Source organism: Schistocerca cancellata, chromosome 5 (genome assembly GCF_023864275.1).
Source record: "Schistocerca cancellata isolate TAMUIC-IGC-003103 chromosome 5, iqSchCanc2.1, whole genome shotgun sequence".
NCBI classification, from domain to species: domain Eukaryota; kingdom Metazoa; phylum Arthropoda; class Insecta; order Orthoptera; family Acrididae; genus Schistocerca; species Schistocerca cancellata.
In genome coordinates, this window is record NC_064630.1 from 126214424 (window position 1) to 126502781 (window position 288358).

Here is a 288358-nt window from a genome sequence, read left to right on the forward strand (position 1 = left end):
AGTTTGGCATAGGAAAAATCCACTGAACTAAAATTTTCTCCTTTTGTACTAAATTGGACGAGCTATAAATACACAATACCACACAGCAATGATTACTACGAACTGCATTTTGTATATTGATCAGACTGAAATCGGGCATAGATTACCCTAGAATTAGCAATTTTGAAAACACACATACAATGTCACTATTAAAATTGGAAAAAACACTAATACACTTAGGTTTAATATAGAAATTAACTTTACTGTTCAAATCCGATCAGTACACTTCAAGATGTGAAAGAATGGACAAGAGAAGGGGGGGGGGGGCCCTGAAACTGTTATGGTCGTTATACTGAAACTATTAAGTCCTGAAGGTAAATTAACACTCAAAATTATCAATCGATGGATTACTACTCTTTTCTCTTATTTCTGAATTAATTAACTATCATTCTTTCTGTCTCAAATTAATTAAGTGTCATTGCAAGTGCAATTCAAAATTTATCTTTCAATTTAATCAAACTGTTGTTCTTTACTAACATTTGCATTAACACACATAAATATAAACTTCTTTATAACATAGATTTGTCTGCTGACAATTCTCGTTAATACTAACTTTAAACTTTCAGTTCGGGATACTCGGGTTGCACAATATGTGGTAAGGACCCTGTCTAGGTCAATGATAAGGATAAGTGATGGCTAAGGCAATTCTGGTAAAAGTCACGTTATTATTGAACAGTTAGAAACAGTTTCGACACTGGTCCACACAGATACACTTCTAAAGATGAAATAAATGTTTGACCTGTGCACGTCGGTGCGGCGGTTGGCGGGCAGCGAGATAGCGGGCGGCACAGCACACATACAAGCACGGCTAAGGTTCTCACTGTATCGGCACTTTCCTTCTTCTTAGCGTCGTAATCTTTCCAATTTTGTGCCTAAGAATATAGCCATGCCAAGTAGTCGTCGGAATCGGCACATCCGAGGCTCAATGGAAACCACTTTTCCTGGATAGCCTCCTCGGTACAGTACATGTTCCTCTGACCAATGCCCAACTCTGACTGTAATACTGAGCCCGTTGTGCCGAACCGCGCCAGTGTGCGTTTTCCCGCGCTCGCCTGCATCCACCTTTTCCCGCTCCCCTACAGGTAGGGTATTCACCACAGGTTTTCTACTACACATATCCTAATGCATTACCTACGTATGGACCAAGTGTATAAATTACAATTTTCACATCTTACAATAGTTTTAACATTAAATTTTGATTGTCACATTGCTTGAAATCTAACATAAATAATAACATTCATTTTCAAAAGTTGCTTACAGTTTCTTTAACATGACACGAAAAGAAAAAGAAATTCAAAACATTGCTTACATTCATTTATCTAAATTCATAAAGAAAAAAATTATTATATGTACAGTTGTCGTTACAACGTGTCTCTTTCAGAAAGTGTTGAAGTTCAGACTTGTTGGCTGGCTATGAAGGAATGCAACATAAACTTTTTTTAATCTGTCAGCAGGGTTTTCCAAGAAATCTTCCAGAGATGATACACATATCTGGAGAGCTACTCTATCTGTACATGTCCACATAGGGTATTCATCAATTTAGTTTTCATCGAACAACTCTTGCAGTTGTGTCATGGTAGAATGTGTAACTGGGCAGTTTTCCCATGTGGACATACAGCATTTTTGGCTATGCAGGATTGCAAATGATCTCAGCAAGACGATGATTATAGGTGCTAAGTTGACAATCTGCATCAGATGTCAACTTGTTTAATCTGGAACTTCCCACATGAGCTTCACGTTCCGGTGAAAACTGGAAACACATACGCAATGCGAACTGGTTGCACCAGGCAAAACACAGTTCTTGCTTCACAACTGTCAGAATTTTGATAATCATTTTTTGAGTCCTGGGTATTCATCTTTGAAAATGTGATATGGTTCATGAAGGTTTCCCAACACTAGTGTTTTTTTGTTTATGAATCCTGGAACCATTTTCCTTGACAGAAAAATCCTTCTTCCCAGGCAGACAGCAGCTTATATCGTAAGACATGTTGAGGTTTTGGATTAGGAGTTGCTATGATACCACATTCTTTGACTAATTGTTTTTCTTTTCTCATTAAATACACTCCTGGAAATTGAAATAAGAACACCGTGAATTCATTGTCCCAGGAAGGGGAAACTTTATTGACACATTCCTGGGGTCAGATACATCACATGATCACACTGACAGAACCACAGGCACATAGACACAGGCAACAGAGCATGCACAATGTCGGCACTAGTACAGTGAATATCCACCTTTCGCAGCAATGCAGGCTGCTATTCTCCCATGGAGACGATTGTAGAGATGCTGGATGTAGTCCTGTGGAACGGCTTGCCATGCCATTTCCACCTGGCGCCTCAGTTGGACCAGCGTTCGTGCTGGACGTGCAGACCGCGTGAGACGACGCTTCATCCAGTCCCAAACATGCTCAATGGGGGACAGATCCGGAGATCTTGCTGGCCAGGGTAGTTGACTTACACCTTCTAGAGCACGTTGGGTGGCACGGGATACATGCGGACGTGCATTGTCCTGTTGGAACAGCAAGTTCCCTTGCCGGTCTAGGAATGGTAGAACAATGGGTTCGATGACGGTTTGGATGTACCGTGCACTATTCCGTGTCCCCTCGACGATCACCAGTGGTGTACGGCCAGTGTAGGAGATCGCTCCCCACACCATGATGCCGGGTGTTGGCCCTGTGTGCCTCGGTCGTATGCAGTCCTGATTGTGGCGCTCACCTGCACGGCGTCAAACACGCATACGACCATCATTGGCACCAAGGCAGAAGCGACTCTCATCGCTGAAGACGACACGTCTCCATTCGTCCCTCCATTCACGCCTGTCGCGACACCACTGGAGGCGGGCTGCACGATGTTGGGGCGTGAGCGGAAGACGGCCTAACGGTGTGCGGGACCGTAGCCCAGCTTCATGGAGACGGTTGCAAATGGTCCTCGCCGATACCCCAGGAGCAACAGTGTCCCTAATTTGCTGGGAAGTGGCGGTGCGGTCCCCTACGGCACTGCGTAGGATCCTACGGTCTTGGCGTGCATCCGTGTGTTGCTGCGGTCCGGTCCCAGGTCGACGGGCACATGCACCTTCCGCCAACCACTGGCGACAACATCGATGTACTGTGGAGACCTCACGCCCCACGTGTTGAGCAATTCGGCGGTACGTCCACCGGGCCTCCCGCATGCCCACTATACGCCCTCGCTCAAAGTCCGTCAACTGCACATACGGTTCACGTCCATGCTGTCGCGGCATGCTACCAGTGTTAAAGACTGCGATGGAGCTCCGTATGCCACGGCAAACTGGCTGACACTGACGGCGGCGGTGCACAAATGCTGCGCAGCTAGCGCCATTCGACGGCCAACACCGCGGTTCCTGGTGTGTCCGCTGTGCCGTGCGTGTGATCATTGCTTGTACAGCCGTCTCGCAGTGTCCGGAGCAAGTATGGTGGGTCTGACACACCGGTGTCAATGTGTTCTTTTTTCCATTTCCAGGAGTGTAGTTAGAGGCAGCAAATTATTTTCAGTCCTTCGAATGTTACAACTCTTTCAAAGAAGTATCAGAATTTGTACCTTCTCACTGCTTGTGACACTAGTACTGAATTTCTCTTCCATTTGCATTATCATTTCTGAGTCAGCATTGTTTCATAATCTTTATTTTCTTCCACACCAGGTACATATTAAGTGCAGAATTCCTCAGACACTTGCTTGAACTACTTCTGCACCTATGTTTTCTCTCCCAGTCTCTTCTTTTTCAGGGAGGACTCTCCAAGAGATACCAAACTATCATTTAGTGCATCTGAAGCAGTTTTTTGGATTACAGATATGTCTGACTGTGCAGGTTTGTCATTTCCGCTTGTTTTGGTGTAGCTGGATCAGCCACAAGCAGCCACACTGCCATCCAATATTTGATAGCTTGACATTGGCCTGACTACATTGTTACCTTATTGTGCATTGTTATAACTCCACCTTTTTAACCATAAACATGTTTTTCAGTGTTTTGTGTCATATTGTTGGAGTCTGAATATAATTTATTTTGCGCTAATTCAACACACTGCTGTACAAATTAATGTCTCCTAATCCCATTGTTATTCCAACTTGACTTTTTGCTATGCTGTTTAGTGTAACATGAAGAAGCAAATATTTTTTTTGTCAATTTTGAAGGTGACATGTTTTGAGGTATTCAAGGTCAAAGGTCAAGGTCACTGACGTTAATTGTGTACATTCTTCAAATATGACAAAATTGCATATTATTGAAAAGACCTTCCAAAATTACCTGGTTTACTGTTCTATCCTTATTAGAACAGAAGTTGCAGCTGTTTTTGTCAGAAGTGTTTGTCAAATTTTCCACACATTTTTAGAATGTCGAGTGGCCATTACTCTTGTCTTACTTGCACTAAAATTCTGTAACTTGGTATTTTTCATTCTCTATCATGTGCAGTAACATACTAAATTTTATGAAAACTAAAGAGGGCAAGATTGAAAATTGTACTTTTCTGTGCTGATTTGACATGGAATGTCTCTAATGTGGAACCAAGTTATGACGGGGAAAATTGTTTCCAATTTTGGCTGGGCCACCAGGTGCAAATCTGGCACTATGCAACATGTTGTCAATGTCTCCGGTGCTCATACTGAACAAATTATGTAAGTGACAGTTAATAATAAAATCATCATTATGCCTTTCTCTCGTGTGTGATCTTTCCTACCCATGTCCTGTACCTAATCCATTACATACGGAAACATTTCTGTATGTCTCTCTTGCATTCAGAGTGCCAGATTTGCACCTGTTGGCCAAAATTGTAACTATGAGTAATTTTTTTCAATATCAATTGGTTCCACATTATCACATTAGAATATCTACCAAGTTTCGCTACCGTGTGATAATTACAGCTCACACTGGACCTCCGTGAGTAGCCACACTTTAATTACAACCACGTAGTATAACAAGTGACCAGGAAATTACCTTTTCTTGTGGTCACTGATCCATCTGTAGAAGATATTTTTTGGCTTGATGCCTATTTGTCTTTATGTTTTTTCTGTTTAGTATACTGTTAATACTATCTAGCCTTCAGTGTCATATACAGAAATTTATTACTTCCCAGTTCATGCCATTATTTGAGCCTTTCTAGGGACAGCCTGGAATTTACAGTGCTGTTTCATTTTTAAAGTCTGTCAGAGATCTTTGGCCCTTCAAGCTGAAGTGAAATTGAAATTGGAATTAAGACAGGTTAGAACAACTGCAAACACTGTTACCTACTTCCTTTAGTCAATGGGGCTCTCCAGCAGATGTCGTACAGCATCCCATGCATGTGATAACCTTTAACTTACTGTCAATGCTCAAAGGGAAGTTGGTTCCTACTCCCTTCCCCAGAACAATGAGCTCTTTTCTAAATTAGATGGTGGCCAATTCTTTTCATAAACTGATGTAATAGAGGCTAATTCCCAGATTCCGTTGGCTGTGGAGCCCAAGATGGCAGTTATCCCCCAATGCAACTATTTTGACAAAATCATGGTTACAGGTTCCACAAACAAAGACACAATTTACTTCCTGTTTTCATATTCCTTGTACATTGTCTGTCCTCTGAATCAGTTGTGCTGAAAGGGTGCTCCTTTTCAATGGCCCCAGGCTTTTTAGCAGGCATTTCAAATTCTGAAACTTACCTATAGTCAATACCTTATTTAATGATGTATTTAACGATGTATCAGCCTCAGTTGCCACTGATTTTGGAAAAAGGGTCTCTCTTCCCATGGCATCAGTGTCATCTTGTCCCATAAATGTCACACGGTTCAGAAAGGACTACAGCATTTGTTTGCAAAACCTTAAATCAGGCTCAAGAACATTACGCATGAATGGAGAAGGATCACTGTCTTTCATTATTGAAACACACAGATTCCGCATTTTGCTTTATGGAAACAAGTTTTATTTAGTTACTGATCACAAGTCTTTGGTCTCTTTGTTTGAGCCAAATTCTAAACTGCCAGAATGAATGGCTCAGAATCTTCATCATTGGGCCTTGTACGAGTACTTATCAAATTAACTGTACTCCATACATTTTCACACATCCCATCAACATTATAATGTCTTTATGGATCCAGATTTGCAATTTGATAATCAGGGAGTTGTCTGTTTTTAGACTGACTCCCAATTTGAACTTTTTTTGAGTACTCCCTGATGAATTCTAGGACTATTGCAGCAATTTCATGGCGGGATTGCAGTGTGTTTTCCAGCATGTCTGAACAGAGTGGCCCATCTAACTGCAGGGCTGAGTCCCACAGGACTTCACTGTCTTTTTTCATATGAAGCTACTAGAGCCCTCCAAGTGCATGGCTTATCCATGTGGCCCTCATGCACCTGTGACATGTGAGAGAGGGAGCACGAATACAGTTCGTGAACATTGGTGGAAGTTACTGAAGGCTATCAATGCTAGTGACAGCCATCTGAGTGCCTGTACATGGGCCACGAGGCTGGCACAGTGCATGAGCACTTGTTTGCAGCTACATGGGTTTCATGCACCTGAATTCAAGTGGTCATAGGCCACAAATTCACAGTGTGCGCTTGGGCGATGCACATCACTTGCCACCAGAGTTTGGCAAAATTTTTGCAAATGACAAATAACAAGACAGATGTAAATTATTATTTGTTATTAATGACTTACAAATAATATTTGAATGAAGCAATGGAAAACCCAGGATGGAATGTAACAATATTTGAAAAGGAAAGTTGCTACTCACCATGTTGCAGAGATGCTGAGTTGTAGATAGGTATAAAAACTTTATTTGATTTTCACAGATTTGTCATTGTGACAAGAAAATACATTCTACACATGGAGAGAGGATATTGGTGCGTTATACCTCCTGAATTTGTCTTTATTTCGATAATGATATAAGATATCCAAATCACAATCCTCTTAAGCAAAAATTGAAAATGAATCAATTCCACTGAAGTTTTTGGCAAATAATTCAATGTGATTCCTTATCTTCACTTCTCAAATCACAATCCAAACAAAAATCTTCTTTTTATGTTATAACATATTTGAAACTTGTCACCTGATTTCTTTGAAATTTCTTTGACTGTTATATGATTGTAGTTGGAAGCTATGCTTGGTCATGGACTGCAGTACAGGTGAGCTATGATAGAAAAGTTGCCAGTGAATTGCAGTATTATGAACTCTTTATGTACTCAAACTCGGTGTTTCTTATGAAATTTTTGAGTCTTAAAGCTCTGTTTAACTGCAAAGATGCATCTTGGATCAAAAAACTATTCCATATTCTAATGGCAAGCTGGCTCAAAATTAATCTTTGGACATCCAGCAACATTCCACAGACATTTTTGGAGTTCTTTGCATTTTAGGTCTATTTATGTTAATCATTATAACCAGAGTTCTAACTTTGTTCACTCAATTTGTGTCACTACAAATAAGAGAGACTGCATATTGATATCAACATGATACCCATATCCAAAAGTGTTAGCAATCTTGGTGCAATGGAGAAAGGTGCTGCAGATTAAGAGTTTCTGTTAGCTACATTCTCACCTTTGGCTGCTTACATAGAGAATTTCCACAAGTTAGCAGGGCAAGAGGAAGTACTGGCAAGTGAAGAGTCAGTTGAATTGGGCTGTATTGATAGTGTAACTGCTAAGGTTATCCTGAATACTACATTGCTGAACTAGGCTTGGTGGTGTGCCCTTAACTTTCTCCTGAGTCTGAATTGACTTATACAGCCAGTGAGAAGGGGGCCAATGTTCATTTCACAAAACAACAATGGAACTTAACTTGGCATTTTTTTTTCATTGATTGAGATGAATAAAGTGATAAGCAACATAAAAAAAATCATAGGACCAACAGGGGATCGACTGCAAAAGTTTTAGTTTTGTAGTTAGGAACTTCTTTTTCTTTCTTTGTCCTCCTGTCATTCTATTTACCTGTTTCTTCATGATTTTTCATCACCATTACTCTGCAGATTAACCCACTGAGATACCATGGCACATTTATGTCAGACCATTGACAAGTCATTTATAAAAGAGAAACTGCACTGAGCCAAGGGAGTAACAACTAGTCACAGACTTCGACACAAAAAGTAAACATAGAAAATACAATTGCTTTCCATGTCCTTCATTATTGAAGTTACAAATAATTTATTCAAGAATAAATTTGCTTGAATGATCTTCGTATTTGAATAATTATCCAGATAGAAATTTATTCAAATAATCCCTATCTCTGCCTACCATTACACCTTACGCTTCCTTTCTCTTTCTGCTCACAGCAGTTCATATTATCAACTGCAATGAGACCCATTAGTTCATTTACTTGATTTACTCATGCAATCGTGTAGATCCCTAGCCGTGTGGCCCTGGTGGCCACACAGCTGTTACCCAGCACTTGGTGAGTGAGCACCACGTGATACTGAGTGAGGGAACCTCCAGCCATGTGCTCTGCAGGCTTGTGCATGGTGAGTGATGTAGATAAACTCTACTCATGCAGATTTACCATATGGAGGCAGTGGTCTAGAGGCAACCCTCTCCCGATTTGCCAAGGCATTCTGCTGCTGACACAGGATGATGACAGTTGTCAGGGGTGTTACAGTTCGTCAGTCAGTCTCACTGGAGGACCTGTCACAAGAAACAGGTCACCCAGTGCTACATGTAGTGTCAGACACACCAGCCAGCAACTCCACAGTTGTTTCCCTTGGCTAGACTTGATTCAACTGTAGAACTCCCTCCACAGGGATTTTGCCAGACCTTTCATGGGAGCCAGATGGCTCATCCTTGTAGATTCTTTTTCCCATGTTCTACACATCTTCAAGTTGCAGCATATAATGACAACTACTTTTACCAGGGCCATGGAGAAAGTTTATCTATCAAAGGTACCTGCCTTTTTCTTTCTTTTTTCCTCCTGTCATTCTATTTACCTGTTAGTAGAGCCTTAGTTTACGGTGGCTGCCTTCTGGGGATTTTGCACCTGTAATGGCACTAGGCACATTATGGCTCCTCCATTTTCATCTCTTCTCCAACAGCTTAATGGAACATTTTGTCCACACCTTTAAGACCCAAATGTCATTTGCTACGACAGCCATGTGTGAACCAGCTGTCTCGGTGCTGTGCAGGTTTCCTGCAGAGTGACAAACATAAAGTCCCCAGTCCAGTGGAGTTGCTGCATAGGCATCCCCACTGAATGTGCTTCACCTTTTCTTTTTATTTTTTTTTTATTTTTACCACTGTTTGCTTTAGTTAAAGAAGAAGCAATGACTTTTCGTATGGGCACTCTTGTCTGTGTATGCACCTTTGGGTGGATCTGGGCGATTGATTTCAAAGTTTGCAGCAGCCTCACACAGTTTTCCAAAAGAATAATTTCAACCACCTCCACATCTAGCATGCTGTAAAACCAAAGTTTCATAGGCCATAACATTCAGAGGAAGAGGAGAAACCTATTGCTACAGTGTTTAATCCTAAATGTCTTTCATACATTGGTGAAAATTTTGAGAATACTCAGGAAATATAGTGTCAACTGTATATTTTGGTGTCAACTGTATATTTTGATAGCCACCAAGATGAAGGACTTGTTGAGTCTGTTAAGGACGACCTAGGACTCCAAAAACCAGAGGTCTGCTGCATACTGTGCCAATGTAGGATAATGTACAGAGCCCAGATAATCAAGACGATGGAGAAAAGAGCACATGTGTCACACAGATAAAGAATAACCAACAGTCAGCTTTCACAGAGCACTGTATGAGTTATGACGACACCCAAGTTATTAATACAGGCCAACAGATTCTAGGATTACATTTTAAAAGAATCTGTAGAGATCTGATTGCATGATGAAATAATTAATAAAGAGAGTATTTTCCAACTAAGTTGTGATCGACAGCTGGTGGGAAGGAAGGAGATACATAAGAATATGCTTAGTGGAAGATAGTCAGTTGTTAGGACTACTTAAAGATGTCTAGTCAGTTTGCCAAAATATCACACCACTTGTATGATGCCGCATTGCTGAATACCCGAGAACATTTCAAAATAATCATGTGCTGGAAAAGCCTAAAAATGAAGAATATACAAAACCTTGCCACCATAGTCAGGATTTTATAATGCAACTTACACTTTCTAACAGACTTTTGTTAGTTTCTAAAAACAAAATGTGCTGTTTTTTAATATGGTTATGGTTCTTAAAAGAGCAATTCATTCAGGAAAAATATAAATTTACAAAGTGACAGAACTGCAGTATGATGTGGGATTGGGAAATCCTCTGATCCAAATGTCTTAGCTTTTCTGTTCCAGACTGCAATTATTTTATTTGAAGAAAATAAAACAATTCCCAATTTCAGTATAATTATTTATTAAAATTTAATCATAACTTAACCTAAAATATATTGCAAACTTTTCATTTGAAAATAATAATGGTGATATGTAATTCACAACCTTCACAAAAGACATTGCGTTCTGCACAAGGATAGTCAATTCCCTATCCTCCATTTATTTACAATGAGCAATAACTGAATGAAATAGGAACTAAACTCATATATATTGTGAAATATTTGTTGAAGTCTTTGGTCTTTGGAGACGTATTGGTGGTTTCAAACACTTTCACAGTAGAACCTTTTACAACGTGTCCTGCAACAGTACTATAAAGTCTTTGGTCCTTGGAGATGTATTGGTGGTCTCAAACACTTTCACAGTACAACCTTTTACAACGTGACCAGCAACAGTACTATATTTTTTAAAGTTTTCTTACAGGTTTTAAATTCTTCTTTACATTAATCAGCATAGTATTCTCAGTTTTCTTTGGAGGTCTGTATTCTGGTGACTGTCTGTATTGCATAGCTACTGGTACTTTGGGCCCATCTGCTTCCCTTCTCTTTTCTGGTTCAACTTTCCTTGGACTTTCCTGTAACAACGGAAGTATTTGCAGCAGCAAGTCAACAAGACAAACATGAAATTGAAACAGTGATACATAAAAACAAAATGCACTGAAATAATCTAGTGTTATTCAGATTCTTTGTTCTACAATAATAAAATAATTCTGACAGTTACCTAGAAAGAAGATTACTAATCTCAGGAAACTGGTGAAATACAGGGAATCTAGCACAATATTCACTCAGCATTTATGAAAAGGATAGAGTGCTACTCACCATAAAGACAACGTATTAAGTTGCACACACACACACACACACACACACACACACACACACACACACATTTATATGCTACTGTATGAGCCCTAATTTGACTTATCTTTGAGGTCCATATGGACCCATCAAGAAGGTTAGGAAAGTACTTTTGCTAGAAAGAGCAGATAAGCAGTTGTTAGCATCCCACTTAAACAATGAATGGATATCATTTAGTTCCCACATGATGGACATAGAGGAATTATGGACAAAGCTTACCAGACTGTAAATCACACTCTGGAGAAGAAAGTGCCAAGTAAGTGGATTAAAGACAAAAAAGACCCACTGTGGTTTAAAAACAAAATCCGAAAAATGCTGAGGAAGTAGAGATTATTGCATTCTTACTTCAAAAAAGAGCATGCAAATGATGATACGCAAGAGTTAATAGAAATTTGTGCATCTGTAGAAAAACTGAAGCATGAAGCATAAGTATTCCACTGTCACAACTTAGCGAAAGATCTTCTTCTAGTCACTTGTTGACCAGTCTGATGTGGTAATAGAAGAGAGTAACAGGAAAGCAGAATCTTTAAGTTTCACATTTAGGAAATCATTCTTGCTGGAGGACAGTACGAACATATTGTCATTTAACTGTTGCACAGATTCCTGTACAGAGGGAATAGTAGCAGGCACTCCTGGCACAGACAAGCAACTGAATGAATTGAAAATAAATAAGTCACCAGGTCTAGGTGGAATCCCAATTTTGTTTTACAGAGAGGACTCTACACCAGTGAACCCTTATTTTGCTTGGATGAAGAGCAAAAGGCAGCTTCCATATGCCTAGGTTTCCAGAAAGCATTTGACGTGGTGCCCCACTGCAGGCTGTTAACAAAGGAACAAGCAAATGGAATAGGTTAACAGATATGTCAGTGGCTCTACGATTTCTGAAGAAATAGAACCCAGTTTGTTGTCATCGATGGAAAGTATTCATTAGAGACAAGTGTCTCATCAATGGTGCCCCAGGGAAGTATGCCAGGACAGCTCTTATTCTCTACATACATAAATAATCTGACAGACAGGGTGAGCAGAAATCTGCAGATGTTAGCTGATGGCATTGTGGTGTATGGGATGGTGCCATTATTGAGCGACTGTACAGAAACACAAGATGCCTGACACAAAATTTCTAGTTGATTTGATGAATGGCAGCTTGCTCTAAATGTAGAAACATGTAAGTTACTGCAAGTGAGTAGGAAAATAATCCCACAATGTTCAAATATAACATGAGTAGTCAGCTGTTACGCCCAGTCATGTTGATTCAATATCTAGGTGTAAAGTTGCAAAGCAACGTGAAATGGAACGAGCACATAAGGCCAGTAGTAGGGAAGGAGGATATTCAACTTTGGTTTATTGGTAGAATTTTAGGAAATTTCAATTTATCTATAACTCATCTATAACGGGGACCACATATAAAACAATATTGTGACCCATTCTTCGGTACTGTTCGTGTGTTTCGGATTCCATCCACGTCAGATTAAAAAAGATATTGAAGCAATCCACAGGTGAGCTGCTATATTTGTTACTGGTAGGTTCAGTTAACACACAAAATAATGGTGATGCTTTGTGAACTCAGGTTATATTCTCTGGATGGAAGACAACATTCTTTTCGAGAAACAATATTGAGAAAATTTAGAGAAATGGCATTTGCTACTTACTACAGAACAATTCTACTGCTTCAATCACATATTTCACATATGGACCTCAAAGATAAGTCAAATTAGGGCTCATACAGTAGCATATAAATAGTTGTTTTTCCCTCATGTGGGAACTAAACGATATCCATTCATTGTTTAAGTGGGATGCTAACAACTGCTTATCTGCTCTTTCTAGCAAAAGTACTTTCCTAACCTTCTTGATGGCTGTATTAACTTTGGTAACTATTGTCGCTGCAGTCATATCGTGATCACTAATCCGTGCCTCTATACTGACACCATCAACAAGGCCAGGCCTCTTGGTAACTATGAGGTCTAAAATAACTCTATTACTTGTTGACTGTCAAGCTAGATGCTCGAGACAGTTTTCAGAAAACATGTTCGTAACTACTTCACAACACTGTCTGTCTGTAACACCTGCAATGAATCCATAGATGCCCCATTCGATACTCAAAAACTGAACTAAACTCCTCCCGAACAGGCCATAAAGACCCAACGATACCGACCGTCCGCCGTGTCATCCTCAGCCCATAAGTGTCACTGGATGCGGATATGGAGGGGCATGTGGTCAGCACACCGCTCTCCCAGCCATATGTCAGTTTCCAAGACTGGAGCCACTACTTCTCAATCAAGTAGCTCCTCAGTTTGCCTCACAAGGGCTGAGTGCACCCCCCTTGCCAACAGCATGGTCACCCATCCAAGGGCTAGCCCAGCCTGACAGTGCTTAACTTCGGTGATCTGACGGGAACCGGTGTTACCACTGCGGCAAGGCCGTTGGCCCATTCTATACTCAGTACTTTAAAATCACCTCCAACGAGTATTGCATGACTGGGGTAATTTCACACTAATGAACTTAAACTTTCTTTGAATGATTATATAACTGTTACAGTGGAATTGGGGTTCTATAATGTTGTTTTGTTTTGTTTTGATCAAGTAAATATGCGTAATTTTCAGCATGTGGAAGATAAACTAGTTCCAATCAGAGAGCTGTTGAACTTTTCTCTCCAAGTGAGTTTGTTATAGTTGGCACATAGTTTGTGTCTTTCAGTGGGAATTGCTCCTTTAGGCAGTACAAATCCATTAAACCTGCAAAATATGGATTAAAATATTTGCTCTTGTTGATGCTAAGACTGACTATGCAATTAATTTGGAACCATATGTTGGACAGCAGTCTGAAAAAAAGTTTCATGTCAGTAATGCTGCTAGCGGGTGAAATTATTTCTGTAACAATTAGGAATGTAACAGGACAACTGGTTCAGCAGTGTGAAGTTAGCTCAGACAATGTCAGAAGAAAAGAAATTCACATACATGAGGATGATGAGAAAAGAAGAAGAGATCTTCCAAAATAAATGCTCCCAAATAAGGACAAAGACAGATACTCTTCAGTGTTTGCTTTCATTAGCAAATGCACTCTTGTGTCATATTGGCCAAAGAAAAATAAAACTGTACTCACTACATAAACCATGTATCATGATGGTGCAATTGATGATGATGCTGATGATAATAATTATTACTGTTATTATTTTGTATGGCCCAGTGGCCTGCTGCAAGTTTTTGAATTGGATGTGATTTCAGCTACTTGCAAGGTCCTATCCTACACCATTATCCAACAGGAGAAAGGCAAAAGTACTGATGATGAGCAGAAAACCGAAATTACCACATTTCATCATCACACAAAACTGGAGTCAGTCTAGTAGATCAGTAGTGCCAGAAAATGATGGGGCTAGGACCACAAGAAGATGGCCTGTGGTGATATCTTTTGACCTTCTGAATATATGTGCAGTGAATGCACTTTGTAATCTGAAAGTCAATAGCAGTTTGATCAGTTGTTGCACAGGAGCTTATTGCCAGGGAAATGATTAAACCTCAGGAACAACACCAATGCTCTATTCCAAGTTCTATTGGAAATGAGGAAGGGTCAACCATTACGTGGTGTTGAGAAAGAGAGACTGGTTGAGCCTGAGAATCCATTGAGCTCCAGAGGACGTTGTCATGATTGTTGAAGAAGCATGTCATTCTTAATGTTGAGAAGTCTTCAGACATAAAAGTAACTTTGGACATACCCCAAAGGAATGTTATAATTCCATAACTTTTTACATTATATACAAATGACGTAGTAGACAACATCGGAAATTACAGGAGATTTTTCGCGGATGATGCTGTTTTACAGAGAGACATTGCAACACAAGAAAAGTATAGCGAAATGCAGGAAGACCTGCAAAGGATTGACACTTCATGGAGGGAGTGGCAACTGACCCTCAACATAAACAAACGTAACCTATCACATATACAAGATAGAAAGACCCATTATTGTATGATTACACAATTTCAGAATAAGCCCTGACAGCTGTTACTTCCATAGAAATCTTAGCGTATGCATATGGAGTGATGTAAAGTGGAACAACCTCTTAAAACTAATAGCAGGAAAGACAGATGCCATAGAGATTCATTGGCAGAATTCTCAGGAAACGTAGTCCACCAACAAAGGAGGCAGCTTAGAAAATCCTTGTGCAACCAGTACTTCAATACTGCTCATCAGTATGGGATCCATACTACATAGGATTGATAGGGGAAGTAGAGAAGATACTACAGGAGTATATTGGTTACAGTTTCAATTAGTAAGCACTAGAGCATCATAGAATGGATCAACCAACTCCACTGGCAGATGCTGCAAGAGAGGCATTCTGCATCAAAGTGTGGTTTACTGTTAAAGTTCTGAGAACATACATTCCTAGAAGAGTCAACAAATACTTACTTCCTCCTATGTATGTCTTGCAAAAGGACCATGAAGATAAAATTAGAGTTATTTAAGCCGACTTGGAGGCTTGCTGGCAATTGTTCTCCCCACAAACCATTTGCGGCTAGAACAGCAGAGGTGGGAAGTGACAGTGGTACACAAAATATGCTCCACCACACACACCAAAAAGCGGCTAATGGAATATAGGTGTAAATGTAGAAGAGTATGAGAGAAAGCTACAAGGTAGTGGTACTTGAAATGTAAGAGATAGATAGATGGAGAGCATCACAAAAAGATTGCTTGGAGTAAGTGTAGGTGTCATGAAAAAAGTCCATTATATTCAGAACCTAACCTACAATAAGAAATCGCTTTCCACCAGAGCCAAACTATGCCACTAACAAACAGTTGTTCTTCCAGAAGTGCTATATGTATTTGAGACAGCATTAACAATGAATATCATTCAAAAAATGGAATATTGAGGAAAATATTTGGCCCAAGATTGCCAACAGAATGTGGACATGCTAAAGTTCAGAATAATTGTATTCCTTGATGGTACAACTTAGTTCCATTGGATGGAAAAGATGTTTGAAATTCTCTGATATAACACAAACAGCATAGTGAACGCATTATTGTGGCCAAGATAGACACGAAGCCCACGCCTACTACAGTAGTACAAGTTTATATGCCAACTAGCTCTGCAGATGACGAAGAAATTGAAGAAATGTAGGATGAAATAAAAGAAATTATTCAGATAGTGAAGGGAGACGAAAATTTAATAGCCATGGGTGACTGGAATTCGGCAGTAGGAAAAGGGAAAGAAGGAAACATAGTAGGTGAATATGGATTGGGGGTAAGAAATGAAAGAGGAAGCCTCCTGGTAGAATTTTGCACAGAGACAACTTAATCATAGCTAACACTTGCTTCAAGAATCATAAAAGAAGAATCATGGAAGAAGCCTGGAGATACTGACAGGTTTCAGATAGATTATATAATGGTAAGACAGAGATTTAGGAACCAGGTTTTAAATTGTAAGACATTTCAAGGGGCAGATGTGGGTGCTGACCACAATCTATTGGTTATGAACTGTAGATTAAAACTGAAGAAACTGCAAAAAGGTGGGAAATTAAGGAGATAGGACATGGATAAACTGACTAAACCAGATGTTGTACAGAGTTTTAGGGAGAGCATAAGGGAACAATTGACAGGAATGGGGGAAAGAAATACAGTAGAAGAAGAATGGGGAGCTTTGAGGGATGAAGTAGTGAAGGCAGCAGAGGATCAAGTAAGTAAAAAGACGAGGGCTAGTAGAAATCCTTGGGTAACAGAAGAAATATTGAATTAATTGATGAAAGGAGAAAATTTAAAATTGCAATAAATGAAGCAGGCAAAAGGGATACAAACATCTCAAAAATGAGATCGATAGGAAGTGCAAAATGGCTAAGCAGGGATGGGTAGAGGACAAATGTAAGGATGTAGAGGCTTATCTCACTGGGGGTAAGATAGATACTACCTACAGGAAAATTAAAGAGACCTTGGAGAAAAGAGAGCCACTTGTATGAATATTAAGAGCTCAGATGGAAACCCAGTTCTAAGCAAAGAGGGTAAGGAGAAAGGTGGAAGGAGTATATAGAGGGTCTATACAAGGGTGATGTACTTGAGGACAATATTATAGAAATGGAATAGGATGTAGATGAAGATGAAATGGGAGGTATGATACTGCATGAAGAGTTTGACAGAGCACTGAAAGACCTAAGTCGAAACAAGGCCCCAGGAGTAGACAACATTCCATTAGAACTACTGACAGCCTTGGGAGAGCCAGCCCTGACAAAACTCTGTCATCTGGTGAGCAAGATGTATGAGACAGGTGAAATACCCTCAGACTTCAAGAAGAATACAATAATTCCAATCCCAAAGAAAGCAGGTGTTGACACATGTGAAAAGTACTGAACTATCAGTTTAATAAGTCACAGCTGCAAAATACTAACGCGAATTCTTTAAAGATGAATGGAAAAACTAGTAGAAGCCGACCTCGGGGAAGATCAGTTTGGATTCTGTAGAAATGTTGGAAGACGTGAGGCAATACTGACCTTACGACTTATCTTAGAAGCTAGATTAAGGAAAGGCAAACCTACATTTGTAGCATTTGTAGACTTAGAGAAAGCTTATGACAGTGTTGACTGGAATATTCTCTTTCAAATTCTGAAGATAGCAGGGGTAAAATACAGGGAGCGAAAGGCTATTTACAATTTGTACAGAAACCAAATGGCAGTTATAAGAGTCAAGGGGGCATGAAAGGGAAACAGTGATTGGGAAGGGAGTGAGACAGGGTTGTAGCCTTGCCCTGATGTTATTCAATCTGTATATTGAGCAAGCAGTGAAGGAAACAAAAGAAAAATTCGGAGTAGGTATTAAAATCCATGGAGAAGAAATAAATACTTTGAGGTTCGCCGATGACATTGTAATTCTGTCAGAGACAGCAAAGGATTTAGAAGAGCAGTTGAACAGAATGGACTGTGTCATGAAAGGAGGATATAAGATGAACATCAACACAAGCAAAATGAGGATAATGGAATGTAGTCGAATTAAGTCGACTGATGCTGAGGGAATTGGATTAGGAAATGAGACACTTACAGTAGTAAAGGAGTTTTGCTGTTTGGGGAGCAAAATAACTGATGATGGTTGAAGTAGAGTGGATATAAAAGGTAGACTGGCAATGGCAAGGAAAGTGTTTCTGAAGAAGAGGAATTTGTTAACATCAAGTATAGATTTAAGTGTCAGGAAGTCGTTTCTGAAAGTATTTGTATGGAGTGTAGCCATGTATGAAAGTGAAACATGGACGATAAATAGTTTGGACAAGAAGAGAATAGAAGCTTTTGAAATGTGGTACTACAGAAGAATGCTGAAGATTAGATGGGTAGATCACATAACTAATGAGGAGGTATTGAATAGGATTGGGGTAAAGAGAAGTTTGTGGCACAACTTGACTAGAAGAAGGGATCGGTTAGTAGGACATGTTCTGAGGCATCAAGGGATCACCAATTTAGTATTGGAGGGCAGCGTGGAGGGTAAAAATCGTAGAGGGAGACCAAGAGATGTATACACTAAGCAGATTCAGAGGGATGTAGGTTGCAGTAGGTACTGGGAGATGAAGAAGCTTGCACAGGATAGAGTAGCATGGAGAGCTGCATCAAACCAGTCTCAGGACTGAAGACCACAACAACAACAACAACAACACAAATGGACAAAGTATGCTTAACCAAGAAAACCTTCAACAACTTAAATGAGGAATTTAAAAAAAGGAAGAAGGAAGATACAATGACCAGTCAACACCAAGGATCCCACTAAAATAGTTGTTACACCAAGGATCCCACTAAAATAGTTGTTGACCTACTGGTAACTACAAGGATGGCGTCCAAAGAGAAAATGGACTCTCATACTTGTGAGTTCACATCCAAACAACTAACAGAAAGTGTCTGAAACAAAGAAAAAAAAATGTGGACACTTGAAGAGCAATAGACTCATTGTTACAGGATGAAGAATTGGGAAAATAAAAACAAGTTGATAAAAGTTATCTAGTGGTTCTATGTGCTCTTTAAAATAAATAAATAAATTTAAATACACTTAAAAGTAACTGCTACACTTTTCAATCCACTGCAACACTGCATACAAATAAAAAAAAATACATGGATGAAAAACAAAAAGTTTGTTCATTAACCAACACTGCAACAGTAATGATAAATGTTCATAATGCTAGAACATATTATTTCAAATATAATAGCTTGTAATTACCATACACCCTCTTACTTTGCAATCAGCTGATAGCTTAATGGTCTCGTATCATAAGAAGCAAAGAATTATAAAAGTTTTCATCATTGGTACCTTACGTTCAGGGGCCATTTCCAGGGCAAGATTGGCAGGTTTCTCTGGAACGTTTCTATTGTAGCCCTTGTTCATGAACTGCAATACACCTCGTGGCTTTGGAAGAGGCCTTTCATTTCTTGCCTCCTTTATTGGTGAAACATTTGGCTGGCTCTTATTTTCGTCCTTCTGTTGTAATCTAGTTGGCAGTTTTAAATTCCAACTGAAACGTCTGTGCTCCTCTGGTACCTTTAGTTTCTGTTCTGATATTTTTAAACCAGATTCTCCTGATGGAGCAGACATCTTACGTTCCCTTTTAGGTTTATTTTTGCCAAGTATTCTGTCAGCAGTTTCCTGCATCTCTTTATCCTATAAATGAAAAGAAAGTCCTTAGAAATTTGTTACACAGGCCACAGTTACAGTACCAGGAGATCTGTCAAAATGATGTGACTGTATCACAGCTACATTTTATCTGAAACCATTCTCTGCATAGTGGCATTTACTCCTTATTATATTATCCACAGAAAAGGTTTAATTTACAATTATACAGTATGTCATTTTTTATTTGTGGCACTATGTGAGTACTGCAAAAATAAAAAAAAATAAAAAATCTACCAAAGGCAGCAAGCACCAAAAATAGCCTTAATCTAAAGATTTCGAGAACCTATATTCCACCTGCAAAAAAGTTCCTCTATCAACTATATATGTGTGTATTACATAAATTATTAGAAGGCATCAGATTGTTGCAGCACGTTTGGTCTGGCATTGTCATGTTGAAGGAAGTGCTCCATGTGTGGATGGTTAGAAACTCGATTGCAGGATGCTGTTTCTCATGCATCAACATAGTTTCTTTATATGTTACCATAATACACACCACAATTCAAACCCCTCTTATGGCACAGGGTTGCAGCTTGTGTCAGCAAAGCGGGAAAGTCAACTGAGTAACATGCACGATGTGTAATACCTCAAATGAATTGAGAACAGAACAAAAAATTTGGTGGCATTACTTTTTAGCATGCCCTCATAAAAATGTTTGTATGTTCCACATGTCCTCCTAAATCACTTGATCAATTTCAACCAAATGTGTAACACATGTAATTTACTGTCTGCAAAGAAAAACTGTGTGAGTAAGAAACACCTACCTTCCACATGGGTGGCGTGGGAGTTAAAATGGGCCAATTTAAACCAACTTTTATGTTTATGCATGTCACATTATGTGTATAAAAATACTGTTTGTACATCTGTGAATGGGAGGGAGGGGGGCAAAGACCATGACATATAGGCACATCAGCGTATGCTCTTCATTGTGTCAATAAGGTCATGAAAATGAGCACTGCAGTTAAGCCGGTAATTTTGTCGATGTGTTTTGTGACCTAAGACTAAAAGGCTGAATACAACAGATAAATTTAGCTACCTCTCTGGAGTCGTATGGTGTAAAACAGCTGAGAATGAGACACACATATGTCTAACAATAACATAAATTCCTGGATGAAATAATACATAAAATAAGGGAAAGACAACCTCTCACCTTTGGTAAACTGATGTGTGGAGTATGGAAACATGCTAACATGAAATAGTATTTACACTAGCTTTCTAGCTGTTGCCCTTATTCTAGCAGGAATATGCACAATCACACACACAAGCACATGCACTCTCCCACAGTCATGGTGAGATTGAGTTTTGATTATCAATTATAGAGAGCATTTCACTGGGAAGATGGAGGTGGGGAGAGAGTGGAGAAGGATGAGACACAAAGTTTTAAATCATCAGATACTATAAAATCAGATACTATAAAATCAACCCCTCAAAAAGTAAAATAGGGGTAATGGAACGTAGTCTGACTCAATCAGACAATCCTTAGGGAATTAGAATGGGGAAGGAGACACTAAAAGTAATAAATGAGTTTCACTATTTGGACAGAATAATAACTGATGAGTCAAGGAATAGTGATATGGCAGTGGAGAGAAGTGTGAGCAGTAAAAACTTGGTAGGGTGACCAACAAATGTGAGTTACCATAGTTATGCAGCAATGAAGAAACTTTCAAATGATGGCCTAATAAGGGGAGCTGCATCAAACTACTATTGGACAGAAGCCCACAACACAACACAAACTATAAATGAATATTTTCCTGCAAATTATGACAATTTGAAAACTTACTTCTTACATGATAACTGTCTCCAACTCACGTTTCCAGTACAAAAAAAAAATAAAAAATAAATATAACATTCACCTTCACAAGAATCACTGTGCAAAGAGAAATTTGAGCAAACAGAATTTACATGAAGGACATTTGAAATGCACCTTGTCTCATAATTTGTGTAAATATGACCACTATGCTTGTAAATTGTGTGAAAAAAATTTAAGTTACTTTAAACTGCAACACAACTGCACAGCATGTAATGGAACTGGTCAGTGATACATTCATTCATAGTGTACAATATGGTACAAATAACAGTCACCACCTGATCCAATAACGTTTACACACAATACTAATTTTTTATTTTCACTTAAAATCAAACAGATGGTAAAGTATATTTCATTTATATTCCATTGTGAAAATTAATAATGAAAAGTTGTTTCAGACAGAAGATTGTATTTTATAGTTTTGTAAACATCTGTTATTATTATTATTATTATTATTATTATTATTATTATTACTATTATTATTAATAATAATATTGTTACCGCTACAGTTTATCGTGATCACTTATAACATTTATAGCATCAGTTATCAAAATTACCAGTTATGTAAAATTGTCTTTGGTTGGATAGATCAATTTAAATCACCATGTTTGTGTAGCTAAATACATCACTGATCTCTTCACCTTTTTGACCAATTGTCCGTAGCTGCGAGGTGATTTTTGTAGAATGTGGTTGAGAGGCACGTGATGTGAGCTGATGTGGTATCGAGGGGAATGTTTTTATTGAAAAGTTTTTGTAATTCAAAGTTTTATGTGTTATGACATATTCTTCAAAACAAAGTATTAAAGGACGTAAACAATTAGGAGAAAAAGTTTCACAACAAATCATTTCTAAAGTCAATGCACATTCACAATTATGATCATGGCTTTCTCTCTTTAAACAGTGAAAATACTGTAGTGGGAAGAGGTAGAAGGCACCATATTAAGACTCATCTGAGCTTTCCAAGTGATTTATTGTTTCCAATCACAGTGCCGTGTTCCTCTCGGTCTGCATCACTGGGTCCCGCAATGCTGAGGACACCACCTCAGCGACCCGTCAAGCGCTCCGCTAATGTGTTGGCCTTGTACGGCCGCATAGTTGCATCAACATCAGGATGCGCTGGCAGCCAACTCAGTAGCCTTTGCCTCTTCTGCCTCAGCGCCACCCGCTGCACGGTGACCCGTGGCGCGATTCCTCACCGGCATGGCTAAGAACGCGTCGACAACGAGCACCCATAATCCGGCATCTGAATCTGCGGCCCTCGCCTCAGGATGCCTCTGGCATGTGTTGGGAGCCAAGATGAATGCCCACGGTAGTGAGCTGTGGAGTGGCCTGCTGCTGGCTGGCTACGGACCCCATGTCGGCATCAGAGGGTCGAACCAGTGACCCGCTGTGTACTGGACCACTGGCTGCTGCTGTGTGTAGCCAGTGGTGTGACATGCCTCACCGTCCAGGACAGCTGTCACACTTGAATGTTATGTTAATGAACTGGCACCTATTTATATGCGGCTGTGCACTTCCGTTTTGCTAAATGTGCCACTTAGCGTCATGTACTCATAACACTTAGGTTGGGCAGCGGGTCCCTTTTGCCTGTGACTTGCACCATGCAAACCCCTGCGTGTACTTTTTCTGGTGGTTCTACACCCTTGTGGCCTCTATTTTACTTTGCAACTGCTGGTGAGCGTAACTCACTGTAAACAGGCCCGCTCCTGGCTGTAACTTGCACGCCCAGAAATATCGCAGCAAAACTGACTTTTCCTATCCCAAACAGTAGTGCCGCTACATTATTCCCCCATTTGGAAAGACCCAGTCCCCGGGTCGACCTTTAACTAACTCTTGTTTGGGTCAGCACCTATGACATATTTCCTTACTTTTAGCAAACTTGAATGTGGTCTAGTGCCCCTTAAAACACATGACATGAAACAGAACGCAAAAATTCCTTACTAGACGACCACTGCTCGATCAACTCCTTACCTACTCGTCTCACGCCCTCGGTATCCAATCCACTGGGACTTGGACTACTCTTGGTTCCCTCTTGGGATTGGCTCTCCACCTGATCAGAAAGAAAACAACACATAACAAAGTTAAAGCTGTGAAGACACTTGGCACAGAGGTGCTCAAAATGATCGTTATTTGCCGTTGCCTTTCCCTATACTAAGCGACATGTTGTGACAAGCTGTTCGGCTGATATCTGCCCCTCTTGCTCTAAAGTGAACTGGTTTATGGATCTCAATAGACCTGGCTCCAGAGTTTGATTTAACAAGGTCAGATTCTGCCTTCGCAAATCTCTAAAGTGGCTTCTGGCCAGTACAGCTGTGGCTGCATAACATTCAATTACGTGACTCCTGAAATTGATGCTGGTAGGTGGAAGGTTGGTCCTATTATGTTACACTTAGTTCCATTGGTTAAAATTCCTCTCCCCTCGAGCTCTATAAATTTGGCTTTGGCAAATACTCACTGCTCAAAACAACTTGCTGCTACTATTAATTTTTCATATGTGGAGAAGATCCGTCGCATCCCGACCCATTGCAAGCTCAATTTTGGCCCCATGATGTCCCTTGGACAGTCTATTTCTTTCCTCCTGACTAAAAATAACTGCACCGCGCGTGTGTCCGGATTGGTGCTTATCACCCTGGCCGGACATACCGTTACCTTCCCTCTATGGCAGCTTCGTAATTCCTCCCTTGTCATCTCAGCATACCGGCTGTTTACTGCGGAGATCAGCAATAACTCCTCAGTATTTTACATCTACAAGCTTGCTCAACGCTCCCCTTCTCAGTGACCTGAGGACAGTGATCACCATCACCCTTCCTCCCTCTTCAAAAAGACTGCTGTCCCCCGCAGGTTATACTAAAATATGTATGCAAAAATACAATGCCTAATTAATCTACGCAAACCCAATGATACATAACAAGAAAACAAGAAAAAAATACAGATACTCTACTACTTTCTGGATTGTAAAGCATACGGTACTTCATGCTGTACTCTAACTTCCTGGTTTTCTCTGTGCTTAACACCTCTCTTCACTCTCTCTTCTTCTTTCCTTCCTGTGACATGCCTGGAATCACATCCGGACAACCCTTAAGTGGCTGCAACCACCCAATGTGTACTATCGTTGTTCTAGTTGGCAGCTGAAGCTTAACATTAATGGGGGATGTGGTTTCAAAAATTGATATGGACCTCGATATCTCGTGAGAAACTTCTTCGTTTTCCCTTTTCACATATAGGGGCTGGACAGCATTACCCATCCTATTGCCCCACTCTATACTGCAGTAAACTTCCTTTCTGCTTCACCACGTCTACCTGCCTTTCCAAAGCCTTCGTATTCGCCTTTTGTACCCATTTCCAAAGATCCTGAATAGTTCTTGCAAATTAACGCACAGATTCACCGGTCCTTTCTGTCTGTAGCCTCACCAATTCATATGGTGACGGTGTTTTTCTCCCTTACACTGCCTCATATGGAGAGAAACCGGTATTTGTATGGATTTTTGCATTATATGTGCATACAATATCCTTAAAATACTCATCCCACTGATGGTGATGAGAATCCACATAAAAACTCATCATCTTCCCGATTGTTTTGTGTAACTGTTCTGTCCTTCCCTTGGCCTGTGGATGCAATGTGCTCATCCTCAACTTCTTTACGTTCAACAGTTTACACAGTTCCTTCATTACATCGGACATGAAGTTGGTCCCTTGGTCAGTAATTATTGTCTCCGGTACACCAAACTTCAAAATCCAGTTGTTTACTAATGCTTGCGGAATCATTTCTGCCTGTTGATTTGGCATAGCCACCATCTCCACATACCTCGAAAAATGGTCTATTATTGTCAGAACGAATCTATTCCCCGATGGCGTTCACCTGCAAGGTCCTAAGACATCAGTCCCCAACATAGAGAATGGACATGTCACTTCCGGCAATCGTTGTAGCTGTATCCATTTCCAACTCAAATGCTGACGCTACTACCCTTGGTCCTAACTTCGTTTTCCTGCACAGAAGACCATTGTACATATTAAATAGCAGCTGTGTCTGATACGATTTACAATCATTGTCTGCATCCTGTAATTATTGTCATGCTGCTAGGTCATAACCTATGACTTCTACTTTTGCCACCTTCCTACTTAGTGCATCCGCATTACCTTGCTTCTTCCCAGGCTTGTGCACCACCTCATAGTCGAATTCACTAAGCCTCACAGCCCATCTAGCGAGTCTAGTGGACGGATCCTTCAACCCCAACAACCACTTCAATGCAGCATGATCTGTTGCTACCCGAAATCTTCTCCCATATAAATAACATTTAAAATATGTGATTCCATAGATTACGCTATGCATCTCCCTCTCTGTTGTTGAGTAATTCCTGTCTGCTGCATTCAACTGCCTAGACACATAAGCTACAGGATGTTCTTTCCCATCAATTTCCTGACTAAGAACACACCCTAATGCTTGATTTGATGCATTGGATGCTAGTATAAACTCCTTTTCAAAATCTGGAAACACAAGAACCGGACTTGATGTTAACACTTCTTTCAGTTTGTCAAACACTTTCTGACACTCTTCTTTCTACTCAAATTTCACACCCTTCCATAACAATCGTGTCAACGGCTGTGCTAAATCTGCAAAACCCTTCCATAACTTTCGATAGAAATTGCGATTTCCGATGAATGACTGCAGTTCCTTAACTGTTTTCAGTTCCCAAAAATCCCTTGCAGCCTGTACCAACTTCGGATCTGTTCACTCTCTGTCATTACTGATAATATCATGCAAATATTTTACTTCTTCTAATGCAAAAAGACACTTCTCTGGCTCAACATCAAATGAGCTGCTCTTAACCTCATAAAGACTTTACTTAACTGCTGTCTATGTTGTTCCATACTACTTGAAAACACTATAGTGTCATCCAAATAGACGAGACACTGCCGTGGTTTCAAACCCCTCAACACACTATGTAGCTGCCTCTGAAATGTTGCCGGAGCATTTTTCAAACCGAATGGTATTTTAATGTAGTGGTAATGGCCTCCACGTGTAGAGAAAGTAGCTTTTGGATGAACCTCTGGAGTCACCTCTAACTGATGATAACCACTTGTCAAATCCATTGTAGAAAACTACTGGCACTGTCCTAAGTGATCCAAAGTCTCCAATATGTTTGGAATGGGGTATGCGTCCATTACTGTCTTATTATTAAGGTATCGGTAGTCAGAGCAGAACCTGTATTTCTTAGTTCCATCCGCAGATTTTTTGGCACAATGACAGGGCCCACTGCCCAGCAACTATTACTATGCTCTATAATACTGTCCGCAAGCTGCTGATCAATGAAATCCTCCACAATCGGCTGCAAATACCTTGGTATTCTGTATGGTTTACAGTAAACAGGTTGTTGAACTAAAGGAGTTGCTGGTCCAGCCCTTGTGGAAAAAAACAAATCCTTAAATTCCCACAATAATTCTTCCATACATTCTCCTTCTCCTCCTTTCAAATGCTTAATTTTGTCATGCAATGCAGTTCTATCGGCAGTTAGTGGTTGATCGCTTCGCCTACCTCTCGAACACCAGTCTTCATCATCTGGCACATCTAAATTTGCTACTAAAGCTCCTTTCCTCAAATTCGCACCTACAGTGCTAAAATTATCCACATTCACAGGTACTACATGCTTGTCATTGCCCTCCTGTATGCGTACAAACTTATTTTTCACAAAACAACCCAATGGACCCAAAACTTCATTATCCTTCAATGGTTCAATAACACATTCTGTACCAACAGGTAGATTCGACTCCACACTTACCCAAAGTGACTTCACAGTGCCACCAGACACACGCTCACGGGAATTAAGTCTTAATGCTAATGTACGCAGTTCAATTGATTTGTTCATTACGTTGAGTGCCCCTCGTGACAGCTCTGCATCGACAACAGTTTCCTCTAGCTGAAATATTCCACCAAGTTCCACAGTTCGTTGTCCAAGGTCAATTTTGGCACGATGTTGATGCAAGAAATCTACTCCTAGAATCATGTCATAGCCCTCGGTTACCCATGGTACTACCTCCATGCATGCATCAAATCGGACTTTCCCTATGCAAAAGTCAACTGTCACTGACCCCAAAGGTGTGACCTCCTTATCCCCCACTCCACAAACCTATAACATGGTGGGTCTAACTTATTTCATCCAATTAAACTCTTAGTAGCCACTGACACTTGTGCCCCTGTGTCCAACAAAACCTTAAACTTTTTATTTCCTACAGGTCCTACCATTGAACATTCCACCTCTGCATACGCATTCATAGCAGTGAAATTAAACGGGAGCTCCCTTAGGTGGGTCTTGGGTCCCCTCTGCCATTTAACGATTGTCGACCTCTACTAACTCCATTTCTCCATCCTCCATGCTGCTGATTTCCACCCCTTCCTCTATTCCTCGGTGACTGGGTACATTGCCTCTGCGCAAGTCCCGTATGACCACGCTTAGGACATTTTATACCTGCTGTAAACACTGTTTGTCTATCACGTACCCCCATTGCCACGTCTATTTCCTCACATTGGGTTGCCGGCTGAATGGCCAAATACAAATCTTTTGGATCCCCTTCACGCACTTTCCTCAATAAATGTGCCAGTAAGCCCCTCAAAAATACATCAAGTGCCCTTTGCTTGGCCTCCTGCAACAGGACACCATTCGCTTCATCGCTCTGACCCAACTCATAAGTGTACTCATTAATTTCTCTTATTCTGTCCACAAATTTCTCTACTGTCTCCCCCTGTCTCTTTTTCATTGTACTCAACCTATCCCTAAAGTACTGAGCGCTATTCTGTTTCTTGTACCTTTGTAAAAGCCCCTACTTCAACTGCTTAAACTGTCCTGCCTTCCTTAAGGCCTCAGAACACCTTACATATGTCTTCACGTCACCCGTTAATCTAATCTCGGCTACATGTAACAACTGTTCGTTCAACCAATCATTCCTCACAGCTGAAGATTCCAAGTCCCCCACAAACAAATGCACATCCTCAGATGCCTTGCCAGAAAATGGAATAATCAAACTCGCGGCAGCTGTCTAAATCTCCTGCTGCGGCATCCTAGGCAACAACGACTGATCCAATGGGGTTTCCCACTCACTTCTAGATGTTATTTTGTTCCTCAACTGCGTATTGTCTGCTGTCAACTGTGTTACCTTTTGCAAAAAAATCCGTACCACTTCTAGTTCCGACACACCTCATGTTCCTGACTCTGCCATTGTGTTGCTTTTGTTCCCCGTTAATCCCGAAACAAAACAATTAAGTACAAAAATAACCCAACTCCTTACACCTCAGTATCATCATACTCAGTAACATCATACTTAGACCAATACAAAATTAATTAAATGCCTCGGGGAAAAAAAAATCTTACTACCCCAAATATACTAACACTCTGACAACAAAAAATATTATGCCCATGCAAAAAATCTACAATAGCTTGCCATGAGCCATACTCAAAAACAAAAAAGAAAGAAAACGTCAAACACTCAAAAGAAAACCTGTCAAAACTCACCACATCCTGTGACTATAATGTAGGCGGTGGGCTTGAACATCGTACTGTACAGACGACGTCCGCTATTCTGACACCAAATCCCACTTCTGACACCAAATGTAGCGAGAAGAGGTAGAACGCACCACATTAAGGCTTGTCTGAGCTTTCCAAGTGATTTATTGTTTGCAGCTACAGTGCCGCATTCCCTCAGTCTGCATCACCAGGTCCCGCAATGCTGAGGATGCCACCTCAATGACCTGTCAAACGCTCTGCTAATGTGTTGGCCTTGTACGGCCGCGGAGGTGTGTGGATGTGAGGATGCGCCAGCAGCCGGCTCAGCGGCCTTCACCTCTCCCGCATCAGCGCCATCTGCTGCGAGGTGACCCGCCGTGCACTTCCTCGTCAGTGTGGCTAAGAACACGGCAACAACGAGCCCCCGCAATCCGGCATCTGAATCTGCAGCCCTTGCCTCAGGATGCCGCCGGTGTGTGTTGGGAGCCAAGACGAGTGCCCACGGTAGCGAGCCATGGAGTGGCTACAGACCCTGTGTCGGCGTCGGAGGGTCGAACCAGCAACCCGCTGTGGACTGGAACGCTGGCGCCCCATCTGCTGCTGTGTGTAGCCGGTGGTGTGACACGCCCCACTGTCCAGGAGAGCTGTCACACTTGAATGCCTTGTTAGTGAACCAGCACCTAATTATATGTGGCTGTGCACCTCTGTTTTGCTAAACACGCCACTCTGCGTCACGAACTCATAACACTTAGATTGGCCAGTGGGCCCCTTCTGCCTGTGGCTTGCGCCATGCAAACTACTGCATGTACTTTTTCCAGTGGTTCTACGCCCCTGTGGCATCTTTTTACTCCACAACTGCTGGTGAGTGTAACTCGCTGTAAACAGGTCCACGCCTGGCTGTAACTTGCGTGCCCAGAAATATTGCACCAGAACTGACTTTTTCTATGCCAAACGTGTAGTGCTCCACTGAGAAACATTGAGAAGACTAAAAAGGACAGACAAAGACAATCAATAAACAATTTTTACAAGTATTGTGAATTATTATGTGACAAAACATTAATTCACTAATCTTTTTATTTGCGCAATGCTGGTCGTCATGGAGGTAAACTTTTTTAAATGTAATTTTTTCTCTCTTTACAAAAGATCAGGTTAGAACCACAATTATCACACATCAAAAATTGCCAAGAATGGAGGTCATATTGGTCACTGAAAAATTGTAACATCCATCACATTAAAGCCAAAAATCTGTTGAGTCTCTGCCAAGCCTCACATTCCCTAACTAAACACTGCAGTTGAAGGTAAACCACAGTTTGCTCAGGACTTGGAAATTAGTTGGTATCACTATATAACAATGTTTTTGTCTTTGTGTTGTACTTGTTATTTTCCAATTCTTTGTGTCTCAGAAATATGAAAGATATGATTTATTGAACTCAAACTTTGGTTTTATGAATATGCCAATAATATTTTGATAGTTACCTATTTCTAATTAGGAAAGACGGGAAGTTACATTTTGTTTTTTGCACAATGGGTTAAAAACCAGAATACTTATTAAGTATGACCTATATAAATGAAGAAACATGGACATGAGTGACTTTTTGAGATTTACAGTTGTATTGTAAATCAGATTTACAAGTCAACCCACAGATGTAATCTCCCATCACGTTTTCATGAGACTGGCAATCACAGCAGTTATCACGGACAGAGATATCATAGACAGTCATACACACAGAGGGCAGCACTGTAAGCCTCCAGTGTGGCACAACATACATATGGTCATACCATAGAGGTGCACACAACCCAGGCTATGTTATGCTTCTGCCTTATTTCCCAGATGGGCAACCATCCAACACATGTGGATCTAAATAGATGCATGACTCCACTCAGTCATTAGCTCAGCAGTATCAACACTGTGCCTCAAGACAGCATCCACACTTGTCTGAAGCTACTGCCCAGAAGAGACTAACTAGATGCACTTCAAGTTATGATGATCATTGTTCACTGGGTTCAGGTCTAGACTGGTGTTCATAGATGGATCACTGCAAGCTATGTTCTGAAATAGATCTGGTAGCATTATCATATACAGAAATTAAATATAAATCAGAATTTTATTTTGAAACTCAAGTTGAGACACACCATTAACATGTTATTTTCAAGTCCACAAACACTTCCAAACATAATATTACGTAATCCTCAATGTTATAGGAAAGCATAACATATTGTGTCATTGGTTGTAAAATATGTGGCTGCAATTTATTGATGCAATCTGCATATCAGTCCAATGTCTGGTTACAGTATTTTAGTGGCACCACCATTTAGGATAGGGAAAGTTAGTTTTGTGAGATATTCGGAGCACAAGTTACAGGCAGGTGCAGGCCGGATTGCAGTGCATTACACATACCAGCAAGATCTCAACACATGCCAGAGACTTCACTCAGCTTGCTGGCCAAGGCCGACACAACACAGTGTTACGTTGCACAGGCCACTGGGGTGCTTCCTCAGCATAGCGAGGCCCAGTGACACAGACCAAGGTGAACGGAGCACTATAGTGGAGTCAAATAAATCATTTGGAAATTTCTCGCCGAGTTTTAATACGGTAACTCCTGGCACCCACCCACTACATTTGGTGTCAGAATAGTGGACGTTGTCTGTCCAGTACAATGTTCAAGTCCACCGCCTGCAGTACAGTCACAAGATGTGGTGAGTGCTGTCAAAATTGTTCTTTTGGGTGTTGGACATTTTCTTTCTTTTTTGTTTGTGTTTTGAGTATGAAGTGTCAAAAGCCGCAATGTAGATGTTGTGCTTGGGCTTAATATTTTTTGCTGTCAGAGTAAGTGTTAGTGTATTTGGGGCAGTAAGATTTTTTTTTTTGGTGGCATTTGATTACTTTTGTATTTGTTTATGATGATACTGAGTATGATGATACAGAGCTGTAGTAGGTCATAGTAGGTCAGATTATTCTTGTACTTAATCCCAAAACAAAATGACTAACTGGGAACGAAAGCAACACAATGACAGAGTCAAGGATGCAAGGTGTGTTGGAACCAGAAACTGTGCGGATTTTGTTGGAAAAAGTAGCACAATTGACAGCAGACAATACACAGTTGAGAAATAAATTAACATCTAGAAGTGAGCATGAAACCACATCTGATCAGTCATTGTTGCCTAGGGTGCAGGAGATTTATGCAGCTGCCATGAGTTTAATTATTCCATTTTCAGGAAGGGCATCTGAGGATGTGCATTCATTTGTGGAGGACTTGGAGACTTCAGCGGTGATGAATGGTTGGACTGATGAGCAGTTGTTACATATAGCCAAGATTTGATTAACGGGTGAAGCGAAAACATATGTAAGGTGTTCTGAGGCCTTAAGGAAGGCAGGACAGTTTATGCAGTTAAGGGAAGGGTTTTTACAAAGGTACAAGAAACAAAATAGTGCTCGGTACTTTAGAGAGAGGTTAAGTACAATAACAAAGAGACAGGGGGAGCCAACGGAGAAATTTGCGGACAGGATACGGGAAATTACTGAGTATACTTACGAGTTGGGTCAGAGTGATGAAGCAAATATTGTTCTTTTGCAGGAGGCCGAGCAAAGGGCACTTGATGTATTTTTGAGAGGGTTACCCACACAAATGTCACTGAAAGTTCATGAAGGGACTCCGAAAGATTTGTAAATGTACCCAGTCACCGAGGAATACAAGAGGAGGTGTAAATCATCAGCTTGGAGGATGAAGTGGAGATAGCAGAGAAGGACAAGCGTTAAATCGCAGAGGGAGCCCAAGACCCACCTAAGGGAGCTCCTGTTTAATTTCAATGCTATGAATATGTATGCAGAAGTGGAATGTTCAATGGTAGGATATGTACAATCTAAAAAGTTTAAGATTTTGTTGGACGCAGGGGCACAAGTGTCAGCGGCTACTAAGAATATAATGAGACAAAGGAAGTTAGACCCACCATGTTATACAGGGTGTATATGACCCGGAACAACCTGGAGATCTGGGAAAAACCAAGGAATTTTTTCATCCGGGAGAAAACTGGGAAAACCCGGGTATTTTTTAGAATTCCAGGAATTTTTCATTGTTTTAGTTTTTGGTTACATTTTTGTAACTTTGAGTTGTAAGAACCAATACTCTAATAAAGAATATTACTGTATCTCGCTACCACAAAATAATACTGCAGCAATAAAACACGAACAAGAGAAAAAACAAAAAAAAAAAAAAAAACCTTAGTTGCAAAGGAAGTGCACCATATATAAGAACAAAACACAGTGCTCATACAAGCATCTGCCAACAGCAAAATGTGTCAAGGCTGTAGGAAGACTATGCAATGTTTAATAACAACAAATTGCCTCTGATGAGCGTGACGTCACAACTGTTTACATTAGATTCGTTTGAGCGGTTGCGGAATGAGTTTATACGCATGTGCAGTTGAGTCCCGTATGAGTAGTATCTTCTCCCACTTCTGGCTACAGAAGTACATATTATTGAGGAAAAAGACCTGGTTCACAAAGCGCCTAGCATCCAGCACATGTTGGTCTATCGATTACTCATATGATTTTGAAGGCATCCCTGTTGGTTTTTGAACTTTTTTGATCAAATTCTAAGATGATTTCTGAATGAATCGTAAATTGATTTTTGAATGCGTGCATAGTGTACGTGATGCCTCTGCCAGGGGAATCCCCGTTGCATCTAGAAAAATACTTTTCTGCAGACAAAAGGGGACGGGTCTATACGAGCTGAGTAAATAAAGCCGAAAGGGTGAATGACAGTCGCTGTTTATGTGGTTGATCGGGTTTTCAAATCATCAGCGTTGTTATAATTACTACCTATTTCCATAGATTCAGGCTACCAGAATGGAAATAAATGACTAACAGGAATAACAGGCAACTAAGATTACGTGTTGTCTTCTCCGTGTATCCAAGAAAATGAAATTTTGACAGAAAATTGTTGGCCAGGCCGGTACACTACAGACCCCGGCTAGCACCTGCTAAAGTTCTCTTCTGGGAGTAGCGCAGAAAACACGTTGTATGAGCACTTAATAACACTTTACTAGAGAACAAATGCGGGATAACTAAAATGGTGATTTTGGCAGGGTTAGTGAAGTTAACCAGAGAATAAATTTTGACACTGGCAGGAATATTTACAGAATTAGTGATGACAAGATTGTTTGTTGGAACGAGGAAGGAGAAGAAACGCGGACTGTCACAAATTACGGAAGTATATGGTGATTCCAAATTTATATAAAAATTACATACTACTACTTTTCGATCTCATGCTTCAGAAGCTAGAGAGTATGAATGAAATGTGAAATTATTTTCTAACATAAAATTTTTTGATTGTAGTAGGCGTAATGGGCTTTTGATATTGGTACTTCATGAATTATAATCTGTTGTGTTATAAAAATGACCATTTGTGCCAAAACAGCCTCGTTTAGTTGGTGTGTGTAACAACTGCTGCAATATTGTTGTTGTGGTCTTCACACTGGTTTGATGCAGCTCTCCATGCTACTCTATCCTGTGCAAGCTTCTTCATCTCCCAGTACCTACTGCAACCTACATCCTTCTGAATCTGCTTTAGAAAGGCTAATAGCGTTCACATCCTAAAAAGCAGAAATTGCTCAGAGGAATTTTAGTCTATGAAACAGAAGCTCTCACTATTGTCTTTGTTGCCAAAAAGTTCCATGAGTACATTTACAGCAGAAGTCCATTCTACGTACAGATCACAAGCCATTGGTGGATACTTACAATGCTTACAGCAAGGGGCACTGCTTTTATCAAACAGCGATTATGAAACAGTTTACAGATCAACATATGGCTAGATAAAAATTTCAATTCTGCTGATGTATGTTTTGCTTTAGGTATCATGAATCAAGACACTGTTGAAAATTTTCTATTGTTGCCATTTTGATAACAAATTTGTTCCAAAGGAATCAGTGTTATCCGAAATAAAGTAACACATTCAAACAAAGTGTCCTTCAGATAAAAGAGTTACTCAATCAACCAGAAATTAAATCATACTGTCACATGAAACATGCTCTAACTGTCTACAGTGGTGTCACTCTGGTGCATTCAGAATCAGGAAGACATGAATGGTGATTTCAAAACTGTTAAAACTGATAGTGCTTCACATGCTGCATTAATGCCACATGGGGGTCATCCTTTAGTGATGCTGGCTAAATGCTACTTATGCAGAAATACCAGTCAGTTCCCCTAAGACAATATTTATCATGGCTGCAGGCATCAGAATTTTGGTCATGTGTATATTAGGTTGCTGCATAAGTTCATGGCATTTCTGTTTTGCATGTTGGTATTCCAGTTGCTGTGGGTTAATTTATCAATTGTAATTTTTTAATTTTAGTTCACCATTGCTATTTGATTTTACATTTTGTTGTTTGGAGATAGTGAGTGGACATGTGGACACTAGAAAGAGAGTGCCACATGGAGAAATCAGAACATTGCTGACATATTCTGCTGTTTAAGTTCAGCAGAGGGGTGATAGCAGTGAAGGCAGCCAGAAACAATTGTGTCATTTATGGGATTAATGCCAGGGGACATAGCACAAAAAATGGTTTTCTCATTTTAAGGAGGATCATTTTTTCATTAAAGACTCTCTACGTTCAGAAACACCTTCAGGGTTTGATGAAAATCATTTAGACGCATTAACCCACAATCATCCATGTCAGTGTACTCAAGAATTGGCAAATCTGATGGACTGTGATCACTCCACCATCATGAGACATTTACGTGTAATAGGGAGGTTCAAATATTGGGTGTATGGGTACCACATACCACCTGCACTGTTGATAGTTAGCTTTCTTTTTTGAGAATAAGTTAAGCGTAGCATCTGCGATGCACCACAAATTCCTTCGTCATTTTTGTGAAGTGCGTGCTTGCACCCTCAGATGTTCACCTTTCCTGCTCTCTGTCAAACAACCTTCAGGGAACTTCCTTTCCAGATGAAAATGTGCTCCAAACATGAGATGACAAGTTCTTCACCTCAAAATCACAGATTTATAGTCACATGGAATCAAAAAATTACCCCAGCATTGGCAGGCTGTTGAAGGAGAATATGTTATTGATGACTAAAGTATTTGGTATGTGTATTTGTTGTGTTTACTAAACTAATGCGCAAACACTAAGAACTTTTGCACCAATACAATACATAGACCATAGAGTCCCATTTTTGGAAAGCTACAGCCTGATTGTCACATATAGATTTGGTAAATTCCGTTATGTGGTCGAAATGTCAACTATAACTTATGAAAACAGTTCAAACCTTGTCCAGAATGTTATCAGTCAAAGGGTTGCCAAAATCAGTAGTTACGGAGAATGGCACACTGTAAAAAAAAAAAATAATCCTGGGTAATGTATATTCCACAGTTGATGGCTACCCATATTCTCAACTGTGAATACATTTCATGTATTTCATAACGGCTGTAGTAACCCAGTGCCTGTGAACATTGCATTGTACTTCTGAACAACACAGTCACTGCAACATCACATAGGCTATTTAAATGCTACATGCAAACAAGCCATCTCATAACAGCACCTGCTTTCAGTGGTAGGAGGTTATCTTCCTGCCATATTTATATGTTAACACCAAGAGTATTTGGTAAAAAAAATAAGAGTGATGTTTTAAATACAGACTACCTTAGTGAGAGCATCCCCCTTGCTTTTCCAGTTGTTGTTGTTGTTGTTGCTGTTGTGGTCTTCAGTCCAGAGACTGGTTTGATGCAGCTCTCCATGCTACTCTATTCTGTGCAAGCCTCTTCATCTCTGAATAACTACTGCAACTTACATCCTGATTTTTACACACCATGCTTCCCTCCAGTACTAAATTGGTGATCCCTTGATGCCTCAGAAGGTGTCCCACCAACTGATCCCTTCTTCTAGTCCAAGTTGTGCCACAAATTTCTCTTCTCCCCAATTCTGTTCAGTACCTCCTCATTAGTTATGTGATCTACCCATCTAATCTTCAGCATTCTTCTGTAGCACCACATTTCGAAAGCTTCTATTCTTTTCTTGTCTAAACTGTTTATTGTCAAAGTTTCACTTCCATACATGGCTGCACTCCACACAAATACTTTCAGAAACGACTTCCTGACACTTAAATCAATACTCAATGTTAACAAATTTCTCTTTTTCAGAAATGCTTTTGTTGCCATTTCCAGTCTACATTTTATATCCTCTCTACTTTGACCATCATCAAGTTATTTTACTCCCCAAATAGCGAAACTCATTTAACTTGTTTAAGTGTCTCATTTCCTAATCTAATACCCTCAGCATCACCTGACTTAATTTGACTACATTCCGTTATCCTCATTTTGCTTTTGTTGATGTTCATCTTACATCCTCCTTTCAATACACTGTCCATTCCGTTCAGCTCTTCCAGGTCCTTTGCTGTCTCTTACAGAATTACAATGTTGTCAGCAACTCTTGAAGTTTTTATTTCTTCTCCATGGATTTTAATTTCTACTCCAGATTTTTGTTTTCTTTACTGCTTGCTAAATATATAGTTTGAATAAAATTGGCGATAGGCTACAACCCTGTCTCACTCCCTTCTCAACCCTCAGTATGCTCCAATATTCCCTTTGAACTCTAGATGAGCTTCAAGAACATGGATTTTGTAGGACATCATGTGTCTCCCTATGCCAGAGGTATTCACTGCAGCCTTGACTAGTTGTACGTTTTTCGGACTTATGTCTGCCCAAAATACCCTAAACTACTGCTATAAACCCTATGCAAGGAATTTCCAAATATACTAGTCATAAAGAAAATACTGTAAGCAGTATTTTCCTTATGACTAGTATATTTGGAAATTCCTTGCATTGTGTGATCTTTATCTGTTGTCAAGCAAAAACACCAGCTTCAACCTCGTCTCTTGGACAGTTCGGGAAAGAAGCCTTGCAGGTGTTTGAAGACTGCTGAATCATTAGTCACACCTCTAACCAATAGCTTTGCAGATCCAGTTTTACGAGTCACAGAGGCATCAGCACCTTTTGTGTGTCTACCAATGGTTCCAGCTTGACATTAGCCTTTCTCACACGGAATTAATTTCTCTTTAGCCAGTGTTATCTGTTACAGGGAGCCCTAATGTCTCTGCTACTCCAAAGGGAAACAATATTAAATTCACGTACTATGCTGTCATAGCAGGAGGAGAGGTGATTTATGTGGCACATCCCAGGTGTTGGGTGGGGGGTCCTAACCAACTTACTGGCAAACTTAACTGAAATAAAGTAGCTCTCATGCACCAAAGACACTCTCTGTGGCTAACAACCACAGTTGTAAATCAGAGTGTGTTCCAGCTAAGTTTAATTACCTTTGAAAGTCAAATATGGAAAGATCTTTTTGGGAAAAAAGTCACCGTCTTGGCCAGAAAAGCAGGTAAAGGCTACATCAGATTTGGTGGGTAGCCAACTAGAAGGTATCAATGAATTAGAACATTTTCAATCACCCAAATGCCTACTGACAAACAAAAAGAAGATTCAACATAAGCAAATAAATTATATTGCAACACACAACACGAACTCACAACTTAAGACTGGAAAACTCAAGGAGGTCACAGATGAATTAAATAAATAAAAAATGTTAATAGTGGCCAATGAATGAGAAACACAATAGAGGTCTCATTCGAATCACAAGGATATAGTATTTATAATGGGAAACCAAGACAACGGATTATGAAGCAATGACCCCAATTTGGTACAGGATTTATAGTGAACATAAAAATAATAGATTCAATAACTGATTTTTAAGGAATATCACCAAGAATTGCAACTCTGACTTTTAAAACAATGAACAAAACCTACATAATTATAAATGTTCATCTCCTACAAATGAAAAACGTTTTATAACAAAATCAAAGGGGGGAGGTACATAAATTCTGTGACCTCCTCAGAAATTTTCGTAAGAAATGTACAATGTTAAAGTATTGAGAGCGGTAGACACAGGCTCAGACCACTACTTAGTTAAAATTAAAATCAAATTCACACCATCAAAGAAAAAATGAAAAAAAATAAAACAAGAAGGAGGTATGACCCATATCAGCTAATTAAAAATGACAAATACCAACAAATAACACAAACCATAAAAGTAACAGATGATCTAGAAGAAATGGTACCAAGTCTAAAGAAACAAGCTCACTTGAAACCACAAAGTACACCTGCGTGGAGGACTCCAGAATGTGACAAATTCCATGAAGAAAGACACCAAGCATGGTTAAGGTTTCAAATAAACAAAACAGAAGAAAATGCCATCAACCTCAAAAATGAAAGAAAAAAATTCATAAAAAAATTAGGAAAATTAAAAGAGGATTCTATAAAGACATAATAAACCCTATGGAAGAGAATTACCAAAAATAATTTCCAGGAACTGATACAAAATCTCTGGGAAACAACTACAACAGTACGAGCCGTGAACACTAACACTGAATGATGAAGGTGGAAGAATGGCAGACAGAAAATGCTGAAATGATGGCAAAAGCATATAATAAACTTTTGAATTGTGAAGAACACAAAGAACTCTTAGGAATCGACCCAAACATTGGACTATGGCCATCATACACCCCCTACACAAGAAGGGGGATAAGAGCAGTCCAGACAACTACAGAGGAATCTCTCTCCTAGACTAGACATACAAGATTTTATCCAAGATCCTATATGGAAGAATCAATGAACAACTAGAACAGGAGTTAGGGGAATAGCAGGTAGGTTTCAGACCATGGAGAAGCTGTTCAGAGCGAATCATTAGTTTAAAGTTGATTATGGCATACTACAGGACATGGAACAAGCCTGTTGCAGTACCATTTGTAAAGTTGTAGAAGGCATATGACTGCCTCCATAGACTTTCAGTACCAAAAATTTTATGAAACCTGGGACTCCATCCAAAACTAATTAAATTAACAGGACTTACTGTAACCAGAACCAAACTGAAAGTTAAGTTTAGAGAAGAAATTTGTGAACCATTCCTTAAAAAAACAGGCTTAAGAAAAGGTGACTGTCTCTCACCAGTACTGTTCAACTGTGCCCTGTAACACTTAATGAGAGAATGGTACAATGATAACCCAAAGCACATTAGAATTGGAAATGCTAAAAATAATATAAATTTGAACTTCTTGGGATTTTCTGATGATCTTGCTCTCCTAGCCAACAATGTTCAAGAAATCAGGCAACAAGTTAATTCACTACAAGAAGTAACACATAAAATTGGCCTCAGAATATCATTTGAAGGAAAAAAAAAAGAGAGAGATTATGCTATCTGACCCACCACTTGGAAACAAAATTACAATAGCAGAACAAGAAATCAAAATTGTTGATGAATTTAAATATTTGTTGAAATTGTAACTTACAATCTAAATGAGAAAACCTCATGGCAAAACAGAATTAAAAAAAAAAAAACTGAACAAAGCAAATTACATTACCAAGAACACACACGACAAAAAACCTATTCATAGATGCAAAATTAAAACGTAATAAAATAGTTACACAACCAGAAATAACTTACACAGCTGAGACCATCTTCAAAACATCTAATATAGCATAAACTGACAAAATACACTTGTTTCTACCTTTAGTAATCAGGACATGCATAAATAAACAATATCAAGTAAATGGGCACTGGAGAATAGCTTACAATGAAACAGTGTACAAGAAAATAGAACCAGTAATAAGCATGATCAGGAAGACATCTGATCAGAACACCACAAAACATAATTAGTACTGATATAATAAACAAATTGTGGAATAGTAAGAGTAACATTAAATGGATCACAGAAATTAAGGAAAATACAATAGAACTCCAAATTACAGCAGATGACTTGAAAAACAAAACAGAGAGAACCAGGATACTGCAAGAGACACAACCCAAGCTTTCAGAAACCACATAGTGCCAACTGACTCCAGAGTCATATAAAATAATGAAATTCATAAACACAACACCAAGCAAACCTCAAATCTGCATGTTTTACATACAAACACTCAACTGTGTAAAAAGGGAGCTTTCCACATGGGCCTCCAACCGTTCAACAATCTTCCCACTAGTATTAAGTCCACTGAAGACAACATAAAATTTAGCAAAGCCGTGAAGTCATATTTGTTGTGTCACTGTTTTTACTTTATAAATGAATACTTAGAACAGTAATCTTGCTATTTTATGTTATACTGAAAACATTGAGCAATATAGTACATTATGATACTATATGTTAATATATGTTAACGATGTTGACTGATATTTTCCAACATCTGCAACACACCATGTACCATCAGATCACATGGAATAAATAAATAAATAAATAAATAAATGAAGATCAATAAAAGGGCTACAGGAAGAGTGGCCTCAGATGAAGAAAGAAAGAAAATACGTCAATCAAGCAATCTCTTTATTCATCCATTAACAATATACATTGTATGGATGTAGTCAATTACAATATAGTTTCTTATCTTTAATTTGTTTCAAAAACTTGGATAATAAATACAAATATTTTATATCAGTATATATAAATAATATTACTTTTCCATATTCAGATATTCTTCAATGCTATAAAAACTATGTGTTAGTAAAACTTGTTTAAGATCTACCTTGAATTTATGAAATTCTTTAATTTTCTTTATTGTAGAAGGCAATGCGCTAAAAAGTATTTTGGGCTGGCAGTTTACACTTTTTTGGTAGAGTGCTCCTTTGTGGGTGTGTCTGTGAAAATCATCCTTGTTCCTTGTTTCATGGTTATGAACCTGATTATTTAATGTTGAAAATTCCTGGTGAGTTTTCAGAAAGCATACACATTCATAGATGTATAAGCTAGGAAGAGTCATTATTTTAAATTCTTTAAATATTTCCCTGCATGGCACTCTGCAGGGAACCCCTTTCATTATTCTAATAGCCCTTTTTTTAAATTTGAAAGCTTGTTTTGCTGTACCTGTATTTCCCCAGAAGATCACACCATATCTAAGCAAACTGTTCATGTAAGCGTAATAGGCACACAACAATGATTCAGTGTTGCAGCATTCCCGAAGCATTCTTAGCACATAGCAGCATTTACTTAATTTTTTACTCAAAACTTCTAGATGCTTTTCCCATCTCAAGTCTCATCCACCCATATACCGAGGAATTTTGTGTATGGAGCTTGTGCAATAACGTAGTTCCCTAACTCAGTTTTTACTCTTCTTCTAGCTTTACTTTTAATATTACTGAAATTCATCAATACCGTTTTATCCTTATTTATGATCAAAGCATTATCACTAAACCATTTTCCTGTCTCATTTATTGTCCTAGAGACACTCTGCTGTAGATCATCCTCAGTGTATCCTTTTATAAAAATGCTAGTGTCATCAGCGAACATTACTGTTTCTGCAACTGTCAGATGGTTTGGCAAATCGTTTATGTACACCAAGAACAACAGAGGGCCTATCACAGAACCCTGGGGCACTCCATAGCTAGTTTTTTTGAACTCTGAAAGATGCTCTTTGCCTTCATGAGATATTTGTACTTTCTGTTGTCTATCAGAGAGATAAGACTTGAACCATTTGAAGGCAAGTCCACAGACCCCATAACATTCTAGTTTCATAAGCAATAAGTCATGGCTGATTAAAACAAATGCTTTAGATAAATCTAAGAATATTCCACAGCTTAATTTGTTCTTGTTCAATGCATTTAGAACCATGTTCATGAACTGGAAGAGTGCCATTTCTGTGGATCTGTTCTTTCCAAACCCATTTTGAGCATTAGTCAGTATTTTATTTTTGTTCAGCAAGTCAGCTAGCCTTTCATACATTACTCTTTCAATTACTTTAGAGAAACCTGACAATAATGACACAATGTGAAAGAATGAAGAAGTATTGGGCAGACAGAAGAGCAAAACACCCTTCATATAATAATAAATTACAATAATCCCTTTAAAACCACTGTGCTATTGAATTGTCTTATTGAATTATTATTGAACTATATTGTATTACTGAATAACAACAACATAACTAACGAGAGTGATCCAATGAAGGGCATAAAATAAAAATAAATAAATAAAATCACTTTGGAGACCCATCAGAAATATCGCAATTTTAAAGTCTCCTATTACCTCATAATCATACATTTTACGAATTCTAGCAAGAAGTTTATGCTTGTGTAATCCGCTTTGAGATGAACTGAGTGAGTCTGAGGAGGGGATGGGTATCTTTACCCATTAAGAATGTGTTTGATGAGCTGTCTACAAATAGGCACCAGTCTTTTGGATTGGAGTCTATTCCAACAGTGCCAGTCAGACCAGTCACACTGTGTCAGAAGCATAGGTCATTTTGATGAAGGGGAAAAATTCTTAGTGACACTTTCTCTGTTCTGCCATGCACACCTTCATCCAACAAGTTCCACTGCTTCAATCTTGATGTCAGAAGCTCGGTCCTTGACTTTGTGAAACCAAGGTCTGTAATCAAGTCATTTACATCTTCCTATTTAGGATAGTATTTTTCTATATCCTCAGATGAAAAATCTGAATCTGCAACTTCCCATTTACTTTGTGAACTCTCTTCTACATAAAAATAATCCCTTACACTGTACGGGCATGTCAAAGTATTCTTTGGAGGTCTTAAACTTTTTATGGTAATGGAGTACTCTTTTTCTCTTGCCTTGACAAAATGATCACATCATCATAATCATCATTTTGAACAGTTTCTGGCCCCATGCTGGGTCTGTCTGAAACATAAGCCTCACCATCTAGCCATGTTTCCCCACCATCTTTCTGTGTTCGCTATGGTCCAGTCCTCGTATCTTTTTTCAATACACTCCTTCTTTACCTTTCAGCCATCTATCCCTTGGTCTTTTACTTCATATCTCCATTTCACGTAACTTCTTGGGAATGTTCTTATTTCCCATTCTGTTAAAGTGCTCATACAATCTTGGTCTTGATGTTTCTTCCTGTTCTGAAGGGGTTCCTCTTTCACTATTTTCCTTACCCTTTAACTTCTCATCCTATCTCTTCTTGTTACTCCTGTCCTTCTTATGAGGGACTTCATTTCACATGCCTGTAATCTGATTGCATCTCTTTTCTTCATTACTGATGTTTCAGATGTGTATATTAGTACTGCAATGTAGGAACTTGTACATATTACTTATTTGCTTTTTTTGTAGGATGTCTTTGTTCCGAATGAGGCTCCTAACATTAAGCAAGAAAGGTTTGGCCTGTCTGCCATGTTCACTGATCTCTTTCTCATTTCTTCCATTTTCCTCTGTCACAATTCCCAAGTATTTGACACTTTTCACCTTCTTTAATTGTTAATTTCCATTCATTATTCCACTAGTTAGTCTATCCTACTTTCTGGTTCTAACCAGGATGTCACATTTGTTTGCATTAAATTTCATTCCACGTTCATTCATTCATGACCACATACATAGCAATACTTATCTTATGGATACTTGCAGTCTCATGATCCCATCTTTTATAAATCTTTTGAGTCAGTAAATTGGAGACAAACTGAAACAGTGAGTGTAAGATCACATCACTGAAAAATAGGAAATTACTGAATGTGAATGTCCTGTAACGAAACCAAAGTTTATGGGGAATAATGGGTATTTGCTGTATTCTTTAAAAGCAGTCAACTAGAAGACAGTCATGAAAACATAAAGATAAAGAAAACAGTAAAATTTGTTAATATATTAAAACCAGTAGCTGATAAATAATAATAGTCACCTGTAGCCAACGATGCGTCAAGATATGTTTAACTTTAATCCTCTGATTTGGGTCTTTTTTCAACATACTGTCCACAAGCTCTTGTGCAGGATACGATACATTTACCCACACTTCAGGTGGTTTGGTAATATGATACTGCCCTCTCATGATAGCAATGGGATCACGGAATGGTAATGATCCACTCAGGCTGTGACAGTAATAGCATTAAAATCAGTTAGGCTGGTCACATTGTTAATACATGTATCACTGTTTCAAATTGCATGAACTCACATAACTTATTACAGTAACAAAAAATGGAAAATCCAGGATGGAATGTAACAATGTAATGAAATGGATCGTTGCTACTAACCATACTGCAGAGATGCTGCATCACAGAAAGGCACAACAAAAAGACTGTTTGAACAAGAGATTTAGGCCAACAAGGCCTTTGTCAAAAACAGACAACATACACATATGTTCGTGCAAATGCATCTCACACCAACATGACCTCAGTCTCTGGGAGCTGAAGCCAGACTCCAGCTGCCAGAGACTGTGGCCATGTGGCTGAGAGTTGCATATATTTGTGTGTGTGTGTGGGGGGGGGGGGGGGGGGGGCGCTATTTTTGACAAAGGCCTTGTTACCCGAAAGCTAACATTCTGACAGTCTTTTTGTTGTGCCTTTCTGTGACTCAGCATCTCCACTGTATGGTGAGTAGCAACTATCCTTTTCATGATATTGTTATTACTATAACAAAGATTCTAGGTTGCAAATCATAAACAAAAAAGCAAATGCCCATTTATAGTTGATTGGTTTGTGGCACATACATTTAAGTAACAGCAGAGAGACATTACTAGCTTTTGAGCTGTCACACCGATTTTTGTGTGATCATTTACACACACAAATACAAAGACCCAGATGTACCCACTCTTGGCCACGGTAACGCATAATGTTGCCATGGTCACAGTAATGTAATATCTAGTAATGACTTGTGCTGTTGTGTGTGTCTATGCAGCACACATCAATCAACTATAGATGAGTGGTTGCTTTTCCTATTTTTTTAATTTACTTTCTATATTTGTTTTGGGCTTACATCAACTGTTATATCAAGTACAGTTGAGAGCAGTAATCATTCAGACCTCTTCCTTTCCTGTGAATGCACTCAAACCTGGTTTTGCTTGGTAGCAAGGGACTTCAGTAACATATAGTTAAAAACTTCTATTGGATACTAAACACCAACTCATTTTTAGTGAATGTGATAAATAAAAAATTTTGGATCACTTGTAGTATTCACTTACAAAAATATGAAAGCTACTACTAATACATGGAATTCATGAAGCAAGTGAGAAGATGCTGCAGAGAAAAACTGAAAATGAATGAATGAATGAATGAATGAATAAATAAAGAGAAGTTTGACAAATGACTAGAATGATAAAAGGTTGATATGGAAATCACACAGGAAGTAGTACTTACTAATAAGTGTTGATGGAAGAGAAAGACAGTTAAAAACAAGTAAAGAGACAGACGAGGTTAACCCCTTTCATCATTCTTGTACAGCGCATTCGTTGAAGAAGGGATTAGTATCTTCTACATTTACATCTACACAGGTGCTCAGCAAGCCACCGTATGGTGCGTGGTGGAGAGTGTCCCAAACCACTACTAGTCATTTCCATTTTCCTGTTCCACTCGCAAATAGAGTGAGGGAAAAAGAACTGTCTATAAGCCTCCATATGTTTTGTTTTATACATATTATTCATTTGTCTCTATTTCTTTAGAAGTTTCTGTACAGTGACAGTATACCATGGAGGGTCCCTCCCATTATGATCCGTGCTACTGAGTATATATCTGTCCAGTGCATGCTGAACTGTTCTTTTTATCTTGAGCCATAGTCCCTCTAGTGTTCCTGTCCTGAGCTAAAAGTTTCAAGTTCTTAATTAAGGTATGACAGTATACAGGGTGTTTCAAAAATGACCGGTATATTTGAAACGGCAATAAAAACTAAATGAGCAGCGATAGAAATACACCGTTTGTTGCAATATGCTTGGGACAACAGTACATTTTCAGGCGGACAAACTTTCGAAATTACAGTAGTTTCAATTTTCAACAACAGATGGTGCTGCAAGTGATGTGAAAGATATAGAAGACAACGCAGTCTGTGGGTGCGCCATTCTGTACGTCATCTTTCTGCTGTAAGCGTGTGCTGTTCACAACGTGCAAGTGTGCTGTGGACAACATGGTTTATTCCTTAGAACAGAGGATTTTTCTGGTGTTGGAATTCCACCGCCTAGAACACAGTGTTGTTGCAAGACGAAGTTTTCAACGGAGGTTTAATGTAACCAAAGGACCGAAAAGCGATACAATAACGGATCTGTTTGAAAAATTTCAACGGACTGGGAACGTGACGCATGAACGTGCTGGAAAGGTAGGGCGACCGCGTACGGCAACCACAGAGGGCAACGCGCAGCTAGTGCAGCAGGTGATCCAACAGCGACCTCGGGTTTCCGTTCGCCATGTTGCAGCTGCGGTCCAAATGACGCCAACGTCCACGTATCGTCTCATGCGCCAGAGTTTACACCTCCATCCATACAAAATTCAAACGCGGCAACCCCTCAGCACCGCTACCATTGCTGCATGAGGGACATTCGCTAACGATATAGTGCATAAGATAGATGACGGCGATATGCATGTGGGCAGCATTTGGTTTACTGACAAAGCTTATTTTTACCTGGACGGCTTCATCAATAAACAGAACTGGCATATGGGGAACCGAAAAGCCCCATGTTGCAGTCCCATCGTCCCTGCATCCTCAAAAAGTACTGGTCTGGGCCGCCATTTCTTCCAAAGGAATCATTGGCCCATTTTTCAGATCCGAAACGATTACTGCATCTCGCTATCTGGACATTCTTCGTGAATTTGTGGCGGTACAAACTGCCTTAGACGACACTGCGAACACCTCGTGGTTTATGCAGGATGGTGCCCGGCCACATCGCACAGCCGACGTCTTTAATTTCCTGAATGAATATTTCGATGATCGTGTGATTGCTTTGGGCTATCCGAAACATACAGGAGGCGGCGTGGATTGGCCTCCCTATTCGCCAGACATGAACCCCTATGACTTCTTTCTGTGGGGACACGTGAAAGACCACGTGTACCGCCAGAATCCAGAAACAATTGAACAGCTGAAGCAGTACATCTCATCTGCATGTGAAGCCATTCCGCCAGACAAGTTGTCAAAGGTTTCGGGTAATTTCATTCAGAGAATATTATTGCTACGCATGGTGGATATGTGGAAAATATCGTACTATAGAGTTTCCCAGACCGCAGCGCCATCTGTTGTTGACAATTGTAACTACTGTAATTTCGAAAGTTTGTCTGCCTGAAAATGTACTGTTGTCCCAAGCATATTGCAACAAACAGTGTATTTCTATCGCTGCTCATTTAGTTTGTATTGCCGTTTCAAATATACCGGTCATTTTTTAAACACCCTGTAGTATCATTATCAAGTTTACTGAACATACAAATCTTTATACTTGTTTTAGATGCTCTTTGTCCTTTGGTAATCATTGTTGCTACAACTGTCTCATGGTTACCAATATCATTCTCAATGTGGACATTTCCAAAGAGGTCTGCTTGTGGTTGTTAGATCTAATATAGTTCCATCATGAATGGGTTTGTGAGCTATCTATTCTAGGTTGTTTTTAGAGAAGACATTTAGTAATGTTTCAGCAGATGTCTGATCACATGCCACCACTAAAAAACTATAATGATCCCAATTGGTTATTGGGTAATTACAGTCTCCTCCTCTGACGATACAATTTGATGTACTTGTGAACTAAGGTATTTTGGTTACATCAGTGGGTTAATTTGGTGGTTCATAGAAGGATTCAGTTATAAGTTTATGTCCATCCCTGATATTGAGTATTGGCTAAACAATCTCACATGCGGCTTCAGTTTCTACTTTGGTGGATTTGATTGTTTTATCTAGTGCAACAAATACACCACCCCCATTGCCCATTAGCCTGTTATTGTGGTTTCTTGAACAATCTGACTGCAGTCAGTTCCAGGTTTTAATCAGCTTAACTAGTAGCTTGGGAGTTTCCTTTCATTTTAGCAGCACTTCAAACTCTGGCACTTCATTGCAAGTGCTTTGACAGTTAATTACTAGGTTTTTAAAACTCTTGACTGTGGGGAGAATTCCTTTGGATCTCACACTGGTAATTCCAGGTCTCCTGCACTTATTGTTATCTGGACTGGATGGAGAGGTTCCCAATCTAGAAATCCCTTGTGTGCACCCCACTCACAGTCAGATACCTGAGTAACAGCCTCTGATGTGCAGTGCACACATGAACTATTTAGGAAGACAATAACAAATAATTAAATAGTTTAAAAATGACTCTACCTTGTTGACTAATTCCAGATTCATTCATTTATTAGTTAATTACAGTTTGGTAATTTGCATATACAGTTTCTGAGCCATGGATTATTCACTGATGTAAATAGAGGCATAAACATGAGCATGTGTGACCACACCATATGATACAAGACAAGCAAGCTTATAAAAAAGGTTTGACATTTTCCCACCCTGTCTCTTTACAGTGGCTGATTACAGAGGGGTAAGCTATCATGACGCTGAAAGGAATCTGCATGCGTTATATTGCATCTTTCAATTAGAATCAGAGTTTCAGTAACTATCAAGTGCGTGTTTCATTATTATGACCTGACTGCTAGTGATCACATAAGATAAAAGAGACTGAGAACACATTTTTAGTGTCTGTGAAAGAGGATTAAAGAAAAATATATATATACATTATCCTACATGGATATAAATTGAAATCCTCCTATGTTAACTTCAGTAACTTACTTTGAGATCACTTGCATAATTTTTTTTCTGTTCATTTTGTTTATCCAGCTGAAAAGAAGGATAGGAAATATGCAAGGCAAAGATTTCGTTTCATAGTAATATCAGTTTGAGAATTAATGGTGTATCTGAAAGGAGTGGCTAACTATATGTCAGTGGTTTGTTTTCTTTAAGTATATTGTAATTGGGAGAGTGATAAAGTGCAGTGGTATTTTAGGTAAAGTATAAAACAGAATATTGCCAAAGTAAGAGGTAGAAACAGAGAAGAGATCAAGGACAGGAATATGATGACAGAGATGAAGATGTAAAAAATACTAAGAAAAATAACAAAGATACACGATTATGGTCAGTACTATCCCCTTCCATCCATGACATTACAATTCAGTTTATTTAGCTTTTATTAAACAAGTTCTTACAATAAATTTAAAACTAGTGGAATGTTATCTGTCTCACCAATAAAACAGAATGACTCCCATGCTCCATACATCAACTTGCTTCGTATATGTCTTTCCCCTGGATGCAGCTGAATGTATTTCAGGTGCTATGTAAAATGGTGTACCTACTTTTGTATCCATGGCACTCTGGAGACATTCATTTTTTGAAACTCCAAAGTCACTCACTTTAATTATGGTCTCAGGTTTTCTTTCCATCAGTAAAATGTTTTCTGGCTGTGAAACAAAGTGTCACTTATTTAGCAACAGGAACAGGCACGTGTAATATTTCTCAAATAGTTATTTTATAACTGACCTTGAGATCACGATGACAGATGTCTTTATTATGGATGTACTCAACGGCAAGTGACAACTGATAAAATATTAATTTTGTCTGCTTCTCAGTGAGCCTAAGGCGAGGTTGAATCCAGTTGACAAGATCACCACCTTCCATAAGTTCCAAGATAATATAAAGATCTCTGTTGTGGAATACCATATCTTCCATTGAGATAACACATGGCTGCAATAAAGAAAGAAAGACTGATTTGTTACTAAAAAGTTAATTCCACACATGATACTGTCTTTCATCTACAGGTGTTATCAGCATAAAAAAATTACCTGTGGTTAATTTTCAGTAATATATGATTAACAGCTATTATAAAGGAAATGCAAATTTATTTACATTCATATTATGGAAATGAAATGGAAAACAACTACAAATGTGTTTTAATCTAAGTCAATATATATTCTATTCACTGAAGCAATGAGGAAGAAATTCTGAGCGAAACAAGAAAACAAATTAGGACAGTCCCAAATGTGTGCACAATCTCCAGATGTATAATTAGTGGTATTATTCAGATGATATTGGTAAGTGATACATACATTAACAGAATGAATGGTGGCATTAGAGAACAGTTCTATGTCTCAAGGACGCTCCTGCATTTTTGTTGATGTATGACTAGTGCAAGAGACTATTTCAATTAAACAATGGAAAATCCAGGATGGAATGTAACAATAGTAGGAAAGGTACAGTTGCTACTCACCATATAACGGGGATGCTGAGTCGCAGATAGGCACAACAAAAAGAATGCCGGAAAGTGAGCTTTGTTGAAAATAGACAAAAACACACACACACACACACACACACACACACACACACAGAGGGAGTGTGCAGGGATGAAGTGGAGAGCAGGGCAGCTAAGTGCAGTTGGAGGTTAGACAGAATGCGGGGGCAGGGGGGGGGGGGGGGGGGAGAGAGTGCAGGGTGACAGAAAAGGAGAAGTAAGAAGATTGGGTGCTTTGGTGGAATAGAGGACTGTGTAGTGCTGGAATGGGAACAAGGAAGGGGCTAGATGGGCAAGGGAAATGACTAATGAAGGTTGAGGCCAGGAGGGTTATGGAGCATTGTTCAGAAGGAGCCAGATGGCATAGACTGTGAAATAGTCATTGAAATGAAGAACGTCATGTTGGGCAGTGCGCTCAGCAACAGGGTGGTCCAATTTTTTGTGGCTGCACTTTGTCGGTGGCCATTCATGTGGACTGAGAGCTGGTTGGTTGTCATGCCCATATAGAATGCGGCACAGTGGTTGCAGCTTAGCTTGTAGAGCATATGACTGGTTTCACAGGTAGCCCTGCCTCCGATAGGATAGATAATGTATGTGACTGGACTGAATTAGGTGCTGGTGGGAGGATGTATGAGGCAGGTCTTGCATCTAGGTCTATTACAGGGGTATGAGCCATAAAGAAAGGGGTTGGGAGCAGGGGTTGTGTAGGGATGGAAGAGGATATTGTGTAGGTTTGTTGGGTGGTGGAATACCATTGTAGGACATTTCCCATTTCTGGATATGATGAGTGGTAGTCGAAACCCTGGCAGAGAATGTAATTCAGTTGCTTCAGTCCTGGGTGGTACTGAGTCATGAGGGGAATGGCCAGATGGTGAGACTTTGGGAGGTGGTGGGGACTTGAAAGATAAGGCACAGGGATCCATTTTTGTACTAGATTTGAAAGGTAATTATGATCTGTAAAAGTCTCAGAGAGACTCTCAATATATTTTGGGAGAGACTGTTCGCCACTACAGATGAGACAGCCACACATGGCTGTATGGAAGGGACTTCTTGGTATGGAATGGGTAGCAGCTGTCGAAGTGGAGGTATTGCTGGAGGTTGGTAGGTTTGGTATGGACAGAGGTACTGATGTAGTCATCTTTGAGGTGGAGATCAATATTGAGGAAGGCAGCTTTTTGGGTTGAGTAGGACCAGGTAAACTGAATGGAGGTGAAAGTGTTGAGGTTCTGCAGGGATGTGGATAGGGTGTTCTCACCCTTGACCCAGGTCATGAAGGCATCATCAATGAACATGGACCTGGTGAGGAGCTTGGGTTTCTGGGTGTTTAAGAAGGATTCTTCTAGATGGCCAATAAATAGGTTGGCATAAGATGGTGCCATGCAGATGCGCATAGCTGCACCCCAGACTTTTTGTAGGAAATGCTTTCAAATGATGAGTAATTGTGGGTGAGGATGTAGTTGGTCATGGTGACTAGGAAGGAGGTTGTTGGTTTGGAATCCTTCAGGCATTAGGAAGGGTAGTGTTCAATAGCAGTAAGGCCATGGGCATTAGGGATCTTAGTGTAAAGGGAGGTGGGATCAATATTGACAAGCAGGGCACTGTACTGTAAATGAACAGTGGAGCTTCAGTGGAGGAAATGGTTAGTATCTTTTATATAGCAGTGTAGGCTCCAGTAACAGACTGAATATGTTGGTCTATGAGAGCAGAGATTATCTCAGTCGGGGCACAGTAGCCAGCCACAATAGGGCATCGTTGGTGGTTAGATTTATGTACTTTAGGAAGCATGTACAAGGTAGGACTGTGGGGAGTAGTATGGGTGAGCAGAGAGATGGACTTCAGGGAGAGGTTCTGGGATGGGCCTAAGGATTTGAGGAGAGACTGGAGATCCTGTTGCATTTCTGGGAAGGGGTCACTGTGGTATGGTTTGTAGGTGGATGAATCCAACATTTGCTAGGTAGTCCTTGCAGTTCAGAGCAACAGGCATGCAGCCTTCATCATCAGTTAGGAATATAAGGTCAGGATCAGTTTTTAGGTGGTGGGTTTCAGTTCTTGCTGTGGAATTTAAGGTAGTTTGCATGCTGTGGGATTTGGGGAATGAGGCAAGGCTTTAGATTAAGAAATTCTGGGGAATTAACACTTTCCAACAATGTTTTTGTTGTGCCTATCTGTGACTCAGCTATATGGTGAGTATCAACTATCCTCCTCTTAATATTGTTAACTTCCATTCTGGATTTTCCAGTGTTTGATTTTGCCTTATGGCTTTTCTTCCATCCTAACCCAGTGCTGTTTTCCTTTTTTCCTTTGCTACTACTTTCTAATACATTTCTTTACTCAGTGCCCATCCTCTTTCTTCTTTTCTGTATTTCTCTTGTTGCCTTACAAACTACACTACACACTCTACTTATGAGGCACATTGTATCAACCATATTGGTCGCACTCAACAGAGGACTACAAGATCATGCACGTTATTGATGCAGCATCTCATGTCCCACATTACTCCCTCCGATGTGTTAATCCTTTACCTTAAAATCAATCACTCTCCCTGAGTCACTTTCACTTCTTTTCGCCATGTTATTTCCTGTACCTTTCCTGTGCCACACGAACTGGTATCTCGTCCTACCATCCTCTCGCCACCCCCTACTCCTCCTCTCTATTTCAGTTCGAACCTACTATATTCAACTGATCTAGTCACATCTGCCGTCCCTCTTCTTCACATTTAGCCACCCACAAACCTGCTACCCACATTACTAATTTACTTATTTATTTTTTTCTTTGATCTCATTATGACTTCATGCAAATTTCAGTTTGTTTTCACCTTTCACTATCTGCCTACTCCCTCACATTTCATATGGTTTCCACTTGTTTCATCCTTTTCTTCATTTTTCCCACGTGTTTGGGTGTATTTTTGCGAATTTTTCGGACATATTTACGTATTTTACACCTTTTTTTTCCACCATTGTGGATCCTTGCTCCTTCCAGCTGCTTCAATATAGAAAAGTATTCCTTATCCATAGCCAGAACCCAGTCCCACATATTGTTCCTGCATTGTTGCTTGGCTCATGGAATCCCTCCCTCCTTCCCCCCCCCCCCCCAAATGACCTTACCATCAAGTTACCCTTCTCTGGCTGCCACCCTTCCTTCCAAAATGACATCAATCTGTTCAGATCCCGCCAATCCTTAGCCTTCACCAATATAGGCCTGCAAAGCCATATCAGTCAGCCCTGAAACTACTTGCAATACCTTATTTATTTATTTACATGTCAAGTTCTACAGGACCAAATTGAGGAGCAAATCTCCAAGGTCAGGGAACACTTCAGGACATGAAGTTGCAACATAAAAGTAATAATAGATAAAAATAAAATATTTATGAACCCAAAAAAAGTCAATCCAAAAGTTTAAGTAGCCAGCTGCGGTGGCTGAGCGGTTCTAGGTGCTTCAGTCCAGAACCACGCAATTGCTAGTCACAGGTTTGAATCCTGCCTCGCGTATGGATGTGTGTGGTGTCCTTAGGTTAGTTAGGTTTAAGTAGTTCTAAGTCTAGGGGACTGATGACCTCAGATGTTAAGTCCCATAGTGCTCAGAGCCATTTGAACCATTTGTTTAAGTAAATGCAATCAACAATACAACAAGAATCAGCTTAATTTTTCAAGGAACTCCTCAATAGAATAGATGGAGTGAGCCATGAGGAAACTTTCCAGTTTTGATTTGAAAGAGCATGGATTGCTGCTAAGATTTTTGAATTTGAGTGATAGCTTATTGAAAATGGATGTACAAGGCGCATTCGGGAGGACGACGTTCAATCCCGCGTCCGGCCATCCTTATTTAGGTTTTCCGTGGTTTCCCTAAATCGCTCCATGCAAATGCCGGGATGGTTCCTTTTAAAGGGCACAGCCGACTTCCTTCCCCATCCTTCCCAAATCCTATGAGACCGATGACCTCGCTGTTTGGTCTCTTCCCCCAAACAACCCAACCCAAAGATGTACAAGAGTTAAGGAAGTCTGATCAAAATACAGGTTTGATTTCTGCCAAGTATTAACTGAGTGAAAGCTGCTTATTCTTGGGAATAAGCTAATATTGTTGACAAGAAATGACAATATGGAATATATGTATTGAGAGGCCAATGTCAGAATACCCAGACTTGTGAATAGGGGTCGACAAGAGGTTCATGAACTTACACCACTTATTGCCCAACTACCCACTTCTGAGCCAAAAATATCCTTTTAGAATGGGAAGAGTTACCCCAAAATATAATACCATATGACATAAGTGAATAAAAATAAGCAACCTTGACTAATTTTCATGTCAATCGAGCACTCACTTCAGATACCGTTCAAATAGTAAAAATGACAGCATTAAGTCTTTGAACAAGATGATGAACATGGGCTTTCCATGACAGTTTGCTATCTATCTGAACGCCTAAAAATTTGAACTGTTCAGTTTCACTAATCATATGCCCATTCTGTGAAATTAAAACGTCAGATTTTGTTGAATTGTGTGTTAGAAACTGTAAAAACTGAGTCTTACTGTGATTTAGCATTAGTTTATTTTATACGAGCCATGAACTTAGGTTGAAACTGGGCCAATGTTGCACGCAACATCCTTTACTACCAAGCTAGTGTTATCAGCAAACAGTAATATTTTAGAGTTACCTGTAATACTAGAGGGCATATCATTTATATAAATAAAGAACAGGAGTGGCCCCAACACTGATCCCTGGGGCACCTGCCAATTGACTGCACCCCACTCAGACCCCACATCACAGCTTCTCCTGTCTGTTGCTAAATTAAGAGGTGAACCAATTGTGAGCTACTCACTGTATTCCATAATGGCCCAATTTCTGGAGCAATATTTTGTGATCAACACAATCAAATGATTGAGTTAATTCAAAAAATATGCCTAATATTCGAAACCTCTCCATCCATAAAATTCTGCTGCTATGTAATCCCAAATTTCTGAATCCCACAACACACATTGAAACTCTTGCCCTCCAGGAACAGGAGCATCAGCACAACACCACCTAAAAACACTATCCATCCTGCTCACTTCCTACTCCTGCCACTGTCCATCACCTCTACAAAACCTGCAAAATTTCCCCATGTCCCCTCATAACTGACAAACCCTGTCTTGCAGTCCTACTACATTTACACCACCCTCCAAAACTTCCTCCCACCACCACACAGGATGCAGAACCAAAACAGACCCAAACATAGTCATGAACCTTTCCTCCAAAAGCCTTAGCCCCACATAAGTATCAGTCCTTTCCAAAGACCTCACCTTTTGCCCTACTCCCAAATTCAGTCATGCAGGACTTGTTAAGGACCTTCTCTCCTTCTCTCAGTCCCTACAATGGATACATTTTCTTGCCACCAACACTACCCATCTGACTCAACCAAAACACCAATGGTTGGTTGGTTTTGTCGGGGAAGGAGACCAGACAGCGAGGTCATCGGTCTCATCGGATTAGGGAAGGACAGGGAAGGAAGTCGGCCGTGTCCTTTGAAAGGAACCATCCAATGTTCAACCCTGTCTGACTCAGTTCACTCCTCATCCACCCATGAACCACCCCCACTACCCCAAATTACCCTCTGTTAACTTTCCTGAATTTCTTAACCTGGAACCTTACCTCACCATCATTCCCCAAATTCCTCAATATACAAACTAACCTTACATCCTGAACTGTGCAGATGGAAACTCTGCTTGCAATATATCCTACATTCCCATTACCCTTCTGGCCTCAACCTTCATTAATCATTGTCCTTACCCTTCTAGCCCCTTCCCTGTTCCCATTCCAGCACTACACAGCCCTTTATTCCACCAATGCACCCAGTCTTTTTACTTCTCTCCTTTTCCGCCACTCCGCCTTCTCTCCTCCACCCTCTGTCTAACCTCCTGACTGCATGTAGCTGCCCTACGCTCCATCTCACCACTACATGCTCCCACTATCAGCACTTTACCATAACCCGCGCCTACCCTGCTATCCCTCCCCCTCCCTGCCTCAGCCTCCCCCTTACCTCCACCTGGTCATCTCTCACATAACGTGCTGTTGCTCGCAGTCTGGCTACAGCTGCCGGAGACTGTGGTGGTGGTGGTGGTGGTGTGTATGTTTGTGTGTGCGTGTGTGTGTGTGTGTCTCAGCATCTCCGCTATATGATGAATAGCAACTATACTTTTCATAATATTATTATAGTCTGTTTAAATTATTTATATCAAGAAAGTATGTTTGAGAACTGCTCTGTACAATTAACTGATTTGAATACAGTGATCATGTCCATCTGTATGATTTCTGGGAGTGCTGTGACAAAATGTTTGTTAGCTAAATTTAAAACTTCAGACAGAAAGCGCTCTACATTTTTGGCAATATTTATTGACTCAAATGTCTTGCTTGAAACTGTGTTTGCAAATGTTAAGTATCATTCTAGTATGAGAAGGAAGATTCACTTGAAGCTTCTGTCCTCACAACAGGTGGAACCTCTCCAACTGAGCAACCTGCCCTATCCTTCTGTCGTCCTCAAGGATGAAACTACATGGTCCCATCACATTAATGTGACCACCACCTGTGTTTGATATCAATATGCAATAACCATTCTAACACTGCAGGTGGTAGCACTAGCAGTGGAGGGTATATAAATGGGTTAGAGAACACAGGAAACAGCGCAGTCATCATCGTAATGTGGGACTGGAGCAGTTTAACTGATGCCTAAATGAGCATGATCAGGGGCTTTTGAACCAAGGGTGGAAGCATTTCCGAAATTGAGGTGCAACTGTTGAGCAACTGACCACCTAGATAAATCAAGGGGCTCCCAACACTGTCTCCTCAATGACTGTTCAGTGAATAATACTGCTGATGGGCCTCCACAGCAGGTGCCTGTTTTATGAACCCATGCTGACTGCTGTTTATTGGCGATGAAGGCTGGAATTTTTTACACCAACGCCACAACTGGACGTCCACTGAGTGGTGACAAGAGTCCTTTTCACATGAATCATGTTTTATGCTCAATCAGAAAGATGGCCATTGGTGTGTATGCCATAGGACATCTGAAAGCAAACTGTGAGGGAGCAGTATTGACTAGGGACTGTTTTCATGATATTCCCTGAGTGATCTCACAATTCTGGAAGGCACAATGGATCAAGACAAGTACGCATCTATCCTTAGGGACATTTTCCACCCTACATGTAGCTTGTTTTTCCTCAGCATGATGTCATCTACCAACAGGACAATGCAACATGGCACACTGCTTGCTGTGCACCTGGATGAGTTTACAATACTTCCCTGGCCCCCAAACTTCCAGATTTAAACCCAATCAAGAATCTGTGGGACCACCTTGATCATGTAGTTTGTGCCATGGACCCTCAACCACGAAACCTGGCCACTAGAGTTTGCAAGGCTCCACATCCCACCTTCTAGAACCTCAATGACTCTCTTCCTACATGTCTGCACTGCAAAAGGTGGTTATTCAGGCTTCTGACAGGTTGTCACATTAATGTGACTACACACCATGGTTAAAATCTAGGATAGCTTTTTGTACTTTTGTATGTGTCTCGTGGCAGTACTAGATACTTGAGGAAAAGTGATGGCCAGTAATTTGGTCTCATTTTTTTAAAGTATTGCAGGTCTATTTTCAGTTTTCAGACTAGCCTAGACTATTCTTAGCATTTCAGAGTATTATAAGAATAAACAGATGTGGAAACTGTTATGGTATTTGAGATTGAAGAGAAATTGGTGTTCCCTCAGTAAAACCTATGTGTCCTGCTGGGCTCTGCTTTGGGCCCTGACCACTTTACATTGTTCATAAATGACCTTCCAGAACGTATACCCAAACTTAGTTTATTTTTGTATGCAGGTGATACAATATAACAATAACAAGTGATGAGCACACACACAAAGAAATGGTCCAGGAACATATTCTCCACTTACAGTCATAGTTGGAGCAACCAGTTTTCTGATAAACACACAAAAAGCAATCAACAAACAAACAAAAATCCTCCATCTAGTCCAGATATTGATGAAACTAAAATTAGCACAGTACAGGAAACAAAATTTCTTGACCTACATGTCAGTGATACGTTAAGACAAAAATTATATACAGACACACTGCTAAAAAATCTTAGCAAAAACTTTTTCTCACTGTTATCAGAAACAGGTACAGCCATGCTGACACTTCAGAGTTATATACCATGCCTTAATTGAGTCTGTTATGAGCTATGGTTTCATTTCTGTGGAAATAGCTACTCATAATATTTTTAAATTACAGAAGCAGACAGTGAGAGTAATCTCATTTAAAAATAAACATAACACATATGGATCACTTTTCAAAGTTTAAAATCCTGCCCATAGCATCCCTATATCTTGTAACACTGTACAATTGCAATATTGGAAGTAACACTAACCAATTTTTATTCTGCTTCCACATGAAGGGATTCGCAATAACACTGAATGAAGTACAGAACCATACAAAATCTCATAACTATAGAACACATCATATACAGTCTCATAAGCCAGCATACAATAAGTGAATAAACATAAGTGAGGCCAAGGGCTCAGTGTGCAAGTTTAAATTGGACTGTTGTGTACATGGCACAGTGCTTGCTGTGCTGTGCTGTGAGGTGGCCTCCCTAGGCTGACCATGGAGACTCTTGTATCACATGCTGTTTGATTATGTGCACTCACATTTTAGGGTTACAACACTCCTTCCCACTTGGGGAAAGGTCTTCACTGTGAAGATGTCCATGTGCTAATTGGCAAGTGATGACTGCTGGAGCAGGTGTCATGCTGGCACAGGAGAATATTGTCTGAAATGGCAAAGGCAGGAACATGCAGAGTGCCGACTGCCCTGCGAGAAGCCATAAAGGAGTAATTGTTATAATGGTGCTGTATCCATGTCCACATCTGGGCAGGCACTCGGTGATGGAGCCAGCAGAGAAGATGGAAACAGCAGCAGCAGGGACTGTGGAGATGGAGGCAGCCTGCTGCAGGCTACTCTACCCTGTGGCAGCAGCACCCAGAGTGTAGATGGTGCATGAGCTGAGGAGGCATGGACCGCATCACAGGGGCTGGTGCATGGCTCTCTGGTGCATGGTCAGTCATGCATGAATGGATCTGGTCATAGTGTTATGACACCAAGCCATCGGAGATGGTCACAATGTAGAGGTGGTGGGCTTGACAGTGACGGATGACCACTGGTATCCATTTAGGGTGTGGCCAGACCTGCAGGTCCAGACAGTGGAGCCAGGATGGAAACACTGCAAGACAGGTGTTGGGCATGGCTAGGAGTTGAGCAGAGCACATAAAGCATCACATGGGTCTGGTGGCTGTGTAGCAGCTCTGCTGGTTTATGGACGCCAACTGGAGTGAACCTACGTGAACTAAAGAACCTACTGAGGGCTTCCTTAGGAGAAGAATGAGAGACGTATTTTTTCAACTGTGTTTTTAATGTATAGACCAGACACTCTGCCTTGCCGTTGGACTGGGGATGAAAGGAAGAAGCCGTACCATTCCAGATTCCACTCTTTCTACAAAAATCTTCAAAATCTTGAGACAAACTGTGGGCTGTTGTCTGCCACAAGCATATATGGTAATACTTCTAAGGAAAAAATCTTAGATAGGGCAGTGATCATAGCTACTGTGGATGTGGACAGGCAGTGAACAACATGTGGAAATTTTGAGGAAGTATCAACTAATACAAGCTAAAAAGAGTCAAGCAACAGACCCAGAAAAATCAGCATGAATTGCTCCCAGGGGCTGTTCAAAACATGTAGTGGTGGGCCAGCAATTTTGTATGAGAAACGCCCCAATGGTCCAGGAGGAGAAGGTGCGTGACATCCCACCACAATGGGGATGAGATCACAACCCTGGACGAGTCTCAGGTCGCACCTGATGAAGGTCTCGAGCTACGTGACCGAAATATCATGCAAGTACGACGCTGATATCCGGCAGAATATCCGACAACCCAAGATGTCATTAGATCGCCGGGAAAGCCTGAAGAGTTAAACCAGAGGTTTATGATCAAAAATAAAATGAAACATAGAACTGTTTAGGAAAACATGAAATTTATGAGGGCATACAAAGTAGCAAGGGCTTCTGTTTCTATCTGCGAGTAGCACTGCTGGGCCTGATTCAGTTTTGGAGCATACACAATTTGGCCTTCGGAACAATTTGCATATTTGTGCATGGTGACAGCTCCGAGGCCATACTGGGAGGTGTCTGTGGCCAGAACAAGATGTTAGCCTGGTTGGGAGATGACTAAGCAAGATGCCAACTGTAATTTTGACTGTCATAGGGTGAAGCATACTCACAGGTGAGTGGCCAGTGAAAACAAACATCTTGACATAAGAGAGCATGAAGTGGCAAGGCTAATGTGGCTGTACCAGGAGTAAATTTATTGTAGTATTCATTCTTCCTGAGAAGGGCTTGCAACTCTTTGACAATGGTAGGATGCAACAAAGCTGTAACAGCCTCAACATGCTGGTGCAAATGCCTGGTGCAAGCATGCAAAACTTCAAAACTGACAGATGATAGAAGGCTGAAAAAATTATGATTTGTCCAAGTTAGATTTCAAATTGGCAGCCTGTAGCACCATGAGCAAGACACTAAGCTTCTGCAAATGTTCATCTGTTGAGGAACCTGAGACCACAATATCATCCAATTAGTTAATGCACCCTGGCACAGAGGATGTGAGTTGCTCCAAAAATCATTGGAAAATGGCAGGGGCACTAACCACACTGAATGGCAGGTGCTGGTATTGATATAACCCAAAGGAGGTATTCACAACAAGGACATGTTTGGAATCATCATCCAGAGACAATCATAAGTATGCTTCTGACAAGTCTACTGTGGAAAAATATTGGCCCCTGGAAAGCCGTGCTAAGAGTTCATCTGGATGGGGTAAGGGTTAGGTGTCAAAATACGAGGGCTATCCACAAAGTACATTATGTTTTGGAATTAAAAATAAATAAAGTATTGGAATTTTTTTTTATTATATACAGATGAAAGCCACACTTAAATACTACTTTTCTACATAGTCGCCATTCAAATTAAGGCACTTATCGTAGCAATGGACGAGCTTGGAAATTCCTTCGTCGTAAAATTCGGCCGCCTGCGCCTTCAACCACGTGGTTACCTCTTCTTGAAGCTGTGCATCGTCATCAAAACGCTGCATAGCCAATCACTTCTTCATTGCTGGGAATAAGTGGAAGTCGCTCGGTGCCAGGTCGGGACTGTACGGCGGATGAGGAAACAACTCCCACTTAAAAGATTCGAGAACTTCACGAGTGGCATTTGCCGTGTGGGCCCGGGCATTGTCGTGAATCAGCAAGATCTTTGAGCCCAACTTTCCCCTGTACTTGTTTTGTATTGCTCTTCTGAGGTTGTGCAGAGTTTGGCAATACCTTTGAGAGTTTATTGTAGTGCCTCTTTCCAGGAAATCCACAAAAATCACACCTTTTCTGTCCCAAAAGACAGTCGCCATCACCTTCCCTGCCGACATTGTCTGTATGCATTTCTTGGGTTTTTGGGGGGAATTTGTGTGCCCCCACTGCATTCACTGCAATTTTGTCTTGCAGTTCACATGCTTAACCCATGTTTCGTCACCAGTAATGATGCGATTGAGTAATGAGTCACCATCTTTCTCATAAGCGTCCAGAAACGTTAACGCTGCAGCCATTCGCTGATTTTTGTGAATCTCTGTCAAGATTCTTGGTATCCATCTTGCACAAAACTTGTGGTAACCAAGCTTTTCGGTAATGATTTCGTGCAACAAACTTCATGAAATTTGTGGAAAACTCATAGAGAGTTCCATTACTGTGAAATTACGGTTTTCATGGACCATGGCATCGACTTTTTCGACAAGTTCGGCAGTCACTATGCTGGGTCTTCCACTTCACTCTTCGTCGTGAACGTTAGTTCGGCCATTTTTAAATTTTATGACCCATTGACGCACTCCACCTTCAGTGATTATGTTGTCCCCATACACTTCACAAAGCTGCTGATAGATTTCTATCGGTGTACAGTTTTTTGCAGACATAAACCTTAGTACAGCACGCATTTCACACTTCGCAGCATTTTCAATTAATGCTGACATTTCAAACTGTCACAGTAACTTAATGGAGTACAGCACAAACCTCTCACTAGCACAGCAGGATACCAACTGAGCAGCGGAATGCCATGACACCAAGATGGCCATGCTAGCCCCACCCCTTACAGACACAAACGAAAACGTAATGTACTTTGTGGATAGCCCTCATAGATTGTAAATCTAGAGACACTTTAAAATCACCACAGAGCTGATGGTGGTTGTTGGTTTTTTTTGACAGTTTCCAATGGAGCAGACCATTCACGCAAGGAGACAGGTGTGACACCACTCAAAGAGATAAGGTGATCCAGTTCCAATCTGATATGTCCCCATAAAGCTACTGGTACTGCATGGACACAAAAAACAGTTGGCCTGCTATTGGTTCCATTACGACCTAGGTCTTGAAATTGGTAGCACACCCTAGACCTTCCAAAAACAGGGAGGAATATAATGAGCAGAGTGCATCTAATTGTTGATATGGAACTTGATCTGGTGCCAGATGCACTTTGTCAGAAACTGAAAATGCAAAAATTTTGAAGGTATCTAACCAAAATAAGATTTCAGTGTTGCCATCATCCACCACTAGAAAGTTCAAAGGCTAAACAACTGCTCTGTATGCCATGGAAGTATAAAACTGTCCCAGTATAGGTATTTGTTATTTGTTGTAACTCAACGACCAATGAGAGACCGGGGGCAATGCCATGACATGTAGAATTTGTTAGGGCTACCATCACTTGGGAAACACTGTTCACATCCATGTTTGTGTCTGCTGAAGGAGATTGACAGCTGCACACAGGCACAATACGTCCCCCCACCCCCCCAACGGTTTCATATCGCCCAACACTTTTGGCATGCAACCCGCTCATATTAAACAATACAATAAGGGTAAGATGGAAGAGGAGCATGTGGCCACTACTGTGATGCTGATTGCTGCTGCTGCTTAAGTCAGTGCTACCCCATGCAGCATAGAGATTGCAGTTACACAGCTGCGACATCGTCTTACCCATGTGAGCTAACCAACAGTGGCCGAGGAGGAGAGGAAGCAAAGGCAGCTACTGTACACCATGTTTCTATCTGATTTCCTACCATCCTAGATACTTCAAAAGACAGAGCAATGTTCAGAACATCCGTGAGAGAGGGACTTTCATGTTGTGAAGCACATTCATGAACTTCCCCATGAGAGGCCAAGCATATTATAGCATCATGAACCACTGAATCAGCATATGAGTCCTGATAGGCCTCAATAGCAAAGTGGCAATGATGGCTAAGCATATAATGACAGTTAGAGAGCAACTGACGCATTTCATCAAAAGAGAGACTGGCAGGTTCCTAAAGAGGAATTAGCTGACATAAAAGGTGATAAACATGAAGATATATCCATGACAAAAGTAAAGTCTTACACAAGCTGGAACTGGCGACTCTAAAAGTTTGAAAATGTTATCAAAAGTGTTTTTAATATGCATCCCAATCATTGATGGAATCATCATACAGAGGAAACAATGGGGGTTGTGTCTGTGGCAGTTGAACCTGACATGTCAACAAGACTGCCAAATTGTTCAGTGCCACAGAGAGAGCCTGCTGCTGGTCAGTGAGAGCTCATTATTGTTCAACAAGAGATTGAAGAATTTCTTCCACTGACATGTTAGCTGTTTATCAAACCGAAAAACAAAACATTTGGAACACTTGAGTAGAATACTGCACTCAATGCCAAGTATCTTTTAACACTGTATGGACACAAACCAAGTTTTATTCTGCTTCCACATGAAGAGATTCACAATAACAATGAATGAAGTATAGAATGGGACAAAGTCTCATAACTATAGAACACGTCAATATACAGTCTCACAGGTGAGCGTACAATAAGTAAACACAAGTGAGGCCGAGGGCCCAGCATGCTGGGCTTATATTGGGCTGTTGTGCACATGGCACAGCATTTGCTGCACCATCTGTCCAGGTTGTGAGGTGTCCTTTCTAGGCCAGCCATCGATGCACTTGAATCACGTGCTGTTTGATTATGCATGCTTGCACTATAGTCTTCAACAATATATATAAATACATTGACTTGTTTCACAATGAAGCATTTGGAGTCACCACATAAATAAAAACCTCAGTTGCCACTACTATGGCACAAGAAACAAAAGTCACATTATCATACCCGCAATACAAAATTGTATGACAATATGTAAAATGCATGGGAATTGAAATGTAGAGATTAATCAAATCAATCACATTAACAATACAAATGATAGTCAAATTGCAATGAATATTATTGTAGCACTGCTTATATTCTGCTAAGGAATTTCTAGATATGAAGTTCTAAGTCAATCTATTCAATGTGTCTTTGTGTAACTTAAATTAACTATTAAGTATGGGTGTGTCATAATTTCAGATGAATCACTATGTTTGTTTTCACTTCTGTTTATTGTAATTTGACAACCAGTAATGTTTGTATTTTCTGTAAACAGCAGTATATCATAATTTTTGTTGTACTGCAGTTAACTTATCCCGAATCAACTGAACAATTCTGTACTTAACTTATCTGTGGAAAAAATAAAGAATCAACCAATTAACCAGGAATGTAAGATAATTATTCTGTTTATCAATGCTATCAGACACAACAGAAAATAATGGTCAGTCTTTGTTGAATATCTTCAATGACAGTTTGATGGACATAAGTGGCATATCGTGCCATTTCAAACTGCTTGAAGACTCTGTATCTGATTTTCAGTAAAATTACATACTTACATGTTTCAACCCTCTGAGAATTTTTGCCTCCCATTTGGCATACTTTTCTTCACCAGGATGGAGAGTGATTGCTTTCATGGCATATCCCTTGTGGCTTTTCTGAAAACGGGAATGTTATATGTATTATTTTTGTCTACAAATTAGCTTGCAAATTAACATACATCAAAGCATGTACAGCACTGTTATAATTAAACTTTTGCTACTTAAGAGGCCACCATGAAAAATGCATGACTGTAGGACAATGAAACTTTGTGGAAACATTTGTAAGGACATGCAATAGAGAAATAACAAATAAATCATTGAAAGTAATATGAGAGGGTTGTTGTTGTTGTTGTTGTGGTCTTCAGTCCTGAGACTGGTTTGATGCAGCTCTCCATGCTACTCTATCCTGTGCAAGCTTCTTCATCTCCCAGTACCTACTGCAACCTACATCCTTCTGAATCTGCTTAGTGTATTGATCTCTTGGTCTCCCTCTACGATTTTTACCCTCCACGCTGCCCTCCAATGCTAAATTTGTGATCCCTCGATGCCTCAGAACATGTCCTACCAACCGATCCCTTCTTCTAGTCAAGTTGTGCCACAAACTTCTCTTCTCCCCAATCCTATTCAATACCTCCTCATTAGTTACGTGATCTACCCACCTTATCTTCAGCATTCTTCTGTAGCACCACATTTCGAAAGCTTCTATTCTCTTCTTGTCCAAACTAGTTATCGTCCATGTCTCACTTCCATACATGGCTACACTCCATACAAATACTTTCAGAAACGACTTCCTGACACCTAAATCTATATTCGATGTTAACAAATTTCTCTTCTTGAGAAACGCTTTCCTTGCCATTGCCAGTCTACATTTTATATCCTCTCTACTTCGACCATCATCAGTTATTTTGCTCCCCAAATAGCAAAACTCCTTTACTACTTTTAGTGTCTCATTTCCTAATCTAATTCCCTCAGCATCACCCGACTTAATTCGACTACATTCCATTATCCTCGTTTTGCTTTTGTTGATGTTCATCTTATATCCTCCTTTCAAGACACTGTCCATTCCGTTCAACTGCTCTTCCAAGTCCTTTGCTGTCTCTGACAGAATTACAATGTCATCGGCGAACCTCAAAGTTTTTACTTCTTCTCCATGAATTTTAATACCTACTCCGAATTTTTCTTTTGTTTCCTTTACTGCTTGCTCAATATACAGATTGAATAACATTGGGGAGAGGCTACAACCCTGTCTCACTCCTTTCCCAATCACTGCTTCCCTTTCATGCCCCTCGACTCTTATAACTGCCATCTGGTTTCTGTACAAATTGTAAATAGCCTTTCGCTCCCTGTACTTTACCCCTGCCACCTTCAGAATTTGAAAGAGAGTATTCCAGTCAACATTGTCAAAAGCTTTCTCTAAATCTACAAATGCTAGAGGGTAAAACTTGTTAATTGCATACCATGTTTACATTACAGATTACAAACATTGCTCACTGTGATGGCCATCTACATCCATGACAGCCTGGAACTGCACTAGAGACACCAGTTTGCAGTTGTTCACAGTACTTTTTGAACAGTGGACCACAGAATGTTCTGCTGTCGTGACACAGCTCGTGCACTGCTTAAAGACTGCACACTGCATCCAGCATTCTCAGCTATGGCAACAGTAACTTCTTCAACAATTTGTGGTGCATTTGGCTGTTGGCCTGTCCCAGACGCTATTCCTAAGTCGCCAGCTAGTTCAAATTTCCAAATCATGATCTTCAACCCCTGTGTAGAAGAGGACTTTCCATATTCCTTTACTGCACTGATACTTCCATGCTGACTGTTGGCAACTGCAATGCACACTGATGCTTGTGCTTTAGCCCTACATCACTGCACCAGTACCAGTGGCTAATAGCAAGTCATGACATGAACACTACTAACAATGCAAATCCTGCAGGGTGCAGTCTGAACATTATTCCTATAAAGTTGGGTGCCCTAAGGTAAATAGTTTTCAATCTACACTGGCTCAGGTAGCAAAAGTTTAATTACAGCCACCCCATACGTAAAAGGGTATCAACAGCAAAGATGAAATGACAATTACTCACAAGAAAATATGCTTTTAAAACATAATTGTTGGCTGAGGGCGTTTCATTAAATTAGGAAAATTTCTGTAATGTTATTCATGAGTGAAAACAGGTTCTGCAATTTTCAAATAAGAAAATAATGACACTGCAGTGTTGACACTTAAATTCCCCTTCTAGCACTCAAAATAGACTCAGAGGTTTGGCCTCTATTTCCTGAATGATATTGCTCCTGGGAAGGAAAAAGATAATAAAGTTGAAATTTGCACATTATCAGTCGTATTTAACCTCTCAGTTGTTTGTTTATTTTTATATTTTATTTCTCCCATTCATTTCCTTTTATCATTTTATTTCTCCTGGAATACATGTTACATACTTTAACTGTTACTATTTAAATTTGGGTGTTACATACCTTGTTAAATATTGCATGAACACTACCAAATCCTCCAGATCCAAGTAAATATGATACTGCATATTTATCCTTAATGGTTGGAGGATAATTACACATATCACAAGTCTTTTTGTCCATAAAAACAAGAACTGAAACATGTAAAAGAGCAGTGATGTATTATAGTTAATATGAAAATTTGAATTTTTTAGTCGTTTTGGAAAACTACGTTTAATATGCTGTTTAATATTCACCTGTTGTTGTCTTGTCTATTAATGCAATTTTACTATTGTGTGCCAATACTTTTGTCTTTCCTTTGCCAACAGCTGATTCATCAATAAATGTGCCTTTTTTACTCATATCTTCCAAGACTACATGTTCACCCTTTTTAATTATTTTGAAGTGGCAACTCTCAATGTAATTCATATCCAAATCTCCAAAGCATTCTTTTGGGATGACTAAATCACATTCTGATGCAGCTCCCACTGTGGCTTCTTCTTTTCTTAGCTCTGAAACAACAGTAACTCTGTATTGTTGCCAGTTTATGGACAGAATAAGGTACCTCAAGTCCACATTCCTCTTCAGTGGATTTAATATGAAAACAAGAATTAGGTTTCTGCAGGTAACTACAATGGTAATACTTTTCTTTCACCACTTTCCTTCCCTAACACAACAAAATGTACTCTTCTTCCAAATGTTATTTACGTCATCAACAATTACAGCTCTTATGTAGTGTCAACATGTTATACATAACACAGAACAAATATAACTGGTTCTGAGAATGAGTCAGGATTAAGAGAAAATCATTGTGATGTTGGGCTGTACTAAGAAAGAGTTCACATTTAATAATTCTGGCATATTTTGATATTATCTAAAGGCCAAACTCAATAAACTACTTGATATGGGATACTGTACCCAATTTAACAATTGTTTGTTTACGTGTGTGTGTGTGTGTGTCTAATTTAAAGAATGAATTGGGTTTTAAAAGCATTTTCTTAATAATACAGTTGAACTGAAAGCAGGTGCATGACAAAAGGGTGGAGGTTGTAGAGAATAAGCAACTAGTGTGGATCAGTAACATCAATTAACAGAGAGTTAAAAACTATCAGAAAGAAGTTAGGATACACTGAACAACAACTTGAGCAGAGTGAAACAGGCACATGAAGAGAGGCAGAACAACTTAAACAAGACACACAAGAAAGTAATAATTTACTAATAATTAATAGAGATGTACACCATTATTGAAAAATATGGAGCAATTTATTAAATTTTTACTTCATGAAATATCAGTTGAACGTGAATAATCTCCAAATCATTGACATGAAGAGGATCTGATGTTTTAGCTACCACTTCTAGAGCACTGATAGTTGTGCAACTGAATGTTAGTGTTCTCATCCAAATGTAGAGCCAGTTTGGACAAGTTATCAGTAAGGTCTACATCTACATCGACATGATTACTCTGCAGTTCACAATTAAGTGCTTGGAAGAGGGTTCACAGAACCACCTTCAAGCTATTTCACTACCATTCCACTCTCTAATGGCATATGGAAAAAAGAGCACTTAAATCTTTCCATATGAGCTCTGATTTCTCTTATTTTATTATGACAGTCAGTCCTCCCTATGTAGTTGGGCACCAACAAAATATTTCTGCAGTTGGAAAATATAGTTGGTAACTGAAATTTAATGAGAAAAAGTGCCCTTGTTTTAATGATTGTTATCCCCAATTTATGTATCATATCTGTGGCAGTCTTCCTCCCATTTCATGATAATTCTAAATGATCTGCTCTTCTTTGGCCTTTTTCAATGTCCTCTGTCAGTCCCATCTGATGCAGATCCCCCATTACATAGCTGCACTCCAGAAGAGGGCAGGCAAGCTTGGTGTAAGCAGTCTCTTTAGTAGACCTGTTGCACTTTCTAAGTGTTCTGCCAATAAATTTCAGTCTTTCGTTATCTTTCCCAACTACATCATCTATGTGATCATTCCAATGTAAGTTATTCACAGTTTTAATCACTAATTATTTAATACAGTTTACAGTTAGCAAATTTCTTTTAGTATTCATGTGGATGACTTCACAGTTTTCATTACTTAAGAGTCAATCGACACTTTTCATACTATACAGATATCTTGTCTATGTCATTTTGCAATTGGATTTGATCATCCGATAACTTTACAAGAGGGTAAATGAGAGCATCATCGGCAAACAATCTAAGGGGATTGCTCAGATTGTCACCTATGTTATTGGTATAGATCTGGAACAGAAGAGGAATACCAGACATTACTTCCATTTTACTTGATGGCTTCAGTCAATTACTACAGACTGTGACCTTCCTGACAGCAATTACAAATCCAACTGCATAACTGAGATGATATCACACATGGTGATTAGAAGTCACTTGTGAGGAACGATGTCAAAAGCCTTCTGGAAATCTAAAAACATGGAATCAGTTTGACATCCTGCATTGATAGCACCCATTACTTTATGAGGATAAAGAGCTAGTTTTGTTTCACACAAATCATTTTCTTCAAGGTAATTCACAATGTTCGAACACAGCATATGTCCCAAAATTGATTTTAGTGATATGGGTCTGTAATTCAGCAGATTACTCCTATTTCCTTTCTTGGTTATTGGTGTGACTTGTGCAACTTTCCAGTCTTTAAGTAGAGATCTTTTGATGAGCAAGCAGTTGTGTATGGAGCTATAGTACCCATATACTTTGAAAGGAATCTGACTGGTATAATATCTGGGCCAGGGGTCGTGCCTTTGTTTAGTGATTTAAGCTGTTTTGCTACACCAATGGCTAACCTGTAGCTTAAGGTTTCCTGCATCCTTGAGTTTAGAAGAAATGAGTCAGCAGCTTTAGATCAGACAGAATTTTGTCTCTGATTCAGCACTGACCCAGCAACTAGGAAAAGAATAAGGCTCTGATTTAAGCAATTTCAACAATCTATCTACAAGGAATGAAGTGGACAGACCACATGTGTCAGGTGAGGTTAAGAGATGGTCTGATGAAAATTTTGTGCTTAATCACAGAAATTCAACCAATATGACTAGTAGAGAATTAGGAATACTTCTGTATCACATGTTTTTAGATTCCTTTTGTATACAAGCTCTACTACTTAGAACTTGTTTAGGTTTTTGGTGTAAATGACAAAGAAAAATGTACTGAATGTAGTGCCAATGTGGTAAGAAAGATGGAAGACAAACTGTTTCTCCTGCCTTACTATTAATAATATGAGTGAAAATGCAAATATTCACAGTGTTTGCATATGGGATCCACAAAATCCCTGTGAAACACTGCAACATGATAGAGACTCAGCAAAACTCAAACTTGTAAGCTTTGTGTGTCTTCTATGCTCCTGATGTATTTTTATAGTTTTGTTCTGTTTGCTGAGCATGTGCCTTCAGCCTGAAGATATTTGTCTCTCTGTACTTCTTCAATATGGCTTCTTCAACCCCATTGGTAGGCTCATCAGTTGTTACATGAGGCCTATGGACCAGAGTAAGCAACACACTCTCACAATGCGAGGAATGATGGCAGCTGAAAGCATACAAGTACAAGCCTGTGTGGGTGGTTGTCTCATATGAACTGTATCCCTTACTGCCATGTGTTGTGCATTTGACCAAGATGTCAAAGAATGAGAGTTTCCCATTCTCTTCCACCTCCATAGGAAATTTGACTCCAGTGTGCAGAGAATTCAAATGTTTGATGAACTCCTGAAGTAGGGCTGTTGATAAAATATTGATATATCGATATGTTTCCCAAAAATATCGATATATATCTACGATACTTTTTCCTCGATATATCAATGCTGAAGTGGCAATGTCAAGTGCCAATATTTTTACTTTACATTATATGTTTTTCACAATTTTCCTTATATACTTGAAATTGTTCTTTTAAAATTGTAGTAGAACTTAATTTTACTTTCACTGTATTAAGGAGTCTTACTACTTTTTGAGCTTTCATCACATCTAATCTTTGTCTTTGACTGTGTGGAGCACGTATATGTGGCATAAAAGAAGAAGTCTGATTTCACTGGGGTCGGGGAGGGGGGGTTGTATAGAATAACAAGATTTTCGATGTGAAGAAATAGCAGACCCATTGTATTCAAAAACAATTTCTTCAAAATCAGTTGCTGAAAATGATGAAGAAATATATGAATGACAAGATTCATCTTTGTGACAGGTGGAGATGTGTGAGGAGAAATGTTGACATAACTGCCGCTTGGTGCTACCAATAGAAACTGCAATGTTAGCTTCACCATGCAATTTTGACACTACAGCTGCTAGGTCACTGGCGTTGGCAGAAATGGAAAAAAGCATGGAAGTCAACATGAAGTGTTCTGGACAAATCCGATATGTGACAAAACCAAGCAATGGACCCATTGGACACCTTTTATTGTGCCACTTACATGCAGTTACCATTGTTGGTAAAGTAGTTATTGCCAAGTGTGTATGTGCAAAGTTTTCCTTTCAATTCTTGCTCTAAGGGAGATAGGCAGGCTGCTAGTTTGTTGATGTATGGAATATCTAATAATAAATCAATACTTAAATATACAGCTTTAAAACTGGCAGTATATTTACAATGTTAAACTGATATTTTTGTGGGCCAATACGTTGATATTTTTTCAGAGATATATTGATATTTTTTCTCAATATATCAAGAGCTGATAATGATTTTTTTTAAAATATTGCTACATCAGATTCCCTATATTTGTTAAAAATATCAACACTTCTATCCTGAAGCCTTTCATGCCCATGTGGTCACACAAAAAGTGGGTTATCAACATGTCAAAGAAGTAAATGTCTTTTGCACCCCATGCCAGAAGCATCCATAAAGGTCCTTGTTACAAGGTGTTATTGTAGCTGTTGAATGAAGTATGGGGCATTTTCAGAAAGTAAGTGTACTGTGACCATAATGGGCTGCGGTTTTTTGTTTCTCGAGGATTAGCAACATTTTGTGGTAGAGGGGAGTGCCTGACCAGAACAAGCATTGCAGTCACATGGTAGCAGGTAAACTAACATTGTAATATCCAGTTATGTGAAAAATGTTGGTAAGAAATTCCACCAACTGCAAGTCACTTGCTGTGATCCACTTATTTGCTCATGGAAGGAATAACATATATCAAAATTTTTTTGCAAACTTAATTGGTTTACAGCAAAGGTGTTATGAACAAAAGGGGTGTATTTAAGTGGTGCAGGGAGTTTAATGGAAGGAGAACAAATGTTCATGATGAACAGAAGAGTGGAAGACTTTCCATTTTGACTGATGAGTTGGTGCAAAAAAATCGATGAAAATGTTTGTGAAGACCGCCGATAGACAGTGGATGAAAGTTCTGTGATGTTTCCTCAACTCTCCAAACTTCCTTACACAAGACACTCACAGAAACTCTTGGATACTAGAAACTGTGTGCAAAATGAATTGCAAAACAGCTGGCAGAGTAGCACAAGAAAAATTCAGTAGCATCTGCAAGTTTCTTGAGTGACTTGAATTGGAAGGTGAGGATCTTCTTAGCCCCATAGTGAATGGAGATGAAATGTGGGTGACTCATTACATGCTTGAGACAAAAAGACAGTCTTCACAGTGGTGTCACATCACTTCTCCATCTGCCAAAAAATCAAAACCAAAATTTTGGGTAAAAAAGTCAAGGCCTCAGTTTTTGGGACCAAACACAATTTTTGCCTCAGAAGGAGACCATCAACTCACAACAAAACTGTAAGATCCTAAAAAACTCAAAACGAGCATTCAAAACAAAAGGGGGGGAATGTTGATGAGAGGAGTGTGCTTGTTGCATGACCACTTGTCCTGACACTGTCTTAGCCACAGGGATACTCTTGGATTCATTTGGTTGGTATGTTTTGAAGTTCCTCCACCTCCTCTTCCTCTCCTGTAGTTCCCTGTTCCCCTTACTTGGCACCTTCAGATTATCATCCTTTCATCTCCCTGAAGGTACACAAGAGTGAAATTAAATATTCAACCAACAAGCAGGTACAGACAGATGTTCTGAAGTGGGAGGAGGAGCTGGTGGGAGAGTTCTTCAAGGACGACACAAAAAAGCTTGTGCCATGGCTCACCACATGCACTGAACGAGATGGTGATTATGTGGAAAAATAGTCAACAAGTGTAACAACAATATCTTGTAATTTTTTCAAATACACAGTTTTCTAAATGAAAATATAAAAATCTAGTACACTTATTTTCTGAACATGCCTTGTACACTGAGTTGACATTCACCGGTGGTGGGACTTAAAACTGCCAATAGAAGTTTGACCAGGCTTTATATAAGGGTGCCTGTGTTTCTTACAATAGGCTATATGGGGATGTCTTATTAGTGTACTTTAAGAAAATTGGAGCCTTGGTAGTGCAACAACATGCGGTCAAAGCTCAGCAGTCTTCCCTTTTACACTATTAGTCGGGTTTCATTCCAGTTTACTGCATGCTGGATTGCTGGGCATTTGCTGTTATTGTACTTTGATAGCAAAAGAAGTACAATAACATTTGCTTGATTATTTTAAAACCTTTCCACACTTCTTACATGGTACCTCCCCCTGCTTTTGGGGTGATTGCCTTTGGTGAAATGGCTTTGATGAGCATGCGGCACATTTCTCCACAATTTTCTTCCACATTGTCACTGGGATGGATGGATATAACTTGTTCTGTGCCAGTGATATGTACCAGTTCCTGTTGGTGTAAAACTGAGTCTCTTCAGGAGAACTGATTTCACTGTATCATCAGTCTGTTTTCCTGTGAGATTGATTGTGGTCCATTGTTCCTCATCTTGCAACTTTTGTTATTCTCCTGCTGCCAGACTTCTCCTGCTATGAGACTTGTTTGGCTTTTGCACTGCACCCAGTTCAGCCAGATTGAGCTGCAGAGAGAGCGTCAACCCACTGCCAAAAATCAGGCAAGAGTAAGGAGGCCATCTCTAGGAGACATTCTGGTCAAATGCAGAGTGGATGGTACTGTGTGAAACAGTGTGCACAGGAAGGCTACCCACAATGCTTTGTACCTGCAAGCTTCCAGCTGCCATCATCACCCCTCACAGGGAAAGGGCATATTACTTTCATACAGTAACTGATAAAGAAAATCTACCAAAGGAGCATAACCTTCTTAACGGAGTACTGAAGAGGAAAGGATATGGCAAGACACAAATCTGATGTGCCATTAGGCAGGATGTACAAGCCCAGCAAATAGAACACAATAAGGGAATAAGATAATGGCATGCCTACTGTATGCTGGAAAAATATCAAATAAAATCAGCAGAATCTTAATTCAGCATAACACAAATGCCTATTCCATCCACCTCCAAAAATACAAGCACTCTTACATGCAGTGAATGTGGACTTGTGTCTCCATAAACCTAGCATCTATAAGCACGGGAGACACACTGAACTCAACAAACCCACAAAATCTGTATTGCGGACACAGTGTGTGAAAAAACTGGAGGTGCTAACAAAAATTTAGACATTTTGGGACTGTTCCTTAAAGGAGGCTGTTAAGATATGAGTAGCTGATGGCTTGATCAATAGGAACAGTGGTTTCACTTTCAGTAAAGTGTCCGAGCCAGTATTCCATCAAATGAAGCCACAATGTTAGCTGAGAGTGACTTCTGCAACTAATGGGGGATGGCAAAAGCCCTGAGTTCCTACCCAGCTTCCAGTGATAATGGCTCTTCACCAATACTGTACCTGATGCTGCATGTAGCCAGTGGCAAGATAAGGTACGGTGCGCAATTAGAATGTAACAGAAGTACAATTTAGCAAAATCATTCATCGTGCTGGCTGCATCGGAAGATGAAGGCAAGGTACATTGTTGAAATATTTTGTTTCATCAATGTCTTCTACTGGCTGGAAACCAAAGAACAACACATCCTTTCAGTATTTACCTGACTGCACTGGTATTTTTCAAACCAAACAGTTACCTACACCTGCAGCAATAGTGGCCTTACTACTTGTCATTCACTTTACAATGAACATTGCAATTTTCCATGTAGTTAACAGGAATCCACAATCCCTGAATCCAGACAATCATATAATTAATCATGACTGTGATCATTGCAGTTCAGTTGAACTTTTTTTGTTATCAGTAACTATTAAAGCTACTGGGAAGTGAACATAAGAATTTCAACATGGTTTGGGTGGACTGGGATTTGGGCTGGAGTTGTGCAGCTATGGGCTTATTTTACAAACATATTTATTGACAACATAAATACTTCTTCAGAAACAAAAAGATTTTTTGGTATTTTCTGTCCCTTTGTTGTATGGTGAAGGAATAGAAATCACCAACACGAGAGACACTGTACAACAGTTTATTCCCTAGTTGCAAGAGCACACAATGAACAAACATGAAAAGATTTATGATGTGCAAAGATGACAAAAAGAACATAGAGCTAAGAGTCTGCAAGCCAAACCTTGGAGGTGCTGTTTTTGTTGTCAGTAGCTGCCACAGAGAACTCCTCCCCCCCCCCCCCTCCCCATGGGTAGTGCAGAGCATGGGGGAGAATCTGAATGGGAGATGCTTTTCACAATGAAATCTTGAAGCCACATAGGTGGACGAAGGTGATGTTCCACACAGAAGTGGAACGTTTATCAACTGGAGTGTTTGGTTGGTTTGGGGTATAAAGGGACCAAACTACAGGGTCATCAGTCCCTTTTTCCTGATGCAAACAAGGATCAAGATGAAACAACACCCAAATTAAGTTTGGGAAAGTAAAAGGGGGCAAAGGAACCACACTGAAGGAGAAAACAAAAGAAATGAACAAAAAACGGGGAAAACATACACTATAAGGGAAAGTAGAGGAAGGTATTAAAACCATAGAGCAGATGGTCTGGGCTGGCTGATCACAAGAATAAAAGAGGATGATCCAGCCACTCTGCAACACACTAAAATGTACACCCCAAAAAGACAAGATGAGATGAACACACATAGGGAAAGGATGAATACGAAGACAAACAAATGGAAAGAAAGGGTGAAAGAACATTAAAATGGAGGGTGGGTGGAGGCCTTGGAGAGAGGGCCACATGGTACATCACAAATAAAGCATAAAACTAAATCTGCTGTTGAGGCACTGTCGCCCAACGCTGTATGTAGGGTGCTGGGAAGGTTAAAGCTCCGCCACAGAGTGGCTAAAATTGGGGAGTCCAATAAGATGTGGACAACAGTTATAGAGGAGCCACAGTGACACTGAGGTGGGTCCTTGTGATGGAGGAGGTGACCATGTGTTAGCCAAATATGGCCGATGCAGAACCAGCAAAAGACAACAGATTCCCTGTGAGTAGTTTGCATGAACGACTGCCATACATTTGTTGTCTCCTTGATAACAGAGAGTTTATTTGGTGTACTGAGGGTGCACCATTCAATATCCCAGATAGTGAAAACTTTGTGGTGGAAGACCAATCGCAAATCAGTCTCTGGCAGGCCAATCAGCAGAGATGGTTTACTGGTAGCCTCTTTGGCCAGGTGACCAGGAAGTTCATTTCCTGATATCCTGACACGTCCTGGGGTCCAGATGAAAGTCACTGAATGTCCACTGTTGCATAGGACATAAAGAGATTCCTGGATAGTCATTATCAAAGGGTGTCTAGGGAAGCACTGGTCGAGAGGTCGTAGGCTGCTTAAGGAGTCACTATGCATGATGAAGGACTCACCGGTTGGTTGGTTGGTTGGTTTAAAGATTAAAGGGACCAAATTGCAAATGTCATCGGTCCCTTGCTTCATAAAAACACAGAGCACAGTGAAACCATCCACCAGTCAGGCAAAGCACTAAAATAAAAATTCCGGAGGAAGAAAAGCCCCATGGTCAATGGTAAGACAACACGGAAAACGGAGCACAGCAACAAAAACTACATAGAGAACAAAGGCAGAAGGAATTAAAACTGCACAGCAGAGGACTGTGGCTGGCTGATCACGAAAATAATAGGATGAGCCAGCCACTCTGCAACACGTTAAAGTGATGATGATGATGATGATGATGTTTGGTTTGTGGGGCGCTCAACTGCGTGGTTATCAGCGCCCGTACAATTTCCCAACCTTTGCTCAGTCCAATTTCGCCACTTTCCTGGATGATGATGAAATGATGAGGACAACACAAACACCCAGTCATCTCGAGGCAGGTGAAAATCCCTGACCCCGCCGGGAATCGAACCCGGGACCCCGTGCTCGGGAAGCGAGAAACACGTTAAAACGTCCAGCCTAAAAGATTAGGGTGGAGTCGAATTACAACACAAAACAAAGTAAAAGATACAGCACAAAAGATGTAATAAAATTAAATGGACCTATAAAAGCCGCTTGGGCGAATCAAACTTAAAACTCGATCTGCCAGAGAGACATTGTCACCTAAAAGAGATGATAAATCACCCTGGAGATTAAATGCACGCCTGAGAGCGGTTAAAAGAGGGCATTCCAACAACAGATGGGCCACCATCATGGTTGCACCACAGCGACAATGAGGGGGGTCCTCTCGACGCAGCAGATGACCATGCGTCAGATAAGAGTGACCAATGTGGAGCCTACAGAGAATAACAGAATCCCTGCGAGAGGCCCGCATGGAGGAACCCCACACGGTCGTGGTCTCCTTTACACGCCGCAGCTTACCTGGGAGGGTGAAGTACGGGAACCAATGGTGGAAACGTACCTCTCCCAGCACTCCTGTTTCCGTCTTTTGATGAGCCGCCGTGCCTGAGCACGGAGACGCTTGAAAAAAATGAGGTTCTCCAAAGACGGGTGCCGCTTATGTCGCTGCAGAGCCCACCGACGTTCTTTAATGGCTTCAGCGACCTCCGGAGACCACCAAGGCACTGACTTTCGCCGGGGGCACCCTAACGAACGAGGAATGGTACGTTCCGCAGCGGAAACAACCGCTGCAGTCAGTGTCTCAACCGCCACATCGATGGTACCGTGGGGGAGAGATTCAACAGTGGCAGCAGAGGAGAACGTTTCCCAGTTTGCCTTGCTAAATGCCCATCTAGGCAGGTGTTCATGGGATCGACGCTGGGGTAGTGAAAGGAAGATGGGAAAATGGTCACTACCACACAAGTCATCATGGACTCTCCAGTGGACCAATGGTACAAGCCCTGGGCTGCACAACGACAGATCTATGGTCGAGAACGTGCCATGCGCCACACTGAAATGTGTGGCGGCGCCAGTGTTTAAGAGACAGAGGTCAAGTTGGGAGATGAGATTCTCGACCTCTCTGCCTCGGTCAGTAACCTCCGTTCCACCCCACAGGTGATTGTGGGCGTTAAAATCCCCCAGGAGAAGAAAAGGCGTGGGGAGTTGGGCGACAAGTGCAGCCAATTCGGTCAGGGAGACTGTACCACCCGGAGGGAGATAGACACTGCAGACAGTTATCTCCTGGGTAGTCCTTACGCGTACAGCCACAGCTTCCAATGATGTTTGAAGGGGCACAGGAGCACTATATACAGAGGTAAGGACATACACGCAGGTTCCACCTGACACACAATTGTAAGTGCTACGGTTGCAGTAATAACCCCTGTATCCACGAAGGACAGGGGTCCACATTGCCGGGAACCAGGTTTCCTGGAGGGCAATGCAGAAAGCAGGTGTCATGCTTAGAAGCTGTCGTAGCTCAGGGAGATGGCTAAAATAACCGCCACAATTCCACTGGAGGATTGTACAAAGTGTGTCCTGTAAGGGCATTAAGGCACTGAGAAAGCAAATTACTTCACAGAGTCACATGCTGCCACCGACTGAGTGACTGACGTCGCAACTGCCATCGTTTCTGAGACGGCGAGATCGAGGTCATCAGGGGACGCAAAGAGCTCGACCATATTCTCAGAGGCTGAGCTGACAGGAAGCGTTGGCGCGGGAACCACTGGGTCCTTAGGCTTCTTAGAGAGCTTCCTCTTCTCTCTCTTGTCTTTGGGAGGAGGGTTCGCATGCTGGGAGGGCTTTCCTGATGTATTGTCAGGAACAGAGGAAGAGCGGGAAGCCCTTCGACCAGCAGCTGGTGGCTTCCTCAGCCACTGGCTAGCGTCTAGCGAGACACTGGTAAAATCCTTGGAAGGGACTCCCCCAAGGGACCCCTTCCGGATGAGTGAGGCCTGAGGAGGCTGTTGCCTCTCCGGCTGAGCAGCCAGAGGAGGCTGTTGCTTCTCCAGCTGAGGAGCCGGAAGAGGCTCTTGCCTCTCCGGCTGAGCAGCCGGAGGAGGCTGGTGCATCTCCGGCTGAGAGGTGGGGATGGATGTCCCCAGTTGTTCGGGGTCCACTGCTCCCAAACCGGGTGTTTTGGGAGCAGTGGAAGAGAGTGTGGCCCCTACCAGCAGTGGGGCAGGCGTAACTTTACTGTTCTGTGGGCCAACTGAGAAGGGAGTCTTTGCAGGAACTGGTGGCGGCAGAGTTGCAGCAGCATAAGTCCTCAACATAGATGTGGGATTGAGCTGTTCTAGCTTCTTCCTTGCCTCTTGGTAAGTTAATCGGTCCAGGGTCTTAATTTCTTGTATCTTCCGCTCTCTTTGGTAGACTGCACAGTCTGGCGAGCAGGGAGAATGATGCCCCCTACAGTTAACGCAGGTGGGAGGCGGAGCACATGGAGCATTAGGATGTGAAGGTCGTCCACAATCACGACATGTGGGGCTGGCAGTGCATCTGGAGGACATATGTCCGAACTTCCAGCACTGGAAGCATCGCATAGGGGGCGGAACATAGGGCTTGACATCGCACCGGTAGATCATGACCTTGACCTTCTCAGGCAAGCAGTCGCCCTCAAAGGCCAGGATGAAGGCACCGGTAGCGACCCTATTATCCTTGGGCCCCCTAAAGACACGACGGACAAAGTGCACACCTCGTCGTGCCAGGTTCTCCCGTAGCTCGTCATCAGACTGTAGCAGAAGATCTTTATGAAAAATAATCCCCTGGACCAAATTTAAGGACTTATGGGGAGTGACATGAACGGGGATGTCACCGAGCTTCTCACAGGCGAGTAACGCTCGTGACTGTGCAGATGAAACTGCTTGTATCAAAATAGCCCCGCTCCTCATTTTGGAAACAGATGCCACTTCCCCAAACTTATCTTCAAGATGGTGAACAAAGAAGAGAGGCTTAGTCCCCAAAAACGAATCCCCATCGGTTCTGCTGCACACAAGGTATTGCGGTGAATACGGCTCCTGTCTGTCCGCAGCCCTACGTTCCTCCCATGGCGTGGCTAGGGAAGGGAACGATTTGGGGTTATATGTCACAGCATTAAATTCTTTCTTACCGCGCTTAGAGACGTTGGCGGTCGTGCGACCACCGGATTGAGACTTCACCCACTTCATTGCAGGGCATCCGCCCCGATGCCACCCACTCCGACCAGGGGCTCTCCCCACGGGCGCCACCCACCCACAGCAAAGGCCACCTGGCAGGATGGCCGTTGCCGGGAGTCCTGATGCCCCAGAGAGACGAGCATCGACTCCTTGGCTTACGTGGGGAGGTGTCAGCTCAGGCATCGGCAGTACGATCCCTGTGTTGTCAGGGGGCTACAACCTAGAGGGTACATGACGACCCCACCACAACGGGCTGGCTACCGTGCTGGATTTTGGGTGCCATGGGTAGTCCATAGTGATCGTGCGTGCAGATGGTGACGCACTAAGGGCGTTACGTACACAATCCATCAGGTGTGTATGCCCAAAATGACGGATGGAGGGTGCAGTTACGACGCCAAGACGATCAAGAGTGCCAAGGCCTTAGGGCACAGAGGACTGATGGTGCACGACGTTAGGTGTCCTTCCCCAAAAGGCTCGTACTCCTGTGGAATTTGGAAAAATGGAGGTCAAACCCTAATGGGGACCATCACAGTAAGGCCGAAACGTTTGAGACTCCTTTTAGTCGCCTCTTACGACAGACAGGAATACCACGGGCCTATTCTAACCCCCGAACCCGCAGGGGCAAAAGACTCACCGGAGCAGAAGCAGATATGCTCAAGAGCACGATAGATGGCAACCAACTCTGCAGTGAAAATGCTGCAGCCATCCAGCAAGGAGCACTGTTCAATATGGCCAACCTGTGTGTAAGCGAAGCCAAAAAGCCTGTCGACCATAGCTCCATCTGTGTAGATTATTTCTGAGCCCTCAAACACCTCAAACTCACCAAGAAGAGAGAGAAATTGCCGGCGGAGGGCCTCAGGTGGAACAGAGCCTTTGGGGCCTTGCAATAGGTCCAGCTAAAGTCATAGCCGAGGTATGGACCATGGAGGTGTACAGAAGGGGACCCGCAGGAAAGGTGATAAGGGGAAAGCATCGTGTTCATTAAGAAGGGACCAGACATGGAAGGCAAAGGGTTCCCAGTTCTGGGCCATGGGCTGCCATTGCGGGAGATGGATCACTGTTTTAGAGAAAAGGAGATGGTAATTTGGATGGTGAGACGAACTGTGAATGTGGGTGGCATAATTTGCAAGCAATAGTTGCTGCCAGAGCCGCAATGGAGGAACACCAGCTTCCACAATGAGGCTGTTCATGGGGCTCATTCGGAAGGTTCCCGTCACGAGATGAACTCCACAGTGGTGGATAGGATCCAGCAGACACAGTGCAGAGAGCGATACTGAACCATACACCACTCTACCATAATCAATTCGGGACTTTGTACAGCTGCAGCAGTGTAGGACGGTCAACACCCCAGTCGGTTGTGGCTCAGGTATTGAATAAGATCAAGGTGCCGCCAGCAGTTGTCCTTAAGCTGACAAAGATGGGGAAGCCGAGTTAAGTGGGTGTCAAAGACCAGTCCCAAAAAGTGGTGAGTCTCCACTACATCCAGTAGTTGGTCATTGAGATAAAGTTCTGGATAGGGATGTACGGTATGATGACGACAGAAGTGCATGACACAAGTTTTGGCAGCTGAAAACTGAAAGCCGTAATTTAGGGCCCACGACTGTGCCTTTTGTATAGTTCCCTGCAGCCGGCGTTCAGCTGCAACAATATAAAAGGAGCAGTAGGAAATACAAAAATCTCCAGCATTTAGGAGGGGAGATACTAACGATCCTCCTGCAAATGCAAGACCATTTACAGCAATTAAAAAGAGTGGGACCCTCAGGACAGAGCACTGTGGGATTCCATTCTCTTTATTTGGGTGCACTGTGGGAAGCACTGGTGCGAACTCTGAAAGTGTGGAGCGACAAAAAGTTCTGTATAAAAATTTGCAGCGGCCCCTGGGACTCCACTCGTGCAGAGTAGCGAGGATGTGGTGTTGCCAAGTGGTATCAAAGGCCTTCATCTGGTCAAAAGAGATGGCAATGAGGTGTTGGCGCCAGGAAAAGGCCGATCAAATGGCAGACTCCAGGTGCACCAAGTTGTCAATGGTGGAGCATCCTTGGCGAAAACCGCCCTAGGACAGGACCAGAAGGCCCCGAGACTCAAGGAGCCAACACAACCGCCAGCTCACCATATGTTCAAGCGGCTTGCACAGAACGTTGGTGAGGCTGATAGGATGATAGCTATCAGCATCTAGTAGGTTCTTCCTGGGCTTTAATGATGGAATCCCGCCACTGCAATGGGAATTCGCCATCCCTCCAGATATGGTTGAAGATGGCAAGAAGGTGGCGTTGGGAATCCGCTGACAGATGTTTCAGCATTTGCAAATGGATGTGGTCTTGGCTAGGGGATGTGTAAGGACAGTTGGCAAGGGCACTGAGGAAGTCCCAATCACTGAAGAGAGCATTATGAGGCTCCTGGTGGCGTGGAGCAAAAGAGAAGTGTTGTCGTTACACCCTTTGTTTGAGGAGACGAAAGGTGGGATGGCAATTCTCAGATGCACAGATGCGAGCATAATGCTCAGCAAGATGCTCTGCAATTACGTCTGGATCGGCAGATATGGCTCCATTTGTAGAGATTCCAGATACACCTGCAGGGGTCTGATAGCTGCCAAGTCAGTGGAGCTTGGTTCAAACCTGGTAGAGTGAGCTACGTGTTTCAGTGGTCGAGACATAGCGTTCCCAACACCCCCTGCTTCCTTCGTTTGATGAGGAGGCGAACTTGGGGACAAAGCCGTTTGAAAACAATAAGGTTCTCCAAGGAGGGGTGGCGCTTATGACGTTGGAGGGCCCGGCTATGGTCTCTAATGGCCTCAGCAATTTCCGGCGACCACCAAGGCACTGAATTCCACCAGGGGCAACTGGAAGAATAAGGGATTGCCGATTCAGATGTGGCAATAATGGTATTAGTGATGGTGTGAATCACTTCATCTACAGTGGCATGCAAAGGAGATTGAATGGTGGTAGCGGCTGTGAAAGTGTCCCAGTCAGCCTTGGGAAGAGCCCACCTGGGCAAGTGTCGAGAGGACAGATGCTTGGGTAGAAACAGGAAGAGTGGAAAGTCGTCACTACCATACAGGTCATCACGTGCTCTCCAGTGGATAGATGGGAGAAGGCCAGGGCTGCAGATCGAGAGATCAATGGCCGAATGTGCCATGTGCCACACTGAAATGTGTGAGGGCACGTGTATTTATGATGCAGAGGTCGCGTTGAGTTAGTAGGTCCTCAACATTTGGGCCATGGCCAGTAACCTTGGTTCCACCCTACAAAGGATTATGGGCATTAAAATCACCCAGAAGGAGGAAAGGTGGGGGAAGTTGCGAAATGAGTGCAGCCAAGACGTGGGGCGGTGTGTCACCATCTGGAGGGAGGTAGATGTTACAGGTGGTAATTTCTTGCAGTGTTATCACCCTGACAGCCACAGCTTCTAAAGTTGTTTGAAGGGGCACAGGTTCGCTACAGATAGAGGTAAGATAAAACATGCATACTCCACCTGACGGTCTGTCACAGGCAGGATGGTTTTTGTAGTACCCCCGATAGCCACAAAGGGCAGGCGTCCACATTGCCAGAAACCAGGTTTCCTGAAGGACAATTCAAAAAGCAGGTGTATTGCTTAAAAGCTGAAGTGACTCAGCCAGGCGGGAGAAAAAACTGCCGTAGTTCCACTGAAGAATGACCCTTTTTGTCGTCTGGGGCGGCATGAAGTGACTAAGGAGGCAAATTAGGCCTCAGCATCACCTGTTACCACTGGTTGTGGGTTGGCATCCAGTACGATTGCATCTGAGACGTTGGCGAGATCTAGGTCCTCAGGGGATGCCAGAATCTCCACCTCGTCCTCGGATACAGAGTTGTGGGGGAGTGCTTGTGCAGGGGGGGGGGGGGGGGGCACTGGAAGCTCCCATTTCTTAGCGGACTTCTTCTTTGAAGTCTTGCCCTCTCGCCACCCCTTAGGGGCTTGCTGGCAGGGCTTCTCGGAAGTAGCTTCAGGGACGGGGGAAGAGCTAGAAGCCCATCGACCAGCAGCCAGTGGCTGGAAGAGCCACTTCCAGCCACTGGCTGGTCTCTGCCTGACCACTGGGGCGGACCATGGTCCCAAGGGACCCCTTCCAATTGAAAGGAACTGGAGGAGGCCGTTGCTTCTCTGGCTGGGGGGAGGGAACTAATGTCCCTGGCATTTTGGGAGGTGACGCTCCCAAAGTGGAAGCTCTGGAAGCAACAGAAGAAGATGTGCTCCAGCCAACTGGAAGTGGCAGGAAGATGGATGGCCCTGAGGGCCCACTGGAGGCAGCTTCGGTGAGGTGTGGAATGGTGTCACCGATGGCAACACCATTGTAGCGGCAGCAAAGATAGATAGCATTCAGACAGGGTTCAATCTTTCGAATTTTAGTTTAGCCTTGCAGTAAAACGGCCTGTCCAGGGTCTTGTTACTCCATAATTTTCTGTTCCTCTCGGAGTACCGGGGGTCCAGCGAGCAGGGGGAGTGGTGCACTCTACATTTCAGACAGGTGGGAGGAGGCACACATTGAGTATTTGGATGCAGTGAGCATCTGCAGTCTCTACATGTGGCGTTGGATATACACCGGGAGGACATATTCCCAAATTTTCAGCTCTTAAAGCACTGCATAGGGGGAGGGTCATAGGATTTGACATCACATTGGTACACCGTCACCTTGACCTTTTCAGGTAACGAATCACTGTCACAGGCCAAGACGAAGGCACCAGTAGCAACTCCTGTAAACGCACTGGACAAAATGAGCACCCCACCGGTCTAAATTGGCACATAGCTCGTCGTCGGACTGCAGCAGGAGGTCGCCATGAAAAATAACTCCGTGGACCACGCTGAGGCTTTTATGGGGAGTGACCGAAACAGGAATATCACACAGCTTGTTGCAGGCGAGTAACGCCTAGGACTGGATAGTGGATGCCATCTGAATCAAAACCAACCGATTCTGTATTTTGGACAGCGCTGTCACTTCCCCAAACTTATCCTCCAGGTGCCCAACAAAAAATGAGGCTTCGTATGCAGAAAGGGGCACCTATCAGTTCTGCTGCAAACTAAGTAACGAGGCGAATATGGATCCTGTCGTTCTGAAGCCCTACGTTCCTCCCAAGGTGTTGCTAGGGAGGAGAACGATTTAGGGTCGTACCTGTCAGCATTGACATCAACCTTTCCTTTCTTAGAGACTGCTGGAGCTACTCCGTCCCCAGTCTGTTTTATTGCAGGTCATCGCCATGATGATAACCATTCTGATCAGGGGCTCTCCCCACGAGTGCCACCCAGTCACAGCAAAGGCCACCTGGCACGATGGCCATTGCTGGGAGTCTTGATGCCCCAGGAAGACGGGAATCTACTCATTGGCATATGTGGGGAGTTTACAGCTCAGGTGTCAGCAGTGCAACCCCCTATGCTGTCAGGGGGCTACCAGCAAATGGGTACATGACGGACCCACCACAATGGACTGGCTACCATGCTGGATGTTGGGTGACGAGCAATCCAATATTGTCATGGGGTCGCAAGAGGACAGGAGACAATGTAAGAAGGTGGCATAACCCAGAAGGTGTCCTCGCAAATACTTGAATTACAGGTGGAGATGCAAAACCATGACAAGAAGAGAAGCAGGAGATTGAATATAATTGTACTATGGATAACTGGTGCACCACGTGAGGCATCCTTTCCCAAATGGCCCGCACTTCTGCAGAATTTGGGAAGTGGGAAATCAAACCATAAAATGGGACCTGAATGTATAGAGCCAAAAAGTGGGAGACTCCTTTTAATCACCTCTTATGACAGGCAGGAATACCTCAGACCTATTCTAACCCCCGGTCCCACAGGGGGTGGAGTGAGGTTCATGAGCTGCAGGCGGAGACGAACAACAACTGAGAGAATGCCATCACTTGAGATTTTGGCCATTATGTGGTCCTGCTCGGCGTCTAGAGGGAGTTCAGAAGAGTTCAGTAGCTTTATGTGAGTTGTTGAGGCGTCATGGTGTGATGGTGGAGAGACAATGATAATGAAGACAGTGCCGGATCAAATCTCAGTGGAGAGTCCATCACAGATAACATCTTCGAAGTCGACAGTAAACACTAAACTGGACAGGGGTGAAGGAGTAGAGACAGGAGTGTCACATGGAGGGGCAAAATCGTAGCACACTTCATGCATTGTGTCTCATGCAGAGGCGTCATTAATATCATCAGAGGGAGGGATGTCTTTGACCATATCTGGCAAATCTGTGGAAACAGGCACTTGTAGGTCATTGGCTAACAACGAGACTGGCTTTACCATGTACACTGAGACTGTTTGGCGTTTGCCATTTAGTAGTCTGTCTGATGTGTTCTGTCCATGACTGAGGATCTTGTAATGCCCAAGCATGAGTGCTGGAGAGATGCACAGATGGGGACACCTTGAAGCATAACATAATCACAGAGGGAGAAAGTTCTTTGTGCATGAAGACTCATGGTACTGAATGTGGTTTCAGCAGAGGAGTACAGATGTCTGAAGTATATTTGTGTACTTGACAGCTAGAGTGGAGAGGTGAGAGTGTTCAATAACTCAGCAGAAAGGATGAGTGCCTCGTCATAGTGGATGTTGGCTAGTGATCTCGTATGTCTTCTTTGTAGGTGGCGCATATTCCCAGGAGGATACACGGTAGCATCTCTGACGAGGAACTACCATGGCACATGAGTGCCACTTTAAGGTGTGGTGCCAACGCTCCACAAGGCTGTTGCTCTGCATGTGGTAGGTATGGTGTGGAACCTGTCAATATCACACAACTTGCATAGTTTGGCAAATAGAGAGGATCTGAACTGGCAGCCCTCATCAGAGGTTATCGATGCGAGGCAACCAAAGTGAGAAATCCAGGAGTTGACGAAGGCATGGGTGACCAAATCAGCCATAACATCAAATAGAAGGACGGCTTTGATTCATATTATGATTCAGTCGCTGATCGAGAGTACATATTAAAAGCCTTCAGAGGGAAGGAGTGGGCTGACAGTGTCAATAGGTACAAGACGTAGGCGTCCTTTTGGGGATGCTGAATTGCCCTAGAGAGAACTGTGCGTGACATTCAACTTTACTCCTTTGGCAAAGGCTACAGGCATGCATCCAGTCGCAACAACCGTTCTTAATTCCCAGCCAGATGAGTCGTTCGATAACCATGGCCTTGATATCTGTGCGGGCGAGATCGTGCAGGGATGCTAACACCACTCATCAGAAAGGGGAAAGGACAACCAGTTGGAGAGTACCTGTAGAGGCGCCGCATACAGTGGGGGTGGATGAGCACAGTAATAGGCGTGGCTCGACAGTCAGAGCGTATTTTGTGTCCTTTAGCATGTCTGAAAGCTCAGTGTAGTCTGTTTGCAGGTTGGCAAAATCGTCTATGTCAATAGGAGATGTGATAATGTTCACCTAGGACACGAAGTCAGTGATGACATTGTCAGAACCGATTATATGGCATACATCTGTAGAATACTGGCTGATTAGGTCCCTGTGCCCCAGACACCAGGGAGGAACGTCTTTGCCAGGATTGCAGATGGCGTCTGCATGTGGCTGGTGGTTGATAAAGATACTAAACTTGTCGCAACCTCTCATACACTCGCAAAAGTTCACGGTCGAACATTGACCACTTGTTCTGAGCAGGCGAAAGTTTTTTGGAGAAAAATACGAGAGGCTCAGTGGCATCACCGTCACGCTGTTGAAAAACCGTAAAAACGCACCTATTTATGTATTACTTGCGTTAGCAGTGAACAAGATGCAAGTGTCAGGTACCGGGTGTGCCAGTCTGAATGTATGGAAGAGGGCAGACTTGAGAGCGTCCAGTGCTTCGATCTTGTCATCAGTGCAATGAACATTCCTCGCATTAGAGGTGTTTTATCCAGTCCAAGTATCAGTAATTCATGCCTGGATGGGGGCTGTACAAGGGAGGTGATGGCAGTAAAAGTTTATAAAGCCCAGGAATCTTAGCAGTTCACAGTGGTCTGTTGGTAGTGGAAGGTTATGAACAAACTCGATGCAGTCAAACATCAGTCGGACATCCTCATCCAACACTGTATAGCCTTGGAAATTTACACTGTCACGAGCTAGATGTGACTTCTCTTGGTTGATTTCGGAGCGTGGCCTGTAATTGGGCCAGATAGTGTCCGGACAGTGGAAGAAAAGTGCAAGGTGTCATCCAGATAAGTGTGCGCGAATTGGATGTTTAACAATAAGGAATCAATAAACTGCTGCCAAGTCCAGGCCTCGTTTTTGAGGCCATATGACATGAAACAGTACTCAAAAAGTCCAAAAGGGGTAATTAGAGTAGTCTTAGAAACATCGTCCTCGAACATCGGAATTTGGTGGTAAGCTTTCCGGCAGTGAAGTACATTGAACACTCACGCACCACTGAGCAATTGGATGAAGCCCTGAATTCGCCGGATCATATAATTATCTACGATACCGCAAGAGTTCAGAGCCCTGTAGTCCCCACACAGATGATTTTGCAAGGGGGAAGACTAATTTATATATGATGGACAAATAATGCCAGCGCCAAGTAGTTTGCCGTCAGCTGTCTTAGTGTGGCACACTTTTCTGGGATTGAGGTGGCAAGCCTTTTGTCGTACAGGTGGTCCCTCGATAGTTCTGAATGTATGACAAGTACCATTAGTAATCACAGCTACGAGTGCATTGTTCAAAACTGCAGGAAAAGCGTCACAGTTGGTTTGTGAGGTGTGGGTGCACCGTGAGAAGCACTGGGAGCAAACTGTCACTGACCTTAAGAGTCCTGTGGAGGAGGCGGTGCTGTAGAGAACGTGAGCATAGCTGCTGCATTGTCTTCAGAGCATGATGAATGCGTGTCAGTGAGCTGACATAGCGTCTGATGAGCTCGTGCCAGTTGCAAGGATGTTGTGTCAATCAGTTGGCCAAGTGCAGCATTGTGGGCTCGTAGAGCTTTGGAAACAGAGAGCTTGGGCATAAGCTCGACCAATGATGCGTTGAGTTGAGCCATTAAAGTGGAGCACTTGGAGAGAGAGAGCTAAGGTTGGGGCGCTGTAGTTAATGTTATGGAGCCAGAGGCATGGGGAGCAAGGACGCAGACTGAATATTTGGTGATAATCCTAAATGTGTAAGAAAGTCTATACCAAGCACAGGTTTGTCGATGTCTGTAACGTAGGAAGTACAGGTAAAATTTAGATGAGGAGTATGGTGCATCTTAAGATCTACTGCGCCAAGGACAGCGATACTTGAGTTGTTAGCAGCACATAAAGTTTACTTGGTTTGAAAGGTCAGAGCAGGAGCTAATGTAATAGGTGTGGTGCTAATCTGTGCACCCATATGGATCAGAAATCTTAAACTCAATATGTTGTCCACCGCATAGAGACGACTGTCTAGAGCAGAGTTGGCGTTTGCCGACTCTCATTTCATAAGATGCAATGTGGGGATGGAGCGACAGGGGCGCATACACTAGTCCACAAGCAAAGTTTGGACTTGTGCAGTTAGGTCGACAGTGCTGCATCGCCAAATGTAGTGTGGAATCAACAGAGTGGATACAGGGGGAGGGGAGCGGGGGGAAGGGGGCCATGAGTCGCTTGTGCGGACTCAGTTCGGTTCTGAGTGATGTGTTGTGTGTTCGGATGAGCCTTCGGCGGTGAATAGAAATGGTTGTGGGCTCGGTGCAGGTGGTACATGGAGGTTGCCAGTAGATGGCTGTGGGGCTTCCTGAAGTACTACACATGCTCTCGTGCCGTCTCTGCCAGCTGGGAGAGTTGGAGCGGACTGTGAGGGAGCATTTGACAGCGCCAACCCTACCCTCCACGCGACCACTAAGTTGGCGAGAATGTTGGAGAATGCTGTAGAGCTGATCTGTGAGGCGGAGCTTAAGCCTCCAAGGATCTAACGAATCTCAAGCATGTGAAAATAGCTGTAATTGCAGACTGTATGGAAGTTTAACGAACAACAAACACGATAACCTGACTCCAGGCATGAATTCCACATCAACCAACAGCATTACGCGTTGGGATGGAGTCTGTGATCCCAAGCTTTCCTCATATGTAACGCGATGAATAGCTTCAGATGGAGGGCGTGGCACATGCTCGTTTATTGTTGCTTTGGCAACAGAGTAGGAGGCCAGAGAACTAGATCACTGATGAAGTTCGTGTGGTCATACAGATGGCTGATGGAGCAGACAAGACGTGAGTCATCACCCATGGAGGTTGAAGAGGTTGTCAGCCAAGGCGAATCACCAGGTCTGGCGGTTGTCTTTCAGCTGCGGTGGGGGTGGGGAGGGCGTTAGTTTAGGAAGCGTGTTAGTCTGGAGGCGCTGTATAGATGAAAGTTGATTTGGCAGACCTAGAGGCTTCGAAAGTGACGAGGCACTGAGAGAGGCGAAATCTTGATTAAGCAGTAGATGGTGTCCCTGATCAGTGACGCCCCATGTCGTCGTGGGGAAGTCAAGGTGATGACCACATGTGGCATATGACATGGTAGGCGTGAGAGCACGGTTGATTGACATGGCGGGAACGACCGTGGTTGTCGAATGCAGCAGTGGCGTGCTTTTGTGCAGAGGGAGAACATGATGTGATGTGCCCGTGAGGGAGGGAGGGGGGGGGGGGAGTTTTCACGACACGGAAGATGCGAACGCATGGTTGGCTGTCACGGGTGATACAGCTGTAACTCTGAAAGACAACAGTAAAAGATGCATAGTATACAGAATCAGAGAACGTATTGTACCGTCAGGGCAAGTAGTTCATAGTCTAGTGGCCGTTGAGTGTCGGTGGCAATGTGTGTAGCGCACAATCGCCCCGCATAGGGCGGTAATACCAGGTCCGAAACATACGCTTTCGTCAGTCTGTGGAATCTGTGGAGTGCCGAGATCGATATGAACTTATGTAAACACCGAAGACAATGCACTTGATTTGCACTATCGTCAATCGGATAGGTTAGAGAGCTCACTTGCGTCGCATGAGGAAGGAATCGTTCCTGCACTATTTTAAAGGTGGTATGTGTTGGATGGGGCAATTGAGATTCACAATCAGGAGACGAAATGTGATGAGAGAACATGGGTTTTGGTGTGTTGTACGCTGAATGGTTCATAGTTTGTGAAGTGCACACACCACACAGTGAGCAGTCACCAGAAGAACGTGCAGAGAAACGAAAACGAGTCCATGGTCATCAGTTTGGTTGTTGTTTAATAAGGGGCAGAAATTACAGCATGAGATACGCTGTGCAACAATTTAGTCAGCAGCTACATGAATACACAATGAACAAATACGAGAAAACACGCGCAATGCGAAGTCTGCAAGTCAAAACCTCTGAGGTGCTGTTTTTGTCGTATATTGCCCAGAGCTGATCCTTGTATACATTGAGCATTAGACAGTAATAGAATAAACTAAAGAAAACTCTTTACAGTATCACAATAAACAAAAGAGAGTTCTTTAAGAAATAACTACAAATGAATTTGATTCTCCTGTGCCACATAAAGAGGGCACCAAGCAAGAAAAAGAACGTTTCTGCAGCTATTTAACTCTTTTGTTGTCCACATACTCAAGCAGTGTGTAGGTCTTGTCAGTAGTACTTTCAACTATTACGGTTGCAAAGTTAAATTTGGACTGCAGAATTAATTTAAGCTTTTGAGGGATTTCTGTGTACTTGTTGCTCTAGTCAGAAACGGTAGGCCTATTCCCGTAGTTGATCATAGCAGCCCTTTTAGGCCGGGGCCACACGAGCGGAATAGCTGCGGAACGTCAGACGCGCGGTAAATGACCGCACCGCTATGGCGCATGGGGCAGATGCAGCAGTCCACACGGGGCGGAACGTCTGCGGCTGCGGAATTTTGCCGCTTGCCAGCCGCATCGCCCATAGCGAGGCGGAAAACCCGCTGCGGCACACGCAGCGCTATGGGCCATGAGAATCAATTGGGCATTTCACACGGGCGGTGCGACAGGTGTGCGGAGAAGGGCCAGCTGACAGCAGTCAGTGCTGAGAGCGGAGTAGAGTGGCCATTTGCAGCAGGCAGTTGCGTGCTCCGTTCCGAGTGACTACAAAGTGACTCCCACGATGTGCCCACTAGACATTGAGAAAATAGATATGGAGATTCTGATAATGGAAATGGAAAAAAGGCCTTGTATTTGGGATGTAAGGGCCGAGGAATACAAAGACAGACATAAGAAGGATGCAGCATGGCATGAAATCTGCTGTGCATTATTCGATGATTTCGCAGATCATTCAAGCACAGAGAAAAAATCCGTTGGTAAGTTTTTCGTCCACTTTTAGAATAATGGATTTGGAATCCATTGGGAATATTCTTCCACTCCTCCTCTGTCGGCCGAGACAGACACTTGTCACACAGGCAGCCCCAAATCGCACAGCACACTTTCCTCACTATGTCACTGGCTGTTGACTTGCCTATTCTGTATGTCTAGTGCAGATCAACTAAGTGACAACCAGTAGCCAAATACCTAAAACCAAAGATATAAATGTATAAAAATTACGTTCAATATTTAGTCATTATTTAATGATGTTAAAGATTTTAAAGTTACGTTAAATTTCCGTTTCCTTTTTTCTCCTTTGTAGACCAGAAGGCACAACAAAAGTGGCGTAACATTAGGGACTATTATCGGAAATATGTAAGGAAAGTGAAGAAATCTGGTTCAGAAGCAGTAAGAATATTAAAATACGTGTACGCTGACCAGCTGGGGTTCTTGTCACCTTCATTTAAAGTTAATCCTCAAAAGACAGATTTACATCTAACATTTCATTAATAAAGAATAGAGAATTAAACTTGTTCGTTTATTGACCTAATAATTATCATTTTTTTTAAATTGAAATGAAAGTGTGAAAGTGTTGTTAAAACTAGTGATAGACATTACTGGGTTTCTTTAATTTTAGCTGAGATAATTTTTGGCTGAGACAGGATACTTACACATTAGAATTCACTTACCTTAAAGTTATAGCAAGCATTTCCATTGAAGGTATAGCGAGTCTCATGTTCGTGTCTTGCTTCTGTAAAGCGTTTCTAAGCGTGTGATGTAATTCATCGAAGCTTGAGAAAGACATTCGGAAATAGTTAAAAAATTTCATTTCATCCTCTCGTAGATCGTTAAATATAACGTGAAACGCTCCTTGCAACAACCGACTACTCACCACTGGATGCACCCAGTACTTTCGGTGTATTTTTCTCTTTTTCAGTATTTTTAACCCTACGTATGCCACTACTGCACAGTGTCGAGCATCCATCGCGACTACCAGATTAAAAAAAAAAAAAAGGAGAGAACAATTCAGTCTACTTGCTTGGCCTCCTCGCGGCTACGAAGCGAACTATCTTCATTCTAAGAACATTTCGCGCTGTACTAGAATGAAAAGTGTATTTTTTTCTCGTCTCTATTGTCATTTAATCGCAAGGTAAACAGTTACCAGGTCGACTTTACTTACTTTCTTAAAAATTGTGTTGATAACAGTTATTTAATGTTTCGTGAATGAAACAGTGTAGACAAGAAAAAATGACACATAAAGCAAATCATAGACGACATGCGGAAAATAAACGCGGCACAACTCTGCATTGTGAGCGAGAATACCCTCGAGCGTGGCGCGCCGTAGGCAGCTGCGGCCAAGCGCCAATATATATCACTCGATTACTCGTGACTGGAAAGAGATATGGCTCTCCTTACAATGTTAAAAACAATTTCGATATCTTAGCTACAATTCGTACGCAGCATTATACGACCTCAAATGCACCAAACGCAAAGTAGCCAGCGACGACATTTTTTACTGCAAACTTTTCAAAATACGCGCTGTATTTTACTTAATTATGATGTATCACGATAACCATGGGCAGCAGCGAAAAGAAAACCAGTTCGTTACCAAGCTGTGATATCAGGCTATAACACGCGTAAAAATAATTTTTTTTCGTCGAATAGTTTCCTCACAATCGAATGAGAGAGATTGCGTAGCGCAGAACACAGACGAATTCCAAAACAGTGGTTTTTAATTTTTTACACGAAAAGTATAAGTTGTAATGAGAAACTAACTACATGGACGGATGTAGCTTTCCTTCGTTTATATGAAACAATTTTTTTCGAGACAAAATAGATGACTAGATATTTGGCTCTCCGCACGAACATTCCGCAGCTAGCCGCATGGGTACAGGACTCTGCGTCTAGCCGCAGGCCGTCGACCGTTGCGGAAACAATCCGCTCGTGTGGCCCCGGCCTTAGGGTTCCGTGCCCCAATCTGTAAAAACTGAACCCTTATAGCATCGCTTGTTGTCCGTTTGTCTGTCTGTAAATTTTAAGCTTTTAAATCAATGCAATCAAAAGATACGGCCACGCCACATATTTTGATGGTCGAAAACTCACTCTTCAAAACCAATAGGGAACACTCTGTTGACCTAGAATCCTGACATTTGGACGAGACGCAGGGCTTCACAATAAAAGTATAGGAAAAAAATCCGAAAACTGTTAATTTGTTTTTGTATAACACGAAAAAATATTTTTTGGCATTTTTTAATCCGTCTGTTAAGAGCCTTTTTCTCGGAAACAATCTGGCGTATCAAGTTCAAATTTATGTAGCATACTAAAGTCTATAGTTCCTTGGTGGAGTAATACTTTTAAGCTTTTGGGTCGATTCTGTCAAAAGATATCACCATGCATGTCACTTACTTGATACCCGAAAACTCACTCATCAAACAGGATGCTTCCCGTTAACCTAGTACCATGAAATTTGCCAAAAAGCAAGATTTTAGCGTACAAGTAAAGGAAAAAATCCGAATATTGTTCATTAATAATTACAGAACATGAAAAAATATTTTTGCTCACATTTTTATACATCTGTCCGTCTGTTAGGATCCATTCTGTCTGAAACATTTCGGCGTATCAAGTTCAGATTTGTGTCACATACTAACGTCTATGGTCCCTTGGCGATGTAAAAATTTTAAGCGTCTAGGTCAAAATATAAAATACCGCCATTTATCTCACATATTTTGATACCCGAAAACTCAATTCATCAAAACCTATAGGGTACTTCCCAAACCTAGAATCATGAAATTTGGCAAGAAGCAAGGTTTCACAGTGCAGGTGAAGGAAAGAACCCGAAATTGTTAATTCTTTATTATATCACAAGAAAAAATATTTGTTTTGTCATTTGTTATCCGACTTCGAACTTGAAATTAAAACAATCTCGAATGTCTTGGACTCCCTCTTGCCAGAATCAATATTGGTAACAGGCAAAAATCGTCGATACCGTCGATTCCCGGAATGTGTAAACTGTCTATACATAATTAAGTTTGTATGGAACTCACAGCGCTCGAGTCCTACTCGCACGTGGCCAATTTTTATTTACTATTGTCCTTAACAGTCAGACCCCTCTTTCCCATTGGTCACTCTGGGCACGTGCCCAGGGCTCCACAATCAATAGGGGCCGCCTTGTTCCTGCCAAATCACCAATCAACAATCGATATTTATTACCGAAAAACAAATTTATTTCGAAAAAAGTGAGCGACAATGACTGACTACAATACCTACTTGATTATTAGCTTTGTGCAGTGCTCCGAGCGAGGTGGCGCGGTGGTTAGCACACTTGACTCGCATTCGGGAGGACGACGGTTCAATCCCACCTCCGACCATCCTGATTTACGTTTTCCATTATTTCCCTAAATCGCTCCAGACAAATGCCCGGATGGTTCCTTTGACAGGGCACGGCCAACTTCCTTCCTTAATCCGATGAGACCGATGACCTCGCTGTTTGGTCTCCTCCTCCAAAGAACCCAACACCTTTGCACATTGCACAGTTCTGCATGGAGCGATTAGCGACTTAAAACGTGACCGACCGACGTAAATCAACCGACTCAACGATCGGGAATTTCCCTGTATGTGTGTAGTACTGACTGTGCTATGAGGTGTTCTTTGACTAAATCGTCATTTGCCTGTTTTGTTGTGTGTTAGCGATTATTTTCGGTGTAAAAATAAATACTGAATTATAATATAAAATGTCGAAACAGTCATATCCTAGTGGATCTGCAACAAGAAAAAAAACTGTATATCAGAAGGAAGTAATTGAAAAGTTACCAAAATTAACAGCATATTTTACTACTACTACTGTACTACTGGAGCAACTTTTGCATGTAGCAATCAAATAATAAATCTCCCACGTGACGAGTCGTGTCGATCACAAACTGCAGGAATTTTTGAATGTTAATGTTCTACACCAATTTCCGATTTCTACCAATTTAGGAAAAAAATTGATCAGAAAGCGATCGTTCCTGTGACGGAAGTATTTTCAAGGAAATTTTACAGAAAGAAACTGCGAAATTTTGATTCGCAAGGGACCTGTACATTTTCAAAATAAGGACTCTGACTTTTCCGAGCATCCAGAACGTACAAAGATGATAATAAATCAGTAACTATGTATTTCAACAAAGCATTACTTATTCGCAAATTAAAGAACAATGAAAGCGTCGAAGGAAATGGTTGTCGTACTCGCCTTCCAAAAACTCTGTATTTTGTTTTTCTTGCTACTTATTTAACCCTTCTGATATAAATCTATGTTCTCCGAATGGATGTAATGATTGGAAATACATTGCCCGCCAGTGTGGCTGAGCGGTTCTGGGCGCTTCAGTCTGGAACCGCGCGATCGCTACGGTCGCTGGTTCGAATCCTGCCTCGGGCATGGCTGTGTGTGATGTCCTTAGGTTAGGTAGGTTTAAATAGTTCTAAGTTCTAGGGGACTGATGACCTCACAAGAGTAGTCCCATAGTGCTCAGAGCCATTTGAACCATTTTGGAAGAACATTAATCACACAATTTTAACACATGAAAATAGCCCAACACATAGGCAATCTATGATGACTTATCTGGAACGAAGTAAAGCGGATGGTAGATGTATCTCAACATCAAAAAGTGTTGGATTACTGTAGTACTGTACTTAAACGGACTATAGCAGTTGTAAAATTTTTGGCATCGAGAGGGCTACTATTTCGCGGTAACAATAAATTTCTAGGGTCTGCCAACAATGGAAATTATTTGGGATGTATGGAATTATTGAGTGAATTCGATCCATTCCTTGCAGATCACTCACAAAAATTTGGGAATCCTGGAGAAGGTAACACTTCTTATCAGCAAATATCAGTAATGAGTTTATTGACGTAATGGGAAAACAGATCCTAAAAAATTATAAATGAAGTTAAATTACCGGTAACAAAATATTTTTCCATTAGCACTGGCAGTACGTCCGATCTAACTCATGAGCTAACTTTTATAATTCGATACGTGAAAGACCGTGTTCCTGTTGATCTTGAATTTTTTAGAGAATCATGATATTCCCATAAAGGATTGCAGAGGACAAAGCTACGACAATGCTTCAAATATGTCTGGGAAGTATACTGGATTAAAAGCAAGAATGAAGGAGAAATGTGAATTTGCCACGTTTGCACCATGTGCGGGACATTCACTAAACTTGACATGCGTCCAAGCTGTTGGGTGTGTATCAAAGGTAACAAAGTTTTTTTAAATGGTTCAGAAAGTGTACAACTTTTTGTCGAGCTCTAACCTCCGATAGTGACAGAACACCGAGGTTCAAAAAAAGTTGTTAAAAGTCTTTCACAAAATAGATGGTCAGCCCGAGCTGATGCTGTAAGCGCCTTGCACGAAGGTCATAAAGAAATTACAGAAACTTTGTCCATCGGAGAAGATACAGAACAGGCAAGAGAAGCTAGAGAAGAAGCCCTTAGTCTATCCAGAAAAATGGGAAAGCTGGAACTTATTAAACTAATGGAAATTTGGAGCTCTATATTGGAAAGAATAGACAAAACAAGTAATTATCTTCAGAAAGAAACAATAACACTGCACGTTGCAACTAATTTGTTCGCTTCTCTTCATGATTTTATCATTAACCTCAGGGATAAATTTGATGAATTCGAATCGTTCGCCAAAGAAATAAACCTGGAATCTGATTGCAAGGACTTATCTCAAAGAACAAAACGTAGAAGCTCACGCCAGAGTTTTCTTGGTGGCTCTGCACCGTCAGTCCAACTGAATGGAGACGGGAAATTCAAAGTAGAAATCTTTCTTCCCATAATTGATACCCTGGTGAATAAGGTGGCTGTGGTAGTACTGAGATTTGTTTAGAGGTTAAAAACTGCTGTACTGACAGAGCAGTGCGGGATGGCGCATTATCGTGATGCAGAATCCAATTATCAGCAAAGTTGGCACGGGCACGAAGAACTCTTTTACGAAGTCTTTCTAAAATTTCTTTGTAGTAATATTGGTTAACTGTTTGTCCAAGAGGCATCCACTCGCTATGAACAATTCTCATGGAATCAAAGAAGCACACAAGCATGCATTTCACTTTTGACTTTGACATACGAGCTTTTTTTGGTCTGGGTGATCCCTTTGAGCACCATTGCGAACTTTGGCGTTTTGTCTCTGGATCTTACTGAAAAAACCAACGGCGCAACAGTTCTGGATTGATTTCCGTTTGCTCTAACAGATCGGCTGTCTCATTTTTCCGTGTTTCCCGCTGTTGTGGTGTGAGATTTTTGGGGACCATTTTTGCACGAATCTTTCTCATACCAAGATCTTCAGTTATTATTAGACGAACCATTTCTCGATTGATATTCAGTTCTTCTGCAATCATTTTCACGGATAATCTTCGATCAGATCGTACGAGTTCACGCACCCTGGCCAATTTGACATCCGTCCGTGAGGTTGATGGTCGTCCATTGCGGTCTTCATCTTCAACATTCGTTCTGCCTTCACTAAACATTTTATGCCAACGAAAAACTTGAGCTCTTGACATAACCTCCTCTCCAACAGCCTTCTGAAGCTTACCGTAAGTTGTCGTCACGTATTCACTCAATTTAACGCAAAAAGAAACGGCATACCGTTGCGCAATATTATGCGGTTTCATTTCCGTGTCAAGAGACACAAACAGGTGTTGGCTTATCACAGCACAACTTACGACTGAGCATTTGCATCGATGTGCTGCTTGGACTAGAAGCAGCCTATAGACCAAGGTCAAAGATATTTTGCCTGCGCAAGCCTGCAGGGTAGCTACATCTTGCAAAGAAAGTCGGCCTCATTACTTTATTGTCGCACCTCGTATGTTCCAAAATCCTGCTGCATCTTGACGTTAATAATATGGGCCTGTAATTTAGTGGACTACTCCTATTGCCTTTCTTGAATACCAGTGTGACCTATGCAACTTTCCTGTCTTTGGGTACGGATCCATCGTCGAGCGAGTGGTTGTATAGTAGTCTGGACCGGAAGACTTGTTTTTATTAACTGATTTAAGTTTTTTCACTACTTCGAGGATATTTACTTTTTTCTTTTTTTACTCACGTTGGTAGCTGTTTTTGATACGAAATGGCTCAAAATGGCTCTGAGCACTATTGGACTTAACATCTATGGTCATCAGTCCCCTAGAACTTAGAACTACTTAAACCTAACTAACCTAAGGACAGCACACAACACCCAGCCATCACGAGGCAGAGAAAATCCCTGACCCCGCCGGGAATCGAACCCGGGAACCCGGGCGTGGGAAGCGAGAACGCTACCGCACGACCACGAGATGCGGGCTTTTTTTTTTTTATTATTCGAATTCTGGAATATTTACTTCATCTTCTTTGGTGAAGGTATTTCAGACGGCTGTGTTTAGGAATTCTGCCTTAGCAGCACTGTCATAGATAGTATTTCCATTGCTATCGTGCAGAGAAGGCATTGATTGTGTCTTGCCGCTAGCATACTTTACATACGACTAGGATCTGTTTGGATTTTCTGCCAAGTTTCGAGACAAAGTTTCATTGTGGAAACTGTTATATGCATCTCGCATTGAAGTCCGCGCTAAATTTCGAGCTTCTGTAAAAGATCACCGATTTTGAGGGTTTTGTGTTAATTTTGGCTTTCGTCGTTTCTTTAACAGTGTTCTGAACTGTTTTGTGTAACATGGGTGTATAAATCTCTCAATTGCTGTCGATACTACTTTTTAAAATTCAAATCACGTCTGGGCTACGCTTACACCTTAATTTGGTCCACAATACAGTGGCAGATTTGGCAATGTTAAGAGATGTCTGTATACATTGCTCACAGAGAAAGTAAAGCACCCACAAGACAAGGTCGGATGTCACTATAACTTCGCAGCCCAAAAATTATCTGTGGATATTGAAATATCAGAATTGTTAATCTCTGTGACAGGCAGAATGGCCCCCCAAGTGCATTAGTGTTGCTTGTGTTTAGTGATGTTACCAAGTCTGGTATGGTGTATAAGGGCCGCGAACAGCGTCAGATGTTAAGTGATCACTGTTAAGGAGGGAGCTTTAACAGTATTTGACAGAGTTTTGAAGGGACCTCATTGTGGGTCTCTATTTCGCCAGTTGGTCGAATCGTGCAACATCTCGTTTCGCAGGATATTGGGGCTTGACAGTTGGAGTTATACCTAACCGTAATTATGGAACATGTGTTGTTACCACAGACAAGCCTTTTTCACTTTACACAAGGAATCGTAGGAGGATTAATGCAGATGAGAAGATTAATGTTTGGTGCAAACTGTCTGGTGTATTAACTAAATATATTGTTGTACAAGGAGATGTAACTTTATATTATCATCCATAATAAAGTTTGTCCTATCCTTATCTATTCCTTCTTTTTTAAAAAAAAATTCTTATCAGCTACTGAAGCATCTTTCTCTTCTGTGGGTTGCAGGGGTTCCGACCCCTGGGGAGGTGGGTGGGTGTTATACATGGCTGTGTGATGAACTGCATGGGAACTTGAGAGCGGGCATACTGGTCGTCAAGGTCCCGGTCGATCACGTCTGACCACAACAAAGGAGGATCGCCGTACTGTGCACACAGCACATCGTAAACTCTCCACCTCCACGGCTGCCACATGAGAACAAGTTATGGGCTATCTACAACGTTCTGTGTCATATCGCACCATTGGTCGGAAACTAGCAGCAGCCAAACTAGGAAGTAACCGTCTGATGTGTGGGCCACCGTCAGCACCACAACACAAACAGCTGAGTTTAGAGTGATGCACAGCTCGCGCTATTCGTCCACGAGACTCAGAGGTCCATAGACACGGCTTCCCAGGTAGATGCCGTGTTTCTTGACTTCCGTAAGGCGTTTGATACAGTCCCCCACAGTCATTTAATGAACAAAGTAAGAGCATATGGACTGTCAGACCAATTGTGTGATTGGATTGAAGAGTTCCTTGATAACAGAACGCAGCATGTCATTCTCAATGGAGAGAAGTATTCCGAAGTAAGAGTGATTTCAGGAGTGTCGCAGGGGAGTGTCGTAGGACCGTTGCTATTCACAATATACATAAATGACCTTGAGGATAACAACGGAAGTTCACTGAGTCTTTTTGCGGATGATGCTGTAGTATATCGAGGGGTTGTAACAATGGAAAATTGTACTGAAAAGCAGGAGGATCTGCAAGGAATTGACGCATGATGCAGGGAATGGCAATTGAATCTCAATGTAGACAAATGTAATGTGCTGCGAATACATAGAAAGAAAGATCCTTTACCATTTAGCTACAATATAGCAGGTCAGTAACTGGACGCAGTTAATTCCATAAATTATCTGGGAGTAGGCATTAGGAGTGATCTAAAATGGAATGACCATATAAAATTAATCACCGGTAAAGCAGATGCCAGACTGAGATTAATTCCAATAATGCTAAGGAAATGGAGTCCGAAAACAAAGGAAGTAGGTTACAGTACACTTGTTCACCCGCTGCTTGAATACTGCTCACCGGTGTGGGATCCGTAGCAGGTAGGGTTGTTAGAAGAGATAGAGAAGGTCCAACGGAGAGCAGCGCGCTTCGTTACAGGATCATTTAGTAATCGCGAAAGCGTTGCGAAGACGATAGATAGACTCCAGTGGAAGACTCTGCAAGAGAGACGCTCAGTAGCTCGGTACGGGCTTTTGTTGAAGTTTCGAGAACATACCTTCACCGAGGAGTCAAGCAGTATATTGCTCTCTCCTACGTATGTACCGCGGAGAGGCCATGAGGATAAAATCAGAGAGATTAGAGCCCACACAGAGGCATACCTACAATCTTTCTTTCCAGGAACAATACGAGACTGGAATAGAAGGGAGAACCGAAGAGGTACTCAAGGTACCCTCCGCCACACACCGTCAGGTGGCTTGCGGAGTATGGATGTAGATGTAGAATTTAGAAGTACGGACTGCTGATGAATTCCCTTCAGAGATGAGTCACGGTTCTGCACTATCTCAGATGTTTTATAGAGGCACAGCGGCGTTACACATTTGATGACAAAAATACTCATTTCCTTGCGGCAGCAAAACAGATTTAAAATACCTTCACTGAGTTCCGAAATATCCTCAGAGAAAAGTAGGTCTGTTGAAAGAAGTGTGTAAGGCGGTGAAGAGTTGTGTAAACCATCACTATAGGTGACCGCCAATAAAATGGTTCTACTATGTTCGTTACTGTCAGTGAATACCCACTGTGTAATGTCCATTATTTTAGTGGTGTTCTGGGTCTGCCTGCTTAGCTGAATAGTAACATGTTTGCTACCACGCAGTGGGTCCGGGTTGAGTTCCCGGCCGGGTTGGAGATTTTCTCCGTTCGTCGACTGGGTGTTATGTTCTCATCATCATTTCATGATCACCGACACGCAAGCCGGCCAATGTGGCGTCACCTGAACGAAGAATTGCAACCCGGCGGCCGAACTTTCCTGTATGGGACCTACCGCCCATCAGTTAGCCTGGGTAAACTCTGCCAATATCAAGCAAGAATATCGGCAGTGTGTCACATGCGTTAACTTTTCTCTGCAAACGCAAGTTGTGGAAATAGAGAAACGGAAACAAGCACAGTTCGTCTCTTTGTCCTGGACGCCCTTCTCTTTTAATGGAAGACTTCACAAATTTCCAATATGCGCTCGATGTTCTGCGTGTGCACACTGGGGTCATCCAAAGACACGAACTCTACAGAGTGGTTCACGATCTGGTGGTCGAAACCTTCAGCTTTCAGAGTCTTGTAGGACTGAAACCCGTCTGTAAAGACTTTAGTACCAGGCAGCATGAAGTGCTTTATCAGACCCCCTAATGCGACCTTGTCTCGGGACAATACTTTCACAACGAAACACTTCCGGGACTCTCTTTCCATTCCACCGAATACCAAAATATGATCTATTTCTCACTTTGGAGGTTGTCCTCTCTGCTTCTTCCTTCTAGCTATATGAGATTCGCCCACTTCCTCAACTTTACTCGCTCCACCAATTGGTACTCTCTCGTTTGTCACTACCACATAACAGACTTCTCTGCAAAACCCGAAATAGTCTCACACGGTATTGGCAGATAACTCAGTTTCCGATGCTGTTGCTTGCAACGTGTAGTCTCGAATCCAGCAAGATAGAAGAATTACGCTGGTCTGGACATATTTGCGACAGAAAGTCAAACCATTTTCTACGCTGGATAAGAATGGAATTAGATTTTTCCATGTTAGAGAATCCGCCGAAGAAACGTCAGACATCATACTCACTATCGACAGAAATCCTCTGGGTTTCCCATGCGCGGAGGAATGTAATTTAGAGCAACTAAAGAAACGACGGAAAACAGATAAAAATGACGATCACAAATAATTGATCGCAACGCCCGCCACGAGACTCGCATGATCGATTTACAATCGCACGTTCGATATGTGCCGTTTGGACACCGCGACTTCGATAGGCAATCATTCTTGTAAATTACGTCAGTTTCATTTAGCAGGTACTGGGTGATTTTTCTTTCGAGAAATGTATGCGTACGTACCGCCAGCGACTGCCACAATTTTCTTTTTCTCCTTCTTCTTCTTTTTCTTATCGTGCATAGTTTCTAATACATGACCTACTTTCAAAGTGCCAAAATACATAAAATGACTTTAAAACGCCGCACTGTACAATGTCCTTGCGGTGAGACAATTGCAATTCCTGAAATCCATTGCCCGTGGCCTCTGGCCAGTCGAGGACCACCGCAGTCCTGGGTCCATGGCGAAAATCCGCCGCATTACGCCACACACAGAAAGACCAGGTCTGCGGCCAGTTTGGCGAGACTAGATCCGACGGGCAGAGCCTGCACATTAATGGGAAACGACGGGCTTCAGATCGGCAGGCCCGACACGTTATAGATACCCGCAGAAACAGCCTGCGGTTTTGGCATGTCGTGGAAATCCACCCGTGCGGCCAGCTATGCACGAGTCACAGACACCATGTTGATAAAATGAGACCGCGGTGATCAATCCAACCAACAGATAACTTGCGCGAATACTCTGAGAATCAATACTAATGAGGATAGGTAGCAACTCACAGTGAAGATGATCGCTGAGCCGCAGACAGGCACATATATAGAAAAGACAATCACACTCTCAGAACTAAATTTTCGGCCGTAACTTTTGTCAGAAAACGAGAGTACACACTTTCACACAATCACTCAGACACAATTCATGCATAGATGACGGCCGTCTCCGACCGCTGCATCATAGTCTCTGACAATCAGATCCAAACAAACGACTCCTCACGCCTCCCTGCCTCTCGTCGGCAGCTGCTAGGCTAGCGGCAAGAAGTGATAGTAGCACTGACCGCAATCTGAGGGGAGTGGTAGGATGGGGAGAAGCTGTAACAACGAGGGAGTAAGGAAGCTGAGCCAGTACTCACCTGCGCCCGGCCAGCGAAGATGCACGACATCTCAGTAAACAAACCATTTCATCTACTGAGACAAAAATGAGATTTTTCCAGAGTTATTTTTTTTTCAAATTTCCCTGATTTCCCCGATTCCATAACTTGTGGCAATCCTGTCGCTACTCTCCACCCTCGCGCTTACATTCGGTACTGCTCGCTCCTGTCTCGGGCATGGTTTTCTGGCAGTGGTAATTGTAAGTCAACAGTGTATGCAGTAGCATGGATAAGTTTGCTGATGAAGACTTGGCCGACGCGCACTTCGTGTGGCGGTTCACTGAATGCACCGGGAGAGTGGGGCATCGAGGTTATACTGAACTGTTCCCGTAACAATGGCAGCCACGTCACAGAACTTTTGCATCTCTTTGAGTTACTCGGTGTTTCGTGTTGTATGTTTCGGAGAGCGCATATTACAGGCGTTTCTACTGTTGTGAATGTGTTTTTACAGAAAAAAGGCCGGCCGGAGTGGCCGTGCGGTTCTAGCCGCTACAGTCTGTAGCCGAGCGACCGCTACGGTCGCAGGTTCGAATCCTGCCTCGGGCATGGATGTGTGTGATGTCCTTAGGTTAGTTAGGTTTAATTAGTTCTAAGTTCTAGGCGACTGATGACCTCAGAAGTTAAGTCGCATAGTGCTCAAAGCCATTTCAACCATTTTTACAGAAAAAAAAGATGATTGGGAGTACTCAACCGGATAAATCGTAATTACATTCCAGAATGAGATTTTCACTCTGCAGCGGAGTGTGCGCTGATATGAAACTTCCTGGCACATTTAAACTGTATGCCGGACCGAGACTCGAACTCAGGACTTTTGACTTTTGCGGGCAAGTGCTCTACCATCTCAGCTACCCAAGCACGACTCACGCCCTGTCCTCACAGCTTTACTTCTGTCAGTATCCCGTCTCCTACCTTCCAGACTTCACAGAAACTCTTCTGCAAACCTTGCAGAACTAGCACTCCTGGAAGAAACGATATTGCGGAGACATGGCTTAGCCCCAGCCTGGGTGATGTTTCCAGAATGAGATTTTCACTCTGCAGCGGAGTGTGCGCTGTTATGAAACTTCTTGGCAAAGGTCCCGAGTTCGAGTCTCGGTCCAGCACACAGTTTTAATCTGTCACGAAGTTTCATAATTACATTATTACTCTGTGACGAGTAACCATAGTCCATGGGTGCCATATACCAAAATAATGCGCTCAGAAAATATCGCTGAACAACATTTAAAATTTTGTCGGTGTAGGTCGGGTTCATCCTATATTTCTCAAATTTTCGGATGAATGCTATCAAATGATCTACTTCTTTGAACTACAATTTCTCCGATGCGGTGTAATCATCACTGGTGCAAACAAATTATTATCATATCAAAACATTTTATACATTTTATTCTTATTAGTATTAAAAACCTAGGCTTTTATGGCACCTAAAACCGGGGTTGACGACGTACTATATTTGTGGGAGAAGAGTTTTGGGCAGTAGTTGTGGATATCGGTACATACAATGAAAGTAGCCTATATACCGAACAACCAAAAAAGTAGAGTGGTGCTAATCCAGCGAGATTCAAAGAACTCACTAATGGTGAAAAAATTTGGTAAATCATACATCATTCTTGGATCTGTTGGTTCTAACGGTTCCACGGTACCTGGTAAGATGCGCTGACGTTTAGAAACTATACACCTCAATTGCAAAGACAAGAATGAGAAATTTTTATACGTAAGAATGGACAATTATTTAAAAGTCAATAGCTATCGAGTATGCGACTCAAACACTGAACAAGCGGGCGAAGCACAAAGTATCGCTGAGAGTTTAATACAACCATGTGTAGTAAACAACACAACGTATGCTAGATGAAAAATCTGCGAAGCATCTTTCTACGGTGCCGCTTTCGAACGACACTGTTACGCGCAGAATTAAGGATCTCGTTAGCTACATAAAATAAGAACTAGTCGGTCGCCTCCAATACAACAGATTCCTCGTGCAAATGGATGTTGGTAATCGTACGATGTCCATATACACACTCAGGCGAAGAAGAATTGCTTATGTGCGCATCGCTGGCAGCTAACATCACGCGAAAAAAAATTAACACAATTAACAATTATTTTGAAATAAACCAACTCGATTTGTATGATTACACCGATGACTGGTAAAAAAAAAACTAATAAAAAGAAAAGCGCCAAACCGTAGTTCCAGCCTTTGTAACCTGTACAGACAAGCACACGCGACAAAGAAGACGCTGCCAAATCTAAAACTGGTTCTCGATGAAGTAGTAAAAATAATCAATTACGTTAAATCGTGCCCTCTTCAGTGACGATTGTTTTGAATATTGAGTGAAGATTATGAGAACAGACATACAACACTACAGCTCCACACTGAGGTTAGATGGTTATCTCAGGGTAAGAACTTAACACGTGTATTCGAACTAAGAGCAGAATTACAAGCTTTTATAACTGACATTTCTTTTAAATTAAAGACTGTGTTAGCGATGTAACTTGGTTGTTCAGAAGAGCTTTCTTGGCAGATATATTTGGAAAAGTTAATGAATTAAATCTATCTTTACAACAAAAACACATAACTGCTTTTAATATTAATAACAAAATAACAATATTAAGAATTAGAATTGTGGATTGTTTATGTTGGCAAGAGAGAACTAGAACGTTTTTTAACAATGAAGGCGTTCGTTGGCGTGACAGTAGAATTGCCAAATTGAATGTTTGAAGAATTGGTCCAATGTTTCCACGCTATGCACGTATCTTTTGAAAAGTGTTTTCCTCAAGAGCAGAATACAAAACTGAAAATGAATTCATGGATTCAGGTCTTTATCTGCCGAATTTGCGGAAGCCAGAAAATGTGTCAAACGAAACCTATGAACCCTTTTTAGAAATGGTATCAGACTCAAGCATGGAATCAGTGTTCAAAATAGGGTCACTTTATTTTTTTTGCGCAAAGTTCGTGATGAATATCCACAGCGTGCCACACAGGCTCCGTCCGACTGTTCTTCTCCAGTTCCCAACAATATACTTGTGTGAAACGGGATTCTCAGCATGTGCAACTACAGAGACGAAATACTGCAATAAACTGTATGCCGAACCTGACAGGCATCTTCAGCTCTCATCTTTTAAGCCCAACATTAAGCATTTGGTCAAAATTAAAAAACTACTTCATACTTCCCATTAAATGAAAACAATTTTATCAGTTTACAGTGAAATCGATACAACGTTATTTCGGGTACTGCACTATCGTGTGTCGTTTTGTATATTGTCGTAGACGTCAGTAGTGTTTAATATACCTACTTTTGTATGACTTTCGGTAAATGGTGGTATTTAAAGAATGAACATAAAACCAGGTTTCGCTTATTTTAGGGCTTAGTAAAATGTTTAGTGTTCCAAATGGGTTCCAACGCTCTAATCAAACCCCCTAACACAATAACGATCCTGTCGATTAAACATTTTTCAAAATCAGCTTAGAACATGAACAAAATGTAGCCGTATCCCATCCACTCAGGACCCAACCATTGATCATTCTTGCAACACCAACTTGATTACACTAGAAGGTGTGGCACGCCGGAGAAAAGATCCAGAATCGTCACCGGTCAGAACTAGCAGTCGCAGTCAGCTGAGCCTCTGGCACGAAATCAGGTGACTGTGAATCCAACAGTGGCGACGCACTCTGAATGAGTCACGCCGCACTTCCGGGCTCTGGGAGAACACAACAGCGAAACACTCGAGTCCTAACCCGATCTCGAGTGAGATGGGGAAGGTAGGTGTGGGCTGGGAGCTGACAACGTTTATTTTGCAGTGCTTAGATGGCCTGCGAGTGGCGGAGCAGATAGCATATCTGGCCGAGATAACGCAGCCATTCCACTCTGTCGTTTTGTAACTACGCGCTCTTGGCTCAGCCACGAGTTCTTTGTTCGGCAACGTTGAGCGAGGTGCAACAGCTGTTATAAGGCGCTGCACTCGTAAACGCAGAGAACTGTCGTCACATTTCCCCCTAGGCGGATTACTTATACAGCACATGCTATGCAGCACACCTCGCGCTTTCAGGAGCTCTGCAGACGCATTGTCCAGCTTTTTAGCGGGAAGGGATTTGCCATTAGCAGTTCTGAATTGAAAATAATATGACTGTTTATAATTAAGTACACATGATCGTCCAGCAGTGGGCATTATAGATCATTCACATAAGACTGTGTGTATTTTTGAACGTTAGAGGAATACTATGGACGTAATTCTACGAGGGTAATCCCAAAAGTAAAGTCTCCTATTTTTTTTTAATAAGTACATAGACCTGTTTATTTCTACAAGAGTTTACATCAGTTTACAGCTTGAACATTTAGCTATTTTTCGACATAATCACAATTTCTGTCGATGCTTTTTTGTAGACGCTGTGGCAGTTTTTGAATGCCCATGTCGTACCAGTTCGCTGCCATGCTGTTCAGTAAGTTATAACATCTTTCACCTTGTCGTCGGAGCTGAATCGCTGCTACCACATTTAACGCTGACAGGTACTGTGAGAAAAAAATGGCTCTGAGCACTATGGGACTTAACATCTGTGGTCATCAGTCCCCTAGAACTTAGAACTACTTAAACCTAACTAACCTAAGGACATCACACACATCCATGCCCGAGGCAGGATTCGAACCTGCGACCGTAGCAGTCGCGCGGTTCCGGACTGAGCGCCTAGAACCGCATGACCACCGCGGCCGGCGGTACTGCGAGACTCTGAAAAAACTCAAACGGGCAATTCAGAACCGGAGAAGAGGAATGTTGAGCAAGGGCGTACACACTCTCCATGACAACGCTCGCCCACACATCGCTCGGCAAACCGTTGCTCTCCTGCAACAGTTTCAGTGGAGCATAATCATCCACCCACCCTATAGTCCTGACTTGGCGCCCCGTGATTATCACCTGTTCCCTAGGTTAAAAAATCATTTGGCCGTAAAGCGATTCAGCTCCGACGACGGGGTGAAAGAAGAGGTTCATAACTCTCTGAACAGCGCGTTGGCGAGCTGGTATGACATGGACATACAAAAACTTCCACAGTGTCTACAAAAATACATCGACGGAAATGGTGATTATGTCTAAAAATAGCTAAATGTTCAAGCTGTAAACTGATGTAAACCACTGTAGAAATAAACAGGTCTATGTACTTATAAAAAAATAGGAGACCTTACTTTTGGGATTACCCTCGTATATTACGCAACACCTGTTACGAATTAGAAATTTGCACAATCATTTTATTTACGAAGTGTGATAAAAATACGGTGAACAATATTATTGGAAACTAAGTAATAAACTTACATGGACTTTGATTTAATCTCCTTCAAAGTACTGTCCTTGGCTAGTAATGCATTAATCCCAACGTCGGATCCCTGACTGGAAGCATTTCTGGGAGGTTTGTTTTGGCAGAGCGTTCAGCTGCTCTGTCGTGGCCCTCTCATTGCCAGGAACAGCGTTAAAACATTTTCCTTCAAGCACGGTTTTAATTTTTGGGAAAAGCCGGAAGTCGCGTGGCGCCAAATATCGTTAAGACGGAAGTGGACAGAGAAGAATACTTTTTCTGGCCAAAAGCTCGCGAATTAGAAGCGAGATATGGCACGGCGCGTTGTCTTCATGAAGAAGGAAGCCATTCAACCATTTTTCTGGTCTCTTTCTTGGTACATCGTTTCGCAAACGTTGCAGTTGTTCCACTTGGAACAAACTCTTATCGCACTATGCTCTCAATAACGAAAAAACAATGAGCGTGTCTTTCATATTCGATTTTGACTGACGTGCCTTTTTAGGATGAGGAGATTCACTGGTTGTCGTTTGGGAACCCTGACTTTTCGTCTTAGGATAATACCCATTGACGCAGGTTTCATCTCCAGTTATAATTTTGGACATGAAGTACGGATCTGAATGAAGACGACCGACCCTTCAACTCTGAGCAAAGTGACACACGAATTTCCATCTGTTCATCTCTCAAAAATCTGAGAACAATCTCTGCCCTCACTCATCTCATTTGCAAATTATCAGTAATGGAAAATGGAAAAAAATGCTCTGCACGGACCCATACGAGATGCTAAGTGAACGGTATGCTCTCGAAGAGTTATCCGCCTGTCTTAACGAACAATTTTTGCCACTTTTTGCACGCTTTCTTGTGTTTTTGAGTTTAATAGACGTGCGGGCAGCTGCTCGTTTTCTACCGATTCATTTCCGCTTTGAGAACGCTCGTACCACTTGTAAACAGTCTTCAGAATTACAGCATTAGAGCATACACCAATTTCTTGAGTTTCTTCGGTACTTCTTTGAAACAGAACTTAACACAAGCGTTGTTCCATGATGCGCGACAGACCCGGTAAACACAATCTCACTCTAGCGTCTCTTACGCTAACAACTCAGAACTTGTTTCAACTTGACGCTGCCTGTCTCATCGGATCAGGCTATTCGACATATACCCTAAATGGTTGCAGCGGCAGGAGCTGCGGCTAAAAAAATGCGTTCACTGCATATTTTTTTATCACATCTCTTACGTGTTACCATCTTGCGTCACAGTATTCTCGACAAAGATGGTTTGCTTTATACTGTTAATAAATGATTTTCTGATTTACTCTCGCGCCAGACGGCGTAGAGCATTAAGTGAAACAGATGACCGAAGTTGTTTGCATTGAAGACAGCGACAATGGAACTCACTTTGTGCGGTTTTTGCGATTGCGATTTACTTTCTGTAAACCGTAAAAGCGGCCACTGTGTCTTTACATTATGTTTGTCTGCCATGTTCCAACGCACTTGTGTAAAATTTTCAGGCTTGCTTTAATGTTGGACTCAACTAGATGTGCTCGTGTGCTCATTGTCTCCAACCGAATATGTCACATTTCCAGTTTCTGCTACTAACAAGGGAACATCCCCATCGCACCCCCCTCAGATTTAGTTATAAGTTGGCACAGGGGATAGGCCTTGAAAAACTGAACACAGATCGATCGAGAAAACAGGAAGAAATTGTGTGAAACTATGAAAGAATAAATAAAATATACAAACTGGGTCGTCCATGTGTAAGATATGCAATATTAATGACGATGTGAGGCGGGGAGCTCCGTGGTCCCGTGGTTAGCGTGAACAGCTGCAGAACGAAAGGTCCTTAGTTCAAATCTTCCCTCGACCGAAAATTTTAACTTTTTATTTTCAGTTTATGTGAAAAACTCTTATGTTTTCATCACTTTTTTTGGAGTGATTATTACATCCACAAGAAAACCTAAATCGGGCAAGGTAGAAGAAACTTTTCACCCATTCGCCAAGGGTACTAGTTACGTGGGTCGACAACATATTCCTGTCATGTGGCGCACATGCTGTCACCAGTGTCGTATACAAAATATCAGACGTGTTTTCCTGTGGAGGAATTGGTTGACCTATGACCTTGCGATCAAATGTTTTCGGTTCCCATTGGAGAGGCACATCCTTTCGTCAACTAATCACACGGTTTTGCGGTGCGGTCGCAAAACACAGACGCTAAACTTATTACAGTGAACAGAGATGTCAATGAACGAACGGACAGATCATAACTTTGCGAAAATAAAGAAAGCAAAATTTCAGGGGAGGGCGGGTTTGAACCAAGGACCTCTCGTTCCGTAGCTGTTCACGCTAAGCACGGAACCACGACGCTCCTCGCCTCAGATTGCCCTTAATATTGCATATCTTACGCATGGACGACCCAGTTTGTATATTTTGATTATTTTTTCATAGTTCCACACAACTTCTTCCTGTTTTCTCGATTGATCTGTGTTCAGTTTTTCAAGGCCTATCCATTGTGCCAACTTATAACTAAATCTGAGGGGGGTGCGATGGGGATGTTCCCTTGTAAGCACAACGAACATCAGCATTTCCCAACCGGTGGGCCGTGACGTTTTACTTCATGGTTCACTATAGAGAGTATCGCGAAATTTTGTTCTATTTCAGAAGACGAAGCTTTATGAAATTATAATACAACGCATTTACGTTTTTAACATGAGCTGTAATACCTTACAATTATGTAGAATGAGTCTGCACACGTCACGCCTGCAACGTCAGGCGGATATTAATTCTGGTTGGCGGCAATTCGAGCGATGGTAAAAGTCTTGACCAGTGTCGACAAGAGCTGCTCGCGATAAACGGGAAATCCTGGTTCGAGTCTCGGTATGGCACAAATTTTCATTGTCGTCATTCTATTGTACCGGTGATGGCAGTCCATATTCGCAACTGCGAATACATTACATGAATGTCAAAATGATCCATTCAATTAGCCCACTTTTTCAACCTGCGCGAATTCCCCGTGTGCGTTTTCTCGGAAGTAGACAAGACATTGCACACCTTTCTACAAATGTTCAGCTCAGATTATTTCCGCTGAAATTAGAATTCTGTATGAACTATGTCTATACATTTAAATCCAATATTTTACATAGTTTAAAATCACGCCTCTTTTACTACAAAAGACTTAACATGTAATAAATCTCATTATCAACAATGTATGCATGACAATAACTTTTGGCTTAACAGTAGTATTTTACCTTCTTATCCACCATTTTACCATCAAAAAATATTTAACAGGCATTACGCTTACAAAACAAACAAACTACACCGTATTATGCTGGACATGTGTTAATGTCAATAGAATCGTTAAAAAACTTTGACGAAAAGAATTATAGGCCAATATCGACGACATCAATCTGCTGTAGAAGTGTGGAGGATGTTTTATGCCCAAGAATAATGACTTTTCGGAGAATATCTGACACCGTCCCGCTGGCCGGACTGGCCGAGCAGTTCTAGGTGCTTCAGTCCGGAACCGCGCGACTGCTACGGTCGCAGGTTCGAATCCTGCCTCCGGCACGGATGTGTGTGATGTCCTTAGGTTAGTTAGGTTTAAGTAGTTCTAAGTTCTAGGGGACTGATGAACTCAGAAGTTGAGTCCCATAGTGCTCAGAGCCATTTGAACCATTTTTTGACACAGTCCCGCACTGCCATTTAGTGGAAAACGTAAATACTGGCTTACCGAGTATCGAACCGGATATGCAACTGGATTCAAGATTTTCTTGCAAACAGATCTTAACACGTCGCTCTTAATGGAACAAAATCGACAGATGTAAACGTAGTTTCTGGAGTACCCCAAGGAAGTGTGATACAACAGCTGTTACTGTTTATAGTGTACATAAAAGATCTGGTAGAAACCGTTGGAAGCTCTTTAAGACTGTTCGCAGATGATGCTGTTGTCTATAAGAAAGTAGCGACGCCAGAAGACAGAATCGGTTTGCAGAATGACCGGTGGAGGGTTGATGAATGCCGCATGCTCTGACCCTGAACGTAAATAAATGTAACATATTGTGCGTAAATAGCAAAAGAAATCCACTATTGTACAACTACACTACTGACGACGAACTGCTGGAAGCAGTACCGGTATCTACTGTAAAATATCAGAGCGACCTTAAGTGGAATGGTTGGTTTGGTTTGGTTGTTTGGGGAAGGAGACCAGACAGCGTGGTCATCGGTCTCATCGGATTAGGGAAGGAAGTTGGCCGTGCCCTTTCAGAGGAACCATCCCGGCATTTGCCTGGAGTGATTTAGGGAAATCACGGAAAACCTGAATCAGGACGGCCGGACGCGGGATTGAACCGTCGTCCTCCCGAATGCGACTCCAGTGTCTAACCACTGCGCCACCTCGCTCGGTTTTTAAGTGGAATGACCACATATAACAAATAGCAGAAAAAGCAGATACCAAATTGAGATTCACAGGAAGAATTTTAAAGAAATGTAACTTATCCACGAATGAAGTGCTTACCAGGTGCTTGGTCGATCGATTCTCGAGTACTGTTCACCGATCTGCGACCCTTACCCGATAGTGCTGATAGAAGAGATAGCGGAGACCCGACGAAGAACGGCGCATTTCGTCACGGGATTCGTTTATTCGGTGCGAGCGCGTTGCAGGGATGCTGAACAAACTCCAGTGGCAGATGTTACGAGAGAGGCGGAGTGCATCACGGAGAGGTTTATTATTGAAATTTTGAGTGAGCACTTTCCGAGGAGAGTCGCACAACATATTACTTCCTCCCCCATGCATCTCACGAAACGACCACGAGGAGAAAATTCGAGACATTAGAGCCAATACTGAGATTTACCGACAATCATTTTTCCCACGCGCCATTCGCGAGTGGAACAGGGAAGGTTGATCAGTTAATGGTACGAGAAGTACCCTCTGCCACACACTGTTAGGTGACTTGCGAAGTATGCTATAGATGTAGCTGTGAAGAAAAAACGAAGCCCTGTCCTCACACCCAGGTCGGATTTTCTCCAGGAACAGATACTAGATGTATTTATATTTTGAGACAGATCACGCTGGCTTTCGGAGGATAAAGTTGCATGAAAACTACGGATATCGAAAGCAGTATGGCGCTCTAGAAAATTTCAAGTTATGTTTAGGAGGGGATTCTTTTCAGTTTGCTTGTCTGATGCCTAGACAGCTAACAGCTTCCACTCTCAGGCTGATTGTGCCTGCTCCCAATTACTTTGACGCTGTTAAATAGGGCACGATATAGAGGGAAAGACCATCCATTACTAAGAAAATAACAAAAAGATCCTAAGTAAATAACAGAAGGACTGACCTTTCCCGGATCTAAGCGGAAACGACTGGGAGAAACAGCGTTCCCTCCATGCAGGCATTTATTTCACCTGGCAAGATCAGCGCTTTCCGGCCCTCTCTCGTATCTAATCATATACTTTTAGTGAGTGACATCACAATGCGCATATTACACGGGCAGTACTTTAATAATAAGAACAACAAAAATAATAATAAAAGTAATAATAATAATAAATAATTAAGAACAGTACATGAGCGGTACATAAATAAAAACACCTTAAATGATAATTGTAATTATTATTACAATAATTATTATTGTAATTAATATATTGTATGTCAAAATAAAAGTAGGGGACAACACCCATATTTCGGCTAAAGGGACTGCGTCACATTTGTTGCCTACATTCAGAGCACCAAGGGATTACTGTCTACATCCAGAGCATTAAGGGACAAAGCTCGTACAAGACACGATGCAAACTTACATCGCTCAAAAAGAACACTAATGACCAATCCGAGTTCTCAAGAACTTCCCCCGTATCTGAAATTTCTGTTGATCTTAAAACTCCAGAAGATCGAAAGGCACTGGGGGTTGATAGAATCCACCCGAATTTCGTGTGCACTGTGAGACCTATGTAAAAAGATGGCTAGCGGAATTCTTCTCTGACATCATGATAACTATTTCAATGCCATAAAAAAATAAAGCAATGAAAAATTATAGTAATACTCAAACCTGTCAAGTCATCAGCTAAAACGACATGAGAACAAGCAAAGACACTAGCAGTCCAAAAATAGTTAACAATAGCTTACCGCAGGGATCGGTTCTTGCTACAATCTTGTTTAATTTATATTCCTTCAGCACAAGTCCAGAAGGTTTAGTCATGTGGATCATTAAGCAATGACTATTCAAAATAAAACTTTCGAAAACGGAAGGTGCATGTTTTTATCTGTCCGTAGATTGGTACACAGAGCTCTTGATGTGTATTTTGAGGGAGACAAACTAGTTCATCATATGTAACCAAAATACCTTGAGATCAACTTAGACAAGACATTTTCTTTTAAGGAGCACTTCACGCGAAACTCTGCCGAACTAAAAGCAGAAATACCATCCTTTATACTCTCTGTGGCTCTGGTTGGGGACCGTAAGCAGATATTCTTCAAGTACTGGTACTCGTATTGGTGTACTCAGCAGAAGAGTATTGTGCATCTACCTAGCTTAATAGTCCGTATGTGAAAAAGATAGATGTTCTACTTATTGCGTCAATGCCATCTGCTCCAACGCACTGGTTATCTGTCTTGAGTCAAATTCCACCTCCTAGCATCAGATGGAAGACTGCACTACTAGCTGAACATCGGAAGACTTTGTAATTCTGACGTCGGCCGGTGTGGCCTTGCGGTTCTAGGCGCTTCAGTCTGGAACCGCGTGACCGCTACGGTCGCAGGTTCGAATCCTGCCTCGGGCATGGATGTGTGTGATGTCCTTAGGTTAGTTAGGTTTAAGTAGTTCTAAGTGCTAAGAGACTGATGGCCTCAGATGTTAAGTCCCATAGTGCTCAGAGCCATTTGAACCATTTGTAATTCTGACCTTCCAAAATTGAATTATGGAGCGAAAAAGGTTGAGATCAATACTTCCCACTCTTGTCACAGCCAGGATTCTTGCTGAAGATGAATTCAGTAACGTCGATGAATGGAAACGCTGCTGGCTACAAAACTGCCTTTCACAGTGCCTGAAACTTGCCTGCATCGATCTTGGCGAATGTGAGTTACGACATCTAACAGAGATGTATGGACGCTCTACAGAAGGAATCGAATGTGAAGAAGTTGTCTGGCTATGGCGAAGAGCGAGAAATAATGGGGCAAGGTTAGCAGATGGTGTGGAAGAGAAAAAAAAAAAAACAAACAAACAAACAGATAAAGCGGTCTGCTCTTGAAGGCAGAGTGGTTATGGTCCAGCTCGTATAGCTTGTCGCGCAGTGCACTAAATTGTAAGACACAGACGTTTTCCAGATTAGTGGTATTATAAATATAACCGTTGAATTTTTCTTTCTTTATAGCGAAAACTAAAATAAAGATATAGCGTATAAATATGAGAGATTTTATATGAAGCACTGCACATTCCCTAAAAGCGGACGGACCTGCACCGGGAAAGTTAAGAGTTAGGAGAGGTCATATTAGAGGCTCCTATGAGTCGCCGGATATGAGTAAAAACATAGCGCTGAGATGGGTTGTAATGAGGACTGGGGGAGTGGGGGGACTTACTAATTTCCTGGTCTTTGTATAGCAACTCACACGTAATACTTGAGGAAACCTCGCTCTGCGAAGCCGGAAGTAGTTAGTGCGAGTACTTCGCGTTCATTGACAAATCCGAGCAAGAAGACGGGCTGTCCACATATGCGGTTCCAGTCTGTTGTTGCCGAAAGATAACTTTGATCGTGACTGTACAGTGTGACGTAGAACAAAGACGCATTACCTGAGTACACTGTGAGTAAGACGGAAGTGGTCTTCGGAGTTCGCGCGCGAAACTTGTTATCTCGCCACGTTCTTATTCCGTTATTCCAGTGATACCGAATATTATCGCCGACGCCATTGTGTCTAGTAGGCAGGTCTGGTGAGTTCGTCACGAGGAAAGTTGCGCAGTGATAGAAAAATAATCGTCTTTCAACATCCACCGAGTACAGAGATGCGTCATAAGGTACGATCACGCAAGAGGTTTCATTTTAGAAAGGCACGCTTACCAGGATTTGAGGAACAAATGGACGCCGAAACACCTTCGACAGAACCAGGACCAGAAAATTGCAACACCTTAACCATGGCTGGAGACAGGTGTTCTAGAATGTTTATTCCTTGTCGTTGTCAATCATCTTATGTCTTCTAGCTAACATCAGATCAAACTACCCTACTTACAGGATACGGCAACTTATATGAAGAAAATCTAAAACGAATCGACTGTAAAGCAGGGAACAAAATTGAAGATTAGGGCTTAAAAAGGATGACTAGGGTTTAACGTCCAGTCGACGATGAGGTCACTAGAGACGAAGCACAAGCTTGAAATGAGGAAGGATGGAAAAGGAAATCGGTGGTATCACTGTCAAAGGAACCACCCCGACATTCGCCTTAAGCGGTTCACGGGAAACGCGGGATATCTAAATATCGATGGGCGGATGGGGATTTGCAATTACGTCCTCTGCAATGCGAGTCCCGTGTGCTGACCACAAAGCTACCAAGTTGGGTAAACAGGAAATCTACTCATCTCCTGGACCAGAGTGGCAAAAGAGATCATTGGCTTAAAATCATAGGTAACTTGCTTCTGTTAAGAAAGAGTCAAAAAGCGTGGAGACTCCTGAAGCGGATAAGCAATGATCCAATACAAACTACTGTATGTCAAAATATTACTGCCAATGAAATAGTACACCCGTTACTACTGTATATGAAGACCACCCACAAATAAAAGAAAACTATTAAGGAGAAGAACAAGAGGACAGTAATAGCATTGCAACGTTACTCATAATCAAAGAATTAGAGGAAACTACAAAAACAGAGTGAAAATGGAAGATCAGCTGGTTTAGATCAAGTTGAAGAGTTAAATTTAATAACATTAAAAATGCACACATTTTTTAACAGCTGTATGCGCAAATATGAAACTGCAAAAATATGTTGAAAGAGCTGTGCGACTGATCTGTTGAAGCCTGGCCAAGAAGAAAACAGCCCTAAGAATTTTGGATCACTGACCGTACAATTCTTCGTGGTAACTATTGATCGCATTGTTAGTATGTAAAATTCCTCCAATGTTTCGGCCATTGTTGCACACGGCCTTCCTCTGTGTGTTTTGCTTACTTCCCTAACGAAGGCCATTTGCAACAGTGCTCTAAACGTTGGAGCAATTTCACATATTCTCAATGCGGTCGCAAATACCGAAGAATTTGATGCACAGTACAACTGTCTCGGAAGCTTAAGTTTACAATTTTATATCAGTTTCACAACCATGCTATCTTTTTACCTGTAGCTGATGCCCTTCCCGTACCCAGGTAGGCTCGATTATGATCTAGTAAGTAAGTTGTACAAACCAACTGCTGAACCTTACACAGTTCATAGAAAACGATTTTGAGGCTTGTAATTGACACGAGCAGTATATGGAACTGTAAACCGCCAGCTAGTACTAGCCACGCCTACAGCGTAACCAAGCATTGTAATCTATCCAGGTTCGCCGCCACTGTCTAGCGGCACCGCAGTTTTCCCGTCATTTTCCAGGGACAGCGCAGTCGATGGAGACTACACAAGAATGGGCTCCCTACATAGAAATGTGCTTTCTCAAATTCTGTTCAATATACACAAGTCTTTGCCTCAGACGTCTAGTGGGATAGAGCGTGTCATTAGGAGCACCTTTTGTTGGAGACATAACGTTCGTTGAAGCTTCCCGGTGCTGTGAAGCGTCCTCTTCTATTGGTTATGTTCCTGAGAGGAGGCAGAACATAGGCACTCTGTGTGGAGCGTGTGCTCAGGTGTTGGCTATGATCCACTCATCTGCTCCGTATTCAAGGGGTAACCCCAGGAAAACTGAAATCCTTCTCGTCCGCTTAGAGACACTCATACTTCAGGTTTTCTTGTTGGAGATCACTATCAGTTTACTGTGATAGGCAGTACGCAGCGCAGTCGGTTATTAGACCCTGCTAGTTCGGTGACATCTTGTCATCCTAGGGCCTGCTAAAACTAAACAATGCTAGCGTCAACGTCCCTAACAAAAGTTGTTCCCATGATGTGATCTACCACTCCTACACATTTCACGCAAAGACTTTGAAAACCTTGTATACGCGAACGACCAACCCGTAGCCCACAGTAGCAGGAGTTTCATGTATGCTGATGACCTCGTTCTAACTATCCAGAGGAATGTTTGAATGTGTGGTTACCGCCCTCACAAACGCCTTTGAAGATCTGTGAACATACTTCTGCACAAACCAGCTCCAATTTAAAAGAAAAATTACTCGAAGACACAACTGTGTGCTTTTCATTTGAGAAACAGAGAAAGCCGCTCATGTCGAAAATAGTATAGTGAAGAGTAGGTATAAAATACTGTGGCTCTCCAGAATGTCTAGGAAAGACGTTCGGTAGATCGCTTACTTACAAGAAACACTGCACATCGCAAGTTTATCTGGAACAATCTGCTAAAGTAAATGGCCAGATCACAATGCGACAATCTACCTGGAATCGTCCGAATGTCTACAGTGACATAATGCTACTCTGCGGCAGAGTACATTTGTCCCGTTTAGTAGAATTCAAAACGTGCCAGAAAGATAAGTATAGCTCTCATCGATAAATACAAGATTGTTTTTATTCCATTCTAGTCGAAAATCTCTACTATCTTGCAGGAATATCATCGTACTTGAAGAGGACTTGCAGCTAACTAGGAGAGACAGAAAGTGAAGCAAGAAAGAACCCATCCCCTTATGGATCTGAACCGCACCCGCAACGACTGAAGTCAAGGGTGAGCTTCCTTAGAACATCGAGAGAACTAGTCTTACGGCTGAAAAAGCCAAATTGAAACTATGTAGGGCCACCATCCTTCCCCTGGGGTGGAACAAGAATTTCTGAAACGTTACCTTCTGGTCACTATTAGAATTGGCTGACTTATTTTGGTCCAAAATAGTGCAATCTATTAAAATATGTCAAAAACGGATGTTTCTGATACTACAGGGTGTTTCAGAATGAACATACCGGTTTTAAAGGCTATGTAGCATTTATTGCATCCAGCTTAACATTATTATAAAAATATATTAAATGAAAGAACAACTCAAACAGTTTTCCTTACAACTATTCAATGTGAGCATTATTCGTCACACAGCACACATCGAGCTGATAGGCGGGTTCTTCCCAAACCTTGATCGGTGTGTCTGAGGTCATTGTTGCAACACCTGTTTCAGTCCTGCTTCCAATGTCAGGTACTCCAGCTTGTAGCGGAGGTAGATCCACATGATACTTTTTGAATCACAAAGGCAAAAATCGCTTGGCATCGGATCAGGTGACGGTGGTAGCCATGCGTAACAAGCTCTGTCATCCCGCCCCTTGCAACCAACGTCGTTTAACCAATCGTGTAGTGTGTCATGCCAGAGACGGCACACCATCTTGCTGCCAAATAAAGTTCTGTGGCTCAGCTTCTTCCAGCATAAAGAAAGAGCCGTAGCTCTAACGCATCAAGATACGAAGCACCAGCTACAGTTGCTGAACAGAAAAAGAAAGGCTCTTAAACATTCAGCTGGGATATGACACAAGGAACATTTAATTTAGGGAAGTCTCGTTTCAACTGTGCCATTTCTTGGAGATTTTGTGACCCCCAGACACACGCATTATGTGTGTTCACATTTCCACTTACACGAAATGTCGAGTCATCACTGAAGACGACACGATCCAGAAAAGCTTCACGGTCATGAACCAACATTTTGTTTGCAAAGTTGGTAAGAAGACCGTAGTCTGCAGACTTTAGAACTTGTAACAGATTTACAAATAAAAATATTTGAGCTATTCTTTCATCTGATGTACTATTTGTAGTTGTAAGTTGAATATAATAAATGCTACAACGTATTAAAACAGGTATATTCAGTTTGAAACACCCTGTACTACTATACTAATACAACCAGGGGTGATTCTAGAAGTCGGTCAAGGGGTGGAGCTAATGGTGGGGGAGGGGGGGTTGGGAGGATTGGAAATATTGCTCAATAAAAGGAGAGTTGGGGTCCTCCACCGACAAATTGGTAAAATTTGGTGTTGCTTAAAGTAGTTTTTGGTAAGTGTTTTGGAATTCAGGGTAAAAAAGTGTCTACAGTATGTATGTGCCCGGGAAAATAATACGATTTGACCCAGATGTCCGGTGATTTCGAAGTTTTTGTCTGGGGTCAGCAATTTAAGTGTTGGTAGGCATACACGGCATATTTAGTTTTCTTGATTATTGTAAGTGGCATTCGTACATTAATATACATCCAGTGTATATTAATAAATAATAAAACGCCCATTTTAAGTTAAATGATATTTATTGGTTTAGGTAGTAATCTATTTACCGCTCTTATTCATTTGTTAAAATGTATTTGAAGTGCATTGCAACCTATATTGCTAATCATTATAAAAAATGATTGAATCTGTTGAAGTAATATATTCGCTGGTTTCTGAAGTAATTTTATCCAGTGTAATATCATACTCCATTTGGGGGGGGGAGGGGTGCTATAGCCCCATAGCCCCCATAGTCCCCCCTTGCCACCGCCCCTGACTGCTACTACAACTACTGCTAATGATAATAATAATAATACGTAAAATAATATACTCGAAATCATATATCCCTGTTGGAACTTTTCCTGTCAAACCTCTTACCAACTATGTAAGTCGGAAGAAGCGGGTTCAGCACTAAAGGGAACAGAAAACCTAAACGTTACTGATGTACAAAAATCTAAACATGCCATGTGATCCTATGTGTCTATTTCTTTTTTTGGGGTGGGGTGGGGGGGGGGCGGGGAGGGGTGGAGGGGAGGGGCGGGAATTACAAGAAACATAAAAGGACCAAAAGTGTCCGGCGACTGTTAGCATCTCGCCCCCCCCCCCCTCCCTCAGTCTCACTTTCTCTTTATGTCCCGCGTTCTCTCCCTGTTTCTCTGGAAAGTTTTTTTTTTTTTTTACATAAATCACGTGAAACGTGTAAGCAATAGCACAGATGGACACCGCTGTTCCTCGGAGTTCAGTTAACGAGGGTCAGCAAGAGATATTGAGAGAGATATACCAGCAATAATTTGCGTAACACTTTTGCTCCCCTTATCTGAAAAGGACAGCATATTTTGCCAAAAAACACACACAAAAAAAAACACAGACATACAGTCTGCCCCGAGAATCAACTGTCGGCGAATTTCGTAGTACACTCCTGGAAATTGAAATAAGAACACCGTGAATTCATTGTCCCAGGAAGGGGAAACTTTATTGACACATTCCTGGGGTCAGATACATCACATGATCACACTGACAGAACCACAGGCACATAGACACAGGCAACAGAGCATGCACAATGTCGGCACTAGTACAGTGTATATCCACCTTTCACAGCAATGCAGGCTGCTATTCTCCCATGGAGACGATCGTAGAGATGCTGGATGTAGTCCTGTGGAACGGCTTGCCATGCCATTTCCACCTGGCGCCTCAGTTGGACAGCGTTCGTGCTGGACGTGCAGACCGCGTGAGACGACGCTTCATCCAGTCCCAAACATGCTCAATGGGGGACAGATCCGGAGATCTTGCTGGCCAGGGTAGTTGACTTACACCTTCTAGAGCACGTTGGGTGGCACGGGATACATGTGGACGTGCATTGTCCTGTTGGAACAGCAAGTTCCCTTGCTGGTCTAGGAATGGTAGAACGATGGGTTCGATGACGGTTTGGATGTACCGTGCACTATTCAGTGTCCCCTCGACGATCATCAGTGGTGTACGGCCAGTGTAGGAGATCGCTCCCCACACCATGATGCCGGGTGTTGGCCCTGTGTGCCTCGGTCATATGCAGTCCTGATTGTGGCGCTCACCTGCACGGCGCCAAACACGCATACGACCATCATTGGCACCAAGGCAGAAGCGACTCTCATCGCTGAAGACGACACGTCTCCATTCGTCCCTCCATTCACGCCTGTCGCGACACCACTGGAAGCGGGCTGCACGATGTTGGGGCGTGAGCGGAAGACGGCCTAACGGTGTGCGGGACCGTAGCCCAGCTTCATGGAGACGGTTGCGAATGGTCCTCGCCGATACCCCAGGAGCAACAGTGTCCCTAATTTGCTGGGAAGTGGCGGTGCGGTCCCCTACGGCACTGCGTAGGATCCTACGGTCTTGGCGTGCATCCGTGCGTCGCTGCGGTCCGGTTCCAGGTCGACGGGCACGTGCACCTTCCGCCGACCACTGGCGACAACATCGATGTACTGTGGAGACCTCACGCCCCACGTGTTGAGCAATTCGGCGTTACGTCCACCCGGCCTCCCGCATGCCCACTATACGCCCTCGCTCAAAGTCCGTCAACTGCACATACGGTTCACGTCCACGCTGTAGCGGCATGCTACCAGTGTTAAAGACTGCGATGGAGCTCCGTATGCCACGGCAAACTGGCTGACACTGACGGCGGCGGTGCACAAATGCTGCGCAGCTAGCGCCATTCGACGGCCAACACCGCGGTTCCTGGTGTGTCCGCTGTGCCGTGCGTGTGATCATTGCTTGTACAGCCCTCTCGCAGTGTCCGGAGCAAGTATGGTGGGTCTGACACACCGGTGTCAATGTGTTCTTTTTTCCATTTCCAGGAGTGTATGTATGTTGACCATTTTCTTTACCTGCTAAAAATATTTTTTTTTAAATATCAGCAGATGTATTGTTTCCTTGCTGAATCGTAGAAAGTGCTATTTGAATCCAAGCGCATATGAGTTTACTGTTTTAAAAGATGGCCTTTGACCACTTGACCATCGTCCTAGTTAGAAAGGGTTTTCATTCTCAGGCACGCATATATCTTCCACGTACACAGTTCACACACTCTTCGAGGTCGCGTACACTGTTAGGTGCCCTACATGTAAAACATAATTTCCTCATATTGTATGTTCTAACGATTCCACTTGGTCATGAACGCTTGCTGCATCGTGACCTTTAGTGTCATTTTTTTTGTTTCAAGAACGGTAACATAGAGAATTAAACCGTTTAACAGAGTTATTTACGTGTGATCCCCAACTAGCGTGCTGAAATTCGTCGCAATCGGTGAGTTGCAGGGTCTAATGCTGCTTAGCAGCAGCGTTCGCCGTGTCGCTGTTACGGAGCTCTCGCAGCAGCAACGGGAAACCTTCTTGGAAGGTAAGCACAGAATCAATCAAGAGTAGCCATTCCACTGCATGATGAAGAAATACCTGGTTCTAAATGCACGGCCCGCATCTCGTGGTCGTGCGATAGCGTTCTCGCTTCCCACGCCCGGGTTCCCGGGTTCGATTCCCGGCGGGGTCAGGGATTTTCTCTGCCTCGTGATGGCTGGGTGTTGTGTGCTGTCCTTAGGTTAGTTAGGTTTAAGTAGTTCTAAGTTCTAGGGGACTGATGACCATCGCTGTTAAGTCCCATAGTGCTCAGAGCCAGCCATCTAAATGCACGTCCAAATCCAACAGTGGCTGTGGAGCGTACAGATACGCAAGAGGATACTTGTTTTTTCATCACTTACTTGAAAAGCCGACGTATCATATTATGACCAGTATTGTTTTCAAGATATATCCACAAAATTTTCATCCTGCGACTACACTCTTTACACACACACACACACACACACACACACACACACACACACACACACACACACACACATATATATCTTAATGTTTCACTTACGTATAAGTTATCACAGTTTTTCTCTTTTTCTGGATTTGTCTCCACACTCTCTACAGTAACAAAGTTCCGTAGTTGTTTGATGACACTGACGGCGGTATAGTAAGACGATACCAGATTTCAGGTATTACCTCCTACCACGGAAAACGCAGTGGTCGACGGCTTTTACTTAACGACCGAGAGCAGAGGCGTTTGGGTAGAATTGTCAGTGCTAACAGACAAGCAAAACTGCTCGAAATAACCGTAGAAATCAATGTGGGACGCACGACGAACGTATCCGTTAGGACAATGCGGCGAAATTTGGCGTTAATGGGCTATGGCAGCAGACAACCGACGCGAGTGCCATCGCTAACAGCACAATATCGCCTGCACCGCCTCTGGGCTCGTGACCATATCAGCTGGACCCTAGACGAATGGCCTAGACGACTGAAAACCGTGGCCTGTTCGCATGAGTCCCGATTTCAGTTGGTAAGAGCTGATGGGTAAGGTTCGAGTGTGGCGCATACCCCGGAAACCATGGACCAAAATTGTCAACATGCACTGTACAAGCTGGTGATGGATCCGTAATGGTGATATCGCTGTTAATGCAGAATGGACTGAATCCTTTGGTCCAACTGAACCACTGAACCAATCATTGACTGGAAACGATTATGTTCCGCTATTTGGAGACCATTTGCAGTCATTCATAAGCTTCACGTTCTCAAACAACGATGGAATTTTTGTTGTTGTTGTGGTCTTCAGTCCTGAGACTGGTTTGATGCAGCTCTCCATGCTACTCTATCCTGTGCAAGCTTCTTCATCTCCCTGTACCTACTGCAACCTACATCCTTCTGAATCTGCTTAGTGTATTTATCTCTTGGTCTCCCCCTACGATTTTTACCCTCCACGCTGCCCTCCAATGCTAAATTTGTGATCCCTTGATGCCTCAAAACATGTCCTACCAACCGATCCCTTCTTCTGGTCAATTTGTGCCACAAACTTCTCTTCTCCCCAATCCTGTTCAATACTTCCTCATTAGTTATGTGATCTATCCATCTAATCTTCAGCATTCTTCTGTAGCACCACATTTCGAAAGCTTCTATTCTCTTCTTGTCCAAACTATTTACCGTCCATGTTTCACATCCATACATGGATACACTCCATACAAATACTTTCAGAAATGACTTCCTGACACTTAAATCTATACTCGATGTTAACAAATTTCTCTTCTTCAGAAACGCTTTCCTTGCCATTGCCAGTCTACATTTTATATCCTCTCTACTTCGACCATCATCAGTTATTTTGCTCCCCAAATAGCAAAACTCCTTTACTACTTTAAGTGTCTCATTTCCTAATCTAATACCCTCAACATCACCCGACTTAATTCGACTACATTCCATTATTCTCGTTTTGTTTTTGTTGATGTTCATCTTATATCCTCCCTTCAAGACACCATCCATTCCGTTCAACTGCTCTTCCAAGTCCTTTGCTGTCTCTGACAGAATTACAATGTCATCGGCGAACCTCAAAGTTTTTATTTCTTCTCCCTGGATTTTAATACCTACCCCGAATTTTTCTTTCATTTCCTTTACTGCTTGCTCAATATACACATTGAATAACATCGGGGAGAGGCTACAACCCTGTCTTACTCCCTTCCCAACCACTGCTTCCCCTTCATACCCCTCGACTCTTATAACTGCCATCTGCTTTCTGTACAAATTGCAAATAGCCTTTCGCTCTCTGTATTTTACCCCTGCCACCTTCAGAATTTGAAAGAGAGTATTCCAATCAACATTGTCAAAAGCTTTCTCTAAGTCTACAAATGCTAGAAACGTAGGTTTGCCTTTCCTTAATCTTTCTTCTAAGATAAGTCGTAAGGTCAGTATTGCCTCACGTGTTCCAGTATTTCTACGGAATCCAAACTGATCTTCCCCGAGGTCGGCTTCTACTAGTTTTTCCATTCGTCTGTAAAGAATTCGTGTTAGTATTTTGCAGCTGTGGCTTATTAAACTGATTGTTCGGTAATTTTCACATCTGTCAACACCTGCTTTCTTTGGGATTGGAATTATTATATTCTTCTTGAAGTCTGTGGGTATTTCCCCTGTTTCATACATCTTGCTCACCAGATGGTAGAGTTTTGTCAGCACTGGCTCTCCCAAGGCCGTCAGTAGTTCCAACGGAATGTTGTCTACTCCGGGGGCCTTGTTTCGACCCAGGGCTTTCAGTGCTCTGTCAAACTCTTCACGCAGTATCGTATCTCCCATTTCATCTTCATCTACATCCTCTTCCATTTCCATAATATCGTCCTCAAGTGCATCGCCCTTGTATAGACCCTCTATATACTCCTTCCACCTTTCTGCTTTCCATTCTTTGCTTAGAACTGGGTTTCCATCTGAGCTCTTGATGTTCATACAAATGGTTCTCTTATCTCCAAAAGTCTCTTTAATTTTCCTGTAGGCAGTATCTATCTTACCCCTAGTGAGATACGCCTCTACATCCTTACATTTGTCCTCTAGCCATCCATGCTTAGCCATTTTGCACTTCCTGTCGATCTCATTTTTGAGACGTTTGTATTCCTTTTTGCCTGCTTCATTTACTGCATTTTTATATTTTCTCCTTTCATCAATTAAATTCAATATTTCTTCTGTTACCCAAGGATTTCTACTAGCCCTCGTCTTTTTACCTACTTGATCCTCTGCTGCCTTCACTACTTCATCCCTCAAAGCTACCCATTCTTCTTCTACTCTATTTCTTTCCCCCATTCCTGTCAATTGTTCCCTTATGCTCTCCCTGAAACTCTCTACAACCTCTGGTTCTTTCAGGTTATCCAGGTCCCATCTCCTTAAATTCCCACCTTTTTACAGTTTCTTCAGTTTTAATCTACAGGTCATAACCAATAGATTGTGGTCAGAGTCCACATCTGCCCCTGGAAATGTCTTACAATTTAAAACCTGGTTCCTAAATCTCTGTCTTGCCATTATATAATCTATCTGATACCTTTTAGTGTCTCCAGGGTTCTTCCATGTATACAACCTTCTATCATGATTCTTAAACCAAGTGTTAGCTATGATTAAGTTGTGCTCTGTGCAAAATTCTACCAGGCGGCTTCCTCTTTCATTTCTTAGCCCCAATCCATATTCACCTACTACGTTTCCTTCTCTCCCTTTTCCTACACTCGAATTCCAGTCACCAATGACTATTAAATTTTCGTCTCCCTTCACTGTCTGAATAATTTCTTTTATTTCATCATACATTCCTTCAATTTCTTCGTCATCTGCAGAGCTAGTTGGCATATAAACTTGTACTACTGTAGTAGATGTGGGCTTCGTATCTATCTTGGCCACAATAATGCGTTCACTATGCTGTTTGTAGTAGCTTACGTGCATTCCTATTTTCCTATTCATTATTAAACCTACTCCTGCATTACCCCTATTTGACTTTGTGTTTATAACCCTGTAGTCACCTGACCAGAAGTCTTGTTCCTCCTGCCACCGAACTTCACTAATTCCCACTATATCTAACTTTAACCTATCCATTTCCCTTTTTAAATTTTCTAACCAACCTGCCCGATTAAGGGATCTGACATTCCACGCTCCAATCCGTAGAACGCCAGTTTTCTTTCTGCTGATAACGACATCCTCTTGAGTAGTCCCTGCCCGGAGATCCGAATGGGGGACTATTTTACCTCCGGAATATTTTACCCAAGAGGACGCCATCATCATTTAATCATACAGTAAAGCTTCATGCCCTCGGGAAAAATTACGGTTGTAGTTTCCCCTTGCTTTCAGCCGTTCGCAGTACCAGCACAGCAAGGCCGTTTTGGTTATTGTTACAAGGCCAGATCAGTCAATCATCCAGACTTGCCCTTGCAACTACTGAAAAGGCTGCTGCCCCTCTTCAGGAACCACACGTTTGTCTGGCCTCTCAACAGATACCCCTCCGTTGTGGTTGTACCTACGGTACGGCCATCTGTATCGCTGAGGCACGCAAGCCTCCCCACCAACCGCAAGGTCCATGGTTCATGGGGGGGGATGGAATTTTTACGAATGGCAATTCGCCCTTGTCAGCGGGACACAATTGTGCGTGATTGGTTTGAAGAACAATCCAGGCAATTCGAGCGAATGATTTGGCCACCCATCGAACTTCTGTGGGATATAATCGAGAGGTCAGTTCGTGCAAAAAATTCTGCATCGGCCACACTTTCGCAGTTATGGACGGATATAAAGGCTGCTCGGCTCAATATTTCTGCAGAAGGCTTCAACGACTTTTTGAGCGCATGCTACCTCGAGTTGTTGCACTACGCTGGGCAAAAAGTAGTCCGACACGATACTGCCAGATATCCGACCACTTTTGTCACCTCTGTATAGCATGTCATTGGAATACATGCATATATGAGTATACTTCACTGTAACGAAGTGCTCTTTTACATTTCTTGACGTGTCCTTGAAGTAGATTACGAAATCTTGGTACTGGATCTTATCGTGCTCCTGACTGCTCATGATAATCGCTTCTCTCAATCCTGTGAAGGTCGCAATGACCTTCTATAAAAATAACTTCGTTGTTTCTTTCCTGCAACTGCTGCGCATGCTGGATTATCATATACACGGACGGCTGTTATGGCGTTATTTGCCGTGTTGTTTCAGTATTTTTAGCGCTGTTTGAAAGTCTGAAAGTGTTAATATTCTTGTTGTGAAGCGTACTTCAGCGTCGCCAAAACTACTGTTAATTTCGCCGTCCTAATCGATGTTTCTGGGAGCAATTTATATCCGTCTGTGCTTTCCGATGCAGGATCTAAGTACATACATCAGTACCAATAGCGTCTTTTGAGCCCCCTGTATGTATTAATCGATCGGTAATTGCTTCTGTCAGGTACTGTAACGCTCTACCAACATGGCTTCATGTATTGTTGTATTGTCTGGCAACATCCACAACTCGGCCAGAGTGGCCGAGTGGTTCTAGGCGCTACAGTCTGGAACCGCGCGACGGCTACGGTCGCAGGTTCGAATCCTGCCTCGGGCATGGATGTATGGGATGTCCTTAGGTTACTTAGGTTTAAATAGTTCTAAGTTCTAGGGGACGGATGACCTCAGAAGTTATGTCCCATAGTGCTCAGGGCCATCCACAACATTATGAGTAACTGTTGCGAATGACAGAATAAAATATACTTCTAGCATCCTATCTTTGTTTATTTCAACATCTTATATTGCAGCTGCATATAACATACAACGAGAGGGGGCGCTATTTTGTTCATTGAGTAACTAGTTGTATAGTGTGGACTCGGGAACTCAGTGAATACAATTTTCAGTGCTATAGTCTTGTCGTGGGAATACTAGTCTCTGCAAATTAAACTGTCATCTTCAGATCAAATAGTACAAAGTAGTACTATCTACATCAATATTTGAAGTTAAACACTTTGTCATTACGTGTTTCACACTTTCCAAATGGTTCAAATGGCTCTGAGGACTATGGGACTCAACTTCTAAGGTCATCAGTCCCCTATAACTTAGAATTACTTAAACCTAACTAAACTAAGGACATCACACACATCCATGCCCGAGTTTCGCACTTTTACTCACGATTATGACAAAGTGTCTAACTTCAAAGATCGATGAAGACACTACTACTTTTCACTAAGTGATCTGAAGATGGCAATTTAATTTGATGAATCTAGTTATCGACATACAAATGTGTGCAATATTGGCTAATAAAGTGTTCCCACAAGAAGACTACAGGATTGATAATTACAAATCACCTCCTACAAAACTGACAATGCCTGGTAATTGAATACAATTTTGTTATCAACAATTGGGGCAAATCGCTTTCGTCTAAAACAAATCTGAACAAGTCGTTCATAATAGCCGGACGATGTGGCCGAGCAGTTCTAGGTGCTTCAGTCCGGAACCGCGCGACTGCTACGGTCGCAGGTTCGAATCCTGCCTCGGGCGTGGACGTGTGTGATAGCCTTAGGTTAGTTAGGTTTAAGTAATTCTAAGTCTAGGGAACTGATGACCTCAGATGTTAAGTCCCATAGAGTTTAGAGCCATTTGAACCATTCATAATATTAACATAAACATCACATATCCACTTTCTTGTACAACACGTGGAATATTTATTTAAGAGAAACTTACACACTGTCCGTCCTGCAACAACCGAGACTGATTTTATTCCTGTATTATAAGCGACGTCAGCGCAGTAGCTACGATGGCAGATGAACTAACAACTGTAAACAAGGAGGTGTCCAGTCGACCAGTCAGTTGTGAGCATTCGGAGTTTAGTAGTGGACGAGCGGCCGTAATGTGCCAACGTTGTTTTGTCACAAAACGCAATAGAGCAACGAACTGATCCTTCTGCGGAATGTTTTGAAGAAGACAAAAGTGTGTGCATGGTTTGTCCCTCACACCTTGACTCCCAAACAAAAAAACAACGACGAGCAGACGCCTGTCGCGAATTGATTGAAACGAAAAACGTGGACAGTCCTTTCCTGATGGCGAGACTTGGTGTTGCCAATAAAAATCTCTCTCTGCTGATTCGCCAAGACCGAAGAAAGTGCGAATATCCCAAAGAAGTTTTTTTCTAACAGTTTCGCATGGTTTGTCTTCGAGTCAGGGGAGATTATGTAGGACACCCGAGCATTAACTTATCAGCCATATGTCTTAGCTGAAGTATCTGGTTGAGTGGTATGGCCTTTTTCCTCTTCCTGTACTAACGCTGAACAGCCGCACTTCACTTCAGCAAGTCCAAGGCACAACATGCTCATCACGACATATCGGGATACAATATTTTAGTTGCAACCGCGATCACAGCCAAAACGCATTTACTCCATGACAATTATCTGACGTAGTGGCAGTCATTAGTTCGATTAAAATATATTTTTTATTTTGCATTCTCCGCTACTGATTTTAGTTCAAATATGCCCGTTTAACGGGTTGTACTGTGCACGAAAAAGGTTTCACAGACGAATACAACGTAAATGTGTATTCTAATGGAACTTCAAACCCTAAGCCTCATCGCTTGTCAGTTTCGACCATTGTTATCGACATACATTAGGCCGACACAAACGCTCACTTTCTCGTTATGCATAGTAGTTGTCGATGCTTACTAGTACGATAGCGACCATTTCAGGTTAAATACTTCAGCATATAGTGGGAAACTAATATTAAGCTAACAGCTTATAAATGCAAAAGGTTGTAACTGAGTTTGCAGACAACAGTAATTTGGTGAAGAAGGTCTTTCATAAATGAAAACCAGCAACACTCAATGCTATAGTCCTTTTCTTTTTGTGGAGACCGAAATTCTCCTCGGTAGGAATACTGTATTCATATTAATTTATTGAAAGACTGGCAATCTGGGCTAAAGAAACTCTTGAAAGTAATTTTTCGCATTTATTTAATCACCGAATGATTCTTACTTCGCCTTAGTGAAAGATAATTTCCTAAATGCTCGTACAGAAATATCGTACCATAGCTGCAGATGAATTTCATTGGGTGACAGATGCAGTTTTGTGTTTTTAATTTTGCCTCGTGGCCCTCTCGTAATAGCACACAAACGCAATTTTCTATTGTCTGACTTAATATGTCTCTTTAACTTTTTGGCGTGATAACGTCTGTGGAACCGACACCGAATTTGTGGAGGTTATTGCACCCAAATGAGTGACAATTAACGTAAAATTAATTTATAACTTCAGTAACTCGTCTAAAAATAAATACAACGTCGACATCTTGGTCTCGTTTTAATGAAGGGGGATGACAGTTCATAACAGAAGCACTCTGACACACTTGGCGAGCGGTCGTCACCGACTGTGTACGCGCAAAGTGAACCCACGATCGCGGATTCGACACACACACACACACACACACACACACATACATACACATAAACGGGATAATCTTGATGAGACTTATCATCGGGTGTGAGTGAACCAAGTGGAGATTTGAAGTGGGAAGAGTGTGTGCTACAACACTCCATCAACTTCAAGCGTGTCTCTTCAAAATGCGCTAAAAGTTACAGAGAAGTGGATCTTTTTTTTAAAAAAAGAATGAAAATTTCTCGATTATCTCAACTTGCCGTGATGTATGAGAGCTTAGTGCAATCAAATTTATAAAAGTCTACAAAGAGGCTGCCACCGAAATCGGCGGACCTGAATCCACAACCAACGTACAATACATTGCAGTGCTGCTGTGAACACAGGCAAAGTAAGAATTCTCGAACGACACTGGAACAATCTCAGGAGACTGTAAAGCACGGATGTGGATATCGTAGCTGATTTTGAGTGCAATGGGATACTCATTACGCGACAGGTGGCCGTATTTGACTGTGCCACCTGGTTTTGCTAACCAGCTAGCTATCTAGATTCCGTAACGGCAGCTCGCCATCAACTGAGCACCGATGAGTATACTAATGTGATACATGAAGGTATTTTGTGTAGTACGTGAACATAATTGTCAATGTACGTGAATATCTTTTAAAACATTTTAATCTTAATGTCTTGCGTACGTTATACGAGGGTCACTCCAAAAGAAATGCACACTATTTTTTTTTAAATCCATCTTTTATTCTACATGTATGAAAGTTTTACAGTGTGTAGATACGTCCTTTAGGAACAATATTTTCGTTTCTCCTTATAATTTCCATCCCTCTCAGCTGCATTAAGCCATCTTGGAACCAGCGCCTGTATACCCGCACGGCAAAATTCTGGACCAACCTGTTGTAGACACTGTTTGGTAGCGTGCACAAGGGAGTCATCATCTTCAAACCTTGTTCCACGAAGAGAGTCTTTCAGTTTCCCAAAGAGATGATAGTCACATGGAACCAGGTCAGGGCTGTAAGGCAGGTGCTTCAGTGATGTACATACGAATTTTGTGATCGCTTCCGTGGTTTTCTGACTGACATGTGGCTGTGCATTGTCGTGCAACAGCAAAACATCCCGCTTTTGCCAATGTGGTCGAACAAGACTCAGTCGAGCTTGAAGTTTCTTCAGTGTCGTCACATATGCATCAGAATTTATGGTGGTTCCACTTGGCATGATTTCCACAAGCAAGATACCTTCGGAATCGAAAAACACCGTAGCCATAACTTTTCCGGCAGAAGGTGTGGTTTTGAATTTTTTTTTCTTGGGTGAATTTGCATGATGCCACTCCATTGACTGCCCTTTCATCTCTGGTGAAAAATGATGGAGCCATGTTTCATCACCTGTCACAATTCTTCCAAGAAATTCATCTCCACCATTATCGTACTGTTCTAAAAGTTCGCTGCATAACGTTTTTCTTGTTTCTTTGTGAGCCACTGTCAACATCCTGGGAACCCACCTGGCACAAACCTTTTTTAACGCCAACACGCTCAGTATTCTGCAAACACTTCCTTCCCCTATCCCAGCGTAGCGTGACAATTCGTTCACTGTGATGCGCCTGTCAGCAGTCACCAATTCGTTAACTCTCTGCACAATCCTCAATATTGCCGTGCCCGCTTTCATCACGTAACCTGCTCGTCCACCGACTGACTGTACTGCGATCGACAGCAGCATCTCCATACACCTTTTTCAACCTCTTGTGGATGTTTCCCACTGTCTCGTTTTCACGGCACAGGAATTCTATGACAGCACGTTGCTTCTGACGAACGTCAAGTGTAGCAGCCATCTTGAAGACATGCTGTGACGGCGCCACTCACGGGAACAGGTTGAACTAAGTTTTAAAACAAGCGGGAAAGATGTACCTACACTCTGTAAAACTTTCAGACATGCAGAATGAAGACTGTATTTTTACAAAAATAGTGTGCATTTCTTTTGGAGTGACCCTCGTAGATGTTCCAAGGATTTGGTGCGCCCGAAACGCGTCAAATATAATTTTTTAACATGTGATCCATTTATTTTAAGCGACCCTTTAAAGCAGTGCTTAGACACCACTGTGATTTTCTTTTGCACAATAGTTAACTGTATGCATTTATTTTATGCACTGCATCAAGAATGTGCTCGATATATTATTTGTACTATAAGGGTGCGATCAAAAAGTTTTCGTCTAACGGCGTTGCTGCAGCGTATATGCAACATAGCGCGATTCCGATGCGGGCGTATAAGTATCAACCTGTAACCAAGGAAATAGTACGATATTCGTCTTTCCGACGTTCGTGCGTTAAATGCGGAAACGTGAGCTATGATAACAATGTTACCAAATGCGTCCAAACAGGACCAACGTACTGTTGTTATTTTCTTGGCTACCGAAGGACAATCACGGGTAGACATCCAACCGAGAATGAAGGTTGTGTATGGGGCACAATGTCAGTCGGAAGCCACCGCCGAGGAACTGCGACAGAAGGTGCTGCTCCTTCATGATAACTCACGTCCCCATATTGCACATATCGCGACGCAGAAGTTACGCCAATTCAAACTGGAGTCACTCGATCATCCGCGCTATCGTCCTGATCTCTTCCCAAGCGATTATCACGCCATCGGTCCTTTAAAGAAGGCCTTGAAGGGTCGACGAATCCTGCCGGACGAGGCAGTGCAGAAGGACTTCTTCACGCTGAAGGACATGGTATTTTGCCAAACGCGTAGCTTCAGTCTGGTGCAACCGTGAGACGAATGACTCAATGCTCACGGCGATTGACTTATAGATTCAGGACTGTACGGCCTTCGAACTAAAACTTTTTAATCGGCCCTTATGTTACCGAAAACAAGGAGCGAGTAATACCGGCATGGACCAACAGTGGCTTGTTTCAGCAAGAACCGTTGTCGAACAGACGCACAAAACTATATGTTTATATCGCTGACGTCAATCTGATGTAGAATTTTTGGACACTTTTTATGCTCGCGCTTTATCACCTTGTTGGAGATCGAAAACGTCCTCTGTTAGACTCAACGAGGATTCTGCAAACAACGATTGTACGAGATCCAGATAGCAGCAGTCACCGGCGCCCAGGTTGATGCCGTCGTCCTTGAGATCGGCACTGTTGCCTAATGAACAAAATACTAGCGTACGGAATATCAGAGCTGTTTTATAATTGGACATAAGAGCTCATAGCAAACAGAACACAGCATGTATTGATAACGGAGAGGAATCTTCAGATATAAAAATAACTTCAGCTGACACAAGACCATTAGTGTTCACAATATGTAAATGTATAAATGGCCTAACTGATGGTGTAGTCCACTCCCCCCCCCCCCTTCCATCCTGTTTCCTCCCCACTAAACTTCTCCCTACCTCCCTTCTCCCCCCCAGTCCTTTTGTATTCCCCTCCTCTGCCTACCCCCCTCCCTGCCGCGTCTGCCCCCAACCCCTCTTGTGGGTCCTCATCCTCCATCAGCTCCTTTCCCGGTTCCCCCCCCCCCCCTGCGCTTTTACTCTCCTTTCCCCCCTTTTTTGTTTTCCCCTCTTCTGTCCAGTTTCCCCCCACCTGCTCTCGACTGTGGTGTAACATTTGCCAACTTTTTCGTGCAGTGTTCCAGTGACTATTCAGTGTTGTTTGTCTTTCTCGTGTTGCGAACAGAAACCATGCTGTCGCTGGGTGTGAATTTTATGTCTTTTGCGAACAGAATCCAGACTGTCGCCGTGTTTTTTTAATTGTCTATTGTTTTCCCTGCCTGCTCGGTATGTATTTTTATTAGCATCATCATCCCTCTGTTGTTTGTTTTAAGTTCCACGATTTCTTTTCGCCTTGTTACTCTCTAAGTCCCCGATTTTATCGCCTGTTTTTTATTATTATTTGTTCTCCTGATCTTTGTCATACAATCTGTAGGCTGAAGAGCGGCGTACTAAGCTGCTGCCAGCCCGCCCCCTTTGGGGGGGGAATTGAAATTCAATAAAGGAAAAAAAAAAAAAGTGTAGTCCACCCTCGATGGAGGTGGATTACAAAACTTTCGTTCGACTAATACTTCAATATTGCTCCTGAGTTTGGGACCCATACAGGACAGAAATGATATAGGGAATAGGAGACAGAAATAAAAGTAGCATGCTTCGTCACAGGTTCATTTAGTTAACGCGAAAGCGTCACAGAGACCCTTATCCAACTCCAGTGGCAGAAGCTGAATCACAGCGTGGTTTACTGTTAAAATTATGGGAGCGTGCGTTCCTACAATAGTCAACAAGTGTATTGCTCCATCCCAAGTATATCTCGCAAAAGACCACGAAAGTAAAATTAAAGAGATTTGAGCTTACTCTGAGACTTACCAATAATCGTTCTTTCCACGAAACATTCACGACCGCAACAGGAAAGGTGGGAGTGATGGTACGACACGCCGCAGGGTGGTTTGCGGAGTACAGATGTAACTGTCGAAGGGTATAAGGAAACAATGATAATGATTTCTGAAATATGGCGTTGCAACTGTGTGTAATTCATAACGCTGCAGTTCATAACGCTGCAGAAGAAGGACCTTGGACTACAAGGAACCACGCCATTTACCTATAACTTAATGAAACTGTGGATTAAGTAACGACATACTTCACCCCCAGAAATTGTTTTGCGAAAATATGGGTATTTTGCTCTGCGAGTGTATGGTCAGACATAATAACGTGGATTTGTAAAGTCTGAAGAAATTGTGTCAGCGCTGATAAATCGATAAGGCGACCGAGATAGGTACGTATCCAGTAGAATACCGAGGCCGTTTGCATTAGTTTTACAGAGCGCCCGAGCGACGTCCAGCGTCTAGTCAAGCAGTTGAGATCCTGTTATCCCGTGAGATCGTACGCTGAATTCTCCATGGATTTAAACTCTCCGCCGTACAAGCTGCAAATCGGGTAACACATAAAGGAGAACGATCATCAGTTACCACTAGAAGTGTACTGCTAAAAAGAGCGTAAGCGTCGGAAGTGGAACTTAGGGAACTAGATGTTGATGCCGGATGAGATCGATTCTCATCTTATGGATTCCGCGAACCAGCAAGTCTTTTATTACTGGAACAGAACTCAATGCAGTTCATCAACACACTTTACACGGCTACAGGAAGACGCTACGATGTGGTGTTTCGTCGGTCGGTGTAATCGGACCTTACTTTTCTGGTAAAGGAAATCAGTCCACATCAGTAGTCATTGGAATCAGTGTGTCGGGATGCTGTAGTCTTTTCTTACATTTGTACTGCAGAGCCTTTCCCAACTTTATGAACCCTGATATTAAAAGGGATATGCATGTAGCACTCTACGAGGCAGTCATTAGAGACCATGCAAGCAATGTTATCTCAAGATCCAATGTTAGTCCCTTGCCGAAAAGATCAACAATATGTTCATTTGTGATGTTATTCCTTGACTACGTCAAGAGTAGGATCTGCAGGAATCGGTCCACGAACCAAAACAGTGAATTCCAGATGACATTGGCGTTATTCCAGCTGAGACGTTGAACCTTGCAATAGTATTTTACGCAGGTGAGACCACGTTTAAAAAAAAGTTAAAACAATAATTTATATACTATCTGATCAAGAGTATCCGAACACATGTCAGTGAACATCAGTAAGGGGTATGCCCACCCATCGCCTTTATGACGGCTTGATTTCTGCTGTGGACATTTTCAGTGAGGTGTTTGAATGTCGATGGAGGAATGACACCTCATTCGTCTTCAAGAGACCAAGCCAGAGCAGGCAGTGAAGTCGGACATTGGAGTCTGTGAAGAAGTCGACGTTCAGACTCATTTCAGAGGTGTTCCATTAGGTTCAGGTCGGAGCTTTGGACAGGTCAGTCCGTTTCAGGAATGTTATTGTCCACAAACCATTGCCTGACAGACGTTGCTTTGTAACAAGGTGCACTGTCATGCTGACAGAAATAATCATCATCTCCGAAATGTTCCTCTACAGCTCGCAGTACACAATGCTGACTAATGTGTTCATATCCTTCCGCACTTACCGTTTTCTTAAGCACAATAAGGGGACCACACCCCAACCACGAAAAATACGCCCAAACCGTAACACTACCTCCTCCGTACTTCACTGTTGTGTAGCGATGTATGGAAGTGAAACATGGACGATGAAATGAAATGTAGTGTGTCTAGGGCCTCCCGTCGGGTAGAGTGGTCGCCTGGTGCAAGTCTTTTTCGTTGACGCCACTTGGGCGACTTGCGCGTCGATGGGGATAAGGTGATGACGATGATGAGGACAACACAACACCCAGTCCCTGAGCGGAGAAAATCTCCGACTCAGCCGGGAATCGATCCCCGGCCCCTTTGCGTGACATTCCGTCGCGCTGACCATTCAGCTATCGAGGCGGACATATGGACGATAGTTTAGACAATTAAGAGAATAAAAGCTTTTGAAATATGGTGCTGCAGAAGAATGCTGATGATTAGATGGGTATTTCACGTAACTAATGAGGAGGTAGTGAACAGAATTGGGGAGAAGAGAAATTTGTGGCAAAGCCTGACTAGAAGAAGGAGTCGGTTGGTAGGATACATTCTGAGGCATCAAGGGATCACCGATTAAGTACTGGAGGGGCAAAAGTACCGGGGGGGGGGGGGGGTAAAAATTGTAGAGGGAGGCCAAGAAATGAATGCAGTAAGCAGATTCAGAAGGCTGTAGGTTGCACTAGTTGCTCGGAGATGAAAAGCTTAAACAGGATAGAATACCATGGAGAAATGCATCAAACCAGTCTTTCAACTGAAGAACACAACAACAATTTCACAGCATCATGGCACATAATGTTCTCCTGACGTTCACCAAACCCAAAGTCCGCCCCCGGTGGCTGAGTGGTCAGCGCGACAGAATGTCAATCCTCCAATCGATTCCCCACTGCGTCGGAGATTTTCTCCGCTCAGAGACTGGGTGTTGTGCTGTCCTAATCATCATCATTTCATCCCCATCGACGCGCAAGTCGCCGAAGTGGCGTCAAATTGAAAGTCTTGTACCCAGCGAACGGTCTACCCGACGGGAGGCCCTAGTCACACGACTAAACGTTAAAACCAAACCCAAATGCTTTCATCGGATTGCCACAGGGTGTAGCGTGATTCATGACTCATCCACTGTCCAGTGGTGTCGCTCTTAACGCCACCTCAATCGTTCTTAGCACCAGCAGCAGAAATGTCTGGCTTACGACAAGTTGTCCGAGCGTTGTATCCCATTTTTTTCAGGTTCCAAGGCACGGACACACTGGTGGCACTTTGAAACTCACAAGCTGATTTCAAGCGCTTTTTTACAGCCACCCTTCATAATGTCCGTCAGCACAGGAAGTCAGAATGATTTTGGTTTAGCTGTGGCTGTTTCTTCGCGTTTCAATCCACAATCACATCACCAACAGTTGACTTGGGCAGCTTTGAAATGGTTGAAAAGTCCTGACGGACTTGTTACTCAGATGACATCCGATGACTGGTTCAAGTTCGGAGTCACTGAGCACTATTGATCGACCCACGTTACTGTTACTGCTTCTCCGCTGACAACACAGTCCTCAACGCCTCATTTTATACTGGCGGGTCCGCCTCTCGAGACATCTGGTGGTAATTTCCGCGTTACTTAGCGGTGTCTGGATACTTTTATTCAGACTATTACTGACTCTTTAAAAGTCAATTTAATTCTGTTTAAATTTGTTTCACAAAAAAATGATTTTGTTGTGTGTCTCCTAGCTCGTACGTGGTTTTAACAGTTACATTTCTTTCTTTAATGTTGTGTTTCGGTCCCCTTTAGCACACTTACGCTTTGTGGCAAATGATGGTTGTGTAATGTGCCGTTTCTTTCGCGTTATTCCTCTTTTCAGGATCATTCATATTTGCTGATTTAGCCTTAAGCCTTATCTTATTCCTGTAGTCGGACGACATTCCTGCTAGGTCGTCTTTTGTGTTACTAAATGGGATTACCCGGTTCATGATTCGGTTCATGGTGCACAACCCAGTTGCATGTTGCCTGTCTGTTGGTTTCTAGGGGGCGACAAAAATGTGATTTTCGATGTTTCATATGATTACTGACCGCATTCAAAAATTTGAGATTCTGTCATAATAAGTCAATTAAGATGCAAAAAAGGTTTAACATACAAACATCAAGAAAAGATTTGCATCACCTCGATTCCGAGAGTTCCGGACCCTGTACAGAAAACTGGAATAGAGATCAAAATAAACATCATTTCTGCTCTTTTTATTGCTCATGAAAACCACACACTACATGTAGTGGTCCATATTGCTGTACACACCGGAACCTCTAATACCCAGTAGCACATCCTCTTGCATTGATGTATTCGTCGTGGCGTACTATCCACAAGTTCATCAAGGCACTGTTGGTACAGATTGTCCCACTCCTCAACGGCGATTCGGCGTAGATCCCTCAGAATGGTTGATGGGTCACGTCGTCCATAAACAGCCCTTTTCAATCCATCCCAGCCATGGTCGATAGGGTTCATGTCTGGAGAACATGCTGGCCACTCTAGTCGAGCGATGTCGTTATCCCGAAGGAAGCCCCCATTCACAAGATGTGCACCATGTTGGCGCGAATATGGTTCCACTATCGGTTGGAGGATGACATTCACGTATCGTACAGTCGTTAAGGCGCCTTCCATGACCACCAGCAGCGTACGTCGGTCCCACAAAATGCCACCCCACAACAGCAGGGAACCTCCAGCTTGCTGCACTAGCTGTATATTGTCTAAGACTTTCAGCCTGACCAGGTTGCCTCCAAACAAGTCTCGGACGATTGTCTGGTTGAAGGCATATGTGACACTTACCGGTGAAGAGAACGTGCTGCCAATCCTTAGCGGTCCATTCGGCATGTTTTTGGGCCCCTCTGTACCGTGCTGCATGGTGTCGTGGTTGCAAAGATGGACCTTGCCGCGGACATCGGGAGTGAAGTTGCGCATCATGCAGCCTATTGCGCACAGTTTGAGTCGTAACACGACGTCCTGTGGCTGCACGAAAAGCGTTATTCAACATGGTGGCGTTGCTGTCAGGGTTTCTCCGAGCGATAATCCGTAGGTAGCGGTCATGCACTTCAGTAGTATCCCTTGGGCGGCCTGAGCGAGGAATGTCATCGACAGTTCCTGTCTCCGTATCTCCTCCATGTCCGAACAACATCGCTTTGGTTCACTCCGAGACGCCTGGACACTTGCCTTGTTGAGAGCCTTTCCTGGCACAAAATAACAATGCGGATGCTATCGAACCGCAGTATTGACCGTCTAGGCATGGTTGAAGTAGAGACAACAAGAGCCGTGTACCTCCCCTTCAGTCCGGAACCGCGCTGCTGCTACGTTCGCAGGTTCGAATCCTGCCTCGAGCATGGATGTGTGTGATCTCCTTAGGTTAGTTCGGTTTAAGTAGTTCTAAGTCTAGGGGACTGATGACCTCATATGTTAAGTCCCATAGTGCTCAGAGCCATTTGAACCATTTTTTTTTTTTACCCCTTTCCTTGTGGAATGACTCGAACTGATCGGCTGTCGGATCCCCTCCCTCTAATAGGCGATGCTCATGTATGTTTGTTTACATCTTTGGGCGGGTTTAGTGAACTCTCTGAAACAGTCAAAGGGACTGTGTCTGTGATACAATATCCACAGTCAACGTCTATCTTCAGGAGTCTGGGAACAGGAGTGATGCAATAGTTTTCTTGATGTGTGCAGTAAGACAGTTATTGTAGCTTAAACTGTGGGCATGTCTTGAGGCACCGTAACTCACGGCGCGGAAATTACCCAGTTTATATTCGCTGTTCATGCACTAGAAGCAGCATGAGGCATGACGTTAAGTTATTACTTCTATCTACTAACTATATTCGCAAGAGATTCAAGGATATCGAATGTACCTGCACAATTATACCATTGTAGGAGGCATGACGTCGTAAGTATTGAGATGCGTGAAAAACTAACTTTTGCTTAAAACGGAACGCAAATTACCCACACTACAGTCATAAAGTGTCCGATAATGAGAGCAATTAGAGGCTTGAAACAATCGTTAAATCTAATTTCAAACCATTTCTAAACATTTTCTCGCTTCCATCTTAATGTCAAATATGTAAACGTTAACTTATTTGCAATCAGAAGTTTGAAGCTGATTTGTGCATGGGAAATCGTTTCGTTAAAGAATCAAGGGTTTACTGGTTTTAAGACGGGAGGTAGCTCTCTGTCTGCAAATAGTGTAACCAATTTTTCAGAGATCTTTCCATGTTTTAACTGTTTCGACATGTGATACTTGGAAGAGATGGGTAACTTGTCGAGTATTTGCCTGGAAGAGAGAAACCACTGGGCGGTGTACCAGCCCAACAGGCCTTAATCCGGCATGCCGGTTTGAGCTGCTTCTGGCTCACTTACGTTCCTCAGTTAGTGTGCTGAGGGAAAGTTGTACCTCTATCGGTACCGCTGTCTGCTTCAGAATGCGTTAGCGGCGGCTGTCAACGCAAATCTGCATTGTTTGTTTCTGATGAATCCGCACATCGACATCTTTTCTTCGCGACGAACGAGTAAAAAATAAATACACTCCTGGAAATTGAAATAAGAACACCGTGAATTCATTGTCCCAGGAAGGGGAAACTTTATTGACACATGCCTGGGGTCAGATACATCACATGATCACACTGACAGAACCACAGGCACATAGACACAGGCAACAGAGCATGCACAATGTCGGCACTAGTACAGTGTATATCCACCTTTTGCAGCAATGCAGGCTGCTATTCTCCCATGGAGATGATCGTAGAGATGCTGGATGTAGTCCTGTGGAACGGCTTGCCACGCCATTTCCACCTGGGGCCTCAGTTGGAGCAGCGTTCGTGCTGGACGTGCAGACCGCGTGAGACGACGCATCATCCAGTCCCAAACATGCTCAATGGGGGACAGATCCGGAGATCTTGCTGGCCAGGGTAGTTGACTTACACCTTCTAGAGCACGTTGGGTGGCACGGGATACATGCGGACGTGCATTGTCCTGTTGGAACAGCAAGTTCCCTTGCCGGTCTAGGAATGGTAGAACGATGGGTTCGATGACGGTTTGGATGTACCGTGCACTATTCAGTGTCCCCTCGACGATCACCAGTGGTGTACGGCCAGTGTAGGAGATCGCTCCCCACACCATGATGCCGGGTGTTGGCCCTGTGTGCCTCGGTCGTATGCAGTCCTGATTGTGGCGCTCACCTGCACGGCGCCAAACACGCATACGACCATCATTGGCACCAAGGCAGAAGCGACTCTCATCGCTGAAGACGATACGTCTCCATTCGTCCCTCCATTCACGCCTGTCGCGACACCACTGGCGGCGGGCTGCACGATGTTGGGGCGAGAGCGGAAGACGGCCTAACGGTGTGCGGGACCGTAGCCCAGCTTCATGGAGACGGTTGCGAATGGTCCTCGCCGATACCCCAGGAGCAACAGTGTCCCTAATTTGCTGGGAAGTGGCGGTGCGGTCCCCTACGGCACTGCGTAGGATCCTACGGTCTTGGCGTGCATCCGTGCGTCGCTGCGGTCCGGTCCCAGGTCGACGGGCACGTGCACCTTCCGCCGACCACTGGCGACAACATCGATGTACTGTGGAGACCTCACGCCCCACGTGTTGAGCAATTCGGCGGTACGTCCACCCGGCCTCCCGCATGCCCACTATACGCCCTCGCTCAAAGTCCGTCAACTGCACATACGGTTCACGTCCACGCTGTCGCCGCATGCTACCAGTGTTAAAGACTGCGATGGAGCTCCGTATGCCACGGCAAACTGGCTGACACTGACGGCGGCGGTGCACAAATGCTGCGCAGCTAGCGCCATTCGACGGCCAACACCGCGGTTCCTGGTGTGTCCGCTGTGCCGTGCGTGTGATCATTGCTTGTACAGCCCTCTCGCAGTGTCCGGAGCAAGTATGGTGGGTCTGACACACCGGTGTCAATGTGTTCTTTTTTCCATTTCCAGGAGTGTAGCTGTACTGTGACAGGGACATCTTCCAGGGGTGTAAATCAAAAAGCTTTCCTGATTAACACCCCATTGAAAACCTTTCCTTTGCCGACTATTGTGTCTTACGTGTGATTGTTTTAATACAGGTCACTGTGATGATTCAGCCACATTACCATTTCTTCTCCCTTTACTTACAGCCGATGAAAATTTCTTTCACCACCGGTTCCAGTCTTGTGGCCCCACGAACGTGTCTACTACACAGCGTGTTTCTGCTGTCTTTTCCGTACCGTTTTTATTTTTCCAGCGCACATTTCGAAGCTACAGATCCACCATCAGGGCTAGTAAAAACCTTCATTGCGATGTGAAGAAGCCAAAAATGCGCATGTGCGGGAGTTATAGTGTGTTACTGATTGCAATTTGTGAAACTGTGGCGGAGCATTTCAGAATTTCTGGGGAATAGGTATAGATTTGCAATGAGACTTGGACGATGTACAATTCAAGCAAGAAGAAAATCGAACCTTTTTAAAATTGTGCTACAGAAGAATGCTGGAGTTTGGATGGGTTGATCGGATTACTGATGAAGAGGCGCTGACTCGAACTGGGGAGAAAGATATTTATGGTATAACTTGACTAAAGGAAGGGATCCGTTGGTAAAACACGTCCTGCCATCCTGAGACATCGAAGAATAGTTGAACTGCTGACGGGAATTGGAGGGAAGTAGACGAAAGCCAACGCTTGATCACAGGAAGCAGGCTCAAATAGATGTAAGCTGCAATGGTTACGCAGAGATGAAGAGCCTCGCATTGGATAGATTATTGTGGAGAGCTGCTGAAGACTACAACGTACGTATATTTCTGTTGTATATGCATGATTCGCAAGTACACTATAAGTTTTAATGAAAATATACATGTATTCTTCTGTATTTCTAGATACTATCAACACAGTTTTGAAAATTGCGCCTTAGAACGCACTGTAACTTCCATAAGACCAACAGTCATGCCGCAATGGTCACACCTGTTCCCCTCAAATCACCCGGTTACGCGCTGTCGGCGTTAGCTAGCACTTGGATGGTTGACCGTCTTGATCTGCAGAGCGCTGCTGGCAATTGGGTAGCACTCAGCCCTTGTGTTGCCAATTGAGGAGCTACTTGACTGAGAAGTAGCGGCTCCGGTCACGAAAGCCGACAACGGCTGGGAGAGCGGTGTGCTGACATACCCCTCCACACCCGCATTCAGTGATGCCTATCGGCTGAGGACGACCGGTAATCGGCCAGTGGCTTTGGGCCTTCCGAGGCCTTCCCGGCCGGAACTTAGTTTTATAAGTCCCATAAATAAGCATTTGTGGCGTGTTGACATCGTAGTGGATGTCCTTGCACAATAACTAAGGCCCTGATGAAGTTCTCACTTCGAAATGTACAGTAGCAAAGTAGAAACGCCTTTCGAATGATCACTGTCGGTTTTGCCAAGAATACCCACAACGTCTACCATGAGAGTTTCTCTCTTCTTCTAGGCGCGCAGTCCGGAACCGCGCGATTGCTACGGTCGCAGGTTCGAATCCTGCCTCGGGCATGGATGTGTGTGATGTCCTTAGGTTAGTTAGGTTTAAGTAGTTCTAAGTTCTAGGGGACTGATGACCACAGTAGTTAAGTCCCATAGTGCTCAGAGCCATTTGAACCATTTTTTTTTTTGTTTCTCTCTTCCTTGTGCTGACCTTTCCATCACATTCGGAAGTCAAATTCGGCACACCCTTGCCCCATCTGTACACACAGCAGCAACATGAACACTGTGTTTTGTAAAGTGAAGATGTGTTGCCTGCGGACAAAGTTAGAAAAGAACATGTGTTGTGTTTGTGTGTACATATCAGTAACAAATGAGAACACAGGTTAGAACGGATAATTCCAAACTAATTACAAGTAATCGTAAAAAAATTAGTCGCGGAACATTTTCACACAAAAAATTACGTTTGTCAAACTTACATTAACATCATTTTCTTGCAAATGACAAGCTATCAATGTACAGTAATGTGCACATGGTCGTACGTAACGCAACAGTGTAGAAAAATAAGGTAATGATGACGGATAAAAACTATTTTTAGGCCTAATTACGTTAGAATAATTACTACTTAAAACAAGTTGACATTTTAAAGAGTTGAATAAAGAGTACCTACTAACGATGGCCAGAAGGATCCTGAAACATGTTTGGGTTTATGCGAGAAACAGTTGTTTGCATGGCCGGTAAACGTGAAATGCAGTAATTGAGTTATATTAAAATCCATAAATCGGCTACAACAAACAACCAATACAGGAGAGATCAGTGGATTGGTCGGAGGAAAACTACCCTGTCCGATGACACATATTCAGAATTCGTAGTTCTAGGCGCGTTGCGGTCTATCGAGTAACAAGAAAAGGTCTATCGAGTAACAGGAAAACTGTCGGTGCCTAACTTCGCGATATAAATCGATGTCAGCGACAGGCAAGGACAGGAAAAATTAATTTTGCTATGTTCTCCAGAAAGCAGAGATTTGTTATCGCACGGGGAACATCGCAGAGTTTATATATCTGCGTTCAAATCTTGTGTGGACCGGGGCGGATATTGTGATACTGATAAAAAAAATAAAAAAAAAAAAAAAAGCGCCGCGTGCTGGCCCGAAGGCCACTCAGTACCTCTGCCAGTGACGTCACTCGGATGTTGTGACACTTGTTTTTCTACTACGAGGAAAGGATGCGAATTTAGGCTCCTTCCTTTACTATACTTTCTCGTCGTTGCCAGCATATAAGCAACGAATACAAAGTGGAAGCTTTAATTTAGACATGTGGCTGATTTTGGTAGGTAGCCACAGGAGGCAGACAATGTGAAATAAAAGGTAAAGTACACACACAATTTAAAAATAGCCTGTATGCATGTATTTCGCGAAAATAATAAAAAAAACACACAGTGGATACCACAACTGTGGTGATACATGTTTGGGGATGATAAAAGAAAACAATAATTTGTGTACTTGCAAAAAGACAGATCCACCCTTAATTCGTTGTTATATAATAGCAGAAGTAAAAGAAATAGACTACACAGTCATTGCTATGTCCACCTTCTAGTGTCCACAGCAATATCCGTTTGTACCAAAGCAAAAACGCTGTGTCCTATGACTACAATATCAGTGAGTCACACAGGGAATCATTCAACCCCTACAAATATCAGGGACTATAAATTTCTGGGCATATAAAACGGAATTATAACATAGGCTCAGTCGTAAGTAAAGCAGGTGGCAAATATCGATTCTTTGGAAGGATACTAGGAAAAAGTAGACCGCTTTCAAAAAGTCGTAAAATATTGCTCAAGTGTGTGGAACCAACACCAGATATTTCCAAAGAAGGGCAGCACGAATGATCAGCCGGCCGCTGTCACCGAGTGGTTCTAGGCGCTTCAGTCCGGAACCGCGCTGCTGCTGCGGCCGCAGGTTCGAATCCTGCCCCGGGCATGGATGTGTGTGATGTCCTTAGGGTAGTTAGGTTGAAGTAGTTTAGGGGACTGATGACATGACCTCAGATGTTAAGTCCCATAGCGCTTAGAGCCATTTCAACCATTTTGAACGAATGGTCACAGGTTTGTTCGACTCACAGGAAAATGTCACGCTAATGCTGACTAACATGAGCTGTCAGAAGCTTGAAGATAGACGCCAACTATATCGCAAAACCCTGCTTACAGAGTTTCAAGAACTAGTATTAGGCGAGCAATGTAAGAATATGGTACTACAGGCTCCCTCATATCGCTCCCTTAAAGACCGTGAAAACAAGCAGAGCAGCTGAAATGGTAATCGGTCCGTTCACGGTGGACATGCGATTTTTCAGGCGTTCATATTTCGGATTCTACTGATCAGGCATGAGGGATCAAATGTTTTGGGAGGCCACTGACCAGCGACCATTTATACACCTGTAGGTATCTTACATTACAGGATCAAAATATAAACACTACACACTTGCTTCATCCCAGGCAAATTGAACAGATCGTTTGGTTCTTTTGCATTAGGTGTGATCTAGAGTGGACCTTATCCGGCTTATAAAAGCAATATTTGTTCACGGACGGTTCGTGAGAAAATCCCAGGAAATCATGATTTTTTGGTACCAAAAGTACCAATTGTCGGGAAGGCCACTTCCATAATTTTTATACGTGGTGGAATGTCGACATTTTTATCACACGTCCTTAAGATAATGTTCTTGGCAAATTTTGAAATTTTTCAATATCTTTATCCATTACCGAGAACCGGATGTTCAGAGCTATCGTAATTATGTACGTAATATCCTGTCTGAGGTGTAAATATAGTTGTAAATGATACAGGAAACACATGGGAAGGGTTCTAGGATCATCGCAGGGGTTCTGAAGTCACCAAAGTATGTTTTTAGTCAGCATTTTTTCGCCAATAAAACATTCTGATGCGCTGTCCCTGAGAATGGACATTTCACGTCTATAAAAGTATGCTCAAAGTGGTACTGCAGTAGCAAAAAATAGGCTAAAGAAGGCCTTAACACGCCTGAAAAGAACTTTGCCGAAACTGATGTAAAACTGAAAGACTACAAATTTAGTAAAATATTCCTAATAATATTTTTACTCTTTTAAGGTACAAATCATAAGCTGGATGTTTTCGGAAAACGGCGATCGATGAGAAAAGTATCCACGAAAAATGTAGAGCGAACAATTTTGTGTAATACTCATATTATGACTATTTATTTTATGACTATATGTGTCACAGTATACAAATGTATCGAAATATATTTTTAAAAATTGTCAAATTTTTTCTGATCTGTTGAATTCGTTTTATATGAGCAGCACACACTGCTGTAGCAGGGAAAAGAACGGAGCCAGCGGAAATATGCTACAATCAGAGCACAAAAAGGGCGAATATCTTCCTTTTTCAAAAAAATGGTTCAAATGGCTCTGAGCACTATGGGACTTAACATCTGTGGTCATCAGTCCCCTAGAACTTAGAACTACTTAAACCTAACTAACCTAAGGGCATCACACACATCCATGCCCGAGGCAGGATTCGAACCTGCGACCGTAGTGGTCACGCGGTTCCAGACTGAAGCGCCTAGAACCGCACGGCCACACCGGCCGGTTCTTACTTTTTAAAAGACTCTGGCGGAAAAGTGAGGAACCAGCTGCCACAATTCTCAGTCCGCCTTCTACGCCAAAATATTGGAATGCAAACATATTCGCGCTTTTAGTGCTAGAAGAGAGTAGCAGAGAGACAGGGACGTTGGAAGGGAGAAGGGACAGTGCCAGAGGAAGCAAAAGAGACGGAAGACAGTGGAAACGAAAAATATTTGGGACTAGGCACCATACGTAAGCTTGCGGAGTTTGGACCATCCCAAACTAGCGAACTTTATGATGGAGATATAGGGGAGGGCGCATTTTGAACCGAAATTTTAATCACGTTTGTGTAGGGTAAAGAGTAAGTTTGACTCACTAGAATTTTTGAGCTGCCGAGGAATGTTGGGAGACAGTGGTACCGGGGAAAAAAAACGAAAAGAGGGCAGTACGACAGAGAGGAGACATTGGCAGTGGGTTAAACTGTAAATTCAAGGGAGAAAAAAGAGGCAGTGGGATAGAGACGTACAGGGTGATTATAATTAAACTTTCAAACCGCTGGAAAAATAACATCACTGGTCAGAAAGACGTCAGATTGCAACGGAATATTGTCGGAGAAGGGGGAAAGCATACACCAGAAGAAAAAAATAAGTAGTTACAAAATGTAGCAATAGATGGCGCTGTAAGCGTCATAATTTACACTACTGGCCATTAAAATTGCTACACCACGAAGATGACGTGCTACAGACGCGAAATTTAACCAACAGGAAAACGATGCTGTGATGGGCAAATGATTAGCTTTTCAGAGCATTCACACAAGGCTGGCGCCGGTGGCGACACCTACAACGTGCTGACATGAGCAAAGTTTCCAACCGATTTCTCATACACAAACAGCAGTTGATCGGCGTTGCCTGGTGAAACGCTGTTGTGATGCCTCGTGTAAGGAGGAGAAATGCGTACCATCACGTTTCTGACTTTGATAAAGGTCGGATTGTAACCTATCGCGATTGCGGTTTATCGTATCGCAACATTGCCGCTCGCATTGGTCGAGATCCAATGACTGTTAGCAGAATATGGAATCGGTGGATTCAGGAGGGTAATACGGAACGCCGTGCTGGATCCCAACGGCCTCGTATCACTAACAGTCGAGATGACAGGCATATTATCCGCAGGGCTGTAACGGATCGTGCAGCCACGTCTCGATCCCTCAGGCAACAGATGGGGACGTTTGCAAGGCAACAACCATCTGCACGAACAGTTCGACGACGTTTGCAGCAGCATGGACTATCAGCTCGGAGACCATGGCTAAGGTTACCCTTGACGCTGCGTCACAGACAGGAGCGCCTGCGATGGTGTACTCAACGACGGACCTGGGTGCACGAATGGCAAAACGTCATTTTTGCGGATGAATCCAGGTTCTGTTTACGGCATCATGATGGTCGCATCCGTGTTTGGCGACATCGTGGTGAACGCACATTGGAAGCGTGTATTCGTCATCGCCATACTGGCGTATCACCCGCCGTGATGGTATGGGGTGCCATTGGTTACACGTCTCGGTCACCTTTTGTTCGCATTGACGGCACTTTGAACAGTGGACGTTACATTTCAGATGGGTTATGACCCGTGGCTCCTACCCTTCATTCGATCCCTGCGAAACCCTACATTTCAGCAGGATAATGCACGACCGCAAGTTGCAGGTACTGTACGGGCCTTTCTGGATACAGAAAATGTTCGACTGCTGCCGTGGCCAGTACATTCTCCAGATCTCTCATCAAACGAAAACGAAAACGTCTGGTCAATGGTGGCCGAGCAACTGGCTCGTCACAATACGCCAGTCACTACTCTTGATGAACTGTGGCATTAAGTTGAAGCTGCATTGGCAGCTGTATCTGTACACGCCATCCAAGCTCTGTTTGACTCAATGCCCAGGCGTATCAAGGCCGTTATTACGGCCAGAGTTGGTTGTTCTGGTACTGATTTCTCAGGATCTATGCACCGAAATTGCGTGAAAATGTAATCACATGTCAGTTCTAGTATAATATATTTGTCCAATGAATACCCGTTTATCATCTGCATTTCTTCTTGGTTTAGCAATTTTAATGGCCAGTATTGTAATTGTGGTCGATTACAAATGACAAATGAATCACACAAAAATGCTTAAGATGTATGTTTGACATTAAACAGACTGTACTACTCAGTGTGGATGGGAGTACAGGTGCGATACTGTTAGTTACGTAACCCCATCCACCACGGCAAGCTCATATCACAGCGGATGGGAAAAATCAATTTATAATTGTCCTGAGGCTAAAAACCGCATAGAAAGCATCACTCACATCTGTTTTAACTGTCATGAGGCCAAAAACCGCATAAAAACAATCAATCAAAATCAAATCGGATTATTAATTTCCTGTGACTGGTGCAAAACATGTTCAATGTGCTGTCCACCGTTTTCTGCAACAAGTTGAAATCGAGAAACAGCATGTTCCGCAACTGATCTAAGTGTTTGCGGGGTCACGTTCAGAATGTATTGCGCAATGCGTGCCTTCAGTGCAGTTAAGTTTGCAATCGGAACAGAGAACACATCGTCTTTCAGGTAGCCCCATAGCCGGAAGTCACAAGGATTAAGATCAGCTGATCGGGACGGCCAGGCTATAGGGAAACGGCGGCTGATAATTCTAGCATTTCCGAAATGGCGCTTCAGCAGCTGCTTAACTGGATTTGAAATGTGCGGAGGTGCGCCAGCTTGCATAAAAATGAACCCATCCACACATCCACGCTGTTGGAGAGCTGGAATGATGTGGTTCCGCTTACCAGTGACGGTACAGGTAACGCCTGTCTTTTCGAAAAAATATGGCCGTATAATAGATGATCCCGTAAAACCAGACCACACAGTGGCCTGTTCAGGATGTATTGGTACTGGGTAATTTGCGTGTGGATTTTCGTTTGCCCATATTCGACAATTCTGTGTATTGATGGAAGTGGGCTTCGTCTGCCCACAAAATCTTACACGGCCAATCATTGTCCACTTCCATGCGAGCAAGAAATTCTAGAGCAAAGGTCTCTCTTGCTGGCAGGTCAACAGGAGGCAACTCGTGCACTTGGGTAATTTTGAATGGACAGCAAAGAGAGATGTTCCGTAGGATTTTGGGTATGTCCAATGTTCGGACAATCCTCTGTGCACTACACGTTTGCATCCCACCACTCGCCTCCTGCATTGCTGCGACCACTGCTTCCACTGACGTCTAGTCAATTCGTTTCCTCCCTCTACCAGGTTGCACACCAAAAGAACCCGTCTTTTAGAATTTCCGAATCATTTTCTCCAGACCCAAGGCAGTCATCTGACCAATGCTTTTTTTCAAACGCTTCAGTGTCCGGAGCGACGTGTGCACAGTCATCATTCTTGTAATACAGCTTTACAAGCAGAGCGCGATCCTGCATTGAAACAGTCATTGCGAACGTCGCAGACGCGAAAGGAGCTAAAGCCGTGTACCCGGCGTGTTTACACCAACTTCAATGGGTCGTGCGCATGACAGGTGTTTTCATGTAAGTATTCTGACACATACAGCGCCATCTATTGATCGATTTTCACACTATTTCTTTTCTTCTGCCATACGTGTTCCCCCTTCTTGGATAATATTCCGTTGCAATTTGACGTCATTCTGACCACAGGTGTTATTTCTACAGCGTTTTGAAAGTTTAATTATAATCACCCAGTATACAGGGTGTTACAAAAAGGTTTCGTCAGTATGTACTGTACTTCCTCGATTCACCGCCAAGATTTCATACGGGATACTCTACCTGTGCTGCTAGAACATGTGCCTTTACAAGTACGACACAACATGTGGTTCATGCACGATGGACTCCTGCACATTTCAGTCGAAGTGTTCGTACGCTTCTCATCAACAGATTCGGTGACCGATGGATTGGTAGAGGCGGACCAATTCGATGGCCTCCACGCTCTCCTGATCTCAACTATCTTGACTTTCATTTATGGGAGCATTTGAAAGCTCTTGTCTATGCAACCCCGGTACCAAAGGTAGAGACTCTTCGTGCTCGTATTGTGGACGGCTGTGATACAATACGCCATTCTCCAGGGCTGCATCAGCGCATCAGGGATTCGATGCGACGGAGGGTGGATGCATGTATCCTCGCTAACGGAGGACATTTTGAACATTTCCTGTAACAAAGTGTTTGAAGTCACGCTCGTACGTTCTGTTGCTGTGTGTTTCCATTCCATGATTAATGTGATTTGAAGAGAAGTAATAAAATGAGCTCTAACATGGAAAGTAAGCGCTTCCGGACACATGTCAACATAACATATTTTCTTTCTTTGTGCGTGAGAAATATTTCCTGAAAGTTTGGTCGTATCTTTTTGTAACACCCTGTATAGACAGTGGCAGTGAGAGGGAGATGTTGAATATAAGGGCCTAACTACAAAGAGAGACTGGGTAAAAGGATTTAGTATGTTCTGTGGTAAAAGAGCGCGAATGTGTTCGCATGCCCAAACTTTTTGCTGGCCGGAGTGGCCGAGCGGTTCAGTCTGGAACCGCGTGACCGCTGCGGTCACAGGTTCGAATCCTGCCTCGGGCATGGATGTGTGTGATGTCCTTAGGTTAGTTAGGTTTAAGTAGTTCTAAAGTCTAGGGGGCTGATGACCTCAGATGTTAAGTCCCATAGTGCTTAGAATCATTTGAACCCCAACTTTTAGGTGAGGAAGGCGGAATGAGAAATAAGGTAATTGGTTCCTCACTTTACTGTCACAATCTTTTAACGAGGAACATACCGCCTTTTTTATGCCCCCACAGGGGTATTTTTTCGCAGCCTTATATATATCTTAAAGTATCAACAACTGTGGCAGCATATGCCGAACAAGCATAAAATTATTTGAATCTCAATTATAATAAGACTAATATAATTTGTCACAGACAAATCGAAATGAAAACAGTATAAATAAACAATTGATAGAAATAGTTAATGAGATTTGTTAAGTCAACAACTGGCTGGACAGGGAAAGTGGCCTCGAACGCTTTTGCACTTTCAAAACGAAGATTCGGTTGTATCTGAAAAACTAAAGTTTAAAGTAGTTTATATTACTAGTTTTGACTTGTGACAGTGAGACATTGAATTTCAACGCGTAAACCACTAAAAACCTAAGGTTCACTCGGCCAGCAGTAGAGCTATGCATGTTGGGGATTACAAGGCGCGACAGGAAAACAAGCTAAAGGAACCAAGGTCAAGCTAGAGTATAAGACATAATTACGAGGTAATGAAAATAAAATAGAGGTAAGCGGAAAATGCAGCAAGGCGAATGCTTAACAGACGTACCAAGGAAGTTATCTGTTGTGACTTGATCACTTCCTAGTGAAGGTGACTGGATGTTATTAGATAACAGGCACCACGAATATGGATATACCTGAAGATTGCACAGCTGTAGATGAGTGCTTCTTATGCTATGACGGCTAATGACGATTATCTAAGTCCATAGAACTATTTAACGTGGACATTGGTGTTTATGATAGAGAAACGTTCCTTTCCTTCGCGTCTTCAAAGAAGAACGCTGATAACATTGCCCATAGTGTGTGATGGAGGGAAATCCGTTACACGGGGCAATAATCCCACGGCCGGAATAGGGAACACTTCATCGAAGGACTCAGATCGACCTATTTCATTACTAAAACCATAAAATAGTTTTAGTCAAATTCGCCTACCAGGATCTGAGCGATGACCGGGGTTCATTAATTCCTTATGTGACTACTGAGAATTTCCCTAAATTGATTATTAGACCAGAAGTTCTCCAATTAGATATTAGCTCTACCACCTGTCATTCAGACTAGCCCAAATACTCCTGTGACAGTATGTCTCTAAGATCCACTAACTGGAATAACCAGTTTGGATTTACGAGAGGAAGAGGGACAAGGAAAGCCATAAAGACATAGCAAATTATCTTTGGAAGAAGCATTGAGATAAACAAGAAACCGTCTGCGGCATTCATTAGCCATGAGAAAGCTTTTGATGGAAGCACGATTAGGGAATAACGTCCCGTCGACATTGAAGTCATTTGAGCACAAGCTCCATGGAGCGATTTAAGGCAATCACGGAAAACTTAATTTTGGATGTCTGGATGCGAGTCCAGTGTGCAAACCACAGCCCCACCTCGCTCGTTGCTTTTGATAGAGTGGATTAGAAGACTGGAAAACTGAAATAGACTGGTGGGATATAAGACTGATTCTCAATTTATACAAAAATCAGAGTACAGAAATAGATGGAAATGGAACTCAGTATAGCCCTAGATAAGAAGAGATGTCCGATTGGGCTGCCCTCTCTCTTCCTAAGTGTTTAATTTATACTTTAATTTACTCATTTATAGCCGCAAGGGGCGATCTGTGATAACAAATTAGAGAAGATAAACTTCTTTGTCAAGATCGCCATAATGATCTCGGCAAAGAAGTTTATCTTCTCTAATCCGTTTAATTTATTTTAAGAAAGTTTAACACAAACAATGAACACCGGTACAAAAGGGACCAAAGTAATAATAAAAAAGCACATGGTATTTGATACAGTAGTCTTAGCAGATTCTGAGCGACGTACAGTATGTTAAAAATCGTATCTGATTCTTTGTACAATCACAAATTGAAACTAAACACAAACAATACTATATCAACGGTGATAGATAAAGTGAACAGATAAGTAAGGGCAAAAATTAAGATAGGAAATAAAATACTTATACAAGTAAATGAATTGCGATGACTAAACGACTCTTTAGAAGTAGGATAAATTTATTAACAAACAGCCGCCTTAATATAGAAACCAGAAAGAATTTTAAATTATTGTTGTGAAGAATCGACTCTGGGAAAAACGAAAAGCAAAATTAGCAGCGATAGAGATATGGATATGGGGAAAAATCACAGAAACATTCTGGACTGCGAGAAAGTCTAATGAACAATCACTAAAAGAAAAGGGCACGGATTGACATGATATAGAGAAGAAAAACTAAATTAATTAGTCACCTAATCCGACATAACACCTTCACATAAAAATCTTAGAAAGAAAAATCAAGAGACAGACCCAGAACATCTCCATCACAAAACGATCAGTGAAATGAGCTGCAGAAATCACAACCAAATAGCATAGATGGTGAGAGACAGAGAAGGATGGTTACATCAACAATGCATTGTCTTTAGTGTCTGATGATGATGAGTTCTGGAACTCGTTCTAAAAGTCAGCTACGACCGGCCCTTAAAATGCAACCTCCATTAACTGATGCCCCTAAACTAAGCGGTCCTATCAGCTACTAGACTAAAGGTATGTCTCGTAGGAATGCCAGTGAATGCTAGTTGTATTCTCGATGACTAAAAATGACGTCTTCGCCACTTTGCATGCAAGTAAATATCACTTTCTGAAGAAAAGTGTCGATCGAATACCTCACTCTAGGAAAACTCATTCCAGTAAGGCTCGGAATGATATATTACTGTGCCACTGAAACAATTCCGCGTTAGACCACCTCTGAATGTTTGTAGATTCTCGGTTTTCTATTTTATGTTTGTAGGCAGACTGTTAAATACTTTGGAATACAAACGTCACTCCGAACCCTATGAAGAATCAGCAATGATTAACGGCATCAGGATGTAAAAGGCATTGGAAACCACTGCATTAAAGACACATAAGACGCATCCACATGACACGTGGCCCGCAATCTAAATATCTTCATGATGGGTTTCTCCACAGAATTGAAGAGACACGGAATATGTGGACAATCTAGACAGGAAGGAGGTAGAGGATGATAGTACATCTGTTAAGACATCAGGGATTAACCTCCATGATACTAATTGGAGCCGTAGGAAAGGGGAAGGCAGAGCTCGGGATGTTGTTTTTGGTTTAGTCTTCAGTCCGAAGACTGGTTTGATGCCATTCTACTCTATCCTCTGCAGGCCTTGGCATCTCCGAATAACTACTGCAACCTACATCCTTACTGTATTCATCTCCCGGTCTCCCTCTACCATTTATTCTCGCTTCCCACGCCCGGGTTCCCGGGTTCGATTCCCGGCGGGGTCAGGGATTTTCTCTGCCTCGTGATGACTGTGTGTTGTGTGATGTCCTTAGGTTAGTTAGGTTTAAATAGTTCTAAGTTCTAGGGGACTGATGACCATAGATGTTAAGTCCCATAGTGCTCAGAGCCATTTGAACCATTTGAACCATCGGTTTCCCTTTCATTACCCTGCCTTCTAAGAGAAGTCGTAGGGTAAAAAAAAAATGGTTCAAATGGCTCTGAGCACTATGGGACTTAACTTCGGAGGTCATCAGTCCCCTAGAACTTAGAACTACTTAAACCTAACTAACCTAAGGACATTACACACATCATGCCCGAGGCAGGATTCGAACCTGCGACCGTAGCGAGTCGTAGGGTCAGTAATGCCTCTTGTGTTCCTACATTTCTCCGAAATCCAAACTGTTACTCCCCGATATCGGCTTCGACCAGTTTTTCCATGCTTCTGTAAAGAGCTGGTGTTAGTATTTTGCAACCATGATTTATTAAACTGACTGGTTTCTTTTGAACTGGTATGCTAGCATTCTTCTTGAAGCCCGAGAGTATTTCACGTGTCTCATACATATTACATACCAGGTGTAATTGTTTTATCATAGCCGGTTCTCCCGTGATATCAATAGATATGACAAAAGTCGCCTACTCCAGGGACCTTGTTTCGACTTAAGTCCTTCAGTGCTCTGTCGAATTCTTCGCGCAGTATCATATCTTCCACCTCATCTTCATCTAAGTCCTCTTCCCCTTTTATAATAATCCTTCATTTCCCGGTTCTAGGCGCTACAGTCTGGAGCCGTGCGACCGCTACGGTCGCAGGTTCGAATCCTGCCTCGGGCATGCAAATGTGTGATGTCCTTAGGTTAGTTAGTTTAAGTAGTTCTATGTTCTAGGGGACTGATGGCCTCAGCAGTTAAGTCCCATAGTGCTCAGAGCCATTTGAACCATTTTTGAACCTTCATTTCCCTTGTGTAGCCCCCCTATATACTCCTCCTGCAATTCAGTTTTCCTTCTTTGCTTAGTACTGATTTTCCATTTGAGCCCTTGGTATTCACGCAGCTGCTTCTCTTTTCTCCAAAGGGCTCTTTAACTTTCCTGTAGGCAGTATCTATCATTGCCTAGTGATATATTCTTCTATATCCTTACATTTGTCCTCTAGCCATTCTTGCGGAGCCATCTTGCACTTTGTGTCAATCTCTCTCTCTTTTTTTGTTTTTTGTTTTTTTTACATTTGTATTCTCTTTCGGCTGCTTCATTTGCAACATTTTTATATTTTCTCCTTTCAATTAAATTGAATATCTACTATGGTGACATACAAGGATTTCTACTAGGTCATATCTTTTTACCTATTTGATGGTCTGGTACCTTCACTATTTCTTCCCTCAAAACTACTGCTTTCTTCTTTTGTAGTCAATCGTTGCCTCTGAATACCCAAACAACCTCTGATTCTTTGAAGTTATCCAGATTTCATTTCCTTAATTTTCTACCTTTTTGCAGGTTCTTCTATTTTACTCCACAGTTCACAACTAGTAAACGGTGCTCACAGTCTACATCTGCCCGTGGATACAGTTTACAGTACAAAGTCTGGTTCCAAAATTTCTGTGTTACCATTATATAATCAGTCTGAAACCTTCGGGTGTCTCCAGGTCTCTCCCACTTATCGCTGATAACCGCGCAGTTGATAGTCCACAAACCAAATGCCATCATCATCATCTCCCACTTATACAACCTTCATTCATTATTCTTAAATCAAGTTTTATCGACGATTAAAATTATGCTCTATGCAAAATTCTACCAGATGGCTTCCTCTTCCAATCCTTTCTCCAGTGCATCTACTATTTCCCTTCTTTCTCAAACTATCGAATGCCAGTCCCGCATCAGAATTAAACTTTCGTCTTTTTTAACTATATGAATAATTTCTTTTAACTCACCATACGTTTCTTCAATATCTTCGTCGTCTGCAGAGCTGGTTGGCTTATAAATTTATTCTATTGTAGCGTGCATTGGTTTCGTATCTCTTTGTCTAAGATAATGCGTTGACTATGCTGTTAATAAAGGCTTACTCGCATTCTTATTTCCTTACTCATTATTAGAATTATTCCTGCGTTACTGCTGTTTGATTTTGTCCTTATGCTTACTGCCTGAGCCCCCATCTTACTGTTACTCGCTCCTGTGAGCGGGAACGCGTTATGTAGATCTTGGTGCCTCTGGCATCCATCTAGAAAAGAAACCTGATGCCTAAATAAGACGAAAAGCGTCGTTGAAAAATAAAAAAACCTATAACTGAACCAAGACTGTTTTTAACCAATACTTATAACCCTGACCAGAAGTCCTGTTCCTTCTGGGACCCAACTTCGTCCATTCCCACTATATCTACCTCCAAATGATCCATTTCTATTTTTAAAATTTTCTAACCCACCTGCCCGATCAAGGGACCTAACATTCCACGATCCGACTCGTGGAATGCTATTTTTGTTCCACTTGAGGACGACGTCCTCCTGAGTAGTCCCCACCCGGAGATCCGAATGGGGTACTATTTTACTTCCGAAATATTTTAGCAAAGAGGATGCCATCATCACTTCACCATTACAGTAGAGCTCCTTGCCCTCGGGAAAAATTACGGTTGTAGTTTCCCTCTGATTTCAGCCGCTCACAGCACGAGCACGGCAACGTCGTTTTGGTTGGTGTTACAAGGCCAGATGAGTCAGTCATGCAGATTGTTGCCCCCGCAACTACTGAAAAGGCTGCTGCCCCTCTTCAGCTGTCACATGTTTGTTTCGCCTATTAACAGGCGCCCCTCGTTGTGGCTGACACCCAAGCCACCCCACTAACGGCAAGCTCCTTGGTTCAGGGGGTGGGGGGGGGCGCATCGGGGGGGGGGGGGGAGGTAGTGTAAGTGGGAGTGGGAGATGAAGAAGTTTGCATAAGAGAGGAAGTCTTGGTGAGCTGCATCGAACCAATGACAAGGAAAAAGAAGACGGAAACTGGGAAAATGTTTTAACTTGTCTCATAAGTACTTTACTTCTAAGTGTTCTCTGTCGTTTAGAAACTGAGATAACGCGAATCACTTAAGATGGTTTGGTTTCCTCTCCACAAGTTGTCGTGGGAATTGAAAAATCATTCATTTACAAGGCTCTTGGTACAGTCGAGCTATGGAGTGTGAAGACGGTGATAAATGATTACAAGAATCACAGACTTAGTGAGCGCTAGGAAACGTTGTGCCGTTGCAAATCGACGAGAATTGCGACAGTGTTACAATATATAGAAAGCCCACGTAGTGCAGCAGTAAGGCTACTTATGAGGAGCGAAATTACACCTTTCAGTAGTTCCTCCACTTTGTGGTTCTGATTTCCGACAGCTGCGTGCATTTAAAGCTTGAATACTCTTACGTATTTACGGTAAAATCTTTGATTACGAGTTGTATATTGCGAGTTTGCTTTCACCTCTGCTCACTAAATAACTACCGAAGCAGTGAAGTACACTGAGGTGACAAGTCATGGGATGGAGATATGCGCATGTACAGATGGCGGTAGTGTCACGTAGACATAGTATAAAAGGGCAGTGCATTGCCGGAGCTGTCATTTGTACTCGGGTGATTTATGTGAAAACGTTTCCGTTGTGATTCTGGCCGCCCGACGAGACCTACAGACTCTGAACGTAGAATGGTTGTTGGAGCTAGATGCTAGCGACATTCCAACTCTGAAATTCAATATTTCGAGATTCACGGTGTCAAAAGGAAGGCGAAAATAACAAATTTCAGGCATTACCTCGCACCACGGACAACGCAGTGGCTTACGGCCCTCACTTAATGACCGAGAGCAGCGGCGTTTGCATAGAGCTGTCAGTGCTAACAGACAAGCAATAAATGTGGGACGTGTGAGGAATGTGTCCATCAGCTGGTAAGAGCTGACGGTAGCATTCGTGTGTGGCGCACGGGCCAAGAAGCCACGGATCCAAGTTATCAACAAGACACTGCAAGCTGATGGTGGCTCCATTATGGTGTAGGCTGCGTTTACCTCTAGTACAACTGAACCGATCATTGACCACCTGCAGTCATTCGTGGACTTCATGTTCCCAAACAACGATGGAATTTTTATTGATGACAAGGCGCCACGTCACCGAGCCACAGTTGTTCGTGACTAGTTTGAAGAACATTCTGTACAATTCGAGTGAAATGATTTGGTCACCCAGATTGCCCGACATAAACCCCACCGAACATTTGTGGGACATATTCGAGAGGTCACTTTGTGGACAAAATCCTGCACCGGCAACATGTTCGCAATTATGGGCGGTTATTGAGGTAGCATGGTTCAATATTTCTCCAGAAGACTTCCGACGAACTGAGTCAATGTCACGTCGAGTTGCTGCACTAAGCCGGGCGAAAGAAGGTTCGAGACGATATTACGAGGTATCCCATGACTTGTGTCACGTCGGTGAAATGCACGTCATAAGTATCCCACATTGGCGTTTCGAGCAGCGCAACTAAAGATATGGACCGATGGCGTTTTTAAAAATGTATACTGCATCTCACGATCTGATAACCGCTCTATGCTGGGTCATTAGTTAAAATTATCCGACTACTTCGAAAGTTCAGGCGGATCGGTGTCTAGTCGAAATGTTGCGTCACTCCCACAATAGCTGAAAAATGGAACTAGCCGTACAATATTTTTTAACATAAATATGTGGACCGTGTAACGCCGGAAATGCATATCCTCCTATTTCCATCTATTGTACTATAAATTTGTTTTCCTTATTTTTTTACCTGAATATATGACATTTCTGTGTCTTTACATATTGTAATTGTTTTACTATTTGTATATACATATTTATGCATTTATGTCGATGTATAATTGGTTTGTTTCGTAAATATTATTTGTATTTTTACGCTGGGTCTTGCCTAGGGAAAACTGCTATCGAACGATTACATCGATAGGTCGTGTGAAGAATCAAAGTGTGTAGGATCTTTGGTAGTGTTAACTCTGCCGCGTGGAGTGCGGGCAGAGAGGGAGTCTGGCTGGAGTAGCGAGTGGAGCAGGTGTGTTGTGTGACGCTCCCGCGAGTTGCCGCGCTTTCGGGGTTTGGCAGCATGTAATTGCGCTCGACTTGCGATGATAGTTTCTGACATGGTGTCGCGGACGGGAAGCATTAGCTGGCGCACATCAAGAGCCCGTTTCGCCTGGTGACCGTGTCGAGAAGAAGGCGCGCCAACATCCAGCTTCTGCAACAGCGACGGCCGACAATGAGTGACTGTCGCCACCTCCTCGATCGACGGCTTCAAACCTTCAATCAACCAACAAGGAAGACTGGAAGCACGTAAAGTTTTAGAACTGTATGGCAGACCTCAGCTTTTCAAACTGTACCATTTTCGTAACTATTTGTTGCTCATTTTCCCAATTGCATTACCAAGCAGGGTCCCTTCCTTTTCCGGAATGAATCCGAGTGTCGTTGAAATTCAAACGCCAGCATTAAAGCAGCATCATTCGATTTCATTGCTTTAATTTCAAAATTCAGTTAAGGTATTCATAGCTGGCTACAATATTTAGATAACACAAGCACAAATTAAGAGTGCGAGTTTTGTTACCGTATTTTAGCTTACCTGTGACTGCAGCTCAGCTTGGTACATACTAAATTTTACTATTGTTAATTGTTCAGAATCATTTAATTCAAGTTCAAAGTTAAATCTCTTATTTCTAAATTGCGTAGATTCATGTAGCTTTTGAAATGATTGTTGAGGTAGTCCAAGACTAACCGTGTTTTACTGAATTTCGATGTGCTTCAGAAAGAAAGCTCACTATTAACTTCAGTCACTAAATTAACTTTCGATTTTCCTGTTTTATTAATTCTTTTGCTAAATTAAGTCAGAGTGTAGCGAAATTTATTACTTCTGACAAACTTTCAGTTTTCACACTACACGTGTCAACCTTCAGTTGCCACACTTCTAGTGCTAATTATATGTGTAATATTCTTTCTTTTTCAGTTACTATAGTAATTGTCCTTAGGACTGGCGACCGTAATTTCCCCCAAATCTCAAATATCTAATTACCGCTAGTTGATTGTTAACGTAACGGCCGCACATTTACTTTCTTCATTAACTTTACCCCTTTTCAAAATTAATTTCCACCAGTTTCATTTGCATTTTTCCTTTCATTTAGATGTAACCCTTTCCTCCCTCTTTACCGACAGATTAACTTCGTTGACGATTGCTTTTCCCAAATTTCCATTAGGTACACGCGGTTTAATTTTTCACTGTCATTAAGGTCGATAAGTGAGGGGGAGGTTACAACCGTATCGTAGTAAAGTCTTTCAACACATTTGGAATGAAAGTTATTTCACTGTACTAGATATTATTCACAGCTACAGAGAACGATGCTTACATGACTGGACCAGGATGGTAAAAGACAAAAGCGAATAGCCAGCAGCTCCTAGCTGCCCTCGAAAAAACTGAATGCCACGCCCCAGTATATTTTACAGATAGTATAAATATTTGCATACGGACCCTTTGTTCTTCACTCGAAATATCAATTACATGTTCCTTTACACAAGCATTTACAAAATTTTACAGAGAAAATATAATTTTTTGTGAAAGGGAACTTGTTACAAACATTTCTGTACCTCTTCTTAAATCGCCACATTGCCGTGAATCGTAGTCGCGTTAATTCTTACAGTAACATGCAATGAAGTCGCTCTATAAAGGGATGGAAATGATACGGAACATATTCGATTCTACATCCATTGTGAGCAGAAAAAGAAACTGGTAGCCAATGTGACAGCAGCTGATTTCAGATCAATAAATCTTCCCATACGGTAATAAAAAGGCGGAGACACTACCAGTTTTTTTAGAGGGGTTAGAGAGTACTTGAGCATAACTAAATACATTTATCCCTTGCGTAAATTTGTTATAGAATTATGCAACATATTTTGTGGTTTCCCATGATTTCTCTTTGGGGGACTCTCCCTTTTGCAAGGATCAACAGGGATTTTGCAAAGGCTGCTCTTTTAATATTTAGCTCTCTCTGTTCCGTACACGAGACCACAAGATCGTTGATAGCCTTCCCAGGTTATTATCGCGTTTCTTTGCTTCCGAGTCGCTAACATTTTTACGGTGTATCTCCTGGCTCATAAAATGCGTGTTTAGTGATTAAAGAACCAAGTGTGTGGCCGGGATTAACAGTCTGATAAACAGAGATACATCATCGACATAATCTTACAGATGACACATGTAGTTGCCTTGACGCTGCTCGCAAACAATTGACTTGTATTTCAGGAGAACGTTTTATCATGAACTTGTTGAAAATTCATGAATACATTCAGATTACGCTTGGTGCAACGTCTGGCGAGTGGGTATCAATAATAATAATATACAAGGATTTGACACGTTGCGCTTAAATACACAGAAAAATGTGATATTATTTGGTTACAGCATCACCGAGCAGTCGATAAGGCAATGGAATCAAACATAATCGTCAAATATCCTCCTAGTGGAGCGACCCATAAATCTGTTTTTGCTTCAGCAGCTGCTAGTCTAAGAACCACTCAATGACTACTAAGGAAGTGGAAAATATCGGAAAAGAACATCGTTTGCAAAACTTTTTTCCAATCGATTCGTATGTATTGTTTGTCCAAATGGTTCAAAACACTCTGAGCACTATGGGACTTAACATCTGAGGTCATCAGTCCCCTGGAACTGAGAACTAATTAAACCTAACTAACCTAAGGACATCACACACATCCGTGCCCGAGGCAGGATTCGAACCTGCGACCGTAGCGGTCGCGCGGTTCTAGACTGAAGCGCCTAGAACCGCTCGGCCACAAGGGTCAGCATTGTTGTCCGTCTGAGACTTTTACTGTTTTGGATGGAGAGAGAGGGAGGGACGGTAGGAAGACAAAATGAAAGAAAAGGGAGGGGGGAGAGTAGAAGGTAAGAGGGAAGCAAAGGAAGGGAGGGAGAGGATAAGGTTAAGAATCAGACAGAGGGAGAGTTTAATTATGTTTGCCGCGGGTTTGTTCAGCCGGCTGGAAAGCTCTACATAATTATTAAAACATTCCACCAGGAAGCACTATGGAAAAGTTTTCAAATAGCATGGAATAACTTACTTTTCAAATTCAGAGAACAGACGTTTGCAGATGAACCAAGAAACATATAAATTATTGCTGCATACAGCTTGCATAATTAGCGAGAAACTAAAATTTGGGATAGTTGGTCTTAACGGAGGCTTTTCGGTAGTAGCTCTCCCTGTGGATAGGCTTTTCGATAGTAGCTCTCTCCGTGGATTACCTGCGTTATGAGGAAAAAAGGGAGGGAGGTTGAAGAAATGATAGTGATATATTATGTACCCTCTGGCACACACCGTTATAAGAAATTGCCAAATACAAATATGGGCGTACAATATAATGTAGCCGGCCGCTGGTGGCCGAGCGTTTCTAGGCGCTGCAGTCTGGAACCGCGCGACCGCTACGGTCGCAGGTTCGAATCCTGCCTCGGGCATGGAAAAATGGCTCTGAGCACTAAGGGACTCAACTTCTGAGGTCATTAGTCCCCTAGAACTTAGAACTAGTTAGACCTAACTAACCTAAGGACATCACACACATCCATGCCCGAGGCAGGATTCGAACCTGCGACCGTAGCGGTCTCGCGGTTCCAGACTGCAGCGCCTAGAACCGCACGGCCACTTCGGCCGGCATCGGGCATGGATGTGTGTGTTGTCCTTAGGTTAGTTAGGTTTAAGTAGTTCTAAGTTCTAGGGGACTTATGACCTCAGCAGTTGAGTCCCATAGTGCTCAGAGCCATTTGAACCATTTTTTTTAGATCAATTCAGACCACAGGCACAAACATGTTTATAAGTCACTCGAGAAATGTTAGATAAATGCAGCTAATGCGATAATTTTAATGATGCAAAGAAGCAGCAAATAACGAGACCTTTTTTTTTGTAAACAATTCAGGAAATCAGCTTTTCTTATGTGTCTTTCCCTTACCTAATTACTCTTAGTTGGGAATAGGTTTCAGAACTTTACGAATGCGGTTAAGATAGCCAGTTTAAGAACGTCTTGTGACTTAAACGTCAACAGAGCGGAGCTTCCTCAGCGTAGCCACGCGTCACTGCGTGTGAACCTGGTCAGCTGTACGCCGATACGGTCTCCGATATTGCAGAAGTGTGGCGCAAGACGCAGGTAACTAACGGCATTCCGTCAGCAGATCTCCGCCGGGCGGAGTGACGTCATGCTGTACGTCATTCAAGGCAGCCCTCGCGCACTTTGTTGCGTTAAGAAAACCAAGTATTGTGAAAGGGAAAGATGAGGGAGATCGCTTGTATCAGTACTTTACTGCTGTTACTCTGGACCTGAGCTGATAATTACAGAATTCAGCTCACGAACTGCACCGTTCATTTAGGCCGGAAATAAAACTGAAAACGAATATGGAGTTTTGTCTATCCGAGTCGAATTAGTTTTGCTTGAAAATAAACTGTTTATTTTTGCAACAATTTTCCAAACTCGTTTCAATATTACAGAGATTATGACAAGGTAACGATCGCAAAGAAGAGAGTATCGTTTCTTCACAGGTTTCTGTAATTCAAAGACTATAAAGTAACTCGAAATTTTGTTTCAAAGTACACAAAAGAAATTTCTTTGCGCATCATGTTGATACAACTAATTCTAAAATACAAGATTTTATACGGGAAGAGGCATGGGACACCAAATTTGGATATCTTGGTAATAGAAATAGAATATTATAGTCTGATTTCCCGACGCAAGAGGACTTCCACAAAAGAGTTAGAGAGTGCTGACTTTAATGATTTTTAGCACGTGAAGTAGAATCAAAGAATTGGTCGTTTAAGTATCTTAACCTCAACACATATAAGCGAACAACATAAGTTGAAGATCCACATAACTGATGCTAGTTTGCGACCATGCCGTAAAATTTAAACCATACTTGTAATAAACATAACGCCTGATGAAGGAAAAATAAATGTTCAAATGAGTATGAGATCTTATGAGACTTAACAGCTAAGTTCATCAATCCCTAAGCTTACACACTACTTAACCTAAATTGTCCTAAGGACAAACACACACACCCATGCCCGAGGGAAGACTCGAACCTCCGCCGGGACCCTGATGAAGATCAAGCTCGTTTCGCCACATCATTCGAATCATTTAAATTAATTATATAAGGAAGTTTCTTGGTTAAACGTACCAATGTGAATCCTTTTGAAATCGCTATACTTTTAAGTGGACTGAGCGTTTGTCACTCATTCTACAGTTGCTTGTTTACTTGCTTCATTTCTTCTGCTTGAACCAGTTATCTCTGCTGTTTGTTTAAACATTATAAGCAGTCCGCAAACTATATTAGCACAGGTACTATAAAGCGATCTGGTGGCGTTGATGAAGGTAAATTAGCGGACCAAAAGAGAAAAATGCGTAACGTATTGGAGAATAAGTCGGAACTTAATATCGTTTTGTTAATGAAGTAGAATTTACCACAGAATGTTTGTCTCCACTTGTTTCCTCGTTGGGTATGAAACCTTCCCGTCTCCTCTATATCTCTTTTGTTGCGCAACCTTCCCTTCTACAATAACCTATGAAACTTTCCATTAGGATTTATATCTCTTGCTTAATAATAACAAATGAAATCTTCCCTTTGAAATTAATTCTCTTTCTCAATCTTCGCATACAAATTTAAATGCTGCTTATTAAAAGTGATTTCCTGATTATTTCGACGAAACATAGAATGTGTCGTCGTCGTGGCCCTCAGTCGTTACCTGCAATAGCCCAACCTTTTTTACCGTTACTGGATCGCCATCTGACTGCTACATAGAACTGCGACATGAATATACTTACTCTGTTTTACTATACTCTATTAGCTGCTGGTGGGCTGTCATAATAAGTGGCTGTATTTATTATCAAAGCAGACGTTATTCTTTAATAGCAAAGCTGACGTTATTCATTAATTAATTTGAATGAAGTTACGTAATTCATAGTTAAACTTTTTCTTGACAACAATAAAGTTTTGTAAAGTTTTACGTTGATGGTTTTTGGGATGGATTATAATCAGTAATGCAACATTGCTGGAAAAAATTAATTATATTCTGAAAACGTTTCTTCAAATATTTACTGCTGGTAATGAAATGATTTTACAAACTTGAAATGGGACTTACTTTTTACGATAATCTTACAACTAGCATTGCGCAAACATTCCTTCAGTAGTCTTGAGTTTCTCAAAAAAAAAAAAAAAAATTCAATAATATTAGTTCCTCTTATGATAATAGTTAGCTGATGTCTCTGTACATCCGTTTATAATTTCCTGTAAATCATAGCTGGTGGCTGGCCGGCACACAGCTCCTCTCAACCTCTCGCTTCAGACCTGCTACCGACTCTCTTCACATCTCGCTTACTACTGACTTCCTACGAAAGCTTAAGTGCGGTCTCTCCCGCCAACAATGCTTTCTGGTGCAGACACTCCCTGCTACCATTACAAAATGTATCAATGCGCGGTCTTTCCCGCTCTTTTCTCAAAATGTATCCATACGCGCTCTCTCCCGCTCTTTTTAAAATTATATCAATGTGCGATCTCTCCCGCCAACAATATTTTGGTGCAGACATTCCCTGCTGCCACAATTATTTCCAAAATGACAAATATTAATTATTCCTACTTAATCCTATTAATAAAATATAAACATCTTCCATAAATTGTGGTTTGACAATAGATAATAGAAATATACAAGGAACGAGACAGTATAATGTACGCCGATGAGCCAAAAGCTATTGGCCAGCTGCTTCATGGCGTCTTTGTTGGTCCACCTATGTAAAGCAGTACAGCGACGTGTCGTGTAGCACAGAGTCGACTCCTTGGTGTGTTTCCACAGGTATACACCATCAAATGTCTATGAATATGCTACGCAAGTCCGCAAATTACGAGACGACGGTTTGTGGACACAGAATTGGCGCCCGATTGTGTACCACATATGTTCCATCAAGTTCAGATCTGGAAAATTATGTGGACAACACGTCAACGTGGGTCCACTATCATCATCATCCTCGAACCACTGCAGCACAATATTTGCTTTGCGACATGGAGAGTTATCCTGCTGGAAAATGCTAGGTCATTAAGCAGGAAGGGATGCAGGTGGTCTGCAACAGTCTTTTGTAGGCCACAACTGTCATGGAGCTTTGGAATACTGCGGCAGATCCCACTGGGGTCACCTGTACCATGCTGCTACCCCTATCGGACTGTGTTTGTGGACTGTTTCAAGCAGCCTTTCATCTGGATGACAGTGTACCCGGAAACAACAGTCAACCTGGTATAACATAAAACATGGTACGTCCAAACTGGTGACACTATTTCACTGATCAATGATCCAATATCGATCATGCTGTGCCCACTGCAATCATAACTGAGGATCAACACAGGTGCACCTATGTTTCATCTGCAGTGGAGCCCCATGTTCAGCAATGGATGCAGAATGGTGTGCTCTGAAACTCTTGTGCCTGCACCAGTACTGAACTCCGTCATTACATCCACCACGTACAGGGTGATAAAGCTATCCCTCCCGATTGGTTTTATGCAACCTGCAATGCCTTCAAAACTCAAGTGAAAGATTTTAATATTCTGTCACTCACTGGATGCAAACTGTTAGTCCTACAGAAAAAGTAAGCTGGACATTTTTGTAGAAATTTTTATGTACTTATATTTTGTTCTGGGGTACGTTTTCGCCAGAGACCACAGTTTTGAAGTTATTCAAGAAAAATGCGTTTGAAGGTCATTTTTTGCATGTTTTTCTTGAATAAAGTGGGGGACACTGCAGGAGCCTCCACGAAGATTGCGTTCACCACACGAACAACAAGCAATTGGACGTCCTCTGGAAACGACCTTGTCGGCCAATCCTGCAAACACCAGAGCACCAAAACCAAAGATGCCAAAATAGCTCTCCGAAGAGCCCCAAAAACAGGCCTTTGTCAAGACCATCACTAGTGACAACTTCCTGCAATAGTGAAGGCTTATCTGTAAATAAAGAAAATGTATTATCTGACATGTGCAAACGAAACAACTGTGATGTTTTAGTGTTACAAGAAACACACAGAGTACCAACTAGCCAAAGACCAAAAATACAGGACATGAAATTAGTTCTTGCGAGACGAAAGGTACGGAAGTGCTATATTTGTGAAACCGAACTTAGGCGTATGCTCCTGTGCCTTGACCTGCGAAGAAAATATAGAAATTTTAACTATTGAGCTACATTTATGCACTGTAACATCCGTGTACAAACCACCCAGTGCGAGGTTCGAATTTAAGGAGCCTGGAAATTTCCATTCAAAAAACATTAAAGTTGTACTAGGAGATTTTAACTGTCACGGTCTCGCATGGAGCTATAAACAGACAAATGACGATGGCGAAATGCTGGAGATCTGGGCAGACCAGGCTAAACTGAAATTAATACATGACCCAAAGTTGCCTGCATCATTTAACAGCGGAAGATGGAAACGAGGATATAATCCAGATAACATCTTTGTCTCCGAGAAGGTATCCCTGCAAACTGTAAAGCAAATCGAGGACCCAATTCCAAGATCGCAACACAGAGCAATAACTTGCTGCATTACGGAAGTAATTCCCTTCAAGAGACGCTTCAACTTCAAAAAAGCTCATTGGGAACTCTTCACAGAGGACCTTGATAAGGAGATCTTGGAAATTAAACCAGAAGTACAATCATATGAAACTTTTATAGACCTCGTCAAGAAAATCTCTCGACGGCGCATACCTAGAGGTAGGCCGCAATCAGTATATTGCTGGACTCAATGGCAGCAGCAAGGAAGCTCTGAAAAAGTAAGAAGAACTTTACAATAAGGACCCCTTCTCAGAGGAAACGATCCAGGCAGGTGAGGTACTGATGTCTGGTATCTCCGAAGCGAGAAAGGAAAATTGGTGCAACCTCCTACAAGAGACGCACATGAAGCACAGCAGTAGGAAGGCATTGAAACTGCTCAAAAGTTTCAGCAACGACCCAACAGAACCACAACCAAATTACAGTGAAGTTACACCTGATCAGATAGCAAACCAACTATTCATGAACGGAAAAACTAAAAGGAAGATCAGGAATGGCAAAATCAAAAGAAAATTGAACGAGGAGATTAGCTTCCTAGCTCGCTCGTTCTTCATTCAGGAGCTACAAGACGCCATCAACGATTTGAAAAACAATAAGGCCGCTGGCCTCGACGGTCTGAGATCTGAGCAAATTAAACATTTTGGACCGAGAGTACAAGCATGGATCCTAGAGTTAATGAATAACTGTATTATAACAATGCAAATTCCTAAACTGGGGAGGAAAGCTCGGGTTGTTGCGTTACTAAAACCACGGAAAGACCCAGCTGAAGCTAAAAATTTTCGGCCTGTCTCACTGCTTTGTCATCTATTTAATGTGCTGGAGCGAATGATCCTCAAACGCATAGCTGATTATGTGGAGAAAGCTCTCACTAACGAACAAGCTGGATTTCGACCAGGAAAATCATGCCGTGGCCAGAGCCTTAATCTCACACAGTACATCGAAGACGGCTATCAGAGAGGAGAAGTAACTGGGGTCGCATTTCTGGATCTCAGTGCCGCATATGACACAGTTAACCATACGTTGCTTACCCAGAAAGCGTATAATGTCACTAAGGACTACACCATTTCTATGTTCGTGCATTGCATGCTACAGAACAGACGCTACTATGTAACCTTACAATCGAAAAACAGCCGATGGAGGACACAGAAAAATTGACTTGCACAGGGTAGTGTCTTGGCTCCAATATTATAAAACATCTATACGAATGACCTTCCCATCAGCCACCAGACACATTTATGCTGATGATGCAGCAGTGGCCACACAGGATAAAACCTTGGAGGAGAATCTCACAGGAGCCTTAACAGAACTTGCTACCTATTACGAAGGCAACAATCTCAAACCAAACCCTAGTAAATCTCAAGTATCCGCCTTCCATCTTAGGAACAAACATGCCAAAAGTCAACTCCGAGCCGTGTGGCAACGGGAAGAGCTGAAGCATACAAACAGCCCAAAATACCTGGGAGTAACATTGGACACAGCGCTTACTTTTAAGCAGCACTGTCACAACACTAAAAAAAAGGTCTGTGCCAGGAACAAAATACTGCGGAAACTAACAGGCTCATCGTGGGGAGCTCAACCACACGTTTTGCGCACCACGTGTCTGGCGCTGCGTATCTCAGCAGCGGAATACGCAGCGCCAGTTTGGAGGAACTCTGCTCACACTAAGCAAGTTGACGTCGCCTAAACTAAACTGTACGTATTGCCACAGGATGCCTCAAACCAACTCCCAAAGACAAAATTTATCCCATCATAGGCATAGCACCATCCACTATGCGCAGACAAGTAGCCGCCGAGATCGAAAGATCTAAGTCTGGAACCGGGCGACCGCTACGGTCGCAGGTTAAAATCCTGTCTCGGGCAAGGGTGTGTGTGATGTCCTTAGGTTTGTTAGGTTTAAGTAGTTCTAAGTTCTAGGGGACTGATGACCTCAGAAGTTAAGTCCCATAGTGCTCAGAGACATTTTTTTCGAAATATCAAAACAAAAGAATGATCCTCGACACCCGATGCATATGCACCGAAAACAACGTGTCCGGCTGAAATCCCGCAGGTGTTTCATTGAAACCACTGAAGAGCTCGCCACCAAGCCCGTCGCAAGGCGGCTATCTCTTTGGGAAGAAACGGTACCACACTCCACAATGGAACTACTTGAGGAGGGATCTGCAGGATTTCAACTACCTTTTACAACTTGGAGGTCATTAAACCGGCTGCGCACTGGAGTAACTGGGTGCAAATCAAACCTATTAAAATGGGGCTACAGTGATAGCGATAGGTGTGAATGCGGAGCAATACAGGACTTTGACCACCTATTGATTTGCCCAGATATGTCTATAACATGCATTAAAGACGATATTTTGAAAGTCAATGACAAAGCAAACTCCATTGCTAATTACTGGGAAGGGAAGATATAATTGGTGCATCCGGATACGGAATAAGAAGAATTCGAAAACTACAATCTCTAGCAAAAATGCATCCCAGTACAAAATTTAACAACATTAAATTTCCTACAAAAATATCCTGTTTCTTTTTTCTGTATGACTAACAGTTTGGGTGTAGCGGGTGAGAGAAAGTGAAAATCTTGTGTGTCGTATACGAAGGCCCTGCGGGTTGCATAAAACCCATCGGTAGGGGCAGCTGAATCGCCCCTTGTAGCCACCTGTTCTTTAAAGAATGAGCAAGCCTTCCCCTTGCACTTCCCGTGGTGAGGCGCAGACGTTCACCACTTCGTCGCTTACTCGTGGCTTCAGCATCATTCAGCCACTTTCTCACTACAGTACCACTCAAACAGCAGCTTCGCCGTTTCCGAGATTTTCGTTCTCAGGCGCTGGGCCATAACAATTTGCCCTTTGTCAAAGTCGCTTACGTCAGAGGATTTCCCCATTTGCGGCCCGTATAATGTCTAGAATGATTCATAATTCGTATCTGCTCCGCTTGTGTGCTTCCCTTACCGCAACGCCATCAGGCGGCATTCTGTTTCGCTGTGGGCAGCGACCATAATGTTGTGACTCATTAGTGTATCTTCCCATGATAATATTAATTATTATTATACGATCCGGAGAGTATTTTTCGGTTCTATATTGGCTGTACAGCAGATCCCTGTAGTCGTCGAGACGGGCGCGAAACTCGGCACGCTTTTCGACTGGCGTTCCGAACTGCACAGGAAGTGGAACAATCCCTTTATCGGCAGTCCACGAGGAATGAGATTTTCCCCTCAATCTGAGCATAGCGTGGCATTTGGATATGTCTCTTCTAGTGGGTATTCAGACAGTTTTCCAGGACATCAGGGTGTCAGACAGTCTTGCGAAGTTCTTTTGAACACGTTTTGCAAAAACTGCCTTAAGCAGCAAGTTCGACACCCGATACGCAATGGAAGTATTTTAGACCTTACAGCTAGAAACAGGCCTGACGTAATCGATAGCGTTAGTATAGAGACACGGATTAGTGAACATGATGTCATCATAGCGATATTGGTTACTATAGTTAATAAATCAATCGAGAAGCCTAGGAGAGTATTTCTACTAGAAAGAGCAGAGGACAGTTGTTAGCATTCCACTTAGAAAATGAATTGACATTATTTAGTTACAGTACGCTGGACGTAGAGGAATTATCGGCAAAGCTTAAACGGATTGTAAATCGTACTGTGGAGAAGTATGTGCCGAGTAACTGGATTGAGGGCGAAAAGACCCAACGTGGTTTAACAACGAAATTCGAAAAACGCTGAGGATGCAAAAGCTGTTGCACTCTCGGTTCAAAAGAGAACGCGGAAATGGCGACAGGCAAAGTTAATAGAAATTCGCACGTCTGTAAAAAGATCGATGCGTGGAACTTACAGCAGCTACCGATATCAGCTACCACCATCATACGTTAGCAATAATTCCTACCGAGAACCCGAGAAAATACTGGTCCCACATAAAACCGCTAAGAGCTTCTAACGCTTCTACCCAGTCACTCGTTGACCAGTCTGTTGTGGCAGTACAAGTCAGTAAACGTAAATTTCGCATTTAGGAAATCATTCACGCAGGAGAATCACGCATACATACCGTCATCTGACCATCGCACGGACTTCCTTGTGGAGAACATAGTAATAAGCATCCCAGAGAAACAAATGAAAGAGTTTAAAGGAAGTAAGTTGCCAGGTCCTGATGGAATTTCAGTAGAGTGCTCTACGGCATTGGCCCCTACTTAGTTGCATGTACCGCGAATCTCTTGCCCAGAGCAAAGTCCCAAGTGGCTGAAAAAAACAGCAGGTAACTGCTGTATATAAGAAGGGTAAAAGAACGGACCTGCAAAATTATAGACAAATGTTTTTAACACTTGTTTGCTACAGAATCCTTGAACATATTCTCAGTTCGAATATAATAAATTTACCCGAGAGGGAAAAAAATGGTTCAAATAGCTCTGAGCCCTATGGGGCTCAACATCTGTGGTCATCAGTCCCCTAGAACTTAGAACTACTTAAACCTAACTAACCTAAGGACATCACACACATCCATGCCCCAGGCAGGATTCGAACCTGCGACCGTAGCGGTCACGCGGTTCCAGACTGACGCGCCTAGAACCGCACGGCCACAACGGCCGGCTCGAGAGGGAAAGCCCACTGTCCATAAATCAGCACGGTTTTAGAAAACATCGCTCGTGGGAAACTCAGCTTGCTCTTTCCTCACATTCAGAGACGAACTGCTAGATTTGTTACTAGTAGGTTATTTGTTACTGGTTGGTTCGAACTGTAAGTAGGCTGTTTATGTTTTCTTATTGGCAACGTTACGTAGCGCTCTATATGAAAATCACTGGCTGTGCTGTGTGCAATCTGTGGCTAGTTTGCATTGTTGTCTGCCATTGTAGTGTTGGGCAGCGGCAGTTGGATGTGAACAGCGCATAGCGTTGCGCAGTTGGAGGTGAGCCGCCAGCAGTGGTGGATGTGGGAAATGAGATGGCGGATTTTTGAGTACAGAATGGATATTATGAACTGCTATACATGATGACTATTAAGGTAAATACATTGTTTGTTCTCTATTAAAATCTTTCATTTGCTAACTATGCCTACTAGTTGTTAGTGCCTTCCGTAGTTTGAATCTTTTATTTAGCTGACAGTAGTGGCGCTCGCTGTATTGCAGTAGTACGAGTAACGGAGATTTTTGGTGAGGTAAGTGATTTGTGAAAGGTATAGATTAATGTTAGTTAGGGCCATTCTTTTTCAGGGATTTTTGAAAGTCAGATTGCGTTGCGCTAAAAAATATTGTGTGTCAGTTTAAACATAGTCATGTATAAATTGTTCTAAGGGGACGTTCCAGAACAATACGTAAATATTACGGATATGCTTCGGGAACTCAAATGGGAGTCACTGAAGGGAAGGCAAGGTTATTTTCGAGAAGCACTAGTGAGAAATTTAGAGAATCGGCATTTGACGCTGACTGCAGTTCGATTGTACTGCTGCCAACATACATTTGACGTACGGACCATGAAGACAAGGTTAGAGAGATTAGAGCTCAATCGGAGGCATATTCCCTCACTCTATTTCCGAGAGGAACAGGAAAGGAAATGACTAGGAGTGGTACAGCGTACCCTTCGCCACGCACCATACGGTGGCTTTTGGATTATGTATGTAGTTGTAGAACTTTTTTAGTACAATGAATTTGTTGTCCGTCTAGATTACATATGTTTCTAATATTGTGATCTCTTTCGTTTCCATTGAACTATCTTCAATCAATAGGTAAATAACATAAAATAATTAACTATACATAAGCCAAGATACTCAACACTGCTACATTGTAGAACAATACAGCGCTGTGACAGCATTTGTATTGTCGATATAAGCTCGTTAGGCAACTGCCAATAGGTGGTGTGAGTGCTTCAAAACGGACTCATGGATTATACCTGGTGCATTTGTCACATTAATAGAGTGTTGGTCGTAATAATAGATTCGCTCAACACAAAAATGTGAAATTTTGTAAGTCGGCTGTTTAGGTTTTTGTGTTGGTAACGCCACGTAGCGCTCTGTGTGAAAATCACTGCCTGTGCTGTGTGCAGTCTGTGGCTGGTTGGCATTGTTGGATTATTTGCTATTGTAGTGTTGGGCAGTTGGATGTGAACAGCGCATAGTGTTGTGCAGTTGGAGGTGAGCCGCCAGCAGTGGTGGATGTGGAGGGAGATGCCAGAGTTTTGAGAGGTTGCTATAAGGGGACGATCTGGAAGCGGACGATCTGGACGTGTGTCCGCCAGAAAAATGAAATTTGTAAAGATGGATGTCATGAATTGATAGATATATATATCATGACATTTGAACACTATTAAGGTAAATACATCGTTCGTTCTCTATCAAAATCTTTCATTTGCTAACTATCCCTATCAGTAGTTAGTGCCTTCAGTAGTTAGAATCTTTTATTTATCTGGCAGTATTGGCGCTCGTTGTATTGCAGTAGTTCGAGTAACGATGATTTTTGTGCGGTAAGCGATTCATGAAAGGTATAGGTAATTGTTAGTCAGGGCCATTCTTTTGTAGGGATTATTGAAGTCAAATTGCATTGCGCTAGAAAAATAATGTGTGTCAGTTTAGTGTTGATCAGAATAAGTAAAGAGAGAAATGTCTGAGTACGTTCAGTTCTGCTCAGCTGTTTGCAAATCAAATAACGTAACAGGTTTACTAGCACAGTCATTCATAATTTTTCTAAGAGAACGTTTCAATTTCAGTGCTAAGGTATTCTCAAGAATGATTTATTAATGAAGTCTGTAAGTATAGCATGCATGTCGCTTGTCGAAATAGATGGGTTACTCTTGCAGCCTGCATACTAAGGTGTGGTTTGTGGTGATTTGATTTTAGATGTGCTGCAAGACCAGTATTACGTGCCTTACGTTATAAGGAGGTTTCTTATTTTATATTTGCCTCTACAGATCTTAGGATGGTTAGATGGCACTGAAATCGGTCATAACGTTGGAAACGTGCAGTCTAAACGGATAATAAAATCTATTGTACAGCCACTGGCTGAAAAAAAAACGCTAATTTTTACTGGTCATTTGTTTACCAAATCTACTGACGATTGTGGTGTTGCTATAGGTTACCGAGGGAATTAAGTGAATGAGTATGCGTAAGGGCGAGGAAAAAGCAAGCATTCTGTAGCGACGACGCTGATCAGTAGAGAAGCCTGAATGGTTAATATACTCATAAAGTTGTCATAGGTTGCACAAAATAGGGAGTTGCTTACAGAGCAGGCAGTGGGGAAACACATAATTTATTAAATAAACTACCAGTCGTAGAATAGAATGGTGTTACCTGCTTTTGTTCCTCTCGGTGAGATGTACGTACGAACAAAAGTGCACGTTTCTACGACCACTTTTAAATTTAAGCAATTAAAAGCGATTTGTACAGAAACCGCTGGCTTTGTAGACACATTCCGTTCCTAGTCACCAACAGGTGGCTTTTTTGAATACTTCGAAAGCCAAAGTCCCAGTCGGAGAGTTCCATTGTGGGTGTAATCGGATTGTTGCGGGGCAGTGATCAGCGGTTTGAGAACTGTGATTTTCAAACCTTCTCTTTCAGGTTAAAGTCAGGCTACCGATCCTTATTACGGAGAGATTTCCAGCAGCACAGCCGACTGACAGTTGCTTCGCTAATAGTGGTGCAGTTGTATCGCATAGAGGGGTCGCGTGTGTCGCAAACACCTATCTTTTTTTATATCTCGTGTCGTTCGTCATTGAACGTTGGTTTAGTTCGGGGCGGACGCCCCATGACATCCGTTCCAGTACAGCGTTGATCCATTCACTCAGCCTATTAATTACAGTCGGCCGCGGTGGTCTAGCGGTTCTGGCGCTGCAGTCCGAAACCGCGGGACTGCTACGGTCGCAGGTTCGAATCCTGCCTCAGGCATGGATGTGTGTGATTTCCTTAGGTTAGTTAGGTTTAAGTAGTTCTCAGTTCTAGGGGACTTATGACCTAAGATGTTGAGTCCCATAGTGCTCAGAGCCATTTGAACCATTTTTTTATTAATTACAGAGGGCATAGCCGGCCGAAGTGGCCGTACGGTTAAAGGCGCTGCAGTCTGGAACCGCGCGACTGCTACGGTCGCAGATTCGAATCCTGCCTCGGGCATGGATATGTGTGATGTCTTTAGGTTACTTAGGTTTAAGTAGTTCTAAGTTCTAGGGGACTGATGACCTCAGATGTTAAGTCCCATTGTGCTCAGAGCATCTGAACCAATACCACAGTCGTGGCAAAGTCTACCTATGTTTGGATGATCATTTACAGCAAGACTATGCCCTACATAAATTTCGAAACGCATCTTTGCAGAGTGTGAAACGTACAGTTGTGCAATCACTTGCTCTCTCGAACCTCCACGATTGCGACATAATTCAACGTGGCACGAGAAGTAAAGAATCTTGACGGTCAGAACTAACTATGGATGCTTGTGTGCGTCGCATTTGGCGATATCCGTCTACTTGACGAAGCCAGTGTTTTATAGTTAGGATGATTCCGGCCAAAAAAGTTACCTAAATATCATAAGCAATGTCTCGTCCATCGGCTTCTCAGTGTGCGTGCACGTCTGTACATCCAAGTCAGAAATCTATCTAGTCACAATCGCAACACAGCCTTATTTAATCTAGTATCCTAATTACTGCCACCATACAACAGAAACATTCGCAAACTCCTTGTGTGTCTGTTATCGCCCGTGGATCAATGCATAATTAAAAAAAAAAAAAAGCCCTGTAGCACTTATTAGACGGTCTTCATTTTATCAACCTCATAACTTCTCCCTGTTAACATATAGGGCCAGTTTTCTCTGTGTCAGTCATTAAAGCAAATGCTTCCATCTTCTCCCATTCACGCTCCTTTCTCTTTTCGTTTATCATCCGCTCGCCCTATTTTTTCTGCCCCTCTCTCATTACTTCTCGCTCCTCGTTCTTTCTTTCTGCCACCTTGTCTCTTGCGAACACTGCTACCAGCACCAGCCCTTTAAATCTGCCTTTATGGTTCTGCTATTCATGATCTAACATAAACCGTGCTTTCTGATAACTACTGTTTGCTATGATTACGTTACAGTTGTCTTCTAAGTGTTGTATCCCATATTAAATCCAAGCTTTCTGTAACATGTTTATCGTTCTGAAAATTGTGTAATATGCCTGGTTAGATGTAAAAAAAGACCTGTTGACCCTGATCTTACTAGTGTAAATAAATTAGTAAATTAAAAGTAGTATAATCTCAATTGGCTCCTATTTGGAACATCTATTTCCATAAGCGATTGTAACGGTTTTGTACTTTGTGCTAAAAGCTCTTTGACAGCTTCTAATTGGCATCCTAGAACCCCGATGACAGGTAGTATGTATATATAGAGGTACGTTACAAGTTATAACGTCTGCAGTGTATGTCAGGGTCACACTACACTGAGGTGACCATAAGTCATGGGATAGCGATATGCACATGTAGATATGGCGTAGTTTCGCGTACATATAGTATAAGAGGGTAGTGCATTGGCGGAGCTGACATTTGCAGTCGGGTCATTCATGTGAAAAGGTTTTCGACGTGATTATGGCCGCACGATAGGAATTAACAGACTTTGAACGTGGAATGTTAGTTGGAGCTGGACACATGGGGCATTCCATTTAGCCGACGGCTTTCACTTAACGACCGAGAGCAGCGGCGTTTGCGTAGAATTGTCGGTGCTAACAGACAAGCAACAGTGCGCGAAATAACCGCAGAAATCAATGTCCGACGTACGACAAAGGTGTCCGGTAGGCGAAATTTGGCGTTAATGGCGGCAGACCATCGACGAGAGCTCCTTTGCTAACAGCACGACGTCGCCTTCAGCGCCCCTACTAGGCTCGTGGCCATATTGGTTGGACCCTAGACGACTGGAAAACCGTGTCCTGGTCAGATGAGTCATAATTTCAGTTGGTAATTGCTGATGGTAGAGTTCGAGTGTTATGCAGACCCTACGAAGCCACGGACCCAAGCTGTCAACGAGGCACTCTGCAAGCTGGTGGTGGATCCATAATGGTGTGGGTTGTGTTTACATGGAATGGACTGGGTCCTCTGGTCCAACTGACCCAATTTGCAGCCATTCGTAGACTTCATGTTCCCGACAACGATGGGATTTTTTATGGATGACAAGGCGCCATGTCACTGGGCAACAACTGTTCGCAGTTGGCTGGAACATTCTGGAAATTTCGAACCGATGATTTGGCCACCCAGATAGACCGACATGAATTCCTTCGATTATTTATACAACATAATCGAGAGGTCAGTTCGTATACGAAATCCTGCACCGGCAACGCAATTGTGGGCGGCCAGAGGCAGCATGGCTTAATATTTCTGCAGGTCATTTCCAACACCTTGTTGAGTCCATGCCAAGTCAATTTGCTGCACTACGCTGGACAAAAGGAGGTCCGACACGATTTTAGGAGGTATCCCATGACTTTTGTCATTTCAGTGAAAGTGCTTCAAGCATGTTGTAAGGAAGTGGAATCCAGGGGGAACGAAAGTGGCTAATCGCTGAAGTGTCAACAACGGAGACGAAATGCAAGTTCACCACGTCAAATTTTCTTATGGTTAGGGCTTGTAGAAAATTTTTCTACGAAAAGAATACGTGTCATTAGCGTCAACGGGTGTTAGAGATTATATACGTTGCTTGTGCGTTTTAGCATTTGGTTGCACTAAATTAATTTTTCAAAAAACTTTTCGGTATAAATTTTTACCCTATGAATGCGAAATACAATATTTGTAAGCACTGAGCATGAGCGGGCTAAGTGTTACCGCATTTTCAAAGTATTGGAGAGGGTACCACCCACTGATGAAAGAGACTTAATGCATCAGACTGTCAATAAATTGGAGTAAGAGGATAAGTGAATAGAGATATTAGATAAAGAAGAGGAAGGCAGCGATGAAAAACTTTGGGATTCCGATGACAGTCATGAGGATCCTGCTTTTTCCCCAGACGAGGAAGAAAACGATGAAGATGAAAATCCATGACATAAAATCCAAGAGTCTGAAAGCGGGAACAACAAAAAGAAGAGAGATTCGTCTACAGGTACCAATAAAAGAAGAAAGAGAAGAATCTCGCGAAATACCTTTCCTACATCTTGTAATGAAGATCAACTTGCTTCTACTTCTTTCTTAGTAACTGAGAACAACAAATTCATCCGGAAAACAGGTTACCGCTGGAAACCACAACCAATTAAGCAGGGTGGGAAAATACCAAGTAAAAATATAATACACATGAGACCTGGACCCACTAAAAACGTCGATACTAATCCACTGAGCTATTTTTGACTGAAGATATCATAAATGAAAGAGTTCTAAAGACAAAGGCAAAACTACAAAATAATGAATGCTACACTGAGAGAAACTTGTAAGGAAGAATTTCAAGCATTGATCGGTACCTTGATTGTCTGTGCCGTTATGAAAGATAATCATTTATCTACTAAATACTTTTGGGTAGCGAGTTCTGTGGCGATCGTTATCGTGCCACTGTCTCGAGACAGGTTTATGATCCTAGTATACTGCAGCAGATTCGATGACAGAGAAACCAAGGAAATAAACTAGCACTGTCAAACGTACGTGGGATGCGATTGTACAACTGTGTAACAAACTACAAGCCATGTTCTTACAGTCATTGGCTTTCTTGGAAGGTGCCCTTTTAGGGTTTAGATGAGGAAAAAAAAAAAAAAAAAAAAAAAAAAAAAAGCTCAAATGTGTGTGAAATCTTATGGGACTTTGCTGCTAAGGTCATCAGTCCCTCAGCTTACACACTACGTAACCTAAATTATCCTAAGGACAAACACACACACCCATGCCCGAGAGAGGACTCGAACCTCCGCCGGGACCAGCCGCACAGTCCACGACTGCAGCGCCCGAGACCGCTCGGCTAATACCGCGCGGCAAGCCAAAAAATTACGACATGAAACTTATCAGGCTTTGTGACAATGCCACCAATTATATGATAAAGGCTATTCCATATCTTGTTAAAGGAACAACTCCAGATAGAGTGGCAGTTGCTGACAATTTTATAGAAAAGTTGGTAGATGAAATGACGGGCTCGCACGCAAATATTACGATGGAGGGCTGTTTCGTGAGTGTGCCTCTTCTAAGGAAACTAAACAGTGAAACTTTCTGGAAACATCCCCCCAGGCAGTGGCTAAGCCATGTCTCTGCAGTATCCTTTCTATCAGGAGTGCTACTTCTGCAAGTTTCGCAGGAGCGCTTCTGTAATGTTTGGAAAGTAGGAGACGAGGTACGGGCAGAAGTACGGCTGTGAGGAGGGGGTGTGAGTCGTGCTTGGGTAGCCCAGATAGTAGAGCACTTGCCTGCGAAAGGCAAAGGTCCCGAGTTCGAGTCTCGGTCCGGCACACAGTTTTAATCTGCCAGGAAGTTTCATATCAGCGCACACTCCACTGCAGAGTGAAAATCTCATTCTGGAAACTAAACACTGATCATGGTTTAACAGTTGCAGGAACATTAAAGAAAAGTAAGAAAGAGTGTCCAACTGAATTTGTGGATGTGAAATACCGCAACAGCGGAGTGACTGCATCCTTTTCTTATTTTCTGAGGATGTGACTGACAGCCGTCTCCTATAAACCTAGATAGAACAAACTTGAAACTCTAGTTTCAAGCATGCGTGACGAAGTCTCCGTTCAGATTTAAAGAAAAAAAATAGTATTCACATACAACCAAACCAAGGGAGTCGTCGATACTCTGCCAGAACATGAACTGCGGAAAACACGAAGGTAGCCATTGTGTTTGTTTTACAGCTTTTTGGATATTGCATCAATAAGTTAATGCTCATACTTCGAAAAAGCTCCAAGGACAACTCCATTGAAAAGAATGAACTTCATGTTAGAATCGCATCAACAGCTCACATTTCCCTGGCTCATCCAATGAGACTATGTCAAACCTGAACAACGAGATAAAGACTACAATAAAAGGAGAATTATAAACGAATGTGCTAGAACACCAAGGACCTCTTTCGCAAAACGACCCGAGAAAGTACTGTTCTTACTCTTACTACTCCGAGAATTGTGTGACAACAGTTTACTGCGCAGGTTATAACAAGCTAATATGTTTTGAACACCAGACAAAGGTGTGTGCTGATTGTTAATACTGCTGCCGTGTCTAATTTCATCTTTACACATATAAACTGAGGTTTCCATTACTAAATCATTATATATCTAAATCACAGTTTCGACAGAACATATTAGTCATTTTCATATAACAATGTAAACAAAGGTAGCAATTTTTTAGAAACCGCTTCTGTACAATACGCTTTCTTGTAGTAAAAGATTCAAACCAATAATAAGCTTTTAATTATAAAATGTCAAAAATTTAGTCCATTTAGAGAACTACATGTACATTCTACGTATCATTAGCTTTTAGTAAAGGTAAAGAGGCGTTAGTGTTCTATGGTTAACCTGGACAGAAGAAGACACCACACAGTTTTTGTATTTTAATTCCGAGGAATGCCACAAAAGTTTTCTAATGGTGCTGCTTTCGAAACGAGTAAATTTTGTCCTCTGTGTTTTGGAAAAACGAGAGCAAGAAAGAAATTTGCAAATTCTGGAATGAAAAATATCTGAATAACCACACCCAGCATGGGCTGCGTTCTAGTTTGTTAATGCGAAAGCCGGATTCGATCAAGGTGGAAATTACCTCCCGGTTACGCAAATGAACGCTCTGCGCGTAATGCTACTTTCAACAGAATGAAATAGCATCTGTGACTGCAGCCACCTCCGACCATTCAATTTATAGCGAAAGATTGTATGATGATATTACTGCCGAGAGAAAATAAATCTGTTTGTAAATATGGAAAACGGCTTAAAATGTACATAGGGTACCTTTAAACTACGACACTACGTCGCTGTATGGTCCACTTCTCTGTGAAACAAAGGGGATTTCAGCGGTCCAGAGATACTGATAAGGCCTCAATAAGGAAAAAAATCTTTCAAGATTATTAACAGGAAAACAGTTTCGTTCTCTCAAGAGATGTTATCTCGTAGTAATACCTCCGAAGATAACGTGAAACGACGTGAACAATTTTCGGCTGCAGGAAAAGTCCTCGAAAGATTGCTTTGTGTTGGCTGTTTCACAAAAAGCGAGACTGTTGTGAGGAATGAAGGAGATTTACCGTCTCTTCTAAGCGTAAAATCTGATGGAGATATCTTTCTTTCTATTTGGACTCCTTAAAAAAAAAGTAGGTTCTTCTAACAAAGCATGAATGAAATTCCACGTAAGATGATAAGTGAGTGAATGCTTGTAGAACCGCCTTCATCGACTCAAAACGGTGTTTCTGCTTTCGGAAAATCACAGATATACCTCCATTTATGCCTTTTTTACGCGCGCCGTTCGATATTGGAAAGGTAAAGAGACAGCTTGAAGGTGGTTCATTGAACCCTCTGCCAGGCACTTTACTGTGAAAAGCAAAGTAATCACGTAGATGTAGATGCTTGAGCTCTGACCGTCCAGGGGCAAAGTAAAACGACCTCCGAAGCAATACACCTTTGACCATTTCTCCAATATTGTTCCGCAAAGTTTCATTGGACTAATGCTTCGCTTCCAACTGAGTAGTGGATATCGGAACGTCAGGTACTGATCATCCTTTTTTCCGTCGGAAATCTCAGAAAGATATACCCTAGCATATCCTTGTACAGTTATTATATCATTATCTTCGACTCTGCAATGGAGAAAGTGCGCAACACTCTTTTACTCGAACGTTTGGTTCGGTTCACTTTTGTAAGAACAGACCAGCAGAAAAGGTCATGACCCTTGAGCATTTCTTTAGTCTCGTCGAATTTGTACAGCCACGATCTCTTAATAAGCCACCAGCTAAGATGTTGAATATCCATTTTAACATCTGAACTGCACCACTTGCCATTAAAATTGCCACACCGTGAGGAAGGCATGCAACAGACGTCATAGTGGCACGTATTACATGTTTGGATATGCAAATTATTAATATTTCAGTGCAACTGTGTGAGGGGCGTTCAATAATAGTGCAATACATCTTTTTATCGGCAAATTTCATTTTAAAAAAATGTGACATTTGTTGTTGGACATCGTGGAATTTTCCCGCTTCGGCCCCTATAGTGTTATGACGTTCCGAAATGTGGTGGCGCTATACGTAGCCTACGCAATGGCGTCTGTAATGGAGGTGCGTTCCAAGCAGAGAGCTGTCATTGAGTTTCTTTTGGCGGTAAACCAGAGCGTCGCAGATATTCGTAGGCTCCTGCAGAATGTCTACGGACACTTGGCGCAGATCAAAAGCACGCGAATCGTTGGGCAAGGCGTCTGGGTTTTTCTTTCACGCATTAATTCAGCCATCTCAATAGTGTAATATCAGTTATGACTATACGAGCGTATCGACCACACAACACCTAATCCCCGAGCAGAGAAAATCTCCGGCGCTGCCGGGGATCGAAGCCGTAGCAACCTGGTGGACATCTGTCATGGTCGCAACAAGGTTGCGCAAAACTCGTCGACCTCTCGCGCGCCAACCGGCCCCACACAGCTGTGACTCCTACAATGTTGGAACGTGCGAATACTCACATTCGAGGCGATCGACGGATCACAGTCACTTCTCTGCACAACTTGACGTCTCTGTTGGCAGTGGTGACACACTCGCCCACCACTTCGGTTACTAAAACGGCAGTCCATGTAGTGGCGCCACACCACCTCTCCGCCTCCGAAGAAGTTCAAAGCCGCACCTTCAGCCGGTAAAGTCATGGTGACAGTCGTCTGGGATTCTGAAGGGGTTATTCTCTTTGATGTCCTCCCCCATGGTGTAGCGATCAAGTCGAAGTATATTGTGCAACTCTCAGGACATTGAAGAAACGATTTCAGCGTGTTCGTCGCCACAAAAACGCAAACGAAGTTCTCCTTCTCCATGACAACGCAAGGCCTCACAAAAGTCTGCGCACTCGAGAGAATCTCACAAAACTTCATTCCTGATCCACCGTACAGCCCGATCTCTCACCTTCCGACTTCCTTCTGTTTGGCCCAATGAAGGACCCAACCCGCGGAAACCAATACGTGGGTGATGGTTAGGTTATTGATGCAGCAAGTCGTTGGCTCCGACATCGACCAACAGAGGGGTACCATATGGGCAAACAGGTCGTTGCAGTAAAGTGGCGTAAGGTTGTCGCACTGAACGGAGATTATGTTGAAAAACTAGTTTTTGTATCTAAAAGATTGGGTAATAATATGCTGTATTGTAATTCTGAATAAAACCAACCTGCCTTCAGAAAAAGAAATGTGTTGCATTACTTATTGAATCCCCTTCGTAGAAGGGGCAGCCAAATGAAAACGCGATAGACGGTAAAAAAATAAGTAAATTGTTTATTATTTCAAAAGTAATCGTTATAATTGTTAATACAGTTGTCCCACTGTGTGAGAAGACAGTCGAACCTTCATGGAAAATATATTTGCGGTTGCCTACGGAATCAGGATCGTAGCCAGACGTGCGCATCTTCGTTCGAGGCAAATCGGCGGTCACGTATGTCTTTCTTCAGGGCTCCAGGAATGTGGAAATCGAACGGGGAGTGGGCGAGACTGGGACTGTATGGAGGACGTGTACGGGGTTTCCAGCGAAACTTCTGCAGCGTTCTCGAAACAACCTTAGCAACATGTAGTCTCACACGCACACCTGGATACAATCTTGGTTCCGTAGGCAAATGCATAACATTTTCCCATGAAGGCATTGACCGTCTTGCCTCGCAGCGGGATAAATGTATTAACAGCAACGGCGATTACTTTTGAAATAATAAACAGTTTATGTACTATGTCTCGTTGTCATTTGACTGGCCGTAGAACTAACGCCATCTACATTCTGTATATAATGAGCGAGTATACAGCGAGTTTCTCATTCAGAAATTGCATCTGAATGTTGTTTTTTTTTGTGAAAAGTTCGTTTTACTCATCATGCAGGAAGAACAAACGTCTACAGGTATGTGCCATATTTAAAAAAGCTACGATCGGGGCCTATTGAGATCACTGTTTACCGTCCCACAATATTACTGGCCGTGTTGATCGTGTCCCCACGACTGCCATGTGAATGTTGAATCCATGGGTCCAGGAGGGCCATACATAGCGCCGTGCAGAATCTCAATGGCCTGGGGGACCACTGCCCAAGAGAAAGACAAATTGTTCACTCGCTCGAGCAGGATCAATCAATTACGTCATGTTCCTTGGGTGAGGAAATGAACTTCTTTACAGTAAGACAACTACAGTGGCGACTCGTGTAAAATTTTACAGATGTGCTGCTGCGGCATAGTCTTTTGACTTGCAAGGGTAGTAACCAAACTAAATATATTAATATTACGTATATATTGAACTATTTAAATATACGTGAAGTGTGAGAAAAATAATGAGACTGACAACAGTGGGAGCGATTTGGCAACGTTGTGTTGTTCTTCATGCGTAGACCGGTGTGTTCATCCCTACCAGATCCTCAGTCCGAGTTTCAGCTCCGCACAGCCATCGCGTAATTCTTGCCAGCGCCGTTAGTGAAGTTGTGTGTTGCGAAAATGGAACAGCGAAATTTAGAGCAACGTTTTGCCATCGAGTTTTGTGTTAAACTTGGGGAGTTGAAACTGGCCTAGAACATTCATTATCAAAAGCAAAAGGTTCTCGTTGGCACAAATCATTTTTGGAAGGCCGAGAACACGTTGAAGATGAACCTCGCTCAAGGAGATCTTCAGCTTCAAAAACGGTCGAAAACGTCAAAAGTCTGCGTGCTCTTTTCAGATTCTTCCTTAAGGACAAATTGTCAACCACATGTTTTACAAACATTTCCTTGAAAGGCTCAGGAAAATGGTGGATTACATTACATTACAAACAAGTGCACGCTGCATCATGACAACATCCTATGTCACATAGCCACTTCTATCACAGAATTTTTGGCTCAAAAAGCATTCCTGTTGTTCCACAGCCCCCTATTCACCCGATCTGAGTTCTAGCGACTTTTTTATTTTACCGAAATTGGAAAATGTCTTAAGGGGACGTCATTCTAGGATTCTGGAGAACATTCAGAAGAATGTGACCGACGTGTTAAAGGCCATAACAGTTGAAGCCTTTCAGCGCTGCTACCAACACTGGGAACAACGACTTCGCCGGTGTATAGATGCCGAAGGGAACTCCTTTGAAGAGACAATATTGTTGTTTCCAAAACATAAAAACTTTGGTAGATCGCTCTTTACTCTTATTAAGTAATGAGTGCTATCGACAGGGGATCTCAAATTGACACCATATTTCTAGGTATCTACAAGGCTTTTGACACCGTTCCTCACAAGAGACATCTAATCAGATTGTGAACCTATGTAGTGTTATTTCAGCTGTGCGACTGGATCCGTAATTTCCTCTCAAAAAGGTTACAGTATGTAATGATCGACGGAAAATCGTCGAGTAAAACAGAAGTGATATACGGCTTTCGCCAAGGAAGTGTTAAGGGCCCTCTTCTGTTACTAATCTACACAAACGATTTAGGAGATAATCTGAGCAGCACCCTTCGATTGTTTGCCGATGATACTGTCATATACCGTCTATTAAAGTCATCGGAAGATCAAAACCAATCGCGAAATGACTTACACATGATACCTGAATGATGTGAAAAGTGGCACTTGTCTCTCAAGAAGGGAAAGTGTGATATCTTCCACATGAGTATACAAAGAAACCCTTTAAATTTCAGTTACAAGATAAATCAGAAAAAGCTAAAGGCTGTCAGTTCCATCAAATACTAGGAACTACAAATGGAACGATCACATTGATAATGTTGTGGGGAAGGGAAACCAAAGACTACGTTTTATTGGCAGAAAACTTAGGAGATGCAACTGGTATACTAAAGAGCTGTGCTAAAATAATGCTGTGCTGTATGCGATCTTTACCAGATAGGATTGGCGGAGGGCATCGAAAAAGTTCAACGGAGGGCAGCTCGTTTTGTATTATCGCGAAATGGGGGAGAGAGTGTCACGGACCTGATAAGCAAATTAAGATGGGAGTCATTCGAACAAAAGCATTTTTCGTTGCGGCGATATCCTTTCACGAAATTTCAAGCACTAACTTTCTTCTCTGAATGTGGAAAATTGTATTGTCGCCCACTTACATAGGAAGAAATTATGATCATAGTAAAATAAGAAAAATCAGACCTCACACAGAGAGATTTAAGTGTTCATTTTTCCCACGCACTGCTGGAGTGTGGAACAGTAGCGAAACAGTCTGAAGGTGGTTTGAAGAACCCTTTGCAGCCTCTTAAGTGTGAATTGCAGAGTATTCAAGTACATGTAGATGTCATCTACAGAAAACACTTCCATACTAAATTTCCTAGTTTAATGGCAAAACTGCAGTGTGATTTTTACAGTGTATTGTAGCACTTTAGCACGTGATAACCAGCCGTTACTGGACGATTTTGTACACAGACTGTATAAGATCTAGGACTGTTGCTATTTTTAAAAAATTGGGAATCAGATATATCGATATTTAAAAAACATCATTAGCGATTCTCGATGAAGATATCGGCATATGAACGAAAAAAGTATCGATGTAGTAGCCTATAAAAATATCGGTTGTACATTGTAAATATACTGCGGGTTTTAGATCTGTATATTTAAGTATTGATTTATTGTTAGATATTCCATAGATCAGAAAGCTAGCTGCCTGTTTATCCCAGTTAGAGCAAGAATTGAAAGGAAAACAATGCATATTCAAGCTTGGCGATAAGCCAAGTGCTAACAACTGTAACTGCATGTATGTGGCACAATAAAAGGTGTCCGATTGGTCCGTTGTTCGATTCTGTCACATTTCGGACTTGTCTGGAACAATTCATGTCGACTTCTGTGTATTTTCATGTCTGCAAACGCCAGCGAACTAGCAGTCGTAGTGTCAAAATTGCGTGGTGAAGTTAAACGTTGCAGTTTCTGTTGTATTACATTACATTAGCGTAGCCCCTCGCACGTGTCAGCCCACCGCAAAAACCAATCTTGTCATTTAGATTATGGTCATCTTTTTCAGCAACTGCTTTTGAAGAATGCCGATGTGAAGAAATAGCTAACTAGTTGCGTTTTTTTTTTTTTTTTTTTTTTTTTTTTTTTTTAACGCAGCTGGTGTGCTGTTTCTCCACATCGGAAATCTTGTTATTTCACTGCCACCGCCACCCCCCCCCCTTTCCAGTTCAATCGGACTACTACTTTGCGCTTCACACAATCAAAGAGGAAGATGACGTGATGGGAGCCAGAAAGTAGTAAGAGTCCTTCAGACAGTGAATGTAAAATTATGTTCTACTACAGTTTCAAAAGGACAATTTCATACATTTACTGAAAATTGCGAAAACATATAATATAAAATAAAAATATCGGCACTCGGGATTGCCATTTCGATATCGATATAACACAATGTCGGGGAAAGATACCGAAGGTACATATCGATAGCTTTTGGAAGAATATCGATATATCAATATTTTATCAACAGCACTAGTAATAACATCTGTTGTGTCGAAACGACATCACTGTACAAAGGAGCGGCACCACATCATCTTCTCAGACGAGTTCTGATTCTGAGCCCGTCAAAATGGACATATCAATGCGTGTAAATTCCGGCGAGAGTGAACACTACGAAGCTGCATTCTTCGTCGTCAAATCGACCCATATAGAGTGCCACTGGATACACGACACGATATCCAAGTTTCCGGCTGCGTGAATCAGCACTTGTTACACTTTCGTCGTGTTGTTACCCTTCTGGCGTGTTAAGCCGAGCGGCTGTGCCCTGTCATCGAGTTATCCGTTACACGAGACCGCTTGTTGTTCATGCTGTCCTGAACTACCTCGATACTCAGGGTTTTCGACTGCTGTCCTGGCCAGCAAATCATCCAGATCTCTCACGCGCTGTAAACTTTCAGTCGTAAGTTACCTAGATACTTGCATGCCACCACTCGTCAGCCACTACGATTGGGTGCGATCTCTGATCAACCCTGGCTTAGAAGTGAAGTACCATTGTACACTCCTGGAAATTGAAATAAGAACACCGTGAATTCATTGTCCCAGGAAGGGGAAACTTTATTGACACATTCCTGGGATCAGATACATCACATGATCACACTGACAGAACCAAAGGGACATAGACACAGGCAACAGAGCATGCACAATGTCGGCACTAGTACAGTGTATATCCACCTTTCGCAGCAATGCAGGCTGCTGTTCTCCCATGGAGACGATCGTAGAGATGCTGGATGTAGTCCTGTGGAACGGCTTGCCATGCCATTTCCACCTGGCGCCTCAGTTGGACCAGCGTTCGTGCTGGACGTGCAGACCGCGTGAGACGACGCTTCATCCAGTCCCAAACATGCTCAATGGGGGACAGATCCGGAGATCTTGCTGGCCAGGGTAGTTGACTTACACCTTCTAGAGCACGTTGGGTGGCACGGGATACATGCGGACGTGCATTGTCCTGTTGGAACAGCAAGTTCCCTTGCCGGTCTAGGAATGGTAGAACGATGGGTTCGATGACGGTTTGGATGTACCGTGCGCTATTCAGTGTCCCCTCGACGATCACCAGTGGTGTACGGCCAGTGTAGGAGATCGCTCCCCACACCATGATGCCGGGTGTTGGCCCTGTGTGCCTCGGTCGTATGCAGTCCTGATTGTGGCGCTCACCTGCACGGCGCCAAACACGCATACGACCATCATTGGCACCAAGGCAGAAGCGACTCTCGTCGCTGAAGACGACACGTCTCCATTCGTCCCTCCATTCACGCCTGTCGCAACACCACTGGAGGCGGGCTGCACGATGTTGGGGCGTGAGCGGAAGACGGCCTAACGGTGTGCGGGACCGTAGCCCAGCTTCATGGAGACGGCTGCGAATGGTCCTCGCCGATACCCCAGGAGCAACAGTGTCCCTAATTTGCTGGGAAGTGGCGGTGCGGTCCCCTACGGCACTGCGTAGGATCCTACGGTCTTGGCGTGCATCCGTGCGTCGCTGTGGTCCGGTCCCAGGTCGACGGGCACGTGCACCTTCCGCCGACCACTGGCGACAACATCGATGTACTGTGGAGACCTCACGCCCCACGTGTTGAGCAATTCGGCGGTACGTCCACCCGGCCTCCCGCATGCCCACTATACGCCCTCGCTCAAAGTCCGTCAACTGCACATACGGTTCACGTCCACGCTGTCGCGGCATGCTACCAGTGTTAAAGACTGCGATGGAGCTCCGTATGCCACGGCAAACTGGCTGACACTGACGGCGGCGGTGCACAAATGCTGCGCAGCTAGCGCCATTCGACGGCCAACACCGCGGTTCCTGGTGTGTCCGCTGTGCCGTGCGTGTGATCATTGCTTGTACAGCCCTCTCGCAGTGTCCGGAGCAAGTATGGTGGGTCTGACACACCGGTGTCAATGTGTACTTTTTTCCATTTCCAGGAGTGTATAATGTAGTCATATCTTTCGCCCAAGCACGTTGAAATGGTGCCCAGTCGGGAAGAGTCTATTTTGCTGCCACAGGTGGCAGCTCTGAGTAGTAAGTTGCGGACTCATTGAACGCCCAAATCACCTACACATTTAATCGTGTATTGTTCCTGTTCACACACAATAAACTATCCTTCCTGGTCTTGTAAATTTGAAGCACAGCAGTGTATCAAGCACTTGTATACAGAACTCCGAACGATGTCTCGTCTGTTCTTGAGGCGGGTGGTGTGGTCACCACCAAATACAGATCTTTTAACACAAAGACTCTCCTGTACGATCTTAAGAATAAAAGCGAATTCAGTCCGAAGTGAGTGTATTGAATATGTCTGCAGTTGGCAGTTAATTGCTCGTGCCGATGTGCTCAACACATGCACCTCCGTAACGCATCCGCAGACACCCAATGACAGAGGATGACCTGGCGTCCGGTTGACATCACTTCAGGGCCTTGACGAGAGACTGATGTGCTCATGCCCCGACAAAGGGTTGATCGTGACAGATGAATCTGAACACAGCTGAAGGTTATCGTTCAAGTTGGAAAAACGGAGACGCACTAATACGCCAGGGGAAGTATTTGCATAGTAGAGCGAACACTTTCTGTTCGTGTTTTGCATACCCCGTGTAGGCCTACCTTTTTTTCTTAGATATCGCCTCCCGCGGATAGCCCGATTATTCTTTCTCAGCGTGTGGAATATGTTGTTCATACCGAATGCACAACGACTTCGGCAGAAACAGAAGTAAAATAAGGAAAATACATAGTACGCCTTGTACGAGAAAATAAACAGATAACTTCTGTTCATAAGCTTGCCGGTTAACGGTTATACGGTTTCTATCTGGAAAGCTAACGAGCAGTAGAAGCGAGAGCAGGATGGACAAATTGCGCTTATCACCGCACTTGAGGCGCTCACATTTTGTCTCGTATAGGGCACTCCACACTCGTAGCTGTGCGTGCGCTGGACTTTTCACGTCCCGTCGTGTTAGGGGTGTACACTCACTGTTTCGTGGAATCATCACGTCACATTTGGCGGCTAGCGGAACAGTCGACAGGCCTTAGGTCCGAATGGAGCGACCAACACACTAGCTGCTGGAGTCTCTACTTTCCGCGTTACCGAGGGAAATTTCCTCGTACATCGCGTGAATAAGACGACGAAGTACTTCTGCAATACGCTTCATAAGAAATAATTAATACCGCGAAATTTTCTAGAAGCGTATGATCTAAACACTATTATTCTCATGGTCCTCTTTCGTTCAAAACCAATAATAGTGACGAAGGTAATATTCTAAGGTGGGACACACAAGTATCTTACATCTGCATCTACATCTACAATCCACAAGGCGAGTTGCGGTATGAAGCGGAGGGTACTTTGTGTACAACTGTCGTAAGCCTCCGCCTGAGATCAATTTCTCTAATTTTATATTCGTGGTCTTTTCGCGAGATATTCGTAGGAGGAAGCAATACATTTGTTGGCACTTCCAGGAATGTACTCTCTCGGAACTTTAACAATAAACCACACCACGATGCAGAGCGCCTCTCTTTGAGCGTCTGCCACTGGAGCTGCTTGTTCATCTCTGTGATGCTTTCGAGCTTACCAAATGATCCTGAAACGAAACAAGTTGCTCTTCTTTGCATCTACTCTATTTCCTCTATCAGTCCTACCTGGTATGAATCCCATACTGACGAACATGCATTGATCGAACGAGTGTTTTGAAATCCACCTCCTTAGTTGATGGGCTACATTTCCTGATGATTTTTCCAATGAATCTCAGTCTACAATCTGCCTCATTCGCGATTAATTTTGTATAGTCGTTCCACTTCACATCGCTTCGTAAGCATACACCTAACTACACTACTGGTCATTAAAATTGCTACACCAAGAAGAAATGCAAATAATAAACGGGTATTCATTGGACAAATATATTATACTAGAACTGACATGTGATTACATTTTCACGCAATTTGGGTGCATAGATCCTGAGAAATCAGGACCCAGAACAACCACCTCTGGCCGTAATAACGGCCTTGATACGCCTGGGCATTGAGTCAAACAGAGCTTGGATGGCGTGTACAGGTACAGCTGCCATGCAGCTTCAACACGATACCACAGTTCATCAAGAGTAGCGACTGGCGTATTGTGACGAGCCAGTTGCTCCGCCACCATTGAGCAGACGTTTTCAATTGGTGAGAGATCTGGAGAATTTGCTGGCCAGGGCAGCAGTCGAACATTTTCTGTATCCAGAAAGGCCCGTACAGGACCTGTAACATGCGGTCGTGCATTATCCTGCTGAAATGTAGGGTTTCGCGGGGATCGAATGAAGGGTAGAGCCACGGGTCGTAACACATCTGAAACGTAACGTCCACTGTTCAAAGTGCCGTCAATGCGAACAAGAGGTGACAGAGACGTGTAACCAATGACACCCCGTACCATCACGCCGAGTGATATACCAGTATGGCGATGACGAATACACGCTTCCAATGTGCGTTCACCGCGATGTCGCCAAACACGGATGCGACCATCATGATGCTGTAAACAGAACCTGGATTCATCCGAAAAATTGACGTTTTGCCATTCTTGCACCCAGGTTCGTCGTTGAGTACACCATTGCAGGCTCTCCTGTCTGTGATGCAGCGTCGAGGGTAACTGCAGCCGTGGTCTCCGAGCTGATAGTCCATGCTGCTGCAAACGTCGTCGAACTGTTCGTGCAGATGGTTGTTGTCTTGCAAACGTCCCCAACTGTTGACTCAGGGATCGAGACGTGGCTGCACGATCTGTTACAGCCATGCGGATAAGATGCCTGTCATCTCGACTGCTAGTGATACGAGGCCGTTGGGATCCAGCACGGCGTTCCGTATTACCCTCCTGAACCCACCGATTCCATATTCTGCTAACAGTCATTGGATCTCGACCAACGTGAGCAGCAATGTCGCGATACGATAAACCGCAATCGCGATAGGCTACAATCCGACCTTTATCAAAGTCGGAAACGTGGTGGTACGCATTTCTCCTCCTTCCACGAGGCATCACAACAACGTTTCACCAGGCAACGCTGGTCCACTACTGTTTGTGTATGAGAAATCGGTTGGAAACTTTCCTCATGTCAGCACGTTGGCAGCTGGTGTGCAGTTTTTCCACATCGGAAATCTTGTAGTGAATGGTCTGAAAAGCTAATCATTTGCATATCGCAGCATCTTCTTCCTGTCGGTTAAATTTCGCGTCTGTAGCACGTCATCTTCGTGGTGTAGCAGTTTTAATGGCCAGTAGTGTATTTTGTGGAAGTAATTGCTTCAAGTGATTGTTCTGCAATTGTGTAATTATACAGTAAAGGGCTTTTCTGTTTATGTATTCGCAATACATTACATTTGTTTAAGTTGAGGGTCAATTGCCACTCTCTACACCATTTGTCTATCCCCTGCAGATCTTCCTGTGTTTCGCTACAATTTACTAGCGTCGCGACCTCTCTCTATACAACAGCATCATCCGCGAAAAGGCTCATGGAACTTCCCATGTTATGTTCTTGGTCATTTGTATATATTGTGAAAAGTAATGGTCCTGTAACACGTCCCTATTGCACGCCCAAAGTTACTTGCACATCTGAAAACGTCACTCCGACCTGAATGACAAACTGTGTTCTGTTTGCTATAAACTCTTCATCCAGTCAAACATTGTTGTCATATTACGCACACCCGTATTTCGTACATTAGGCGGCAGCGCGGAGTTTTCTCGAATTCCTCCTGGAAATTAAGGTGCACGTTATTTGCCTGGGTGCCTGTATCTGTTGCTTTCAGGGTCTCGTGGACGAACAGAGCAAGCTGTGTTTCACACGGCGTTGTTCTCGGAATTCTTGTTGATTCCTATAGAGGAGATTTTAGGCTTCCATAAATGTCATAATACGCGCGCATAAAACATGTTACAAAATTGTACAACTGACCGACATAAGAGATATAGGTATTACAAACAGATACCTTTGCACAGTGAATATTTTCCAGTATCTTACCAAAGAACCGAAGTCTGCCTTTGCTTTATGAGCTATTCAACGCATCTGGACACACTGTTAAACTCAGGTATTTGTGTAAGTTGACTGATTACAGTTGTGATTCATTATTGTTGTATTCATAGAATAGTACTTCTGAGGTTTTTGTGAAGTGCACGATTTCGTATTTCTATACAATTAAGGCAAGAGCAAAGTTTCAAGAACCAGTATTAAGTGAAGAACCTATGAATATTCTTCAGCTCGCTACGTATCACACCCTTGCGGACAGCGGAGACAAGATTATATTAATCACAGCGCGCACAGATTTATTTAAGCAGTTATTATTCTCGCGCTCCATACGCAATTGGAACAGAAAGAAACCTAAAATATGGTATAATGCTAGGTTTCCTCTACCATGCATATCACAGGGATTTCCAGAATATGTATGTAAGTATATGTAGATAACATTTACAGAAAGGCAAAATACAAAATGTGTGTTTTAGATAGAGGCTACCCTATTAGTGATATTATTTATGTATTTTTATTCCAGCTGACCCCGACATCTATGATACATGATCGTCCGACACATTCTTGCATAACCAAAAAATTATTTGAAGAAAAAAAAATCTATACCTGTAGTGACAGGAATTTCCATTTATCAGCAACAGAAGAGACTCTTTATTATTAAGATGCACATGACGAGTTCATTCTTCAGGTCAAACACTGATCTTTTGGAAGGGAGTGGCAAATTAATAATGAACAATGAAAATTTCCCTTTTTCCAAACTGGCGTACTACGTAACATGTGACAAACAACATGTACCGAGTTTAGCATACCACTCTTGATTCGTGGATTTTTACCAGAAGTGACATAAGGTTGAAATACGCATCTAATAACGTGTTTACAAGAGGTGTATGTGGTAAGAGAAGTTTTTTTTTATTATCTCAGAGTTCGAAGACATTATAATCGTAAATCTCTAAAACTATTATCATTTACAATTAATAATTTATTAAATGTGAGTAGTTGCTGTATTTTTCCCTCCAGAAACAAGACACCAAGAACGTAGAATACAGGCTCAAAGAATGAGATTTCTAAGATGAATGGAAGTGTGCACAAGACAAGGTAAAAGAAATGAGGATTAAAAAGAAAGATTTGGGAATATATAACCTAAACAAAAAATAAAAGAAACCAGGAGAAAATGGAACATGCAGACCACAAGGGTGGAGGAAGACTCCCGGTAAAGGCTCTCAATTATACATGGTCGATCACAAAAAACTTGCACCGCAAATATTGCGGAAATGGAAAGTGCTAGTGATGTGTTGATTTCACAGAATGAATTGGTAATCTGGCGCTCGTATTGTTAGCCAATCGACAGACTGTAATAATACTTAGCGAGTGTATTTTTTAATGCAAACATACACTTTTTAATGGAACGATGCCTATTGACGTTAACAGACTAAAAGGAGGGTAAATTAGAATGTCAGTGGCTTTAGTTGCTGGATTTTAGTGCGAGTCGTTTACGAGATATAATATTTTGAAAAGTTTCCACATCGACACTTGTTTGTGCTACTCAACCTGTGTAGTCGCTAGGTACGATGTTGTTAATGTTTGCTTACAGTGTGCTTGTGTGTTCCTTGAGTGCATTGCAACTTGCTAGTCAGTGTCTGTGGGGTCGTGAGTGGACGATACCACAGAAAAAGCCGACATGCTCATGGTGTATGGAGAGTGTAGGAAGAATGCAGTTTGTTTTTGTATGCGGCAAGATATTCCTATATGCGTCAACTATCTAGGTAATTATTTATCATCCTCATTAACCAGTTACATGGAAGTGGTATTGTAGCACCTAGACAAGGTAACAGAAGGAAACAAGTGACGACAGAGGAGAGGGAAGTTAATGTTTTTGCTGCTGTTGCAGTTGATCTGCACGTTAACTCCCGCGCAATCGCACGAGGTAGTGGCATGAGTCAGGCAAGTGTCCTAGATTATGAGAATAATGTTAATTTTTGTACATGGGCTTTAAGGCAGGTTACTCCAAATGAATTATGTATCTTGTTTAGTGATCAAGCCACGTTTACCAATCATGGCCAGGTAAACTGCCGAAACATGCACTATTGGTTTGTTGACAATGCCTGTTGGCTACATCAGGTGGATCGTCAGGTTTCATGGAGTGTAAACGTGTTGGATGGGTAAACATCAGCTCATCGGCCAGTTTTTCGTATATGGAACACTGAACGCGCCAGAAATATCGCAGCCTCCTAACGGATCATCTTTCACGGATGCTAGAAGACGTTCCTCTGCAGACTAGGAGGAACCTGTGGTACCAACATGACAGCTATCCAGCCCATATTGCACGAAATACTACAGCATACCTTCACGAATTGTTCCCAAATCGCTGGATTTGACGCAGAGGACCTACACATTGGTCGATCCGTTCCCTGGATTTGACTCCTGTAGACTTTTTTTCTGTGGGGGAAAGCTGAAAGATGCTGTCTACAAGTAGATACGAGGGTCATCCCAAAAGAAATGCACACTATTTTTTTTAAATCCATCTTTTATTCTACATGTTTGAAAGTTTTACAGTGTGTAGATACATGCTTCAGGAACAATATTTTCATTTCTCCACATAATTTCCATCCCTCTCATCTGCCTTACGCCATCTTGGATCCAGTGCCTGTATACCCGCACGGTAAAATTCTGGACCAACCTGTTGGAGCCACTGTTTGGCAGCGTGCACACGGGAGTCATCATCTTCAAACCTTGTTCCATGAAGAGAGTCTTTCAGTTTCCCAAAGAGATGATACTCACATGGAGCCAGGTCAGGACTGTAAGGTGGGTGTTTCAGTGTTGTCCATCCGAGTTTTGTGATCGTTTCCGTGGTTTTTTGACTGACATGTGGCCGTGCATTCTCGTGCAACAGCAAAACATCCTGCTTTTGCTAATGTGGTCGAACACGACTCAATTAAGCTTGAAGTTTCTTCAGTGTCGTCACACATGCATCAGAATTTATGGTGGTTCCACTTGGCATGATATCCACAAGCAAGAGTCCTTCGGAATCGAAAAACACCGTATCCATAACTTTTCCAGCAGAAGGTCTGGTTTTGGATTTTTTTTTCTTGGGTGAATTTGCATGATACCATTCCACTGATTGCCTCTTCGTCTCTGGTGAAAAATGATGGAGCCATGTTTCATCACCTGTCACACTTCTTCCAAGAAATTCATCTCCGCCATTCTCGTACTGTTCCAAAAGTTCGCTGCATACCGTTTTTCTTGTTTCTTTGTGAGCCACTGTCAACATCCTGGGAACCCACCTGGCACAAACCTTTTTTAACGCCAACACTTTCAGTATTCTGCAAACACTTCCTTCCCGTATCCCAACGTAGAGTGACAATTCATTCACTGTAATGCATCTGCCAGCAGTCACCAATTCGTTAACTCTCTGCACATTGTCTGGAGTGTGTGCAGTATGAGGCCTGCCGCTGCTAGGACAATCCTCAATATTGCCGTGCCCGCTTTCGTCACGCAACCCGCTTGCCCACCGATTAACTGTACTGCGATCGACAGCAGCATCTCCATACACCTTTTCCAACCTCTTGTGGATGTTTCCCACTGTCTCGTTTTCACAGCACAGGAATTCTATGACAGCACATTGCTTCTGATGAACGTCAAGTGTAGCAGCCATCTTGAAGACATGCTGTGACGGCGCCACTCACGGGAACAGGTTGAACTAAGTTTGAAAACAAGCGGGAAGGATGTTCCTACACACTGTAAAACTTTCACACATGCAGAATGAAAACTGTATTTTTACAAAAATAGTGTGTATTTCTTTTGGAGTGACCCTCGTATTAACTACACCGATGATAAGCAACGACGTATTACTGCAGCATGCTCGGATATCTCCACTGAACGCAGTACGTGTGCAGCAGTCGTTCCAGACTGGAAGCGTATATTGCCTCTGCCGGTGGTCATTTTGAACACAACCTGGAATTCCTGAACATATCGGAGTTCCTAGTGTCGTCTAGCGTTTCTCCAAACCCTAACACGTCTAGAGTCCATTCGCAAACCAGTTCTGGTCTTGTCAGCAAACATGACATTATTCCATTCTGCAATGGTCCAATGTTGATGTGCAAGAGTCCAGGTCGTTCAATTGCGTCGGTTCCGTTGGTTCAGTGCAAAACTTCTCATTGGTCTTCTGGAATGAAAAGCACCCTGATGCAATCGTCTACGCACTGTTCGATCTGAGATACGAATCCCTTTTGCCTGGGAGAAGTCATTTTCAATATTTTTGGCAGCTAATGTGGGGCGCCTGCGAGCCGACAGTTGAAGGAAACGTTGGCGTTGCCATACGAGGAGGTCCACTGCGAGGTGTATCATTCTCATATCTCGTCTCTCTGTGCTTTCTCCACATCTTAGACACGCCACTTTGAGTGACATGTAACCGACCGGGGAACATCTTGCTGTGTATGACCTGCTAAAAGTAAAGCCACTATCCTGACTCTATCAAAGTGTTGCGTACCCCTGCGTGACAAGGCCGGCCGAGGTTGCCGAGCGGTTCTAGGCGCTACAGCCTGGAACCGCGCGACTTCTACGGTCGCAGGTTCGAATCCTGCCTCTGGCATGGATGTGTGTGATGTCCTTAGGTTAGTTACGTTTAAGTAGTTCTAAGTTCTAGGGGACTGATGACCTCAGATGTTAAGTCCCGTAGTGCTCAGAGCCATTTGATTTAGACAAACTCCGGAGGCTGCACGCGATACCGAAACAAATATTTTTCTCCAGTATCATATCTTCCTGTGACGATTTTTTAAACCGCTTGAGAGAGTTTTCTCTGGATGAAAATTAATTAAACTAACAATCTCTGTGAAGTTGTGTGGGACAACGAAAACACATTTTTAATGTGTGTTCCAGTGAGGACAAAAAGTAACGCAAACAAGTTTTTATTCTTTATGACCAGGAGAGAACAACACTAATACAACACAATTACTACAGTTACAGTAGATGTTCAAAAATGCCTCCATTCACTTGTAAACAGAGGTTACACCGGTGAGTCACGTTCCCTGAAACACGGTCAAAATTCTTTGAATGTCCTTAATGCCTACTGCTGCTGCTACTATCCGGGCAACTATATGCTTTGCTGCTTCAACCGGGTTTTGTAAACAAGTCGGATCATTTCTCGTCACACAAAAAAGTCCATAGGGGTCATATCAGGGAACCTAGTAGGCAATGGTACAGGGCCACCGCTGCCAAGCCAGTTTTCTGGAAACTATAGCTTCAGGAATCGACATACAAGACGACTGAAATTTGCCAGCGGCTCGTCATGCTGGAGGAGGAGGAGGAGGATATTGGTGTCTAACGTCCCGTCGACAACGAGGTCATTAGAGACGGAGCACAAGCTCGGATTAGGGAAGGATGGGAAAGGAAGTCGGCCGTGCCCTTTCAAAGGAACCATCTCAGCATTTGCCTGGAGTGATTTAGGGAAATCACGGAAAGCCTAAATCAGGATGGCCAGACGCGGAATTGTCGTCATGCTGGAACGACATGCGCTGTCTTGTAGCGAGTGGCACGTCATCCATCAACTCTGACAATTCTCTAGCGAGGAAATTCTAAGGATGTTTGTCTTTTAATGGCCGGTCGGCGTGGCCAAGCGGTTCTAGGCGCTTCAGCCTAGTTAGGTTTAAGTAGCTCTAAGTTCTAGGGGAATGATGACCTCAGATGTTGAGTCCCATAGTGCTCAGAGCCATTTGAACCGTTTTGTCTTTTGATGGCCTAGGTAGGAGATATGGTCCAATTAAACAAACAACATCTGCTCACACATTCACGTAGAATCGCAATTGATGAGCGTGAGTAAATGAGGCACATGGGTTAACTTCACTCAAAACATGCGAATTGTGGATATTGAAGGCCTGATCATGGCCCAACGTTACTTCATCTGTAAACAGCACAGATGATAGAAATGTAGTTTCATCTGACACTGTTCTAGGTACCACTGCGAAAACGTATCGTCCAGTTTGTGCACACGCTGCAAGTCAAACGGCTTAACAATTGCTCATGAAGGACGTTTCTTACATTCGTTTGATTCACCCCGTGTCATGCACAACTACACGAGCGCTGAGAGCGATCACACCCTTTGCTGGATTAAAAGATGCTCACAGGTAATTATGACATTAGAGAAAAATGTTTGCGGTTTAACCAGCTATAGAGATTTATTGTGTTGGCGCATAAGTTCGTAGCGTTTTTCCGTAAGTTTAATAAAACAACAGATGCGCAGAACAGAGACTTTAGTCATCAATAATATATTCTTGTGCACTATTTACAATAGTCTGCCAAAGCTATGGTAAATTTCGATTCCGCGACTGTAGAAATCACGTGGTTTTGAGGCGAAGAACTCGTCGAGCCTTGTTCGTAGCTCATTTTCATTCGGGAAGGAGGTTCCTTAAAGGTTGTTCGATAGACAGGGTAAATGGTGAAAATCTAAGGGAGATGAATATGGCGGGTACGGAACGATTTTCCAACGTAACTCCCGTGTAGTGTTCTTTGTTAGTCTGGTAGAATGCGGTCGGGTATTATCGTGGAGTAGCATTGCTTCGCGCAATTTCCCTGGTCGTTGTTCTTGGATTGCGTCTGCAAGGCATCTCAGTTGTTGACAATAAATGTCAGCATTGATGGTTACAGATCGGAGAAGCAATTCTCAGTACACCACGCCGTCGCTGTTCCACCAGATGCGTGGCTTTGTTGTCGCCCGCAGTTCTTTGTACGGGGAGTTGCTGCTTTTGTCTGGGCACAACCATTCCTTTCTTTTCCTTATGTTAGCCTCAAGACACCATTTATCGTCACCAGTAACGAGACAGGATACGAATGGTCAGTACTGTCCACGAGCCAATTGATAACGAGCTAGCAGAAACGCACGTATGGCCAGTCGTTGATTTTTGTGACTTTGGCTTACAATATGCGGTACCCATACGCTCGATTTTTGAATCTTCCCCATTGCATACATATGTCGCACTATGACGGAATTATCACAGTTCATCACATTTGCCAGTTTATTTGCCAGTTCTCGAGTACACTGGCGTTAATCATTGTTGATTAATGCGTTTGAACGATTTTCATCAAACCCCGGAGGTCTTCCTGAACATGGAGAGTCACTGACGTCAAAACGATCCTCCTTAAAACCATTATCTTGCCGTGCTCTGTCTAGTGACATTATCCCCATGCACGACGCAGATGTTTCTGGCTGCCTCCGATGCTGTCACCCCTTTACTGAACTCAAAAAGAAGAATATGTTGGAAATGTTCCGATTTCTCTACCTGGCATTCCATTTTCTAGCGTGCACAGCTCCACTCACTATCTCAATATGACAAACTGGCGATATATGAACCCAAACAGCAACACTGAACTACAAATGAAAAATGCCAATCTATAAATAAACCCATAGCAACTAGAATACCACCATGCAAAACGAAATCGCTACGAAATTATGCACCGACCTAATAGATTTTCCTTAACTCTGTGACGGTAAAATTCTCGTCATATCTTTGTCCCGAACATGTCCGATCTCGAATGACAGTACGTTCAAAACTGAATCTTCTTCCTCTCATCCTTCTCCTCACCTCTCCTCTCCTCTCCTCTCTCTCTCTCTGTCTCGTATGTGTGTGTGTGTGTGTGTGTGTGTGTGTGTGTGCGTGTGTGTTTGCGTGTGCGCGCGTGTGTTTGCGTATGTGTGTGTTTGCGTGTGTGCGTTTGCGCACATTGTCTTCAGTACGTCAGATGTCTCAAGGAACGTTTCGTATACAGTAGCTGCGGGCACTGCTTCCAGGAAGCGTGTATTTTTACACGCCAACCGCAGTCGTCAGGAGTCACTTGAGAGGTTATTTTGGGCGTGCTTCGGAAATCCACTTGGTTAATAAAATGCTGGAATTAGCCTCGAGTAAACAGAGGAAGATATCACGTATTATGTTTACTGGGAGTCTGAATTTGTCTGTCATTCATTGTAGGGTTCTATCGACGAAAGAAACTAATTTCAAGAAATGATTGTATACACAGTATGCCTACATACGGTACATCAGCCTAGCATTTGATGTTTTGGACTTCCTCGACTAAATTGATGGTTTAAAAGTTTTGGGTTTGCTTCAAAGTTTTCAACAAACTTCGTGAAACTGGTGGAGTTCGCATTACACGTATTTCTTCCGAAAGTGGAATTTAATACATTGTGGCTGAAATAGAAGCTAACCGTCAGTCGGTCGATCTATGACGTACGAGAGGCACACGAAGACTTTCAAGTAGTATCAGAGCTTGTTTTTTTGCTTAGTTTTTTAATCATCAGCAACTGCAATGTCTTCACACGGCGAGGAAGATACGTGATTAATATGCTGTAGATGCATAATTGTTAATCTCTGATTAATTCCATTCATACAATCAACTGACGATTCTGCTTTCAAGTTTGACGTCATGAACACTAACAGTACTTTACACGAGTGGTACAGCGGAAACCATATCACTGAAGAGACCAACTTTCATCATTGTTACTCTGCAAGTATGTGGCGATATACGATGTAGAAATAAGAACGTTTGTCTTTTAGAACCGTCTTGGCAGACTCGTACATGTAGGTATCCTAGAAAAGGAGTGGTCACTTACTAAAGAGGTTACTTTGACATGAAAACTGGGTACGTTGCTTCCGCATGACCAAGTCCTGCACATTCCATCCGTCATATAACATATTTCTTAATTTCAGCATTCTCTCTCCCATAAATCAGTCACGCCGACCACGTCCATAGGGCGCACGGCTGCCAGAACTTTCTCCAGTCGAGAATTGTGGGTCGAATGAATGAAAACTTTAAGTCAGACTACAAGAAGTATTGTTTTGACTGGCGTGGACGCGTTCATCGCCATATATCGTCCTCAGTTATGCTAGGCCCTTGGCGCGAAGTTTCACTGTTGGTCTCTTAACGTAGAAACTCACGGAGGCCAGGGTAGAGACCCTTCGCGACGTATCCGTGCATTAGGTGTCGTTTTAAACCAGCAGAAAAATGTTCAGGCGCCCGATAACGCATGCACCACATTACCCAACGATGCTGAAGGGGAACATCCTTAAGCAATTCTGGAAGATATTGTCGCAGAAACCGAAGGCACTACTTTATATCAAGATTTGAAGAAAGAATGAGCGATGACACGATTAACTGGTACCCCTAGTCACACATTCAACGTGGTCACTCACGAACAGCATGTCGACTTACGTAATTCCAAAAAATGCGATATAAAATTCTCCTTATTAGCATGCCTTAGTACAGGCATCTGTTCATCTAGTTTCCTCGTAGAAGTTCCTGGAGAAACTTGTTCTGATTTCAAAACTACGAGTGGCTTTCAGTAAGTAATGCAACACATGTTACTTTGAAAGCAGGTTGGTTTGACTCAGAATTCCGATACACCGTATTATTCTGCACTCTTCTGGCTACAAAGCCCTATTATTCGCCGGCCGGAGTGGCCGTGCGGTTCTAGGCGCTACAGTCTGGAGCCGAGCGACCGCTGCGGTCGCAGGTTCGAATCCTGCCTCGGGCATGGATGTGTGTGATGTCCTTAGGTTAGTTAGGTTTAATTAGTTCTAAGTTCTAGGCGACTGATGACCTCAGAAGTTAAGTCGCATAGTGCTCAGAGCCATTTGAACCATTTGAACTCTATTATTCACCACAATCTCCTTTCAATACGACGGCCTTGAACCACCTTACTGGAAGGACCTGTACACACGCATGATAACACCCTATTGATCTACCTGGGATCCAACGACTTGATGCATCACTAACCTCCCCATCATCCAAGTACTGCTTCGCACGGAGTGCATTCTCCTTTGGGTCAAACCGATGGAAGTCCGGTTGTGCGAGATCCACGCCGTAGGGTGGACGAGGAAGAACACTTAAAGGAAGTTCTGTGAGCTCCTGGCTCCTATAGACTTGTAGGAGGCCTTGCGTTGTGATGGAGAAGGAGGCGTTAGTTTGGATTTCTGTGGAGACGAACCTTATGAAAAGCTTTCTTAGGGTAGCACAATACAATTCGATCGTTGCTCTGTGAGGGAGCACATCACACAGAACAACCTTTCCAGAGTCCCAAAAGACCGTCGCCATGACTTTCCGGCTGAGGGTGCGACTTCTTCTTCGTAGGAGAAATGGGGTGGCGCTGTTCCATGGATTGCATTTTTGTATCCGATTTGAAGTCATGAACCTATGTTCCACTGTCTGTCACAATGTTCGATAAAAAATTGCCACGATCAGTCTCGTAAGGCGCAAGCAATTCCGCGCAGATGGTCCTTTGTTGCTCTTTATGATCTTCTGTTAAGTAGCGAGGAACCCAGTGGACACACCTTTGAGTATCCCAACTGGTTGACAAGCGTGTCAGCACTACCAAGAGAGACGTTCAGTCGTGCAACGAGGTGTTTGTGATCCGTCGATCATCTCAAATGAGAGTTGTTCCACCCGTTCCAACACTGCAGGACCTGTGTGCGGCCGGCCGGCACGTGGGAGATCGGACAAGTTTGCACACCTTGTCGCGATGATGACAAACGCCACCTCCAATGACTCACCGTTCAGTGCCAGGTCTCCGTAGGCATTCTGCAAACGCCTATGAATATCTGCGATGCTTTGGTTTTTCCGTCAGAAGAAACTCAATGACAACTCTCTGCTTGGACGCACCTCTGTTACAGATGCCATTTTGAATGCTATGTGTAGTACCACCATCTATCGGAACTTCATAAAACTGTAAGGGCTGAAACTGGAATATTGCGCGATGTCTCAAAACAAATTCCGCATTTTTTCAACCGAAAATGGCAGAGAATAAGAATGTGTTGCATTACTTATTGAATGGCCCTTGTATATCCTCAACTCTGGTTGGAATGGCTTCCTGCTCCCTTCACACGTATGAAGTTCCCCTGTTGTCGGAAACGCTGGTGGATCCTTGTAAATGTACGACTTGTGGAGTATCTTCGCACACGATATTTTCGTCGGTAGAAACATCCAACTTATGGTGCATCGCCGTCAGCCCTACCATATACAAAACGCATGTCTCTCTTCGTTGTAAAGATTCCAATGTGACTACACCTGACACCGTACAGACAAGTGACTAACTGCTACCACGGTGTACTGCATCCATTCTGTCCGTCCTATACGCATCGCCTGATCACAATTCCACCTCTCGACAATGTTTAGCATTGTGAACAACATTACATCGCGGAGTAAATCATAATGTTCCCAGCGAATGACGTCAGTGGCGGTTCGTAACGACATATTCGCAGTCGTCTCGCAAACTGCTAGTTTGCGGATCCACGTTTACTGAAACGCTTTTCATTCTGTTATCATACCTAAATCTACATACATAGTCCGCAAGCCTCAGTTCGGTGCGTGACGGAGGGTACCCTACACCACAATTAGTCATTTCCTCTTCCTGTACCACTCGCAAATAGAGCGATGGAAAAACGACTATCTATATTCTTCCGTACGAGCAGTAATTTCTTTCATCTTCATGGTACTTACACGAAGTGTACATTGGTGGCAGTAGAATCGTTCTAAGGTCACTTTCAGATGCCTGTTCTCTAAATTTTCTCAATAGCATTCCTCCAAAAGAATGCCGCCTTCCCTCCATTTGAGTTCCCGAAGCATCTCCGTGAGACTTGCATGTTGTTCGAACCTACTGGTAACTAATTTGAATTATTTCGATGTCTTCCATTAATCCGATCTGGTGTGGAACCCGAACACACGCGCAGTACTCAAGAATGGGCTGCCCTAGTGTCCCATATGCCGTCTCATTTACGGATGAACAATACGTTCCTAAAATTCTCCCAGTAAACCAAAGTCGACCATTCGCTTTCCCTACTACAATTATTACATGCTCGTTCCATTTCATATCGTTTTGCAACGTTACGTCCAGATATTTAAATGATGTGACTGTATCATGCAGCACACTACTAATGCTGGATTCGAACATAGTGGGTTTCTTTTTCCTACTTATCTGCATTAGTTTACGTTTTTCTACATTTAGTGCTATCCGCCATTCAATACACAAACTAGAAATTTTGTCTAAGTGATCTTGTATCTTCCTACAGTCACTCAAACGACGACACCTTCCCGTCCACCACAGCATCATCAGCAAACTGCCACAGATCGCTGCTCACCCTATCCGTCAGAACATTCATGTATACAGAAAATAATAGCATCCCTATCATACTTCAGTGCGGCACTCCTGACGATAGCCGGCTGGAGTGGCCGAGCGGATCTAGGCGCTACAGTCTGGAACCGCGCTACCGCTACGGTCGCAGGTTAGAATCCTGCCTCGGGCATGGATGTGTATGCTGTCCTTAGGTTAGTTAGGTTTAAGTAGTTAAGTCCCATAGTGCTCAGAGCCATTTGAACCATTTGAACCAACTCCTGACGATACCCTTGTCTCTTATGAACACTCGCCGTCGGGAAGAACGTACTGGGTTCTGTCGCGTAAGAAATCTTCGAGTGACTCACATGTCTGGGAACATGTGTCAGTTTCCGCTGTTAATTATGATTCATCCTGTGTAGTAAGTGAAATGTACTGCCATTTTGTTTCGAACTGGGGAACCTGCGACAATTGGGCTGTATGATATTAGTAATTTCGACAGTGTGCGGAGCGGTGCTGTTTGACATTTCGAATTTCTTATGGGTCCAGTTTTTCACCCGTGTTTGTTCCTTACAAAGAAAGTGTGTAAGAGGGAAGCGATCATATGACAATTATCGCATTACTGGCTAAGCCGTAGTTTAATTTTGCTTAGTCTCTCCGTCATTGGAATTGTGTGGCTTACTGCCCAGTACCACATAGCTCTGACACATGTTGCAATTATGTTATTGTGCCAAGTGAAGTTCAGATCCCGGGTTATGTTCATCCCCTCGATCGCATCGGGAGAAGAATTTTTGTGTTACGACGCCGTAAATTCTCGTAATAGTATCTCTCATGTCTTCTTCCGCTGTAAAGCATGTTTAAAAAAAAAAAAAATCTAATTTCTCCTAGGTGAGGGCTAATTGAAGCAAGGTTGATTGGAGGCATCAAGTTCTGAAACTTGGTGGGGGAGGGGGGGAGGGGGTGCGGCGCTTATTAAAGTTTATAGTAATGTAGTCGTGCTTGCCACTGACGTGGAGTTTTCAGAAAAGTGTTGTGTAGGAGGCTCCAGTTGACAGTCACATAGGCCTGGTTCCTACGATCGTCGTGCTAACGAATCTGCGCGCCAATCACTTAGGATGCCAGGGTGTATCCGACAGTGTTTGATAAGCATCTGTACTGTATGTCGCGAATCATGATCAGGGATACCGGCAGTTTGGACAGTTGCTTCAAAGATACAGTTCTGTAGGCTGACACAAGAGAAGCATACAGTGACGAGTACTATGACGTAAGCGTACTCATTATGTTTCAAAATCGCCACTTGACGTATGTAAGTCGTCTTCTAAGGTTTCGTTATCTGTTCTTGTACACATGATGTCACATTGCAAAGAGTAATTTACTGATTTACTGTTAGTATCAAAATCCAAGTGACGCGTTCACAGAGACCATATTTACCTCATACACGTGAAATTATTCGGAAATGAACTACTGGGAAATTTTGGTTCCTTATAGCAAACAACCCAGTAAACATTGCAGAGCAGGGTCCCAAATGTTTGCAATGGAGTTCACGACCAGCTTGTTTAGAACGTTGGATGTGATGGTTTCTAGCACACATATGTAAGGAGGAAGCTGATACCCGGCAGCATCCAAAGGAAGTCTTGTAACGGAAGAAGAGTGGCCTGGGAGGCTTGTAATTATCAAATGAGAAAGCAGTAGAGTCAACAACTGAAAAGAATGTTCCTCTCCAATAACATAATTAAGTGTTTTGCCTAGCTCTGTGTTTCTGCAGCATCTGAAATAGTTTAGCTTGCTGCTGAACTGAGAATTACAGTCAAGAATACTGTACTTAACTTCAAAGAGAGGGAAAATATCTGTAAATGGAATTTCCTTGATCTTGCTTATTGATTCTAGGCAAACAAACTTTCATTAAACTTGTATATGGACACAGTACTGAGAATGGCCTGACATTTTCGTGAATCGGAATGTAGGGCGAAAAAAAAATTGTCATGAAGAAAGTATTTACAAGTCTTGAACCAGTAGTTGAATGTTACAGATCTCAAACTTTTAAATCCAACAGGTCTATCAGATTGTTAGCAGAAATCTCTAAATTCAAGATTGAAATCTTCAGTTCAGTCTTTTCATTTACATTTGTCGTGCATCATGAAGTCTACTAGTTGAACTGATAGCATACTTAATACCCGATCACGTTTCAGAATTATCTTATCATCTTCATTTTATTCTTGTGTTACTTATGGAATAAGTATTGCAGACATTAGTAGCTTGTGTAATATGTTTACATTTTTAGGTTTTGATTCGGTCGTTATTGATAGGTTGAATCACTCAATGTGCTGACAATATTGTTTCCATGAATTCGACCCAATAAAAGTTCACTTTTGTGTTCAGTAATATGCAGACAACTGCATTGTTTAACAGAAAACAGCGCCACACGATTATATGCAGCATGAGAATAATAGGGAAGTACCACCCAAGTGTGGTACAAGATTACGGAAATATATTTGAGATTTCTGTAATCTGCCTGGAAAAAGACAGTCATCCATGAATAAATTTCTCATCCAGAATGTAATTTACTTTTGGACGAGAAAAAGTATAAACTTTAATCTCAGCAGGACATTGCATCTATTCAACAGAGCAGTACCAATACTTGATTCCCATTTATTCGAAATATTATGTACATTCTCACGGGCTAACGTGTCTTTCAGCACCTTGCTGCAAAACCAACAAGTGTATAGTACCTTACTGACAACTTTTAATACGTAGTTTTTATGGAGTTCATGTTGAACACTCATGTTCAGAAAAACAGAACATCCTGAACGACTAGAGATAGGACGTTCATATTCACAGCACATATAACTTAGTATGTTCTGCAGAAATGATTAGCATTTGAACCATGTCGGCCCGCGGGTTCAATGGCAGCTTCGACATCGCGGCGCAACACCACCTACCGGTAAAATGTGGCTGCGGCTCTCGTTGTCGCTATAAACCGAAAGTAATGGATCAGTGTGACTTGAGCAGACGTGCAGGATGCCTCGCAGACGTATGCGTCAACCGTACCGTCAAATCAGTGAGTTTGAAAGAGGGCATGTTATTGGCATGCGAGAATGTGGTGCATCCGTCTGGAAAATTGTGGATGGTGTGGGACGAAGTGTTTCGATAGTGCAGCGGGTTTGTGCAGAATAGTTCACGGGATCCATCGCGATTGGTTCGTGGATCAATAGAAACGTGTCACCTAGTCGGATAATCGCGTTTCTTGTTACACCAGATCTTGTGAGCATGCGCCGTCATCCAGGCGAATGGCTTACCGAAAGTTGCATTGTGCCAACGGCGCTGGCCGGTGGCGAAGTATTATGCTATTAGGGACACTCACGTGGGCTTTCGTATTAAGCATGATAGTAATGGAAAGTATCATAACAGCTGTGGACTACGTGTACATTATTGCACATCATCTGCATCACTTTATGCTTGATGTCTTCTTCCAGCAGGATAACTGTCTGTGTCACAAGGTTTAAAATGGTTAAAATGGCTCTGAGCACTATGGGACTTAACATCTGAGGTCATCAGTCCCATAGACTTAGAACTACTTCAACCTAACACACATCCATGCCCGAGTCAGGATTCGAACCTGCGACCGTAGCAGCAGCACGGTTCCAGGCTGAGGCTCCTACAACCACTCGGCCACAACGGTCGGCTGTGTCACAAGGCCAGAATAGTGCTACAGTGGTTCGAGGAGCATGTACCACGTTGATGTCTTACCCACCAAACTCACCAAATTTAAACTTCGTGGAACACATCTGGGACGCTATCTGGTGCAGCTCCACCCTCACAAACCATCAGCCCGCAATTTCCTATAAATACTTGATCTGTGAGTAGACATCTGGTCCCGCATATCTCCGCAATCCTGTAAAGGACCTGTAGATTTCATGCTACACAGACACTCCGCTGTACTGTTTTAAAAAGGTGGACCAACATGCTATGAAGTGGGTGTGGTCGTAATGTTTCGGCTCATCAGTACACAGAGTGGTCCACTGATCGTGACCGGGCCAAATATTTCACGAAATAAGCGTCAAACGAAAAAACTACAAAGAACGAAACTTTTCTAGCTCGAAGGGGGAAACCAGATGGCGCTATGGTTGGCCCGCTACATGGCGCTGCCATAGGTCAAACGGATATCAACTGCGTTGTTTAAAATAGGAACCCCCATTTTTTATTACTTATTCGTGTAGTACGTAAAGAAATATGAATGTTTTAGTTGGACCACTTTCTTCGCTTTGTGATAGATGGCGCTGTAATAGTCACAAACATATGGCTCACAATTTTAGACCAACAGTTGGTAACAGGTAGGTTTTTTAAATTAAACTACAGAACGTAGGTACTTTTGAACATTTTATTTCGGTTGTTCCAATGTGATACATGTATCTTCGTGAACTTATCATTTCTGAGAACGCATGCTGTTACAGCGTGATTACCTGTAAATACCATATTAATGCAATAAATGCTGAAAATGATGTCCGTCAACCTCAATGCTTTTGGCAATACATGTAACGACATACCTCTCAACAGCGAGTAGTTCGTCTTCCGTAATGTTCGCACGTGCATTGACAATGCGCTGACGCATGTTGTCAGGCATTGTCAGTGGATCTCGATTGCAAATATCCTACAACTTTATCCACAGAAAGAAATCCGGGGATGTCAGATCCGGTGAACAGGCGGGCCATGGTATGGTACTTCGACGACCAATCCACCTGCCACGAAATATGCTATTCAATACCGCTTCAATCGCACGCGAGCTATGTGCCGGCCATCCATCGTGTTGGAAGTACATCGCCATTCTGTCATGCAGTGAAACATCTTGTAGTAACATCGGTAGAACATTACGTAGGAAATCAGCATACGTTGCACCATATAGATTGTCATCGATAAAATGGGGGCCAATTATCCTTCCTCCCATAATGCCGCACCATACATTATCCCGCCAAGGTCGCTGATGTTCCACTTGTCGCAGCCATCGTGGATTTTCCGTTGCCCAATAGTGCATATTATGCCGTTTGACGCTTCGTCGCTAAATAGAACGCCTGCAAAAAATCTTTCATCGTCCCGTAATTTCTCTTGTGCCCAGTGGCAGAACTGCACACGACGTTCAAAGTCGTCGCCATGCAATTCCTGGTGTATAGAAATATGGTATGAGTGCAATCGTTGTTGATGTAGCATTCTCAACACCGACGTTTTTGAGATTCCCGATTCTCGCGCAAATTGTCTGCTACTGATGTGCGAATTAGCCTCGACAGTAGCTAAAACACCTACTTGGGCATCATTATTTATTGCAGGTCGTGATTGACGTTTCACATGTGGCTGAACACTTCCTGTTGCCTTAAATAACGTAACTATCCGGCAAACGGTCCGGACACTTGAATAATGTCGTCCAGGATACCAAGCAGCATACATAGCACACGCCCGTTGGGCATTTTGATCAGAATAGATACATCAACACGATATCGAAATTTTCCGCAATTGGTAAACGGTCCATTTTAACACGGGTAACGTATCACGCAGCAAATACCGTCCGCACTGGCGGAATGTTACGTGATACCACGTACTTATACGTTTGTGACTATTACAGCGCCATCTATAACAAAGCGAAAAAAGTGGTCCAACTAAAACATTCATATTTCTTTACGTGCTACACGAATATGCAAGAAAAAGTGTGTGTGTGTGTGGGGGGGGGGGGGGGGGTTCCTATTTAAGAAAAAACGCAGGTGATATCCGTTTGACCTATGGCAGCGCTATCTAGCGGGCCAACCATAGCGCCCCATTCAAGCTAGACGAGTTTCGTTCTTTGTTGTTTTTTCGTTTGATGCTTATTTCGTGAGATATTTGGCCCGGTCGCTATCAATGGAACACCCTCTATTTACAACAAATTGACTAGATCCTGCTGCCTTCGTTATCAGTGTAGGCTTTTATCTAATTCTGTTAGTGCAGAACAAACTTCAAAACAAAACTACTGAGTGTGACAAAAATGTATGGCCAAATTTCCCGGCAACATTCCTTCTGGCGTTACTAGCGGGGTTCTTGCTCCCGCTCTACACGCTGTGTATCCCTTTAGATACAAACAATTACGACGCAGTTGCAAGTTCCACAGAGCTCGGGAAATGTGCGGCCATTAACATAATACAAAACATTATACTAGGAATGAGGCACATTAGCGAATAATTTAATAGAAGATGAACTGAAGATGGATCCGTTGGTTGAAATCCCAAAGGATAACAACATTGTTCAAAACAGAGTGATTGTAACTTTGTTATAAATCCCCTTCATTTTTCCGAAATGCACAATGTATGCGAATGGTGGCCACATACAAATGACTCGCTGAATAAATTTTCAGTATCTATCAGCAACTGAAAAATTAGGAATTACTTTGTGCATTTACACGCAGCAGCATACGCTGAAAAACAAAGTACAACAGTGCAATAAATTCTCGAAAACCTGAACAAGCAAAATTCGTTTCCATTACTTTAATCATTCCCAGCGAAACTTTTTTTTTTTTTTTTTTTTTTTTTTACAAATAGTAAACAGCCCTGGTAGAAGCCGACCTCGGGGAAGATAAGTTTGGATTCTGTAGAAATATTGGAACACGGAGGCAATACTAACCCTACGACTTATCTTAGAAGAAAGATTAAGGAAAGGCAAACCAACGATTCTAGCATTTGTAGACTTAGAGAAAGCTTGTGACAATGTTGACTGGAATACTCTCTTTCAAACTATGAAGGTGGCAGGGGTAAAATACAGGGAGCGGAAGGCAATTTACAATTTGTACAGAAAACAGATAACAGTTATAAGAGTCGAGGGGCATGAAAGGGAAGCAGTGGTTGGGAAACGAGTGAGACAGGGTTGTAGCCTATCCCAGATGTTATTCAATCTGTATATTGAGCAATCTGTATATTGAGCAAGCAGTAAAGGAAACAAAAGAAAAATTCGGAGTAGGAATTAAAATCCATGGGGAAGAAATAAAAACTTTGAGGTGATTCTTGAGTTTCTCCCGGCGTATTTGATAATCAAGATATCCACCGGTGTACTGATCTGTATTTGTACGCAGACATCTGCCACCACCCTTCACAGAGGAACGGGGTACTTAAAACTCTAGTACATAGGGCGCGCACTATCTCTGACGCAGAGAGTCTACCCCAGGAATTGGAACATCTGAGAACTGTATTTCGAAAAAATGGGTACTCAGAGTGGCAGATTCAACGTGCTCTCCGCTCAATCACTACAGCACAACCTGTGGAGTTGGATGAAATCACGAGGGAGGAGGTAGGCACTGCGTTTATTCCATATACAGGCGCACTCTCGGGGAAAATCGCCCGCATTTTGAAGAAACACCGGGCCGGAACTGTGTTTTGTCCTCCGAATAAAACTCGTGCACTGGTGGGAAGCGCCAAAGATGACCTCGGTTTGACGAAGGCTGGCGTGTACCAGATTCCGTGTCAATGTGGCAAGTCGTATATTGGTCAGACGTTGCGTACCGTCGAGGATCGATGCCGTGAACACCAGAGGCACACTCGACCGATGTATCCGAGCAAGTCGGCGGTCGCTGAACATTGTTTGTCGGAAAATCACGCTATGGAGTATAAACGCAGAAGGATTCTGGTACAGACGTCGAGACACTGGGACAGCGTTGTTAGAGAGGCCATCGAAATTCGCACCAATGACGAACTCATAAACCGTGACTGTGGCTATAATCTTAGCAGGGCTTGGGAACCAGCGATTGGGTTAATCAAGAGTAAATCGAGCAAACGTATAGTTGTGACGACCACGGCGGACAGAGCCATCACACCGACGTCATCTCAGACGCCGTCGCAATCTGTTCCACCGCGCGACCGTGGCGCGGGGCGCGGAGGGCGGAGTGAGCGCGCCGCGGGCGGAGGGTATTTAAATCTGCCGCCGCCACGACCGAACCCAGTTCCCCCTGAACAACCATAGCATACGGATCTCCGTGCCGGCACGTTCACAGGAGCTCAGTCCGTCAGTTCACCTGATGATGGCGACATGTATGATCGCCTAAATATTGTGCCCGTTGGACACTGTAGACCGACAGTATACCCGTGGATATTTTGATTAAAAACTTTGAGGTTCGTCGATGACATTGTAATTCTGTCAGAGACAGATGGTGGATGGATATGGTGTTATGGGCGCTCAACAGTGTAGTCTTTAGCGCCCGAACGGAAAAAATAACGGACGAGTGTCACTAAAATGCAGCAAGTGCAAAAATAAGACTAAAATTAAAGGTGACAGTCTACATAGGCAGTGTGCACGTCAACAGTAGCAAAGTGGAAAGCAGCATGTAAAGAGGAGAACTGCAAGAGAACATAGGGGAAGGGGTTAAAATGAAACACATAGCACATGTTTGGAACTGGCATATTACAAGATTAAAAAGGAGTGGTCAGCCACTGGGCAACACACTAAAAATTCCAACCTAAAATTTTAGGCTGAAGCCCAGGAGCATCACAGTACCTTAGGACTTTCTTGACACTCGCCTCGTCATCAGCTAAAATCGAATGCAGATCCCCACTAATATTAACTTCCGCCCTGACAGAACGATATAAATCACACTCAACTAAAATGTGGCGTACAGTGATTCGTACGCCACAGGCATCACACAGCGGGGGTTCCTCTCGCCGTAGTAAGAAGGCATGCGTAAGAGGACAGTGCCCTATGCGAAGACGTGTAAGGGTCACTTCGTCCCGCCTAAGTGACCGGCAGGAGGAACACCACGGCTGGATGGTGGGTTTCACCAACCGCAGCTTATTTTCCCTCACCGCCAGCCATTCCTCCTCCCACAATTGCATAGACCTCCGCCGCAGCACAGAAACGACACCTTGCAAAGGAATAGAACATTGTGTCACCTCCGGTAATCTGCAGGCGTCCTTGGCAGCTCGATCATCTTGTTCATTTCCTCGTATGCCCACATGCCCTGGCACCCAGCAAAAGGACACTTGCTTGCCCTGTCGTTGGAGGATGTACAGTTGGTCGTAAATCAGCTGTTCCAACTTCTCCGCTGGGTACAGGTTCTGCAGTGACTGTAATGCGCTCAGTGAGTCAGAGCAAATTACAAAGTGTTTGTCCTGAGTACACCGTATCTGCTCATATGCCTTCAGGATCTGGTGAAGTTCTGTGGAAAAAACAGTGTATTCCTGGGGAAGGCGAATCCTGATGACACGTTCGGGGAACACTACTGAGCAGCCAAGAAAATCCCCCTGTTGGGATCCATCAGTGTAGACTACTGTAAAATCATGATGCCTATCTAAAATATTAAAAAACAAAGATTTGAAAGTAAAATCTGATGTACTGTCTTTCTTTTAATTTGCCAAATCTAAAATCAGTCTGGGCCTCTGGAGGAGCCAAGGTGGATATCTGCTCCAACCTCGACGTGAAACATTAAAACCGGCCACACCCATCTCTAAAATGCAATCCTTTGCCCGAACCCCATAGGACCTTGTTGCTCGTTGCCGGTTGCGAAAAAGCCTTTCCAGTGGAGGCCGAGCAACAGTGCGGTATGCAGGTGTGTATGGTGTGGATAATGTTTTATAGGCCTGGCGCACCATTAGTAGACGCCGCCGGAGGGGAAGTGGCGGTTCACCTGCCTCTGCACAGAGGCTCGGTATGGGGCTCGTTCTGAACGCCCCAGTGGCCAACCGAATCCCCTCATGGTGCACCACATCCAACATCTTTAAATAAGTGGGTCTTGCAGACCCATACACCGTGCATCCATAATCAAGCTGGGACCGCACGAAGGCTCTGTAAAACCGGAGCAGACAAGTCATGTTTTTTCAGTTCCTTAATGTGTGGCAGCCACGTAAGCTTAGAATCAAAAGTGAGGTCCAGAAACTTCACCGTGTCTTTATAATTCAGAACGTTGTTCCTCATCCTCAACTCAGGCAAGTCAAAAATGATACGAGAACGGTTAAAAAGAAAGCACAACGGCTTATCAGTTGAAAACTTAAAACCACTCTTCTGTGCCCATTCATCCAAACGTCGCAGAGTGAGTTGCAACTAACGGGTCGTCGTTGCAAGGCTTGAAGAAGAGCAAAATACAGATAAATCGTCCACAAACAAGGAACAATGCACAGGACTTTTCACGACAGACGTAATACTATTAATAGCAATGGCAAAGACCGTCACACTTAAAACACTACATTGAGGGACACCGTTCTCTTGTTCAAGCGACCAGACAGTACGTCTCCAACTCGGTACCGAAAATAACGTGGCGACAGGAAGGACCGAATAAAATTGGGAAGACATCCACGAAAACCCCATTCGTGGAGCTGCCTGATGATAAGATGCCTCCGAGTAGTGTCGTATGCCTTTTCATTGTCAAAAAATATTCCCAACAGGTGATGCTGGCGCAGGAAAGCCTGTTGTATAGCTGCCTCCAGGAGGGCCAGCTTATCAAAGGTGGAGCGATACCTCCTGAACCCACATTGAAAGCGACTAAGGAGTTGTCTGGATTGTAACATCCAGACAAGGCGGTCGTTGACCATCCGCTCCAAGGTCTTTCCCACACAGCTAGTGAGGGCAACACTACGGTAACTACCCGGGCACGCGCGGTCTTTCCCAGGTTTTAAAAGAGGAATTAAAATTGCTTCACGCCACGAGTCGGAGGAGGATTGCTTTATTTCTCCCTGTGAGGTGCCGCAGCATGCTATAGTGGATTCTATCCTGACCAGGGGATGTATCACGAGCCCCACACAATGCAGAATCCAGTTCCCACATGGAAAATAGGCAGTTGTACTCTTCTGTATTGGGTGAGCGGAAGTCAAAACTGCTCCTCTCAGCAGCCACTCTGTGGGGCTGGAAAGCTGGATTCTGACTGGCGGTTGCAGTAATAGCTGCAAATTGAGCCGCCATAGACTGGGAAATATCTTTTGGGGTAGTTTGGAGAGTACCATTCCACATTATAGCAGCCATAGGGCACCTCCCACCTCTCCCAGAAATCCTCCTGATGGTCTCCCATACAATGGAACTTTGTGTAGAACGATTAATGGTGTTCAGGAACTGCTGCCATGACCTCTTCTTGCTCTCTCGTATAATCCGATGACACTTTGCCCTCGCCACCGGTAAGGCTGCAAGGTTCTCTACAGTTGGCCGGCATTTCAACCTATGCAGAGCTGCCCGCCTTGCCCTGATTGCAGAACGGCATTCGTCGCTCCACCAAGGGACAGGCTGCCGCTTCGGTTGTCCCGTGGACTGTGGGATGGACGCTTCACTGGCGCGGTGGATCACTTCAGTAATATGATCCACCCATTCCTGGACGCTGACTCGATGTTCAAACTGAGCTAGCTGACTATACAGTGCCCAGTTGGCACTACCGAGCACCCATCGAGGCGGTTTCCTTTCCGGTTCCACTGCATGTGGCAGGTGAATCCAAATGGGGAAGTGATCACTGCCGTGTAAGTCACCAACCACTTCCCATTCAGCAGTGTGGGCGATGGCTGGAGAGCAAAGCGATAGATCAATGGCAGAGAACGACCCAGTTGCAATGCAAAAATGCGTGCTTTGACCTGTATTTAGCAAATAGGCACTGGAAGACAGAAGAAGCCTCTCGATTGCTCTACCCCTGGGGCAAGTACTCACAGAGCCCCAAAGCATATTGTGTGCATTAAAATCACCACGGAGGATGAAGGGGTGGGGGAGCTGTGTAAGAAGATCACTGAGAGCCTCTTCGTCGAGCACATCATGTGGGGGCAGGTAAAGCGAACATACTGTTAGCGTATGACGCACATGTACTAATATTGCAACTGCCTGTAAATTCGTCTTGAGGGAGAGAGGCGAGGAGTGGTAGTCGGTGTTGACGAAGATACCTACTCCTCCTCGAGCTCTCTGTCCACTCAGGTCGTCTTTTTTGTGGAGGACATAACCACGTAACTCAGGGGTGTATGTTTCACCGAAATTTGTCTCTTGCAGACATACACACATAGGTCTATCCTGAATCAGTAGACGTAGTTCCTCCACATGTGTCCTGAACCCTTGCAGGTTCCATTGTAGTATGGGAGACATCACGGTGGTTGTATTTTCTGCCTCTCTTTCCGCCGGGGTGGGGAGACTGCAGCGGGTGGAGGGTCAGTCTTGGGGCGAGATGATTGCCACACATTCTCAGACTCCATCAGCTCTGGGGAAGAGTCTGATGAAGCGCCTGGTGGGACCACATTAACATGATCCAAGGGTTTACCAGCCAATTTAATCTGTTGGTGCTGCTTGACGTGTGCTTTCCTTTGTTTAGGGGGCTTTGCTGGAACTGGAGTTGGGGTGTTTATGACCATGCTGGGCTATGGAGCAGCCTCAGCCATCGGGGATGCCTGGGGCTCTTCAATGTTAGCTACTGTACCTTTCTCTGCTGTTCGAGGAGGGGGCTACAGGCTCTGATACACTTGCTGCCTTGCAAGTGCACTGACATGTGCAGGTGTTAGTGCCAACACTAACAACCTCCGTCTGTGTAGATGCATCGACTTTTGGAGGCGGCTTCTGAACAGTGGAGGCAAAAGACGTAACGAATGTGGGGGACGCTTCTCCTTTACACCCTAGAGTTGTATGCCCAAAACGCTGGCACTTAAAACATCGCATTGGGTTTGGGGCATACGACCGTACGTTTAGGCGAAGAAATCCTGCCTTGACGTGTTCTGGGAATTTGGGGGTATTGAAAGTAAGAATGAAGGAGTCAGATTTCACCAGGTTCCCATCCACCCTTTTCATGATGTTCTGAACGTCAACAATTCTCTCCTGAGCCCACTCACTCTTTAATTCTTCTACAGGAATGTCAACAAGATCCCTACAGGTCACAACACCCTTACTGAAGTTCAGGGTGCTGTGAAGCTCTGTATCGATTGTGAATTCCCCCAAGCTTTTAGCTGTTTGACGGTTAACTGCTTGCTGAGAAGTTGATGTTTCAACAAGCAGTGTCCCATTCCGTAAACACTTCACTGATTTTAAAGTTCCAGCTATTCTTTCTAGACCGTTTTGGATATAAAATGGCGAAACCTTTTCAAAGGAACCCTCTTTCCCTTTTATTATTAAAAACACATTCTGGTTGTCAGTATGTGCTCTGTTACTCTGAACTGTTGTACGTTTGCTGACGCCTGAGTCATAAGGACTGGCTAACCTAGCCCTCTTGTTTGATTGGGTGGTAGTGCCTACCAGCGGTCCACCCGTCCCACTGGCCAGCGAAAAATTAGAAAGAGAAAAAGAGGAAGAATTCGTGGTATCCATGGTCGTCCCACGAACAGCTAGGGAAACTTATGTCCATCCAGACAGAGCACCGCATGCCTGGATAAGCCTTGTACAACTGAGGTGCGGCGGGTTCCCCAGAGGTTGCCCGCTAGCGACTGTTCCACCTCAACAGCCATGCATCTTATCGGCGCGCAGCACACCTTAAGATTGAAGGCTTTTTTTTATAGAGGTATGTACCGTCCTCGCGATCCAGACAATCAAGCCAAGATCCCCGGTCCCTACGACACACAACGTTCCACCGTTGCGCCACACGGTGGTCGCTGAAGCATGCCCAGAGCTTACGGTATCAGCCGACTGGCGGCGCACACCAGTCCACAGTTCGAGGACCCCGGGTTCGCCAAGCTCGTACCCAGAAAATGAATACTGAGCCCCCTGAGGGATGTCAGAGACAGAAAAGGACCTGCAAGAGCACCTGAACGGAATGGACAGTGTCTTGAAAGGAGGATATGAGATGAACATCAACAAAAGCAAAATGAGGATAATGGAATGTAGTCGAATGAAGTCGGGTGATGCTGAGGGAATTAGATTAGGAAATGAGACACTTAAAGTAGTAAAGGAGTTTTGCTATTTGGTGAGCAAAATAACTGATGATGGTCGAAGTAGAGAGGATATTAAATGGCAAGGAAAGCGATTCTGAAGAAGAGAAATTTGTTAACATCGAGTATAAATTTAAGTGTCAGGAGGTCGTTTCTGAAAGTATTTGTATGGAGTGTAGCCATGTATGGAAGTGAAACGTGGACAATAAATAGTTTGGACAGGAAGAGAATAGAAGCTTTCGAAATGTGGTGCTACAGAAGAATGCTGAAGATTAGATGGGTAGCTCACATAACTAATGTGGAGGTATTGAATAGAATTGGGGAGAAGAGGAGTTTGTGGCACAACTTGACTAGAAGAAGCGATCGGTTGGTAGGACATGTTCTGAGGCATCAAAGGATGACCAATTTAGTATTGGAGGGCAGCGTGGAGGGTAAAAATCGTAGAGGGAGACCATGAGATGAATACACTAAGCAGATTCAGAAGGATGTAGGTTGCAGTAGGTACTGGGAGATGAAGAAGCTTGCACAGGATAGAGTAGCATGGAGAGCTGCATCAAACCAGTCTCAGGACTGAAGACCACAACAACAACAACAACAACAACATAGCCGTCCAGTCAAGACGTCAAGGAGCTTCCACAGTGTCTTTCACCACCACATCACAGTACGTAAACAGCAGTCCAGGAAGTCTATATTCATGTTTGTCAAAAAAATGGCTCTGAGCACTATGGGACTTAACATCTGTGGTCATCAGTCCCCTAGAACTTAGAACTACTTAAACCTAACTAACCTAAGGACATCACACACATCCATGCCCGGGGCAGGATTCGAACCTGCGACCGTAGCGGTCAGGCGGTTCCAGACTGAAGCGCCTAGAACCGCACGGCCACAACGGCCGGCAATTGTCAAAAACAAGTTTTGCTGAAATTTTCAGTGCTATCGAAGGAGTATTATTTTTTCACTGAAAGAATTACAGATAACGTTTTTAAAAACAGCGCTTATTTTACTCTATAAAGTATATTTCAAAAAGAGATCACGAGGTCACTGGAAATTGGGAGAAAATCAGACGGTCAAAGATGGCGAAGGAAATCGATAGCGTCCTTTTCAAAGGAATCTTTCCAACATATGCCTTAAGCGATTTAGTACAATGACCCCTCATCGTCGACGGAACTTTAATCCAAAACCTTCTTCCCTCCCATCCCCCACCCCTCCTGAATGCGTGTCCACCGCCTTAACCACTACGCCGTTTCTCTAGTTTACATTTCGAAAGTACAGTTTACTATGGCGAAATTTCCTGTTGAGGGAACTTTGATGTTGTGGTGCGTATCTGTCCGAACTTAAGACGAATGTAATCGGAGGAATTTTTGGAACTGTATTAGAAAGTATAGATTTGAATATTAAAATTGTTATTTACAGTTGACTGATGTATACCTTCTTTGCGATAAGCTATACACCTCAACAAAAATTTGAAATATCATAGAGTTTACTGCAATGACTTCTTACAGTATACCCATTGAAGTTTGCACAATACGTTTTTAACAAAATAAACATAATTCCTGCTGAAACCAAGAACGAGTTTGGTTAGTTACAAAAAAACATTACAAAACATAGCAGGCTGTCTCCTAAGCGTACATCTTGAAACAAAAACAGTGAAAATCTTTATCTAATGATGATGATTATCTGTCTTTAATAGTGCGTATGTCCTCCCCGCAGATGGATGAGTTCTTCCACTCTGCGAGGCAGGCTCTCGAAGAGACCATCAAGTTTGTCTTGGAGTGTGAGGCCCACTCCTCAAAGGTAGCTTCAGTGAGGTCTTGAAGATTGTCAGGTGGATTCGGACGCTGTTCAGTGGCCACCTTCAACAGATCCCATGCATGCTCAATTGCTCGCCAGCGCATTCGGTTGATGTTGAATCTTTGAAGATACCGAGACATTGCTAGAGTATGGTGCGGTGTTGCATTGTCATCAACTAGAATGAAGTTGTCACAGATTTCACGTCTGTAGGGCTTCGTTATTAGAACCTCTTCGAAGTGTCGCGGAAAGGTCACATTGCCGTAGATGGGAATTAGAGGGGTCCGCCCTCCTATAATTACTGGCACCTACAAAATTACAAGTCTACCTGCAAATGGATGGACTTCCTGAACATATCGGCGTTTCTAGTGTCGTCTAGCGCTTCTCCTAACCCTAACACCTCTAGTGTCCAGTCGCAAACCAGTCCTGGACTTCCTGAACATATCGGCGTTCCTAGCGTCGTCTAGCGCTTCTCCGAACCCTAACCCCTCTATTGTCCAGTGGCAAACCAATCCTGGTCTTGTCAGCAAACATGACATTGTTCCATTCTTAAATGGTCCAATGTTGGCGTGGAAGAGTCCACGTCGTACCATGGCGTCGGTTCCGTTGGTTCAGTGCAAAACTTCTCATTGGTCTTCTGGAATGAAGAGCACCCTGATGCTATCTTCTACGCACTGTTCGGTCTGAGATACGAATTCCTGTTGCACGGTGGAAGTCATTTCCAATCTTTTTAGCAGTTGATGTGGGGCGCCTGCGTGCCAACAGTTGAAGGAAACGTTGGTGTTGCCATACGAGGAGGTCCACTGAGAGGTGTATCGTTCACATATCTCGTCTCCCTGTGCTTTCTCCACATCTTAGACATGTAACCGATCGGGGAACATCTTGCTGTGTATGACATGCTAAAAGTAAAGCCACTATCCTGACTCTATCAAAGTGTTGTGTACCCCTGCGTGACATGTTACTGTACTGCTGAACACAAACTGAATAAAGCTGTTGTGCCGGACTGCTCGCGGTGTGCCACTGCGGCAGCGGTATGTTTACATGACTAGGAAACGGCCACAAAACGTAGCATTAGTAAACACCGTTCAGCATATGGGCTCCAACTGGATAATGCACGAAGTGCCTGGATCAATTAGACCTCTAGACTAAATTTTACGAAAGTATTCCGAACTTTGTTGAGCGGCGTATATTTTCTCGCATATACATCTGGCATTGTTTCATTTCATTTCATCTTACTCATGCACACAAGTACGTCTACATCGCATTATTTGACTCTTCCCCCAGGCGACAGAACAAGCTCTTACAATAGAACTTGCCTTCCAAATGGACGATTGTGACTCATCAAAGAAAACAGTATTTTCTTGATATGCAACAAAATCTGTTGATTGACCTTCGGGTGACAGATTTAGACTGCCCTACATACATGAAGTAGTTGTTCTCCAAACGCATTTGCAAATAAACGAATTTAATGTCGCAGAACCACCTTGAATACAGCAAATAATACAAAAGATGAAAGTAAAATTATTGATAAAAACGCAAACAGAAGGTTCAGTGGTATGTCACGTACGTTAAAGAGCAGAAATAACTAAATGAAAACCGAAATATAAATCTGCAAGTCGATTATGCAGTCAGGTCTAAGAAGTGAAAGAAAGAGCCAAGTTTTAAGACAAAGAGACGGTGTGTCTGTGTGTGGGAGGGGGGGGGGGCGAGGGATAGGGAGAGGAAGAGAAAGTAGGAGGGAGGGAGTGAGGGAGAGAGAGAGAGAGTGGGGGGGGGGGGAAGGGAGAGGAAGAGAGAGAGAGAGGGGGGGGGGACAGGTCTCAAACTTTGAGAGCACTGAAGGACTCAGGTAGTGGAGAACGACTAACACGAAAACTACTTAGAACTGTATAACTTATTTAAAGAAATTTGCGCTGTACCAAAATTATAAGCTAAAAATATTAAGTGTAATGAGATCATATGAAAACAATGATCAGTATGGAAGAAGACCACCAGGACGTTCAAGCATGAGACGTTTCGATGATGGGGAAAACAGCTTAATTTTTCAGTTAATAAATGTGGTGCAATGTCCGCCAGTGGATACGGTACACAGGCGTAGACAACGAGGGCGCCACACGGGAAGGCAAGCGTACGGAGAGGCGCGACAGAGGTATGGTCAGACGCCATAGAGGGCGCACACAACACGGACTGTGTTATGCTTCCGCCTCACGCAAGCAAGTAACTGCCAAGTAAACATTCGTCCATGAAATGCAGTTACAAGCGGACGCACCGCTCCTATCAAAATATATCAACAGTCTGTTGGTCTGACAGTGTCAACACCGTACCTCACGACAGCGTCAGGAGATATATAAAGTCAGAGCAGCCGAACTGGCCATTCTGCAAGTTACGCAAGTCATCGTTCTTTAGATTCAGGACAAGACCAAACTGATAACTGCAAGAACATTTAACTACACTACCACGCATCTTTATGCTCACATTACATAATCTGTAATAATGTTACTTTATTATTGTAGAATGTTGCTAATTTGTGTTGCTTTCAGTTTTTCGGTACTTTTCCGGAACTTAATCGGCGCTATAACGAGGCCGTAGAGTTGCTGCGAGCAAGCAAGCCAACTCAACAACAGCGACTACTTTCGGTGGTAGGGGGTTCCCTTCCTGCCGCATTTGTATGTTGATGCCAATTGTATGTGGTAAACACCTCGGCTCACTCTGTAGATGGCTGGACGGTATTCAGCCGAAACATTAGAAGCAGAAATCAAATTTATGCCGCTGCACTCCTGGAATTTTATGGATAAACCTGTGGATAAATTTATAAAAAACAGACAAGTCTGTCAGAATTGTGTTAAGTCAGCCATACAGAAAATACATACCGTGTAAGTACAGTAACTCTCAGTGTCACAGTCAGTAATGAACTACAAGGTGTACATGGTATACGAGTAGTTAGTTGAAAGATGCATTATTAGAAAATTAATGGGTGCAATAAAAACGACAGGTGGTTGGAAAATAAAAAGTAAAGAGGTCTACTAAAACATAAAGGAAATGTCTGTGTAATGGTAAAGCGATGGTTAGTGTTCTTTGGTCACCTTTCTCGAATGAATTAGAATAGGCTAACGAAACACAAACCGTTCCTATATTTATGGAAGAAGAAGTAAACAATAGCGTGGATTACAGATATGAGAAAAGGATAAGCAGAAAGAAAAGGACATAAAAAATTAACCGGATATAACAGAAACCAAACAGTGGAAAATCAAGGATGGAATGTAACAATATTATGAAAAGGAAAGTTGTTACCATGTAGCGGAGATGCTGAGTCGCCGAGAGGCACAACAAAGAGACTGTCACAAATAAGCTTTCGGGCAGCAACGCCTTCGTCAAAAATAGACGACACATACACATACACACATACACACGCAAACGCAGCTCTCACAAACGACTGTAGTCTCTGGCAAGTGAGTTGCCAGAGAGGCCTTGCTGGCCGAAAGCTAATTTGTGACAGTCTTTTATTGTGCCTATCTGCGACCCAGCATCTCCGCTATTGGTAACAACTTTCCTTTTCATAACAGAAAGCAACATTTTTAAGAAAAAATACTACGTCTAGAAAGTTTTAAAGGCAGAAAAAATAAAATCAGGAAAACAGTGACCGCGGAAAGAGCATAACACTAGGAAAAGACGGAGGAGTACTGGAAAATAAAACAACAAAGAATTACATGATCCTAGTTGGTTGATATAACGACGATAGCAATAATAATAATCATTATTATTCTGTAATACGTGTGCTTTCTTTTCATCACAGGGAATACTTGTAATATTTGGTAGTGGTTTGTCGGGCTCTGACGTCCTCCTGCAGCTCGCGTTTCTGAAGGACAAATTTTTATATTATACAATGCTCTTAACTTTCAGGTAAGTAGAAGCTCCCAACTGAGACAAAGGCGTAAAGCGACGTTGTTCGAGGTGAACTGAAGAGAGGTGTTATGAGCCAGTTCTGTAGAGATGACGTGTGTTCATTCACACTTACCGAGGGAAGGCAGGCCCCTGCGCGTCGCGAACAGCCAACCCCACAGCTGCCCCGACGACGCGTGCTTGTCCTTGTCTTTGGCGGCCCTCTTCATGTCTGAGCAGGACGAAAACTGGCGTAGCGCGTGTGTTGCTAGAAGCGAGCTAACGCGCGACTGGCGATATGCTAGGACCGCGGGCGGGAAGCGACTGAGTGGCAGCGGCTATCTAATCGGAGGGGGAGACTGGCTGCTGCGCGACCAATCACCGACAAGTCGTCTGCAGCCGCTCTGACTCAACGCGGCGTAGCCGGTAGCTGCTTCACGTGCGCGAGGCGGCCGCTTCCGGCACCAAACAAACCCAGACTGCGTCGTCGTACGGGCATGACTAGGCAATGTCGCGCAGCCAGCGGCCCCGTGAGAGTCCAAGCAGAAAAATGAAACGTTTTCGGCCTCGGTAACAAAGAAATGTGGTCTTTTTAAGACAAAAAAAACGGTTTAACTTTTCGGTCAAGTCGTTGATTCTTGAGGTCTTCAGTTTACAGACAGGCTCGATGCATCTCTCCACGATATTACCTGAATTTACCGTCGGTGCTTGGCAGAAGACGATAGTAATTTTAGCAAGGTAAACAGTTTCTGATGTTCTGCAGGGTTACACTACCGGCCATTAAAATTGCTACACCACGAAGATCACGTGCTACAGACGCGAAATTTAACCGACAGGAAGAAGATGCTGTGATATGCAAATGATTAGCTTTTCAGGGCATTCACACAAGGTTGGTGCCGGTGGCGACACCTACGACGTGCTGACATTAGGAAAGTTTCCAACCGATTTCTCATACACACAACAGCAGTTGACCGGCGTTGCCTGATCAAAGGTAGTTGTGATGCCTCGTGCAAGGAGGAGAAATGCGTACCATCACGTTTCCGACTTTGATAAAGGTCGGATTGTAGCCTATCGGGAAAGCGGTTTATCGTATCGCGACATTGCTGCTCGCATTGGTCGAGATCCAATGACTGTTAGCAGAATATGGAATCGGTGGCTTCAGGAGGGTAATACGGAACGCCGTGCTGGATCCTAACGGCCTCGTATCGCTAGCAGTCGAGATGACAGGCATCTGATCCGCATGGCTGTAACGGATCGTGCAGTCATGTCTCGATCCCTGAGTCAAGAGTTGGGGACGTCTGCAAGACAACAACCATCTGCACGATCAGTTCGATGACGTTTGCAGCAGCATGGACTATCAGCTCGGAGACCGTGGCTGCGGTTACCCTTGACGCTACATCACAGACAGGAGTGCCTGCGATGGTGTACTCAACGACGAACCTGGGTGCACGAATGGCAAAACGTCATTTTTTCGGATGAATCCAGGTTCTGTTTGCAGCATCATGATGGTCGCATCCGTGTTTGGCGACATCGCGGTGAACGCACATTGGAAGCGTGTATTCGTCATCGCCATACTAGCGTATTACCCGGCGTGAGGGTATGGGGTGCCATTGGTTGCACGTCTCGGTCACCTCTTGTTCGCATTGACGGCAGTTTGAACAGTGGACGTTACATTTCAGATGTGTTACGACCCGTGGCTCTACCCTTCATTCGATCCCTGCGAAACCCTACATTTCAGCAGGATAATGCACGACCGCACGTTGCAGGTCCTGTACGGCCCTTTCTGGATACAGAAAATGTTCGACTGCTGCCCTGGCCAGCACATTCTCCAGACCTCTCACCAACTGAAAATGTCTGCTCAATGGTGGCCGAGCAACTGGCTCGCCACAATACGTCAATCACTACTCCTGATGATCTGTGGTATCAAGCTGCATGAACAGCTGTACCTGTACACGCCATCCAAGCTCTCTTTGACTCAATGCGCAGGCGTATCAAGGCCGTTATTACGGCCAGAGGTGGTTGTTCTGGGTACTGATTTCTCAGGCTCTATGCACCCAAATTGCGTGAAAATGTAATCACATGTCAGCTCCAGTACAATATATCTCTCCAATGAATACCCGTTTATCATCTGCATTTTTTCTTGGTGTAGCAATGGCCAGTAGTGTGTATTATTTGTACAGAAGATGCAAAAATGACAAAGTGTTAACACAGGAATACATTACAATAATTACTTTAACTACAAAAGGGGTAAACAATTGATTTCCAGTAACGCCATCTTTTCGCATTTCCTTTCAAAATGCAAAACTTCACATTGCACATCATAGGACTGGTTTTCTGCTGAAAGATGATCAGCAAAGGTCGAATCCTTCCTCTGTAAATCTGCAGCTTCTCTAATGTTCACGTAGCCTAATTGCTGTTGCTCTGCCTGACTGACCAATATACACTCTGCCATACTGCTTGGAAGTGCTTTTATATACACCACTCTGTGCCAGTTGTTACAATTTATCTTTAATACTGGATAAAAATTTTTATATGTTATTGGTATTATTGGTATTGGTATTATTGGTATGATTTCTGTTGACCAGCCAGCGTACAGTAGTGGTGCAATTCTATTCTTTTATTTTTTTATTTTTTTTTAGAGTATTATGAGTCAGCGCAAAGCTCTTGCCATTACCGGAAGTGCTGCGTTTGAAGGTTTGTAGTTCTGTTTGAAAAGCTGATTTGGATAATAGAACAGATAAGAGGCGATACACCATTGAATGGAGAGCTGCATGTTTGAGGCTGTGTGGTTTCAGGGAGTTCGCAGGGATAACGTATCAGTAACTATGTTTTCTCTGTCAATACTAAACAATTTTTTCTCTTACTAATATCTATATTAAAGCACGAGAAATTTACAGAAGAGCTTCCCATCTCCATTGTAAACTAAATTTTCTTATGTTGTGAGTTTAAATGCCGTTGCAATGTATCTAACTGTGTAATGGTACTAGTCCACAAACACAGCACATCATTGACATATCTGAACCAGTACTTAATTTTACAATCAACGGCCCTTTCTGTAAGAAAATTTGTTCGAACCTGTCCATGCAAAATTAAATGTATCTCCACAGAAAAAGTTTGTTTCCACCTTTTTTAGTTATTGTAATTATTACAATGTTTTCATATGTTAACGTTTTGTCATTTTTGTGTCTTCTGTACAGATAATATCTGTGTAAGTCTCACATCACGTTTATCTGTGTTATCGACATTCAACATTCAGTTGTCACCTGAAGATGAATTGAGAAGCCGGAAGCCTGTTCATGACAAAATAAATGTAATTTAGCAAAACATTAGGAAATGTTTTCTTTTTTAATATTACTCTCCACGATAGTCTATTCTGTGCAAGCATCTTCATCTCTGCATAATTACTGCAACCTATATCCACAACTTGACTAGAAGAAGGGATCGGTTGGTAGGACATGTTCTGAGGCACCAAGGGATCACCAATTTAGTATTGGAGGGCAGCGTGGAGGGTAGAAAACGTAGAGGGAAACCAAGAGATGAATACCCTAAGCAGATTCAGAAGGATGTACGTTGCAGTAGGTACTTGGAGAAGAAGAAGCTTGTATAGGAGAGAGTAGCATGGAGAACTGCATCAAACCAGTCTCTGAACTGAAGACCACAACAACATGTCTATCTAAACCTCGTTACTGTATTTGCGGCTTGGTCTCCTCCAAAATTTTGACCCCTCACACTTCACCTCCGTTACCAAACCCGCTTGATGCCTCAGGATGTCTGTTATCAACTGAACCCTTCTTTTAGTCAGATTGTGCCAACAATTTCTTTTCTACCCAGTTCTGTTCAGTACCTCCTCACTACTCACTCAATCTACACATGTCGTCTTCTGCATTTTCTAAACCATCACAGTTCAAAACGTTCTATTCTCTTTTCACGTGAACTGTTTTCCGTCCACGTTTCACTGACGGACAAGAATACACTCCAGACTTCCTAACACTAACTTGTATGCAATATATTAGTGAATTTGCCATTTCCATGAACGTTTTTCTTGATATTTCCAGTGTGAATTGTTTGTGCTCTCTACTTCGGCCGTAACCAGTAACCTTTAATAAAATCTTCTCGGTCTTTCAGCTGCATCAGGTGGTTAAAATCCCACGAGCTTTCGACCGACCTCTCCTCCGCCACTGTCACGTGGTAAATGACTGCTGTGTCGCCGTGGCCTCGTCGTTACATAGCCGCTCTGGTAGCTGTGACGTCACTAGTGCGCTCTTCCTCGGCAACTGCAGTAATGTTTGTTTCCCGCGTCCGTCGCGCCCGCTTCAAGTCGCGATGGCCGGGTCCCAGGCTGTGCTGAGCTGCAAACCGACGTCCTTATTCATGGTGTTTCAGATGTTTTTTACTTCTGCCGCTTCTTTTTGACGGTATCCCAAAATCCCTTCGTCCTCATAAAGACATGTTTCGTAGAACAGAATTCTATGTCGATTTTCTAATACGTGTTCTGCCATAGCTGATTTTTCAGCATAGCGTAGTCGTAAGCACCTCCCGTGTTCAGTCCGGCGTTGCTCCACAATGCGTACTGTTTGGCCGATTTAGTAGCCGCCACACTGACCTAGTATTTTGTACGCTCCAGGCGTTGTAAGCCCTATATTGTCCTTCACAGGCCTCATTAGCTATTGTATTTTTGCTGGGGGCGCGAACGCTGATGAGATATTGTGTCTCTTCAAGGAGCCGACAGTATACCACACAAAAGGCAAAATCGCAAGCTGCTTGTTCTCTTCTTCGGTGGTGTATTTCCTGCGTGTCTCACCGTAAATAGTCTGCGATGATCGACGATGACTGTAGCTCCTAGAAGTGGTAGAAATAAAAATATTTGAAATCGTCATCAACAAGGACGATGGTATTCTGCTCAGCGCAGCCTGAGGTCCGACCATCGCGAAGCTGAAGCGGGTGCGACGGAAGCGGGACGTAAACAATACTGCACCAGGCGAGGAAGATCGCACAAGTGACGTCACGGCCAGCAGCGCGGCTTTATAACGGCGAGGCCGTGGCGACATACAGTAGCAGTATTTTAGCACTTAACAATGGCCGATGAGAGCTCGGTCGAAAGCTCGTGGGATTTTAACTATCTGATGTGGCAGAAAGTCCGAGAAGATTTTATTAGTTCGTATCGCCGCGAGAACATTCATACTAACTCCACCACACAATCAGAGATGACCAGTGTCATATGTTATCGACAGTGGAATATTAATGGATGAACAATTAGCGCTAACTCTGGTCTTCTGTTGTTTGACCACGGAGAGAGTAGGAATCCAAGCAGAATTCCAGAAAACAAAATTGCGTTAATGTCATTTGCTAGTTTAATCTCAACAGTTTCCTTAACACTATCCCAGCATCTGGAAGCGCTCACCAGAATCAGTGTGGTGCTATATTCTATCGGATGACCGGTAACAAGGCCATGTTCTTTAGTCGCAGATTTGTTTGGACTGCTCTAAACTTACGTGAAGCTAATGCTCTATACACTGGTAATGCGCGGTCGTGATAGTCTGACCGATGTATAATATGCCATAACGGAAGGGATGTGGTAGACATTCGCCTCAGGCAAACCAAAATCATCCTTTACAGACCCTACAAAGGCCCCAGTCAGTTTGCTCGAAAAACACACTTCACACTGTTTCCTCAAATATGATCAACACTGTGAGAAATGGTACTTGCACCAGGCAAGAAAGCTGTAGACTTAAGCGCCACATCGTTATTCTATTCTCTCATTCGATTCACGGTTGGTCGACAGCGCAGGTCTGATCTACCACTCATTACACCCATTCAGGCGAAAAGTAACTTGAAGGGTGGCTAACTGAACTGAAAAACTCCCAGGATCTGAGATGGGTTGAGCCTACGGACCATGGTACGAGGTACCCCTCGACACTGAACAGGATGGTAACAATCATCAGCCAGAAGATACAAATCAGTGAGAGTTCGTTTCCATTAAACGGCATATCTCACTGTGCTATCATTTCTCCCGACCAACACATCAAATTTGGGTCAATTCATTGACATATGGTCACGACACACTACAGATACGTAGAAAAACTCATAAAGTTTTGTTCGACTGAAACCGCACTTCAGGTTACTGCCGCCGGAGCGCTCGAGAGCGCAGTGAGACAAAATGGCGACAGGAGCCGAGAAAGCGTATGTCGTGCTTGAAATGCACTCACATCAGTCAGTCATAACAGTGCAACGACACTTCAGGACGAAGTTCAACAAAGATCCACCAACTGCTAACTCCATTCGGCGATGGTGTGCGCAGTTTAAAGCTTCTGGATGCCTCTGTAAGGGGAAATCAACGGGTCGGCCTGCAGTGAGCGAAGAAACGGTTGAACGCGTGCGGGCAAGTTTCACGCATAGTGATGTGAAAGATTCAGTGTTTAAACCTCCTCTACCAAGAAACGTGCCAGAACTGCGAGCTCGTATCAACAATGCTTTCGAACTCATTGATGGGGACATGCTGCGCCGAGTGTGTGAGGCTTGATGTCTGCCGAATCACTAAAGGGGCACATATCGAACATTTGTGATGCCTAAAAAAACTTTTTGAGTTTTTGTATGTGTGTGCAAAGCATTGTGAAAATATCTCAAATAATAAAGTTATTGTAGAGCTGTGAAATCGCTTCAATCATTTGTAATAACCCTGTATGCAGGTTTCAGTGCCGACAATCTATAGTACGCTCCTCGGATTCTACCGTATTAAGATCGGTAGCAATAGGTGAAAGAGGGCTCCATGCCCCAACTCCATCTGTCTGCTCACACGGGTGGACATCAGTTAAAAAGTAGGTGTAAGTCAATACATATCGAAAAAACAAGCCTAACCTCAATTATCGAATTCGGCGAAGGAAGAGAGAGACAACCCAAAATTTACTAAAATGTCAGATGGATTCAAACGCAAACCCACTAACTGACGTATGAAATCTGCAGAATTCCTAATATGAAGTATTCACTGATCCAGGAGGAACAGCACAGTAAAAATTAAGACTGTTGACAGACTCTTACGACAAGGAAACTTTCGTCAGGAGGGCGTTAGTTTTCCTCTCAATCCTTTGTGCCGAACACCACTGAATCTGCAATACTCTGGCTCAGATAGTAACACTGTATCTAATGAACATAATATCTTACACAATAAATGTATTTGCAGTTGCGAATATGGACAACCATCAGCTGTCTAATGGACTCATGTCAATGAAAATTTGTGCCGGACCGGGACTCGAACCCAGATTTCCCACTTATTGCGAGCGGTCGCCTTACCATTTGGCTCTACGACTAGGACTCACAGCCAGACCCAAACTTGCATATGTCATCAACCATGTGTCTACAACCTGTACTCGTACATCCATTATCTATACTCCCGTACAGTGGAGAAATTTTACTTGAAAATGCTTCCCCAGTGTCGGCGGATAAAAACGACGTTGCAGTGCCTGTGTTATTTCGAACAGCGTCACAATGTTCCTTCGGACATCCATGCAATTGATTTGTTGATGACGAGCTCCGATAGATGCGTAAGGATTCAAGTCAGTATACGCTATATACACTCCTGGAAATTGAAATAAGAACACCGTGAATTCATTGTCCCAGGAAGGGGAAACTTTATTGACACATTCCTGGGGTCAGATACATCACATGATCACACTGACAGAACCACAGGCACATAGACACAGGCAACAGAGCATGCACAATGTCGGCACTAGTACAGTGTATATCCATCTTTCGCAGCAATGCAGGCTGCTATTCTCCCATGGAGACGATCGTAGAGATGCTGGATGTAGTCCTGTGGAACGGCTTGCCATGCCATTTCCACCTGGCGCCTCAGTTGGACCAGCGTTCGTGCTGGACGTGCAGACCGCGTGAGACGACGCTTCATCCAGTCCCAAACATGCTCAATGGGGGACAGATCCGGAGATCTTGCTGGCCAGGGTAGTTGACTTACACCTTCTAGAGCACGTTGGGTGGCACGGGATACATGCGGACGTGCATTGTCCTGTTGGAACAGCAAGTTCCCTTGCCGGTCTAGGAATGGTTGAACGATGGGTTCGATGACGGTTTGGATGTACCGTGCACTATTCAGTGTCCCCTCGACGATCACCAGTGGTGTACGGCCAGTGTAGGAGATCGCTCCCCACACCATGATGCCGGGTGTTGGCCCTGTGTGCCTCGGTCGTATGCAGTCCTGATTGTGGCGCTCACCTGCACGGCGCCAAACACGCATACGACCATCATTGGCACCGAGGCAGAAGCGACTCTCATCGCTGAAGACGACACGTCTCCATTCGTCCCTCCATTCACGCCTGTCGCGGCACCACTGGAGGCGGGCTGCACGATGTTGGGGCGTGAGCGGAAGACGGCCTAACGGTGTGCGGGACCGTAGCCCAGCTTCATGGAGACGGTTGCGAATGGTCCTCGCCGATACCCCAGGAGCAACAGTGTCCCTAATTTGCTGGGAAGTGGCGGTGCTGTCCCCTACGGCACTGCGTAGGATCCTACGGTCTTGGCGTGCATCCGTGCGTCGCTGCGGTCCGGTCCCAGGTCGACGGGCACGTGCACCTTCCGCCGACCACTGGCGACAACATCGATGTACTGTGGAGACCTCACGCCCCACGTGTTGAGCAATTCGGCGGTACGTCCACCCGGCCTCCCGCATGCCCACTATACGCCCTCGCTCAAAGTCCGTCAACTGCACATACGGTTCACGTCCACGCTGTCGCGGCATGCTACCAGTGTTAAAGACTGCGATGGAGCTCCGTATGCCACGGCAAACTGGCTGACACTGACGGCGGCGGTGCACAAATGCTGCGCAGCTAGCGCCATTCGACGGCCAACACCGCGGTTCCTGGTGTGTCCGCTGTGCCGTGTGTGTGATCATTGCTTGTACAGCCCTCTCGCAGTGTCCGGAGCAAGTATGGTGGGTCTGACACACCGGTGTCAATGTGTTCTTTTTTCCATTTCCAGGAGTGTATATTGGAAACGGATATTATCAGTTTACACTAAGAAGTCAGTCTTGCGATCCAGCTTGTTACAGCTACTTGCCCTTCACTGACACTGCAGTCGTCATCCAAGTAAAGAAGAAATGCCTCCTACAGTTGCGGGGTCCTCTACCCTCTAGCTTTGGCTCAGTCGCAACAGGCTTAATATCCCTCGCTCCCCAAGATGACCATCAAATTCTTAAATCTTCCTCCTGTCGTGGCATTTTTGTTCTGGATATAAACCGGAATACAAACGTTCAGGGGCACGGCCATTACCATATGCTAATCCGTATCAAATATCCATCTGTTCAAAATGTTCAAATTTGTGTGAAATCTGTGGGACTTAACTGCTAAGGTCATCAGTCTCTAAGCTTACACACTACTTAAGCTAAATTATCCTAAGGACAAACACACACATCCATGCTCGAGGGAGGACTCGAACTTCCGCCGGGACCAGCCGCACAGTCCATGACTGCTGCGCCTCAGACCGCTCGGCTAATTACGCGCGGCTATGCATCTGTCAATTTCGTATCTGTACACATTCCCACAGCGCCGTACGGGAAACCTAGTCCATGATTAACATCAGTAAACAGTTATGTGATCGCCAGGTGAGTAATTAACACTTAAAAATTGGTACTACATGTGAATAAGGTAATGAAGGAAGTTAGGTTAGAGGATCCCCTCCTTAGGCCCGACAAGACGCCTCCTGAGACGCGGCAAGGTAGGAGTAGGCAAAATGCAACAGGGAATAACAATATTAATGTGCTAACAGTAAACTGCAGGAGCGTCTATAGAAAGGTCCCAGAACTGCTCTCATTAATAAACGATCACAACGCCCATATAGTACTAGGGACAGAAAGTTGGCTGAAACCAGACGTAAACAGTAATGAAATCCTAAACTCAGATTGGAATGTATACCGCAGAGACAGGCTGAACAGTGAAGGAGGAGGCGTGTTTATAGCGATAAGAAGTGCAATAGTATCGAAGGAAATTGACGGAGATCCGAAATGTGAAATGATTTGGGTGAAGGTCGCGGTTAAAGCAGGCTCAGACTTGGTAATTGGATGTCTCTATAGGCCCCCTGGCTCAGCAGCTGTTGTGGCTGAGCACCTGAAGGATAATTTGGAAAATATTTCGAGTAGATTTCCCCACCATGTTATAGTTCTGGGTGGAGATTTTAATTTGCCGGATATAGACTGGGAGACACAAACGTTCATAACGGGTGGCAGGGACAAAGAATCCAGTGAAATTTTTTTAAGTGCTTTATCTGAAAACTACCTTGAGCAGTTAAACAGAGAACCGACTCGTGGCGATAACATATTAGACCATCTGGTGACAAACAGACCCGAACTATTTGAAAAAGTTAACGCAGAACAGGGAATCAGCGATCATAAAGCGGTTACGGCATCGATGATTTCAGCCGTAAATAGGAATATTAAAAAGGGTAGGAAGACTTTTCTGTTTAGAAAAAGTGACAAAAAGCAGATTTCAGAGTACCTGTTGGCTCAACACAAAAGTTTTGTCTTAAGTACAGATAGTGTTGAGGATCAGTGGACAAAGTTCAAAACCGTCGTACATTATGCGTTAGATGAGTATGTGCCAAGCAAGATCATAAGAGATGGAAAAGAGCCACCGTGGTACAACAACCGAGTTAGAAAACTGCTGCGGAAGCAAAGGGAACTTCACAGCAAACATAAACATAGCCAAAGCCTTGCAGACAAACAAAAATTACGCGAAGCGAAATGTAGTGTGAGGAGGGCTATGCGAGAGGCGTTCAATGAATTCGAAAGTAAAGTTCTATGTACTGACTTGGCAGAAAATCCTAAGAAATTTTGGTCTTATGTTAAAACGGTAGGTGGATCAATACAAAATGTCCAGACACTCTGTGACCAAAATGGTACTGAAACAGAGGATGACAGACTAAAGGCCGAAATACTAAATGTCTTTTTCCAAAGTTGTTTCACAGAGGAAGATTGCACTGTAGTTCCTTCTCTAGATTGTCGCACAAATAACAAAATGGTAGATATCGAAATAGACGACAGAGGGATAGAGAAACAATTAAAATCGCTCAAAAGAGGAAAGGCCTCTGGACCTGATGGGATACCAGTTCAATTTTACACAGAGTACGCGAAGGAACTTGCCCCCCTTCTTGCAGCGGTGTACCGTAGGTCTCTAAAAGAGCGTAGCGTTCCAAAGGATTGGAAAAGGGCACAGGTCATCCCCGTTTTCAAGAAGGGACGTCGAACAGATGTGCAGAACTATAGACCTATATCTCTAACGTCGATCAGTTGTAGAATTTTGGAACACTTATTGTGTTCGAGTATAATGACTTTTCTGGAGACGAGAAATCTACTCTGTAGGAATCAGCATGGGTTTCGAAAAAGACGGTCATGTGAAACCCAGCTCGCGCTATTCCTCCACGAGACTCACAGGGCCATAGACACGGGTTCACAGGTAGATGCCGTGTTTCTTGACTTCCGCAAGGCGTTCGATACAGTTCCCCACAGTCGTTTAATGAACAAAGTAAGAGCATATGGACTATCAGACCAATTGTGTGATTGGATTGAAGAGTTCCTAGATAACAGGACGCAGCATGTTATTCTCAATGGAGAGAAGTCTTCCGAAGTAAGAGTGATTTCAGGTGTGCCGCAGGGGAGTGTCATAGGACCGTTGCTATTCACAATATACATAAATGACCTGGTGGATGACATCGGAAGTTCACTGAGGCTTTTTGCAGATGATGCTGTGGTGTATCGAGAGGTTGTAACAATGGAAAATTGTACTGAAATGCAGGAGGATCTGCAGCGAATTGACGCATGGTACAGGGAATGGCAATTGAATCTCAATGTAGACAAGTGTAATGTGCTGCGAATACACAGAAAGATAGATCCTTTATCATTTAGCTACAAAATAGCAGGTCAGCAACTGGAAGCAGTTAATACCATAAATTAGCTGGGAGTACGCATTAGGAGTGATTTAAAATGGAATGATCATATAATGTCGGTAAAGCAGATGCCAGACTGAGATTCATTGGAAGAATCCTAAGGAAATGCAATCCGAAAACAAAGGAAGTAGGTTACAGTACGCTTGTTCGCCCACTGCTTGAATACTGCTCAGCAGTGTGGGATCCGTACCAGATAGGGTTGATACAAGACATCGAGAAGATCCAACGGAGAGCAGCGCGCTTCGTTACAGGATCATTTAGTAATCGCGAAAGCGTTACGGAGATGATAGATAAACTCCAGTGGAAGACTCTGCAGGAGAGACGCTCAGTAGCTCGGTACGGGCTTTTGTCAAAGTTTCGAGAACATACCTTCACCGAAGAGTCAAGCAGTATATTGCTCCCTCCTACGTATATCTCGCGAAGAGACCATGAGTATAAAATCAGAGAGATTAGAGCCCACACAGAGGCATACCGACAATCCTTCTTTCCACGAACAGTACGAGACTGGAATAGAAGGGAGAACCGATAGAGGTACTGAAGGTACCCTCCGCCACACACCGTCAGGTGGCTTGCGGAGTATAGATGTAGATGTAGATGTAGACGTGTTCCGCATGTCAACATTTCTGGCATGGCACAGCGTAGCGGGCGAGGGGAGTAGTAAGATACTGGCCCATAAATAGCAACAACATAGTAGAAACAATCTTTATTAAACAATAGACAAATTCTTTTATCAAGATATTAATCACATTAGCCTGTGGAAACAGTATAAATTACAATAGGTCCAGACCATTGACCTTCAAGTCCATCAAAGACTAGCATACGTGGATATTCCAAAGTTCAGACGTCACGTCTGTCACCTTAAGTAAAACAGACATTTACTCCAGCAGCATTAAGAGGTATAATTTAGCAAAACGTGACGAAATCTTGGAGAAGCACAAGACTTTACTTTGACTGAATCAAATATATAAATACAGCTAAACGTGACGTATGCCAGTTTTAAGATCACAGGAATTTACTTAAACAGAATCCAAGTACATAATACAGCTTAGACGTGACTTATACTCCTTCAGAAAACAGAAGTTAACTTAAGAAAATTCAAAGATATAGCTCAGACGTGACGTACGTCATCCCAGAATTTAGAAAACACAATTTAGTAAAAACAATTGCAAATTATATACTAGTTGCTCGTGAGGTGCAGCACCCTTACACTAAACAAGTATTCTTTTGCTTAAACAATTTAGCCCCGTTTCAGGTGTGGAAAATCGTGTAACACCGACCGCGCTTCGGTAGGGTGGTACAAGAAATTTTTAACAACCAAGGCTAGCTAAGAAACACGCGATTCAAGTCGCGCCAAGAATAGTCGCACAATATAAGACAAACATGAAAGCAATCTCTCAACATATTACAACAATAGCAATAGAGTCTTAATATCAAATAAAAAAAATGGCTCTGAGCACTATGGGACTTAACATCTATGGTCATCAGTCCCCTAGAACTTAGAACTACTTAAACCTAACTAACCTAAGGACACCACACACATCCATGCCCGAGGCAGGATTCGAACCTGCGACCATAGCAGTCGCGTGGTTCCGGACTGAGCGCCTAGAACCGCGAGACCACCGCGGCCGGCTATCAAATACTTCAGTGGTTTAATCAAATAGCGGGTAACAGAGTTTGGCTAAGGCGTAAGTTTAAAACATTAAGGCGTAAGTTTAAAACTGTGGCGGTAACAACGCCTACTGCCAAAATGATATTAGTTAGCATTTAAACAAGATATTAAAACCTGAAGGTAGTGCTATTCAAAGGAACTAAATTATTCACCCTGTCAACGTGACCCTGACACTCAACAAGTGCCGCACGTGATTAGCCGAGCGGTCTTGAGCGTTGCAGTCATGGACTGTGCGGCTGATCCCGGCGGAAGTTCGAGTCCTTCCTCGGGCATGGGAGGTGTGTGTTTGTCCTTAGGATACTTAAGGTTAAGTAGTGTGTAAGCTTAGCAACTGATGACCTTAGCAGTTAAGTCCCATAAGATTTCACACACATTTTTGAACTCAACAAGCCGTTACGCAAGCTCTTTAATTATAGTTATCAATACCAGCGTCGGTATACAAGGTAGAATGACACGGGCGATACACAAATTTAAACTGAGTCAACGACCATCCGTCGCCCGGGCACAAGTGATTGCCGTTAACTTATAGGTGCTTTTCCACACGTAAACTGGAGTACACAGCAAATTACGGTAGTTTAGTAAAATACAAAGAACAGAAGACAATCACCTTAGCAACGAAGGTTTGTCGTCAGTAGACATAGTTCTGCACGAATTTTCAGTCACTGTAATTGCGGCTAAATATTATCACACTTTGTGCAAATGACAGGTTCATAATGTAGACAGTTTTAGACCTATTTCTATGCCATCAGTGCTTGCTAAATTTATCGAAAGGTGTGTGTGTGTAAGGATACTGATCATTTTATGTCACATAAATTGCTATCAAATTTACAATTTGGCTTTAGAAGTAGTTTAACAACTGAAAATGCTATATTCTCTTTTCTTTGTGATGTACTGGATGAATTAAACAAAAGATTTCGAACCCAAGGCGAATTTTTTGATTAAACTAAGGCGTGTGATTGCGTTGATCACAAAATATTGCTCCAGAAGTTGGACCATTACGTAATACGGGGAGTAGCTCAAAACTGGTTCACCTATTACTTTAACAACAGGCAGCAAAAGTCCCTTATTCACAGTGTTGAGAATGACTATGATACGAGGTCTGAGTGGGGTACGGTCAAATGGGGTGTTCCCCAGGAATCAGCGTTGGGGCCACTCGTGTCCCTTATTTATATAAATGATATGCTCTCAAGTATTACGGGTAACTCTAAAATATTTCTGTTTGCTGATGACACTAGCTGGGTAGTAAGGGATGTGTGCAACATTGGATCGGTTTCAAACAGTGCTTGGTTCAAATGGCTCTGACCACTATGGGACTTAACATCTATGGTCATCAGTCCCCTAGAACTTAGAACTACTTAAACCAAACTAACATAAGGACATCACACAACACCCAGTCATCACGAGGCAGAGAATCAAACAGTGCAGTTCATGACATAAGTTCATGACTTGTAGAAAATAAACAAACGCTAAATCACACTAAGACTCATTTTTTACAGTTTCTAACATAATTCAACAAAAACCGACGTTTTAATTTCACAGAATGGGCATATGATTAGTGAAAATGAACAGTTCAAATTTCTTTGCGTTCAGATAGATAGTACACTGTCGTGGAAAGCCCACGTTCAGGATCTTGTTCAAAGACTTAATGCTGCCATTTTTACTATTCGAACGGTATCTGGAATAAGTGATCGTTCCACACGAAAAGTAGTCTACTCTGCTTATTTTATTCGCTTATGTCGTATAGTATTATATCTTGGGGTAACTCTTCCCATTCTAAAAGGATATTTTTGGCTCGTTTTTGGCTTATTTCGGAAATATATATATATATATATATATATATATATATATATATATATATATATATATATATAAAAACAAAGATGATGAGACTTACCAAACAAAAGCGCGATAGACACACAAACAATTCACACAAAATTCTAGCTTTCGCAACCAACGGCTGCTTCGTCAGGAAAGAGGAAAGGAGAGGGAAAGACGAAAGGATGTGGGTTTTAAGGGAGAGGGAATGACTCCTTACTCTCTCCCTTAAAACCCACATCCTTTCGTCTTTCCCTCTCCTTCCCTCTTTCCTGACGAAGCAGCCGTTGGTTGCGAAAGCTAGAATTTTGTGTGTATGTTTGTGTTTGTTTGTGTGTCTATCGACCTGCCAGCGCTTTTGTTTGGTAAGTCTCATCATCTTTCTTTTTAGATATATTTTAGATGGATATATATATATTCTTTACTGTCGTTTCTTGTTAATAATATCAGCTTATTGTGCAGGAAAGTGTGCAGTATAGTGCTGCAACCATTTTCAATAAGCTACGACAATAATTCAAAAATCTTAGCAGTAATCCACGCGCTTTCAAATCGAAACTGAAATGTTTCCACAAGGGTCACTCCTATTCTGTTGAGAAGTTCCTTGAAAAATTAAGCTGATTCTTATGTTGTGTTGTTAACTGCGTTTACTGAAACTTACGGCTTGACTTTTTTTGGCTGTACAAACATTTACTTTTATCTGTTATTACTTTTATGTTGTAATTTCATGTACTGACACGTTCCATGACTTTGGAGATTTGCTCCTCAATGTGGTCCTACGGAACTTTACGTGTAAGTAAAATAAAATAATAAATGTTGTACAGACCAGTCATTTGTGTGCTTTCAGATAAAATTAAGTAAATGTCACCTGAAACTTACAACGACAGCTAGACATAGTCACAAAATATCTTAATACTAGATAACGATAATCTTGCAATGCCACCAAGGCCAATATTAATGTCAAACTTATTCACATACTGAAAATGACTGGTGTTATAACCTAACATTTGACTCATCTGGGTTGATGAGCACTACCTGCGCATAAATCGTGTGTCTGAGAATGTCTGGCAACACACAAACACACACTCACGCAATATAAATCACAAGGTACAATAATCGCCACACTGGCAGACCCGCTTACACTAGGTAATCCTCACTACTATGACAATAGTAGCGAACAGAACGGAAAGCGAATCGCATGGGCTTGATACTATGTACTTCCAAGAGGGAGCTTCTCGTAAGTCTTGCAATTCCACAAGTACGGTAGTAAGTAGGCAGACTTGCCACAGATTCTGTGAATATTAACAGAACTAGTGGCGTACATACATCGGTTGCCGCCTCCAGCACTCATCAGCCAAGTTCACTACAACGGCGCAACGGAGCTACTCGGCATACGCCCAGCTGACTTCTCCAACACGTAAACACCATCTGTCCACGCTGCCCGCGCAGGCCCTTCTAACCTCTCTTTTCGCTACCGGCGCAACCTGCAGCCGTCAGCCTGCCGCCAGACACGCCTGAAACGGCCGTTGTATCGAAACAGGCGAATAAACAATCGATATACCCGCCGTTCAGACAGTTTCCGCCGATGAAATGTAACAAAAAACTTGGTGAACCTAAGTATCACAATTCAATCAGGTATAACCAAGAGGTCATTTGGAACATTTTATGTAAGAAAGAGTTTCATACAGTGTGCTGGTACGGTCAGTGCTTGTGTGTATCTCATGATTAATGTACTATGAAAAGTAGCATGAAATAAGTTCTCTCAGTGAAATAAGTATATCCGGAGCTATGACAATTAATGACAATAAGACATATATTAGAAATATTTGACTTCACGTTTTCTCACTGTATGTTTCAATAAGCTGCTCTCGGATCTGCCGTTTTGTCGTGCAAATTCCACAATATTTCTTCGAGCCAAGTGCTTCACATCGTCAGGTGGTTGCTGCTGACTACTAGCAAATGTTGATGTCACACTGCGATGGTCTTCTTATGGAGAAATGGTTCGCAAGTTGCGGATGCGCTACCCAGCAGCTCTTAGGTGGATGACGGAAGAGTGTCCACGGCCTCCTACGGGAACTCAGCTGCGGCCTTCTGCGCGTGCGTCAGGTCACGGCGCTGGCGCCGAGCGGCGCTGTGGCCGGAGGACAAACCAAAACTGATAGCTGCGCAGATCCTGACTACGCTGTGACGGAGCTGTCACCAGAAATTCTCGGTTTACTTTATATCTCTGCCAGCAAACGCGGGGTTCCAGGCTGTACTGAGTTGGAATCTTGAGTCCCTTTATATATATATCAATATTCGCTGTGTGAATATGTATACTCCCTTTGACTACACACTGCCAGAAGGACAAAACTCTTCGTACATCGTGCGGTGTCCTATACTAAGCCAACGCTGTGCTCTTTCAGATTTATCTGGTTGCCCCAGTAGTCTATGGCGATTGTGTTCTTCGCATCGGTCCTGAGTCTTAACAAATTTACAACATTCCACGCTCACAGGGTATCTCTTACGAGCCTTGTTTCCCGAGGCCAAGGTCGTCTTTGACAGGATTCAACAAATTCCTCAGTTTCGCTGGGGGAGGAAATGCTGAACACATGTTGTGGATTTTGAGGACTCTTCCGATATTTGAGGAAATACCTCCGAAGTATGGTTGTCTGGTTGGTTGATTTGTGGGGAAGAGGCCATAGAGCGAGGTCGTCGGTCCCACTGGATTAGATAGGGATGGAAAGGAAGTCGGCCGTATCCTTCCAAAGGAACTATCCCGGCATTTGCCGAAAGCGATTTAGGGAAATCACGGAAAACCTAAATGAGGATGGCCGGATGCGGGTTTGAACCGTCGTCCTCCCGAATGCGAGTCCAGTGTGCTAACTACTGCGCCACCTCGCTCGGTACCGAAGTATGACAAGAAAGCCATGACAATGGGTGCTCCGATTTCTTCATTTTCTTTACAGGCTACAAGTTGTCATTACCCTGCACAGCGTGATGGTGTATTGCGAACTTTGCTTCACAGAACTCCATCCTAGTACCAACAGACTGCAGCGTAAGTGGCATCCTCTGAACAGTTTTCCAAAAGCACGGCTATCCTGAAAATCTAGGATGTCGTATTCACGTTTGTTGACTTCACCGACTCACAAGCAAACTGCCACCTTGCAGCCTAACCAAGACCTCGTACTACTCACTACTCCACAGATTACTCTGTCAACATTGGTGACATTCCAGCTAGTGATGTAGAAGCAAAAGAAATATGTCAGTGTTGTGCTCTCCGTGGTATATAATACAATTAGTGAATTATCACAGGAACGTAGGACTATGAAAAGATGAAATTCCTGTAAAGGAATGCTGTTACACATCGTCCATAGCCATACATTACACCTACGATGTTTCTTTTTTTCCCCCGGCGATCTAGCTCCTACTCCTTGCGTCATGTACCTCTTTTGATACAAACAATTACGACGCAGTAGTAAGTTCCGACAGAATGTGGGCAATATAATATCATTCATTAACTTTGAGCCGGATCGCCATCATCAGTAGGGGATGGCCGTACCCCGTCGCTCTCTAGCCCAACAACATAATAATGTAAACAATAAAACATTATACACTACTGGTCATTAAAATTACTACACCACGAAGATGACGTACTACAGACGCGAAATTTAACCGACAGGAAGAAGATGCAAATGATTAGCTTTTCAGAGCATTCACACAAGGTTGGCGCCGGTGGCGACACCTACAACGTGCTGACATGAGTAAAGTTTCCAACCGATTTCTCATACACAAACAGCAGTTGACCGGCGTTGCCTGGTGAAACGTTGTTGTGATACCTCGTGTAAGGGGGAGAAATGCGTACCATCACGTTTCCGACTTTGATAAAGTTCGGATTGTAGCCTATCGCGATTGCGGTTTATCGTACCGCGACATTGCTGCTCGCGTTGTTCGAGATCCAATGACTGTTAGCAGAATATGGAATCGGTGGGTTCAGGAGGATAATACGGAACGCCGTGCTGGATCCCAACGGCCTCGTATCACTAGCAGTCGAGATGACAGGCATTTTATCCGCATGGCTGTAACAGATCGTGCAGCCACGTCTCGATCCCTGAGTCAACAGATGGGGACGTTTGCAAGACAACAACCACCTGCACGAACAGTTCGACGACGTTTGCAGCAGCATGGACTATCAGCTCGGAGACCATGGTTGCGGTTACCCTTGACGCTGCATCACAGACAGGAGCGACTGCGATGGTGTACTCAACGACGAACCTGGGTGCACGAATGGCAAAACGTCATTTTTTCAGATGAATTCAGGTTCTGTTTACAGCATCATGATGGTCGCATCCGCGTTTGGCGACATCGCGGTGAACGCACATTGGAAGCGTGTATTCGTCATCGCCATACTGGCGTATCACCCATCGTGATGGTAGGGGGTGCCATTGGTTACACATGTCGGTCACTTCTTGCTCGCATTGACGGCACTTTGAACAGTGGACGTTACATTTCAGATGTGTTACGACCCGTGGCTCTACCCTTCATTCGATCCCTCCTAAACCTTACATTTCAGCAGGATAATGCACGTCCGCATGTTGCAGGTCCTGTACCGGCCTTTCTGGATACAGAGGTGGCCAGCACATTCTCCAGATCTCTCACCAATTGAAAACGTCTGGTCAATGGTGGCCAAGCAACTGGCTCGTCACAATACGCCAGTCACTACTCTTGATGAACTATGGTATCGTGTTGAAGCTGCATGGGCAGCTGTACCTGAACACGCCATCCACGCTCTGTTTGACTCAATGCCCAGGGGTATCAAGGCCGTTAATACGGCCAGAGGTGGTTGTTCTGGGTACTGATTTCTCAGGATCTATGCACCCAAATTGCGTGAAAATGTAATCATATAACATATTTGTCCAGTGAATACCTGTTTATCATCTGTATTTCTTCTTGGTGTAGCAATTTTAATGGTCAGTAGTGTACTAGCAGTGAGACATTGGCGAATAATTTAATATAAGATGTGCTGAGGTTTAATCTGTTGGTTGAGAATTGAGATCCCGAAGGATAATGACATTGTTCAAAAGAGATTAAATTTCACATTGATATGTCTCTTTTATTTTCTTTAAAAAATGCGCAACGTTTGTGAATGGGGCCACATACGAATAACTGATAGAATAACTGTTCAGTATCTATCACCAGTGCAAAATTTGTTATTGGGTTGTGCAGACACATTTTACACTCAGGAGCATGCGGTAAATAATAACGTACAACTCCCGGAACACGAAAATAACATGGGCAGCACGCTCATCGCCGATAATTTACCGACTCCAGACGAAAAAAAAAAGAAAGAAAATACCTCACGAAAACTCCAGATGCAAGACGACAGGCGAAAGACCACGAGGTCTGCCATGCACGGTTATGTAAAGGTTCGGTCACGTGGCCACACCTCGATTCAGTGGAGATACGTTCACCCTGACCACCAATAATAATTTTCACAATAATTTCATATAAATACATATCATAAAATCATATAGAAATATTCAGTCTTTTGCAAGCTCTTAATAACTCACTTATACTTTATTTCAACAACTGTACACAAATCTCAGACATATAGTCACATCCAGCACTTGACTCAAAACACTAACTTGACCTATTTTATAAACCACAACTATAGTTAAATAGAGCCGGCCACGGTGGCCGAGCGGTTCTAGGCGCTACAGTCTGGAACCGCGCGACCGCTACGGTCGCAGGTTTGAATCCTGCCTCGGGCATGGATGTGTGTGATGTCCTTAGGTTAGTTAGGTTTAAGTAGTTCTGTGTTCTCGGGGACTGGTGACCTCAGAAGTTAAGTCCCATAGTGCTCAGAGCCAATTAAATAGACATCGAAAGTTATTAGAATATTAAAGACAGAAACTCATGCTGATGAAATTACTTGTGTCTCTATGAAGGATTTCATAGTTAAGGCGCTATTGACGTAATAACTAAATTGTTTATAACATTTTCTTTTATTTGTTTAATCAGAAAAATAACCTGTTCACTATATTGCATGCAGTATCCTCTTTCATCTGGCATATCACAAGTGTGACTTTCGAGATGGGTTCAGTTGTTGCAATTTATTATAAACAATAACTGTAATAATGTTAATAGCTTTTTAACTATTGAAACTTCAGACGTAGATCTATGTTCACTGAGCTTATCCCACTACCACTGTTCCAAAACTGTCATTGGTTTTTCTCTAGCGTATTTGTATGAATTTTACTTACTGTTATTAAAGTTATATTAATGACGACATTGGAGGTCACAGGCAATCACAATCTTAGCTCGTCCCGCGAACATGTCGCAGGAACAAACCCCTCTTTCTGCCTGGGAAAACCCCGACGATCGCTGGCCCTCCTGACTTGCGAGCCGCCTTTCCTTGAACTCAGCTCGCCCGTCACCGTCCGTAAGACTGATGGCTGCCCCAACAAACATTCACGCCGGCCCACAGCCGACATGTCAGATTCAGTCCTCCCTGCGGCAGTCGAACCAGCTGCTTGTTACGTTACACACTGATGAGTAATGGGCTGCATGCCTACACTCCTGGAAATGGAAAAAAGAACACATTGACACCGGTGTGTCAGACCCACCATACTTGCTCCGGACACTGCGAGAGGGCTGTACAAGCAATGATCACACGCACGGCACAGCGGACACACCAGGAACCGCGGTGTTGGCCGTCGAATGGCGCTAGCTGCGCAGCATTTGTGCACCGCCGCCGTCAGTGTCAGCCAGTTTGCCGTGGCATACGAAGCTCCATCGCAGTCTTTAACACTGGTAGCATGCCGCGACAGCGTGGACGTGAACCGTATGTGCAGTTGACGGACTTTGAGCGAGGGCGTATAGTGGGCATGCGGGAGGCCGGGTGGACGTGCCGCCGAATTGCTAAACACGTGGGGCGTGAGGTCTCCACAGTACATCGATGTTGTCGCCAGTGGTCGGCGAAAGGTGCACGTGCCCGTCGACCTGGGACCGGACCTCAGCGACGCACGGATGCACGCCAAGACCGTAGGATCCTACGCAGTGCCGCAGGGGACCGCACCGCCACTTCCCAGCAAATTAGGGACACTGTTGCTCCTGGGGTATCGGCGAGGACCATTCGCAACCGTCTCCATGAAGCTGGGCTACGGTCCCGCACACCGTTAGGCCGTCTTCCGCTCACGCCCCAACATCGTGCAGCCCGCCTCCAGTGGTGTCGCGACAGGCGTGAATGGAGGGACGAATGGAGACGTGTCGTCTTCAGCGATGAGAGTCGCTTCTGCCTTGGTGCCAATGATGGTCGTATGCGTGTTTGGCGCCGTGCAGGTGAGCGCCACAATCAGGACTGCATACGACCGAGGCACACAGGGCCAACACCCGGCATCATGGTGTGGGGAGCGATCTCCTACACTGGCCGTACACCACTGGTGATCGTCGAGGGGACACTGAATAGTGCACGGTACATCAAAACCGTCATCGAACCCATCGTTCTACCGTTCCTAGACCGGCAAGGGAACTTGCTGTTCCAACAGGACAATGCACGTCCGCATGTATCCCGTGCCACCCAACGTGCTCTAGAAGGTGTAAGTCAACTACCCTGGCCAGCAAGATCTCCGGATCTGTCCCCCATTGAGCATGTTTGGGACTGGATGAAGCGTCGTCTCACACGGTCTGCACGTCCAGCACGAACGCTGGTCCAACTGAGGCGCCAGGTGGAAATGGCATGGCAAGCTGTTCCACAGGACTACATCCAGCATCTCTACGATCGTCTCCATGGGAGAATAGCAGCCTGCATTGCTGCGAAAGGTGGATATACACTGTACTAGTGCCGACATTGTGCATGCTCTGTTGCCTGTGTCTATGTGCCTGTGGTTCTGTCAGTGTGATCATGTGATGTATCTGACCCCAGGAATGTGTCAATAAAGTTTCCCCTTCCTGGGACAATGAATTCACGGTGTTCTTATTTCAATTTCCAGGAGTGTAATTAGGCTACCAAGCACAATTGAAACGTTCTCAAATTATGACGTTCCTGAGAGTCTAATCGATGCATTTCCAAATAGCAGATCGCTGCTGAAAGACAACCGGTTTGCATTCTCGTACAACACACTAAGAACAGTCGGTGAGGTTCGCCTTCCCCTACAACATACTAAGAATAGTCAGTGTTTTTTGTACACCTTGTAAAATCAAATATTGTCGATGACCTGCTCCACCTCTGTGCACATGTGGCGTTACACTCTACAACAGGCACGCACAGATCGCGGGCCGCATGCAGCCCTTCATTGGTCTGATGGTGGTCCGCCCCTCACATTTCGTTTTAGTATTTTATTTATCCATATTTCATTCTCCCCGGCACAGGCGAGGTCGGGCTCTTGTAGAACTTAGTTCTTTTACGAATACGTTGTTGTAACCGTGTTTGTTAAGTAAATTGAATATTTGTGAAACAACTGATGTGAATATTTTTATTTATTTACCTATTTATTTACGTAGTCACAATGAGGAGTTTGCAGCCCGCGGTATTAGCGAGTCTGTACACCTGCCCTAAAAAAAAAAACATGTAATTCTGGTCTTATTTTTCGCATGAGATTGTGTACCTCCATGAAACTTTTGAAATTTGAGGCAAGCAGGAATGATGAACTATCCATGCAGACCGCGCTGTAGTGAACGTCTAAACAAAATACGATATATGTTGCACGCAGAGGTACCTAAGCTATAGCCGAGTTGCTCAACCACGGGTAGATTGTAAACCATTCAGATCGAAAGTCTCGTTCACTATCAACGCTTACTTCATTTTCAAAATTGTACGTTTTACTAGGCGTCTGAAGACTTCTTAATAACTGCAAGTGCAGATTGTCATTGACTTGATAATTAGAATACGAACACAACGCAATATCTAATAATGAATTAATTGTGCTACAGCTAGTGAAATCGAGCGAAGCATCTTGTAGAATATCTTTGTTACTATCTATAAGCAAAAGAAGAGATTTTTGTTGACTAACGTATGTATGCTTACACTCTAAAATTTAACTAGTGAGTGTTCACCAGACATTAGTGAATATTCTCTATTTGTTAGTGAGGAGTAGGTAAAGGAAACACTTTTTCATATTTTGTGGAATGCAGCCCGCGTAACCCGCCATAACCTGATCACAGTTTTTAAATTAAAACCAAGATACTGCAAAACCAAACATGACGGCAAACAGCCGATATGCGAGAGATAAATCGCGTGCTTAACATGCGTTAAATTACCAATAATTTCACTAATACAGTTTTAGAGCGTAACGATATTAAGATGTGCACAGACAACAAAAGGCACAGAAATTAATTTAGGTACATATAGAAACATACCTGGACTGGATGCCGTAATATGAGAAGTATCATTATCATCATCATAATCATCGTCAGCATCACAGTCGATGTTGATTTTGTGTTTTTTGCAGAGAAATAGTCTTATGTCACTCATAAGTTAAGAAAAATCGTCCTTTTACAAACAATTACTAGCGGCTACTAGGCTAATCAACGTATCGTTTAGTTTTTCTGCACTAGGCTAAGCAACGTATTGTTTAGTTTTTATGCAGCCACCCCCCGCTCCCTAAACCCTCACCTCACACACCCACACGGCGCAGTGCGCGAGGCACTAGCAGAGACGTGTTCCAAAGATGCAGATTCGTATCCGAAGACCACCCGACTTAAAAGTAGCAAAAATGCAAAATTTTGTATAAGTAGGCTCATCTAACTATAACTTTAAGACTGCACTGGTAAAAGTTATATCGTAATGGTATAACCAAGATCTTGGCGGCGCCCTTGGTTGTAACATATGCAATACTGACTCAGTTTTACAAAACAAAGACGTGCCTTTGTGTTGCAAATAGCGACGCCCACGTTTCGTGAAGAGAGTGACAGAATCTCCGCTGCACGAGTAACGATTTCTCGGAAATGTTCTATGTTCCTCAAACAGATACGTTATCAGCGCGTGGCCGTGTGCCTTCATTTTTTTTTTTTCAGCGAAAAATCTATCCCTAAGTTCGAAATGCCACTTCCTCCTCCTCTACAAATAATTTTCCGCATGCCAGATACTACTAACGGTATCTGCAAAAAACGTGTTATTATTTTGTTTCTTACCACGCTGGAAACAACGGTCGCACACAGGTGTTATTACACACGGAAAGAAGCGTTAAAAGGGCCGTTTTCCATGTGGATGACGGGACATTAGCTTTTATTTCTCTCACATTCAACTTTTCTTCGTTATAGTTCGCTTGCAATAAAATATCTTTTTTTTTTTGTCGGCTGGTTCTGTAGCAGATATTTAATGACTCGGCACGTTTGTTTGACCATAGTGATGTAAGTTCACGACCCTGCAGCCTACGCATTGCTTCTTTGTGTAACGAGAACTTAGTGCTGTAAATGGTCGTCAGAGCTCCTCAAGTGGTAGTTGTTTACGAAGGTTGATTGCGACAACGGTCACACACAGGTGTTATATTTCGTCATTATTTCACAACTGGCATGTCGCCCAGTTTCGTCGTCTCTGTTTCCAGAATTATCTGTTGTGAACGACTTGAGCATCAATGTTTTCTTCTTGGTTCATTCTCAGGTGGAGCATAGGGGCAGATGAACTACTGGGTATCTGTCTCTACTATTAGCCACTCTGCACCCTTAAGCTTGTTAATTACTATCTTAATTCCTCTCTTAGTATAAAAAATGCATAAAAATCACTAATCATCATAATCTTCCTTTCAAGGATTAGACTGTTGCCTGTTTCAGACTCACAAACGAAATCATTCCCGTCCTTTGTTAGGTCTTCCAATACCTCTTCTTCCCATACGGCTTGTAGTTCATGATCTTCTGAGGAACTATGTGACCTGGCATTCTCATAAGATGTTGTCTCCAATCTTCACGATATTTTTGATTTTTTTCATTCATGCTGAAAATATTTAATTCCGTTCTAATGTTTTCGTTTCTAATCACATCTCTTCTAGACCAGCTCTTCGTTTTTCTTAGTAACCTCTTCTCTGCGGTTAGATTTTCCTTTTTTTAACGAAGATATCACTGCTTACTTGCGGCTTACAAACATCATGTCGGAGGAACATAAAATTAGTTTATTCATAGGTAAAATTATCGCACTGAAATGTGCCTTCAGGTTATTGTAAATTACATCGAAGGAAAAATCCTCCAGTTACGCGACATTTAAAAATACAAAGTAATACGAAAGTTTCGCTTACACAATTTGTCTCGTCATGAAAGCTCATTATAACATCGATGGATTGATTCTCATTATTATTATTAGGATGTTAAATAACTTGATTCCTATTCTCCCATCGCTGTATGTCCAGGCCAATGCTTTGTGAATCGCTGCTCTAGTTGTTCATTAACATTTGACCGTGAAATTTCGGTACAATTACCACACCATTACAGTGCAAGAAAAGAAAGAAAATTAAATCATTGGACCTCGTCTCTAAGATAGGTTCTTTCTTTGATGAAAAATGTTCAACGAAAGAGCCAACATAAAGTTCATATCGTTGCGTCATTGAACAATGGCAATCGCAAACCTGTTGAAATCGGACTCCTGTGAAATAATAACTTGTAGTTTTGATTAGTTGAGGATGTATAAAAATATGTGATTGAAATATGTCTGCTAAATAAAACAGTCTAAGGAATTAACTGGTAATTGTTCAAACAACGCTGATACACTACCACTTACAATGTAGCATCATCCAAGATAGAAAACCAAATGCTACATATCTTGACGTGACAGAAGAAATACCGTAGCCCTACCTTGTTTTAAAAGATAAATGTTAAAGATATAGGAGCAGCATCTTAGAATGCACATCTAATCTATGCATTACAATTTCTTGACATTACTTAACTGAGTGAGTCCTCCACATATTTTTATGATTTTCTTAAACAAAGGAAAAGGTAATTTTGGAATATTATAAAGATTTCATGGATGTACTTCATTCAGACGGAGCACATTGGTCGCAATTTTTTGTGTGTTGATACACGTTGTGTAATAACATGTCAAAAAAGTTTCAGGACGACGTGAAAGAAGCTCGTAACTGCTTTCGCAACAGAGATACTTGTAGAATATTGTACAACTCGCACAAAACAATTTGGCTCACGCGCAGAAATGCGTTCTCAAAAATGGTTCAAATGGCTCTGAGCACTATGGGACTAAACGTCTGAGGCCATCAGTCTCCTAGACTTAGAAGTACTTAAAACCTAACTAACCTAAGGACATCACACACATCCATGCCCGAGGCAGGATTCGAACCTGCGACCGTAGCAGCAGCGCGGCTCCGGACTGAAGCGCCTAGAACCGCTCGGCCACTCCGGCCGGCTCGCGGGAGCCTACGCAGCTTTACTTTAAACGCTTGTAAGGGGTTCACCACCCTGCTGGAGCAAATGTAATTTCGATGTATTGCTCACGACCTACGTACGACAGAAAATATCTTTGGTGCAATAGAGTCGCAGGTCAGAGCAGTCCCTGCAATTGTTGCAGTCGCTCGATGCTACAGTGCAGTTGTAGTATGACGCTGGTACAGCGCAGTTCATAGCCATTGTAAGGTTAATTTTATTATTATTATTGGCCTGCTCGTAGCTAAGTCACTTGTCTGAGATGTTAATACGAATTTGTTTCAATCTTTTTGTGATTCGTCAGCACCAGTTGACCCAGATTTGTAATATTCAATTTTTCATATAATGGATTGCAGATCTTTATCAATAATTTAAAAGATTTTCAGAATATAATTTTTACCAGTCAACAAAAAAAAGGAAGGCATAATTTTGCCTTAAGTCATTGCCAGTCCCGACCCAGTCATTTATTTAAATTTAAATATTTCAGAAATTTTCTCAGATCATAGTCATGTGTTCTTTAGTAATCAGACGACCAGTTGTGCAGCTATGTCAATAAGCAAAGTCAGTTTTCCTAATATTTCAGATCTCAGACAAATGCTGTCCAGTATTAGTAGATAGGCTAGCATTGCACTAAGCTGTGCCATTTACGAGCAGATATATAGACAGCGTTATCCGGCGACATCATCATGAGGTAAGAATTTTTCAGTTTATTGATCGCGGACAGATTCAGATTGATTTCACAGGTCCATGGCGTAGCGCTGCTTACGTCAAAATTTATCAGTTTTCATGAGTTAAGATATCAACAAATAATTATCATTTTTATTTTATACGGGAAGGCTACACGCTGTTGGCTGAAAAGGAAGATATTTTATTTACAAATTATTCATAACAAAAAATTATCATTTTTATTTTATACGGGAAGGTTACACGCTGTTGGCAAAAAAAGGAAGATATTTTATTTACAAATTATTCATGCTTTGTGTTTCCACGTCTACCGAAAAGTCACCCTGCGTATCAAGTAAGATTAAAATCGGCCTGGTAAGGATATGGAGTCGATATCAGTGAATTTTTTGTGTGTTGATACACGTTGTGTAATAACATGTCAAACTGATCTGCTGAATTGCTATGTTTATATGGATTTTCAAAGTCAAATGACGTTAATTTTATTCAGTTTAATAAAATGGAATCCCATGCCATTAAAAATGCTTTGTTTGGATAGTTTACCACCAATGGGAATTTATGCTGTAGTTCGTTCCTTCGATTCAAAAATTCAGAAATAGGCAACTAAATTCAAACATGGACAAACTTACACTACTGGCATTAAAATTTCTAAACCAAGAAGAAATGCAGATGATAAACGGGTATTCATTGGACAAATATATTATACGAGAACTGACATACGATTACATTTTCACGCAATCTGGGTGCATAGATCCTGAGAAATCAGTACCCAGAACAACCACCTCCGGCCGTAATAACGGCCTTGATACGCCTGGGCATTGAGTCAAACTGAGCTTGGATGGCGTGTACAGGTGCAGCTGCCCATGCAGCTTCAACACGATACCACAGTTCATCAAGAGTAGTGGCTGGCGTATTGTGACGAGCCAGTTACTCGGCCACCACTGACCAGACGTTTTCAATTGGTGAGAGATCTGGAGAATGTGCTGGCCAGGGCAGCAGTCGAACATTTTCTGTATCCAGAAAGGCCCGTACAGGACCTGCAACAAGTGGTCGTGCATTATCCAGCTGAAATGTAGGGTTTCGCAGCGATCGAATGAAGGGTAGAGCCACGGATCGTAACACATCTGAAATGTAACGTCCACTGTGCAAAGTGCCGTCAATGCGAGCAAGAGGTGACCGAGACTTGTAACCAATGGCACCCCATACCATCACACCGGGTGATACGCCAGTATAGCGATGACGAATACACGCTTCCAATGTGTGTTCACAGCGATGTCGCCAAACACGGATGCGACCATAATGATGCTGCAAACAGAACCTGGATTCATCCGAAAAAATGACGTTTTGCCATTCGTGCACCCAGGTTCGTCGTTGAGTACACCATCGCAGGCGCTTCTGTCTGTGATGCAGCGTCAAGGGTAACCGCAGCCACGGTCTCCGAGCTGATAGTCCATACTGCTGCAAACGTCGTCGAACTGTTCGTGCAGATGGTTGTTGTCTTGCAAACGTCCCCATCTGTTGACTCAGGGATCGAGACGTGGCTGCACGATCCGTTACAGCCATGCGGATAATATGCCCGTTATCTCGACTGCTAGTGATACGAGGCCGTTGGGATTCAGCACGGCGTTCCGTATTACCCTCCTGAACCCACCGATTCCATATTCTGCTAGCAGTCATTGGATCTCGACCAACGCGAGCAGCAATGTCGCGATACGATAAACCGCAATCGCGATAGGCTACAATCCGACCTTTATCAAAGTAGGAAACGTGATGGTACGCATCACAACAACGTTTCACCAGGCAACGCCGGTCAACTGCTGTTCGTGTATGAGAAATCGGTTGGAAACTTTCCTCATGTCAGCACGTTGTAGGTGTCGCCAACGGCGCCAACCCTGTGTGAATGCTCTGAAAAGCTAATCATTTGCATATCACAGCATCTTCTTCCTGTCGGTTAATTTTCGCGTCTGTAGCACTTCATCTTCGTGGTGAAGCAATTTTAATGGCCAGTAGTGTAATTTGAAGACGATCTACGCTAACGAGACACCAAACCTTCAACATTGGTGAAAACTGTAGGGGCCTGCGTTGGGATCTCTACTGTTGTCAGGATGACGGAGCTCGGAGCACGATGGAGCAGGCCAGTGGGCGCGTTGGACGCTAAGGATACAACATTAAAGGAACAAGAATTTATTCATATGAGATTGAAATCGTGTGTTGTCCTCAGTATCGGCGCCCAGGCCGGCGGCAGTGAAGCATGCGACCTCGGAAATTCTTGGCACTGTCTCAGCAAACAGCGGCCGACATCGCCTTCGTCCTCCGGCTCACTCAATCTCAGCGCTGGGCGGGTGGCAGACCTCATTATCCAACAGTGCAGTCTGCGTGACAGGCTAATTACCATAGCGCTCTTGTTGGCATCGAAGGGGCGTGCTCAGTTAATCACTCAGCGACTTTGCATGTTGTGGAGATGATCCACAGCGTAGACCTCCCACCAAGGAAGGCAGGAGATGTCGATGACTGCTTGCAGGTAACTAGTTGGGGGCATCAGCGGTTAGCGTACCTCCCAAATAATGTGACTAGTGGACAGTACGCCAAGAAACATCAGTTTGGCTCAAAAGGCCTTAGGTAGAAGTCTCCAAGTCTTCTCATCAGTAGCAGCGATGTAGGCAGCTCACAGTGACCGAGTGTAATAGTCCGAACACGTAACAGTCTCTGAGTAGGAAGTCACCTTGGTGAAAGGTAGCACTAAATCACAGGTTTGGCCTTGTAGCTAGTGTACTGCAACATGAAGATTGACACAAAGGCTTGGAGTCCCGAGTATTTATTATTAATGGTTTGAAGCAGTGACACATCCATTAAGTCACTGTCAAAGAGCCACGATGACTGCATGACACTGTTATGTTCAAGAAATCTGCTTAGCCCAGACGTCCTAAACATTTTGGAACTAATCATTCCCAAATATGCCATGACGCTGTAACTAGAGGACTGCAGATCTGACAACAAGGAAGAGTAATGTGATAATGCTTGTTAACTGTTCAAGTGACTTAAATCTAAAAAGTTTGTAAACTGCGTTTTCACACTCGTAATATGCTTACAGAAAGGTGCCACAGTCTGAACGCAACTCATTATTATTTGTTTCCTAAACCATTTATGCCAACGTTACGTGATGTTTCACACTGGCTACCTCAAGTGTTTAAGATTGATGCACTTATTTGTAAGTATGAACCTTTCTACAAACATTACGATCTGAATGCACAATATAAAACTGATGGCCGTGCTTCTACTAAACTGCAGTGTGAGGATTGTAAACTGGAACAATAACAAAATGATTTCTCAATGTGTTATTTTATTTCTTTCTTAAAAAATTAATAATATGTGTAGTCATCGCTCCTTATCAAACTGCCTGGATTATGGTATTTGGAACTGTTTCTGTTTAAGAATCAAGCACCGTACCACAGAGCCACGGTAACTACAAGTATTTATTAGCTTTTAATTCACGTTTGAATCCGACCCAGTGTCGGAGGAGGCAACAGAATTATTATCTCTTAATTGTTCATGTGGGAAATGGGAAGAGTAGGGTATGGGTGACATGTGTTATATGTGACAGAGAATGGCCGAGGCCATCTCCAAGAGAGTTACATACCAAATATCTACATCTAAACCTATATCTACATGGATACTCTACAATCACACTTAAGTGGCTGTCAGAAGCTTCATCGAACCACTGTCACAATAATTCTCTATTATCCGACTCTCGAACAGCGCGCGGAAAGAAAGAACACCTATATCTTTTCGTGCGAGTTCTAATTTCCCTCAGTTTGTTATGATGATCGTATGTCCCTATGTAGGTCTGCGTCGGCAAAATATTTCTGCATTCGGAAGAGAAAGTTGATGTTTTAAATTTCGTGAGGAGATCCCGCCGCAACGAAAAGCGCCTTTGTTTTAATGAGTCTACTCTAAATACTGTATCATGTCCGTGACACTCTCTCCCCCACTTGCCGTAATACAAAACATGCTGCCCTTCTCTGAACTTTCTCGATGTACTCCGTTAATCTGGTCTGGTAAGGATACCACACTGCGCAGCATATCTGTTGCACTTCTAAGTGTTCTGCCAATAAAACGCATACTTTCGTTGGCCTACCCCACATTTTCTATGTATTCTTTCCACTTTTAGTTGTTCGTAATTGTAATTTCTAGGCATTTAGTTGAATTTACGGCCTTTAGATTTGACTGATTTATCGTGTAACCAAAGTTTAATGGATTCCTTTTAGCACTTATATGGATGACGTCACACTTTTCATTTTTTAGGGTCAATTGCCAATTTTCACACCATACAGTTATCTTATCTAAACCGTTTTGCAATTAGTTTTGATGTTATGATGACTTTATTAAACGATAAACGACAGCATCAACCTAAGACGGCTGCTCAGACTGTCTTCTAAATTATTTATATAGATAAGGAACAGCAGAGGACCTATAACACTGCCTTGGGGAACGCCAGAAATCACTTCTGGTTTACTCGATGACTTTCCGTCAAGTACTACGAATTGTGACCTATATGACAGGAAACCACGAATGCCGTCGCATAACTGAGACGAAATTCCGTAATCACGCTGTTTGATTACAAACCGCTTGCGAGGTACGGTGTCAAAAGCCTTCTGCAAATCTAAAAATACAGAATCGATTTGAAATCCATTGTCGGTAGCACTCAGCACTTCATGCGAGTAAAGAGCTAGTTGTGTAAAATCAGTGTTGAGGATGTGTCAATAGATCGTTCTCTTCGAGTTAATTCACAATGTTTGAACACAATATATGATCCTAAATCCTGCTGCATATCGACGTTAATGCTATGGGCCTGTAATTTAGTGGATTACTCCTGTTGCCTTTCTTGAACATTGGTGTGATCTGTGCAACTTTCCAGTCTTTGGATACTGATCTTTCGCCGAGCGAGCGGTTGTAGATGATTGTTAAGTATGGAGCTATTGCATTAGCACACTCTGAAAGAAACGTAATTGGTATATAGTCTGGACCGGAAGACTTGCTGTTATTAAGTGATTTAAGTTGCTTCACTGCTCCGAGGATATCTACTTCTAAGTTATTCGTGTTGGCAGCTGTTCTTGATTCGAATTCTTGAATATTCACTTCGTCTTCTTTGGTGAAGGGATTTCGGAAGGCTGTGTTTAGTAATTCTGCTTTAGCGGCATTGTCAACGATAGTATTTCCCATTCCGCACAGAGAAGGTATTGACTGTGTCGTATACTTTCCATACGACCAGAGTCTCTTTAGGTTTCCTGCCAGGTTTCGAGAGAAAGTCTCGTTGTAGAAGCTATTATAAGCATCTTCCTTTGAAGTCCGCGCTAAATTTGAGCTTCTGTAAAAAAATCGCCAATCTTGGGGATTTTGCGGTCGTTTAAATTTGTCACGCTTTTTTTGTTGTTTCTGTAACAGCGTTCTGGCCTGTTTTGTGTACCGTGGGGCATTAGCTCCGTCTTTTATTAATGTATTTGGTGGAGATCTCTCAATTCCTGTCGATACTGCTTCTCCGAATTAAAGCTCATCTGGATTACACTTACAGTGTTAATTTGGTAAGAGTAGAAATTGTCTGTTAGGAAGGGGTCAAGCGAATTTTTATTGTTTTGGCGCAGATTGAACATTGAAACAGTCGACATTTCTTTCATACGGCAGACGGTTTGAAGGACATGAATCCTTCGACCAGGAGCACGACAGAGTGGGGATTCCCCATCTCTCAGATGCGTAGGATGCTCCACACCATTGGTGTCTCATATCTGGGTGGCAGCGGCTTATGACAACTCCTGATTTACAGAGACTGGAGCTTCCGATGTACGGTTAGCCGTGATGTATGTGTTACATCTCATTTGGCCGGGGACTATACTACAATACATGCACGACAGCGGCGGCTGGTGTAGGCCCCGGACTGGCGGAATACCAGGCAGAGGAGAGTGCAACTGCCGTTCCCCATAGAATCGGTAGGTATTTGTTGCAGTGTACTAATTGTTCAGTCCAGTATTTATATGTGTGCCTTCTTCTTGAGAAGTGGAAGAATTCCGTTGACGCTTCAACAACTCGTAAACTGCACTGGGAGTAGTTACAGAAACTTTTATTATCTGACTATTGGGTGGCCAACTCTCTCTGTTTCTCTCTCTGTCATCTCTCTCTCTCTCCCTCTCATTCTCTCTCTCTCTCTCTCTCTCTCTCTCTCTCTCTCTCTCTCTCTCTCTCTCTCTCTGCAGCGAGATATGTCTGCACATACTTATAAAACATTCGAATGCCAGGACGAATGACAGGATGGGGATAGGGAAATAAAAAAAAATGTACGAAATACCTTATATACAGGGTGAGTCACCTAACGTAACCGCTGGATATATTTCGTAAACCACATCAAATACTGACGAACCGATTCCACAGACCGAACGTGAGGAGAGGGGCTAGTGTAATTGTTTAATACAAACCATACAAAATGCACGGAAGTATGTTTTTTAACACAAACCTACGTTTTTTAAAATGGAACCACGTTAGTTTTGTTAGCACATCTGAACATATAAACAAATACGTAATCAGTGCCGCTTGTTGCATTGTAAAATGTTAATTACATCCGGAGATATTGTAACCTAAAGTTGACGCTTGAAACCTCCGCCGTTCAGTTGCGTGTTGTACCAAACACGGGCCACGGTCGGCGAGCAGCATCTGCAGGGACATGTTTACGATGACGACCGTGTTTACGAGTGTGGCTGTAGTGCACTGTTGGGGTTTGGTCTAGCTGTCGCAGTGTCCGCATGTAGCGCTTGCTGCTATTGTTATTCTGCATTCGTCTCCGCACGCAGACCAACTGTAGTACACCGTGTTACCAGACGTCTGTGATAGTGTAGTGTTGTAGGAACTGTGACCATGGTGAATTCGTACTCTGAAAAGGCGGAGATGATACTCATCTATGGCGAGTGTCGACGAAATGCAGCTGAAGCCTGCAGGGTGTATGCAGAACGGTACCCGGACAGAGAGCATCCAACGTGCCGCACATTGCAAAACATCTACCGCCAACTGTATGCAATAGGTATGGTCGTAGCACGTAAATGGGTCCGTAACAGGCCCGTCACAGGAGAAGCGGTTGCAGTTGGTGTGTTAGCTGCTGTTGCCATGAACCCACACATGAGTACACGGGACATTGCGAGAGCCGGTGGACTGAGTCAAAGTAGTGTCATGCGCGTACTGCATCGTCACCGCTTTCACCCGTTTCATGTGTCGCTACATCAGCAATTACATGGTGATGACTTTAATCATCGAGTGCAATTCTGTCAATGGGTATTAACAGAGAATGCGTTGCAGTTCTACCTGTTTACCGATGAAGCGGGTTTCACAAACCACGGGGCAGTGAATCTACGGAACATGCTTTACTGGTCCGTGGACAATCCTCGCTGGCTCAGACAGGTAGAGCGACAGCGACCGTGGACTGTAAATGTATGGTGCGGAATCATTGGCGACCACCTCATTGGTCCTCACTTCATTGCAGGGGCCCAAACAGCTGCAACATACATCGCGTTTCTACAGAATGATCTGCCAACGTTGCTCGAAAATGTCCCACTGGAAACGCGTCGACGTATGTGGTATCAGCATGATGGTGCACCTGCACATTCCGCAATTAACACTAGGCTGACCCTTGACAGGATGTTCGATGGGCGTGGAGGACGCATAAATTGGCCAGCCCGTTCTCCTGATCTTACACCTCTGGACTTCTTTCTGTGGGGTACGTTAAAGGAGAATATGTACCGTGATGTGCCTACAACCCCAGAGGATATGAAACAACGTACTGTGGCAGCCTGCGGCGACCAGATGTACTGCGGCGTGTACGACATTCATTACGCCAGAGATTGCAATTGTGTGCAGCAAATGATGGCCACCACATTGAACATCTATTGGCCTGACATGTCGGGACACACTCTATTCCACTCCGTAATTGAAAACGGAAACCACGTGTGTACGTGTACCTCACCCCTCATGGTAATGTACATGTGCGTCAGTGAAAAAGACCAATAAAAAGCTGTTAGTATGTGGACGTAATGTGCTGTTCCAGTCTCTTCTGTACCTAAGGTCCATCACCGTTCCCTTTGGATCCCTACGTAATTCGGTGCTCTCCGATACACCCGATCGAACAGCGGAGGAGTGGTACTCAAGCGTCAAATTTAGGTTACAATATCTCCGGATTAACATTTTACAATGCAACAAAAAGCAATGATTACGTATTTGTTTATATTTTCAGATGTGCTAACAAAACTAACGGGGTTCCATTAAAAAAACGTAGGTTTGTGTTAAAAAACATACTTCCGTGCATTTTTTTATGGTTTGTATTAACCAATTACACTAGCCCCTCTCCTCACGTTCGGTCTGTGGAATCGATTCGTCAGTATTTGATGTAGTTTACGAAATATATCCAGCGGTAATGTTAGGTGACTCACCCTATACATATCAAGAAAAGTTTTGCATCACCCCGGTTCCCAGAACTGCTGAAGACAGACGTTGACTGTGGATATTGTATCACAGACACAGTCTCTTTCACTGTTCAGAGATGTCACTAAACCCACCCAAAGATGTAAACAACCATGCATGAGCAGCGCCTATTAGACGGAGGGAGTCCGACAGCCGATCAGTTCGTCATTCGACCAGGAAGGAGGTGCACGGCTCGTGTTGTCTGCAGTTCAACCATGCCTACACGGTCAATACCGCGGTACGAGCGCGTCTGCATTGTTACTTTGTACCAGGAAGGGCTCTCAACAAGGGAAGTGTCCAGGCGTCTCGGAGTGAACCAAAGCGATGTTGTTTGGACATGGAGGTGATACAGCGAGACAGGAACTGTCGATGACATGCCTCGCTCAGGCCGCCCAAGAGCTACTACTGCAGTGAATGACCGCTACCTACGGATTATTGCTCGGACGAACCCTGACAGCAACGCCACCATGTTGAATAATGCTTTTCGTGCAGCAACAGGACGTCGTGTTACGACTCAAACTGTGCGCATTAGGCAGCTTGATGCGCAACTTCACTCCCGACGTCCATGGCGAGGTCCATCTTTGCAACCACGACATCAATCGGCGCGGTACAGGTGGGGCCAACAACATGCTGAATGGACCGCTCAGGATTGGCATCACGTTCTCTTCACCGATGAGTGTCGCATATGCCTTCAACTAGACAGTCGTCGAGGACGTGTTTGGAGGCAACCCAGTCAGGCTGAACGCCTTAGACACACTGTCCAGCGAGTACAGCAAGGTGGAGGTTCCTTGATGTTTGGGGGTGGCATTATGTGGGGCCGACATAAGCCGCTTGTGGTCATGGAAGGCGCTGTAATGGCTGTACGGTACATGAATGCCATTCTCCGATCGATAGTGCAACCATACCGGCAGCTTACTGGGTAGGCATTCGGCTTTATGGACGACAATTCGCGCCCCCATCGTGCACATCTTCTGAATGACTTCCTTCAGGATAACGACATCGCTTGGCTACAGTGGCAAGCATGTTCTCCTGACATGAACCCTATTGAACATGCCTGAGATAGACTGAAAAGGACTTTTTATAGACGACGTGACCCACCAACCACTCTGAGAGATCTACGGCGAATCGCCGTTGAGGAATGGGACATTCAGGATCAACAGTGCCTTGATGAACTTGTGGATGGTATGCCACGACGAATGCGTCAATGCAAGAGGACGTGCTACTGGGCATTAGAGGTACCGGTGTCTGCAGCAATCTGGAGCACCACCTCTGAAGGTCTCGCTGTATGGTGGCACAACATGCAATGTGTGGTTTTCATGGCCAATAAAAAGGTCAGAAATGATGTTTATGTTGATCTCTATTCCAATTTTCTCTACAGGTTCCGGAACCGAGGTGATGCAAAACTTTTTTTGATGTGTGTATAATGCATGCTTTCAGGTTCGACATACAAGAAAATAATATAGAGACACTCGTTATTTACCTACATACTGCCACTGCATACATTTTTTATGTATTCTTCTCTACACAGCTATATACGCAGACATCTCGTAAAAGTAGTAGCTTGCTCATTCTCCATCACTCTCTCTAACAACTGATACGCGAGCGACTGCCATGACTCATTACATTCATTTAGGGATTTCTCGCTCACCTCTAGTTGGAGACATGAACGATAGCGGTCGAGTTTAGGACTGTTCTGCGCACCTACTGTACGTCATGCATACTCCGACAGCCAATGAGCGTTCAGTAGCGTTTTGAGCACTCTGATCTGAATACCGTAGGGTAATGCGAGCATTAAAAGTGGTCTAAGCGAGTAAATTTGTATTTCATTTGTTGCGAGTTTGTTGGTAAGTGATAAATTTTGCATAAGTAAGCGAGAGACATAATTTGCAGGACATACGCTTCCTTCAAGCAGAAAGCACGCGCATGCGCGCACCGCAACTGTTACTTGGAATCGTCAACAATGCCATTCCCGTCGTGCCTCGGCATACGTGAACCGCCGTCGTTCGTGGATCGGACTGGACATGAGCTTTTTCGACCAGAGCAATACATACCTACTTTTTGTTCCTTCCATTTTAATGCGTTGTCGTGATATTTCAAGCGTCTTTTGAAACTGTAAGAGACGCGTTACGCCCAGCGTCTAAAATGGCGGGCTTGTGACTGTTTTTATGTCTCTGTAGCTCTTGAGGCTGCATGACGTTCTGTCTCCAAGTTCCAGCGGGTATGAAATTGCTCTGAGGTTGGTTTGATTCGGGCAACAGCTAGTTCTCTCACAATCGTATTGTCGTTGAAGACGATTCTTCAGCTTCACGTGCAATTCATCAAATGATTTCGTTGATATCCTGAATTAACTGAAAAATTTATCTTCGTGCTCTCGTAGCTTCTGGAAAATGGTGTAGAATGCTCTAAATTCCTGGCGTAATGTGATGAGACGGTGCTCACATTGTGAATTCTAATATCCTTCATTTGTTTTGTTATTCTTCCATGAAACAACAAGGCAACAACTTGCCTTATCTCCACTACTCCAAAGTAATGCAAGTTCTTTTTCAGTAATTAATTTCAGTACTTCCGTAAAGTAGAGCTTTAAAGATTTTAGCCATTGTACTACATACTACTTCCGTAGTTTGCATCCATTTTGTCTCCAAGCAAAAAGTCAAAAAAATGGCTCTGAGCACTATGGGACTCAACATCTTAGGTCATAAGTCCCCTAGAACTTAGAACTACTTAAACCTAACTAACCTGAGGACATCACACACACCCATGCCCGAGGCAGGATTCGAACCTGCGACCGTAGCAGTCCCGCGGTTCCGGACTGCAGCGCCAGAACCGCTAGACCACCGCGGCCGGCGCAAAAAGTCAGTTTGACAAAAGATTATTAATCTCACTTCTGTAAAAGGAAAATTAACATTAAAGTTAAACTGCCCCTTCGGCTGGCGGCCAAAATCTTCGTAGACTAATATTCCTTTCAGAGGGACTGTCATACGGGAAGGTAATACCAGCTCTCTTCGTGTCTACAAGCTGCATGCTGCTGTGTTGAAGGTAAAACCAAGTTGTCAGGAATACAACACAGTTAGGAAGTACAGTGTAGTGTAATTTGTGTGTGCTCCAAATTTATAGATTTGACACCTCGTCGTGCTTTGGCAAAGAAGTCAGTGATGGTTTTGATTGCCTTGACTAATAAAGTAAACTGCAATTAAGTTCCATATGGACAATATTAGTTAAAAGTCTTTAGCATACATCCAGTAAAATGTGTTTTCAAGTGCAGAACAAACACTAATACTTGACTCAGTAAGAAAAAGTTTTTACGGTGCTGGAAACCATGCATGTTACAAACGATCGCTTTTGTGACAGCACACGCATAGCCAGCAAGCTTGACTGTGGTTTCCAGGCGTTTACATTTTCTTTCTGTACAGTAGACACGTAAAGGTAATTTTGCAGCAGGTCAGTCCTCGACCCCATGTCGCAAAACCCGTTAAAATATACATGGAAACGCTGAAATGAGAAGTCCTGTACCTCCCGCCGTATTCTCCATACGTTGCTCTCTCTGACTACCACCTTTTTCGATCAGTGGCATACAGTCTGGCTGACCAGCACTTCTGATCATATGAACACGTGCAAAATTGAATCGATTCATGGATCCCCACAAAAGACGCCCAGTTCTTCTACCACGGGATCCGTATGCTATCCGAAAGATGGGAGAATGTAGTGGACAGCGATGGGCAATACTATGAATCATAATTTTTATGTAAGTTTTTCCCAATAAAGCCCTGAACTTCGAGAAAAAACGGTGGTTGCAAAGTTGTAGACCTAGTATTTACAAACAGCCAACACGGATTCAGAAAATATCGTTCTTGTGAAACACAACTGGGTCTTTATTCTTACGAAGTAATGAATGCTGTCGACGGGGGACGTTAGACTGATTATTTTTGGATTTCCAGAAGGCTTTTGACACCGTTCCCCAGAAGCAAAAAATGGTTCAAATGGCTCTGAGCACTATGCGACTTAACTTCTGAGGTCATCAGTCGCCTAGAACTTAGAACTAATTAAACATAACTAACCTAAGGACATCACACACATCCATGCCCGAGGCAGGATTCAAACCTGCGACCGTAGCGGTCGCTCGGCTCCAGACTGTAGCGCCTAGAACCGCACGGCCACTGCGGCCGGCTCCCCACAAGCGACTTCTAATTAAATTGCTTGCCTATGGAGTATCGGCTCAGTTGTGTGACTGGATTTCTGATTTCCTGTCAGAAAGGTGACGGAAGGTCATCGAGAAAACAGATGTAATAACTGGCGTTCCCAGCGGATGTGTTATAGACCCTCTATTGTTCCTGATCTACATAAACGATTTAGGAGACAATTTGAGCAGCCCTCTTAGATTGTTTGCAGATGATGCTGTCACTTACCGTCATGTAATGCCTCCAGACGATCGAAACCAATTGCAAAATGATTTAGACAAGATATCTGAATGTTGCAAAAAGTGGCAATTGACTCTAAAACATGAGAAGTGTGAAGAGATCCGTATGAGCGCTAAAAAGAATCCGGTAAATTTCAGTTACATAATAAATCACACAAATCGAAAGGCTGTAAATCCACCTAAATACTTAGGAATTACAATTACGAATAAGTTAAATTGGAACGATCGCAGGATTGGGGAAAGCAGATTGGGGAAAGTAGACCAAAGACTGCAATTTATTGGCAGAACAGTTAGGAAACGTAACAGGTTTACTAAAGAGACTGCTTACACCACGCTTGTCCGCCCTCTTCTGGATTATTACTGTGCGGTATGGTATCCCTATCAGATGGGATTGACGGAGGCCATCGAAAAAATTCAAGGAAGAGCTGCTCGTTACGTATTATCGCGAAATAGAGGAGAGAGTTCCCCGGATATGATACAGGAATGTGGGTGGCAGTCATTAAAACGAAAGCGCTTTCGCTGCAGCAGTACCTTCTCATGAAATTTCAATCATTAACTTTCTCCTCAGAGTGCGAAAATATTTTTAGCACCCACCTACACAGGGAGAAACGCTCAGAAATCAGAGCTCGAATGGAAAGATTAAATGTCCGTTTCTCGCGCGTGCTGTTCGAGAGTGGAACGGCGGAGAAACAGCTTAAGGGTGGTTCGTTGAACCCTCATAACTGGACTCACATAATTGTGAACTGCGGAGTAATCATGTACACTACTGGCCATTAAAATTGCTGCACCAAGAAGATATGCAGATGATAAACGGGTATTCATTGGACAAATATATTATACAGGAACTGACATGTGATTACATTTTCACGCAGTTTGGGTGCATAGATCCTGAGAAATCAGTACCCAGAAAAACCAATCTGGCCGTAATAACGCCCTTGTACGCCTGGGCATTGAGTCAAACAGAGCTTGGATGTCGTGTACAGGTACAGCTACCCATGCAGCTTCAACACGATTCCACAGTTCATCAAGAGTAGTGACTGGCGTATTGTGACGAGCCAGTTGCTCGGCCACTATTGACCAGACGTTTTCAACTGGTAAGAGATCTGGAGAATGTGCTGGCCAGGGTAGCAGTCGAACATTTTCTGTATCCAGAAAGACCCGTACAGGACCTACAACATGCGGTATTGCATTATCTTGCTGAAATGTAGGGTTTTGCAGGGATCGAATGAGAGTAAAGCCACGGGTCGTAACGCATCTGAACTGTAACGTCCACTCTTCAAATTGCCGTCAATGCGAACAAGAGATGACCGCGACTTGTAACCAATGGCACCCCATACCATACGCCAGTATGGCGATGATGAATACAGGCTTCCAGTGTGCGTTCACCGCGATGTCGCCAAACACGGATGAGAACATCATGATGCTGTAAACAGAACCTGGATTCATCCAAAAAAATGACGTTGTGCCGTTCGTGCACCCAGGTTGGTCGTTGAGTACACCATCGCAGGCGCTCCTGTCTGTGATGCAGAGTCAAGGGTAACCGCTGCCAACGTCTCCGATCTGATAGTCCATGCTGCTGCAAACGTCGTCGAACTGTTCGTGCAGATGGTTGTTATCTTGCAAACGTCCCCATCTGTTGACTCAAGGATCGAGACGTGGCTGCACGATCCGTTACAGCCATACGGATAAGATGGCTGTCATCTCGACTGCTAGTGATACGAGGCCGTTGGGATCCAGCACGGCCTTCCGTATTACCCTCCTGAACCCACCGATTTCATATTCTGCTAACAGTCATTGGGTCTGGACCAACGCGAGCAGCAATGTCGTGATATGATAAACCGCAATCGCGATAGGCTACAATCCGGCCTTTATCTAAGTCGGAAACGTGATGGTACGCATTTCCCATCCTTACACGAGGCATCACAACAACGTTTCACCAGGCAACGTCGGTCAACTGCTGTTTGTGTATGAGAAATCGGTTGGAAATTTTCCTCGTGTCAGCACGTTGGTGTCGGCACCGGCGCCAACCTTGTGTGAATGCTCTGAAAAGCTAATGATTTGCGTATCACAGCATCTTCTTTCTATCGGTTAAGTTTCGCGTCTGTAGCACGTTATCTTCGCGGCGTAGCAATTTTAATGGCCAGTAGTGTAGATGTAGATGTCACAAGAAGCGGACCCGACAGTATAGAGGCGGGGAGTACTGTGTCGTCACACGCACTGTGCATTACATCAAAGACGACATGCAGGACCAGAGCAGTTCGGCTTCAGGAATCATCATTTTCCAATACAACTGCTCCGCGTAGAAGAACACACAACAGAGGGCTACAACACCAGCAGAGCAACGGGGTCTGTGTTCCTTGACATCAAAAAAACCTTCGGTTGTCTCTAGCACAACGGTCTTATCCACAAACTCAGCGATGCTGATTTCCGCAATAGGCTCGTATGTCCCGCACACTCAAACCTCACAATCAGAAGTTTTAACACTCACATTCAGGGCACTCAGTCAACACAAAATGGTACTCAAGCCGGAGTACCTCTTTTTAACCTCTATGTTAACGATATTCCAGCAACACATAACACGATAGTTACATCTACGCAGAAGACACCACCATCCTAACGCAATTAGGAAGCATCAATTCACGACTGCAGACAGCAACTTTGGATGGAGAAATGGCGTATCAAAGTCATTTCTGTGCACACATAGACCAGAACAACTGCATAAACGCCAACACTGCGGACAGATTACTCTACACACACGCCCACTGGGTGTTGTGTGATGTCCTTAGGTTAGTTAGGTTTAAGTAGTTGTAAGTTCTAGGGGACTGATGACCATGGATGTTAAGTCCCATAGTGCTCAGAGCCATTTGTACCATTTTTGAACACGCGCCCAATACGTTTTGTGAGAAAATCGGATGCCCCGGTATCTGACTAGACCTGAAATTCACATGGGGAGACCACATACAACACGTCGCCAACAAAGCACACACAAAGCTCAAACTTTTGTATCCTATGCTTAACAGGCGAAGCACCCGGAATAGGCGGGTGTCGAGGTCCGTGTTCATATGCAGTTCCAGTCTGGGGTTATGTAGCTCCAACTCGTCTGCGCTACCTTCCGGTCGTACAGAAAAAGGTATTACGAATCTTAAGCAATGCTCCCAAGATATACACGCAGAGCGGACTTACATAATACATTGCGCCTCGATAGTGTCGCGGAGGTATTAAAAAAGTCGCCATATGACTGTACAAGAACACAAGACACTCCAACACCCCCTTCGTCCTAAATCTGGGGAATTACGATCACAACCACAGCTGGAAGCATAACCATCTAAAAACTTTTTTTTTTTGGGGGGGGGGGGGAATTAACCACTTATGACACGCTTAACCTAAGCAAGAAAACAATATCGGCGAACTCCTGCATTACAGGAAACCCGACTGGCACTGCTAGCTACGCTCACACAGCCCACTAACCAGCACAGACAGGGAAGACAAATACACGAAACGCAAACAAACCCACACGACTCTACAGAATTAGAGGTCAATTTCATAATTAAGCTAGCTGAGTACCGGGCGTTGTCCAGGTAAGTAATTGTATCAATCTTCTATTAGTCCATTTCGTCTCTGTCCACGTCATCCTCCCCCTCTCACTGTCCAACCCTTCACCTCCTATCGCTGCGCATCTCTGTCTCTCCTCTCTCTGTTCATCCACTACTCCCCCCTATCTCTGTCATCCTTCGCACCTCCACCCTTCTCTGTCCCCTCTTCCTCCCCCTCCCTTACCCTTCTCTGTCCATCACCTCCATCCCAATACTTTGTAGGAGGTTGATGGGTCTTTCCCCACAGCATTTCTTTCCAGGTAGTAAGCACTATATGTACCAAACTTGGTTGATATCGATCCAGGGGCTTAGGAGGAGCTTTTTACCTGCGGCTTCACCCATGTACACACATCACATACTTCCCAGATATATATATATACACTCCTGGAAATGGAAAAAAGAACACATTGACACCGGTGTGTCAGACTCACCATACTTGCTCCGGACACTGCGAGAGGGCTGTACAAGCAATGATCACACGCACGGCACAGCGGACACACCAGGAACCGCTGTGTTGGCCGTCGAATGGCGCTAGCTGCGCAGCATTTGTGCACCGCCGCCGTCAGTGTCAGCCAGTTTGCCGTGGCATACGGAGCTCCATCGCAGTCTTTAACACTGGTAGCATGCCGCGACAGCGTGGACGTGAACCGTATGTGCAGTTGACGGACTTTGAGCGAGGGCGTATAGTGGGCATGCGGGAGGCCGGGTGGACGTACCGCCGAATTGCTCAACACGTGGGGCGTGAGGTCTCCACAGTACATCGATGTTGTCGCCAGTGGTCGGCGGAAGGTGCACGTGCCCGTCGACCTGGGACCGGACCGCAGCGACGCACGGATGCACGCCAAGACCGTAGGATCCTACGCAGTGCCGTAGGGGACCGCACCGCCACTTCCCAGCAAATTAGGGACACTGTTGCTCCTGGGGTATCGGCGAGGACCATTCGCAACCGTCTCCATGAAGCTGGGCTACGGTCCCGCACACCGTTAGGCCGTCTTCCGCTCACGCCCCAACATCGTGCAGCCCGCCTCCAGTGGTGTCGCGACAGGCGTGAATGGAGGGACGAATGGAGACGTGTCGTCTTCAGCGATGAGAGTCGCTTCTGCCTTGGTGCCAATGATGGTCGTATGCGTGTTTGGCGCCGTGCAGGTGAGCGCCACAATCAGGACTGCATACGACCGAGGCACACAGGGCCAACACCCGGCATCATGGTGTGGGGAGCGATCTCCTACACTGGCCGTACACCACTGGTGATCGTCGAGGGGACACTGAATAGTGCACGGTACATGCAAACCGTCATCGAACCCATCGTTCTACCATTCCTAGACCGGCAAGGGAACTTGCTGTTCCAACAGGACAATGCACGTCCGCATGTATCCCGTGCCACCCAACGTGCTCTAGAAGGTGTAAGTCAACTACCCTGGCCAGCAAGATCTCCGGATCTGTCCCCCATTGAGCATGTTTGGGACTGGATGAAGCGTCGTCTCACGCGGTCTGCACGTCCAGCACGAACGCTGGTCCAACTGAGGCGCCCGGTGGAAATGGCATGGCAAGCCGTTCCACAGGACTACATCCAGCATCTCTACGATCGTCTCCATGGGAGAATAGCAGCCTGCATTGCTGCGAAAGGTGGATATACACTGTACTAGTGCCGACATTGTGCATGCTCTGTTGCCTGTGTCTATGTGCCTGTGGTTCTGTCAGTGTGATCATGTGATGTATCTGACCCCAGGAATGTGTCAGTGTCAATAAAGTTTCCCCTTCCTGGGACAATGAATTCACGGTGTTCTTATTTCAATTTTCAGGAGTCTCGTTTACACGCATCTCTGTGTTTATGACGTTATATCTCCAAACTTACGTGTTGTACAATACTATATTTTTGGTGGTACATTCAGCGGAATACGTAGATTCTGTCTGTGAAACGTGTTGCGAAGATAGTTAACAGCAAAGAAGTAATAAATTAAAACGTCATATCTCATGCCGCAGTTGAAGTTTGTTGCAAGTCGCTAAGTGCTCTCGTTTCCATTTACTGGATGAATTAAGACTGGGCATTCGCGCCTCGTGGACTACACACCTTTTTCAGTCCCATTCCCACTCCTTTGATAGAAAAGTGGTTCTTAAACACATTTGGCTTCTTTCAAGACAGTACGTGGTGTGTGTGTACCAAGTTTGGTTGAAATGAGATGTGGAATATATAAAAGTTATGGACTGACCTCTCTGATGACGACTTTGGCATGTCACAGACACGCTGACGCTGCAGGTGGCCCAGGAGACATCGCCGGAGTCCAGCTATAGCGTTAAAACCTCTCTACTAGCATTTCCTAACACCCAATCTCGAAGTGTCACTACTGGTGCAAACCCATTTTCGCTGAGGTTTCCTCCGACAGTACCTGCCGTGGCACTCCCCATTCTTCCCTTAAAACTGCTACCCTTCAACCTCTTGCTGTCTACTATCTCCTCAGCGGGTCAGTATTAGTGAGCGACTGAATTAAGATATACAGAGAACATCACAGACCTGCATCCGGTGAGTTCGCGATTATCATACTAACCCTTTTCGCAGAGGTGGTGGTAAAACTTTTTACGTTGGTTTCTATTATAGTGCGGGCGTGGATGGGTTCCACTTTCCTCCCAGTAAAAAACGTGTGCTCTCTGTAAAGAAGAAGTAACAGTAGGATGGGTCGATCAGGAGAGCTCGGTAACTTCGAACGCACACTAACAATTGGGTTACCTGAGTAACAAATCCATCTGACATTTCAATCCTTCCAAAGCTGTCCAAGTCGATTATAGGTTATGTGACTGTGAAGTGGAAACTCATAGGAAGAACCACACCTAAACAAAGACCAGGCAGATCTCATCTACTGATGACCAGAGACCATCGAGTGTTGTGGAGGGTGGTTGTAAAAAGTCGCGTAAAATGAGCGCAAGGAATCACTCACGAGTTTCAAAGCGATACCAGCAGTCTATCTAACACAATGCTGTGCGTAGGTAGCTAAAAGGAATGGGATGCAATGGTCGGGCAGCTCGTCTTATGCTACACATTTCTGTCGTAAACGTTAAGCGAAACTTGAGGTGGTGTAAAGAACGACGCCACTGGAAGGTGGATGACTGGGACGAGTGATCTGCAGTGATAAATCACCCACTGCGGCAATCCAGTTTAAGGGTTTTGGTTTGGCGAATAGCTGGAGAACGTTACCCATAATGTACAATGCCAACAATGACAGGCGGAGGAGGTGGTGTTACGGTATGGGGACGTTTCACGTAATTAGGGTGTGGTCCCCTTATTGCGCTTTATGAATACATTTTACAGTATTGTGTAGTGCGTACAGTAGTGGAACAGTTTGAAAACGATGATTGTTTTCATCAGCATGAGCATACGACCTGATACAATAGCAGCGTCTGTAAAGCAATGGACCGTCACAAAAACATTTCTGAAGTGGACTGGCCTGACCAGAGTCCCTACCTGAACCCAAGGGAATAGCTTTTGGACGAGCTAGAAAGTCGACTTAGCTCCAAACCCCAGTGTCCAACAAACTGCTTTCGCTGGTTTCGACTCTTGAGGAAGAATGGGCTACTATTCCTCAACATGATTCAGACACGTCAATGAGTGTCCCTAGCGGAGTTCAAACCGTCATAAAGGCGAAGAGTGGACACATTCCATATTAACGTCCACTGTCAGGTGTCTGGATACTTTTGATCAGGTAGTGTATTCGTTCTGTGTTAAATATTAAGATTTAATTCTGCTCATTGACAATGGAACAAATCATCTGATGGCCGCGCCTGTGTGCTCGTCCTGTAGCTAATGTGTACACTCCAGATGGTATCCAGCGGGAAGAGGCTTTCTCCAATCTAGCGATAATGGGTCAGTCTCTCCCTAATCTTTCAAAATGAGTTGTGGTCGGAGCCTACGAGACTGGCTTAACGGTTCATGACTTTTCCCACACAATAGGTGTTTTCCAGCACTCATTGGAAAGAAACTTGTGAAAATCCTGGCAGAATGTAGGACTAGTTTGCAGAATAGCGTTATTAGTGGGAGCAGGAAATGCCCAACTGCAATGCCTGATTTCAGTACCTTAGACTAACTGACGGAAGGGGCAAACGTCAAATAACTATGTGTAGCGGTTTGGAGCTCGCGAAAACAAGGATTCAGCCGATGGCAGTCGCCTGATTAGGAGGAGAAGTTTTGTGCCATTTGGGGCCGATATGGTATTTTAAAAATGTTTAACTTTCTGCAAGTCGGGAGTTAGCGACCTTTCGTGAACAGCAAAGTTACATTTCAAATACGGAAGGGCTACTAGAATCTCCCGTCTGTGGGCGTCGAATTCTGTGCAGTCATTTTCAGGTTATTACGGATCAGTGCTGCATTTCAGTGAGCATGCACATGCTAAGTAGGCGGATATCTTATGTCAGACTGCGAAGCCTATAAAGTACATTTCCTTCCGTGGAAATATGCAGTGCGGTTGTTTTGTGTGGCTTTTACCTGTTGTTTTGAAAGTAGTGAGAACGTTAAATCGAGCTCGCAGATCAAAATGAGGCTGGCGATCTTTATTTTGTCTGATTCAATAGTGCACCAATTCAGAGAATTAATGCAGGTCCGTCAAATAACGTTTCCAAGCAAATCTGCGGAGCAATACGTGGCGTAATTTATCTCACGCGCTGCACACTACCAAACCCGTCGGCATACGGGACGCGTTAGCTAATGTTGACGTTGCGCTCTACGAGTTATGTGATGTCACTTCCTGCTATTTCTCGTTGAGTTTTGTCATGTGAAACATAAAACATATTCTGCAATATCTCGTCAATGTGCCACGTAAAGTAGAACCAATAGAAAGTAAGAACGCTCCCTATGTGACAGACAGAAACCAAGACGCCATATTGTATTGGTTGTGTTCAGTAGAAGCCCATATTCTGTGGGTTTTATGCTACACATTACACCCTATGAATATATGCTATTTCTAAGCACCAGCACATTGAATGTCTCGAAAACGAATGTTAGTTGTAGGATACGTTGTAATAAAAAGACTGGAAACATCATACTGGTGCTTAAAGATTTCTCGTATTTAGTTATATTCGCATTTTAACTCGCAATTACACATTTGAAGATTCTTGGTAACATGTCGTTCTTGTTAGAATTTGTGCTGATTAAATGTTTGATTAAATGTCGACAACAGTTGACGATTAAAGTCTTTATAAGACTATAACATGAAATTCGAGGTTGGTGAAAAAATGGTTCAAATGGCTCTGAGCACTATAGGACTCAACTGCTGTGGTCATAAGTCCCCTAGAACTTAGAACTACTTAAACCTAACTAACCTAAGGACATCACACACATCCATGCCCGAGGCAGGATTCGAACCTGCGACCGTAGCTGTCGTGCGGTTCCAGACTGTAGCGCCTTTAACCGCTCGGCCACTTCGGCCGGCCCGAGGTTGGTAGAAGAAGAATTTCAGCAAAGCGTAGTTGCTTGAGGCGCCACGATACGGACTGCGGTTGGAGCGGTAGAGGGCCATGCTATAATTTTTTTTTTTCTTCTCAGGATCGGTGTTCACTGTATGTAGAATTTTTAGTATGATATCCATTAAAAACATTCTTTTTCATCTTTGCGTTTTCTAAAAGGTTGTGGGAGTTTCCTACGAAATTAACACATATAATTTCTGTAATATTTGTTGTTACGTAAATATAAGTGAGTGAGTTTGTTCGACTTAGTGAACTTTTTTAAGTTGATGTCCTTAATTTTTTTTCTTTTTTTCTTGTTACACATTCACAGATATCGTAGTTTTTATGTGTGTATACCGCCGGGAGAGCAAGACGAGTAGCATATGGTCAAGATAGGAAATGTGCATTTTAATAGAGCTAACGTAGGAATTCTGTACACATCAATTTCCTTAACCAAATGTGTGGTTTCCGAGACAAATGAATCTGACAACTGCTGCTGGAGAGTGCAAAGTCACGTTAACCATCTCGTCCCGTGTACCGAGGGCGTTGTATCTCATGAGGTGAGGTATCACGTCTGCCTGCACGTCAGCGTCAGTTGCCTTGTCCCGCGTCCAGACAGCGTAAGGGCGTGGACTGTGGTTGGAGACGTGAACGAGATTTCGTGATACGTTACAGAATCTCGGAGGCAAGGGCGAAAGGAACGTTTCAGTGCATGAAACGTGAGAGGAATGACTGCTTGACTGCCTAGTGCAATATGTTATTAGCCTCATTTTATCTTCTCCAAGGAAAGCCTATGGACGTTTAGCAAGATGTGCGGAGAAAACCTGTGTTATGTCCATACTGAATACTGGTATACTTACAGAAGACCCAAAAAGCTATAGGCCAAGAGCCTTGCACAGTTAACTGTACAAGAATGTTATATAATTGATTGTGGACCGACTGGTAGTTGACTTCATACCTGGCAAAAATTCTCTTTCTCATATCCTCAGCTTAGCACAGCACAATGATAATTGTTTCGAGGAGAACATCGCTGGACTTAGGTTTCCTGTCCTAACGGCAGCTTATACCATTAAAATAACGCAGCCCTCATGGAGGAGCTACACCATCTTACAAGACCCCGACAGGGGTGCCATCTTCCAGCAGGTTATCTGTTCATGCCACAAAGCCAGAACCGTTGTGAAATAGTGTGAGAAGCGCAATAGTGAACTAGCATTGGTGTCTTTACCACGTCGAGTAATCTGAATCCTATGGAATACATCAGGGACGCTACTGGGCGCCTGCTCCGTGCTCACAAACCAAAAGCCCGTAATTTGCTGGGTAACCTGGGCGTAGATACCACACCACCGAAAACCTAGCGAGGACTTTTGGAATCCATGCCTCGGAAATTCGCTGCCTTACTGCGTTCCAGAGGTAGACGAACACCCTGTATTAAGCAGGTGATCATAATGTTGTGGCCCATCAGAGCATATGTCGATTTCAGCCTCTCGCCTCAGTGGTTTTAAGCGAGGGCATACAGTACAGTTTAACGTGGACACCGAGCCACGATGCAACTAAACATTTTTCTCACTGCGGTTGATCTTGGACTTTGTAGTGTGACACTTACCCAATGAGCTACAGTTGAGACGGAATTCCACTAATTTTAGCTTCATGATAATTATGGAAATGTGTGTTTGTGTTTGTGTGTGTGTGTGTGTGTGTGTGTGTGTGTGTGTGTGTGTGTGTGTGTTGAGACAGATTTTGGAAAGTGTTGTCACGAAATTTTAAGGCCCTTACCAAAACGCCTGTCTTTTAGTATCAGTGAGGCTTTCGCAGTTACTAAGCAAAATTTAAATAAGAATCAAGCGGCTTTTCTTGGATTTGCCTCTGTTTATAGTGTGAAATATACTTCTTAAGGATGCCAGGCTAAGGACCATCTGAAGAGAACCATTATCCAAGAATGGATAACGTCCCGAAATTAGCATATTTGATATAAGTGATTCACTAAGATTGAGACTTAACGTACCCCAAAATTAAATTTGGTACGAAATATACAAAACGTTTTGTATCTTAGTTTCACCTCAATATTTTTGAAGGTATATTATTTTGACACCTAAAAGGTATGAATACTTCATTAGCGTATGCAAAGGCCATCTTTTTGTGTTATCAAAACGAATATGGATCCCACGTTTTTCACTAAATGATCTGAAATTAAATCCTAAAATGATTGAATCCAGCGTAGCCACTGAGTAAGGAAATAAAGTTAGAAAATATGCACAAAAGACTTTAGGTTAACTCTGAAAATTAAAAATCTAGAAGAGTAAAAAACTTCTGAAAACTTGAGAAAAATCTATATCTACATGATTACTCTGCTATTCACAATAAAGTGCCTGGCAGAGGGTTCAATGAACCACCATCAAGCCTTCTCTCTACCGTTCCACTGTCGAACGACACGCGGAAAAAACGAGCACTTAAATTTTTCTGTGCGAGCCCTGATTTCTCTTATTTTATCGTGATGATCATTTCTCCCGATGTAGGTGGGTGCCAACAGAATGTTTTCGCAATCGAAGGTGAAAACTGGCGATTGAAATTTCATGGGAAGATCCCGTCGCAACGGAAAACGCCTTTGTTTTAATGATTGCCCCTCCAGTTCACGTATCATGTCTGTGACACTATCTCCCCTATTTCGCGATAATACAAAACACGCTGCCCTTCTTTGTACTTTTTCGATGTCATCTGTCAGTCCCACCTGATGGCGGATCCCACACCGCACAGAAATACTCCAGTGTGGTGTAAGCAGTCTCTTTAGTAGACCTGTTTCACCTTCTAAGTGTTATGCCAATGAATCGCAGTCATTGGTTTGCTCTACCCACAATATTATCTATGTGATCATTCCAATTTAGGTTATTTGTAATTGTAATCCCTAAGTATTTAGTTGAATTTACAGCCCTCAGATTTGTGTGACTTATCACGTAATCGAAATTTAGCGGATTTCTTTTAGTACTCATGTGAATAACTTCACACTTTTCTTTATTCAGGGTCAATTGCCACTTTTCGCACCATACAGAGATCTTATCTAAATCATTTTGCAAGTCGTTTTGATCATCTGATGACTTTACAAGATGGTAAATGACAGCATCATCTGCAAACAATCTAAGATGGCTATTCAGATTGTCTCCTATGTCGTTAATGTAGATCAGGAACATTAGAGGGCCTGTAACACTTCCTTTGGGAATGCCGGTTATTACTCCTGTTTTACTCGGTGACTTTCCGTCTATTACTGCGAACTGTGACCTTTCCGGCTGGAAATCACGAATCCAGTCCCACAATTGAGGCGACACTCCGTAGTCATGCAGTTTGGTTAGAAGACGCTTGTGAGCAACGGTGTCGAAAGCCTTCTCGAAATTTAAAAATATGGAATCAATTTGACATCCCCTGTCGATAGCACTTATTACTTCACGGGTCTAAAGAGCTAGAACGATATTTTCTGAATCAATGCTGACTATGTGTCAATAAATAGTTTTCTTCGAGGTACATCATAATGTTCGAATACAGTATATGTTCCAAAACCCGGTTAATTAGTAACAAAAATAACCCGCAGAATGGTCATGAAATGTTACTCCACAAAGTGGGGAAGAAGGAAATACTCTTTAAAACGAATATTCAACTTTGATGGCATCTACAATACTGTATTTGTCAAATTTCCATCTTCCCTGTTAACGGCGTTACTGTCTCATTTTCATGTCTTCCATTTTTTAAAGCTGACATACGAGTACTTCGTTAAAGTCGAAGTAAGTGTGTTTTGAAAGCTACATTATTTTGGGTTGCTTGTGTAAAATGAAAGCCGGACTACGATTCAACAAGACGAAAAGAGGAAATTTCCTGAAATAACCTCAAATTGACTGGTAGGCAATAATCGACTCGAGTCTATTTCTGAACCGAGATGTTCCTTGTCTCTCCAGTTTGAGAATTTGTTAGGCAGTCAGGACAATTGGACTGCTGAATTCGCAATTTTATTACTGCGTGTTACACCTAGTTGCACCACGTGGAGTCGATAAATTCCCAATTACTGGAGTAGAGTTCTTTTCGGCCTTGGAATTTTACACTTTTTTCCTCTTTTCTAGTCTAGAATATGTAGTTTCTCTTTTCGATTGATGGATTTCGGTCTATAGACGAAGCAAATGCGAACCCTTCTGCATATTCTTGAAGGAAGCGGTTGTGAAACAATGTAGTCTCAGCAAACCGTGACATACAAATGGTAATCCACTGTAGTGATTAAGCTGCGCAGCGGGAGGGGGAAGTGTCCTTATTTGAACCGGGGAATGATGTTGGTTGGATATACTGCAGCCATGTTTATATTGTGCTGGTAATAGACGCCGAAATCAACGCACCAGCATGTTTTGCAATGATCCTTTTCTGCAACTCAAAAAGCGATGTAGAAAATAGGTACAGAGACTGGATTGGGAACACTGTTTCGCCTATGTTCTGTGAATCTTCACATTCGCCGGCAGCGCCGATACCGCCGTCGCGCCAAAGGCATAATTTCCCATGAAATGTCTGCAACTAAACAAATCCAAGTTAAATAGTGATTGCTAAAAGCACAACATTGTCCATCGCATTCGACAATGTTAGATCTACGATGTAGTACAGTCACAAAAAATCGTATCTACAAATGTTTCAGAATTCTGTTACGAATAAAAGTCTGTACACCAGACTCCATGCTGGGGTAAGTACATCCCCTTGGCGGTCTCCTCTTCCGCCCTCCCGCCCACATCCCATTACTGAGGACGCCTATCGTAAGCAATCTCTTTCTTAGATAAATTAAATTTCTCTAGGATTCTTAGTGAACTGAAGATTCGAAAGGTCAGAGGAAGATTAAGGCATTGCAGCTCCAGAAGGAGTAAGTGCATACATGTAGTAAGGCAGCGTGATATCTCCAGACATGTGAGTTGAGAGTTTTACTTTCTATTTGTCCACCTACTCTCAGTCTAGCACCTGTCTTCGCCACAACTACATTTCTGCAATTGTTCCACTTTGAACTGCTCCAGATATATGGTCTTAGGTATCTGACGATTTATGACCGAGCCCAGTGATTGATCGTTAATCGTACAAGTGAAATATGCCGTGTCGTTTCGTCTAATTCGTTCAAAACGGCCGAGAAAACGATGCTGCCATGGTGCTTGACTATACCGTTGATTGTGAATTCACATTTGCAGTTGTAACAATTTTAAATTTACGGAACAGTCACCGTGCAGCCTATTGGAGGGAAAAAACAGAAAATCGGTAATTAGTATTGTGGTGTCACCGCCAGACACCACACTTGCTAGGTGGTAGCTTAAATCGGCCGCGGTCCATTAGTACATGTCGGACCCGCGTGTCGCCACTGTCAGTACTTGCAGACCTAGCGCCACCACATGGCAGGTCTAGAAAGACGGACTAGCACTCGCCCCAGTTGTACGGACGACATTGCTAGCGACTAGACGTACGAAGCCTTCCTCTCATTTGCCGAGAGACAGTTAGAATAGCCTTCAGCTAAGTCCATAGCTACGACCTAGCAAGGCGCAGTTAACCATATCTGGAGAGAGTCTTACTTGTATTCACCATAGAGATGTACCACACAAGAGAATAAAGTTAAGTATACGAGACGCTCCGTTCTTTTCTTTATAGCATTTATGAAGTATCCTGTTTCAGACTTAACGCAAGACGGCGTGAGTTGACGCGTGCCATATCGGCTACTTCATTGTGGACTGGCTGCTCTTGTCAGTACACAAAAAGTATTGCCTGCCTTCGAGAAATAATCCAAGTTCCATCGTCTATGAGAAGTCATTACTGTGTCTCGCTAAACCTGTTCACCGTGCCACTGGTGTACTGGAAGCTTGTTTTCCATCGCAACTAAAACTTAACGATCCGCATAATGGGCACAAATAAATCTACGGAAATTGTAACACACCCGCAAAGCTCCTTGCAATGAGCATAGAAAGCGAAGTCTGTGGTCTGCCTAGGCCTTACGCTCACTTTGCATCACCCGGTCAAGCAAACGATCGCCGTCTGCGAACAGAACCAGCTGCTAAGCTTTTGCTTACGAAAACTACTTCGAGTCGAGTCACGCTGCGAGAAATTCCTCTTGCAATGGCGAACAGCTGCGAACCGTTAACAGAGCGCGCTTGCTTGGTGACGCAGCTTCCAGCGTCAGACGCTGCCCGGAAACGTCACTACCGCGGTCAGCTGGGAAGCCTTCTATTCTGTCTCGTACAGTCCGGCCCCGTCTGTAAACTGATGGGCGAGGAAGAACGTTAGAACTGCCTTACACGCAGTTTCCCCCGTCTAGCAGTGAAGCACAACGTATGGTGATCTAGCAATTTCTTAAGCTGTGTATAGACTGCAGCGTCTAAGGCCCCGTAAACGATCAAACATTTTGTCAAACTTAACTATGCTTGCTAAATACACTCCTGGAAA

General features: G+C 43.1%; 1 protein-coding gene across 3 annotated transcripts; it reads right to left on the reverse strand.

Annotated features, from left to right (window-relative positions):
• Positions 1–10324: 10324 nt before the first annotated feature.
• On the reverse strand, positions 10325–231850 carry LOC126188214 (ovarian-specific serine/threonine-protein kinase Lok-like). 3 transcript variants are annotated; one of them, XM_049929766.1, is made up of 10 exons: positions 231689–231850; positions 68596–68850; positions 68366–68493; positions 65909–66007; positions 50348–50551; positions 50054–50268; positions 44766–44952; positions 19441–19788; positions 10696–10898; positions 10325–10609 (listed from the first exon to the last, which is right to left on the reverse strand). In XM_049929766.1, the coding sequence occupies exons 1-9, from the start codon at positions 231780–231782 to the stop codon at positions 10731–10733; spliced, it is 1698 nt and encodes a 565-aa protein (XP_049785723.1). In that variant the 5' UTR covers positions 231783–231850; the 3' UTR covers positions 10325–10609; positions 10696–10730. The 3 variants fall into 3 exon arrangements, with proteins under 3 accessions (XP_049785723.1, XP_049785722.1, XP_049785724.1); XM_049929765.1 differs by having other exon boundaries at positions 10326–10898; XM_049929767.1 differs by lacking the exon at positions 10325–10609 and having other exon boundaries at positions 10743–10898; positions 19446–19788.
• Positions 231851–288358: the final 56508 nt, after the last annotated feature.

Coding starts and splice junctions, on each gene's coding strand:
- LOC126188214 (XM_049929766.1), bottom strand. CDS start 231,782: ATGAAGAGGGCCGCCAAAGACAAGGACAAGCACGCGTCGTCGGGGCAG. Junction 50,269..50,347: donor TCTGTCATCGTGATCTCAAG/GTCAGTTATAAA, acceptor TTTGTTTCACAG/CCAGAAAACATTTTACTGAT. Junction 19,789..44,765: donor TGACGCATCGTTGGCTACAG/GTGACTATTATT, acceptor TTTCATTTATAG/GATAAAGAGATGCAGGAAAC.